Below are 242,525 nucleotides of genomic sequence, written 5' to 3'. Positions count from 1 at the left end.
ATTTGAACATGCAACATTTGGAACTGTCAATAACATGTCTGAACAATTAATATGATTTTTGTTTTGAAATTGGAAAAAAAATGTAGCACAATAAAAGCACAAACCTGAAACAAATCAACGTTTTACACAGCTGTAGAGATTTTGGCATCATGTACAATAATTAATAAAGAAAAATATTGTATTTCTCTGACCTTTCCCAATTTGAGTACAAAAATCATTTAAACGCTGAGCTATTTTATAATAGACGTCATTTTAAAAGTTCATTTTAAAAGATGTGCCCACCTCATTGACATAGGTGAAACGAGATAGAAAGTTAAGGTTCTGTTCTACCTCGAGCACTTTTTAATATTGTCTGAGACGCATCGCTACAAAAAAAACCCACAGAACTTACTACTCATGTGTCTTTGACATAATTATGATCAATCATCAGGACATATTCGATGCCTGTATAACAGGGCCTTAGTCCTATTGTCATTTAGTCTCTCTGTCAATTAGAAGGTCACTTTAGTGCCTTTCCTCTGTAAGATGATGATGCCAACTTCCAGATTAATTACAAAATTGTCTTCATTTGTTGTCTTGCAGTAGATGTAGACAGATTAGTGTTTACATCAATCATCAGTGGTTGCAAGCCAGTATGGGACCTCAGTGTCAACAGTACAGTATGCCTTAGAAATTAGTTTTGCTTCACTTTAGTGTGACCAGACCTCCAAATGGGTGAAAATTTGGACCAATGTTACATTTTGGTTAAATGTTTTTCTGCTGATACTGATGAGTTCAAGCGTCAGCATATATTTTGGATGATAGGAAGCTAAGATACGAGAGACGATATGAAGATTCCAGCACATGTCCAGGCTGTGCATAAAACTGCCACTGTTCATGTCACACAAAGGATGCAAAAATATATGGAATAGGTATAAAATAATTGGTCTGGATTACTTTAAATGGTAATAATATTTTCTGTCTTATCTTTGCCACTTTATTTGATTTTTATTACTGGATATATCTCAGATCTATTGGCATTTACGGCAACCTGGATGAATTTTCTATAAAAAATACAAAATGGCGCAGTCAGCGTTCACTCAAATCTCTTTCCGTCTCTGATGTCATTGGTCAGTTATGTCTCTGCCTCTCCAGCCTTTCCACCTGTCTATCGGGTGTCTCATTCGCTCCTCCCCCTCAGGTTATACATACTAGACATTTGCATCTAATGAAAGAACAGTTTTACAGTTTCACTCAGCATCACCAGCCAATGACAGATGAATTCTTACAGGTTGCATGGTCTCATTGTTCCCTGTGTGTCTGTGAGCCTGTTTGAAAAGTAACATGAATCTTTCCAGCCTTTTTAACGTGTTTCCATACCGTTCATACGATTATTACATCCTGGCAATATGTACATGATTTCTTAGCTGTTCATAATATTAGCTAAACTATTACCTTAGAGACAGCCTGTATATTCGCTTTATATAATGTACTCTTGTCTTTTTTTAAATAATGCTTGATTCTTGAATAAAAGGAGAATGCAATGAAAGCTAAATAAAATGAGTACATAGTAAGGAAATTTGTCCCCTTGTATTGCTACTTGAAAAGAAAGGAAAGGAAAGGCTTGTACTCTCTCTGTCCTTCTGTTTCTTTGAGAAAAGCTGAATGTCAACAGCTGATCTGAAACCAGGTCGCTGTGGAAGTATGTAGCTCTCTCCCTTTATTGACCACACTTGAGCATTTCCTCTGTACATAGGATTTTGAAGCTGATGAAAAACAAGATTAAAAAAATGGCAGCAAATGTTAAAGACGTGAAATAAGAAAATTTGATCTAGGTGGATTTTTAAAGGGGTTGGGGATTTTGGTTTTTGCGACCAATGTAGCTTGCAAAACGAGATATTATAACTGCCTCCTGTTTGTCATAGAATTCACAAATAAATGTTTGTTGGAATTTAACATGATTTGTTTTCTTGTTTTTATGTATTGTACTTCAGTTAAATAGCAGTGTCCTCTCAGATTAGCTGCTAGTAATCAAGCACTCACTGGGCCGCCCCTTATGAATCAGAAAAACTTTATTATTCCCTATAGGGAAATACTTTAGTTACGGACAAACCATCTCAGAAAATAGAGACGGCTCTGGCCGTTTTTGTAGATAGTGTCCTCTTTTTTGGACCAGTCCAGTTTGTGATCTAGGTACACCCCTAGGTACCTGCACTCCTCCACCATGTCCACATTGACCCCTTGAATGTTAACAGGGGTCACCGTATTCTTGTGTAGGTGGTTTCCCCTGCTCTATGTGACAAAGTTGTCCACCACAGTCCTGTACTCACTCTCATTACCACCTGAAATATGTCCTACTACTGCAAAGTCGTCAGAAAACGTCTGAAGATGGCAGGTCTCTGTGCAACAGCTGAAGTCAGAGAGTGAAGAGGAAGGGAGAGAGGTCAGTCCCCTGCGGAGCCCCGGTGTTGCTGACCACTCTGTCTGACATACAGCACTGCAAGCGCACGTACTGTGGTCTGCCAGTCAGATAGTCCACAATCCAGGACACCAGTGGGGCATCCACCTGCATCGCTGTCAGCTTCTCACCCAGCAAAGTCAGCCTGATGGTGTCAAACGCGCTGGAGAAATCAAAAAACATGACCCTCACAGTGCTCGCCGGCCTGTCCAGGTCGGTGTAGACCTGGTTGAGCAGGTAGATGATGGCGTCGTCCACTCCAAGATGGGGCTGGTAGATGAACTGAAGGGGATTCAAAAGTGGTTTGACCATAGGCCGGAGCTGCTCCGGGATGAGTCTCCATGATGAAAGACGTTAATGCGACAGGCCTGTCATCCTTGAGGTCGCTGGGACACGGCTTCTTTGGTACCGAGCATGGCATGACATCTTCCACAGCATGGGGACCCTCTGAAGACTCAGACTCATGTAGAAGACATAGTGAAATACTCCACATAGCTGGGCGGCACAGCTCTTCAAGGCCCTTGGGCTGAAATGCTGAGCATGGCTTTTGAGAGAGGTAAGACAGAAACAACATTCAGCTGTGTCATGAGATCATGGGAAATACAGTACCTTTCACACGTTTAATAGGCCCCTAGAACAGAAACTATTTGGTTATTTTCAATGATAAAAAATAATTTTTTTTTTAAGTATTTGTTTCAAGTAAGATTTCCTTTGGGTATCTTTATTTCAGGAACCACAACTACACTGCATTATTAACAGCCATTTTCCAAACCATACCATACTTGTTTTAACTTTGGAGTTAGCTGCAGTCATCTTGACTCTCTTCACTGGCCATAGCTGCCCTGAAATGTTGATGGTCACGTAAACGTGGTCCCACAGATAAGAAGGAAAAGATGTTATTAACATGGCTTGGCCATGAAAGTATTACTAACCCCTTAGGTGGAGTGGACAGACGGTGTTTTGTTGAGATTCAGCATTTGGTAAACACAATATGAAAGCTAGAATTAGAGAAAGTGATTAGGTAGCAGTTAACTCCCTATTCCCTGTAAAGCAGCTAAAACTGCAGACTTAGCTAAATCAGTGCTTAATTGTCTTTTTTTGTGAAGCGATATTCATTTTATCCTTTTGTCTGTGTTCAATCCCCAGATGGCTCCAAGTGGCAATAAAACTCCAATGTGTTTTGCAAATCTGGGTATGAAGAACAAGAAATGAAGTAAAGCACAACGGAATGAGAGGAGAGAAAGGCCAGAGAAAATGAAAAAGTGAAAAAGCTAAAAGCTAAAAAGAAAAAAAATACAGAACAAAAAGAAAAAAGAGAAAGAAAAAATGTCTTCAACACTGACTTAAACAATCCAGGAGAGTGAAATCACTTTGCCAATTTGAATTGTTTCTTTCACTTTGGTTCAGTGATTCACTGTGTGGTTTGTTCACTTTTTTAAGCTGTTCATCAGTTATTGAACACATCACCATTCATATCTCTGTATGTTTCCAGTTCAAACTGTTCTGTTCAAAAGGCAGGAAGTGACCTCACCATAGCAACATCTGAAAACAAAGGAACCACTTCCTGTTCTGACTGAACTAACAGAGAAGGAATGGTAACGCTGGGTAAGTTTTTGGTGACCAATTTGTCTTGAGGATAAAATTACATTGTCAGTTTTTTTTTTCTTTGATTTATAATGATATACTCATTTAAATTTTAGACCTGGGCCTTGTGGATGTCTTGTGCTTTGAAGGTACTGTTTACTGCTAACCGCAATATATAGATTTAGGATCAGTTTGATCAGTGCAAGCAGAGAATGTCTTTTCTTTGCATATTGAGTACTAAGACAATGACAATTGGTTGTTGTCTGAAGATCTTCATTAAACAATCCATTTCTAGCATCTGTTCATCAAACTGAAAAAAACAACTCAATCAGGGCACATTAATATTTCAACAAGTATAGATTCGCTTGTTCCTCGACTTACTGCTTCAGCTAATTCCATGGATTTTCCTCAGTAGGCAATTTTACTGAACTCAAATCCCACTACTGGAGTCAAACTGAGGTATAGATTTAAGCATGGGGCTGTTTGATTTCCCTTAATTTGACCAACTCTGGATGTGGGATTACAGGAGGCGGAAATACTAAAGAACATTATCTAAACATATCTCTAACTTTGTCTTAACCTTTACTTGTTTTTATCTTTTCTAGACTTCTGCCTTACAACCCGACTGTGCTTAAAGATGGAAGTTCTTTTCCCACCAAAAGTTATAAGGATTATTTCACTGAGAGGACTTAATGGATTTAAATCCCACGGTGAAGTTTCAGCCAAACTAATGAATGGATTTAAATTAAGTGTGGGAGCACAGGATGTCATGCAAACTGCAGTGTCAGACTCAGGAGGTTAAAGATATAGATCTCTGTGTGTGCGTGCGAGCGTGTGTGTGTGAAACCTAAACCTAGCTAAAATAGGTCAGTATTAGAGGAAGCTTGCAGTTGTCTAATCTAAAGAGCAGCCAGTTAAGCCCCAGCAGTATTCTTCTGTATCTGTCACAGCTATCTCTGGGAAGGGTGCACAAGGTGAAGGGAGTAAAAGAAAAAGTTATCAGTATAAGTATCCTAAGTAAGCGTGGCCCTTTGAATTTAAGTAAAAATTTTTAAAAAATCCAGTGTCTTTAGATTGTTTAGATTGTTTTTGGTTCAGTCATTAAAAAAAAAAAAAAAATCTTCATATTTCAGATTAGTCATTTCAGTTTCATTAAAGAAGAAGGCTGCTTATTCTATGTTATTCTTTCTGTCAACAAATCACATAAAAAGACCAAAACCAACAATGAATCGATCCTTGCAAACACAGTACTGTTACTGGCCTTTGTCTACAGCTGTTGACGATTTAAATCTCAGTCTGAACTGTGCTAGGTGTGAAATAACACAACTAAAACAAATCAAATGTGTGTGCATGACTCATGGTTTGAGGATGAGTTTTCATTTCCTGATCTTATGTTTGTCAAACAGCCAAACACACACACACACACACACAACACACACACACACACACACACACACACACACACACACACACACACACACACACACACACACACACACACACACACACACACACACACACACACACACACACACACAGGAACACAGGTACAAACACAGGATGCAGTCAATGAGGCTCCAGTAATTAAAACTGAATGCAAAAAGAGGAACTCAAGCTCTCCACTTGAGGCTAAATGTGCAAAACACAAATACAGAAGCTCCCCCCCCCCCCCCCCCCCCCCCCTCTCTCTCTCTCTCTCTCTCTCTCTCTCTCTCTCTCTCTCTCACACACACACACACACACACACACACACACACACACACACAGTTAAATGTCTGCCAAGAAATTTGGTGAAGGCCAAATCTACTCAGAGGAAGGGAGTGACTTTCCTTTAACATAGTACTCACTGAGCATTTTCAGTTCACTGTTACCTCAGATAAAAACACAACAACCTGACCTCATAACAGAAAGTAACCATGGATTTCTGCAACCAAAAGGAAAGCAGTTAAAATCAGCTCATCAGCAGCAAGCAAAAGACTTTTGTTTCCACTCCTGTCTGACCTTTTTTCTCCTCCAGATGAAGCAAACTGAAAAATAAGAAAATACACATGGCTGTGTTGATAGCATTTGAGCAACGCAGAGTGGTCGGGGAGTGGAAGAAAATGGGGGCAGAGAGAGATCAGGACAAAGCACTGACTGTAGGCTGAGCCCCACCCTCTTAGTTACTGTTGCTACACCTGTCAAGATTTTAGTTCTAGCACAGAGACTTTGCAGTTTACAGAAAGAGCATTTCCATCCACCTGCTGATGCAAAAAAACTAATGATTCAGTGGTGAATGAATCATGATGTACATAAAGCATGTAACCTAAACTTCCACTGAAGCTCCTGCTCCACTGGAGAGATTAATTAATTGCTGTGTATTAACTAGTCTTTTTGACACGACTTTCTTTAAACTTACTGTTGTGTATAACTCTTAATCTGCTAAGACCTCATGTTGTCCTGGATCTGGGGACTAACTACGCTGTTGTCTAGATCTCCATGTGCAGGCTCTCTTTCTTAAGCTGGATTTGTCTGCATTGGACCTCACTGAACTGGATGTCCCCTGACTGTCTGTATCCTCTATTTCCTAGTAATCATCAAAGTATAAAATCAAAAGCTGGCAAGGACCATAATATTCATTTTGTTGGCAAATGTTCTCAAATACAAATACACTAATCCATGCAACGCTGTTGCTGAATACAGCCTTTCACTAGGTTATAGATCTCATATGCTGGTGGAGGCTCCGAAAAAGACAGAACACAGAGTTCATTATATTCTGTTTTGCTGGAGGGTCTGCTGAGGCCTTTTAACTGACACCCATTAAAGCAACGTCCTCATAATGCATTTACCATGTGCACAAATGAATGTGCACGCTTACATACACACTCGTATAAACACAATATTGAGCGATACCATCTCCATCTCCTCGTCACAAATGGACACAAATGTACACTGCTGTTTATTGACTATGAATCAAATACACCCAAATGCATTTAATCACCTAGATGCAGTAAAAATATTTGGGTAGGTAGCAGTGGTGGAAAGTACATTTACTCCACTGAAGGACAATTTTGAGGTACTTGTACTTTACTCTTCTATTCTACTACTATTCTACATTTCTCAGGCAAACATTGTACTTTTACTCCACTACATGTATGTGACAGCTTTGATATCTAGTTAATTTGCAGGTTAAACTTATTAATACAAAACATAACCAACAAAAATTGTTATTACTATACATTAAGCTTCCCAGCAGGTAGTAAGGAAAGCAAATCTCTCCATAGGGTCTTGGTCAGGGTGTGGGAAGTCAGAATAGTCCTTTCAATATTTTTTTTTTTTTTTTGGTGGGAGAGGAGCAATAGAAACGGAACAGGAACAATGAAAGGAACAGGAATCGTTTATCTATAAATGAGGACATGAGCACAGTGACAGAAATGAAGAGGAACTACAATAGTGTTTAAAATATCTATTATTCCCGAGGTTGAAGTGCCATCTTGTGGCAGAAGAACAAGCTTCCAACCAACAGAATGTTCTCTGAATATATACTAGGATGCTAAGGTTTTTTTTGTTTTTGTTTTTTTGGAACACAATCTATGTTCTGTTTTTTGTGTTTGGTAAAGATTCAGCTTGACTGTGTTGTTTCTCTTACAGTGCTGGCATCAGCCTGTCTGCTTGCAGCTGCAGGTAAATATGTGTTTTGTATAAGGGTGCTTGAATATAAATTTCGTTTTAGTGCATTTTAGAACAACAGGACACAAACTCACATTATAAAATCCAAACCTTTTTACAAACAGTTCAGTACACAGTAAATCACTCAGAACAAGGCAAACAAATCTGGCAAGGACTGGGCAAAGGCAAAAAAAAAAAAAAAATCTCTGCAAAAAATCAGGCGGGCAGGAAGAGAAGGGGATTTTGGCTGGGAAGCTTAATGATAGGAACAAAGATGATCTGGGACTGGGGAAAAGAGGAAGAAAAGACTAAATACACAAGGGGAAGCGGTAATGAGACAGAGGTGCAACACATAAGGGTGGAGCAGGTAATCATAGAGGTGGGGAAACACGGGGGCAGGAAGTGAGGCTTCTACAACATGAAGACAGGTGAGTACATCAAAATAAAACAGGAAATAATGATAATAATGATGCTGTTTAGAAGACACCGTTTTCGGTGTCTTTTAAAGATGCAGAATGAGACTTTACACGTTTGTCTTGAACTAACTTCCATATGTGATTTTAGGTGTCTCTGCAGAGACAGTTCCAACCTGTGGTGTCCATGTTCATCGCCTGAGCTGTGGTATGAGCCTTTTTGTTCTCAACAGTCATTGCATTTATTTTAACACAGCTTAGAGTTTGGATTGTGAGTGAGGTTGGGATGTATTTATGTCTTTATTTTATCTACATCTAGCTACATCCTCTTTTTATCTATTATATCTTTTGTCTGTAATTTATTTATTCGTCTCACTCTTGTTTCTTAATATCTTCCAGATGTTGGAGTGATCAGTGTGCAGACAGCACTGTGTTTTATAGGGCACGCTACCTCCTGGCTGGGAAGCGAGTGCAAAGTTCTCCCTCAGGATGCCAGGGACTGCCAGAACTGGAGTTACATCCAGCTACTCTATCTTGTTTTTGTTGTTTTGCTTGGTGTTGGAAATGTGTTGTTTTTGTTGTCCATGCAGGTGCAATGGCAAGAAAGAGTGTGAAGTAAACTCAAAGATCTTTACAGCCGACCCCTGCAGCAGCACCTTTAAATACCTGCAGACCCAAGTCAACAGGTCAGTCAAGAGTCTACACGAAACTAATAATGAAAGCTGCAAAATTTATCAATAACTGTTGTTTAATGTGATTTATGTTACTTTGACAGTTCAACTCATAACACGTGAGCACTCTTTGGCCGGCTGGGTATACTCTTTATTTAAAATCCAGGATCCAAACCAAGAAATAGAAATGATCAAATTTAAGTCAAGACACCACTAAGGAGCATTTAACAGCAAGTTATACAGAAAGGGTTACATTAAAAACATAACACTCAACAGTCAATGTAATAGTGATAGTCACACTAACCATTTTTGTTATATGAGTTAGTTATTTATGGAATTGAGATTTTCCAGGGCCGCCGTGGTCTAAACCTTGATGGATATGAGCTAATGGAGGTACCACAGGTACCTGAACATATTTCTCATTAAACACTGAGTGACCGGGTTAATTTTCTGTTTTAATTAATAAACATAAAGCATTTTATTACAACCAACAAGAGGATAAATGCACTATTGGAGACCAACGGAAACATCTGACAGTAGCAGACATCTTTTTTTTTTTTTTAACACAAACTTGTAAAAGAAAATCCTTTCAAGAAAAAGAAAACTGAAAAAAAACTAACTACAGCATTTCGATAAATGTAAAACATTCACCTTATCTTTAAAAGTTACATACTCTTTAAAATATAAGTCCTATTGATAACATGATTATGTATAGTATTTACATAACGTAGTACCAACGAAATTATATTAATGACATTTTTAATTTTTACACTTAATGTGGACAAAAGAAGCTAATAAACCAAGCAAGCACACACTAAGTTTGACCTCACCTTCATGTGCTTGTCTATATTCAAGATGACATAATGATAATGTATCAGCCAATCGTTTGAGCCGTTTGTGAAACATTCAGGACATGAAATGGACAAACTGTTTGCTACATAGAGCTACTGGCTAACTGAGGCTGTCGAATTAGACCAAGGCTGCTAAATAATTCTCGCTTGTAGTGAAGTACATTTTAGAACCACAGCCCCTGACAGTTTCCATGTAACAAAACAAGTACTTTCTTTTTTCTTTTTCTGCAATCACATGATCAGGAAGAACATGGAGAAACCCTTGAGGTCCAGGTAAAAGGCATTGTCATTACAGCAGTATGCTATATTGCACAAGCGAGTCAGCATCCAGGAGGTAATATAAAACTAAAAAAAAAAAAAAAAAAGTGGGCAGAGATGCATAAAAAGGCAAAGACATTTAGTGTTAGAGACATGCATCTCTATTCACAGTTTTCAATCATAAAGACTTAGTAGATAGTTTTCCTGCCTCCTTCAGTGTAACTGAATATGACGGATGGTCATGAAGGCAGGAGAGTACGTGTGACCACAGTGATTTTATTTTCTGTTCACAAGGCTGTAGCAGCAGCATTTGCCTGAACAAAACAAAGAGTACCAACAGTTGAAAACAGCATGCGATAAGTGTAAGAAGGGTACGCTAAAGGACCTGTCCCACAGTAGTTGCACTAAAGCCAAGTTTGTAGTATTGACCCAACTTTAAAGACATCTTTAACTATAAATATCTCAAGTGCAAAAAAAGGCAGCTCTAGCCTAACTTCAGCAGAACACGAGGGGAACCGTTTCTGTGTGACAGTAGATAAATACTAAGTCCTGCTGAACTCCGGCTCCATCTATTTACAGGGGGTGATCTTGTCTAGTCCCGGCCAGGCTGGAATGTAGTAGCGAGGCAAAGTGCCTTCCATGAGCCGTTCCATCCACAACCCCAGGCGGTCCAGTTTGTGGTGGATCTGCAGGGTGGACAGGCTGCGGGATCGGTTGGATTTGCGCGGTGGGTGGTCGTCACGGGAACCGGACCTCGATCTACCCCCTGAAGTGCCCCCTTCATCCTCGGACGACTTACTGTCAAGGTCCTCCCCAGTGTAGACGGGCTTAAAGAGGCAAAGGTACTTTTTGTGGCCGTTAAGTGCCAGCACGTAGCCCGTGTAGTCTATCTTGTGGTTTCCACCGTCGTCCTCGTCTGCATCGATATGCATGGCGTCCTGGGCGTATTCCAGCAGCGTGTTCATCCACTCGCTGTGCTTATCAATGTTCAGGAAGGAGAAATGCAGCGTCAGGCTCCTAGTAGGGAATGGACATGATAAAGTACACACAGATTATTACGCAGGAAAAAAAGAACTCATAAAATTGACTTTATTTGCTCCTAGAAAAGATGCTGAGCTGACCCTGTGAAGGAGTAGACCTCTTTGGCAAACTTGCTCAGGAGGATGTTCTTGGAGGCGTCAGTGAGCACCAGCACTATGTTCATGTGTCCTGGCCTCAGCTTCACCAAGTTGCTCATGTAAGTGATATCTGTCAGCTCCGTCACCTCCACAAAATTTTTCTTGGGGGGCCGACTAAAACCAGCAGTGCAAAATAAAGAGTTTAAAAACACCATGATAAATCCTGCTCTATAAAGTGTAAACATTTTAAATGTATTCTTGCCTTGAAGTGCTGGTCCCTGGGGACCCGTTTTCTGCTTTTGTTCCATCTTTTGCCTTCGGTTTTGTCTGTTTATCTTCACTTGAATCACTGAAAACACACACAACAAAAAATAAAAATGTTTTATTTTCCACCCCCAAAAGGGGGATGTCTAGATGTAGCAAAGTAAAATTCACAGCATTTTAACTTCTGTTTTCTTTGGCTTGCCTTTAGCTTTCTTCATGCATGAATCCCAGGAAAAAGTGATGTGTTGCTATACTTAAAGTTTTGGTGGTCTACTGAAACGTGTATGGTAAATCAACCAACCTGAAGGCCTGAATGACCACAGTTCCAAACAAGATGAACAGGGCAGAGAAGATGAGAGACAGAAGAGGCATCATCTCACGCCTGTAAGTCACCGCAGACATTTTAATGCAACAATTCACACTGTATTTATATCTCAAGAGTGTGTTCTTCCATAAGAAGAGAGGAAAGCTTGCTTGAAAATTAAGTACTGTTGTATCACAGCAAATTTCTTTATATAAGTGAAATCTTTAAGTGAATGAAACTTTGGGTAGAAAGTTAAAAGACGTCTACCTACCAGTTATTATGCAGAATATCATCGATGACTTCAGAGAGGTAATCGTAAGATGCATAGATCCATCGGATTACAAACATCTATAAAATGAGAGCATAACATTTAGTAACAGCACTAATGGTGGTGGATAATTAGCAAACAGTAAATGGTTATAAGAATATTGGTTGCACAAGTTTGTTCCAAGGTCAAGCACTGTCCAAACCGACTATTTTATTTAAGTCAAAGAGAACATACAGAGGCAAACTCGTTGTTGAGCTCAGGCAGCATGGCGTCATGGATGAGGATGGACGGGTCCTTCTGAAGTCGCTCCAACTCGTCCAGAAGACGCTGCTTGTCTTCCTCACTGCCGTTCCAGGCGGTCACTGGCTTAAACAAGGCCTTCCCTGCAGTGTTACGCCTCTCCAGGATCACCACCTGCACGCACAGACACATGCAAACAGACAACAGGCTTTTAGATGTAATACGTGGCAGGAAAAAAAATTCAAAGAGGTTCTCAGTTCAGTTGTATGGATCTTACTCAGATCCTTGCCACACACATTTATTTCATTACATTCCATATCCTAAAGCAATGCCAACTCTCAACTGTAGTTTAACCGTGGAACGGGTGGTTGTTGTGTTGTACAAATGTGGGTGTACCTGTGGTGGCGACTGCGCACTGTCCTTGTTTTGCATGAGGATGTCACAGAGTGGTTGCTGTAGCCGTTGGTACACGTAGGCAAATCTCACAACTTCCTTGGTGTTGGTGGAGGCAAATGAAAGAAAGGCCTGGTTCCCAAAAGAAAAGGTCTCTTCGTCACGTGTGATCAGTAGGACACAGTATCTGAGGGGAGGACAGACATCACAGCACGTAAGTAAATACAAAGTACTTAACTTAAAATACCTAAAATGTGATATGGAAATTACAACAAAAACATAATTCAGCATGTTTTCATATTTCAATATTCTGTGACTTATCAGATGTTTAAAAAAAAATAATAGTGTTAGGCTCTCTTACTTCCTGCGCCTGTGGAACTGTTTGACAGGACAAAGCTCATCAAAGAGTTTCTGATTGACCAGCCTCGGCGCAAGGAGGAATTTGTTGTTTGACATGAACTCATCGATAATTTGCTTTTTCATTCCTTTGGCCTGCAGAGAAAAAACATAACCACAAAAAGTACATTACAACAAGAGTGAGGCGATGTTTCAATGAACACGGGTGAAACTACATCACTGCAAAAAAAAAGAAAGATCATATAAAACTGGTAGAAAAAGAAAGTGCCCAGGCCAGGCTCCATATTGCTGTGATTTACCTGTATAATGTCAGCAGGTTTGTCAATGTTCTCTTTGAACACCAGCATGGTTGGAGCATAAGTGTTGATGTTGAACTGTTTCTGCAGATTGACAGTCTCTGAAAGGCCCTGGTCCACGTAGCCAAACTGCAAGTAATCCTTATAAGCAAAAGCTGTCAGCTGTGGAGATACAGAGAGAAATTATGGAAGTTTGTTTTAGTAATGCAGTTACTAAGTCAGTGTCACCTGAGTTACATTTCAAATGAAAAAAAAAACTGCAAGACAAGAGCCTACTTTGTACAGCAGAGGAACTACAGGCACTTGGTCGAACAGTAGCACGTGTGGCTTGTTGAGCTCATGCCAGCTGTTCAAGAACTGCAGGTCGTTTTTGTCGGTGACCTGAAATTTGAAGAACGGAAAACTGTTCCATTTATTTTCATATGCACAGACATTGCATTCCTCTGTATGAATTGCAAACGAAGCAATGTCCATATACATATACAATATTCATGACAAGACAGGCAGATAGTTTACCCGCTCCACGAGTCTCTGAGGAAGAAGGTCCTCTACAAACTGCTTCAGATGCTCCTTTGCAACAGCGTAATGGAAAAACGTCACTTTGCCGTTGATGACTCCAAGTATTGATGGGGTGCGATGAGCACCGAGGTGATTGGCTAACCGCCTCTCATAGCCAACATCCACCACACCTATTCCGACACCTGTAGAGACAAGGATGTCCACAAATACTCGCACATCAACCTTTTCAACTCGCTCTGTGCAATTTCACAGAGGACGAGGCAGCTGGATCATTTTGCATGATTTATATGTTCATTCCAAACCTAGAGTCTCCATCTCCTGCACCACCTCTTTCCAGACGGGCTCGATGTGGATGCAGCTGAAGCACCAGTCGGAGGTGATCTTTATCAGGTATGGTCTCTTGTAGCTGTCAGGCACCACATCGCTGATATACTGGTTAAAGTGCAGTGTGTACTTGCTGTCAGCAAAGTCTCTGTGGTTCTTGCTGTTGAAGGGAAAGTTGAAGAAAGACTCGTCGAAGTAAAAGCTGTCGTGGCGATGACCATAGCGGCCGCTGCCGTATGGCTGGGTGTCATCAGTCTGCCCGTAACGGTCATAGTTGGCACGTTTGTCTTCGTTGGATAAGATCTGAATGTTGGGAGGGACAAACATCAATATGACACAATGTCTTCCAGTTACTCGTACTGTCTGTTACTGGCTTTAATCATATCTAACATACACATGCCTCGTGATATTAAAGCTTAAGCATCAGTCAGTTTAATGAATGACATTTCAAGATGTGACTAACCTCATAAGATTTGGTAATCTTGATAAACATGTCCTCGGCACCTGGATTTTTGTTCTTGTCTGGGTGCCTTGAGAAGAAGATGCTCGTTAGTAAAGAACTGAATATGGTTTATAACAACAGGTCAGAATCATGTGAAAATATTTACCATTCTTTTGCAAGACGCTTGTAGACCTTCTTGATCTCAGCCTGGCTTGCACCCCTGGTTACTCCCAAGATTTTGTACGGGTCCATCTCAGGCCCAGCGTGGGTTTCTCCTGTCAGCAGCACCGAGAGGACCCACACCACAGCCAGCACCAAAGACATCTTTGACCCTGCCATCACAGTTACCTATAACACATCAGAAGATCTATCACCATTAAGTGGACTAAATCGGAGGAAATAACGACGCAGCCTTTAGCTGGTTAGAAATCCATCTGAACTGCCTCTCCACCAAACTGACGCTAGCCGTGTAATGATGCAAAAATGATGAAGGCAACCGGGGAGCTAAAGATGCTGAAAATTACATTATAGCATGCTAACCCAAAGCTAGGCAGGCTAGGCGATTTATGTCAGCTAACTAATACAGCAGACGTCGCCATATCATAATTTTGCTGACATGTTACTGGACTGGGGTATTAACGTTATTACTCGAGGATAACAACGGTCACGCAGTTTCTTTCTTTTTTTTTTTTTCATTGGGGTTAGTTGCGATGCTACGGTGGTTAGCTGTCTCAACGCAACAGCTCTACATTCCCAGTCACCTCAAGCAGAAGCGGTCAGCCGGTACTACGCCACATATTTGGTGAAGGTTCAGATGCTCCTCGGCCCCTCGGTTAACGCTGATGTGAACAGACAACGAAACGCAAAGGGTGTGTTCAGCAGCATCCCACAGTTCCTCCAGGGTAAGCTGACAACCTGCTGCTGCGAAGCAGAAGTACAGGGGGGAGGCGCCCAGTGTCGAAAGTAATTTTGGGAGAGTGAGTATTTGGTGACCTTTTCGCTTCGTGTGTGTGCTTTCGGTTTGATGTTCGTCGCGCCGCGGTTTTCAGTATGAGGGCGTTGTGGTACGTGATCCTCTTGGCAGCGGCGCGCAGTAAATAAAATCAAACGCACCCTAGCTTTACTCTGTCGGTGGACCACTCACGGGCAGCGGTGATGTAAACACGGAAGTGCCCAGTGTAAGCAGGTACAAATAAGAGAAACGAAATTAAAAACGAACTAGCATTTGTACACGAGCGAGGTATCGTTTCCCTTTTAAAAAGTAGGTGAGTCATTGCGCACAATTTTAGATACCGACTGACTCTACAACAGTTACATAATTTGTTAGTCTTTGTTAGCTTTTGTGACAGCTCCTCGGTCTTTTCTCACTCAGGTGGTTAAGTGTCGGATGGAGAATGGAGGAAAGACACAAGAATATTCTTCAGCGCAACAGGACCAATTTGGTGAAAGACTTGGACCCATCAAAACTCTATGATGGTCTTCTGGAAAAAGGAGTTTTCACCCACGACATGATCGATGAGATTAAGGTAGGACAAGCTATGTAGGCACGGCATTTAGGTTCGAGTTGTTCGGGTGTTTACGAACCCTCAAAGCGAAACTTGATGATTTAATGTCACGCTGCTACTCGAATGATCCTTTCAGAGCTCTGGGACCAGACGCGACCAGGCCAGGCAGTTAGTCCGGGACTTAGAGACCCGTGGAAGTCGAGCCTTTCCATTATTTTTGGAGTGCCTTCAGGAGACAGGCCAGCACAGTCTGGCAGAGCTCCTCCAGAATGGAGTTCCGACAGTTCAACTACAGCCGGCAACACCCACTGAGGTCGTTCGCCCTGTTCTCAAGCCTCTTCCAGTTTGTAAGTGTGTGATACTATGGTATATCTCATGAGTATTAATATCATAACTGTAGGAACATGCTTACAGTAATATGTATCTCTTACAATGTAAACACTTTGGTGTGATTTGTCGCTCATACATGTGCTCTTTGTTTCTTTAATAGCTCCTCCAATGGATGTTGATAAGCAAAGCAAAGATGATATCCCCATCCATCCAATACAGAGACCTGGAACTACTCCCAGTCCATGTAAGCTGTGCAGTTAATTTATGTATTAACAACAATCCTTGAAAACAGTCCTTGTCTGTTAATGCATATTGAATCTAATGTCACAGCACCTGAAAGAGAGTACATAAGACCAAAGCCACCAGGCAGAACACGGCGGGACAGTATTCAGGTAAGCACCATTTATTTGTTGATGCGCTTTACAACATACAGAAAGACAAAGACCACTAAAGAATCTGTTTTCTCTCAGATCACATATTTACATCATGATTCTGTCCTTGCAACATTTTCCATGTATGTCTGTCTCAGAGCTATAAAATGGATGCCAGCCCGTGTGGACACTGCCTCATCATAAACAACGTTGAGTTTGAACCTCAGAGCGAGCTGAAAGATCGCAAAGGGTCCAACATAGACTGTGACAAGCTGAAGAGAAGATTCAAGGCATTAAACTTTATTGTGGAAGTCAAAACAAACCTAAAACAAAGAGTAAGAATTGTTTCCTTTGTCTCTGTGCCTGAAACCACATGTAAAACACACTTCATGTTTGAATAGCTAACACTTCTCCTCATGTTTCAGCAAATCAAGCATGAACTGTCAGCATTGTCTAAGAAAGACCATTCACAGTATGACTGCTGTGTGGTTATCATGCTGTCCCATGGGACTGAGGTAAGACATGTCCTGTATTTTTTTTTCATCAGAACAATTCACACTGATGATAATATAGAGAGCAATTACAATAAAAGTCGTTGCATCCCTTTCAGATTACCAGACAAACAGTCTCTGTGCATGGTTTAATATTATACCTGCTACTGACACATGCTCTATCAGACTCCTGCCAGACCTTTCTTTACTCTGCACAAGTTCAGACCCAGATGGCATTTAAGACCTGAAATGGGCTCATATTTATGTTTGCAGGTGAATCACAACCGCTTCCCTGGTGCTGTGCATGGTGTGGACGGACAGTATGTCCCAGTTCAGTATATCACAAACTACCTCAACGGCCAGCATTGCCCTTCTTTACAGGGCAAACCCAAACTATTCTTCATCCAGGCATGTGGAGGAGGTAGCTAATACTGAACATACTGTTGAATATATCAAAGTAATAAGTCGTGTAAAATGCGTAGAGCTACTTAAGACATTTAAAGGTTATGCATTCATCTAAAGTGGTCTCACGTGGAAAATACATTTGTCTTTGAGATGAAAGAGACACAGGCTTTGAGGTGTCCCCTGATGAAGTCGAACCATCCATCGGTGGAGCAGATGACCAGACAGACGCCATTCCGATGTCATCCAGCAGCGACTCTCTGAGCATGTCTGATGAACCAGACGCCAGAACCTCTCTGCCCACACCGAGTGACATTCTGGTGTCCTACTCAACTTTTCCTGGTGTGTTTCTGTCTAAATGTGTGTGTGTCATGCATCTGTGTTCATTTAGATTAATAATGTAGTCTTTCAAATGCATGTCAGAGCTATTTACAGACTTGACTCAGTGTGTATGTCTTCCTAATGCCAGTGTGACCATGCAACATTTACAGGCTACGTTTCTTGGAGAGACCCCCAGTCGGGGTCCTGGTACGTTGAGACAATGGACCGCATTCTTGAGGAAAATGCTGCAACTCATGACTTAGCTACAATGTTGGTGATGGTGAGGGTCTCTTATTCCTGCAAAATTAACTGGGGCTCTATTAAATCCCCTTCACGTTTCAGCACTTTTTAATTTAAACATGGACCCATCTGATTATTAACTGTGCTTATTTCCAGGTTAACAATGAGGTCTCCCAAAACTCTGCAAAAGGGCTCTACAAGCAAATGCCTGGTTCCTTTAACTTCCTCCGCAAAAGTCTCTACTTTCAAACCCAAGCATCACCAGAGCAAAGTTTAGCTTAATACAATTCTCAGTTTCAGTTTCTCAGTTTCACTTTCAGGTTAAATGTATGTCTGTTTCAGTGTGGCAAAGCTGGAATTTCTTGGGATCATGTCTCAGCAGAGTAGCTAGATGTATGAATTAGTTAAATTGTGGCTGCGCTTTGACAGAAATGACCTTGCATTACTGTACATTTCTATTGTTGGTCATGTCTTTCTAGGTTTTTAATCAGTGGCAACTTTTCTAAATGAACTTTTTAGGCATAGGTGCCATCTTGGGGAGAAAACATTTCTGTATTGTGAAAATGTGATTCAGGTTAGTTTTTTTTTTTTAAATGATGTTAACAACACATAGCAGCTGTCACTTTTCAGGAGCAGATAATCAACATGATGTTCAGTTTTTGCTCTGCAAATCGACTTTGCTGACTTTAATTTTCAGTGTATTTTTATATAATGATCTTGTAAACAAAATGGGATTTTATAAAGCAATTTAATGAAAAATGGAGGTGGAAAATGAGGGAGACTCCAAAGGATTCGACCCCCACAGCACAGAGCACAGCAACAAAACTGGGACTCCCTCCAAACATAAATCTTAACCCACCAGCAGTGGTAGCACGTACACCTCCCTGAAAACCAGAGGGAAATTATACCCATATTTTATGTACTACATTGTGTTGTTGGTGTTATTATACAGCAGATTCTGTTGTCATTCTCTGTGGGCATTTTATGTTGATGTGACATGTGCTGCCTTTTGCATAATATATAGTATGTAAGACTGATGGCATTTGTAAGGTAAAAGGTTCTGTGCTTTACTAGATTGTAAACTCCAGTAGATGGTGTCTGTGAGTCACAGAATACTCTTCACCTTTTGTAAGTCTTGTGGTTCCTCCACTACCACCAGGGGCCGCCATTGAAATTAAAGATGGTCCCATTGTGTTCAGGTTTCAGTCACTTCACAGCAGCACAAGCTATTTCAAATGTAGGTTTATCTCTCATATCTTAAACTGCAATGAAATCATTCTGAAACAAGTCATGGGACACATACGTTATTCCGATGTTTCTAATAGCAAATGGAGGTCCCAGGTAGCATTAATGTATTTGGGAGTCTCAGGAAATATATTAATAAATAAATCAATTCTGCCATTTTCTTGCTTCATTATGTTTTTAGGCCTCCAAAAAAAAAAGAGAAACATAAGCCAAATGTCAAACAAAATTTAGTTTCTAAATAAAGCGAATTTTTGTAAACTATGTTTAGCTATGCTGGCACATCTTATATCCACATTCTCTGTGTGGAGTTATTTTCCCCCTCTACTTTCTTCCTTTTCGCCCTTATATTACCACGGCAACAGTGGCCCAGAGCTAAAGAGATTTCAGCTGCAATGGTTTTGTTTCTTTCCCAACTTGAAAAATCCATGTTGTTTTTGCTCTTTTTAGCCAACAGACTTTACAGTGGAGCCAAAAAGTATTTTGCTCTTATGTCTTATGGCACAATCAGGTTATACCTAGATCCACAAAACATAGTTTTAACCTATCATTACAAGCCAGCTTACATGCATTACCCCCAGATATGTTGGCTCCAATACAACATCTCTGTCAAGTGCATAATTTTTCTTCAGAATTTCTATTTTTGCCACTATCCTCAAGCCATTATGACAAACCATTGTGTCCTCTGTCCTCTGGAAGTTGTTTTTCCTACACCCACATAGCATCACGTTTTCCAAAACAAGTATTGCACATGACGCTTTCCCGGCACTGGCACCCTTTTTATGTAATCACCAGTTAGTTGTACTCACTGCAGGCAACGCATCTGCTTTAGCTGTTGCTGCCATCTTGGCTTTGCTTCCTCTTTTAACCTTTTCACAAAGCCCAAATCGTTCCTCGCCATATTCCTAAGTTTAATCTCTCATCTTTTTTAACTACTTCTTCAGTGTCCCTTTCAGTCCTTCCAGTGCACCTGAGATGTGAACTAACAGTTGCCCATATGCCCTTCTCATTATGGGACAGTTCTCTTTGGGTCTCTGCCCATCACTCTTCACTCTCCTTGGCCACCAATTTAAAACATAAGGTCCTGTGAATGAGTGAGCTCACCAGACCTCTATAGCCTGCTCTTCTTTTGAGGCTAGCAACTTGGGGCCACAACTAGCATAACATACCCAAATCTCTGACTGACCTATTGGTGATCGAGTTGCATTGTGGATAAAATAGGCAATATGATTTGTGTTTGATTGATAGGGTTATCTATCCAGCTCTGTTGCATCAATTTTACTAGTTTTTCTTTAACACTGTCCATTGTGAGTTTGACAGTTGTATGGGAGTGTAATGCTTACATGCCAATACCTGGTAAATGAGATGGCTTTACACAGACATATCCACAGAAAAAGTTATTTGCCACTAATTTGCAACAGCTAATATGTAAACGAAATATAATTCTGCCCTGATTATATTTTATCAACACAATAAGAACATGTTTTAAACTGACATATCAATGAAGCTGCAAAATGTTCACAATCTGAAAAACACTGGGACTGGGAACATATTTCAATTGTTGTCAGGATCTACATGTGGCAACTAAAACCACAAGCAGGCAAATTTTCTCCTGGTTGTTTCGGGAACTCAAGGCTAAAGCACTCGGTTGAGGTTAGAGAGAGCTCGTGTGTGCTTCAAAATGGGGAAAAAACATGGCGCGTTTACTGTTTCTATATTTAATCAAAGCCACAGTCTTTCCCTAATGTTGAGTTTGTGTAGCCTGAATCTAACCACATGCTGGAAGCGGGACGTGAACCTCATTCTCCTGGAAGACTGGATAAAATGTTGCATGTGATCATTATCCATTAGATTTCCTCCAAAGCACAGTAGACAAAACCATTTAGTTTGAAATAAACATAATCAGTCAGTTCCATGTAACACATACACAGGTATAACCAGAGTATGACAATTGTTAAAGTACAGCACACAATATGTTTCAAGGCATTATTGTCATTACAAATGTGTTTAGCCAATTTATTATCAGACTGCCGCTCCTCTCAGCTCCCAGTCTTCCTCAGTTTCCCTGTTTTTGTGTGACAATGTGCTTTGTCTGGTTCACAAAAGTCTTCAAGCTGCTCCGGCCTCTTCCGTGTCTGTGTCTCTGAGACCGGGCGTTCTCTGTCCCTCATGGGATTTTGATGTTGGTCTCATTTTGGAAACTGTAGCCAGCTGAACAGGAGCCACTGGAGTGAGGTTTGGGTTTGTTTTGCACAATAGACGCAGATTGCCCTAGATCCAAATGAATAAATACCGAGTGGGTCTGTTCTCACCATCAGTCTCACTGGTCACCTACCACTGGGTCCTGTAGCACCATGCTCTGCTTCACCACCATAGTCTGTGAGTAATACTGATGATAATATACATATAGCTTTATATAAATATGTGAAACTTTAGTTTGGGATTTTGTGAAATTTCAGTTTTCTTGCCACAGAAACCAAAGCGTTCCTTTAAGTCTTTGTGGTTTTTGGGTGTAGATTTCCTCATTGAGATAGCATCAAATATATGTTCCATTTAAAATGTGTTAAACCTTTGTCCTGTTTCTTTGTTTTGATAACAATCTAACAGTGCTATTTGTTTGGCAGTGCTGGCAGCGACCTGCCTTCTTGTAAATGCAGGTAAATATAGATGGAATGAGGATGTTTGAATACATTTTACACAGTATGTAGCTCTGTGTTAAAATCATACTTCCTGGTTTTTTTTTTTCTCAGGTGAAGCCACAGAGACAGTTACCACCTGTGAGGGCAACAACATCCATCGCCTGAGCTGTGGTACAACTCTACATGTATTTTCCAAAACTTTCTGTCCACAACTTTGCTTACATTTATTTTGGCAGGACTGAAGAGTTGGTTTGGTTTGTTGTCAAGGTCGCTTAAAGGGGCAACAGTTTTTTTTGTTAGTTTTACTTTTATCATCTCACTCAACCAATATTAAGACATGAAAAACATTAAGGCGTTGAATGTTACCAGGATTATGAAATAAATATTTGATGTGTATGTCAGGTGACCAGAATTAGTTTCCAAAACAAATTATTTTTAGTATGATTCAAGATTAAGCCATCACTTGAAGTAGAAGGAAACAGTAGTACTGAATTTTGATGCAACCCATCAGCATTGTGTCTGTCTGTTTAAAACAAATAATCATGATAAATAAATATTTTTCACTCATAGTAATTGATTTATTTTTCTCTAATTTTTCCACTCTTTGCTTTGTAACAGACATTGGAGTGATCAGCGTTCAGACAGCATCGTACGGACGTACAGACAGTGTGACCTGCAGTGAGGGAAAACCTCCAAGTCAGATTTCAAATACAGAGTGCTCTCTGGCAGGTGTTGTGGATATCCTCAAGAAAAGGTACATATTTTAAAAAACAGGGCTTTCTCCCTTATCGTCTGCGTGAACTCATATGTTGAACCAACTGTGATTTTTACATCCTCCCTGCAGGTGTAATGGAAAAAAGCTGTGTGAACTGAGCGCAAATATCTTCACAACTGATCCCTGCAGTGGCACCTTTAAGTATCTGGAGACCAAGTACACCTGCCACCCATCAAGTCAGTCACATGTCTGTGTGGAACTTAAGCAAACCTGCAAAGTCTTAGACTGATTTTTTTTTTTTTTGATACATGTATGTTTAATGTGATTCATGTTATTTTGACAGTTCACCATGTGACATGTGAGCGCTCTCTGGCACATCTGCATTGTGGTAAGATCACATTTTACTCTTCTTGAGGGCTATATTTGGCACTTTAGCCCTCATCTTAATATCTCACTTGGTCTTTTGGTCTCACAGCTACAGGTTTCCCTCTTTAATTCAAACTCTTCCTCCTCTTTCTCCCAGCTGAAGGGCAGGTTATGTCTATCTTCAGTGCTCATTACGGGCGCCATGACCGGATCACATGCTCCTACAGACGGCCCACCACTCAGATCGAAGATGCTGACTGCTCAAACCCCACCAGCAAAGTTGCTGAGAGGTACTGTTGCATAACTTTTTGTCTGCTTGTACCGCAGGTTGAAGGCTGTGGAAATCAAAATCATGGCGTATTTAATGGCAGTACAGTGATAAATGCAAGTTTGTGATGCCATCCACTTTCACCTGGACACCAAAGATTATGCACCAGAGCTCTTTCTAAGCCTGTACTCATTCATGTCCCTCTGCCACCACAGCTGCAATGGGAAAAACAGCTGTACTATCACAGCAAGCAACTCAGTGTTTGGAGACCCCTGTGTCGGCACTTATAAGTACCTGGAGGTGGCCTACGATTGTGAATGTAAGTAGCTTAAATGTTGTTCTTGATTTCAAATTTTTTTTTTTTTTTTTTTTGCTGCTGTTCTGACGAAGTATAAAAATGCAGTTCTTTTTTAAACCACCCTGCAGTGACACAACATTAAATTGTCTATCACCTGTCTTATTACAGATCCTGTAGATTCTCCACAGGAGTCTGTGTGAACCAACTGAAATCACAATGAGATCACTATCTACTTGCATTAAATAAAATAGATTAAATCAGCAACATGTGTCTTGTCATTAGTTTTTGTCATTTTGCCACTATGCTAACAATTAATTAATAAAAATCTAGATAAACATGCACAAGAGGAGCTTCACAAATCTTATCAGATCAGGGAAGTCAGACTCTGGTTAAACTCCCTGCACTGACCGTCATCCTCTGGTATTTATGCATCTTCCAGGAAGTCCAAACACAAAAAAAAGAAACAACAGTTGTGGTTTAGTGTATTCCAGGAACAACAACTTGTATGTACTGTATATACATGGGCATGTTATATGGGAGTAACAGGAGCACCTGTTCAGTCTTAAAGAAATGCAGTGCTGATTATTTCCATGAACTATATTTTAATTGGCAAACTGGAAGACTAAATCCTTGCACAAGCACATGGAGTAAAGACAATGGGGCTAACTCCTCAGGACAAGACTACATACACCTCAAAGGGGAATTCCCTCAAGGAAGAAAATGTAAATGAAGCAAGAAAGAGGTCTTAGTGATTTGAATGAGGAACTGAATGAGTGTATTTGTTGTCTAGCTGGAAAAACCATCTCTGAACAATTAGATCTCAAAACAATGAGCCAGTTGCATAAGTTCCAGATACTATTTTGCAAACAAGGAAAAGACAATTCTTCACCAAGCAGAATAAATACAGGTGTGTCGGTCCCATCCATCATCAGTTCCACTGTTTACCTAAGACCGGGGATCTTCTAAAACCATGCTCTGCTTCAGACTCAGCACCGTGCTGCGTAAGTACTACAACTGACTGACAATTAAAACAGTGATTATATGGGTTTGACTTCTGCTGCCTTGCTTCAGAGGCTGAGAGCTTTATTATGTCTGACTGGAGTTGGGACTATCTATCTATTTATTTATTTATTTATGTATTATTGTTAATTTTATTTATATTTTTTTAAACAAATATCTCCTTTTCATTTTGACACATTACTTCTCCAACACACTTTCCATTGCTGCCTCTTTTGATTCCCTACCCCTAAACATCAATTATCATAGTTTGTGGATCTTTTTACACAGTCCACTCATTTTTTTTTCCCCCCCAAAAAACTGCCCTGAGACCCAGCATGCTTCACTGTTTTATTCTTGTTTTAAGAAGTGGCTCACTGACACAGTTTTCTGTCTCTGTTTGGAGTGGAGGTCCATTACTCCTTGTCTGACTCATTGTAAAGTTGTTGTGATTTGGGATCCCAGCAAATGGACTTTGTGACAACATCACAGTGCATGCTGATTAATGTGAAATTCATGTGTACAATCAAGCAATGATTATCTGAGTAACAGGAAACAGAAACTACAGAAATAGATTAGACTTATAGACACTCATTCGCCAGACATTTTGGCACATCATAGCAGGAAAACGACAGTTGTAATTAGTAACAAATTATGGCTGCATTCCATTAATATAAGCAAGACCCTGCGGCGATGCATGTTGACTAACAGTTACACTGGAATGGGACACTTGAGTATGACAGTCATTGTTAATGTTGTCAATACAATCTGTGCTGTACAAGTCAAAAAAAAAAAGTCTGCTATGAAAAAACAAGTCCTTTCTACTTTGACAGAGCAGAATACAAAAAAGAATTTGAAAGAACGACAAGATTTTCTAACTTTTGACTGACACACTTTGATGATGATGTTTCTTTTGCAGTGCTGGCAACAACATGTTTGCTCATGACAGCAGGTAAATATACAGTGGGAATGTGATATGAGAATGCTTGTATTTATTATACTATATATATATATTATATATATAAAAATGTGTCTTGGACACACTTCAATTTGTGCTTTCATATCTATTATTTTTGTAGTTTCCACAGAGAGGGTTATCACCTGTGACAACGGCCACAATGTCCAACGCCTGAGCTGCGGTACGACTGAACTTTCTAAATCTCTGTGTCCACAATGAATTTCAACATTTGTGCTTAAAGGCCTAAATGAACTGGCTGAACTAGTGTCGAGGCATTAAATCATTGTGGATGGTACACAATAACAGCTTTGTCTGGACTTTTACAGATAACCATCTGTTGCAAAATTAGATGGTGTCCCATGGCCAATGACAATTACTGTTTGTTTACAATAATCTCAAATATGAGCTGGTAAAATTATAGATATATAAAGTTGGGTGTTTTGAATGTTTTGACAAATGTGTGAGAAAACATTTTGATGTTTATGGTAGAGATGAGAAGGGTTACAGAAAATCTTTCATGCCAATGAACATATAGCATATCAGCTGTAAACATTTCAGGTTGACTCAGCATCATAAAGATAAGCAGAATAAACACGAATTAATATCTTTAGAACCACACTTTCCCTCTGGTCTTGTTTCTTGATTTCTCCCCCTGGTGTGTAACAGACATCGGAGTGATCAGCGTGCAGGCAGCACTGTACGGACGTACAGACAGAGAGACCTGCAGTGAGGGCAGACCTCCTCAGCAGCTTGCCAATACAAGGTGCTCTCAAGAGGGCACAGTGGACGTCCTCAAGAACAGGTACACATTTTATTTACAAAATGAGAATTAAAATACAGTGTTTTTTCCACATGTATGCTAAATGTGGTTGCTGCTGGCAATGAATTTGTGATTCAGTGTCACTGAGCTTCGGAAGAGGCATTACCTCAAATGTAATACTTGCCATTCAGGAAAGCACATACCTTACCAACTGAAGCACAACAGATCTCATCAGATTATCTAGACATTAGGAAAATGAAATGCAGCTGATGAGATGGGAAGATGTCAGCCATCTATAGGTAGAAATAATGGCTATGTCTAAGTTTCTCAAACAGCTGAAAGAAGTAGATCTAATGTAGTTTCACACCTTATACGATCATTTCAGTTTTTCTGTGATTTTCCTGCTTTGTGCTAAAAACATGCTCCTGCTGTTATTCCTAAAGGTGTGACGGCAAGACAGTGTGTGAGGTAAACACCAATTTGGTCCGTACCTCTGATCCCTGCTTTGGCATCTACAAATATGTGGAGACCAACTACACCTGCTTGCCAGCAAGTCAGTCACACATCTGCATGAAGCATATAGTTCAAACTCTAAGCTGCTAATAAGTCTGATAGAGTGATGTCTAATGTGATTTGTGTTACTTTGACAGTTCAAGTCGTTGCATGTGAGGATTCCGTGGCACATTTGTTTTGCGGTAAGATTAAATATTTCTTTTTTTGCATTGGTAGTGGATTGATGTGATGAATAAAAGCATAATTACATTTTCAATACATCAGACCTCTATAAAAATGTATTACATTTCTTTCTTTTTTCTCTACTTTGCCGCCTTTCCTCCTCTTTTTGTCAGATTACGGGCAGGTTATAGTTGTCTATGGAGCTGACTACGGACGCCGTGACCAGACTACCTGCTCTTACAAACGGCCTAGCTCTCAGACTCAAAATGTCGACTGCTCAGCGCCCACTAGCAAAGTTGCTCAAAGGTACAGTTGCTAAATACAAAGAATAAAATTAAGATTTCAAGAGACTGTTTTACTTTTGGCAAGGGTATATGAGTGAATTGGTGTTCTTCAAAGCTTTCCTGAGTCAGTTAGAAAAAATTTTTGACAGATTTGACAGACAATTCCAAGCTACACCTTATGTGAAAAAAAAAAAAAACATTTGGTGAACGTCATTTCAAAGTACGTGGCATGAACACCACTGAAGAGTTGTAGAAGCTCATTTCATAGTGTGTATTGTATTGGACCTAGGAGCAACTGCAAGCTGCAAAAATGTCTCACACACAGGCTTTGTGAGTGTGAGCGTGTGTGTTTGCTGTGTGGATGGTGATTTCCCTTGGCAACCACGTAGCTGATGGAGAGCATTTTGTAACAGACATGAAAAATCCTCATCTCTATAACAGCCCGTTCTCTAAAGCATGTTTTCACTCATGTGCCTCTGCATCCACAGCTGCAACGGGAAAAACAGCTGTACCGTCGCAGCGCTCAACTCCGTGTTTGGGGACCCCTGTGGCGGCACTTACAAGTACCTGGAGGTGGCCTACGTGTGTCAGTGTAAGTAGCTTGAAGGCCTGTTTGGCTGAAGCTAATCTGTAATTCAACGGTGTAAAGAAAAAAAAACAGTGGTGTAAAAGAAAAAGAAAAAAATGTTAAATTGGCAAAATTATATGTCTGAATGAAATACCCATCTGTTCTTTTGCAGATCCTGGGGTCACTCCACAGCAATCTCTGTAAACACACCTGTCATATTACAATCTTATTACATACAGTCATATCACAATAAACATGCACTGAGTGACACTGAATAAGTGTGTAAATTTGTCCAATGGCTAGAGAAATGTGATGCCATGAACAACATCATAACTTCTTTAAATCTTCTTTTAAGTTGGAGGCAAATATATAATTAATATGAAATGTCAGTGTCATAACAGCTGTTCGGTCCAGACCTTCACAGTTAGACAGACATATGAGATGTCTTGACCTGATCAGGACTTGGGCAGGTAGGTGTGTCAGTCAGGACATTCACCTCCTCACGTTGGCTTATGTAAAGATTTTAACATGCTGAATATGCAGTAAAGGCTTGTATCAGCAGCTAAAATCCTCCGCTGCACAGGAAGTGATGTAGTTTGACGTGATGTTCCCAGATTGTTTGGCAAACCTGAAACGTGGGATGTGAAATATAATGAATGAAAACAGAAGTGAAGTTTATTAAGTCTTATCTTGACATTATTTGTTGTTGCATAAAGGCAAAATGCCAGTACTTTGAGTTGATAAATAGAAGTACAAATCTTCCAGTGATATACGTAAGTGACAGATACAAGTTAAAGTCAATGTCAGTTCGGCAAAATTCATTTCACCAACAAACAAATTGTCTTCAGTTTGTAACTAATACAAAAATTATGTGATTATGATTTCAGGAAGCTGCAAAATGACTTTTATTGTTACAAAAAAGCTGTAGATTAAATTAAATTCATCAAAAAGAAACATTTGCAGGATGTGGTTTTGATCATAAAATAAATGGCATAAGATCAGGTTTCCTGTGCCCCTGAAGTCAAAAGATGTACTTTTTTTTTTGCATGTTGTCAAAACTTTGCTGTAATGCCCCACAATGTTAATCTGCTAAATGACTTTGTGTAGCACATGAATGAGTGTAAAAAAAAAAATTGCAGGTTATCCACAGCACAACTACCAAATGACGGTCAAATTGCTGATATCTTTGGAGAGGTCGGTCTTCGACGGGTAGACGACCTTCAGGTTCCCGTCTTGGTCGACGGTTCTGACCTGCTGGACAATCAGTTCGCTGGACATCTCACTGCCGGTTGCCGGCTCCGGCGTACCGTCCCCTTCCCCGTCTGAGCCCGCCTCATCCTGATGCTCTGCCGTGAACTTGTTCAACTCTGCCATTTTCTGTGATGAAACGGAAACGGTGTTTAAATACCTGCGCGTCTATTTGTTTTAAACATTTCATTTCTTAGATTGTTTCTGTTTTCCTGCATGCATTTCATTCAGAAACTCCTAGGTGAAAACTCCCGAGGCTCCCTGAGATAGATAGGTAGGTAGATAGGTAGATAGATAGATAGATAGATAGATAGATAGATAGATAGATAGAGTCTGTTTGACTCCACATAGAGCCTTTTTCTTGAATATCTAATCGAAAAGAAATGTAACTGGAATAACATACTTAGTTTCTTTTTTTGTGCACCTTCATTGCCAACATAACAGTCTGGGACAAAAATATCTTGTAGAGTGAGCAGTGGAGCAATTCTGGGATTCTGAAAATCTCTACTAGGCTTGCCTGTCTACAAAGTTGCTTGCATGGTTGTATGTGGTGAGTTCACTTCTTCCTCACAGGTTTTCTTCATTTCCCCAAACCTCTCAGTTCAGCCTAAAAGTTTCCCTAATAGTTTTGTTCTTGTCAGCATTTAGAAGTCTTGAGATCAGTAGTGAAACTGCACATTCAAAGGTCTTTGATTCTGTCTTGATGTTTACTTCTTGCTCTGCCTGCAGCAGGTCATATCTGGTCAAAACCTTCATCCAAAGCAAATTAGTCCCCATGGACTGCCCACGAGTTTCCTCTAGCACCGCTCTCTGAACAAAATGTCAACTGTAGCCACAAAATATCTGATGAGCTGAGTTTCACTTCCACACTACCTACAGATTCTATCAAAGGTGTAACCTCCCTTGGTCCAAGTTGTAATAAATCAAAGTTATTGCTTCCTGACAGAGAAAAAGAGGAAAGGAAAGAGAGAGAGAGAGAAGACCAGAAACTTACTGCAATCAGAGCGTCCATAACGTCTTTACATGTCTGCAGGCTGGTTGCACTCGTCACCTCCAAGAACAACTCTTTGGTAGTCTTCTTTATCTGTAAAGCTGATTGTGTTATTATTTCTAACAAGGTGAGATTAAAAGGCACAATTATGATAACCAGGAGAAAAACAGACATACACACCTTGGTTTTCTCACTGTTGGTAATGGGTGGGAAGGAAATCACATGCCCCTCTGCGTCGACTAGGCAGGGATAGAGGGCTTTTCCTTGCAAAAGCTGCAGGTATCTGTAATAAAAAAAAAAAAACATAGCATTTTTCTGCATTTTCTTTTCATTATGCACTGACTACATCTACCTGCGGTCCAGCATACTGTAATACTGTACTTACACTGCCCTCATGTGTTCAAATGAACAAACATTAGGTAAGTTATAGAGATGTCCTACACATCGCTGTAAAGGGTTACTTGTGTTACTTTTTCTAGAAGTTGTCTAACTAACTAATGCTGTATGGAGGGGGCATACTGTGTGTTGCACTAACTTGTGGAGGCCGGTTACATTCTGCCTCTTCTTCTGCTTCCTCAGTTCTTCCGCCTCTAGGTGAAGGTGTCTTATCAGCTCGACTGCTGTCATCTCCTTCCGACCCAGTGGAACAATCTAACAGAATTGCAACGTACCACGCAGGAACAAAAACCGAAACAAACTGAGAAACCAGAAGACTTTTTGAATGCTGAAAATAATGTATCAATTATTCGGCATCAGCATACCTTCAGCTGGGTAGGTGGTCTGACATCATACGTCAGAGGACCTTTGAGAAGCTGCACATCATGAGTTGCAATGGTCGCCGTGGTTCTTTTGCCACACAAATCATCGTGAAGCTTTGTCTAGAAACACAAAAGTTTTTGGTGACCACGCTGCACACTTTGTCATGTTATTATTGACACAGTCCGATGAATGCCACCTTGTGAAGGTTTTGACTTTACCTGAGCCACGAGGAACCGTTTGAGAGAATTCCCAGGCTTTAGGTTCATGCCTCTGACCATGCAGCACACCAAGTACGGTCGAACGTCCTTAACCTCTGCAGTCACTTTGACGGTGAGTGCTGTGGGAGCGTCCGAGACGTGGAGAACCCTCACCACCATCTTGTTCAGTTCTTCCATCTCATCCTGCTCGTCTGCCGCCTTCTCCTTCTTCTTCCTCTGCTGCTTTTTTTTCTTGTCTGCTTTGCTTCCACCGTCCGCATCACCTCCATCCTCTCCGTGTCTTCCTTTTCCTTTCCCTCTAAGGTACTCGAGGATGGACTTGGTTTGGCAGCCGTTGACCATCTTCTCCAGACGCTTGTCGTTCAGCTTGTTGCCTTTGAAGTTGATCTCCTTTAGCTTGGGGCAGTCGCTCAGATCAGAGGGGATCTCACTCAGTTTGTTGTGAGACAGATCCAGTGCCTGGGAAGATAAGCACAAGGCGAATTGGCACTCAACAACAGACCAGACAAGACTGCATTTAAGCTAGCCTAGATATATTACTTGCCAGCCTCTCGTGTGTAAATGTGTAAATGTAAATCCTCATCAGCTACAATTAACTATACACCAAAACAAGTGACAGCTCCTCTTACATTCGGCATAACTTTGTTCCACCCAGGGGCGCTTTTCAAAAAGAAAATATCTATTTTATTCGTTAAAGTAGTCCCATTGTGGTGGACGAGGCCCGGATTAAAATGACTGTCGATTCAAACAACATGTATCTGGTTTATAGCAGGTTTGGCAATGATAAACAGCAGGTCTGGGAATGAAGCTCGACCCACCTTCAGAGCAGCTAGCTTGTGTATATCTCCACTCAGCTCTTCGATGGAGTTGTCAGAGGCCACCAGGGTGCTGAGGAGATCCAGCCGCTCGGAGAAGAAGTCTGCGGGGAAACTGGTGATGTGATTCTTGGAGATGTTGATGTTGCAGAGCTTGGTGCACTGGCTCAGCCCCTCAGGCAGGACCTCCAGGCTGTTACAGCTCACGTTAAGAGTGTTTAGCTCTCTTAACTGGATGATGCCCTCTGGTAAAACCCTGAGGTTGTTGACTGAAAGGTCCAGGACCCTCAGGGACTTGAGGCTGCCGATGACATTCGGGATGGAAGCGAGTTTGTTCCTGCACAGGATCAGGCTCTGGAGGGTGGTCAGATGCTGGATGTCCTCGTGGATCTCTGTCAAACTCGGGCACTGGCTAACTTCCAGATAATTGAGCAGTGTGAGGGAATAGATGGACGCGGCGAGTCCCCCGTGAGAGGAAATCCTCTTATCGACCCCAGGACCCTGCAAAACCAGCTCACGCCTCTTCTCGGTAGCGGCTTTCTCTATTTCTGGCCATTTCTCCATGTCACCCATGCTGCCTGACACCAGTCGCCGTGAAGTTAGTAAAGGCAGTGAAATATATGACTTCCGTTTTCCGTTTTCAAAATAAATTATTAATCCTTTGTCCATATGAGTTTGTGGAAGATAGTGGAGCACGTCTACCTCAATACACCGTACAATTATAGTCAAAACGTGACTTCAAAGACTTAGAAAGACACAACTACAACAACAACAACAAAAAACTTCACAGCATTGTGGGCTCTTATTTTAATGCCCAGTGTAACTACGCTTTAATCCTGTTATCGATGTATTATTCTATATTTTTGTGTTTAAAATAATGGCATCACTACTGGAATATAAATCTGTAAACTGAAATGAATATGAAACAGATTTTCGAAGTACAGCTCCAAGTTGTGACTTTATTTTGGCGATCTCTTTTCTTTCTTCCTTCCTGATTATTGCTTGACTCGTGGGCCGTTTGCTCCAAACCACAGACCAACGTGGACCAGGAAGAAGTTGTGAAAACATATTAATAAATGTAGTTTGAAGGTTTATCAATATTGCCACCGTCAAACGGTGTACGTACATACATATGTAACCAGACGTGTGGCGGTCATTGTCTCGGCGCAATGGGGCTTTAAAAAAAAAAGCTGCTGATGTTAAAAACTACATCGACCACAATCCATTGCGACTGACGACGATCCTACCATTGCGCATGACCGCGGTGGTTGTTGTCAGCGGTGGTTATGGAGATGAAATGGGACTGCGAGTTGTCAAGACCACGGTGATGTTCGAGGTAAGATATCTTTGAAATACACGCAAGAAAACGTATTTTTACTGTAAGCTGTATGCCAATAAAAGGTAGGACATAACGTGTGACAGTTGTCAGGACATTTAATGGATTGTAGCCGGTAAAAATACCTTTAGAATACAGCTACTGTAAGACTTGCTATGTTTACTGTTTGAGTAGTTAACAGTTAGCTAATACCCTCCGCCCAGCATGGTCAAGTCAGCAAGAAGGACGTCTCTGTTCTGTTCAAGGGGGGTGTACGCCATATCCAGACTTACGGACCAGACTTCATGCAGTCAACTGACCGGTTAAGACTTTCTGTTTTATGGACTAGTGATGACACAGTGCCTGTGTTTTAGTCACTGAAACTTAAACTATGCCCCCCCCCGCATGTTGCGCATGTTCATGAAAAAAAAACAACAAAAAAACGGACTGTCTCGGCACCATAAAAATACATATTATTGCACCGCAACATCATCTCTGCTTTAAGCACTTTCATTTAGTAAATATCAGATATTTAAAAAAATAAAATTTCTTGTTTGTGTTCTGTCAGTGTCCATAAAGGGATGCCCAGGAAGATAGGATTCATTGTGGTCAACTCTTCGAGTCATGAGGATAACTTCTCTGCCAAGGAGCTCATGGTCCATGCACCCACAGTCAATGGCTGGAGATCCAGCAGGTACATAAACACAATGCTTTACTTTCAAAGGCATGTTGCATTAATTGATGGAAACTTTGTGTCTTCCTTAGCTGCAAAAGCAATATAATTGAATGAATAGCACCTTTCTTAGATTACTTTAAAATAATAAAAAAGTGTCCTTTCCTCTTCAAGAAATTCATCATTATTTGAATCAAATATTCTTCAGGTCGTGCGCTTACCCTCAACACATCACCCTCCAGCTGGTGGAGAGAAGTAGGGTGAGGAAGCTGCAGCTGCTGGCCCACCAATACCTGATCCCAGCTAAGGTTGAGTTCCACATTGGAGACACCCTCCCTGAAACCAGCCCTCCAGGGTTCCCAGGGCAGCTTCGCAGACTCGGGTGGGACTGCAGACTGGGCCAGACTCAGTTTTGACTTAGTTTTGACATATTTTAACTAGAAGTGTTAGGTTAACATTAGATGGTTTAGGAGCTTGGGGTGCTGTAGCATACACAAACATAAACAAAGGTCATGGTTTCAGTGATCAAATGACCAGTGTCGTCTGCTGTCTTTTTCTATTTAGGACTTAAATTGTATAGAAATAAAGCAGTGCATTTTAGTCTTGAGTTGAACTGAAATGCAACACTGTACTCCCACTGCAGGTATGTGTCTTTGTCAGACAATGAGAAGACAGGCTTCAAAGCTCGGGAGCTGAAGTCGGTCCATGTCGACGCCGTTGGAACATACCTGAGAATAACCTTTCATAGGAACCACGTCAACAGTTACAATCACTACAATCAGGTACTCTGTTAAATGGTAGTAGTGCACCTACAACACTATTTTACTGCCTGTAACAGAAGACTGATCAGCTTGGATTATATGTGGTTCTGTTCTGATCATGGGTTGTAAAAAAATATTTGGCTTGTTTTGGTGTTGCCTTTCAGAACATATAAATAAATAATAAAACCTTGCTTAAAAGGCAAGAGCAGCTATAGATACACCTTATTCTGTAAAACGTGTCTTAAAAAAAATGGTACTTTAGATCAATAAAAGTCATTGGCTGGTTTTCAAAAACCTCCTCCAGTATTCAAAACACATTATGTAGTAGTAGCTATTTTGTCTTGATTTCTGTTGCATGAGGCTCTCAGTGGAAGCACTCAGATTGCCATCAGCCTGGTATCCAATAGCAACAGTGGTCAGAGCCCCCTCTTGGAGAGCCTCATTATTGTGATGTGTTGTGGTGATATGAGACTGTTTTAAAGACTGCTGTGAATGTGGCTGACATTATAGGGTAATTTGACAAGGATAACACCGTGTTCTGTTGGTAGTTTAAGATGTCTTCAAATCTCAAATTGTGTGGCTGTCTTTGAAGTGTTGTGTATTTAATGTCTGCTTTATTAGATGCTCTGGAGAATTGATTTCCTGATATCATCTTGCCAATCATACCTTTAATTTGCATTTTCATGTGTTTTATCAAGTAAAATTGTTAGATGTTTGCGGGCGACAAATCCCATGAAAAAAATAAAACCTAGCAATTCATTAGTCCTTCTCTCAGCACTTCCCCAGTTTGTCTCTTTCTCAAGGCCCATTTGTTCATGCTAAAGATTTAAATGTGTAAAAACAGATCATAAATAAATAGATTAATTTTTAAATCAGACCAAATAATTTCCTGAGTTATGCACTGTTGACTTGTTTTAAAAGTATATAGTGCCTTTGTTAGGGACTATTTTCATCAGCAGTTTAATTCACATTTGGTGCATTAGTATTTACAGCAACAGGACAGTTTATGTTGCTTTTACTCAAATTAAAATTGAGTGCTCCGGTTCGTGGTAATGAAGGAAGATTGCAGTTCACTGTTGGTTTTGATCCTTTCATGGGATTTGAAAAATATCACCCTTCTTATCCTTCAAACTGCAGTGAAATTGTTTGACTATGAACCTCCCAGTACTCACCCGTTTATCACATGCTTTGACTTTTGGTTTTCTCTCGCAGTTCTGTTTCGTTCAAACCACCTCACCAACATCTGTTTATGATTTCAGGTTGCTTTGGTTGCCATTAATGTTCTGGGAGATTCTTTGGATGGCAATGCTTTTAACACAATTGTAAGTGAGCACTCTCTTCACCCGTCACCCATCAGTGAACGTACATGTACACAGCAGTAGGTGGTGCTGTTGTATTGTCATTTTGTGAAACATTGCCCTCTCATCAGTGACTCAGAGTGGGGTCGATGTTTGTCATCCTTTCACTGACACTGGTTTGAACCTTTGGCATGTTAGAATGAAAAGCAGGTAAACAAAACAGGTCAAATAAACATTCATCACACACATTATAAATTAATTTATTCTCCATAAAATCTCATAAAATGTAAACTGGGTTCAAAGCATCTCTCTTTTTTTTATGCTATTTATGCTATTTATGATTTCTTTTTTTTACTGCTGGGGATGGGCAAAATAATATGAATACCTACAGACGATAATGCTCTGAATAATGTGAAATATAAGATTTGTTGAGACTATGTCAGAGAGTTGTTGAGTCAAATAATTATGTAGAGAGGATGCATTTGGATAATGCTATATTGTATAGGTCTTTTATGTAGTGTTCATTCATATTCACTGCTCCAAAGATGCAGTATATGCACACATGTTTACCTGAATGGTGTGTGTGTGAGTAGGTGTGTGTATATGTGTCAGGAATGTAGTAATGAGACACAAAGGGAGGGCAGTATGTAATCACACAGGAGGCCTTTAGTTAGCCAGTGTAATCAGATAGTCCTGCAGACGGACAGCTCCTGGAGGAGAGAGAGCACCTTAAAACACACACAGAAACAGAGACATGGAAAGACAGGGACACACACTCGCACAGATTCCAGTGAACAGGCTGTGCATTGTTGCTCCACTAATCCGACTCTGAGCACCTCCACCGCAGCGGTGATCTTGCCTGGAGGGTTGGCTAGATCTTGTTCTCTTATATCTGCTTTATGGGTGGAAGTTGTGTTTGTCCTGTGCAGGGACACTGTAGCGTGGATACAGTGAAAAAGCATAATTATATCCATATCCATATTCACTTTCCTCCAGGTGGTATCTGGCCATAAAGATACTTTTGGCTTTATTTGTCCAGGTTTTGATATCCGTCTCTGCTCCAGTGCCATGGAGATGAATGGAATTTTGAAGTTACTTTTAAATTTTGAGCTTACGTCATAGTAATATAAAGCGTTAATGTGTAACATAAACAATGGCTTAGTTCCGTTTAAGTGTGTTGTAATTTGTGACGGTAAATCAGCATCCATAATACCATAACCCCGAGGTAGATAAATGGAATTCAGCTATCACTAATTTTATTATTTACACCAGTGCTTTTCCTAATAAGACATATCAAAACCTATTCTGGGGAAAAGGCTCATACCTGACTATCACAATGGTGTAAACCAGTAAAGCCTCTCTTTCTCTCTCCTTCTCTTTATTCAACAAGCGATTGAGTATTTAAATGATAGGATAATCTTGAAATGTGTTTACGTGCATTATTAATATTATTTACAGTTTTCTTCTTTTTATCTTCAGTCTATGTTTGAAGATATTGCTCACAGATTCAGCTTTAGTCATGTATTATAGAGGTTTATAGTGTTTTGCAGTGAACTTTGAAATACCTCTGTTGAAATATTCTCAGAATACACTGTCACCAGTTTTCATAAGGGCTATTTCTTCAGTTCACTGCAAGTTCTGTGGATTTGTGCATAGCAACAAGGAGGTACATTGTTATTGGAAAAGCATGTTGATGAATATTTTGTGTATCATTTTTAAATACTGTGCACACCTCAGACTAAATTCCACTCACCTCTGTTATGTGTTGGGGCAGTGGCAGAAATCATGATTAGTGTATTTGGCTTTTAATTGTCTTGTAATTTGGGTGAACTGACCCTTTAAGAAGTGGTTTAAGAAATTTAGTTCATTCGCATGTCATGCACATGTGCCAATAGCCAAAGCAAAAAAAAACATATCTAAGCTGTGTCACTGACTAATGCAGATGTGACAACAGCACTTTCTTACAAATTTCTTAGTAACATATTAATCCACCAGTTAACCAGTAAAGCTTTTTTATTTCATCTTTGAAATGTTCCAGTGTCTGAACTAGTGATGTAACACATCTTTGGCTCCTTCTTATCCTACTGGAATATGTGAATGATGTCACGAGTAGATACTGTTTCCCAATTGACCACTTAACATTTCAGGTGATAGTGGTCCATTGTAAATCTCTGTCTGTGGTCAGAGCCTGAAGTTGCTGATTGATGATAAGGTTTGTGTGTGTGTGTGTGTGTAATTGTCTTACTGCCATTATAAGGTCCAAGAAGTCATTCTACCTGATTCGTAGTTAATTTTAGATTAAAACAAAGGTGAAGTTTGGGGTCATCTCAAAGTTAATGGGATTAGACAAAAATTGTCAGGTCCTCTTGAGCACAGTAATACAAGAGCATATATGCACGTGTGTCTGTGTGTGTAATTTGTCCATCTGTTTACCCCCAGCCAAGCAGAGAGCAGCTGATCGAACACTACCTCAACAGTACTCAGCTGGAAGCCGCCTTGGACACGACCTTCATGGGGTGAGACTAGGCCATTGAACCCTGGTTTCTTTGTCTTGTGACAATAACATTGTTCAACAAATACATTTCGTCTGGAAGCCAACCAAGGCATTCAAGGTCGCTCACATTTGAAGACGAGGCAGGTGGCGGCCCGCACAAAGAGGAAAACACATTTCGAAATAAATTTTTTTCTTTAATATATCAACCCCCAAGGGACTGGTCACCTCGGGGTCTGCCTCACTGAGGGGGGTCAGTCAGTGTTTTCCCCTTTGATCAGGAATTGCACAATACAAGCCCATTTAACTGATGATGACACATTTGTTCGACACTGGCATTAACTCACATGAATTCAGACACTAAGTCAGCTGCTCTGTTTCCTATATCCAACATGTTGTTGTAGCAAACTCAGACCTGACAGAACGTATGTAGAAAAATATTTTAATGTTTCACTTTATTTAATTTTTCAAACGTTTGTTGTCTTTGTGTACTGCCTTGCGCCCAGCAAATGTGAGTCCTTCTCCCCCTTGGACGACCTGGCCTTTGACATGTACCAGGACCCCGAAGTTGCTCACATCATCCGTCTCCTGGACCAAAAGAAGCAGGACACGGTCCGGCAGGAGAAATATGAGCAGGCCAAGAATCTGAAGCAGGCCATCGCTGACCTGCAAAAGGTACTGTAGCTGCTTGGAGGCTGACCAGGTGACACTGACACCAGATATTTGCTGGTCGCACAAAGTGACCCACAAATACTGTGAGATATTCATGGTCTGAGAACGTTTTCAGATAGTCTTAATAATCCATCGTTAAGGCTTTCAACAGATAAAAAGGACTTTAAATTACATTGCCTCGTGAACTGTCTGCATAGTTGTTTTTTTTTACAGGTATAGAATATTTCCCCACAGAGCTGGAGTGTAATCTGCTCTTTTATCATAAAAGTGAAAGGGAAGAGTTGATCAAGTTATGTTACAACAACAGCATCTAACAGTTGGCCGTGAATATTCACATATGGCAGTTGCATTGTAGCGTTAATGGGGTTTAGAGAATGTGTCTTTGTTTTAGTGCAAACAAGTCGTATGTGAACATGCAAGCGCGCAAACACACACACACACACACACACACACACACACACACACACACACACACACACACACACACACACACACACACACACACACACACACACAGGATAATACTGTAATCTCTATTCCTGATAGTCAGCCTCACTCCATGATTTAGCAACTTAAAATACGTAATGTTCTTAAACTTGCAGCCCATGTACAGTAAACTGTGGCCATAAAAGCTGTGACAAATATTTTATTATGCTCAGGAAATCATTCAGGTCCAGATAACATCATCCACCTGCTGCCACTGCTGCTGGTAATAATTTGTCACTTTGTCAGAGTTGTGTTCTTTTTTCTTTTTCCAGTGTAATTTCACTGTTTGTAACAGTGGGTCTTAAACATTGTTCAGATTCCTGTAACTGACCTTCTTTGTATGCAGCGTTACCATGCTGACCATGAAATCTTAATGCACTCGACAGCTGATGGTCTTGGGGTAGCGTCTCTCAACCACCCAGCCACGGGCCTTTCTGTAACCAGATAACACACACGCTAGCACCTTGTTAGCATGACATATTAGTATCGTGAACAAAGCAGTTGCCAAGGTAGTCATGCTGAAAATCCCTTGTCATCGCACCCGCAGGATGTCAGAGAATGGTTTATGGTGTCACATGATATCTATAAAAACATGACAGAGAGAGAACATGGCAGAAGGCTGAGTATCGGTTGCTGTATGTCTTCCACTTTACACAGTCCATTTTCTCCTAGCACAGGATCTATTCCAGTAGGGATTCAGAAATCAGAAAGAACCAGTACAAATGGGAACACAAGGCTTTTCAATTGAGACTGCATCGCCTGGCACCTGGTTAACAACCTAATTCAGTCTAATGGAATTTCCTCACAAAGAAATTACATGTCCTACTTACTGGAAGTTGTTGTCAAATTTCCACTCTGTAAATCTCAATGATTCACCATGTGGCACACTCACTTTTATTTTACTCCAGGGACGTATTACTTTATGGGGCAAAAATGCCCCTGTCAAGTGCAACTCAGTTCTACCAAAGAAGTTTAATCCGGTTTATTTGAACTGTGGCCTCATTTTTGTTGTTTTTGCCATTATTCTATCAATAAATAGAGGATTGTACTCATCAAAGGAACCGCTGAGGTTGGGAAACACGGTCACATCATCAAAGACAAAGGTGGCAAAACCTGAGTATTCACACGATCAGATAGGTTGGAAATAAGATGAGAGTTTAGCCAGATTATCTAATTAATTTAATCTGTGCACAATCACAGCAAATGTGGTAAATCAAATTTGGATCACGCCTTCCTGTGATGAAAGTTTACAACTCACACTGTTGGTAATGCTTTTATTGTTTACTTCTGCTGTCTCTTCCAAATAAGTTTGACTAGCCTGAGGGTTTATTCACAACCTGTCTGATTGTTTGACTGCTCATGTCTTTTGAACCATCGTACCTTGTTAGCGATACGTCCACATCAACCTTGAGAGTACAGTAATCATTAACTGAAATAATCTTTTAACAAAACACCACACCAAGGCCAAGACCAGAGCCGATAAAGCTGTGTTTAAGACCAGGACCAAACAGGCTCATGAACAGTGAACATTTTTTTTTTTTTTCAGACATGCAAACAATGATTTATGCTCATGAGTGCAGTATATCTATCAGCAGGGGCTGTACTCTCACCTCCAAGATAATTACAGACAGTGAAAAATGAGCTTTCAGCAGAGCTAGGTAAAAACAGTAAATGTCCAATAGAGTTCTAGTCAGTATAGGCCCAAACCGACATATATCCAAGACATCATGAAACCATGAGCTCACTCAGACTCTAGAAAAGTGTCTTGCTTATCTGTCTTAACCATGTAGTGTAGGCTGCCTTTTCCTTTACTTGTCCTGGGCTCTTCCAGGTGGGGGAGCGCTTGGCTCGATATGATGTGGAAAAGCGATGTGCCATAGAAAAGGAGGACTATGACCTGGCCAAGAAGAAGAAGGATCTGATGGAGGAGTACAGGAGGAGCGTCTACAAGCAGCTGGAGGTCCACAACCTGTTGGACATGACAATGGTGAGTCAGCAGCCTCTGATGGTAACATTTCACCGGTTTGTGTGATGGAACAGATCTAATAATGACATTTTCTGCCTGAATTGGCTTCTTTTCTGTCTTTCCATTATGTCACCAGATCACGAGGGCGACAGATCCATCCCCACTCCAGGATCCTCCCTCCTTTCTGCCTTCTCCAGGTCATCGTTCAGTCCCTGCCAAGCCCCTTGTGTCCACAGACACATTCAGAAAGGGGAAGAAAACCAACACGCCTCATAATCAACAGGCAGCCACAGAAACTGTTGTGCCCAAGCTAAGCACCCAACCTGAAACCCCCTGCACCCCTGCTGCAGTACCCAAGATAGATGTAAGTGCAACTTCCAGTGTGCTGACAATGCAACACATCACCATCTTCTCTACGCAGAACGTAGGCGGGAACACACCTCCTGCCAAAAGCCTCTGTATTGTTGGAACATGGCGCACACAGGGAGATTGTGACGAGCGGGGGCTTTTATGCTTTACTCACCACCTACTGAGACTGGCCCTACCACAGGTTTAGGTTTCACTATTTAATTAAAAGCGTGCAACAGTTGGCTGACTTCAGTGGCTGCCAACCTGGCTTCAAGGTAGGGCTTTGAGCCTTGTACGAGGCAACGGGGTGCCAGTTGGCCCGGGGGCACAGGAGACAGTGCTGACTGGATGGAGCTTGGGTTTGTATGGAGCGGGGTTCAACATTCATTGTCAACATGATGTTGCATGATCGGCCTATTCAGTGCTGACATGCTAGTGAGAGTTAGTGAAAAGAACAGGGATAGAGGTGATGCATTTTTCAAGAGGATGGATGTCCTTTGAAAGTGTAGACCCATTTTCTCTGAGCCCTTGAATGGGGGGATTTCTAGAAATTGAAAGTTTATAATGTATTATAATGTACATAAATATTAAATCTCAAGCTTTAAGTAACAGTGGCATTGACTTGTTATGACAGGTTACCAGTGTGCCTTATGATGAGAGGCCGCTGCCAGCCCTTCAGAGGAAAGACCGCCCAGTGGAGCCCATCCAGAGCCCTGCAGAGCAGCACTCCCCTCAACCTGATGCCCACAGGAGTCCAACCAACCCTGAGATGAGCGGAGAGCCAGAGCCCCTGACTGAGAAAACCCAGAGAGAGGCTGGCCTTCCAATAGAGGTTTATGGAGAAAGCCTGGTAAGACAAAGAAAGGGGGGAAAACATGGCTAGCTAAGCTAACTAAGGTTTCTGGTATTCCTTCAAGATATTCAGTAGTATGCACTACATTTGCTTACTCACCTAATAAGCTCTCTCTCTTTCTCTCTCTCCATCTCTTGATTTTTCTCTGTCTCTTTAAAAAAAAGTAATTTGTTGTTAACTTAAATGTTGCTTCATGCACCTGCAACCCTGTGGCACTTGTGGTAGGTGCAACAACATGGAGCTGTGTGTCGAGGCACTCGACACACAGTGTTGCTTACAGTTGGTTATTAGAGGTTTTTTGCTGTAAACAGTTTCCTGCCGCTGCTGGAAACTCGGTTGGTGAAAGTGGAATCTGTGGGCTGCAAAACCCAAGTAATCAAATAAAAAAAGGATAAAACGTCCTGTAGAACTGAATGAAACTACAAAGTTGAATTATAATTCTCTGTGCATGAGCAACATTTTTCTACACTACACATAGTCATTTGATTTATTGATAATATAGGAATAATATTAGTGCAGCTTTAAGGGATCCTTATCAAAATGTTCTGCTATATAATATGCATATACAAATCTCTACTCATGTGAACAGAGGTTATGTGAATAGTGGGGTGGGAAAGATGTCACATATATCTTTCCCACCCCTTGGCTACTCTTTTACCCTCTATTTTGTTCCAGGTGGCCGGGGCGTATTCCAAAACCTGGTCCTACAGAGAGGATGCTCTGCTGGCTGTGTACAAGAGGCTTTTGGAGGTATCACCCGCCACCCCCAAGGAGGAGCTGAGAAACATGATAAGAGCTGCAGTCTTCCTGGTTAAGAAGGCCCTCCTGGATAAAGTATCATCAGTGAGTCATTTTCTCAAAAGAAAATTGTCTTGAGGTGAATGCTGTGAATGTTCGAGTTAACTGAACAGAAATACTGGAAATGTTAGCTTGTTATACTGTCAAAGTCTTCAATAAATCACATTCTCTGGATTTCTGTTACAAACAGAACTAACGTTCATGTTGTTAAAACATAAGCACACAATCACACATGCAAGCACTTAACAATGTTCCCCCTGTACCACGTCCAACCCCGGTTCCCTCTCCCAGAGCTGGCTTCCTTAAACAAACAGTTTTGACAAGGATGGCGTTGTAACCTCTCTAAAAGTCGTCCACAGCTTGTATGAAACGGCTAGCGCCGCAATAATTCTAGTGATTTATTTTCCCAGCCACACTGATACACAGAATGCTCCATTAAGATGTTAACTGGTTAATTTGCTGCTCCACACAAGTGCTTCAGTTTAGTTGATTTTAAACGCAGTCTTCTCTGGCAACTCAGTGGTCTAAGCTGCATGTCATGTAGTTACACCCTGGGTCTTAAAGTAGGCCAGGGTGTTTGTTATGTCTTTCCTGTCTAAATTTACCTAGTAAACACAGAATTCTGCAAAATACACTGATATTGTACTGGTAATTGAATGTATCTGTAATAAACAAGTGAGTCTACATCTTTTCCACTGTCTGGTTTATATGTCTGGTTAGCGAGTTCGACAAAGGGTTTTTGTCGAACTCGCTTCAACAAGCTTCATTCTCGACTCCTGATTGCTGTTCTCCATCTACATACTCTAACCAGCTCCTAAATCTAAACATTGCCTAGTCTTACCCCTCTGCTAATTGACATCACCCTGGTGCTAGCTTTTTTTTTAGAAAGCCTTTGAAAGTTTTGAGTTAAATGTCCATTGTCTCTCTCTCCTCAGGTTTTCCATGCCTCCTTGAAGCTGCTGCGGCTAATACTAAGCCAGCTGATCCCAGGTTCGGGCTTGGGCCGGACCGAGCTGACCCACTGCTTGGAGCAGACCTGGCCTAACCTGCTGGCCAGGACTGGAGACTCAGTCAGTCGCCTCCGGGCCACGGTCACTGCCTTCATACGGGTATTGTAACTGTTTGACATACCAGTTGAATCCTTGTCAGCCCTGCCTTTTAGCAGTTTTGCTCTGACTAAAGGGAAAGCAAAACTGACGATTGAAGATGACTTTGCAATAATTTTTTCCATCTGGGCTTACTTCCTGCACCACCTCTTGAAAGCATTTCTTTTTGACGCCATAAAAAAGTATCACATTGTGCTGCAAAGCAGGCCAACAGATTTCTCATCCAAAACAGCAACGTGTAAAATAAAATATTCTGAAGAGATCGCTGATGTCCTCGGTCACAGTCTCATTTGTTAATGGTTATTTTATCTCAAATTTGAAGTGTTGGTGAATTTGTGGTATTTAATTTCCTCACATACTAAGGTGGGACTCCTATCATCTTGTAACAAATGCAAAAGGGTTTAAGTAACCTCCCTATCCCATGAGGCAGGCCTGTACAAGGGCGGGTCTGTTAACAAGACAGTGTGACAGAAAAGCTAGAAATTAAATGAATACAGCCATGCACCATTAAAACAAAAGCACGACCATAAAAAAGACATGAATACATAAAATAGTATGAAAATAATAAACTGACACATCTTTCTTCGACAATGCCATTCACATTTCATTTACATAGAGAAGAAAGACTATCTAAAAATAATAATACTACCACCACAGTGTGTTCAAAGGCTCCATCCTACACAGATGAACAGTAAAACAACTGATGCATATGCCATAGAAATTTTAAGCAAAACCAGCTTACTTCTGGTCCAGAATTTAAAGAATAATGTTAATTTTTCAGCATTTATCTGCACTTAAAGAAAGTCATTTCCCAAAAGCTGAAACTGACAGAGGTAAAATGTCACCAGCTTGATACACTGAAGCCAGTAAAATATCACACTATGAGAAAGGAAAGGGAGGAAAATGATGGGGTGGCCATTTTGTCCACATCAGGGATTATAGCTTCAAAGCTGAAGAGATGATAAAGTGTGATAACTTGGGCCAGAGGATAAAAATGCCATGCAAAATTTATTATTCAAAAACTAATACTAAAGCTAATACTGGGAGATAAAAAGAAAAAACAACACTTTAATCCAAAGTCAAAATCAAGGTGTGGGGTGTAGAAAAAAAGAGATCCCCCTTCTGTCAGCATTCAGCAAAGAACTTCAGAATACAAAATGAGGAAACAACTTTAACCCTAACCCGTGGAAAACACAAAGCTGATCCATATAAAGTAGAGGTCTCTTCTCTGCAGCTGAATCAGTTCTACTCCTCCATAAAATGAATCTAAAAACTATATTATAAAAATCTAAAAACTATACTATACTGTTATTATTCAGGAATTATGTCTGTCCATATAAAAAATGTCACTCATTTTACAAAGAAATCCTCATTTGTTTATCATGAAGACCTCTCACGTACAGAGACGTGGATGAGCAAAATACTTCAGAAGTTGTCAAAGAATGTAGTCAAAGAAGATAAAATCTTTCTTAAGCTCTGAATTCATCAAAGAGGAGAAAATGTTGCTGTTGTGGTTTGGAAAGGGCATTAGATCGCAGTGAAATGAAGAACGAATGGACATCACATCCCTTGTAATCCTAAGCCTTTAGGTCAAGTTAAAGCAGTTATTCTTTTTTCAACAGTAGAAAATTCTCTTCTTATGCCGATACTATCCACAGCATAGGCTGTGTCGCAGAACCAAGCTCTGAATACACACATTTCTATATGAGAATAATGTGTACAATCCATTATCTTTGACAAACTGTTTCACTTTCCCTGAAGAAAACAGTTGTGTAAAGCCTCCTGTGGCTCTGGAGGAGCGTCTCTTGCTTTAACAGGGTCATCATCCACAATTTAACATCTCCAGCAAATTTGTTTAACTTATGTTGACCAACTAATCGGCTAACTGACTTATTGTGTCCCGAGGCTGGATTCCTCCTGTAGGCACTTTCATAAACACCCTTGCTGTCATTTGAGTAATAGTGTCATTGCTATGAATAGTATTCACGATAGATAAATAGACATAAAACATTTTACAGGCAATGACTGCGTATACATGCACCTGCAGAATGAAGCGATCTTATTAGTGTGTATGCTTAATTGAGTTGTAATGTGAATGTAAACACAGATAGTGGATGTGATTAAATAGAGCAGCTTTTGTTCCTTCCAGGTGAGATCAGTGTGATGGGCAAAACCCACAATTCGTGCGTACATTCAAAACAATGGTCAGAAAGGTGCCGTGTTTACACGCTCCACAGAAAGCAAACAGAGGGAACAGCTCCAACATGTGCAACACCCAATCCAACTTTCCACCAAAGGCAAACTTTGAAGGAGAAGAGTTTGGTGCTTTTGATTGGTCTATCTCTGAATTTTTGAATTCAAGGATTAAGTCCCCCTTTTCCTTTTTCCTTGCCTCTGTTTTTGGTTTTGTTTTTGGTTTTTTTAAGATTTTAGGACCATTTTGTCTTTAATTTTTAGTGAGAGACTGACAGGGAACTGACAGGGAACTGACAGGGAACATCCAGGGAACATCCAGAAAGATCCTCAGGTGGATTTGAACCTGAGATGTTGCTGATTTCATAGAGTGTGCATCTTTGGCCCTAGTTCTCAGATTTTATTGGTTGGTGTTGTCAGGTGTCCACCGCTCACCTGGCTGAGGGGCTTTTTCAGTTGCTGGAAATATTTGTATATATTATATAGTTATATAGTAATAACTATAACAATAACTATATATATAGTATATATATAGTTATTGTAAATAACTGTAATTAAATAGAGCATATCCAAGCGTTATTTAATATATTTAAGAATACTAACTTGAATTGTCTTAAGTTTGCTTTCCGAACATGATATTGATTACAAAGGCCTCACTGTCTGCATGCTGCAGTGTTCTTCACTCAAGTTTGATGTACATGGTGAGTTAGGAGGTGTCTTGAGGTGTTGTCATAATCTGTCACAGGTTTCAAACAAGCCCCATGTTGTAGATACCCTGACTACCTTTTGGAAGAAAGCGATTGGTAGTGATGTTAGGTATTTGCGTACTTTACTGAGGGGTGGGGGAAAGTGTTGTGGATGATTCTGTGAGGACATATAGTATGTAGGTAAGGTAAATGTCTAACTGTGCGAACATGTGTAACATTTGTCTGGTTAGTGGAGTCTGTCACACTGTTCCTATGCAGGACTGTGTGTGTGTTGACTATAAAAGAAAAGCTGTCTTTAAGAGCTACAGTTGCTTCTGTTTCAATGAGTTCAGCTTAGGTCATAACTGTGCAGGCTGTGACCATGAGTCTCAGCCCTCTGAAATCATCGCTCAGCCCTTCCTGGTCTGTTCTGTTCAGAAGTCTATTAGAGCAAAGACTGAATGCTTCTTTGTATTTCAAGGACAAATTCTGTTTTTTTGTGTGTGTGTGTGAGTGTGTGTGTGTTGTGTATGTCCCATGTTTCTGACATACATTCCACTCACCTGATGAGACTAAAATAGCAAGCAACTGAGAGAAGTTTCTCCAAGAGCTTTCTTCCGTCATACTTTAATTGTACACTTGTATTCTCTGTCATGACTTGTCTCTCCGCCGGATGCTTGTGCTGAGTGACAAATCACTGTGTGTAACATCACACAGTTATGGTTTGTCAGTGCCTTTCAGCACACGCATTATTTAATTTAAAGGTGTAAGTCTGCAAAGACACTGCATGATCTTAACACTGTAAATTTTAGACTCAGTGTCTGTTTCTCATTTCCCCTCTTTTAGGAAATTGCTGTTTTGAAGGATGTACGGGCCCTGCAGGTAATCCCTGGTGAGCTGGTGAAGCCCTTCAAATCCAACTTCCCCTCTCGCCTGGCTCAGAGTCGGGCCGAGCTGCTCGAGAAGCTACTCGCTGAGCTGGGTACAGAGAACTCTGGCTTCACCCTGGAGAATGTCATGACGGTAAAGGGCCTTAAAGAAATGCATGTATTCATTCTTTTTGCTGTGATGTTGGCTTCCTTAATTATGGATGTCAACAGTGGCTGTGATTACAGTGATCTTTTTCAACCTGTTAGCTCAAGTGCAAGTTAATTATCAATCTTTTGCCTGAGAAACCAAATTTAGATCTGGTCTGACCCCAAAGTCTTTACAGAAATCAGGAGCAGTTTTTTATCATAAGATAATAAGATGTTTGTTCCATTATCCATTGAAATGTACAAAATATTTGCAGCAGCAGCCACAAAAACCACCACTGTAAGTACTGATGGTCAGAATTTAACAGGCTGTCAAACACTTCTCTACTAAAGCTGCTAACAAGCTGACATACCCTCCACAACATGATAGCACATGTACTGCACAAGGCACATACAGTATAATGCCTGTATTACTCCTTCAAGCTGATGATTTTCCATTACATTTGGCTTAGTAATTACAATATGACTAATAACTGAAAGGAGAGCAGTCCCTCCCTTTCTTACTATGACCTAAACAGGCTGTCAGTGAGCTCTAGTCAGCTGAGTCAGTGTTGTCACCATTGGCATCCACTTTATGTCCCTTGCAGTCCTCTGGTTCCCAGCAGTGACCTAATATTTACATGCAAACGATCCAACTGTTGACCATGCTGAGCAGGACAACGAGTACTTCTGTCCTCCCCTCTATAGTTTACGGCCGGTCCTCCACCCATCCCCCTCCACTCATCCTTCCTCTTGACTTGACTTGGCTTTTATCAGTGAGAGCAAATTGTAAGGTTTGTCCTCCAAGTTTCTCCACCTTCTCAAGCCAAAGCCACATAGGTGGCACTGGGTGGCCTGTGTTTGCATGTTACTGCATGCTTGCTTAACGCCTGCCTCCTTTTGTGCTGGCTGCATCCTGTGTTTGCTTGGGAAACATTAGATTAGAGTCTAGATTGAGATGTGACAGAAGGGCTGTTCTCCACAGCTTCCTTGTCTTGCCTTCGCTCCTGTCCCGACAATCACGTTAAACAATTTGATGAGAAACACGTAAGACACACCTGGTTTAAACCAAAGCTTCAGTAGGCATGGGTTCTGAAAGACACTCACTGAGCACTTTATTATAGACACCTGCACACCAGCTTACTCATAGGTTTATTCAATCAGCCAGTCATGTGCAATGCAATGCATTAAATGCAGATATGGGTCGGGAGCTACAGTTAATGAAAATGTGATCTCAGCGACTTTAGCATGTGGCATGACTGATGTGTTAAATGGGCTGGTCTGAATTCTTCTGAAACTGCTGATCTCCTGGGATTTCCACCCACAACAGTCTCTAGAGTTTCACTCAGAACGATGCGAAAAACAAAGAACATCCAGTGAGCAGCAATTCTGAGGACGGAAACACCTTGTTGATGAGAGAGGCCAGAGGAGAATGGTGAGAGTGGTTTGTGCTGAAAAGGCTATGGTAACTGAAGTAACCACTGTTTACTGATGTGGTGGGCAGAAAAGTGACATGGTGAGCGTAAAACCTTTAGGTGGATGTGTGACAACAGTCAGCTAAGAACATAAATCCGAGGCTGCAGTGGACACAGGCTCATTAAAATTGGACGACTGTAGACTGGAAATACGTAGCCTGGTCTGATGAGTCTCACTTTCTGCTAAACCACGCAGATGGGAGGGTCAGAAATTGACGTTAGCAGCATGAATCTGTGGACCCAGCCTGTCTTGTGTCAACAGTCCAAGCCGGTGGTGGTGCAATAGTGTGGGGAATGTTTTCTTAGGAATGTTTTGGGCCATTTAATACCAGTCAATCATGGTTTGAATGCCACAGCCCATCTGACTGTTGTAGCCGACCATGTTCATCCCTTCATGGCCACAGTTTACCATCTTTTAATGGCTACTTCGACAATGAATATGTAGCTGACAAATCTGCAGACATCAGATGATGCAGGCATGTTAACAGGGACCAGAATCTCAAAGGAATGCTTCCAACATCTTATCAGCCTATGCCCTCAGCCTTTATCAGCCCCTAGAGGGAGAAAAATCAAGGATCCAAAACATTTTTAAAACCTTGGGGATATTTGTCCACAGTGTGGTGTCTGATAAAGGCTGGGTGATACACAAAGCACCTGAAGTTAATGTGGAATATTACCTTCTGTAAACTGGTGGGCAAACTGGAACCAAATCTCATCTGCACAATGGCTTACCAGGAATCTCAATGGAACGTCAAAGATAAGGCCAGAATATGTTGTGGCCAGACAGCATTAGACAATTTCAAATGTATGTGTAGATAGAGACAGATACACTAGATATTGCCAGCATCAGCATGTGCCAGGGAGGGTGAAAGTGGAAGGGGTTTACAAAAAAAAAGAAAAATAAGTCCTAAAGGAAGGAAAATGTTTGTTAAGATCTAACCCCACAAATATGGACGTAAACCTGCATATTGTATATCACCATGCCTCTGGTTGGCCGCCAAATACAAAGAAGTGGCAGAAATATACCACAAGTTGTCTTTCAATTAAATTAATACACCGAAGAAACTTGGTAAATGACTAAATCCTAAAATTCACAGCTGAAACGGCGACCAGTATCTGTTGTTTTCATTGACTCTTTAAGCTCATGCAACGTAGCCTCTGTGACAGCTCTAACAGCGTTAGCCCAGCTATGGTTTGAACATTTTTCCTTTTTGCTCTTCTGTTACCTGGGTGATCTGATTTGACGAGGGGGCCAGAGAGAAAAAAAGGGGGTGATTGAATTTCCTGTAATTAAAATGAGAAGTGCTCGGCAAAGACAACAGAGAATAATAGAAAGCTGCCCCTGAGACTGTTGAGCGAGGGATGGGTGGCCTTTGTGCACAGTTTACCTCTGGATGTTAATGCCCTCCACTGACGGGTTTACCATTGTGTTGCGGGTCTCTTCACAGAGATTATGTTGGATAATGGGCCCTTTTTACGTCATGATACGCACCTCCCTTGAAGGACTCTCTTGACAATGTCGCTGTTTTGTACATGAAACCTGCAGATATAACAAATATTGCTTCATATAACTTTGACTTGTTGATTTATGTGTTTAAAAGCACACACTGAAGATTTTCTGTGGCCTGCCTTGTTTTCCCAGGATACTATAGTGAAGACAAGTTACATTTAATTGTATGGCAGCTGTGTAAGGCAGTTTAAGCTGATACACACATGGCTAAGAATTCCAGTAAAACAACATGCAAAAACAAAATAAAGATGAAAAAATCTGATAAAGTAAAAACAAAACACACTGTTTCATTGCAGCTAGTGACTTTGTAGTGGTCCAACGAGTCGCTCAACATAGCAGAAGTTAAAAAACTGAATCAAAGGCACAAGTAAAGTACAAAGTGCAGTTTTTTATTTAGTATTGAGTAAGTAGGGGCACATTTAAGATCATGGGGAAGTTGAGTGCACCTGTATTGTTAACTGCTGAAGAACCGAGCCGTTTCCAAAAGAGCTGAGGGACACATTAGGTTTATGTTCTTAGAGATATTTAGTGACAACACTCATCTATGACTAACTGGAAGCTAGTGTAAGAATTAAGGAATGAGGGTAGGTGTGCTCAGTCTTCATGGTTATGGTTAGAGATCTGGCAGAAGTTAAAAAAATGGAAGCCCAAGAATTGAACCCAGGGGAACTCCACCTATCATATCATTTACGGACACACATGAAGCAAGTCTACTCAAAGAAATCAGGTTATACAGGAACGTGGACCTCGGGTTTAACTGCACTATAGTATCCTGGTTACTGTTAGCCTGCAGCAGGGCAGTAATTAGATTGTAGATTATTTTCTATATAACATATAACCCTTTTGTGAATTTTACAAATAGTTAAGTGTGATAAAGTCTTTGCCATTCACATGTAACATGTAAAAAGCCATTACACATTCTCACAGCCAGGAAGTGTGGCTTTGTCCAGGAGATTTCGAGCAGGTTTCACTAATCCCCTACCCTATTCCAATTACCTGGTTTATATTAGTAGTGGCATTTATGAAATCAGATGATTGTAAATAGCTGACTGTAACCCATTTACTTAACTGTTTATGGTGATTCTCAGGTTTATGATCACCAGTCGCAACAAGATATGAGCTGAAAATATCTGAGACAAAAGTCCAAATTAAATCTTACTTAAGGTTTCAAATAAGTTCAATGTCAACAACAACAAAAAAAATCCTTATTCCTATATAGCTGTTTCTGTTCAGTAGGTTGGACCAAAGCTGAAAATTGCATATGTCAGAACAGTAATATCCAGTTAGTCAAAATTTTGGTTTGATGTTCACATGTTAATAGAAAGCCTGTCTTCCTCTGTTAGTTCTGCACTGCGGCGTTGGAGCACAGTGCATCAACGGTTCGAGAGCTGGCAGCGCGCATCATCTTATCCTTGTACCAGCAGCACAAAAGTGCTGTTCTCAGCTACCTTCCACCCAACGACGCTGCTGCACGGAAGAACTTCCTCTACAAAACCCTCTTTGATGGCTTTGCCAAGATTGACGGAAAGCTGGTAGAGACTCAGGCAAGAAGAGGTTTTTTTTTTCGCTAAAAGTGAATCTTTCATTAACATTTGACATCTTCTTCACTTAAAGAGTGGATTTTAGAAACAACTGTAATCCGTCATTTATATGAGTGTCTCCATTCACAGTGTTGAAGCGAAACTGTCAGTCTGAGGGTGTGTTCACACAGTTTGTTTTATTCAGACAGATTGTAGTCAGAGGAGTAGCAGCTGGTAGGTGGACAGAGAAACTGCTAGACATGGCAGATGGGAGTGCTCTCATGCTGAAAAGAATTCAGCTTTTAAGAGGAGAGCACATGACTTCATGTCTTTTTTTTTTTTTTTAACAGTAACAAGGAAGAAGAGGTGGGGTTTCATGTTGCACAGACAGCTAATTGTCACCGCTGCCTCCTTTGCCAAATTCAGCACAGACAGTTGTGTCTGTCTTTTACTCATAAGGTTAAACAAATGACCAGATGCACACATGTGCTTTATATGTTGATGGGATAGTTCTGATACAGATATAGTGTTGTATTTCTTTCAGACTCACCATGCCATTGCTATCTGTTTGTGAATTTTCACTAGAAACAAACTTTTTCATATTATCAACACAAAATATGTTAAAGTGTGCCATTTGTTGTGTACTAGTGTAATCACAATGCAACCAGTAAAAAAGACAGATTGTGTTCTGAAGCTGGCATGGTGCAATGAAGGCTTCGACTCTTGCAGTGACCAAGCTTAATTTCTCACTGGCCTTGTTAGAGAGCTAGACTTCCCATTACGTAATGGCCAGGCTGCTGAGTAGCACTCATCTGCATAAGCTGTTGCCAACACAACCACACCACATCACTGCAGCTCCAGGAGTCTGCAGAGCTTTAAGCCATGCAACATTCAAAGAAGAAAATAATGAAATGAAAGCTGGTGTGGTGAGCAGGAAAGATCTGTGATCCTGAAGTGATAGTTTGAAAATGAAAATGAATTTGAGTAAAAGAGGACATCATAATAAAATGACTATGACTAAGTGGCTGATGGCTTGTCACGTTTCACCCAGACTTTGAAGAAAGGCAGTGGTCAGCAGGAGGGCCAAAGGGAGAAGGAGGAGATCCACTCTCTTCAGGAGCAGCTGGCTGCCTTGAAAGAGATCACAGTAGGTGGAGCTGTCATCATACTGCAATTACATCACCTCTCGTAATGACTGCTAATTTGTATTTATGACTCCACACAGAATTTTTACTCTCTAGGCGGTCAGAAACTCATTTACAGATCACAGCACCAGTGCATTAGATCTTCTTCACAGTCTTGGAACTTCCACCATTTATCACAGCTGCGTCTGTCTAAAGACACTGTTTACTTTTTTTTTTTTTTTTTAGAACTTTCCTTGTGTGATAACATTTCTTTGTTTTCTTATACCTCTCTCTGCTTGAGTAGGAGAAAAGCAATGAGAGCACCAAAGGACAAATGGGCAAGAGGGAAGCTCCTAAAGTTGAGAAAGAGTCCCAAAAAGCTGGCAAAGCACGTACGTACACATTTAACAAAAATGTAGACAAAAGCTTTATATTCTTTAATATGGTAAAACACCCTTACACTCTGTATACTGTTAGGTCTGATTTGGGTTGTGTTAAAGCATAAAGGGATGTTGCTTTATGGTGCAAAACAGCAGTATGGCACTGATGTACTCTGTTGAAAGGTCCATGAGCTCAAATTCCTTTAAATGTGCCACAATTAATGACATCAGTGGGAAAGACCATGGTAGTCAGTCACTTTTGCACCAGCATGGCACTGAAAGGGAAAACAAAAAAAAAAAATCATTTACCATTACCAAAACAGTACAATGTTTTGATTGGTTGGTAGTTTTGTCTAAGTGATGCATTAATATGTTTGTCTGAATATCTTCAAAGCATGCATAGACAGAGCTTTGTCTGTCTTTTAGTTCCATAACGCTGGATCTCATTTGGTTGGTACTTGAAATAGAGACCACCAACTGGTGCAGTCAAGTGAAAGATGTTTTCTTTTTTATTCCCAGCTGCCACAAAACCGCCCCAGAATAAGATAACAGACAGAGCAGATGTCCAACAATCTATCAACTGTCTGGACAAGTAAGTATCTCTTAACCCAAAGGAAACTTTAAAAAATTATTGGAATCATATAAAGATTCTCTGCTTTAGCATATTATCCTAGTCTCACTTTCACAGGTTTCACACTGCCAGTTCTTTTTCCAGCAGAGGTGTTAGCTTAACTTTCATTTAGTGTATTAGTTATGTTTATGTCATTGTTGTTCAAGTGCTAAGGCCACTGCTTTGATAAGATATGCACGTATGCACTCTGTTTCAGCTTGTGTATATTCTGTGGTAAAAAGGATGAGTCATTCACAGAGGAAGGGTTGGACCTTCACTACTGGAAACACTGTCCTATGCTGCGACGCTGTGATGAATGTAGACAGGTAGGTTTTTACATTTCTAGAACATTTGTCACTGTTTTCTCTAAAAATAGATGTGTTCCTGGTGCACACCACCTCAGTAATACAGCACAAAGACTTTGTGTACAGCTCTGCAATGTGTTCACAGGTAGTCGAGATATCCAGCCTCACCGAGCACCTGCTGGGTGAATGTGAAAACAGGTCCAAATTCAGTCAGTGCCCCCGCTGCTCAGAGGCTGTGGCCACTGAGGACCTTACTCGCCATGTCCAAGGTCCCGCCTGCAACCGTGAGTTCTGTCTCACTCTTTCTAGTTAATTTTCTATGTGACAGAAAAGTAACAAGAAAAACTGTGGCTCATTATATGTCAGCCACAAATGAAATATTAATGTAACTTGCAGTCGACAAAATGAATGATTTTCACAAATGTTTACTGTTGTACCTTCTGGGGCAAAGGGCAGCAGCCTGTGTCACAATTAGTTTACTAAGTCATTTTGTAAGTATTCTATTTTGAGTACAGTATTTGAATGCAGCATCATTTTTTTTTGCCATAAGGTAACATAGCAGTCAAAGTTTTAACTAAGAATTTTACCAAGCAAATGAGTACCGCAGAAAACATAAGCATCTTTCAGACACTTTAACTTCAATATGTAAATAAACAGCCAAATTTTCCTATCTTTCTCTCCCATAAAGGTTGGTCCCACAATTTGCCTGCGTGTACAGGGCTCACGTTAATGTGGTCACAAACATGAAAACATTAACAAATACAGCATGCACAGTGCTACTGTGATAAAATCTTTGCTGCTTTGGGTTACTTTGGTTGTATGTGATGTTATCATTGTCCTGCCAGACTGTCCTAAAAGTAGTAGATTACATAAAAGCCGCTACACTTGGTGGAAGTGTTGCACTTTACGAGCTAACCTGTAACTTGCTTGTATTAGCCTGCTACAACAGCATGTCAAGCTAGCTGTGCTGTTAACTGAAAGTTATCTTGGTTGCTAAACAGAAAAAAAAGCTAACACTGTTCATTCAAGAGAGGGACATAAAGCATGGACTCCTCAGGACTGACTGCAAACCATGCCTTGAGTTTATATTCAGAGCAGAGTGGTATGAATGGCACGACAGAGATAATAGCTTTCTCTATTTCTGACCCTCTGGCTCTCCCTTCCCTAAAAGGTCAACTCTGTCAAAAGAGTTTCCAGTTCATCAACTACAGGTCAAAGTTCAACATAAATGAATCCTTCAGTGGATGTCCCATAGCCTAATGATTGAGGCGAATACCACTAAACCGCAATTTGTCCGCAGTTCAACTCCCAACTGAGAGACACTTGTTTCATGTCACACCCCCTCTTTCTCCCCACATTTCCTGTCTGTAATATCTATGACTGTTGTCAAATAAAGCTGATGAGACTGTGCTCTTACTCCCACAAAGTTTGCCCTGTTGCCAGTCCTAAACCCTCACTGTGTGTGTCTTGGTTTGTGTGTACTATACTTGATATCATCAATCTGATGAGCATATGGTATCCTAATCTGTTAGTCAAAGCATTTTCTTTGTTTCACCTCTGCCTCAATGCTTTCCTTCTTCCCCTAACAGAGTTCACAAAACAAAAAACTTACTTCCTCATTAGATTAACCATTGGCTTTGTTCTGGAAAAGAAAAAAAAAGAAAGACACATTTCCTGAAACACATATTCATCAACCTCAGGTCTAGAACCTCCTCTTTTTTCATTATACTTTTCCATAGAGTTGATTTCATCACATTTTTGGTGAGCCATTGAGCCCTGTTACCAGTATTTACTGTCTAAAAGTTGAGATCAGCTCTTCTTAGAGTGTCTACTATTTCCAATTGGATACTCATTCATTGTTACTGTACTTACTAACCTGAAGGAGAAATTGACTTCATCAGTGCACTGCAAACAGTGCTGTTTGACAAAGCTTATAATTAGCTGTAGTTACAGTCTTAGTTATTATGACTAAACCTATAGTTAGTCACAATTATTTCTACAGACACTGTTACAGTTAAGGACATAGCCCTTAGTAGGGCTGGATCAGGCAACTGAACCATCCCTTAGTTATGCTGTTATAGGCCTAGGCTGCTGGGGGACATCCCATGATCTTCTGCACACTTCTTCTTTTCTCTCTTTCTCTCCTCAGACCCACTCTCACATGTATTAGCCTTTATTCCATGTCATTAACTCTGTGTCCTCTCTGTCCCGTAGTCCTGTGCTTGTTTCTCTCTGGTCTCTCTTTCTCTGTACCTTTCTGCAGGTATCTCTGGCTCCAGAGCTGCACGTTCTCTGTCTGTGGTCCTGGCTCCACCCACCTGCTTCTGTTTATTGTTCACAATGATCCATTTCTAACACGTTTAATGTTCCATTCTGCTACAGATAAATATTGTATTAATACTCTTTGCAGACTGTAATGTAAATAATTACCAGTCATCACAGCTTTTGGCTTCTGTGCTCTGTCTCCTATCATAACTGTAATCTGCTGAGCACACATTATCCACTGACTGTTCACTAACTGTAATCTAAATGCTGGCCCTCTAACATTGTCCATTGCCAACCCTGTTTGTATTATGCTGCATGTCCTTCTCCTCCTCTCCTCCATTCCTAGCTGTCCTGTCTTCCTCCTTTTCCTCCTTTCACCCAGCCCGGCCATCGGCAGGAAAGTCCCCCATATGAGCCAGGTTCTGCTCAAGGCTGTTAAAAGGGAGTTTTTTCTTGCCACTGTCGCTTTAAGTGCTTGCTCTGAGGTCAGGCTCTGGGTCTCTGTAAAGCACTTTGAGACAATTTTGATTGTGGAAGGCGCTATATAAATAACATTGAATTGAATTGAATTACACGTTTTGAGAACCAACTGCTTTCAGCATCTCTATCACCAACCATATGTTTCCATGAATAATTGACACCACTAGGCCTTTTGTATTACAGTAAACTTCAAGTCTCTCTTACCACTGTTGGTAAACACAAATTTGAAATTTTCATGAAGTTAGAATAGATTGTTTAACCTAAAATTCGCATTCCTTTCAGGTAGATTGTATTTAAAACGTTTCTCCTTCAGTGCTGTAATTTCATCATTTTCTCTGGAGTGTTTCCTGTAATTGTATAACAGGTGAGTTAAAGGTGTTGTGTTTCTGTTTCAGCCCCCATCTCCGGTAAAGGCTCCAACCACTGTCCATTGTGTCACAACAACTTCATGCCTGGAGAAGAGGTGAGTTTTTACACATACTGGTTACACAAGTGAGAACCAACTGTACCAGTTTTGCCCTCATCTTTGCGACTGAATGACTGGATTTAAGGAAGTACTAACGTGATGTGTTGCATGGTGGTTGTGCTGTGGTATTTTATTCAAATATGTTCACATGTGATAATCCTAGATAATAAAATAGTTCCTTTTACGAGAATTAGAAACAGAAGCTGGGTATGTGGTGACTCTAAGTTCGATAAAGGTTTTCACAGAATTTGTGCCAGAACTTCACTCGGCGTGCCTTTTCTATTTTCTCTGTTTTAGTTCACAACACAGAAACTAAAGAGCACCTAGGCTTGAGGAGCAAACAGGTGTTGAGGTAAAACACCACCATTGTTGGCCTTCAAAGACTTCAAAGGAGGAGAAGCCTTTGTTCTAAATGGGCTGTTTCATTTGTCTCAAGATGAAGTAAATGCCATCACATGCTTCACATTCCTATTAGTTTAAAGAGAAGTAAAGTCTAAATTGTTAGCTGAATTCTCCTTAAATATTTTTTGTAGAAAATGGTGGTTCAGTATAATACAATTCTTTTAACAGTAATTATAAACGCGGGACGGAAATGTATCATTCTCCTTTTGATAAAGGTTCTGTTTTCCTTTAGTCCCAGCAGTAGGGGCGGTTTTCCCCAGGCCTGGAACAGCATAAGGTTGCAGTTAAAAATTTCTTTGCCGCTGGTAATCTCATAAATCAACAGATGAACAGATAAATGAGGAAATGTTGTCAAAAATCCAGCATCCAGCAAATATAACCTCAGTGTTTTATATTACAAAAAATAGCTGCTGGGAGGATAGTTATCATATGTTGTAGTAAGTAAACAGTGCTCATATTTCAGCACCCTTGAGGCTGCTCAGCCGTCACTAATCCTTGGTGTCTGTCCACTTTTTGTGTGGTAGAGAAGTTTAAAATGGATGTTGTGTTTACATGATTCTCCGCCACACCACAGGATGTAACGACAGCATCGCCTTTCATTTATCCCCCTTTCGAGTCTAATGAATGATGCAGTCCGTCTTTCAAGGAGTCACCCTGCCTGCTAGAATCAGTCTGACCAGCACCTGTCCTGGTCCTGTCCGTCCCAGTTTGCATCAACACCAGAAATTAAAGTTTTGGACAGAACTCTAAGTGAAGAATTCAAATTTTTGGAAATAACCATCTGGCTGGAATGTAGACATAGGTCAAAATGTACATTATTAGTTGCAACTCATCTGCTTTCGCATTCAGAGTATGATTCACAACATGCAGTCTGTCACCTCACACATCCTTAAAATTTAGGGAAGAAGAAACTCACAGAAAGTCACACTCTTGCTGCCAGAACTCTGAGCGTAGACCCAATGAAAGACTGCAGTGTTAGTGGGAGGGAGGGCGGCCACTGGGGCCTTGACTGGACCTACAGTCACCCGTGGTTGTCCCAGTCGAGAAGGTACCGGGGAGAGGAATGGACTCACTGAGCTACTTTGTCCCTGTTCCAGGCCTGGAAGGCTCACCTCATGGGCAGGGAGGGCTGTAAACAAAACTCACGCAGGACTGCGGTGTCCCAGAGAACCCAGCCAGCACAAGGTAAAGCATTCATACACCCTCTGCTTACACCTACCTCCCCAACGCTTAGTGTGAGAGCTATAGAAAGCGCCTATGCTTGTTGGTAAAAATTTTATGTTGCAGTTTTTCCACTATGGTTTCTTGTGTCAGACAAACAGAAGGAGGGATGTAATAATAGTGCCAGGCAGAGGTTGTAACTAGATTAACTGAATCATGTCAAGTTGAACTCTTCTATCTTATGCCACGAGCTAATCAATCACCCCTCGTAAATCTTGTGATGTAGCCGCAGCATACCCTCAGTGACTTCATAGTGCGTTATCAAAGATAATTTATCCCACTACGTGGCCGTGTCACCACAAGGTTCTGATGTCATGAATCCTCCCTGTTTATACTCACATCACAGGTAATGCAGGCTGCTTTGTTTGGTGGTAAACAGCATTTAAGAACACACGGGTTTCCACTGTGTTAAAGTTCTAAAAAGTTTTACACACATTTTGTGTGTGTGTGTGTGTGTGTGTGTGTGTCCGTGTCCGTGTCCGTGTCCAGGCAGGGCTGTCGGTGGAGCTAAGCTGAAGCAGGCCTGGTCGGTTGGGGCCAGGAGCAGGCCCATTGGCAGAGGCAGCCGGATCCCAGCACTGGCACCCCTGGCCAGAGGACCCACGCCAGGGAAGCGCTGAAGCTGGTTCAAAGCACCTGGGGGACATCCCTGCACCCAGCATCCCAGCAACAAACACCCCTGTAGTAACCCCACCTTCACATTTCCTGGTCCATCGTTCCTGCATATAGGCACTTTTAGAATATGATAGGTTTCAGATGTATTCACTGACATATGCAATAGGATTTTAGAAGCCAAAACGGATTTTGTTTGAAGCCACCAGTATGCTATATCTCTTTTTTTAGATTACCAAAAGCTGAACACATCTATCGTATTAGCTTACGCACAAACTGACATTAAAAAACAGGTTTGTATTCATTTATTTAGACGCTGCAGATTTACTGCATTAACTAAATTCTAAATTCTCTGTTAGATATCTTGCCTCGTGTCTGTGTGCTGTTCACTTGTATCTCCTTATTCTCCTTTTTCTTATCGCTCACTGCCGTTTGAAGAGGGGAATTTCACAGCTTAAAGGGGCTGTCCATTGATTTGGTATCAGGTGACTCACACAAGACAATCGAAATAAAAGCAGCAGTGGCAGAGACATCCTGACTTTTAGTTCCTAGGATGTGTCAGCCTCTATAAACCCGGGATCCTACATTTCCCAAAATGTAACCAGTAGCAGCTTCTTGTTAGACCCAGTCTGTCTGGTAAATAGACACGTCTTACAAACTTCACACCCTCAGTTTACAGTGCAGGCTCTCTGTTATAAATGCCTTGGCTGAGATAAACGCAATGACTTCAGAGTGAGAACATCAGAGTTTTTTTTTCCTCAGACTCGATAAATCTCCTCCATAGACATGATGAAAGTGTGTTCACAGGCTTGTAAACTATCATTTCTTTGTGTAAAATGTGTAAGTGTCCATATTTACAGCTGTACAAGCTGTTCAACGGTGCTCTGAATGTGAACACTTTATGGCAAAAGGGTGAAAATAGGCACTTTTTCATCAGAAGCGGTCTCAGCATGTTGACCAAAAACAACAATTCTCCAGTAAAATCCGGGATGTAAATACAACTAAAACACACTCATGATCACGGTAGAATCTTAAGTCAAGTCTGAATGATCTAGGTTGAGAGCTTCCCATAGACAACCAGCGTAGTATCAATCAGTTCTCCAACAAATACGTAATCAGTCACTGAACCTTATCAGAAGACGGTGACACTGACTAATACCTGGAAACGCTCCTCTCCTTTGTAGAAGCAGTAATGTGAGGAGAGGAGGAACGAGGCTGAGGTGTAGTCACATGCAGAAGACTTCCCCTCCTTCTGCTGATGGCTTCCATCCTAAAGCTTTACTGTCAGCTCTGTGCTTTGCCACCTGTTTACATTTTTCTCCTCATTTCTTTCCTTAAATAAATGATACATAAGGAATAAAGTAGCACTTTGCCAAAGGGATGATGCTTCACTGCAGAATTTTTAGTACAGTATAAACTTTATTTTTCCTCTCAACGCCTACTGACAATCTTGAGTAGATGGCACAGTTTTATATGCTGTACTAGTCTAGTGACTTAGACTAACTGAAGAGAACAGGATGGAGATGAATGTACTGTTTATAGCAGAATTTGTGTAGCACCTATTTTTCCTAAAGTCCGCTTGATTTGTGCTGGACATGACGTCGGTCGACACCAACGATATCAAGCGCTTCTTCGACTTTGAACCCATTTAAACCACAATAAGAACTAAGACAGTTATGCGCGAGAGTTATAGTTGGCGCTGTAATTTTCCTACTTCTGTTGTACTACACAGTGTTATGACCATGTTGGAATGTATCTGTGACTCATCCACAGCCACAAAAGAACACACACCTGTGATTCTCTGAACTAACAGAAACATCCCTGATCTCTGATTTTTTTTTAAATATACAAATTGTAATTTATTATGGCAAGTTCCTCATCAGTGTGTAGGATAGCGCTAACTGTAGTGTCAGTGGACAAAGCATAAACAATCTAAATGCAGCTGATAAGCCAGATATATAGATAAAAGAGCATACTTTCCCATTCACCACGCTGGCTTTAATATGCTTCCTTATTAAGGTTGTGCTTTTATTTGCATAGTGGTATTTTATGAAAAATTGTGGTGTTTAATGGCTATTTTTTTTCCTGCAAATGTATTTGTATTTGTTTAAATAAAGCCTCATTAAGCTGAGCACTGCAGATGTGATGTTACATGACAAAAGAGTTAAGTTTACCTGTGGTTAGCAGCTCTAAAAGCCCTCCAATTAAGAAATCAGGTGAAACTAACACACTGTAATATACAAAGAATATACAAAGACAAGTGTAATGAAGTTATAGGGTCGTCTACTTGTCTGCAAAACTTTAAGCAGTGCTGTTATTCCAATTCTTTCCCACTGACATGCTTTTCTCCAGCTGTTCCCTGCTAATGACACACCTATATGAATCAAATGCTTCAACATTCAGTTTGTATTTACAAAGTTGACCAAAAAGTTCCAGTTTTATTTACACTATCATACATAAATCTACAGTTTTACAGCCCTTTAGTTTCTTTGGTTTTTGGCCTGTCTCTGAAAATCATACACAAGTGAATTTACACATAAGAAACAAAAGAAAAAATAAAACAATATATTAACTTAACAAATTCATATCATTTGATTTTTCTTTTTACAATTTCAAAACCCTACAAAATAATCACTCAGCTATGAATGAACGTGTTTGATGTACGTTAGTCCATCCTGAAGTCAATGTTTCTAACAAGTCAAGTCTTTTTCTTTCTTTTTTTTTTTTTCTTTTTTTAAATGCCTGCACAAAAAACATGTCTCTGTATGAGCACTGGATTTCGGGGTTAAGACACTGGGACCGTGAGACTCCAGTCTGAAATGGCACCATGAATCAGAAACCTAAAGAAACCCGCCTTCAGTGCTTTCACACTGTGGAGCTGTGTGGTAGTGGTTTCACAAAAAAGGAAAATAGCAACAAAAACGAGCAACACATACAGTAGTGAAGAGGAAATCCAACCCGCTCGGTTTACTGCAGAAGAGTTTGCAACCATTTTAATTCGACATACAGAAAACTGTATTTATTTATTCATGTATATTTAGATATGTAGTTGTTTGCCTGGTGATACAGCTCCCTTCCTCAGCTACATGACTCATCAGATTCAGTACAACGTGTGAAGATCTTCATGTCTGATCAGTACATGATGCAAATATTATCAGTTTGATAAATCTGTACACTGAAGTTTTGTCTAAGTTTTGTTAAACTGACAGTCATACGGAAGTCCTTTGCGCGCACACCAGGTCCTCGTTGTGCACCACGCTCCACATCCTGAGCAGCTCCTGCGCGCTCAGTTTGTGCACCACTATGAGGTCTTTGTAAAAGCAGGGCTCGCTGTTCATGGGGCTCACCCTGCGTCTGGTGATGCCGAAGGTCCTGAAGCCCGCGTGCAGCTCTGGGGCCAAGTGCAGCTTCTGCAGGCACATCCCCAAAAACACATCGTCAATAGGGTACAACTCCAGGTCCTCCGAGACCACAAAGAGCCTCCTGGCCAGCTGGGCGGACATCAGAAACCCCCCACCGCCCACATAAGGGGGATATGGCTTATCGTACAGCTCTTTGGGAATGTAGTATTTGCTCTGTCGGTTTCGGATCGGGATCGCCTTGGAGATGGTGTCCCCCACAAACAAATCAGCGTCTTTGCGCTCCTCCACTTTGAAGCTGATGAGCTCCAGCAGGTTCTGCGTGTTCACGAAAACATCATCATCTCCCTTGAATATAAACTGAACCCCGGGGCAGTAGATGTCGAACCATTTGAGAAAGTTGACCTCTTTCAGGGTCAGGTTGAAGAAAGTGTCCATGAAGTCCCACTGCAGGATGTCCCCATAGATCATGTCTTCGTACTCGATCAGTTTCTGGAGGTTTTTGGTGTCTTTGCCAGTCGTTGGGCTTCCCAAAAGAAACAAAGTTTTTATTTTCTTCCCATCCAACGTGTGCTCCTTACCCCAGGTTTTACGCACTGCCTCGCGCCGGTCGTGCTGTTCGATAACGGACTTGACCACCATGAGGAGGTGCACCTCTCCGCCTGCGCATTTCTCCGGGTGGTTGATGAGCATGGGGAAGTACCTGCAGTGTCTGTGAAGCACAAACTGGTGAAATCTCGGATCCAGGCGCCGGAACCAGTCCTGGGCCCTCACCGACGCGTCCTCGCTGCAGTTGAGAACCTGCGCGTCCCAGGAAGCCGGAGTCCCGTTGGAAACCCGGTGCGCATCCAAATCGTTTTTAAGCACCAGAGAGTCTGAGCTCCCCAAACTAGTTTTCACGACTCCCTTCTTGAAAGAAAAACACTCGGAGCCGCACCAGCCGGCATCCCTCGGGTGTTTAACTCCCACTCCTTCCTTCTCCGCCAGCTTCAGTTTGTGGATCATTAGAAAAGATGCAAAGACTAGAGACAGACTCAGCAGGGGCTTCAGCAGACCGACCCGCTTCCTCCGAAAAAAGTGATCCATGGCTCTCAGTGCGGCGCCCAGAGACCTTCAAATACAGGACCATTTGCCTTCATAGTGTTTTCACAACTGTGCGCCCAAGGTGCGTCCACCACCGCTGTCCCTCCTCATTTGGACACCAGAGGTTGCGTCCTCGGCTACGTGAGGACACTGAAGTGGCCCCGGGGCCCCTTTGGCCCATGACAGCGTTGAGTGAAGTCACACATCGGTTCCGGAATACGATGCGGTAAAGACAGCACGTCCCCCAGTTCCTAACCCAGACTGACTGGAGATCTGCTGTAGGCTACGTCTTTCTCACCCTCTCCCAAATATCTCCTCCCCCAAGTCATCCACACCGATCTTAGAGCAGCAGGTTTCCCATTTCTCTCTCTCTCTCTCTCTCTCTCTCTCTCTCTGTGTCTTCCGCAGTATAGGCCGTCCGCCAAGCTACAGTAATTTGTACAGAACATTATAAGAATACATGACTGAAAATCACAATAATCAGACATCAAATAGCCTATAATTTAACACAAATTGTTCAGAAATAATGAAAGCAATTCAATAAGGAACTTTTATTAGAAAAGTTAAATGAAGTTAGACAAACGAAACACATTCAAACAGAGCAAAAGGAGCTTAAAAAATATAACACACAGACACAGACAGACAGACAGACAGACAGACAGACACACCGAAACAGGTTTTAAAATATTTGCTGTCTCACGTCATACAATCACAGGTAGCAACAGAAGCATCTTTAAAGGAAATACATAAATCATGTGAGGGCAGACCAAAACTTAGACACAGGACGAAAACAGAAGCACAGGTGTGTCAGAAATGGATTCATACAAGAAGCAGCTGGAATCAATAGTTATTTGAACTTAAATAATAAATTTAGATGGTAGTTATACCGAGCAGTAAGTTTCCTAACGGATAATATAATATCCCAATGGATCTGGCATAAAAAAAAACAGAGGGATATTCTTCTGGTGCCATTAGAATAGACAATGAACAGTTGTCGAACAGCCAGTCATTTAGCTGGAGTAGTTGTCAAATCGGTGTACGAGTTTATAAAGCAAATAATAATGATCTAGTAACAATGGGCTTAAAAAAACAAAGCAGAAGAATAGTCCTATTGTTCCCTTAGAGCACAGACATTAGTTAGCATCTGCGGTATTTATCATGTGACTGTCACCGGTGAAGTTCACATGCGCCCAGACAGAGGGTTGGGTGGCATTAAAAAAAGCGTCTAGCGCTCTCTTGTGGACGTTTCTTTGAACTACATTTTGTTTGCCTTTTAGATTTGAATACGGATTTGTATATTAAACGCATAGGCAGATTAAAAGCAGAGACCAATTAAAAACTAAAAGTTGTATTTTTTGTTAAAGCTATTTAACCATAAAGATAACAGTGGAGTGGAGATTAATTCACCAGTCAATTTAAAGCCCATTAATATTTCCAAGCACACTGGCAATTTTTTTTTCGGGTACCGTGGTGAATGAGATCCAAATAATAATAATAATAATAAATCCACACCTGTACAGTTACAGTATTAACCCCGTGTTTAACGCTGGGTGGGACAGAGGACGTGAACACCCTGACCCCTGAGTGAACCTCGGCAGCAGGAAATACACCGAAGCAGCTCCAGGCAGAGCAGAGCTGAACAGAGGCGGCGGCGCCACATATCGTTAAATTACCACAACTATTTATAGCTAGCCGAAGGCTGCTGATTGTTTTGAAGCTAATAACGAACGCCAGAGTCGAAACTTTGATATCGGAGTCGCCGAAAAACAGAAAAATTACGCGGGTAGATGATGCACAAGGTAAGTGTTTCGCTGAGCCAAGTGACAGGCAGCTAGTAAATTAGTTACTGGTAGCTCCTAGCTACCCTGCTAGCCTTATTAGCTTCCAGTTATTTGATACGTCGGGGTTGACTCTCGGACAGTTTTGCTAGCTCCTGTGAGACCGTAGCTTAACCTCCCACGCTGGTGTCTCAGTAACCACAGACAGAGCTGGAGTCATTTCTGCGCCATGTGACTTTCATTTGTTTATGACATTTTGCGTCTCGTTTACCGTCATGTTCTGTTTACCGACTCCAGGTACGGGATTTGTTAAAAGCTCGAGTACACTTCTGGACATGTGGTGTTATCTTCATAGTTAAAAAGCGAACCGGCTTTAATAAACTTTAATTCGGCTCGTCTAAAATCTTGTATATGTAAGCTCGGTGGAATAAAGTTCATAGTTTAATGGTGGTTTTGAGCCGTGGCTGATAGGTAACGTGACGTTAAATTGGCAACATTTTGGGAGGAGTTTGGTCTGCGGAGGTTTTCAGACGGCCCACGGAGGCCGTGCAGAGCCGTGATAGGTTTCAAAAATACATCGAGTGTCAGGGTTGACACAATAAAAATGTCAATTGTGCGAATCAGTCTGTCAAAACTGTGCAAACACACACGTAAATTTAATCTAATAAACATGCAAACAATTCAATTCTTCTTCATCCCCATCATGTTCCTGTTTCTCCGTCCTTTCTCTCTCTCTGTCAGTCAGGCCCCTGAGGACCTGCCTATATTCAATTACATTTTCAGTGATTAAACCTGACAGCTGTTAATAAAGACTGAAGTTAAGAAAGGAAGAAGTTAATAACAATAATGAAAATGGCCGTTTTCAGATGGTTCTGGCAGGAGATAATGTGAGTAATGTGTGTAAGCACTGATACACTGGAGTTAGTTAGTTAAACAGCAAATTGTGCGGTGTTGTTTCCTCTTTGACATTGTGTAATCTGAATACAAAATGGCCTTAAATGTCAAAGTCAAACCTCTCACTCCATCATTTGTCTCTCAGGATGTGTAGCGTGGTGTAAGGTGGTGAAGGCCATGATAAGTCACAAATCTAATCTTGCCAGATGCAAGGACTTGAATGCATTTGAATGAATATTTTCATCATCAGTGTTGGACTAAATCAGATCCACCCAGATGTCCTCACGGCTGTAAATGCTGGTGTCAGAGGTACAAACAGGATCTCAGAATATTAAACACATACCCTGATCTTTAACAAAGCATCTCACATCGAGTTGAAAGTAAGGGTTACCCTAACAACCAAGCAAAATGATTGGCTTGCTGAGCTCCTTGATGTAGGAATTTTATCAGTGAAACATCACATGCCACCGTCCATCTGCTCACTCATGCAAAACAGCACATCATTCAACTGGCTGCCTGTCTGACATCTTTTTATGTAACAATAAATCACTGATTCACTTTAACTTGGCACTTATTTCCCTCCGATGTATTCAAAGTGAAGAAGTTTTACATGTTCTCTTATCTCCTGATTTGTTTTTTCCTGGGAGCATTATCTTAGAGCACAGTGCTGACTGAACACATGACACTGGCAGCCATTTAACGTCATAGACATGCCATGTGTAGCCAGGCATTTCTTTATCTGTTGGCTGCAGTAAAATATCTTCACCATCTTGATGCCTTTAAAGCTGGATCTCATTAAAAAAAAGTGCAATAAATTGAAATGAACCTGCTCCTTTACTGGGCTGTGTGTGCTGAAAGTTGGTGATATCACTAGCCGGGGAAGCTCAGTGAAAACAAGTTGCTACCAGCAGCTTCAGAGCTGTACTGTGACAGCTGCCTCCCTACTGATTGAAACATCTGTTACCATTAAGTCGTTGCTGTAATTGAATGTTGCCACAAAGGAGTAACCATACCACATTGCGTTGCTTTGCAGATGCCTGGTCAACTTGACAACTTGAAGCCCAGAAAGAGGAAGAGCAGCTCTGAGGTTAAAGGCTCCAAAAAGGTTTGTTCTGCCTGTGAACAACAGAGCGCCGTTTGTAGAAAGAGAAAGTAAAGACAGCAGTTATATGCTGCTGTTACTAACTGAAAATCTCTCTTATGTTAAATGATGTCCATGTCATTTGTGGACACACAAAGCACAAACATAAAAGATTACAGGATATTGATTATTGGGAAATACAGCATCGTCCTAACCCGGGTCTTTAACTTTGTGTTGCAGGCGTCTGCTACCAGGAAGAGATGTATGAAAGGTTTAAAGACGCACTCAGCGGCAGAGAGCAGCTCAGGAGTCAACGGTTACAGCAGAGCAGCCGGTCCTGCGGAGAGACGCTCACAGATCAGCTGTGAATGCCACCAGTCTGCAGGTAGGAGGAGATGCTCGGCATCACCGGAGCTCGAGGGACAGGAGGGCAAAGAGAACGAGCTGAGGACGGGGCTGGATTTGGACGGCTGCAGAGTGAATGGCATGCAGGACAAACAGGAGCGTGAGGAGATGGATTATGAAGAGACCAGCAAAAACATCTTCCCAGATGACGACAGCAACCAGATCCTTCCTGTAGAGCAGTTCTTTGGAAACTTAGACGCCGTACAGGTGAGGCATTTTAGTTTACCTCGGGAACAGGGACAAACTGCGACTGAAGTGGATCAGTGACACTTAATTTTGTTACCACACGTTTTGCATGTTTGCACAGTTATGTTCTGTTTTTCTTCTAACAGAGCAAATATACCAACCAGTTGTGTCCAGTTAAAAGAGCCAGAAAAATGTCAGTTTCAAATGATTCATTCTGTAGCAGTAACATTGAAGAGACTCCCCAAGTCAAGGACAATGTCTTACAACAGGAACAGCATCAGTGTAACTGACTTTTGAAACACTTGCTGCCACCTGAGTGTTTTTTTGTGTTTATCATTACACTTGTAAATTAAAATATGAATATTTTGCTCATCACAAGGACTTCATGTGAGCTCCATGTGTCCCCTCAGCAGGAAATCTGACAGCTTAACAGTTTGCAGATATATATTTTAATGTTGAAGATGATGACATGCTGAATTAACTCCAAAAAATGGACTTTTAATGTTACAGGACTTTCCTCAAAGATCGTCAGCGACGTCTACCCGCGTCCAGAGGGAGAACAGGAGGCGACATTACTACGCACGAGAGGACAGCGACGAAGAGGAGGCGGGCTTCAGCAGTATGCAGCAGGACGACAGAGGAGGCACTTAGTGATGAGTAACTGCTTTGATGACTGTGGTGGACTCAAAGTGATGTCTGAGGAAGGACATAAAACCTCTCAGCACTTAGGAAAAGGCAGCCAAACGAAACCACAGCATTCAGTCAGTCCTCGTTACATTATGTGGATGTATCCTCCCTGAACCTGCTTCCAGTTCCTCATCATGCACTGAGGTGATTCGTAACAACTAAAGAAAAAAAAAAGTTGAGCATTGTAGAACTTGTTCAAGTTCACCACTGGTAATTTTGACTTTTTTAACAGTTAGAAAGCAAGTTTTTGATGGTAAACTTTGGACCTAAATTTATGACCTCAGACTTGACACAGACCGTCTACATCCACAAAAATGCCAAATTGTTTGCTACCAATAACATTTAGGCTGATATCTGAATATTTTATTTGAAAGTTTTTCTTTTAACATAGCTACACTAATGGGGTTCATTTAGGCACCTGTGGGGAATGAGTAGAGTAGTACAATTATTTATTGCTAAATTTATGCTCACACCATCCCTGGTTCAGCTGCAAGTCTAAACTGGAGCATGTGTTGACAGCACTTTACTTTGTAGACAAATCGGTTCATAATTTGAGTGCAAGTTTTCAGTTTGAGCTTAACCCTCGAGAAATTCGAAAAAACAAACAAACTTTAAAACTCTTTATTTTAGATATAAAATGTCAAAAACAAAAGTCACATGTTGATAAAGGCAAAGGCAGCAGAAGACAATATTTCACATTCTGGTAACAGACCGGACTGTTTCAAAATGAGATATCATAAATTCAGTCTTTGACATGAATGTTATTTCAGTAGTTTTCTGCATAAGAGTCATTGTTCACTAAGTGTCTAATATTCTTCCTCAATTCATCTTTGTGTGCTCAGTTTTTGGCAGCTTCTTAACATAATATACATTTGTCTATATATATATATATATATATATATACACATATCAATGCAGCTAATAATTTTCCCTAATGCAGCTCCTGTTCATATTTGAAAAAAATGACAAAATTTCATATGAAAAAAATTCATTATTATAAAAGACATGAACTAAAAACGTTGAGGTTTCTTATCCAAGTCATCAGTGTGTAAGTAAACTGAGGATAACTCAAACCCGACTTTGAAAACGTTCTCTAACCATCAAAATTAGTTTCAGAGTAATTGAATTTGAATTGTCTATCAGAATTTTGTATATAGCTGATTATGATCATCCAAGCAAATGTTTTATATATTTTTACTGCCTTATTTATACAAAATGCTTTTCATATTCTTCTATGCAACTATCCGACTGAGTGAATGCCTTGTACAGTAAGCAGACATCGTAATCACTTCATGCATTTTACATCACAGTGCCAACGTAAAGAACAAATAAATGTTTTTCATAATTTCAGCTGAAGTGTAATTACTCCTGTTTAACTAACCAAAGCCAGTCTGTGTCAAAGCTCTGCTTCAGAAAGCAGAATATCATAATAGGTTTTAAAAAAAATAATAATAATTTGAGTTTTAAAAAAAAAAGGTAAAGTCACCTTGCTGTCCGTATGACCTTACTACAGCGGATCACTGAGATAATTACGCACTGAATTTACCGGTGTAATACATTATGCTGTCACAGCTCATATAAATTAATTCCAAACACTCATTTTTCACAAAAGAAAGAGTTAAAAAAAAATTCACACCAAGCGCCTCTTCCTCCCTTTGGCCTTCTGGCTTCCCTTCTCTGTTTTACCAGCCTGTCGAAAAATCTTCTTGGTGTCACACAGCAGGTTGTGAGCTCCCTTCTTGTGGCACACGATGTGGACCAGCTTCAGGTTTTCCCTGGTGAACAGCAGGCCGTAGAAGTAGGTCAGGTTGACGTCGCTGGTATTGTGATTTTGTAGAGCTTCCAGCAGAGCCGGGATGATCGTCCTCTTCTTTTCTATCCTGGACCCGAGATGAAGAACAAAGGTTAAGTTTGTTCATAAACCAATCAGAAGGGTTTTATACTGTTGGGAATTAAAATGAAATGAAGAGAGATGCATGTTAACAGATAGGACTTGGGTCAAAAAGCCTGAAATCCTCAATGTTTTTAAATACGGCAGCCATTTTTTTTGACTTATCTAAAGTGTCCAACCTGTGGTCCAGGTTCCAGGTGCTGAAGACGATCCTGCTCTCTCGGCTGCCGTAGGGGTTGATGGAGTGGAGGGATTGACACACGTCCTGGTCGAATGATCCCTGAGGAAGTGCAGATGTGCTCATAAGCTGGTCCAGGTTTTTCAAAATCATTTGTTGGTTTGGTCACAGGTTGTTTTGTCAGACCAATGCTGACACAGCAGTTTATGATATATTCATTCAGTAAATATATCAGCACCATGGTATATGTATTTTTTTTTTAATTCCAGTAATACCTGGCAGGTAAACCATCCTTCCTGAGTACAGAGACGATCCGGCTCCTTTTCAGTCCGGTCAAAGTAACAGCCGTTGTACCTGGCTGTTTTCAGCATTTCCACCAGGCTCTTTGATGTTTTCAAGAACTCTGCCCTGACTTTAGCTTTCTGAATGGTTTTAGAGGCATCATCAACCTGAAAACCACAAAAAAAAAAAAAAAAAAAGACAAGCTGTTACACATTATATCAAATGCTGGATTGAGGAGTGTCAGTGTGAGTGAGTGAGTGTCAGTTTGTGGACCTACCTCCTTCATGTAACCTCGTATCCTGCTTTCACAGTTGAACTTCATGTAGGCAGACTTCGTCTTGAATCGAGCATCGATGCCTGAAATGAGACCCTGCCTCTGGTCAACGAGCTCAACCACAGATGAATTCTGTGTCACAGTTCACATCTCTTAAGTCACCAGCAATTGAACCCCAGAAATCTATTCAATATTGGCAAGTGCTGATAATCAAATCGTGTGAAAAGGCTTTTATTTTAAAGGTACCACCATGTAGAATATCAGGTTTTCTTTTTTGGTTGTCGTTTTCAGTCTTAAGATGATCTCATATCATTTTTTTGATGTTGTTATTTTGTCTATTTTTCATAAACAACATAATCCTTTATTCAGCCTGGCATGTGCAAATGAGATATGGAGCTGATTACAGCTGTTAACAGCTTCCCAGGCCTCAGACTTCAGTACCGAATATCTGAGGAGCTAAACCCCAAAAGCTGTGCTAATGGTTCCCCAAAGGGTGCCATGTTCATTACACCTCACAGCATGAAAAGCATCTGTTTCAACAAACAAGAGACTGAGAGTAATTTTTTTTTTTTTAATCTGGCAAATATTATTTTGTCTTTGCGGCAGCGATGTGTTGCCGGACCACCCCATCAACCAAGCAGCAGTGACTCCGTACCTTTGAACCACTCTTCATCCTCCTCTCTGCTCTCCAGCTCAGATCTGTCCTCCAGGTTCAGCAGCAGGTCAGTGAGGATTTTACGTCTCTTTGGAGACTGCTCGTCAGACAGGAGCCCCTTTGCTGCCTCAATGAGGCCATCGGCGTGTCGGTCTGTGTTCAGCAACTGGCCGATGTCACACACAACTGAAATTAGAAGAGCAAGGGGTTATAAGGTTGAGGTAGCAAAGCTATCATCCTAGCTCTAAACTTAAGGTTTGTCTGTTCAGGAGAACACACACACACACACAAAAGTTTAAAGTTTTGTCTTTGATGTGTGTTGTTTCACCTACCCCCGCCCCATGTCTGCTCTCTGGAGAGGAGAACCAGTTCAGTGTGGTCAGGCAGAGTCACGAAGAATTCCTCCGTCACTTTAGTCCCATCGGAATACAAACAAACATGTGCACCAGGAAGTGGCAACTGGAAACGTGGAAGAAATAATAATAAAATATATCTTTCATCATCACAGCCTTGCATCAGGATCATTGTAAATAACTATGACACCTACCTATGGACAAAATTTGTGATACAAGGCTGCCCGAGACAACTGTCAGCTCGCTATATTCTCATGAATGACTATTTTTAGGATTTTTACAGGATGAGCAGACAGTCTGGAGACGTGATGATAGAATACACTGATAATCTGTATGTCTTGTTCTTCTTTTTTTTTAATTTAGATTAAACGTTGCCTGTGACACATTCTGCTCTGATTAAACTGATATATTTGTCTTGTATTCATTCAAAATAAAGTAGACAAGTAAGACAGTGTCTGCCCTTCACCACATATAGAACAGACTCACTATAACACAGTTGTTGCCTTCTTTCTGGTACAGTGAGTTTATTCAGTATGTGCTGGACGGCAGGCAGTGTCTGCCTGTCTGCCCTTGTCCTTTGAATGAAGATTAACTATTACAAACAGTCCATCATATGTAACGTTTAATCTGAAAGGTACAAAATGACCTTTACTCTGAATGCAAATGATCTGTCACATTGATCTGGAAAAAAAGTTTAATCTTATCGTATATGCAGAGAAATGTGCAGTGGATCTAAACTGTCTGAGCATAATGTGAAGATCATATTTATCCCTGAGTTTGGAGACTGGTCCTATCTTGTCAAAGGTGAAGATGACCCCGGACCAAACCGGCCCTGTACCGAGCAGCAGTTAGTCTAACAGCTGAAGTTACGTCTTCTGACACTGAAGATATGTTCACGGCACCTTCAGCTAGTTACTTCTGTGGCTGCTGAATGTAACAGCTGTGTGTTTCTTTTGTTTACCAACAGTTTTGACTTTTCTTTTTTTTTTTCTTTTGACCATATCCTCGATGAAGAGCCAGCGGAACAGGCGGTAAAGTTATTCAAAGCCAAACCAGAACACAACAAACGGCCTCACCTGTAATGACTTGCAGCCTTTTTTAAGCAACTCTTTCAAATCTTTCGCTGCGACTCCATACTTTTTGTTTCCGTCATAACTCCTAATTTTGACAGGTTTACTTTTCTTGAAGAGCTGAAACATCGTTTCAGTTTGTACTATAGACTGGTTTGTACCTACCGGTTCCTCTTCTTCTACAAGCTGACTGCAGGCGGCGGAGGTGTGCCGCTGCCCCCTAGTGGTCCTCTACGTCTGTCGTCTTTGCTGCTGGTTGAGAGGCTTTGAAGTGCTGAGCTAATACAAATGCCATATGAATAAATGAATAAAAAACACACACAAAAAAAAAATCTTTGCAGAGACTTTCCAGCTGTGGGCTGACTAATTTGTCTACAAACTCTGAGCCTTTCAAACAGCAATCAATTTTATTACCCTTTGTACAAGACACTGTGAAGTCAGATAAAGTGGGCCATCAGGTAAAGTGGGATAGTCAAGGTCTGAAAATTATTCTTTTAAACTTTAACGGCCGGGCAAAGGAAATTATCTCACATTCTACCATAAAACAGGCCACAGACCCTTTTTACTGTCATGGGCTACCTTTAAAGTTTAATTTTTTACGTTTAAATTAGCTTTATTTTGTTACCACAGACTGTTTTAATATTAATGTAATAATGCTACTTAATACGACCACTACTGCTGCCACAATAATATAAAATAATTATGAATATTAACAGTAGGCTTTAAAAATCGTTAAATAATTAGATGTATGTGTTTATCATAATTTGCATTCGCGATAATGAAAGTAAGGCAGTGAGCTGACTGTAGAACATAAGATGCGCTTACTCTTTATTTAATTTTATTTTTTCCTATTTATAGATGACCATGTACTCTAGTTAGACCTGCATGGCAACGTGAACATTACCATAGCAACTGATGCAGCACGATGGGAAATACCAAATTAAAGGTGTAGAGGGTTAAAGAAGATCTTTGCGATGTTCTGTTTACATAATCAATTTCGGGGAAAAATGACTCGTGGAATAAACATATTCATTCTGTGCTTAATCTCTTCTATTTGTTTCATTTTTCAACTGTAAATACCCCTGATGAAACCACTGATTTACTCTGAGTAACCCCTCTGCGCTGAATAGTTTAATCCGATTTCAATATGGCGGCCGGGGGTTAAAATCTAAACGAGGGGAAAGGAGTGAGTTTAACAATTCGGTTGTACACAATATTGTTTTTTTTTTTTTTTATAATTTGAAATGTCATGCTCTATTAACTAAAGAATATGGTAAAAACAGAAGACGTATCTACCATGGCGGACAGCTGGAGAGCAGTGTTTGAGAGAAGCCGGTTGGTTCCGCCACCCAGCCAGACAGTCCGCCTGGCTGTGGAAAGCCACCTCACCCAGTCCCACGGCTTCCAGCTCACCCTCAGCCGGCTCACTGCAGCTCACCTCCCGCAGGTGACAGGTCACAGATAACGCTAAATGCTCGGTAGAGATGTAGATGTAACCGTGCTGCTGACAACAGAAAGCCGTTGGTGGTCAAACACACCTGAATTCGGTGTTGGTTTTAAGTTGTTGAAAGGAGTCTGTGAGACTTTGTACTTCATTTTATAGAAAAGATAGTATAAAGGCCTATAGAGTGTCTCGGCCCTGTACGTTATGATAATTCACAGTGCGTTTGAAGCAGAAGTCCGTTTAAAAAGTTTTTTAATTGAAGGTTACCTTACAATTAACAAACGTACAAGTAAGTTGGCCTGTACAAAATAGCAGAGTAAGCATGTTATGGATCCTCATTTAAATTCGGTTGAACGAGAACCCACCAAACACCACCACAGTTAATCTTAACGTGTACTACTACTCGCGGTCTCCACCCATTGAACACAAAGACATTGTACAGTGTTAGTTGGTGTACTACATGTAAGCAGAATTGAATTTCACTGGACGTTTGCTGGGAGGCTGTCAACATTAAATTGGAAGATTTCAAGGTTTTACCTTGTTGAAATCAAACCTTTCAGGGCTGAGGTTAACTCGTGACTTCTCTAATATGGATGTCTTCACCTTTTAGTCACAGGAGATGCCAGAGGTGGAACAAGACTTGACCTACCAGCTGCGAGTGACCCTGTTTGATAGAAATCACCAGCACTTCTTTGGAAGAACATGGAAGAGCCCACCGCTGAGGATGAAAAACAACAAGATGTCCTTCAACAAGGTAGCTTTATTATGAAAGGCATCCCACTGAAATAAGGCTAGAGGAGTGCAGATGACACTCAGCAGTAATTTACTGTGTGTTAGGTTTGTAGACTCTATATTAAACTCATCTTATGTTGATTTTATAAGCAGCGGATTGATGATCATATAGTAAAATCAGTTCCTATTCAAGCATAAATTACATTAATTTAGCATAGCCATTGTTTAATTAAAACTAACTCAAAAGCTCCACCACTCACAGCTTTATATTTGGAGTGATGATTGGATCTGTGCTACGTTCTTGAGGGTATTTCTAGCCTAAACAGCAAGTTACAAACTGTTCTGATTGTGCTTCCCGTTGTATCTGTAAAGTCCCATGTCATAAGCGTTCCAGTTTTCTCACTCTGCAAGTTTAATAATTGCATATTTTTATGTAAAGCGACCGATTAAGAAGTTGTTACAGAGAACTGTTTTCATAAGAAAAGCATGGATATAGCATAAATTTGTATCAGCCTATACAGTGAATAGAAGATCAGTTAGTACTCAGGCAGTCACCACAAATACAAAAAAATGTTTTACAGTTAATTTTACAGGGTTAAAATGTTAATGTATGGTGAACAGTTCTTAAAGCTCCTGAAAAAAACTTTCAAATTGTAACTATCTCTCTGTACCATTTAAATAGTTGTGACCCAAAAAGCAACAATAGCAAAGTTTAACAAACTTAAAGTTCAGAAATATAACATCCATAGGTGTTATTTATTTCAAGTTTAACACTCACAAACTCATCTTAATCTCCTTCATAAGGACTGTATTGGTATGCTTTGGTTAGATTTAGCTGACGGTGATCTGTCAACATGAGCAAACAGCCCCATTAGGGTTGGGCAGTATGGATAAACACCCTCTGATATGTGTAATGTTACATTGCAATATAAATATATAACACAATATACAACATTTTCTGGAGGATTAACATGGAAACCCTTGATGGATAAAATAACCTGACAGCCATAAAGCAGTCCTGCTCACTGATTTGCAACATTGCCCACAATGACCTAATACGCTCCAGTATATTAAGTGGAGAGCTGTCACAGTGTAAATTGTACAGCAAAAACCTCTGACAGTGGCAAATTTAAAAACCGTACAATGATGTGGAAACAGATTTGACACACGAGGGGAATAACATGATACAAAGGTCGAAGAAGTTGCAGTTTATGATATTTGTCTAAGCCCCTAAGCCACTGTGATTTCCCCAAACTGTTCTAACTTTGAAAGAAAATTATATGTTCATGCTGGATACAGTTGCTCATAGTAGGAAGCTAATGGTAAAAAAACAGACTCGCTAAAGGCCCTGCACACCCATGTAGGTATTTTCTCTTACTGTGGCTTATTAGACCTTGAGAAAGTCAGTGTACTTGCAGAAGTTGTGCTTGACTTTGCATTTCTGTAATTTCTCGGACCAGGTTAAACCGTCTTGTTCACGCCTGTCAGTTGTTGGATGGCCAACAGTCATTATATGCTGGCCGTCTCATATTGTGGAGACTTTGGTGTATTTTTCTCTCAGCCTTCTCAGTTTTCATACTCCCACTGAACGGAGGTGATTGAAAAGATTTGATTGATTTTCAACCAACCAGCATGTACTGGGTACAAGGATTTAACATCTAATGGTTTCCATAGCTGTATTTCTGCCTCCTTTAATGTGCTCATGGTTGTAACTCATTAGTTCCCTCCTCAACCACACAAGTGAACAGTAACAAACACTTGTGCCAGCTCGCTGTCGCTGCCATTATTGGTTTATTGGTGAGAGGCCCAGCGAATTCAAAATGGACTGTTTGGCTTAACTGCATCCATCAATCACCTTAAACATCGCAACTAAGTTGTTCGCAAGCCTTCGGCCACAGCCGCATTCTGCTTTAAACTAAATTACACTGCAGCACGCTGAGGCAGGCAGCCAGGCGTCTCAACCAAAATGTTATAATTTGTTCATTTTGCAAGACTGAAGTTTTACAGTGATTCTTCAGCGTCACACTCTCTTCAGTTTTATTGTGAGCCTATTTTGTACTGCTTGTGGAATATCTGTCCGTCTCAGTATAAAAAAAAAAAATCACTTCATTTATGCTGCTGTGCTGAAGGTTTTCAGAACCAGGCTGAGAGGGTTTGCATCTCGGTGTTATGACAGTTTGAAATGTGTGATACATTTTTCATTTTTATTACAATTTCCTTTTGTTTGTTTCTATGGTAAAAAAAGGAAACTCTGTTCACCTTTTCTGACATGGAAGCTTGTTGTTGTACCTCACATCTTTCTGCTGAAGCAAGATTTAAGTCTGGGTATACTGCATAATTTGAGTAGTTTATATTTTTCTATATTAACTTTTAATATTTATTACCCACTGTTGCTGCAGCACGTTCAACCTGTATGGAAACTTTAACAAACCTTTAATACGCGGACAGTGTGGAGCTTTACTGCCCTTCCTAATTACTATTTCTTGATAATGCATCTGGTTCTGAACCAGTTAGTGGCTTAAAATAATGTTTCATTTGACAGGAAACTGAATGCTAACTATTTAGATAATTGATTAATCATTATAAGTCACTTATACAGAATAAAAACCAAACATTTGCTGGTCACAGCAATGAAGTAGGAGATGGAAGTGAGGATTTGCAGCCTTTTTCAATTTCATATCAATCTAAAATGAGCTTTTGATTTTGGACTGTTAGTCAGCCAGAATAAACTATCTGAAGTCATCACATTGGGCTAACTTGTGATAGGCATTATTCATAATTAGTAATATAATCAGCTTAGTAACTGACAAATGCACCAGCAACTGTTTGCAGGCGTAAATACATCTATGTAGAAAGTTGCTTTTCTAGGGTGACAGAAATCACTCTGGAGTCAGCTGCTTGTTGTGAGCCTGAAGCACAGCTCTTCCTCTGGCGCGGTGATAATTTTGGTTTTGTTTCCTCATCTCATCACTTTTAGCACCATGTTATTGTTTGCATTAGACCTCTGCTCAGGATTGTGTTGCTGAAAGCGTTGTTTGTCGGCCACATTACGATGACAAACGGGCAACTCCAACCATTAGAACCTCAGCCCTTTATGGTTTGGAGCTAAATGTGCTGTAATTACATGTACTTACTGTAGTATTTATTGTAATCTAACACCCTCTTTTGCAATTGGTAATATTTCTGCTGTGGTTGAGCTCCTGCAAACAAACAGCAGTAAAGACTTACTGGGTGTTTGACTTGAGATTGGAATTTAATGTACTGTATCATGAGTCAGCGTGGATGAAGTTGGCCTGCACTTCCAGGAAAACGTGTGGTCTGAGTTTTGTACAAATGTACAGTCTCTCTTTTCTGCAGTTTTTCCATTTCTCTAGTTTTTCCAGCCATTGTTCTTTGAGTCTTCTGTCCTCTGTAATCATTATTACACAAAGGGAACAAAGAAACAATTTTTTTGATGTCAAACTATGCAATGTACTCTTTGAAAATGGGCTTTGATGATGAAATTTCCTATTACTTTCGGAAAACCTAAAGAGCACGTCATAGAAATGAAGGACTTGTGATACAAAAGACAAAATAGACAACACTGATATTGAAATATGCCATAAATCAGATTATCTTCATGGTGTCCGTTCAGCTTGAAATGATTTCTTTTGTCAGGCTAGGCACCCTCTGGTCGTGCATGTTCATCCGTCTTTGGTAACTTGTTTCTATCACATTGGGTAAAGTTGAAGTTGATGGCTTCAAACTGCTCTTAACATGTCACTGTGCAGCCCAAAGCTTTTCTAATCCGATGTGTGGAGATGAGATCTAACAGGGCAAACTTACGGCACCACACGAGTATTTAAAAAATTTGTGTTTTTGCAAAAGTCATGCAGTGTGACACTGCTGGTTATGAACGCCGTGGAATTTTGAGAACTCTAATGCATTTTACTTGTAGTTTTAATTTTGTTTTAGTTGTTAAATTTCAAATTTTGGGTGTGTACTCTTGATTCTATTATATTTTTTATTCCATCAGATTAGTTCAGACAATCATGCCAATACCTGTGGTAAACAAGAAGTATTCCAAAACCAAAAGTAAGACCAGAGTTGGACCAGCAAGAGCAGAAACATCTTGTCACTCATTGTTGTAAGGAGGTGTTTTATTCTAAATGTTAAAAACAGAGACAAAGCCTGTATCTGTCTGCATTGTTTTATACAATGGCTCTATGGATATTGCTGCCAGTTATAATCCAGTAACCTATGGCTATTAAAGTCTTTTTTTTTAATTCATGATGTGCACTAATGTGAAGAGTGGTTAACAGTGACTACCACCTCAGTTCAGTTTCCAAGTGCAGCAGCAGGTTTTTGTCATATTTATCTTAGAAAATTTAAAGTTTATACAGTGTCTGAGTTTTGATAGTGATACCAAAACAAAACTTTCTGATATGTTACTTTTATTCTTATTTATTATGTAATCTTTTATTGAATTCAGGAATTGTCTGATCAGTCTCTTAGGTAGCAAAATTATGAGTCTGACCAGATATTCCACACCAGGTTTTAATACAGATTTCAAGAATGCAGTGGACACATCTTGGTCAGGACCAAAAAAATATTGAAGTTTGATAACCTGCCCTATGAAGCCTCTCAGTGTTGAGATATACTCTCTCTATATATATCTATATCTATATCTATATCTACATCTACGTCTATATCTATATCTATATCTATATCTATCTATATATATATATATATAAAGTAACTAGTGAGCTCCTTTGGTCCTCGGGAAACAGGAGTTAAGGGCAAGAAGTCAACTATAGTTGCAATCAAACGATCCACACAACCTATAAATGGATGTATTAATGCGTCACCCCTTCCTTGGAGTTTAATTTTTCTGAAGATGAGGAAAAATGAGGGAACAAGCCAGGGTTTTTCTGCCCTTTGTTTGTAAGCATTAATTCACTTCGCTTGGCAGCCACCTCTCACTGAGGCTCTGTTGCCTCACCTCCTTCTATTGTAATCAAAAGCCAGAGGTCAGGATCCAATCGAAACAAACAGAAAGGCAGCCCTGCTGATGGCAGGGTTTTTGGCACCAGTTTGCTCAAGACTCAACACTTCAGGAGGCAATCCTGTTACTACACGGACTTAACATCGATCAGGTGACAGATGCAGTCTCAGTACAAGTGCCTGCCAGGGGAGTTTTATGTGAGAGGGTCATCAGTTGTGAACTATAAAATGCACCTCAAGGTAGTTATCCCTTGAAAATTCATCTCCCGACATCTTGTTTACCATCTCTTCCAAGTCACTCTGTTATTTTTGAACAGATATCTGGGGAGCAGCTGGATATCTGTGTTCTCTCTCAATCAAGCATCTGAAGGTCTCTGTGCATCCTGGTTGGAGGCCACTCACCCACTGTTTTGTGATCGCGTCAGAGCACTGCTGAACTCCTCTGTAGCTTCCAGTGTCGAAGATGCCTGATCTGCTTACAGTGTGAGCTGTTGTACAAGATGGTTTGAGAAACTCTTTCTAATGGAAAGAATACTGCGAGCTCTAGCTGCCTGTTAAATGCAGAGTGTTGCATAAGTCTTTTTACAGCGACACCAATGAGTCACAGCTATGGCACATTCTGATTTCCAGTTCTATCACCATCTGTTTTCTCCCCTTTCCTCTGCTTCATGTTCTTTTGATTCTTTTGATCGAACAGCCTCTCGCAGTGTATTGCCTTACTTTGATCCACCGTTATAGTCATAGCCTGTATGCAAACCCACTTGGTATCCCAATAAGCATCCAAATCCCATTATCCATCCAGGGTAATAATATAAACCACATCATATCCTATCAGGATGATAAAGTGGGCCTGGCCCTCTCCGTGTCATGCCGCAAGAGCTGCACCAGCTTTTTTATTGGATTTGGCCCGATGCTCTCGCGTTTTGCTGGTGTTTATGAGTGGCAAATTGCTGTTTGATATCCAAATAATGTCAGAGGGGGGGAATCCTCTCCTGAGTTACAGGAGTGCAGTGAAAATTGCAAGCCCCGCACCTCCCCCTATTCAGCAGTGATGGATTGGTTTTAATATCAGGTGAAAAGCAAAGATGTGCAGTGATTAAAGAGAGGAAGAGAGAGCTCTTACTAAATCTATTTTCTTGCTTTGTCTCTGCATTTCTTTCTTCCCTTGCAGAGGCAAGATGTCTTGACAATGACGATGTCTGTGGCTTTTTGTGTCTGACGCTTTACGGGTTGTTTATGAGTTGTCAAAGTCTGACTCTCCGAGCTTTTATTTTGAAAGTGGAGCACACTTTTGAGGACAGTTTGACGTGTTTGTCAATGCTTCAGTGGTTTTCGGATCTTTTGAAGGCTGCTTTTCCGTATGGGATGCAGCAAGTATACCAGTATGGTGACACTATTCACACTGAAAATGTAGACCTTTAGTTGCCTGTTTGTTTGGATGCACCAAGGGAATTTTAGGTGATTGTATATTCCCTCTGACTGGTTTAAACAAGGTCTTTTGGTCATGTCATGGGCCTTTTTGTATGTAAACCTCTATAAAGCAAAGTGAGTCTACAGCCTGTTGACTAATGCCATTTTTTTACCCTGGTGCAAAGTCCTTTATATCTTAAATCACCCATGTTACACTTATAATTTCTCATCGGTTGCTCATTTCCTCACATCATGACTTGGATTGTTTGACAGTTGTTAAAATATGTTATAGAAGGTAACCCTCCTTGTTAGATGCAGTCTCATGTAGTGACAGCTGTTGGCAGTAGAGGGCAATGTTGTGCTACCGACAGCGCAGATGGAGGAGCCGAGAGACTGGAGGAAGCAGAGAGAAATGTGCATCTTTTTGCATTGTCTCTCACTATGATCACTCCATTTGAACTCCCTGCCTTCACAGGGAGCCAGTGGTTTCTTCTCAAATGTGCAACATTATCAGGCCGACAGCTGGGCTTTAGAGGAAAGGCCAAATTTTGTTCCTGTCCGTGCAACCTCTGTTTTTCTAGGTCTCCAAATGCTGTTTGGTGTGACATAGGTAGTACTGCACAAAATAAAGTGGGAGTAAAATACCCACATAAATATTTTTTATTTTTTTCTGTCCTTATCTTATCCCTGTTTAAAGCTAACCCTTACGCTAAACCTTTAACCATTAATTAAAGGACCTCTGCAGAGTGGATGACTATATCTTATGTCTGCACAATGTGATTAAAAAAATACCACTCATCACCGTACACACCAACATACATGCGTGCACACACACACACACACACACAGCTTTATTACATGACTTCAAAGCACTAAAAAGCAGAAGAAGACAGTGTTTCACCAATGGGAAAACATTTGAACATCAGTCATGCAATTCCTCTGCTTTTGTTTCTTGAATAGTTGTTCTCTAAAGAGCTCACTGGTTTCAAAGTGAAGAATCCCATATGGCTCAAACTTGGGATCAGAGTAATGAATGGCAGCAGTCACATCCTGTGGAGCACAGAGTTTCTCCTTAAAGCGCAGAATAGGTTGCCAAATTTAAGCTGTCAGCGCTGTAACGAAGCTACTGTTAAAGCCTCCACCTCTCCCGTTTCTGTCTCGCTCTGTAAAGGAGACACACACTCCAGAAAGGCTGGTTCAGCTGAAGAAAGGCTTGTCTTCAGAGTCTGGGATATTTGTTGTGTTGCATTGTTGTTGTGATTGTTGTTGTTGTGTGCCATATACAGTGTTTTGCAGTCAACCACGTATGATTGCACACATGATTCACATCTATTCAAGCGTGTCCATTCAGCTGTCACATAGGAGGAAGCTCTGCCCTTTTCTCCAGTGTTTAGGGAAAAGGTGAGATTACCTAACTCTCATGTCAAGTCTTTATTTCACTCCATGAGAAAAGAACAAACAGTTAGAATATACACTTTGTTCTTCCCTGTTGGTGAGTATGTAGGTGTTCAGGGCTAAATCCTTGAAACCATTTGTGATGGAAAGAGCACACGGATTCAGCCTGAAACCTTTAGTTCAGCTGGGGTGGAAATGTTGCTGCTCCTCTCATTGCCCTGGAGATTACTGACAGCAGAGCTTCATGTTCCTTACATGGCAACTACGTCAGAGAGCATACATTTTTATTCAGATATTCTGTGGACATACAAGCAAAAAAAAAGTTCCTATTTACAAAAAAATAATAATTAGGCCCTGTGACCAAAAATGTAGTTGAAAGTTATCAGTCTTGGGGCTACATAGTATAGTGCTGATGACATGCCAATGAATCATGCCTAGTAAAGACATGTAATGACAACACCAAAGCAGTGTAAATAAAGGGAGTGAAAACAGAGCAAAAACACCCTAAAGTTGAAAAGGATTTTAAAGTCACCATGTCAGAATAAGCTGAAAGATATTACTAACAAACAGTTCCACACCTAGAGGCTGTTAGCTCTGCCTCCTCACTGTCTAATAAACATAGGTGTTGTTTAGATTTTCTTGAACACTTTTTTATCACTTTTTATATTCAATAGTCCTTATAAAGCCTTGTTCATAATTCTGTAAATATAAGAGAGACATGTTCTGAAAGTAATGAACAGTTACTCTTTGTATAAAAAACACAATGCATGCTTAGCATTTGTTTTTTTGTTTTTTTTTAGCCCACACAGTTTAACCCATACTTTATAACTACAGTGGTAGAGTTCCCTCCTCAGCGGCCCTCGGCCCCTGTCTCCTGCCCCTGTTCACTTTTCCCAGGCTAGCTTTTGCCCTTCATCGCCTCAGACCTGCTATTCTCCATCCACCCATCAGATGTCCCGGGGCTTTCTTCCTGCTTTCACATCTACCTGCTCACCCGTTTGCCATTTTCAATCACCTGAACTTCCCTGCCCACTCACACACCTGTTCCCATTTCCTCGTTACTCCATCCAGTATTTAAAGTTGCCTTTACCACAGGCTCCTTGTCAGATTGTCTGTGTATGTTCCAGTGTGTCTTCCTATATGCCTCCGATCTGGGTGTCCACCCGTCTGCCTGTTAGCCTGTTTTTCACCTGTTAAGGCAACTTCACAGCATCAGCCTGTTTGTGTGTCTGGATCCTCCCTGCCTGTGCTGTTACCAGGAACCATGACACACATTTTAGTCCTATATTATTAGCAGATGACTGCATGGAGGGAAAAATTAATTTAATAGTAGACAATCTGAAAAAGCCTTCTGCTAAATGAATGAATGAATGGCATTCACTGACTTCGCTGAAGCAATGTTCTGACAAATCAAGAACGGGTACTAATTAAGTCCTCTGTGTCCATCCTTATTGCCACCAGAAATAATTAAGTATTCAACACTAGGAAAAAAGTGACAGCATTCCCATTAAACAAATCATATTAGGAAGATGTACAGTTTTTGTAATAAGTTCCCTGCACACCCATGGTTTGTCCTCCCACACAGAATTTTTCACTTTGCCTGATCAGACCTATTTTCAGACCAGTGTCGGTGTGAACTGGTTGACATTGCTCTTTAGTTTCTCTGCACCTGTGAGGGTGTGCAGAGCCTTTTAGCGTCGCCGGCCATTCTTGAAATTGGAAATAGTACTTTGAGAAACAATCCAGACTCAAGGTCCACTTGATATTTGTTATTCAACATCAGCTCTTATGGTAGTTGAGGCAGAAGAAAAACAACTGAGGGGGTTTGACGTTTCATGGCGTCTTGCAGTAGAAGAGACAGTAGAGATGCTGAGTGGGGATGCGACTATGCACAACGTGTGGTGTTTGAATATAAGAAAATGGGACTGATGGCCCTGCTTTCGTGAACCCGTTAGCACAGTGTGCAGTCAATCAGGATAGGCTGCCCACTGACTGTCGTGGATTACAGAGATGGTAAAATCACTCAATCTTTATTCTGTCTACATTTTACATTTACATTTACATTTTTCCTGACAACTGACCTGTTGTGGTTGTGAGAATAATGACTCTCTCAGGCCCCAAGCAGACAGAGCGCAAAACGTGATGCGCTCCACACTGCCATTTTGTTGAAGCCTAGAATTTAAAACAAGACCAGTGCAATGCTTTTTTTTTTTTTTAATTGTCAACCACAGAATCACCTGTCCTTAGCTTTGCCACGATTTTGTTGTGAAGTAATTTCACAAATCTGATCTGAAGATCGTATCTAGATCTATGCTAATATGCTTTGTATTTACATTTAATAATATGCTAGACACGGAGGAAAAAAGCTGCGTGGGTACATGAGACCCTCAGACAGAGGAAAAGTCACAGAGTGTAGCAGCCTGCTCGTGTAGGAGCTTCGTCTGGGTGATGGTCAGTTCAAGGCCTATTTTAGGATGAGCCAGGGACAGTTTAACTATCTGCTGTCAGTCCTCGGTTGGTTGCTTTGGTAAAGTCTTATGGCTCTGGGTGTCCAGCAACAGCCGCCACTAGTTTCTCCTCCATGATTGCAACTGTAAACTTTGTTGTTACCACCACAGAAGGACTGGACATATTGAAACTTTCACCTGAGGATGTTGCTAGATGATCAGAGGATCACCAGCATGACGACAATTCATCCTGAGGGCGATATGAAAGTCTTTACCAAATTTAAGGGCTATCCATCCAATAACTGTCAAGATAATTCACTTAAAACTGCAAATGTGAGCCCCGTGGTGGCACTGAAGAAAACGTTAGGGGATCACCAAAGTCATTAGGAGTCATCCTTTAGGAAGTAAAAAAAAAAGTCACAGTAATCCATCTAATCTGATTTATTTTAGTTTGGACTAAAGTGGCGGACTGCCCGCTTGTCAGACTGACACACTGATAGAGCGCAGCTGTCATCCCTAGAGCCAGCCCGCTAACATGGCCGAAAGTGTATACGAGGCCATTATCGCAATCATGTAGAAAAACAACATGACACACTACTTGTTTTTCTTTTAAGCAGGTGGTTTCAATCAATTTGCCAGGGCATTACTATTTTATTAAACCAACCTTTAATAGGACAGCTAAACGAATGTGTAACTGTGTGGGTTGTGTTTGCTCTAATGGTGCAATTATCACCTTTTATTTTGTATGTGTGACTTACACTTTGTAGCCAATGGGCTCTTCAGCCTGTTGGTATTGATTTATACAACTGCTTGGTTTGATAAAAGGGCTGATTAGGCCTGTCCCTCATGTGTGGAAGGCTTCAAAAGAGTGATGTGTTTTTCTTTCATGGTACTTTGCTGTTACTTCCTTCTGTTTGAAGAAGTGCATAGTGTAGATTATTTAGAAGTATTGTCCAGTTGGTGGCATGGCATAAACACATACACATGCACCATAGAGATGATTGAAAGCAGTCTGCATTGCCTCACCGTGTATGTGCTCAGTTTGATTTTGAGTTTTATGCATCATATTTAGTTTGGAAATGTTTGGAGAAAGACTCTAACTATGTCTGTCTGCAAACTAACAAATTTAAAGCAGAATGTTTAAAAACTCTTTCATGAGCTGGGTGTGAAAAAGCAGGTGATGCTAATATGAATCAGGACACACATCTCTCTCATCACTCTGACTCTGCCCCTGTCAGGTTCGTTATGGGGCTCACGGTGTGTGTATCATAAACAGGTGTATTTGCTGTAGCAGTTTCATACTTGTGTGATTGGCTGTACAGATAGTCTATTCAGTCTTTGGAAGCCTCCACTCCATTCAGCATTCAGCCTCTTTCAGCATTTCTTGAAGACGTGCATTCATGGTTTGTTTGTGAAACTGTATGTGGTGTATATATAATATGCTATTTCTCATTCATTTCTTATTTTTCAGTACATGTTTACAGGAAATTGTAAACATCAACACCACTGAGGCAAATGTATTGGTAGGTTTCATATGAAGAACAGGAAATAGGAAAAAATAGTTTTATTGTCAATGTCAGACTAAAAGGATAAGGCTGGAAATTGTTCTCATTGTTGACAATGAATGTTCTGCAAACAAGTTTTGGGTCAGTATTCAAAGCCTGATGTACCTTATTGCCACAGACCTCCATTGTTGGCCAAAAACTTTTAAGAAACACTGTTACACTGCGTCACACGGTCTTTCATTACCTTGAACATGGGCGCTGTATTTCTTTTTGAGTCAGTCCCTCATCTATTACTTCTGTTTTCTGTGACCTCTTTTTAAAGATTTACTTCTTCAGAATGAATACATGTTCTTGTAGCTGAGTGCTACAGACAGTGTAGTGAGGTCAGAGTATACACGAATGGACTAAGGGAAGGTTGCTTTTGGTCTTTTCATGTGATTGGTTGACAATAGGAAAAATATAGAGTAAGACAATTTTGCTCTGTATTAAAACCTTACTGGACCAAAATGGCCCAAAGGAGTCTAGCATCCTCTCCTTGGAAATGCCAAGTCCTTGGACAACTGGCCAGCAGTAAAACATGAAACTATGTCGAGCCTTGTTATGTTCTGTCTTACATTCTCTATTTTCTTTTACAAGGCACGGCACTTCCTACAGTGAATGTAGCAAGCCTATGAAACCTGCCTGTGTGAAAGGCCATATGATTGATGGACAAAGGAGCTGCTATGGCAGCGCAGACAGGCCTTCAGCTTACCTCAGTGCTTAATTCCTTCTCCCAACTGGCATACCACACTAAGAGATATACACTTCAATTATACATGGGGACAGTGGGGGCGCAGACTGCACTGCCTTGCCTGAGAACTGATCAATATTTCAGCTCCAAGGGGACCAAACATCTAGCGGAGCAGCTGCTGCTTAACAGCTTTACACACTGGAGCAGTACACCTCGTAATACACAGCTATATACTGTAGATGTGTGTGTGCGCGCGCATGTGTGTGTGAGATCGGGGGAATTCGAGGGCCACAAGAGCTACTGCCGAGGTGACAGTAGGGAGAGATGAGAGCCTCGAGGAGGTGTTACGTGTGTGTGAGACTTATTTCTGCCATGTGTAGTGTGTATTGACTCGATTCTTACTTGACTCTTCTTCCTCCATCCCTCCATATCTCATTTCTCTTTCCGTCACTCCATCGTTTCCTCACACACACACACACTCAAACACATACTTGTCTTGCATTAGTTGTGAGGACACTCATTGCCCAGCCCCTTACCATAACCTTAAACCTAATTCTAACCTGAACCCTAAAACCAAGTCTTAACTCCCAAGCAACCAAAATGTCCCTTCAAAAATTTGTCTGCGCAACCATACAAGTAAATGTATACACACACACACACACACACACACACATGCACGCACACACAGTGAGACCATCCCTGTAATTCTGCTATCAGCTCTCCCTGGGGTCTGCACTGCCTGTGTGTGGGGTAGAAAGGAAAATAGAGACACAGAGACAGAGAGAGAGAAAAATATTCTCTGTCTTGCGCTTTGTTGTTCCAGGCTTTGACATGTCAAGTCCAACTTTACCTTTTTGAATCTGAAGTCTGGCAGTGTTCCTCCAAGTCTTTCATTGTGTATTTACTGCATTTCTCCCGTATTGTGATGCATCTCGAGCATTCACAGTCAGTGCCTGCAGTTTGTCTGTGAGGCATTTCAGACAGAATTTACAAAATGTCAGGAGACCGAAACCTGGGTGACAAACTAAGACTTTACACAGCAAGCACTGAGATCTGTTGTTGGCAAACCTGGGGATGTTGTAGAATGCAGAATGTTTGGATTTCGTTGGAGTCAGGGACGAGGCAGCGTACACCAGAGGCTGCGCAGCTAAAATGAGGAATGGGGATTCGGGCAAAAAGTTATGGGAGTTGTGCTGATTGACAGGTTGTCATTATGTGCAGGCTTGTATTATGGAAACTGGAGTCACGGGTGAAATTCAACTTTCCCTCCTGCTTTCAGGACCTTAGTCACTTTTCAACTTCGTCCTTATCTCCAAGTCAGTTTAGAACCATTAGCCGTCTTTGTCCATGTCTGTATTCTGTATTCTCTCTGTTTCTTTCAGGTAATAACAGTGTGTCTTCAGACGAGTACCATTTGGATTCAAATACCCAATTTCTCACATATCTCTGTCACCAATCAAGCAAATGAACTGAGTGGTAGTTCACTTCTTCTTGTCCATTGTTTGTTTTCCTCCACAATTTAAGCTCTCCACTGATCAGTGTCTGAAAAGACAATTTTTTTCCTGCTTGACCTTGATTTGTTTTCAACATTGCTGCTTGACTTGACATTGACAGGACCTAAATTCATGCAAGAGACAAAGGCATTGAGTGGCTTATGATTAAGACTGGGTTTTGGGAGAGAAAATGAGAGCAGATGACTCAAAATGTAAAATAAATGCACAGTACTGTGTGGTACTGACGTGTAATGGATGCTACTTCGTGCAGCAACATGGTCTGCCATGATACTCATCATAGATCCAGAGCTGCGAGATGGTTGACATAGAGCCAGCTTAGCAAGACTGACTTCCGACTAGCCTTTATTCAGTCAGCATCAGTGGTGGTTAGAGAGGAATTTTGTGCTGTTTGCTAAACATTTGGCCATGCACCTGGAAACCACAGACATAATGTTAGGAGTTTTTATGCATTACAGATGGCAAACATAAAAGAAAAGAAAAAAGAAAAGAAATGAGCTTTAAAACTCTGGAAAAGTTTTCGTGATTTTGAAAAGTATATATTGCCAACCTCTTTGTGTCACACTTTTTCAACAGTGACTGTTTTTAATTCCTACTGTTGCATACATGCAAATCTAATAACACCCTGTATACAATATGTATAAAATGTCTTAGTCCTTGGTGCCATGGAGGCATTTCTGTTGGTACCAGAAAAGTATTGAAGTTCAGTGGTTTACACGTAGGCCAGGCGTCTTCAATGAAAATAAAAGGTTGGTCATTTCTGAATCGCTTCAGTAGACGTTTAAATTTGTCTGTAGTCTAAAATGGCTTCAGATGGAGATTTTTGAAAAATGAGAATTACTGCTCTGTGACAGTCGTCGGCGGATAAGAATCGCATCACTGTCACCCTCATTCCTTGGAGGGATTCCACATAATTGGGCTGTTTCTGCAGTAATTGCTGCAGTCCTCTCATCTTTGGCTGATAGATCAGCTTTTCCCTGTCCTCCACCTGTTCGTTTTCCTTTTTTTATTCTCTCTGTGTTTTGTGCTTATGACAAACTTTTATATCAAACCACCATCAAACTGCTTTTACATTTTTTTTTTTAAACTTCAGCCACATTGCACACCTCAGGGGACACAGCATGCACTGCCTCTTTTAATAACGTCCATGCCTCATTTTTTTCTTCACACCAGTCACTCAGGTGATAGAAAAGAACACCTTTTCTGCTTTCAACTTCTCAATCAGCTCCATTATGCTGCTTGTTCTTTTTTCCAGCTGTCATGCGTTCAGTTTTCAGTGGCTGCCTTATCCATTTCTACATCTCTGATCCTGCAAATGGACTCTCCTTATACAGTATATAGAGGTTCAGGTGTGTAAGTTGCAAGCATGTCTTGATCATTTTTACAGGGGTCCAAATTTAACAGAGCTGCCCCGTTCTCAGTGTTCTTCAATATAGTGCCTTTACTCTTATAATATAATAAGATCATTTCTGTAGATATAATAGTGAATGGGACACTTTGTGCATGAGGATGATATTCTTACCATGTTGAACAGTAGATGTGGAATCCAAAGTAAAGCTCTTCACTGGTCCACTTGACTCCTAGTAACCAGAATACTAAAGACCAGACTGATTGCCATTTTATTTCCCTTCATTAATTAGCTCTTGTTTATGTTAAATGATTTGTCTTTAGGAGGTGGTATTATTCAGCCCTGATCAGTCATTGGTGGATGACATATCTGTCCTGTTGCAGCCGCTGAGATCAGTTAAACATTTCTTAATGCAGTTCAAAGAAATTTAGAGTTATTACTTTGGCCATTTTGTTCAGTGATTGTCAGAGGTCTGAGGAAGCCAGGACTAGAGTTGGGTGGGGTCCAAATTATATTCTATATTATTGATTCCGACTGTCCTGGGGTCTTGGTGGATCAGGTCTCCTTCAGGTAGTTTTTTTCCATGGGTTAGTTAAACATCCGGTCCAAATGTTCGGACCTGTGAGGAACTCTTGTTGAAAGTCTAACTGACTCAACTGTCACACACACGCATACTCAGTGCTGTCTGCCTCATCTGTGATCCAGTGACATTATTGCCCACAAGAAAGCCCGAAGCCTCCATCCCTGTCATTTTCTCTGCTTCTCCATCATCCACACCACCATCTCTCATCTCTCCTGTGCTGGTGACAGTCATAGAATTTCACACTGAGAGGATCTGTGATGCTGATACCCGCTGGTTCTGTGCCTGTCAAATGACTTACTGTATCGCTCTCTTCCTCCGTCTTTCTCTCCCTCCCTCTCTCTCCTCTCCACCTCAAGGCGCTGGCTATGCTGCCAAAACTAGTATCAAAGCATTACAGCCAAGAATCTTCCTGAGTGTATTTGCTTGCTTAGCTTCAGCTTAGCTTTAGCTTGGAGGCAAAACTTTGAGTTTTGCCTCCAACAAGAAAATCTCAGGGCGAAGGCACATGGCATACGACAACAGCAGATATACATTAAGAGCTCAGAGTTACATTAGATATACACTTATATAATGCATTAAATCCTGATTGTGTATTCATGTTCTTTTTTTTTTTTTTGCTATGCAGACAGGCAGGAACATGTATAACATGTGAATAACTAAAAGAGACATGGATACATGTGAAGCAGATCTATTATCTAAGTCCCAGGTAGCTGGCACCAGTGCTTCCAGCCTCCCAGCCAGCGCGCTTGCTAAATGGAAATGCCCTGTTTGCTTTTCTTTTGGGAGGCCTCCAAGGGTCGAACAACGGGGCCCTGTCAGTTACACTCCTGGTGCTCTGGACCTCTCTATGCAAAACCAGCGCTCATTTGCAGCCTTTGTTCAGTGCAGTGCCTGTGATTCCCCCTTCACTGCTTGCCCAGTTGCCCACAAGTGGAGCATTTGAATGACCACCCTGAGGGGGGACAGGAAGAATTAGCTTCAGCTTTTACACTCTGATAGCTCTATGAGTTCATGATTGCATGTTTAACACCAGCTGCCAGTAACATGATATATTTCACAATGTTTTCCAGAAACAAGTTCCATATACACATTACAGATCACTGGTTCTTGATTAATGTTGTTGTACAGTTTTTGTTATTTATGTATAACACACAAACACCTATGTAATACCCAGGTATAGTGGCAGTAATACCCAGGTATAGTAATACCCAGGTATAGTGGGGTTAATACCCAGGTATAGTGGCGGTAATACCCAGGTATAGGGGGGCGGTAATACCCAGGTATAGTGGGGCAGTAATACCCAGGTATAGTGGCGGTAATACCCAGGTATAGTAATACCCAGGTATAGTGGGGGTAATACCCAGTTATAGTGGGAGTAATACCCAGGTATAGTAATACCCAGGTATAGTGGCGGCAATACCCAGGTATAGAGGGGCGGTAATACCCAGGTATAGAGGGGCGGTAATACCCAGGTATAGTGGGGCGGTAATACCCAGGTATAGGGGGGCGGTAATACCCAGGTATAGTGGGGTTAATACCCAGGTATAGTGGCGGTAATACCCAGGTATAGGGGGGCGGTAATACCCAGGTATAGTGGGGCAGTAATACCCAGGTATAGTGGCGGTAATACCCAGGTATAGTAATACCCAGGTATAGTGGGGGTAATACCCAGTTATAGTGGGAGTAATACCCAGGTATAGTAATACCCAGGTATAGTGGCGGTAATACCCAGGTATAGAGGGGCGGTAATACCCAGGTATAGTGGGGCGGTAATACCCAGGTATAGTAATACCCAGGTATAGTGGCGGTAATACCCAGGTATAGAGGGGCGGTAATACCCAGGTATAGTGGGGCGGTAATACCCAGGTATAGTGGGGCGGTAATACCCAGGTATAGTGGGGCGGTAATACCCAGGTATAGTGGCAGTAATACTCAGGTATAGTGGCGGTAATACTCAGGTATAGTAGCGGTAATACCCAGGTATAGTGGCGGTAATACCCAGGTATAGAGGAGCGGTAATACCCAGGTATAGTGGGGGGGTAATACCCAGGTATAGTAATACCCAGGTATAGTAATACACAGGTATAGTAATACACAGGTATAGTAATACCCAGGTATAGTGGCGGTAATACTCAGGTATAGTGGCGGTAATACCCAGGTATAGTGGGGCGGTAATACCCAGGTATAGTGGGGCGGTAATACCCAGGTATAGTGGGGCGGTAATACCCAGGTATAGTGGGGCGGTAATACCCAGGTATAGTAATACCCAGGTATACTAATACCCAGGTATACTAATAGCCAGGTATAGTAATACCCAGGTATAGTAATACCCAGGTATAGTGGCGGTAATACCCAGGTATAGAGGGGCGGTAATACCCAGGTATAGTGGGGTTAATACCCAGGTATAGTAATACCCAGGTATAGTGGGGGTAATACCCAGGTATAGTAATACCCAGGTATAGTGGGCGTAATACCCAGGTATAGTGGGGGTAATAACCAGGTATAGTAATACCCAGGTATAGAGGGGCGGTAATACCCAGGTATAGAGGGGCGGTAATACCCAGGTATAGAGGGGCGGTAATATCCAGGTATAGAGGGGCGGTAATATCCAGGTATAGAGGGGCGGTAATACCCAGGTATAGAGGGGCGGTAATACCCAGGTATAGTAGGGGGGTAATACCCATTTATAGTGGGAGTAATACCCAGGTATAGTAATACCCAGGTATAGTGGCGGTAATACCCAGGTATAGAGGGGCGGTAATACCCAGGTATAGAGGGGCGGTAATACCCAGGTATAGTGGGGCGGTAATACCCAGGTATAGTGGGGCGGTAATACCCAGGTATAGTGGGGCGGTAATACCCAGGTATAGTGGGGCGGTAATACCCAGGTATAGTGGCAGTAATACTCAGGTATAGTGGCGGTAATACTCAGGTATAGTAGCGGTAATACCCAGGTATAGTGGCGGTAATACCCAGGTATAGAGGAGCGGTAATACCCAGGTATAGAGGAGCGGTAATACCCAGGTATAGTGGGGGGGTAATACCCAGGTATAGTAATACCCAGGTATAGTAATACACAGGTATAGTAATACACAGGTATAGTAATACCCAGGTATAGTGGCGGTAATACTCAGGTATAGTGGCGGTAATACCCAGGTATAGAGGAGCGGTAATACCCAGGTATAGTGGGGCGGTAATACCCAGGTATAGTGGGGCGGTAATACCCAGGTATAGTAATACCCAGGTATACTAATACCCAGGTATACTAATAGCCAGGTATAGTAATACCCAGGTATAGTAATACCCAGGTATAGTGGCGGTAATACCCAGGTATAGAGGGGCGGTAATACCCAGGTATAGAGGGGCGGTAATACCCAGGTATAGTGGGGCGGTAATACCCAGGTATAGTGGGGCGGTAATACCCAGGTATAGTGGGGCGGTAATACCCAGGTATAGTGGGGCGGTAATACCCAGGTATAGTGGCAGTAATACTCAGGTATAGTGGCGGTAATACTCAGGTATAGTAGCGGTAATACCCAGGTATAGTGGCGGTAATACCCAGGTATAGAGGAGCGGTAATACCCAGGTATAGAGGAGCGGTAATACCCAGGTATAGTGGGGGGGTAATACCCAGGTATAGTAATACCCAGGTATAGTAATACACAGGTATAGTAATACACAGGTATAGTAATACCCAGGTATAGTGGCGGTAATACTCAGGTATAGTGGCGGTAATACCCAGGTATAGAGGAGCGGTAATACCCAGGTATAGTGGGGCGGTAATACCCAGGTATAGTGGGGCGGTAATACCCAGGTATAGTAATACCCAGGTATACTAATACCCAGGTATACTAATAGCCAGGTATAGTAATACCCAGGTATAGTAATACCCAGGTATAGTGGCGGTAATACCCAGGTATAGAGGGGCGGTAATACCCAGGTATAGTGGCGGTAATACCCAGGTATAGTGGGGTTAATACCCAGGTATAGTAATACCCAGGTATAGTGGGGGTAATACCCAGGTATAGTAATACCCAGGTATAGTGGGCGTAATACCCAGGTATAGTGGGGGTAATAACCAGGTATAGTAATACCCAGGTATAGAGGGGCGGTAATACCCAGGTATAGAGGGGCGGTAATACCCAGGTATAGAGGGGCGGTAATATCCAGGTATAGAGGGGCGGTAATATCCAGGTATAGAGGGGCGGTAATACCCAGGTATAGAGGGGCGGTAATACCCAGGTATAGTAGGGGGGTAATACCCAGGCATAGTGAGGGGATAATACCCAGGTATAGAAATACCCAGTTATAGTGGCGGTAATCCCCAGGTATAGAGGGGCGGTAATCCCCAGGTATAGAGGGGCGGTAATACCCAGGTATAGTGGCGGTAATACTCAGGTATAATAGCGGTAATACTCAGGTATAGTGGCGGTAATACCCAGGTATAGAGAAGCGGTAATACCCAGGTATAGTGGGGGGGTAATACCCAGGTATAGTGGGGCGGTAATACCCAGGTATAGTGGGGCGTTAATACCCAGGTATAGTGGGGCAGCAATACCCAGGTATAGTGGGGCAGTAATACCCAAGTATAGTGGGGGTAATACCCAGGTATAGTAATACCCAGGTACAGTGGGGGTAATACCCAGGTATAGTAATACTCAGGTATAGTGGCGGTAATACCTAGGTATAGAGGGGCGGTAATACCCAGGTATAGTGGGGGGGTAATACCTAGGTATAGTAATACCCAGGTATAGTGGGGCGGTAATACCCAGGTATAGAGGGGCGGTAATACCCAGGTATAGTGGGGGGGGTAATACCCAGGTATAATGGCGGTAATACTCAGGTATAGAGGGGCAGTAATACCCAGGTATAGAGGGGCGGTAATACCCAGGTATAGAGGGGCAGTAATACCCAGGTATAGAGGGGCGGTAATACCCAGGTATAGTAGGGGGGTAATACCCAGGCATAGTGAGGGGATAATACCCAAGTATAGTAATACCCAGGTATAGTAATAGCTAGGTGTAATAATATCCAGGTATAGTAATACCCAGGTATAGTGGGGGTAATAGCCAGGTATAGTAATTTCCAGGTATAGTAATACTCAGGTATAGTGGCGGTAATACCCAGGTATAGATGGGTGGTAATACCCAGGTATAGATGGGTGGTAATACCCAGGTATATAGGGGCGGTAATACCCAGGTATAGATGGGCGGTAATACCCAGGTATAGAAGGGCGGTAATACCCAGGTATAGTAATACCCAGGTATACTAATATCCAGGTATAGTAATACCCAGGTATAGAAATACCCAGGTATAGTGGCGGTAATACCCAGGTATAGTGGCGGTAATACTCAGGTATATTGGCGGTAATACTCAGGTATAGTGGCGGTAATACCCAGGTATAGAGGGGCGGTAATCCCCAGGTATAGAGGGGCGGTAATCCCCAGGTATAGAGGGGCGGTAATACCCAGGTATAGTGGCGGTAATACTCAGGTATAATGGCGGTAATACTCAGGTATAGTGGCGGTAATACCCAGGTATAGTAATACTCAGGTATAGTGGCGGTAATACCCAGGTATAGAGGAGCAGTAATACCCAGGTATAGTGGGGGGGTAAAACCCAGGTATAGTAATACCTAGATATAGTGGGGCGGTAATACCCAGGTATAGTGGGGCAGTAATACCCAGGTATAGTGGGGGTAATACCCAGGTATAGTAATACTCAGGTATAGTGGCGGTAATACCCAGGTATAGAGGGGCGATAATACCCAGGTATAGTGGGGGGGTAATACCTAGGTATAGTAATACCCAGGTATAGTGGGGCGGTAATACCCAGGTATAGTGGGGCGGCAATACCCAGGTATAGTGGGGCAGTAATACCCAGGTATAGTGGGGGTAATACCCAGGTATAGTAATACCAAGGTATAGTGGCGGTAATACCCAGGTATAGAGGGGCGGTAATACCCAGGTATAGATGGGTGGTAATACCCAGGTATAGTGGGGGTAATACCCAGGTATAGTGGGGGGGTAATACCCAGGTATAGTGGCGGTAATACTCAGGTATCGTGGGGCGGTAATACCCAGGTATAGGGGGGGGTAATACCCAGGTATAGTGGGGCGGTAATACCCAGGTATAGGGGGGCGGTAATACCCAGGTATAGTGGGGCAGTAATACCCAGGTATAGTGGCGGTAATACCCAGGTATAGTAATACCCAGGTATAGTGGGGGTAAAACCCAGTTATAGTGGGAGTAATACCCAGGTATAGTGGCGGTAATACCCAGGTATAGAGGGGCGGTAATACCCAGGTATAGTGGGGCGGTAATACCCAGGTATAGTGGCGGTAATACTCAGGTGTAGTGGCGGTAATACTCAGGTATAGTGGCGGTAATACCCAGGTATAGAGGAGCGGTAATACCCAGGTATAGTGGGGCGGTAATACCCAGGTATAGTAATACCTAGGTATACTAATACCCAGGTATACTAATAGCCATGTATAGTAATACCCAGGTATAGTGGGGCGGTAATACCCAGGTATAGTAATACCTAGGTATACTAATACCCAGGTATACTAATAGCCAGGTATAGTAATACTCAGGTATAGTGGCGGTAATACCCAGGTATAGTTGCGGTAATACCCAGGTATAGTGGCGGCAATACCCAGGTATAGTGGGGGTAATACCCAGGTATAGTAATACCCAGGTATAGTGGGGGTAATACCCAGGTATAGTGGGTGTAATACCCAGGTATAGTGGGGGTAATACCCAGGTATAGTAATACCCAGGTATAGTGGCGGTAATACCCAGGTATAGAGGGGCGGTAATATCCAGGTATAGAGGGGCAGTAATACCCAGGTATAGAGGAGCGGTAATACCCAGGTATAGTAGGTGGGTAATACCCAGGCATAGTGAGGGGATAATACCCAGGTATAGAAATACCCAGTTATAGTGGCGGTAATACCCAGGTATAGAGCGGCGGTAATCCCCAGGTATAGAGGGGCGGTAATACCCAGGTGTAGTGGCGGTAATACTCAGGTATAATGGCGGTAATACTCAGTTATAGTGGCGGTAATACCCAGGTATAGTGGCGGTAATACCCAGGTATAGAGGAGCGGTAATACCCAGGTATAGTGGGGGGGTAATACCCAGGTATAGTAATACCCAGGTATAGTGGGGCGGTAATACCCAGGTATAGTGGGGCAGCAATACCCAGGTATAGTGGGGCAGTAATATCCAGGTATAGTGGGGGTAATACCCAGTAGGGCTGGGCGATATATCGATATAAAAGATATATCGATATATTTTTAAATGGGATATGAAATTAGGCCATATCGTATATATCGATATAGTTCAAACTTGCGCTGTGATCCTTGATCCATCCAGTGCGCATGCGTCACTACGTGTGCAGCCTGTTACGGCAGCTCCCGATTTTCTTTCACTTTTATTCTACTTTTCTTATCTTTGAGGCACTTTTCGTTATTTTTCTTTAATACGTTGGATTACTTTCTTTTCATCACACTGAGACATGTGGGTTGTGAGATTTTTGGGGCTTTTGTTTGCCGTTGCGTTACTTTTTTTCGGCGTAGCGACGCAACAACACCACATGGCCCGCATTGTTTACACCAGGGATCAGCTGTTAGACCTCAAGCCGGCTTTTTCACTGACAAGGCAAGAGGAGATCCCTGTTGAAATTTGGCGCAAGACACACCGGGGATGCAGAGGAAACAAAAAGTTACGGAGGAAGAGGGAGGCTCTGAAACATCAAAGGAGAAGTATTAAGCCGTGTCTCCCCTCTATCATCATGGGGAACGTGAGGTCCCTCGCAAATAAGATGGACGAGCTGATGGCGCTGGCCCAGAGTCAGAGGGAGTATCGTGAGTGTAGTGTGATGTGCTTCACGGAGACATGGCTGCACCAGGATGTTCCTGATGATAACGCTACCATCAGGGGCTTCCACACGGTCCGTGCCGACAGAGACTGCGTCAGGAGCGGTAAGCGCAAAGGAGGAGGGCTTGCCGTTCTGGTGAATAATCGGTGGTGTAACCCCGCTCACATCACCGTGAAGGAGCGCATCTGTGGCCCGGATGTTGAACTGTGTGCTGTCGGAATTCGTCCATATTATCTGCCCAGGGAGTTTTCTCATGTTATCATGGTGGCAGTTTATGTTCCCCCCTCTGCAAACCCAAACACCGCGTGTGACGTCATTCACTCTGCAATAGCCCGGTTACAGACTCAGCACCCGAGTGCATTCATTGCTATCTCGTGTGACTTCAAAAAATTTCCCTACGGGAATTAATAAAGTTTTTTCTGATTCTGATCTGATCTGATCCAAGCAAGCTGCTAACCCGGAGCTCTCAGCACCGCTTCCAGAGCTGAATGGGTGGCTGAGGATGCAGTGCTTTGGTCACATATTACACTTGGCTATTGGTGTTTTACTTTGTGTTTTATGCTGCTATTTCGACCAGGTCTCTGTTGAAAAACTGATTGTTAAATAGAGGTTAAATAAATTAATCGTGACATGTGACATGTCATATTTGGCTTTGACTTTGACTGAATATTTGCTCTCACTTTGTGATGAAAATATCGGGATATATATCGTAAATCGATATTCAGCCTGAAGATATCGGGATATGACTTTTGGTCCATATCGCCCAGCCCTAATACCCAGGTATAGTAATACTCAGGTATAGTGGCGGTAATACCCAGGTACAGAGGGGCGGTAATACCCAGGTATACTGGGGGGGTAATACCTAGGTATAGTAATACCCAGGTATAGTAATACCCAGGTATAGTGGGGCGGTAATACCCAGGTATAGTGGGGCGGCAATACCCAGGTATAGTGTGGCAGTAATACCCAGGTGTAGTGGGGGTAATACCCAGGTATAGTAATACCCAGGTATAGTGGCGGTAATACCCAGGTATAGAGGGGTGGTAATACCCAGGTATAGAGGGGCGGTAATACCCAGGTTTAGATGGGTGGAAATACCCAGGTATAGTAATACCCAGGTATAGTGGGGGTAATACCAAGGTATAGTAATACCCAGGTATAGTGGCGGTAATACCCAGGTATAGAGGGGCGGTAATACCCAGCTAAAGAGGGGCGGTAATACCCAGGTATAGTGGCGGTAATACTCAGGTATAGTGGGGCGGTAATACCCAGGTATAGGGGGGCGGTAATACCCAGGTATAGTGGGGCGGCAATACCCAGGTATAGTGGGGCAGTAATACCCAGGTATAGTGGGGGTAATACCCAGGTATAGTAATACCCAGGTATAGTGGGGGGGGGGGGGGGGGGGTAATACCCAGGTATAGTGGGGCGACAATACCCAGGTATAGTGGGGCGGTAATACCCAGGTATAGTGGGGGTAATACCCAGGTATAGTAATACCCAGGTATAGTAATACCCAGGTATAGTGGCGGTAATACCCAGGTATAGTGGGGGTAAAACCCAGTTATAGTGGGGGTAATACCCGGGTATAGTAATACCCAGGTATAGTGGGGGTAATTCTCAGGTATAGTAATACCCAGGTATAGTGGCGGTAATACCCAGGTATAGAGGGGCGGTAATACCCAGGTATAGAGGGGCGGTAATACCCAGGTATAGTGGGGCGGTAATACCCAGGTATAGTGGCAGTAATACTCAGGTATAGTGGCGGTAATACTCAGGTATAGTGGCGGTAATACCCAGGTATAGTGGCGGTAATACCCAGGTATAGAGGAGCGGTAATACCCAGGTATAGTGGGGGGGTAATACCCAGGTATAGTAATACCCAGGTATAGTAATACACAGGTATAGTAATACACAGGTATAGTAATACCCAGGTATAGTGGCGGTAATACCCAGGTATAGTGGCGGTAATACCCAGGTATAGTGGGGGTAATACCCGGGTATATTAATACCCAGGTATAGTAATACCCAGGTATATTGGGGGTAATTCCCAGGTATAGTGGGGGTAATACTCCGGTATAGTGGGGGTAATACCCCGGTATAGTGGGGATTAATACCCAGGTATAGTAATACCCAGGTATAGTGGGGGTAATACGCAGGTATAGTAATACCAAGGTATAGTGGGGGTAATACCCAGGTATAGTAATATCTAGGTATAGTGGGGTTAATACCCAGGTATAGTAATACCCAGGTATAGTGGGGGTAATACCCAGGTATAGTAATATCCAAGTATAGTGGGGGTAATACCTAGGTATAGTAATACCCAGGTATAGTAATACCCAGGTATAGTGGCGGTAATATCCAGGTATAGTAATACCCAGGTATAGCAGTGGTAATACCCAGGTATTGTGGGGGTAATACCCCGGTATAGTGGGGGTAATACCCAGGTATAGTGGGGGTAATACGCAGGTATAGTAATACCCAGGTATAGTGGGGGTAATACCCAGGTATACTTATATCCAGGTATAGTGGGGGTAATACCCAGGTATAGTGGGGGTGATACCCAGGTATAGTAATACCCAGGCATAGTGGGGTTAATACACAGGTCAGGGTTTTTCCTGGCTCAAATTGAGGCAGAGGTGGTACCATCCTGACCATGCGCCATGACGTGCATGTATTCTTTAAATTCAACTGACTCTCTTTTTTTTACAGGCAATATACTTTAAGTTAAGAGTTCCAATAAGAATATGACTATTATCATGTTAAAGCATTCATATATTAAAACTATATACATACACAAATCAGGTGCCAACTTTAAATAGAAAGTACACTTTATCCACACATCTCGCAACCAGACAGAATATTTCAGCCTCCTCTTTTTCATTCTGTAGAACCTCCTCATGCACTCCTTGTAGTCCAAGGCCTCCTGGTCTGGTCCATCAATGGCCACCTTACAACAGACATCTAAGTGCCTCTCCTTCAGTCTGTTGCGCAGAGGCGTCTTCACCTTAAACAAAACAATTCATCATGCATTAAGTATTTTTGTATTTATTCTGATACGACATGAAGCGTGATAGTGTTTTCAATCATATATTACAGTTTTGAGTGCAGAGAAGAGCCTCTCCACATCTGCAGTCTGGACAGGGGCTGTGAGGGCTATAGCAGCTGCAAGGCTTAGTGTGGGATACAGCTCAGCAGAAGATCTGGAAAGAGGAATAAAAAATAATGTTTCAATCACGTACACGTTGGCTTTGCGTTATGTTCCTAATTGGAAACGGATTTAAGTACCCTCGCCTCGCCAACTCGTCCTGTCCTGCATTCTGATTCTCGCTATCACCAGTCCCTTGTGAACTACTTTCAGACCTGACACAAATTTCCACATGTTGTCGCCACCATGAATTATTACATTTTAACTGCCTGTTACGTTAATTGCTCTGTTTCACCTGGACTCTTGACTTTCCTCCTCGTGAGGTCCCTTTTTAAAGTAGTGGCTGATTTTGCCTGCCATATCTGCAACTCTAAAAATCATAAACATTACTCTGACACGGAGGAAACTTTTTAAAATAAACACGACATGCTTGGATGCAAAAAAAACAAGCGATATTTACCTGTTTGTACCATCAGCCAGGGAAAATCAGGACACCAATAGCACCAACTAGCGGGACAAAACTGGAAAAAACACGAGTCGATCTGTTTATTCTTCAGTAGTTGCTTCAGGTCTTTCTGGTGCACTGCTGTTGATATAGCGCCTCAATAGTGGCGCAACGCTGCAACTGCAGTTAAAATACGTAGCTGCCACAGAGGGACATCAGTCGCTCAATCAACACAGCTGGAGTTTTACGCTGTGTTGAGTGATATCAATCGCTCTGGCTGGGGGCGGCACAAAATTAGCTGGAGGCGACCGCCATGCAATTTTGAACGCAGGAAAAACCCTGCACTTATAGTAATACCCAGGTATAGTGGGGGTAATATGGTGAGCTGTGGATCTATTAATGTTCAGTAATTATCCTGTCCAGTGGCAGTGAAGTGAACCCAATCATCATCACGTTATCTACACAACGCACACACACACAAATTTATATTTGTGATTGTAATCCTAGGGAACTATAACCACCATCACAGTGTTGTCTCTGGATCTGGCTTGCTTGCTCTTTTCTGCCGTAGCTTTACATCTAACAACATTTCTCCCTTACACTTGCATTTGCCTCTTTCCTGTCATAGTTAAGTTCTCTGTTACCCACAAAGGGGTCCTAGCAGAATCCCCAGAAGCTGTAGACAGGCTGGTTGTTGATAGTGACAGTGACTTCAAGCTATATGCCTCTGTGCTGATGATGTTTTAATGTCATCTCATTTCTGTTCGCCCTTCTTTATTCAAGTTGCGGGAGAGGTGGGGGTGGGTAGGGGAGGTGGAGGGAGGGGTGGATATTTACCCCTGTGAGAATCGATTACTGCTTTGTTGACAGTCGCTGCGGAGTATAACCTCTCATTAGGTCCAACATATGCTGCGCCTGGCGTTGCTGCCGATGCAAGCTGTTTTCTCAATGATATCTCCCACGGCTCCCATGGCGCCGGGAAGGAGCGAGATCTCATAACATTGCCTCAACGTAAAGTTCTGTTGGAGTGGAAATTTGGAATACAAATCTGGAGCTTTTCTCAGACAAACTGAGGCAAATATCAGTGCTGAGCATTTGAATGTGAGAAGAATTTAATTTCCATAATTAGGGATTCAACAGTAAGAGAATTTAGAATGAGCTTTTTCTCAAAATTTCTTAATTCAAACACTTGCATATAATCAGTAAGTTATCTAAAACTATCCAAAACTAAACTGACGTCTGTTGGCACATGACTCGCTTCATTTCCTGTTAGAACAAAACTCTACAGTTCATTCCTTCCTTATTTGTGGTGCTACCTCCCACAACAATACACAATGAACATGCGTTAACATAGCAAAACACTGTGTATCTCCATGGGACAGAAGCACTGGAAATTGTATTACTTCTCTTAATCACGAGTTACTTGTAGCTCCTTCTTTATTTATTTCTCATTCTTTGAATTATATTGATTCACTTTTCTCTTGTTTGCGATTTGTTCAGTTTTTGACACCGTCAGAAAGAACTGCAAAAGCACTGATGAACAAAAACCCTTTTACAAATGTGCCAAGTTTGCATAATGAAAACAAAACAACCCCCCCAAAAAAGCAAACACTACCATTAGATCTGTGAAAAATCTGCAGCATTGCCTTATAGTTGCGGAAGTGGAGCATGTCCTTTGGAATTAGAGCTAAATACTTGACTGTATATTATATTAGAGCTATAGAATTGATAATACAATAAAGGGACTGTACATAGAATTTAGTACTTTATAAAAGTGGATTGAGTTTGCATGCCATTTCCTATCTCTTTCTTTCGACCTCATTTCCTTCTGTCTCTCTACTGTTGCTACATAATAAGGGAATAAGAAAAATAATAATAATGCTAAAAACAAAGTGGTTTAGTGGGTTAGTAACTAGTCTTAGACAGGAAAGCCTTTACTGTGTAACAGCTGCAGATAGCGGGTGGGAGTTGAACAAGAGATCAACACAGCAAGGGAAGATTTTCCTTCGTTGCAGCTTATGACAAATCATGGCAAAGCTGTGTGGATTAGAAAACAGTGAGGCCTCTTTGTATCTGATCGAGGGGAAGGACAGAAACTTGGCAGTCTAACACCACTCCTGGAATCTGATGTTAATAAGAATACTTTCGGTCTTCCTGCCACCTGCATAGCTGCGTGTTTGACGTAGTTGACTGTAAGACCCGTTTTGGTCAATACATGTGAAGCACCATGCTTTGGCCTTGCTCCGAAGCAGGATCACGATCCGAGCAGGAAACAAAACATATCAGCCAGGAAATCTCCAGTTCTGAAAAAGACACTCTGAGGTGTGACAGGATGCAGCTGAAGCATGCTTACCATTGTGGAAAACTCGTTCAAATCAGCCCTTTATTGGAGATAAATGTATTTTTTCAGAACACACTTGACACTATTTTATCCATACTTCAGCTTGTCTGTCTCAAAATATTCAGAACAATTGAGGCTGTTTTCTTGAGCATTAGCTACATCCTTCTGTAAATGTGAATTATTATCAAATTGAAGAAGGGAGGTACGTATTTGTTTGAGTGTTTTTATTTTTTCCGGGAGATTGGACTAAAATCAAATTGGAGCTGTATCAAAGCAGTGAGGCAGATGAAAAAGGAATTCTACCTTTGAATTGGAAATCCATTGTGAACAATGTCCACGTTTGGATTGCTCCGAGACTAGGGACTACGTCTTTGACCACAATGCAAATTCTTCAGCATTACAGGGGGAGGAAATTTTGGGTGAACATAATAGAAAATAGATAGAAAATGTGCCCCCCCCCACCCCCAAGCTCTTGTTTATACAGCTTTGGATAAGTTCAAGAGAAGTTCATTCAAAGATGAGGCTTTGATTTGGGAGTTAAGGTTGGAGGGAAATAAATAAATAAATAAAGTGAGCGAAAGTAAAGTTTTCAGTCTATGAATACTGAATGACATGCATCTTGGGATGGGGGATATTTTTACTTTCTCAGCTCAGCTGTAGTGTTTGGTGCTACTAGAATATCTGTCTGAATTCCAGCTCAGCAAAACACAGAGTAAATGATCAGTACTTGAGAGATTAACTCATCTACCAGATGTCAGGTTAGGACAGATAAACTGCTGCATCAAGCTTTCATAAAAAATTTCCATTGAAAAAGAAGAAAAAATTTCCCCACAAATTTCAGAGCCTCTGTGTTCAATTCCCAGACACTGTGACTCGTCTCATTCTGTTTCTTTGGTCCGTGTTGACAAAGCCTTGAAGAAAAATTTGTCAATGCTGAATCGCTTCCAGCAGGACACTTTCATTCTAACAGACACACCAGTTTGTGAGCTGTAGTGTTTTGTGAATTTCAGCATCCTTGTCGACAAGGCAAAGTCCAATGGACATATGAAAACAAGCAAGTAGACAGATGACTAAATTATACCATGGCTAGACGACTATCTGTGCCTCCCAGGTTTCCCATTTGTATTCAGCTGTGTTTGTATTTGGAAAAGTAGTAATTTAAACTCGCCGTTCCCATAGATAAAAGACTGATGTGGCCGAAATAGGAATGCCTCTGAGGTTTTGAATTTGAATATATGGCTCTGTTGTGTCTGATAGCTGGATCTAAAGATGAACAGGCTATGCCACAGTGGGCTGGGAGTAATTGGCTCTGTATTTCAAGGTAGCTCATGTCTACTTATGTCATTTTTTTCTGTTGACACTGTCATGTTCTTCTTTGTGGTTTTGAAAAATAACAGGCTTTATTGTGCTCGGGGACCAATGGATCACAGAGAATTTGTGGGTCTCCGTATCATATTCAGGCCTTTGTGCATGTAAATCAGTGTGGCTCTGCTGTAGGTAGGCTGTTATTTTCAATTTCAATGGCAGATCAGAGTCTGTAAACAATAGCACCTACCTGGCTCAGACTACAAACAGGCTCCCAAAAGGCTTGACTGTCTTCTTCTGAGCTTGTGTAAAAATAGTGAGATCAGAACCCCTGTGTCACCCTAAAGACCCCCCTCGTCAGGGGGACATACCCGCCTCTTCAGCGTTAGATTTTTGATGTCGCATCCTCACCAATCAGGTATTCTTGTCAACCCTGGATGTTTGGCACACTCTTTATAGAGACTTGCAATATGGAAATTGTCACAAATGTGCGTGGAGTGACCACAGAAAATCAAAAAGCAGCACAGTTGGATGAAACAATGTGTTCTGCTCATCTTTCCAAGTAAGGGATAGTACCCACCAAGGTGAACATTTCGTGATTGTAATGAAGGCAAATGATCTTGAACTGAAATGCCATTTCATTTCGCTTCAGTCATTCAGCCTGACATCATGCTCACTTTAACCCATTTCTTGTTGGGAGAGGGATATTTTGTTTTGCCCTAACCAATCAGCAGTGAGTGACATATCCATTTTGCTGTTTTCATTTTCATTTGACATGTGAAACGGGGTAGTGGTTGCACGGAGCAGTTCACGTCTTTCATGACAACTGAACAAAAAAATGTCCATTTAAGAGTTGTTACTTACGTAAATTGACTTACAGCAACCTGTACGGCTACATCAGTCTCATTTACGCTTGTCACCATTTTCCTGTCACTTGTTTTCATGGATGCAGCTTTTTTGGAAGATGACATGTCCATTCTTAATCCCACCTACAAAGCTTTGATTTGTTGACTGTGTCTCTGTCTCTTCAAAACTGGAAGGTTAAACATGTCAGACATGTAATTGTGTACTTCACGAGCGGTACTTGTGGTATTGTTCCGCCCCCTTTTTTTCTTGGTGTCACTAATTTCCCGTTTGATGGAGAAGTTGTAGACAACCATGTTCTGTACACATTAAATAGGGATCCTAGTAATGTCCACACTGATTTTTAAAGCCTGTATGTATGTTTTTTGTAGAAAAACCAAAGAAACCTGGTGAAAATTACTGTCTATAGCTGTTCATTCTAAGTGTCAGTACTGTCTTATTTTGACCAGGCCTGGACCACAGTAACTCAAATGACAGCAACAGTTGATGCTGTAAGCCAAGGAAGGTACCATGGGACTGTGCACCATCTGTACTTGTTTATCATGTCATTTCCCTGAAGTGACTTTTGACATGCTGTTTATTGGTCATCTTGATCTTAGTTCCTTCTGTAATATGTTTACTCCCTCTTGCACTAAAAGAGCACACACCAATTGCGGAGAATAGTTCTGCCACTGTAGGAAATGTCAGATATGATTCCTATACTGCTAAGCTGCTGTATATCCAGACCAGACTCTTAGTCTGTAGTAAAAGGAGGGCTCAAGTATGTGAGCCCTCAGTATTACTTATGGTGATAATACATTTACACATAGATATAGCATTATAGAATAGGAAAATGTTCTTTTTAATATATAGTAACCAGTCATCACTATCGCTTAGGCAACTGTAGTTAGGCTTTTAGGGCAATCACTAACTTGTTGCTAAACTGCTAACTTGTTTTAAGTGTTTGTTTTTAACCTCTTGATGCCACAACTTGGTACTTGATTCAATTACAAGTGGCTTTGCCTTATTTAAAAATCCACAGTGTGCTTTACATCAGAGACCTTAAAAATGTTATGCTTTTCACTGCAGGGACATGGGAGTGAATCCAAGCTGCATAGTGAGTGAATTAGTATTGTAGGATTGAAAAATTTTTTTCACCCCATGTTTATGTTTCCCTAGGTCCTGTACTTCCATACATCTCTGCGGTTGCCCAGCACAGTGGTGGTTCTGGAGCTGGTGCTGTTGTCACCAAGGCCAGACGGTTCCCAGCAGGCCCTGGGTCGAGGCTTCACTGTCCTGGAGCTTTTTACCAACAGGCCTGAGGCTCAGGCTGCTGATGGCGACAGGAGGTGATTAGCACATTCCTAATTACACCAGTCAGGGATTAATGATGTATCACATGAGGACGTTGTTGAAGGACAGGAGTAGTTGTAGCATAGGGATTACTCAGTGAATATCATCCAGGAGACTGCCATCTTGTTTGGTCTCATATAGTTATACCTGTTAAGCTTTTGCAATAATGTGTAACAAAGATATAGATATAATACTTTTGTGCATAAGGTGTTTATTGAGTGCAGGTTCTGCTCTGCAATCACGATTTACAGAGGATGATCGGGGGTAGTTTGGTTAAGAGATACTAGTTTTAAATTCTAGAATATAGCTAACATATAGCTAGCACACAGTGGACACGTGTTTTTGTTATGTGGAGACTCACAGCAGCTCCATTCACTCACTCACTCAGTCAGTCATTCAGGTTGATTTCACTTTATCTCCCAGGCTGAATCTACACCATGGATCACCAAGAAGCCTGCTCCATCCCCTGCTGAAGGACACAGTTGACTGTAAGGACCTATTTTTATATACCATACTATTTTTTATTATTTATTAGGCCTAGTCACTTTAAGTGCTCCTGGAGTAGTGTAGCAGTAAAGCTGAGAGGGCCACAAAACATGTGAGGTTTAGCAGCATTTACTTCCAGGTCAGTAAAGCTACCTGCGTTTTCCAAGGTGAGAACCCTGACAACCACACACACACACATGACGACACTGTCAACAAACAAGGGTGCAGTTATGTTCTTTGCCGTGTTATGGCAAGTTGAGCTGTGGTAACATGTAATATCACACCAGAGACAGGAACACTTCATACACTCTGAAGGGATTATGTCAACAGGTATAACTCTGAGATACTGTAATCCATAAACATGGACCGGTGCTGTGTCAGTGCAGCTTTGCAGACACTCAGTCTGCATGGATGTAACTCATCACCAATTACTCATAAAGCTAAATGATAAAGTATCAAATACAAAAAGCAAATATAAACAGCTGTGTACCATAAAATAGTGAGGATAAGCCACACATTTGAAGCAGACCAGACCTTCTCCTTCACAGCTGGCTTGAAATGAAAGTATTTCCAGGCAGCCAGGCTTAATGTTTTATTGACCATAAAGTTCTCAGTGTTTTCTTTTAAGGCCAGTTTTTGTTAGTTTTTTTAGTTTACCTTTTAGCGATTTTTGTTTCTAGAGAGAATCTGTGCAAGTTGAGTCCCCAGCTCTCAGAGTAATTTTAAAGATTGTTGCTCTCTCTTTAATTCCCAACAATTTTATATACAGCAGGCAATAAAGCAGAATATTAGTTATGATTGAATTGAAAAATAACAGTATATCTCTCCGCTAATGGTTGACTTTCCTGGCTTTGCGTCAGAGTTGTTTTGGGGGAACTATTGACTGGATTATCTGTTCTAAGTATTAGACTAACATCAGTTAAGAATTTTAGAACAAATCTTCTTGAATTATTTAGTTTGCTACTGAAGCTCTGGGTTGGTCTAGATATGTCCTCGCTTGGCCTAAAACCAAGGCTATGAATTACAAAATACTTTAGTGCCTCACAGTATGAATAACACTATGCCCAGTGAGAGCAAGAGTTACTGTCTTGGCTATCATGTCACATGAATATTAGAAAACCTTCTCTCAAATGGACTCTTATGCTCGCTGAATTATTAACTACAATCCTGTTGTTTAGTGGAATGTTGCTTTCTTGTTTGAAGGCCCATATTACTGCCACTCTTGCTGTTGCTCTTTTATGGTCAGAAGTTTTTTCATTTCTTTATATCACTTTTATTGTCATCCACTGTCTCATCCTTGTCTCTGCTGCTTGATGTAAAACATTTTGAATGTGAATTTGTGCAGTCAAACAAGTATCTAAAAGTGTTTTGTGCTGCAGTGAAATAAGTACATTTCCTTATGGTGGTCACTCCCGTCTGATTGTGCGAAGGAGAAAACATGCCCTGGAGGCTGACGTTATTTTTTTTTTTTGTTCTTCATTCATTACAAATTCCACATTATTCAGGTTCCCCCGACTTTGTTTTTAAAAATACTGTGACTCCAGATAAGAGTAATATCTTTGTTATTTCTTGATATGTTGCAAATGAAGTTGAGGTTAAAAGTTGAACAGAATAAAAGTGAATGAATTTCAAGGATAAAATGCAGAATTTCAACATGCCTACCATTTTAAAGTGATAGCAAGCATCACATATCATGTCCCTCCTCAAAGTCCTGAAACCAGCTGCTGGCTTAAGGCGCAGACATAGTCCAAAAACTGATTGATGCGGTTCTGTTTATGCTACACTGGGTGTCTGCATACATGGACGTGCTCACATATTTTTTTTATCAGCATGTGTGGATATAAAATTTGGGCTACATGAGCTCATCGTGAACATAAGTAGATGACAAACTGCACCTTGTGGCTCTGCTAATCCTCTCAGACACTGAAACTATAAATTATCCTTTCTGTAGCGCTCAAGTTGATACATTTGCTAACAAGCTATAATAGTAAAGTTTCTCTCTCTTTCAGAGTTACTAAATTATGTATCCACCTAGCTTACAATTCGACTAATACATCTTAGTTTTTAGGTTTCCAAAACATTTTTCTGCCGATCCCTTTGGGATTCAGCCCTAAATTATTCTCAGCAGCGGCTGAGATCTGTTGAAATTTGACGTTTGATAAATGGCAGCACTTGCTCCTGTAGGTTTGAAATCATATATATTTAGGTTCGAATAAGCACTCTTCTGTGAGGTGAGGCTCTGCTTTTTGATTTGGTGGTGTCAGAAACTAATATTGGCTGACAGGCTATAACATAAGCTAGTATCTGTCCACTTGTGTCTTTGATAGTTTAAACCTTCACTTTGATTCTAAATACTGTGTTCTCAGTGCACACACTGTATGAAGTTTTCTCGCAGGACCAAACAAACCTTGGTCTTGTCATTTACACAATGGAGCTTATTTTCCATTCCAAGGCCAGCAATTGTACCCTGTCCCCAGGGGTTCCCAGGTAGGTTCACATTCTGTCCGATGTTTGCAGTGCAAAATGTGGTCTTTGTCTTTTGCCTTCTGCTGAGAATTGTTTGCTGCATCGCAACATGCAGCAAAATCTGTTAGAATGAAGAGAGGGTCAGAGAGTAGACTTCATGCTTTGCCGCCACATGGAAAGTCGTTTTATGCTACATTTTTCCATAGAAAATACATTCTGGGTTCCTCTCACAGTAGAAATACAGGCAGATAAATGGAAAGACACGGTGTATGGCGTAGCTGCAAATAAACACTTCATACTTACCCTTACCCTTGTTTGTGGGAGTTGGAGCTCAAATGTCAGTGAATTCCAGTTGGCAGTACCACTTGCTGCATCAGTCACATACTATCAGTGTACATGATGTGTGTTTACTTTGTGTATTTTGTCATGTGCTTTTACCAGTTAGTTGACAGAGAATGATAAATGAAATAATTGATGGGACATGAGGTTTGACAGTCGTTGACAGTTAGATTCCAACTCAGGACATTGTGGTGACATGTTGTGCACCTTAAAGTGTTGTTGGTGGATTTGTTTATTACAACATGTCTAACTCGCTTTTGAAGAGATAACATTTAATGTTGTGCAGCATATTAGGTCCACACAGTTCCTCTGAAAGTGTGGACCTGGAGGTGGTGCTAGATGACCAGTCATTAAGTTCCATTCTCTGGAGATCATGAGCCCTTCTTCTTCCTCCTCTAGCAAAGCTCACAGTAGTGCCAACTACTTTAGACACCTTTGTCCTTAAAACAAACATCCCAATTTTGTATACTCTAATTTTTATATTCGTTATTGGGTAGCTCAGGTATCAATTTTCTTTTTCCTTTCTATTTTCTTGGGCTTTTCTGCTATTAACTTCCATTCATCTCTATGTTTATCACCATTTGTTATTACTTTGCATTCAGGGCACGTCGGCGTTCGTTTAACTTTCTGTGTCCACTACTGTGTCGATTTGTCTAGTATTGTCGAGTCAACGCCGAGTTTGTTTGGTACTGTCTGTCGCTTTGATCATTGACAGGTCACTGCTCTCCATGCACTGCTTGAATGATGTGTTGATGCAGTGTGTGTGTGTGTGTGTGTGTGTGTGTGTGTGTGTGTGTGTGTGTGTGTGTGTGTGTGTGTGTGTGTGTGTGTGTAAGGTAAGGTTAAAAGACAGTGTGTTGCCCACACATTAGAGTTTTCTTTTTCAAAATTTGGATCAATGAACACAATAACTAGCTTTGCAAGAAAGTAAGAAAGTATTTTATGAAATCTTAATATGCCATCATCCAAATGCTTCAATTAAGAATATTTCTTTAACTGAATGGTGCCGCCAAAAGTTGCAATCCAGTTGTGAGTTTCACTAAGATCCTCATTCCTACAGGGCGGGAAAAGAGGGAAGTATTGAGATGTACTAACACATTTGCTGACAGTAAGAAAAATACAGAATAATTCCAGCCTTTTTCTTTAAAACTGCCACCGAAAAGCATAGAAATGTATGTGTGTGGAGGCAGATACTCACATCTACATGCAACTCTACAGAATGTTTGTACAGAAAGTAAATTTGAATGTATGAATTTATTGAAATCTTCCATGATTCTTCAGCTCATTGCTAAGAAATGCCACTGCCTGGGTATATGTGCTTGTTTTCTGAGTAAGTATGTGGTGTGGTGTGTGTAGGGGGATGGATGGAATTGATTGCCAGAACAGGAGCAGGGACAGACAGGGTGTATGTATATATTGGTGGCAGCCAAACAGTATGTATTTCTGTGTTCTACTGCCTAGTCAGGCTCTCTGCCACTGGTGGTGAAACGCACACACACGCGCACACACACACACACACACACACACACACACACACACACACACACACACACACACACACACACACACACACACACACACACACACACACACATACTTCCCTCTCTGGAAGTTGACTAGTAAGTGGACACATGAATATATAAAGAAGAGAAAGAATGAAGGAAGAAGTAGGGAGGGTTTGACTAGTAGACTGACTTGGAGGGAATGTGGGAATGGTAGGTGAGGATATGAATAATTTCTCAAAAACACTTCATGTAATGATAATGAGAAAACATACCACCACTTTAAATGACTCTGAAAAGGTGATAAACACATTTTTCACTTTCCAAGAGAAAATGAAAAAGCTTGCTCCTTTGGTTAAACACAATTTTAACCAATGAAATAGAAGTAGGACAAGAGGGTTAAAAGACAAGTGGATAAAACCCTGAATGAATAAATATCAATTGGAGACCAGTTAGTCTGTATGAGAACAGAAAAAGGAGCATTGAAAATATGCAGTAAAGAAATAGAGTGATGGTGGCAGAAAAGTGAAAACTTCTCTATTTTCCAAAGCTGGAGTCAGGGTCAAGAGGCAGGAAATGGGAAAAGGAGGGAAGATAGATGACAGGAAGTTGCCTTGGGGCTTTTGAAAGTCTTTAAAGGATGGGAGGCAAATGTAAGGGGAGGAAACAAGCACGGAGGGAAGCAGTAAGCTCATTGGCGTGATCTAAGCTTTTCTCAACCAACTGGGAGAAAAGGGGAAGGAGTATGAGAGGGATGGAGGGCTCCTCTGTGGCCCTCTTAGTGCGATGAGAGGACAAACAGATGGTACATTGTGTTCACATTAACATATCTTAATCTGAAGCAACACCACGATGCATTAATTTATTGTTTATTGCTGTGTGAGTGGGGAACAGAAAGGTAGTGCCATGACAAATTTTGTCACTGATATACCAAAAAGCCTCTCTGTTGCAGAGATAAAGATGTTTGCCAGGGTCTTCAGCAGGGTTTTCCCTGCATATCTGTCTCTAAGGCATCCCACAGAAGTGTTTGTTTTCACCACCTACGCCAGGCTTTATTGCTGTTTGGGTGAACTTCTAACTTCCAACAGACATGCTGAAGTTAAACAGCACTTCTCCCCTGTTGTGGTTCTCGTGTTTTGATTTAGAAGAAAAAACAAAGTTAATTGCTAAAATGATTACTCATATTATCTTCTGTCAACATTAGTCAGAATGTGTAGACCTGACTTCTTGGTTCAGTTTTGGCCTACAGCACACACAGTAATAGTGTGCACAGACAGTTTTCCTTTTGCAGTGTGGCATTATCACCATTCGGGTGCACTAACATTGAGTTTTACCTCTAAATTGAGGGGTCTTGTTTGCAATCTGATTGTCTGGTTGCTTGTGTTTCTTACCCTGTTGTTTCAGTTGCTTTTCTTCAGTGGTTCTCAAACTGTTAGTGTGTTTAATGTTATTGGCACCGATAAAGATTATGGCTAAAACCATGAAATGACGAACAGGAAAAGACATGTTTACGCGCTTCGGATTCGCAAGACTCATTGCAGACTCTCTTGCTTTGACACTTTCTTACTGTGACTGCATGGCTTCAACTGAGCAACCTGAAAATGCTCTAGATGCCATTTGGTGGAGTTAATTGCAAATTTGAGCTGCTTGGGCAGAGATACCGGTGGATAAATGCTTATTACAAATATATTGGTATCTGCATATACTGTTTGTTATATTTGTATGTTTGTTAAATATTGTATAGTTGTATGTTTCTGTTAAAACATAAATATTGGCCACTAAAATTCTCAAAATCTGTGGAAAATCAGAATCAAAATTTGTGAGAGCAGAGTATAACAAAGTAAATCAGCATGTTCTCTTATTCAAGAAGCTGAATCACCAAATACCAAATTTCTATAGAAGCGTTACACTCCTGGCTTCACTGTTTGACAAGTAATATCTAGGAAATTACATCCAGAAGCAAGTATCTGTTGATTGGTACCAAGCATAGAACCATAAAAATGTTGCGAGTCACCACTTCAGATCTCTTCAGTCTTACCTAGGTTGGCAGTAAAACTGTCTCTCAAAAATCTTGTATTTATTACTTTCTTCTTTCCTTCTCAATCCTCTCCCAGAACCACTGCCCCTGTTTTTCTGATGCTGAGCCATTTTTTCTGGCCCCCCCCCCCCCCCCCCCCCCCCCTTCACATTTCCTTGGTTTCACATCTCTTGCCAAGCTGCTGCTCAGCTGACTCTGAGGTACCACACCACTGCTGTAAGGAAATTTTGGGGTAGTTTTCTAATCTATGCACAGCATCTGACTGAAACCCAAGCTTGATGCATAATGAATAACAAGAAATAAATGATGAAAAAGTTTCCGACACCTGGGCACCATCTGTGTCAAGAAAGTTCTATGTTTGATTTCCCCCTCTCTTTTTCTCTCCCTTCATACCCATCCTACTTTTTTTTTGTATGTGTTTCATGGTAAGAAACAACTTTTCAGTGAAAGCTGCTGTCACCACTGAAAATGTTTGCAGAACAGAGTTGAAGCTGTGCTGCAACCTCAGAGATTTCCCCAAACCATTTTCCTTTTTTGGGCTTTAGATGTAAGCACCTTTTTTGTAGTAAGTTAACTGTTAGAGAGAGTTAAAGGGTTTGGCTGGGATGAGTCATGGACAGGGAGGGGAGGAGGAAACAGTGATATACTCCATCATCTTCTTTCCTTCTCAATCCCTTTTCTTTGACTTTAAAGATAGAGGCACTGGCTCTGCCCTGAAAAATGGATGAAAGCTGTCTACAATAGAAACGGATATTCTACCAATCCTTCCTGTGAGCCCATTAGCTTTCCATAATTTTATTGTTTTATATGATTGGAAAAGAACAACTTTATTAACAGGACTCTCCTCAAGTCCCCTAAGATACAGTTGAATTCAAATAGATTTATTATAAAATCTGTTTGATCTTCAGTCGTACTGTAGAGCTGATGCCATGTTGATCCATTTGCTGCTTTTTATTTTTTCTGTAAAAAGATTACAAATGTTTTTAATGTTCTTTCTTCTGTGGTTCTTAAAATAACCTAGTAACATAAATATGTCAGTGAAGGATTTCTTTGAAGTGTACTTCATGTCTTAAATCATTTTTTAAACCGAATTCATTGTGAAGCTGACATGGGGTGATATCTGAATAGATCGGTTTCTTCCTCGCAAAAGTCTGAACTTTATTTCTATACACCAGGTATTAAACTTTCTTTCTTGCAAACTTTCTTTCTTTTTTTCTCCTGGGCAAAGTTTGTAGGTAGTCCGAACTAAAAAAATGCATTGATCTTTCTAAAGCTGATACATACAGTTTATTCTGTGTGGATAACACCGAGCAGTTACTCCACACTCTTGGATGTTGTCTAGTTTTTCTTTGAACTGTAATGCTATATCTTTACATTTTACATTTTGTTTTCTTCTGTACATTAATGTACATTAATTAATTTTGGACACGTATGGCCCTGTGAATTATAATTTGGGCTTTACTGACTAGTTACTGACAAATATTTTGAATTTGACACCAATAGAGAAACCAAACAAAAAAGTGTATTTATATTATAAAAGTCATCATTTTTTAATATGTGGTCTGTCGTTTTATGTTGATTACAACTTGAAACCTAAGTGATTCTCTAAGTGTTTGCAGAATTTAGAAAATTAATTATTCCAGCACTTTTTAGGATTAAACAGAGGTTTGTGATGTTACACTGTCTCATATTTTTTACAGGCCACTTTCTCTAGCAGCTCTTATTGGTTAATGTGCAGATGATCGTCTGCATGTCACAACTCTGGGATTCCCATATCTGAGCATTTCCACTATATGTGTCTAGTGGTAGGCAGACAGCTTAGAGACAGTATTTTGTCCCTGAATACTGAATACCTGTTCATCTACAATACTGTGCAAAAGATTTGGGCACTTTAGATATTTAGATTCTTATCCATCATGTGGTACCACCAGGGAGGCGTCTGATTGGTCCCAAATTCATTCTGCAGCAGCATGACAGCGAGCCCAAACACACAGCCAGGGTCATAAAGAACTGTCTTCAGTGACAAGAAGAACAAGGCGTCCCGCAACAGATGGTCAGGCCCCCACAGAGCCCTGATCTCGACATCATGGAGTCAGTCTGGGATTACATGAAAAGACAGAAGACACTGAGACAGACTAAATCCACAGAAGAACTGAGGCAAGTTCTCCAAGAAGCTTGGAACACACCACCTGCCAAGTACCTTGAAAAACTTTGTGCAAATGTCCTGAGGAGAACTGGTGCTGTTTGAAAGGCAAAGGGTGGTCAGAACAAATATTGATTTGATTTAGTTTTTTTCTATTCACTGCAACTTGTATGAAGTTAACTGGTAAATTAAAACCAGTGCAAACTATGACAACTACCTTTACTTTTAGTCTCTGAAACTTTTGCACAGTTCTGTATTTATTGTGTCTTTATATTTATATTTATTTTCTCAGCATTCACCAGTGAATTTACAGGAACTGGCAACAACAGCCATCAACACTGTTACAACTGTTAAAACAAAATTACAATTTCAAAAATTATTCATATGTAGGTTTTCTGATTCTCCACCATTATAGTTAAGGTTGTTTATGCTTTGGTAACTACAACTACTTGGTTGAGGTTAGGCAAAAATAATAGAAACCAATGTTACCTTAGCAGAGCAGATGAGAACAGTGGTGTCAAAATGTGATGCTTTGTATGCCCAAACCTTCTATCCTGACCTCCTCAGTGTAAGAACAAACTTCCAATGCTGTCAGATGAGGACCCTCTGCAAAACACAACATATATATATCCACATGATATAATGGAGGTGGAAGAGAGTACAAGTTAGTGCTTTTAGTCTGAAAACTTTTTTTTTTAAACAAAACTGCTCTATGTGTTTGTGTGTGTAGAAAACTCTGATGAACTGTTATCATTATACCACTGTTTACTGTAATAATTACTAACCCATCTCTTAAATCCTCTCTTACATCACTTCCATTTCACTGTCTATAATGACTCAACGTCAGATTGTCCACTGTCAGCTTGTTGGAACAGCCTGTGGGAGTGAATGGAGCTTCCTGTATTGATTGTCACTGATGCCGTTGAAGGTGTAATCATTAACCCTGTCAGAGTGAAAGATTGTGATGCTGTTCAGGCTTGAAGGAGGCCAAACATACGCTGCGCATAAAACACCACATTGCTCACCTTCCAAACGGTCTGTGCTCCGTGTTGACGGTAGGAATTGTGGGTCGTCACTTTTCACTGGATGACCTGCTTGAAAGATGACATTGTCTACCTCATTGCTCATACCTTTTGCCTCATCTATGCTGCAGTGCTTTTCTGGTGGAGCACGTATTCCACGCTCAATGGTTGTCATTTTGCAGTGTAATGGAACATTGCACCAGCAGCCAAATGGAATATTGAAAAATGGAAGTGTTTGCGTGTTGGGTGTCATGTTGTCAGGTGACTCTCTGCTTCTGAGGAAATGTTAGACTTTGATGCACCAAGGAGATGGATGACTTTTCTGTGGCTGGGTAGGGACATGATGGTGGGTTGGAATATCATATCTAACCCCCCCCCATTTTTTTTACCTATTTTTCATGAAATGTGTATCCACATTCATATGTTATGTGTCTCTTTTTGCAGACAGCAGTCTCCTGAAGACTATTGATGGTACACATTTGGACTGTGTTGTAAAAAGACATCCTGCATTGGCTTCCATGATGCACCTCCTTCCAGAAAATGTCCTTGTATCTGGAGATGAGAACATTCCTGGGCTCGCAGTTTCTCCTACAGGTAAACTACACATCACTTGTAAAGAACTACGCACTTTAAGTGATTTAAGATCTTTGACTACCAGTTACTTCAGTGGAAGGCTTCAGTTGACAAGAGGAGAAGTCTGTTATGGCACTGTGTTACTTTCAGAGATGAATATGTATTAGTGTAGGAGGATGAAGCAGTAATGTGGTTGAAAAAGAGCCTGCATGTTCATTCATCGTCTCTTTACTAAGAAAAAATGGACAAATTGTTAGGACAAAATAAAAAGTCTCAAAAATGTATTAGAGGTGTGGCTCAGTTTTGACAGCAGGTTGATAAAATCATAGTGTTGATGAATTCAAACTGTTTGCCTTCTGATAAGGCGGTGCCTAATGATTTGTCACTGTTACTCTCATTAAGATAGTTTTAAACACATTCGATTTTTATGTCTGGCATCAGAATTGTTGACACATGTGAGAGATAGTAATACAAAACTGACCAAGAGTAAATGGTGGTGTGTGTGAGCCATGAATGAAACAATGTTTTATAATCCATGTGAGCTAGAGCTCACCTTAAGTTTACCTCTCTCTTGTAAAACTAACTCACCTCCAGCTCTTCTTTCTGTCGACCTTACAGGCCTTATTGCCCACGTCTATTTGACATTTTTCTTCCATTTCTGTGCCTTTTTGGCACAAACTGCAGCATGAATGTACAAAACACAACACTTTTTAAGGACACTTTAGTTTCTATTTGGGTATAGTCACACAGATTTTGTGTTCAGATTCTTATTCTTGTTAAGGATGCTGTGCTTTTACTCATTCATTCAAAATGTGCTCCTTTCAGACAATACCAAATGTTGGAGTTTGTGTTTACTGCACAATTAAAATAATGGTTCGTCCACAGTTGCTTTTCCTTTCTCAGGCCCTACCAGTCCCATCACCAGTCTTATCCTAAAAATCCAGTTCAGTCCCATCAGCGAGCTTTTAACGATGGAATGAAATGACAGCTAACTTCAACAAAAGAAAGATGATAAAACTCAAGACATTAACAGAATCTAAAGAGTGAAGTGAACTAGCAGGATTATTTTTATGCCACACAGATAAGCACAATAATGAAATGGTCAAATGATAGCTGAATGATTTATTATAGAAAGAGAACTGGGCCCACTAGACATTACCCTTTATTCATAAGAAGGACATTGCACATTTGAAAGGACAAAACAGATGGATAAATAACAGACTGGAAACAAAAAAAAATAAACTACTAATATTACAAGTCTGTGGCATCAGAAGGACTACAAACATATTCACAACTGTTACACAGTTCACAGTGTTCACACTGTTAATTCTTCTGAGGCTATATCAACTAAATTGGTTTAGCCCATTCAAAGATTTATAATAATTAAAAGTCAGAAATTATCTAAGTCGTTTTCTAAAAAGAGAAGGCAACCAAGAACAGCTCCCACTGACAATTTTCAGGATTAAAAATTATAATAAGGACATCAAAAACATCCTTTCTAAATTATATCAAATTTGAGAAAACCTTATAGAATCGCAATCAAGCCAAAGTGAAAGTCAGAACTGCGTCAACAGTGAAAAGATGAAGCCTGGTAAATATCTATAAAGCAAGAGACTTCAAACATTAGAGGGACAATTCATGGAAAATACACACAAGGTTCTTTATTACACCAAAATATACAATCAAAATGTACATGCTCTCTTTAGAAATAGACAGCTTCAGTTTCTTTTCTCTTTTTTCCTTCTGTGCATGTGGATTCTTGTGTTTAATACGTGTTATTATGCATTACCTTGTATATTCATGCATACATTCTCCAGCTGTCAACATACAGGACAGTCACAACTTAATGCTTAATAGTGGCCTTTCTGGAAACTTAGTTCCATCAGAAGTTGAAAAGTCTGCAGTACTTAGAAAGTAGGTTTTTAAGGGGGAATGTAATGAAGTCTGACAGTGCGGAGCTATAATCATTGGGAGTCAGTGGGAGGTGTGGTAGCAGGCTAATCCTCTTCATGTTCTGGGGCTGTGAGCAGCGGAGACCTAAGCTGCCTTTTAAGACCACAGCCACCGGCTTGATATTCACGCTGCATTCAGAACAGCCCAAGTCTGCGCTCAGGAGACAAGGCCTGCAATGAAATGCTGGATGGGTACATTACTCCTGAAGAGATTACAATCACACTGGCTATTTTCTCTTTGTTGTGTCTGAATGGGGTGATTGTGGACCTCAAAGGCTTTCCCTCTTCAACCATTGGCAGAGATGCTTTCTTCAGTCGACTCTGATTCAATTTACGCCGAGTATCCAAATGGAAACAGTTATTGTTGGATTGTTTGACACAAGCACTGCTATCTCTCTCTGTGGAATAAATATGCAAGTGACTGGCTTTAGGCAGCTTACCGCAAATCAATGGAGCAGTTATTTAGATGGAGCTACTCTCGTTCAGAAAAGTTATAATCAAATATATTCATAATCAAAATGAGAGGGCCGCTGTCGAAAAAGTAGTGCATTTCATCATCAGGCTGAATGGATATCTACATGAAGGAGTAAGAATTATGACAGTAAATGATGCTTCAGACGGAGTGTTTTGTTTGGAAAAACCAGCTTGGTTTTGGTTAGCGATAGTAGTTTACGGTGTCTGCTGCAAATTTACACCCACCCTACCGCTCATTCACTTCCCATGTTCTTTCACTCTACACTGCCTGTGCTGCATCTGCTGAAGCTTTGTTAAACTAAAACTCCAAACAAGTACACCTCTGAACCACCATCTTTGCTGTCAGTGAAGGTGGGAGATTTAAGTTACTATCACAGCTTTCCATGTTACTGGTAGAAGAGATGGTTGTGGTTTAGGTTGTCTGAGTGAATTGCTAGCTGTTACGTAGCCAGTACAGACATTAAACCAAGACTTTCAATTGTAACTACATTTCTATAAATTCTGAACCAGTGTCAGATGTGTTAAGTGGGCATTAATGTGGCTGGAACTTGTCCGGTGTAGACTGTCTGGCTGGGGGGATCAAAGCTCTTTGCTCAGCACCAAAAGCCAGGATGAATTCACACACGCACTTCTAAAAATGTCTTTTATTCATTCGTCAAGTTCAGCTGCTGAGAACGTCTTCCTTTGCCCTCCATTACTTTCACGCACAACAGCCATCAAAACAACAGCATCAGATCTTATTCAGTGGCATGTTTAGTGACGTTTCAGCCAGCAAACTACAACTGGGCTCATTTATTGTGGTCTTGGTGAATAACTTTCTAAATTGAAAATTGGGCAGTGATGCAAAAAAATTTGAGCCCCTGATGGTAATTTAAATCAGGTTTAGTAAATATTCCCAGAGGACTCTACAGCCAGTGCTCATTGCAAAGGAACCTAAACTTTAGTAGATGAACCAAAGTACTGGACAAACTGAAACTCTGCCATCATGATGGTAATCGATTCAAAGTCAGTGGATCACCAAAGTTCACACAACTGCATAATAATCCATCCACAGGTTTGTTGAGGCTGCAGAGGAAAATTCAAGGGGATCACCAACATCATTAGGATTCATCCTCTAGGCACGATGGATATTTAAACCACAATTCATCCAATAGTTCTTGAGAGATTTCAGTCTGGACCAAAATCTGTCCACAACAGATTGACATTGCCGTCCACACAGTCAACTGCTAGTCTGGTTAAAAGTACAGCAACAAAAGTGAAGGTTAAGGGTTGAACATAAATTGAGTCAGAGCATCCCTAGAGTCCAGGGTGAGGCAGATGTCTTGATAAATAAAAATGCCATGAAACAGCAAATGTTTCTGTAAACTAACCCTTTGGCTCTGAGGGGGAGAGTTCAGCTTACAATGTAAGATAACTCTCTCACACACACACACATAAGAAGAATCAGCATGGCTATAACTCTGTATCAAACCATGTATTTTCCACTTGACTGCTTTCTTTTAGGTTTCTAGAACTTCTGGGATGCCATTATATTATAACATTTTCTGGGGATGATGGGGAATGTCAGGGACATTACAGATGGGTCACAGAGAGGAATGTACCAAAATATATTTCACAACTTGTTTCACATATTTACTATACTAGATGGTGATTTTTAGTTCTTTATACATAACAGACTTTTACTGACCCGAAAACAAAATTCTCAAACCGGAGGAAGAGGAATCCCATTTTAGACCCAGAATTTTGTCTGAATTTGATATAATAGTGTAAACGTCATGGCGTGTTGATAGTTTGATGCTATATTCGTACTGTCACCAGGAGATGCTCTGCTGAGGCCTCAGCTGCTCAAGATGCTGCCCTTCACCCTGAACAGACTGACTATCTCCCTCCAGCCGTCCCTAGAGAAGTTTGAGAGCCAGCTGCTGCAGCTGATCAATGCCGACTGCCACAACACAGTAAGGCCAAGCTTCCATAACACACACAGCCTTGGTAGTGCATGCACGTGACACATTAGGTTGAGTGTGTCATGAGAGGCAGGCAGCTACATTCAATCATCTGTATTTTACAAATACATCGATGGATTCTCATACAGTGGCTCTACAGTTTGGCCATTTAAATTGCTAAATTTCTTTTCCTCATCTTACATCCTGCATCCTTTTAAATGTATAATACTGTACATGGTGTGCTTACAGCATCAAAAACAAATCACCTCATAGCTTTCAGATATAAAGGTGTCTTCACAATCCCAATAACATTTCATCCTTCCGAGGTAACAGTTCACTACGCTCCTCACATTAAAGATGGCCGCGATGGCCTTGACACACCTCTGCCAAGATTATATTCTCCAGCCTGATGCTTTCCTTTATCTTACTTTCCGTTTCTTTAGTGTGCAAGCACAAGCCCTTTCACAGCTGCCACAACAATTTAAGGCACATCACATCCCAAACTAAATGGAGCTTATCTGTTCTCTTCCCCTTTTCTTGACTGCAGAAACCCACTTGGTTAACTGTATTTGACAGGTGCTACTATAGACTAGCAATTATTTGTACAGTGACTTTGCACAGGCCCTATCTGTTCACGTCAGCCTAAGTGAGATGTGTTTTTGGGTAGGGATGATAATTGATACGACAGCGCTGTCACTCTGTATCCCTCTACCATTGCGCTTTGATACTGCTGGGCCGGATCCTCAAACTCAAGCACAGTGGACTGAGGGAGTGTTTAGAGTTTGTTAAGTGGAGCAAATGGTAGTCACTAGTGACTCTATCTTGTGAATTCTTACTCAATGTACCTAAAATGGAATAACAATATTTGTTTTATGGACCTGCAGGTGTCTGCGCCTAAGCCCCCTGCAGGGGGCTTAGGGGCTTATTTTGATGGATAAGTGAAGCATGTCTATGAAATAGCCTTTGCCATAAAAAGTTGGTTTAAAGTTTTCACGGTACTTTAGAGTTAACAGTGTGGAAAAAAAATGGATGGTTTCACTGTTGTGCAGTCATACTACAGTATTTTCAATAATTTTGAGAACTAATATACATGGGCATGGATATCAAAAGAATGAGTTATAATGATTTTGTATTTTTCAATTTTTTTTTTTATTTCATTCTTGCAAAATGTGATCTTGAAAAAAGTGTAATATTGAAAACATTAAATTATACAGAAAAATCAATTTCTGCCTCTTAGAATTCACAGTACCTGGTTTTTTAAGCAGAAATAATTTAGAAATTGTCATCTGAGAACACAAATTTTTTTTTTATTGGAGTGAAATTTACTCCAATATATTTCAGAAAGAGCAAGCACAAAGCAAAATAGGACCAAATGACCTCCAATGACTCAAACAAATTGCTCTGCAACATTTGGAAGGCAGATTGATGAGAAAAAGCCACAGCTTGACATAATCTTGACTACCTTACGATATTTGTGCAATATTTGCAGGGGTTTTTGCCTTTGGCGTACAGAGTTGAAGCCCCTCAGAGAAAAAAGGTGTTAGTATATGAGCTCCTGCTTACTTTTTATGCCCGTCTGTGTGCTCTTATGCATTCTGCCATAAACCTCTGTATAATATTGTTGGTCATTAGTTCCGGGTCTGTGATCAGTAGCTCTAATCAGCCGGAGGTTAGGATTTTTGCTGCACTGGCCTCCACTAGTTTGAATTAAAATGAATTAAATGAAAAAAATGAAATAAGAATAGCAAAATGAAAATACCTACATACCTACATGAAAGAACAGGATTTAAAAAGGAGGACAAAGTAAGGGTGCTCAGGTTAGCAGCCAGATTGGGCTGTCTCATTCAACTTTTTTTTTTTTCCTTCTGTTACCTTTAGTACAAGTGTGTAATGTAATGTTGACCCCGCCTTAGGGGACCCTCAGACCCTTATGGGAGGTGTCCTTTCATGGATCCAACTTTGCTGCCTTTTCAGAACTGTCCCCGGACTCAAGGGAAGGGAGCCAGTTCTTTAGGGACTCGCAGAACCTATTTAAGATTAGTTATATTTAAAGTGAGGCTGTATGGAGAATCAAATCTCTCTGACTTTTCACGCTGCCCTGAGCCAATTCAGTGAGTCTCAGACGGCCACCACGACACAGAAGCAGCAATAGAACAGTCTGTGGAAATGCCCAGTGCAGATTATGTGACCACAAAAAAAAGAAGGGTAAAGAGATGAATGGATGCATTAATTAATAAAAGGCCACACAAGACAAATCCTGATTTAATAAGCAGATTGCCGTTAAATTTGCTGAGGCACAATTTGTACTCCCAGAGGAATAAACCCCGCTGCTGGCGCCCCCCTCAGGACGATGACCATTAAAGCCTCTAGGGGCTGCTAGTGGGACGAAGCACTTAGTTATGTTACTGTTCTGCTATTTTTATTCTACCAGGCTTTCACATTTGAGCAAACAGCCAAAGCCCTTATCAGCGATTACAAATTAAAAATAGTATTACTCTGCAGTTTAGATATAATAAATGGCTCTACGCTTGCAATTATTTTTAGGGGCACTGGGGCCCCTAAATTAAGAAATTTTAGGGCGTAGTTTTTTTTTTTCTTTTTTTCTTAAAAAGAAATAACATCAGTACATAAATATTAAACATACTTGTAAACATGAGATGCAGGGGCAAACTTAACTTGGAGATTACTCACTTACAAATTTTGAACTGTAAGACATACTTTGGACATATAAAGGACTGTTATACTTCACGAATGCATCCTTCTTTCAACAGCATAAACTGCTAATTCATTTTAGGCTTTTGTAGATACAGTTGGGCTTTGATAACATGTTACTCATTCTGAAACCAGTGTCAAGTTAGTCACGAATTTAACATTTAAATGAAAGGTACAATTTTCACCACAAGAGTCTAGTGGATGTGCATGTATATGATATTCGAGTTGTCTGGTCACTAACATATGTAAATAAGCAGTGGCAGTAGATTATGGTAATGTGCTGTTTTGATGTACATAATATATGCCCCTCTACCTCATTCAATACAAAGCATGGAGTCGACTACAACTTTGTATTCCTTTTGTGAGGTAAGTGACATGTCAGCATGAATAATTTTCTCATTTTGGTCTTCACACTTTTTTTTTCTCATTTGTGAAATGTTCTTTGAAGCTCTTCACAACCAGCCTAAGTTGCGTAGATTAGTTAAATGTTCCAGACTTTTATAACTTTGGCGGTATGACGACATTCTCACGTCTGTGAGAGGTGTTAATACATGCAGAAGTCAGCTTGATTGCAGCTTTAATTAAATTGTGCGTGTGCTTGCGGGGTGTTTGTGTGTGTGTATGTGTGTGTGTGTGTGTGTGATAGTGAGAGAGAGACAGACAGAAAGAAAAAGAGTGTATGTGATCTGTGTGTGACCTTTAAAAGTGTGACTCCAGCTGGATTGTCATCAAGCTGTCTTCGAAGTGATGCTGACACCTCACGCACCAACTCAGTTTTACCATTGTGTGACTTTGTTTGTGCAAGTGTGTGCGTTTGTGGAGGCAGAAATGGGGTGACGAAAAATGAGGAGGAATGGGGCGGCAGATGAATGTACAGTGCAGCATGAGACGAATCCCTTTTGCTGGCTTTTAGTCTTGACATACAGTCTTCACATAATCTCCCCTTAAGTATTTCTATTTTTAGTCCAATAAACTATCACAGAATGTGGCTTCTTCTTACAGTCCACTTTCCCATATAAAATACAGCCAGTGCCCTAGTTGATATGCCTTTCATGTGAACTACTGTAGGAGTTGTGGAAAACTACCATTCATTGGTACTTTAATGAGAAGCAGGCTAATTTATACTGCCGTAACCTTTCGAGACGCACTCTGACCTCAAGTTTAAAAATGTAAGACGATTCATCTTCAGCGTGGCTTGAACATCTGCCTGCCCCAACGTTGACTGAAGCCAGCGGCTACATCACCTCAAATGACCTGTAACAGCCATTCACCTACATCTCCGATAAAATCTATTACTCTTGATGAAAGTGCCGAGATCTCGTCAGAAATTATGTAACATCTCGTCCTGTGATCAAAAGACTGAGGGGAACAGAAGATGATGAAGAGGAGGAGAGGAGAGGAGCGGGCGAGGACCGATGCCACGCCGCAGGCAGAACAAAATGCCTTAGGCTGATTTAATGAATGACGAAAAGACTCTGGCAACAAAAGCTCCAGGAAGTTTTCATTTGTCCTAAAAGAAGAAAACTGGGACTGCCCCTGTGGACGTGGTACCATTAAAAAAAAAAGAAAAAGACAAAGGAGGTTGAACATTTCCAAAATAGGAGGCTTCTCGCACATTGTTCTCTAAGGACACCGAGTTTGGCTGCACCTTCAAATGTGCCAGCTGAGTGCCTTCTCCTTATCATAATTAGGCCTGTAACCACTGTAACTGCTGCAGTGCAAAGGAATGGGGCTTAATGCACTTGGCTCACATCAAATATTCATGAAATGCAGGTCTTCGTAATGACTGACGATCCAAAGATTAAATGAAATAGACTGCGACTGGTTATAGACCCTATAAGTCAGACAGGACAGAGAATGCACAGAGAGGTTGAATGAGGAAAGATAGATGCATGAACTTTAAAAGTCTTAGACATTGCTTTTTTTTCTCAGTTTTTGTCATAAGATAAACTTTATTGATTCCATGCAGGGACATTTAAGTGCCACAGTCAAATGTCATTCATTGATTGCAAGGCCTGCATCATGGACTGACAGTATAGGTTCTGTAGTTTGAGATACAGCTGATGATGATCAGCAGCGATTATTTAACGTCTGAAAATGATGCTCTTACTCATCTCACACTGCCTATTTTGTTAAAGTAACACTGGAGAAAAGCCAGTCCGAGCAATGCTTATAAAGTGAACTGTAAAAATTTCAGTAATTGCCTTCTATATGAGTAAGTACAGAAGTAACTTGATCCTCATAATCCACAGTTAATCAGATAGATGGCACAATCTCAGTAGTAAGTGATAGTAATGCTAACTATCATGATTAACTTGCCTAGTTAAGCAGAGTTAAGAGTGCTTCCTTAAACTCCTGACAGTAAGATGAACAAAGCGGATGAACAGAGTAAAGTATTAAAAAATGGATGAAGCATCAGAAACTGCCAAATAACACAGGCATTTTCTGACCAAACAAAAATGCTTCCACTGGCTCTGTAAACATCTTCAGTATCTTCTGCTGTCTCGTGTCTGTAGAGAAACTCACGATGAATTGTGATCAGGTGAGCTCAGCTGAAATAGATGCTGGTTCCACAACCTCAACTCAGTATGTATTACCTCCTTTTGCAAATTTTCTTCACACAATTTGTGTGTTTTGCAACTTTTTTTTTTTTTTTTGTCGTTATAGGATGCTGCTTTTTATTTCATTGTCAGTAAATCCCATAAAAAGACCAAAACTGACTGATGAATTGATGCTCTGTGATCTCCTGTGCCATACAGCTCCTTTGTTATCTGACATGTTCTGGTTATGATATTGCATGTTTGTGTTGTGTTGGTATTTACTGCTGGACCGGACCCAGCATGAGGGGTTTCCTTTTTTCAAGTGGAACCAACTGTACTACAACATAATGTTCTCATGGCAGTGTAGAATGTGCAGTGGATGAAAGTGGCATGTGTGATGTTGTGCTTATGAAGACAAGTGGTATGATAGAAGAAGAGGAATAGGAAGGCAGCAGTATGAGGGTGTGTTTGACTTAATATTTTTGGTGGTGAATTATGGGAGTGTTAGGGCAACAGTGATTTATCGGTGGAAGCGCTGTGCCAGTTAAAATCTGTTAAGGAGTAGGGGTGTGGGAGGATGAGAGTGGCATGCTAATGATGCTGCCACTGTTTCTTGCCATGGATGACTCACCCTCAATATGGGGGAGCTAACATATCCACTCTGTGGGTAGCAGCACATACACACACATACATACACACACACACACACACACACACAGACACACACATGCATGTCTTGACATAGATGCAGATGAACAAAAATCAGAAACGGAGGTGAATGAAAAGAATGTGAAAGTCGATTCCACAAAAAAGTAAAATATGAATGTAATGCACGCTCTGCACTAACACTGCAGTGTAGGTCAGTGTCCTGACTGTTTTATTGATCGGTCACAATGTGGAAAATGACAAAAAGTTAACAGCCGGCCAGCATTGTCTCCACAGAGAGAAAGGGAGAGATACATGATAGACACAGAAACTCAGAGAAGCATTTTTCTTTTGTTTGCTGGTCTTCAAAGGTAAGAGAAACATGCCAGAGTTGTGTAACTCGCTTGGTAATTGGCTTATACAAAACTCATGTGGGACATAATTTCACCTGCTTTCTCTTTCTCACACTCTTTCTCTTGCTCTTTCTCTCTTGCACACTCGCACACACACCCCTTGAGATGACAGTTGCCATCTGTAGAGTTATTATTACCTTATACAACAGCCTACACATTGTTTTCACAAAGTACTGACATGAGAACTTACTGACGAACAGCTAATGGCTTTTAATGGTACCATACAGAAAAAGAATCTACTTTGTAAAAGCCATGAAGCAACAAACCCAGGTGTTTCAGCGAGTCTTTTATGGCTGTTGGAGCTACATTTGCCAACTGTGTTTTATTTATTTATTTATTTTTCTATGCGTAAAGGAAGAAAATAAATGGCTGAAAAACTGAAAAGTGACCAGAAATAAATACTTATAAGTTTCTAATTGTTGCCTGTGTCCATCTCCAGCAAAAGTGTAATAAAACCCTAACATTTAGACAAATAAACCCCCTCTCTGCTTTGATGTTTATACGTTTTATTGCAAGATTAGTTTTCTAAACCTAACTTTAGGTATAATTGCGGTTGTCAGTTTCCTGCACGCATTCACAAGCCTGCATCTTTGTAGACTGACATCAGACACACACATAGACATAACCCTCAATACGTGTCTTTGTGCTAACACAAAGACACGTGCCCTCACACACAAATAAGCAGCTACGTAAGACTGGGCAAACAGATAATCAAATATAATGTGAGATAATGTGGATAATCAGAAATGAGAGGGAACATCGTTAATTATACTGTCAAGATAAGAAAGAAAGGATGTAATTAGCCTATGAGTCATAGGATCGTTTAAATTATTTTGCTGATATTATATTTCAGCTGAACTCAGCACTGCTCGTCTTTCACATAAACATGAGGACTTTTTCCTCTCAGCGAGGTGATAATGACACATAATAGGTGTGTCATTCAGGTTCACCTCAGACACGTGCAGCTGAATTTGTTTTTATTCCATACTCATCTTACTTGATTTTCTGTTTAAAGACTTGGTAAAGCATCTATCAGAATGGGTGTCAACAGAGAGCTTTACACTGTCTGAAACCACATCCTTACAACTACTAATAAACATTAAATGGCTTTCTTGATAGTAAATGGCAAATTAAGATGTTGCAGACTTTGTTTTTGGGAAATCAAAGTTATCTTTAGTCATTACTGACAAGTGTAGTGCCACATGAAGCGTGGTATTGTGAGATTTGTAGTGAAACTTAGTGCACATGGACAATACTCTATGGACATGACTTCTTTTGTTCCATTTTATTTGTGTTGAGACAAATAAAATGGTGGAAAGTACATATACTGCACTTGGTAGGTAATGAGTGATTTTTTTTACTCATTCTTAGGGTCTCAGTGAAAGAAGACCTATAGAGGTGCTTATCAAATGGCTGAACAGTGTCTGAACCATCTCTCCCCACCTCTTTCTGCTGTCAGAACTGAGGGGGGGAGGGACGCTTTGACACTGGCCTGTGACAGTTTCTGTGACTTCACACCCACTTCGCACCATGATTGGCCAGCTGTGTGGAGGTGAGAAAGTAGGCAGCTCTGTTTTGTCGTTTTTTTTTACACAACTACTCCTGTCACTTTTTGTGTGTACTGGCGAGTACAACACTACGAATATCTCCCAGGAGAAGACTGTCTGATAGACTGAAAGATTGTTATTCCCATATTTAAACTATCGCATCTTCCGGCTCTCTAATGGCAGCGGGTTTTTCACTCCACCTTTGAATGCATGCGAATGGAAAATGGTCAGCTATTGTAGGTAATTACACTTATATATGGTCATTAATATTGTTTTAATCATTAAATCGATAGTCTACACTATATTGTATGTAGTTTATGTCAGAAAATTCAGGAAAATAGGTAACATCTTTAAATTCTTTCTAAATCGTTTCGTCTAACCACCAGTCCAAGACTTAATGGAGTGCTGCTGAGATAGTCACCCTTCCAGCAGGTTCTCTGTCTCTTAAGACAGACTTTTGGGTTCTTGGTCACCTCCATGGTCAAGGCCCCAACTCTAGGAAGAGTCCTGTTGGTTCCAAACTTCTCTCATTCCACAATTATTAAGGCCTCTGTGCTCATGTGAACGCTCAAAGCTTTAGAAAGGTCCTCGCCCAAAAATTTTTATCTTAGCGGTCTAAATAGAATTTCTTGTCAGATTTTGTTTTCCCATTTTGAGCACAGATTCTCCAGTTCTTCCAGATGTTCTGCCTCCTCGGTTACTTCTTCCTTTGGCAGCTCTTTGCATGTTTCTTGTGGTGCTTTTATTTCTGCCTTTTCATTCTCTCCCCATTTGGTCTCTTTCTTTTCGTTCATCTTTTGATCTTTTTCAACCTCGCCTAAATCAAGATTAAGGTGGTGAATTTTTATGTTGAAGGAATCCCATGGGGTCTCACTGGATACATGGGCTGCAGAGGATATAGCATGTCTTCTGTTCTCTGTTACAAGAATCCTACTCCGCTGATGACATTTTCCTAGTTTAACCTTGTGGTGTTGAAAGATGTTGTTGCTGAAGAGGTTTTAGTCTCTGTTGGACTTTGGAAGAACTTTTTCCAGTGGAGAATCCTTTGTCCTCTTGCTAGTTTGTCAAACAAAGGCAGCAAGTTGCCTCTCTTGTTATAAGACTTTGAAATACCAAAATGGAGAGAGAGTAATATTGATTCTATTAGATCTCCTTTGGTGAACAAAAACTATTACAAATAGGGAACCACTGTTGAACTGGGTGACATGTTCATAACCATGAACCCACACACTAATTTATTTTGACTCAGTCTCACATGCACTGTCCTGCTGCCCCAAATACTTGGTAAAGCATCATATGTGGATTAATCCACCACTGAAAATAGTCCACAACAAACTACCTATTTCCTCCTGTTTGTCTGATTGAAAACTACAGTGGTTGTTTTAGGAAATTTCTAAGTCTGTTGTCAGACAGAAAGTATTGAGAATAACAATAATAATGTTTTTATTGATTGATTTTTTTAACAAGAAAAGTGTTATATGTGCTTCATTGTTCATCATTTCTCACCACTAAGTTCTAATGCTAAATGTGAGATTATATGTGTAACATTATAATATACAAAAACAAGTAATGGTCTTTATCTTTTCGAGGAAGGTGGTGACCATCATCAAGTCCACACTAGTCTCAGTCCTCTCCAACCTTTGCCAACACTCAGGGTTGGAAAGGATTGTGTTTGTGGGAGGGAGAAGTTTGGATTCAGCTTTGAACCGCTGAGTTTATTTGTCCTTAGTGTGTGTATATATGTATATGTGTGTGTGTGTGGGGGGGGGGGGGGGGGGGGTCCAAAAGTCTGAGACCACGCTCCCATTCACTTGAGACACACCTGCCCAGTCTCCCAGGAGCTTAAGAAATCTGCAATCTCTGTCCACTCGTCCAGCACCATCCTTTTGTTTGGTTGACTTTGGACCTTGTTAGTTTAGGTTTTACATTATTCAACACTTTTCACTCATCACTCAAACACTCGTCATGTTTGAGTAATAAACTTGTACATTTTTCAGTTTAAAGAAAACGTCTCTTGAGCTGGGTCATGACAACAGGAGTATTCTGACCCTTTAATCAGTACTTTGTAGAGGCCCCTTTAGAAGCCATTACAGCTTCACGTCTTGTTGGTTTACTGTCACGAAAGAAATGGGAAATTCCTGGACATGTACATGAATCCATACATCAAATTTCGTGACTGTTTCACGAGCTGCTGTGAGAGTGGGTTGTGTCACGACTGTTTATGACGTCCCTACCCAGTGATTACAGGGTCAAGACCCATTTGCTATCTGGAGCTTCATATGTCCCAGTTGGAGCCATTAAAGAGAGCTTGCTCTCTCACTTCATCTTCTGCCCTTTGAGCACAAAGAAATAACCTTCAGAAACTAATTTATCCTCCTCTGAAAATCTACACTCATTTTCCTCAAACTCACACAATGAGGCAGCTGCCGCCTGCTTTCCATTTCTCTCCCAACTGCTATTATTTCCAAATTCGCTCTAAATGACTTTCTTTCTCTTTAGCACTTCCATTTTATTCAAATGACAGCGTCCTCAACTAAATCAATCTTGCTTACTAATATTTCCTCCTCACCCCTCCATCTCCCATTGCCTCCCTCAGCAGTTGGACCGGTAAATTGAATCTAAGAGAATCTTTGTTGTTAATATTTGACAATGATAATGCCATTTTCAGGTGTGAATACTCAAGTGAGGAAATAATCTTCCACCTCTGTACTTCAGAGGTTTTTTGTCATTTTATTGTGAATTGAAATTCAAATGAGGGCAGGGGAAAATAAACACACCCTCCAAAATAAAAAAAAATTAAAAAAAAAAGGCAAAAATGTGTCTGAGCTAATACAATTCATGTTGAATGGAATCAAATACAAACCTCTTCAGCAAACATCATGGACTGCAATCCTCCACAGAAATCTATTGCCTGTTTTTTACTTAAGGTTTTTCTTTCCAAGACAAGATATATTTTTCCAGCACAGTTATCTTTGACTTGCTGGCCAGCACTTTATCCCCAACACAGATTTCAAAGGAAAATGGTCATTTTTTCCTAGAAACTGCAGATGCATTAGAAATGTGGGTTTTTGCAGTTTAAGAAGCATTTCTGTTGAGCCCCCTCAAGGCCGTATTGGTGTGAATTCAGCTCTGGCTTGCTCCTGATGCACTTGCAGACTAATAACCACGAGGGTAAAAATCACAGATAACACTGATGCACTGGGTTCAATACATTTTTTCTCTTTATAGTTTTTTTTTCCAACAGGAAATGGATGGTTAAGCAGAATGTTTTGTTTCTCTTTTACAACGCCCACACTAGGGTGACTCGTCTAATTGGGAGACAAAAAACCCACTACCAACTATTCTCTTTCAACGCACTGCTTTTGTTTACTCTGTTAACAAAGCTCTAAAACAAACTGCCTCCAAAAGCATGCAAATTAGCTTCATTCTGCCACCCCCTTCCTTTTCCTTTAATGATACAAACAGCATTTAGGCATGTTAGCTTTTTCTAAACTAAAGTATCAAGTGTACATTATGATTGCTGAGGGGGCCATGTCGATCGGTTACACTGTCGCTGCCTGGTTTAGCGATTCTGGAAGCAATATCTGGGGAAATATCACAAATATGACATAAAAGCAGGAGAAAACAAGCTTATCTGTGTGTGAAAAAGAGAAAGACACACCCCCTCGTGGCACCGGTGTACTCATCACTCAGAAAAGTCCCTCTTCTGTGACTCTGAAAATGGAGTATAATTTAACTTGGGGGCCATTTCATTGTTCCCTCTAAGCTTCTTAGCTCTAAAATATTCATATTTCAGGCGAGGGAGGAAGAAATCTGTGACGGCAGCAGACAGAGGCGAGAGGGAGAAGAAAGAGGATACTGAGCAAGAGAGGTAGAGAGAAAGAGAAACTGACAGAGTGACGAAAAAAAGAGAGCAATGAAATAAATGAAAGAGAAACTCAGAGGAGGGGAGTGAGGACAGGGACGCAGAGAACAGAATGCAACACTTTAACTGATGTTCTCCTATAAACAACTTTCTCCCTGTCTTTCTTTTATTTTCTCTCTGACACACTTCATGGCAGACCTGTCCAACAAAAGACAAAGCCATTTCTTTGTCATCTCCCCCAGCACTGGCTGCAGAGGAGGAAAAAGGAGAGAGCAGACAGACTGTGTAGGAAAAGGCACAATCATAATTATAATCTGGATGTCACTGAAAGCAGTTATTTACAGATATCCTGTCATACTTGTGCTGCTTGCTGCCATTCGCCGAAAGACAAATGACAATAACTAAATTAAGATAAGGGAAAGTAAGAGAGCTTGTTTCAACCCAAAGGAAAGTTCTGCCTCCAGGATACTTGGTATACGTTTTAGAATAAACACAGAGTACATGCACTGTGTAGATACATAGTAAAATCAATTTAAATAAGAAAACAAAGGAGATAGCAAGTGCATAACTTTATCACTACCTAAAAAAAACTTCACAGTAGGTGCATCTAAGTTATTGTGTTAAAAATGATACAGATTACAAGCACAGAAATGTGAAGTGTGGATGAAAAATGAAAAACATTGTATAAACTCCATGAAGGGGAGCATCACGCTGCATCGCAGCAGAAAATGACGGCAGAGCCAGAATCCATTTCAAACAAAGATGACAACAAGCTTGAACGAGATCGATGCAGGGGCACAGGTTGTTGGGAGACTCAGTAAGATCCAGATCTCCTCTACAGCAGAGACCTGAGAACAAATTAATTATACTATATACATCAAAACAAGAGAATTCAGCCACGCAAAGCAGTGAGTTCATCTTGATATGTAAATATGTAAATGTGAATATGCAAATACGTAAATGTGTCCTGACATTAAAACCATGTTTGTGTCTTATTTTCTGCACTGTAAGTTGTCAACAAGATGGATGCAGTTTTCTTTTTTCACTCGCAACACTTCGCCTTAGCCGTGGAGTGCACGCATGGGGATTTAAATGTATGTGGTTTGTTTTTCATCATTTTCTCTGGTAATTAGTAATTATGCCGCTTGTCACGGTGCATGCACCGTGCATGTGGCTGAGTTGAAACGCGTGATGTACGCTCCTCTGTGAGGGTACATCTTAGTCTTGGCACTCACACAGCAAACGTTAATTGAATGGAGCCTTAGCCTATGTGATCCAGCTGGAAGACAGTTATGTAACACTCCCAAAGCCAAATGAGAGCTGACACGATTCAAAACAAACTATACATAGAGCATTGCATTAGTGAGTCACCACGTCCTCTTATAGGTAAATAAAAAGTAAACTTCCACAAAATACATAAGACACTATGGATAAGGCCTTCTGGGTATTCATTATGAGAACTTAGCATTTTAACTCTGCCTGGCTTCTGTTCTCAAATTGCCAGTATTGTACAAATCTGTAACCATCATGGATCTTTCTTGCCACAAAATACAGCAGGAGATGAGAGGAGAAGTTTTCACCGGAGTTATTCTCTGAGGGGAAAGAGTGAGGGGAAGAAATCACTTGAGGTTATGACGAGAACCCTAATCTCCCATCCACATCACTAAAGATAAATATGAGACGCCGCTGAGCACATATCGGCCATTGCTTGTAAGCGAGAGAATGAGCGACGATAACAAGAGGAAGATAAACAAGGAGACAGAAAGAAGGATGGAGTCGGTCAGCGCAGAGATGTAATATGAGGAGAGCAGCAGCGAGCGGTGGTGTATGTGGGCTGTACAGTAACCAGGCAGGCTGAGCTGCTGCTCCTGCTCCTGCTGTTTTAAAAGAGAAAAAAAAAAAACCCAAAGCTGAATTGATATGCTAATTTGATTGAGAAGGTGTGGGTGGATATGGAGAAGGTTTTAAGCAGTAAGAGGGACAGAAAGAGAGAATGACAAGAAAAGAGAGGGAAAGAAAGGGAGAGTGGGAGTGAGAGATGTGACGGAGAGAGGGGAGAGAGTGAAGTGAGACAAATGGGAAGGAGTGGGTCGAGAGGGGAGCTCAGCATGGCCCTGCGCTTTGGGGTAAAAGAGAGTTTACAGTCAGTCACTAAACGGTTGACAGTCAGCTGTGCTTTAGCAGCAGCAGCAGCTACAGGGTAGCAGTACAGTCTGTACCAGTGCCTGCTGACACATTCACTTGTTTTTTTAAGCATTTATGAATTAGCACATACAGTATATTTTGAAGAAGAAAGTAATCATGTCGCTTACAAAGTATAGCATACAGGTATGGTATTAAAGTATAATTCCAGTTTATTAGAACTTATTTGTATAGGATTATGTCAGTCATGACAGCATTATACTTGCCAAAGTAACTGCTGAGATCCGGTAATCCATAGACATTGATGAAACGAAGACCAACAGGGCAAGAAACACAAGCAGTTTAAAGCAGATTTTAAACAAGCCAACACTTCAGCCACACTGTCTGAACCTCTGTATTATATACAGTGCTTAACAAATTTATTAGACCACCACCCAGTGTAAAGTTTATGCCATAGCTGCCCTAAATTAACAGCATTGGTAATTACCAAAATCTTTTTTATGTTTTTGTAATGGTTAATACACCAGTATGTAGAAACTTTAACTGAAATTATATTTTTAATGCTAAAGTATAATTACTATAGTTATCCATGGGTTTTCAAATTTACTGTTTTACAAAAAAAAGAAAAAATACTAAAGCACATTATTATTATTTCTTGATTAAGATGTCAAATATATATATATATATATATATATATATATATATATATATATATATATATATATATATATATATATATAGAGAGAGAGAGAGAGAGAGAGAGAGAGAGAGAGAGAGAGAGAGAGAGAGAGAGAGAGAGAGAGAGAGAGAGAGAGAGAGAGAGAGAGAGAGAGAGAGAGAGAGAGAGAGACACAAATCACTTAAGGCAGCTTAAACCTTTTTTTTGGCCATGTGGGGGCAGTGGAACAAGCTGTATTGTCACCTTATAAAGTTTCTGTAGTGAAGTTGTTGTCTCTTTTGTATTCCCCTTATGTGCGTCCAATTAAAATCATTATGATAGCACACACAGCACAGTCACAAGTAAACAGCACAGGTGCATGAACTTGTGTATTGACCTTTGTGGTCTGGACAAGTTGTTTGTATTTTGTCAGAGGGACTGAATGAACTGCCGCATATTAGTTCTTAATGGGGTTTAAACAAAATTGGTTTTAATGGCTGAGACTGATATCTTTCCACTGAGCTGACCGCGATCAGTTTTAAATATTTATATTTCTAACAACGTTAATTAATCAGAAATATTGAAGTTTTCCCCAGAGCTCTTTTTCTTGTCCACATACACAAGAGTCTGCAACTGATAGGATGCTAAGGTTCTCTAAAAAGGTTTCTCATCAGCCACGTGCAAAGGAATGCAAGAGTAGTGCAAGAGGGGCACATGACTGCTGACAGTCAGTCCATCCCATCAGGGTGCACAATGACCCGAGGTTAGTGTGAAGAGATAATTGAGACAAGTTGTCACAGAGTTTTTTTTGTAATCGCATTGAAAGAGATCCTTTGAGGAGATGCTCATCATCCTTACTGTTAAATAAATAAGAGATTTCAGGGTTTTTTTTTTTTTACAATAGATGGTTTTTTTCCATTAAGTATTTTTTGAGGTATTAGACAAACAAACATAAAAGAATGAAAGAAAGAAATTTAGTGTTGTTAATTATAATACAGGTCTTTTCTCTTTGCTCTTCATGATCTAAAGCCAAATCTACAGTCCTTCGTTGTTTGTTGACATTTTGAAATGCAGTGTAAAGTTTCTCAAGACATTTGAGAAGATATCTGCCTTGTGCTTTGAAACACCACATGGCCAAAAGTATGTGGACATGCAAACAAAGTATGTGGACACCCAAGCATTGTACCCGTATGTGATTGTTGAACATGTCATGCATTAATATGCACCATGGTGGAAATAGACTTTCCACCAGAATTTGGAACCTCTCTGCTGGGACTTGCTCCCATTCAGCCACGAGATCATTAGTGAGGTCGGCCACAGTCTGTGTTCCAGTTCATCCCGGATGTGTTGGATGGGGATGAGGTAGTGGAATATCTTTTTTGTATGGTAACTCCAGTCTACTTCTTGCTGATTCTCAGAAACAACCAGGACCGGAGGGTACACTGAGGACAGTTGTCATCCAAGAAAGGAGGCTCCACGTCGGTGTCCACAATGGATGGTGTTTCCTCAACAAGCCCCAAGTGGTGGTGCTGGAGCCTTTAGCCTCAGGGGCCAGAGGGCGAGCAGACAGCGCCTCCAAACAGAGCACTGCAGTCAAGGACAGGTGAGCAAACACGTGTATATGTCTGCAGTGGAGGTGTTACTGTAGGCTACAGGAGATGGTGGAGCATCATTTCTGTTGTTAGACAAAATCCACACATGTGCAAAAATATTTTCGGGAGTGCTTATTTTTATGGTATTTCATCAGCCTCTTCAGGCGCAGGTCCTCCTGCTGATAGAAAAGTGATGGAAAGCTTAACTCAGCAAAAACTGTATTTTTTGAAAAAGCTAGCTTGCTATGAATTCCATTTTCATGAGTCTGGAAGAAGTGAAACATGCACAATTGTATCTTATTGTTCCCTGGTGTCCATTTGCTTCATATTTTCCTCCTTTCCTGGAACTGCAGTATATATTTGGTGTATTTCACCTTCTGCCTTCCTCGTCACATGCAGTGGGTTAAGAGCAGTCATTTTGTCACGTGGGAGGACATCAAACACACTCCAGTTTGTGACAGCTCTCCATAATGCTGCCATGAGGCTGGTTGTTTGATTGTTAGATTAGATACAGTTGTCCTTTGATATGGACAAGAGTAAACTGGACTACGTGTGAGACATGCGCCAATACACCACATCCTTTTTCCTGCTGCTTTTATTATGCCACACTTACAGGTACACACACATGCAGACCTACAGGTGGGTGACAAATTAAAGGAAAAACCTGAGTAGGTGAGTGAATAAGCGTAAAGACCGCAGCTGCTTCCTTATGTGGCTCTAAAAGGTTTAATAAATATGCAAATGATGTGAGTCATATGGCCAACAACATCGACCCAGTAGAACAGTGTTTTGAGATGGTGTTCATTCCTCCGGTAAAAGTACAGGGACTATTCGCAGGAGCACTGAACCTGTCCTGGAGGCAGTCTACCATGTAGCCTCAACATGCCTGGTTCAAGTCCAGCTCAAATCCTTTAAGATATGTGAGTTCTCTCTTTCTCTTCATGTTTGCTGTCATTCTCTGCTGTCATCCAGGAAGCAACTCACCAGAGTTTTTCTCCACAGTACCCACTGCTAAACCCAAACTCAGGCTACCGTTTGATACTGGGAACCAATGTCTGTAAAGCTCTCTGTGTGGAACTGATTAAAACCATCGCCTCTATGTGTAAGGTGAAATGAGGTTTTACATACACATCAGTTCTCAGTTATAATGTGGATATGTCATGCCAATAGTTATCTGTCAAATTCCATAGAGTGTAACTGAAATTTGTAAATGAGTAGACAGTCAAATAGAGATAATGGGGAAAAAAACTACCTCTTAACAGGTTATCAGACAATTACATTTTGAATGTGGGAACAAATTATTATGTTTTTATTTTGTTTGTGACACTGTAAGTTGTCCACTGACCTTGCTCAAAGAGCAAATGTTGTATGCCTGATAAGGCCTCCCATGTCCTAACCCAACCCCAGCCTCATAATGTTCACATTATCCCATACCATACAGGCTTCCACCCTCATAAAACAGCCTCGCAATACATTCCAATGCATGCTAGTACTTCATAACCAATCAAGGAGATATGGCTCCTGCTGCTTTTCCCCCAGGGTTTTATTGAGACACCACGGCACTCAATGCTAACCTTGTCAAAGTCGTTCTGCTGATGTAAGGTCAGCAGCATCTGCCTTAGATCAGCAGTAAAACACTTGGATTGGGTGGTTTAGGCTGTGAGACGCAAAACTGAACCCCAGGTGGTGCTGGGTGAGAAATTCACCCTTTCATTACCATGTATTAGTGAACCTAAATCTAAATGTATTGATAGGGCTGAGGATCATTCAATAAAATGAGTATAGTCTCAGAAGGTTCTGCGTGGAATTACAGTGCTAAGACAAAATCCTTTATTTAGTTGCATCTGAAATATCCACAAATTCTGGTCCTCCAGTTTTGGGATTAGAGCAGGTCACTGCATTTTGTTAATGGATCTGTGCTGGTTGTTAAAAAAAAAAAAAGCCAGATCCCTGTTTTGTAACTCATTCTGCTCTGGGTACACCAGCTGTCACAAATATTCCATTGCACCCTGTTAAATAATTGGAAGTATTTCCTACCATAAATGTAGTGAGCGACCCTCTGACCACGTTGTGAGCAGCACAAATAAATAAGAGCGAGGAATTTCAATTAATGATTTTTCAGGGCGCATCAGTGAACTGCTGAGCAAAACTGCTTTGGGTTAAAAAAAAAAATGTTTGCTTTTTTTTTTTTTTTTGCAATGTCAGTTCCTGTGACATTGTGCAGCTGTATCTTTCCTCTAACTCCAGCACCTTTTTCCTGTAGGTGATGAGGAGAGCTTGTGCAAATACATCACAAAAAATCATTCAAGTATAACTGTGATGCAGATAATATTTTCTCTTTCAGTAGAGTTTCAGAGTGATATCGTGACACAGTGAAAAAAAAGTTTGAGATTTGGGGAAGCTCTCGGCAGCGGTAACAAAAATAATGAGATTTTGCATTTTAAAAGTGCTGGTATTTCCCATTTTCATAGTGTGCGGTCATAGTTTTGATACGTTGCTGTACTCTAAATTTGTCTTGCCTTAATGATGTCCACCATGAGTGGTGTTTGTGCTGGGAGTACAATCTGCAAGATACCTAATTGGTTGAAAGCATAGTGGTGTGCACACACGCTGTCAAATCCATGGCAGAGGCCACTGCATACACAGGATGTGTTTTATGATATGCTTCCACACCTTTCTGTCAGTGTAAGTGCATTTTATTTAAGCGTCGTCCCTCATTATCATCAGGTGTGACATCTTGTACAGTTTTATGGAATAATGAGGCATAAGACTTTTGGGAAAAAGGATCATTGTGATCAATAAAGAAAAAAATTCCCCAAAAATTCTACTTTAAAACTCAACTGATGACACACAGACGGTGAGAGATGATTCCCTTTTCAGTCTCCATCAGAATCAAAATGTATTGTGTTTGCTACTTCAGATGAGACACTAGCTGATGTGGTGATTACGTGCATGATTACACTGGTGTCTTACTAGCATAAGAAAGTGTGCGCAAACATGCAGATGCATAATCAACACAATCACAGGCTAACCAACAATCTGTGCTCAATTACTGTATTATATGAATAACAATAATCGTCATTATCCTCCAAAGAATTCCTAACATCACGTTGTATGTTCTGCACTTTTCTATTTTATTACAAGGAGAAAGTGCTTGTGTAAAAGCGGTTTGGTATGATAACACCAGTGGCAATAATTATGATGTTTGCCATTTTTTTTTTTTTTTTTTTTTGGGTGCTGCCAGTGAAAGCTGACAGTCTGTTTTGCCTGTGTTATGCCTGGTGCTTCCAGACAGCAGAGAAAGAGAGAAGAAAAAAAAAAAAAAAATCTGAACCGCTCGCCTGTTCCATTCTCCAGAGAGTCCACGAAGCGAAAAAAGAAAAGGCGCTCGGGCCCACCTCGTGACACGCCAGCGCTCCACAGTATGCTCCCGCCTATGGTGTATGCAAACTGTGAATGACGAATACCAAGAGTGCTGTTCCACTGCTCACACAGGAGGCCAGTGCTTGCCAGGGAACATTTAGCAAGCAAGTGTAAATCCTCCAACACATTGATTCCCTTTCCTTTTAATAAAAAAAATTTAAAAAAGGAGAACCTCGACATTTTAGTCAGCCATTGTCATTTTTTAAAATAATATCTTTAAAGAATACAAGTCACACAAATAATCTTCATATGCTTCCTTTTCTCTGTCTCTTAACACACCCTTCACTCATTCATGTGTGTGCGTATGTCTCTTTATTCTCTCCTCAGCTCTACAACATCATCCCCCCCTCAGATCCTGGGCCTTCGCAGCAGCCTGGAGCTCAAGATGACCAATCACCAGGCTTTGGCAATTGTCTTCCAGCTGGAGTATGTCTTCTCTGCTCCAGTGGGACGAGAGACTATGGTAAGACGAAAAAAACAAGAGCACATGCAATAGACACTGAGTTCTAAACCCAAACCTTACCTAAGATGAACCCTAAACCAGAGTCCCAGCCTGAAATCAATCAAACAAGAACTAAGCTGAATGATCTCTTCACTCACTCTGTAGTTTTAAAACTCAAACAGGTCTTCACAGTAATCGATGTAGAATGACACTTGCACACACAGACACACACACACTCTGCTGTCCTCTCTTCATCCCACTGTTCTTCTTTCACCACCCGTCTCTTGTCCTTGGAGTGGTGTGAGACTGAAGTAAGAAACCAGAGGAGAACAGATCTAATCCTGATGATTTAACCTTAACCCAACTTGCTACTTATCTTTGACAGACACTGTACGCCTTGATTTTCGGTCTTTCATTGAGACGACCTCCAACCTCTCTCTTGAAATTTCACAAAAATCTGTGGTTTCAATGACTAATTCCATTTATTTTGGAAAAAATACCTTTTCATCATATACTAAGTTGTACCGAGTGGTTTGCCTTGGATCTTATTATCCTAACTGACAGGAGTCTCAGCCCATTGCTGTTGCTGCTTGTCTCATCCCACCTTTTTGTGTAAGTTAGGATTTTCTGGCTCCAGTCAGTAACAAAGCAGCAATAACCAGTAAACTTAAACTCCAGGGTCAAAGTATGGAGGGTGTGTTATGTGCTTTGCTTCCCCTGAGGCCAATTTGTGATTTTGGGCAATATAAATAACTTGACCTGACTGGATGCCAGGTTTCAAAATGTTGCCTGGTGATGGATGATGGGTGATATCATTGAATCTACAGCCTATGGGCATGACCACTTTTATTCCTGGGAAAAATGTATTGCACAGGTCTACTGTACAGTCACTTCTGCTGCTGCTGAAATGCAGCTTGCATAGGCACAGTTTTTTTAGGCTTTCTTGGAAATGTGGGAATTTAAAAATGTGGTCTGAGGTTGCTGACAGTTCTTGACAGCTTTCAGTCAGTACTCAAAAAGCACTGAAGTTCAATATCCAGAAATCAACTTCCAATTAGAGTCCATGTAATATCCTCACACTTTGCGGCTGACTGTAACAGATGATTGTGAACAGTACGTAATCATTATTTTGAGCCGAGTGTCATTGAAATTGACCAACCCATTCAAAAAATGGAATAATGGTCAGTCATTGTTGTTTAGCTTTATATTTCCATAAAATATAGCCATATAGTTGAATCCCAATTTGGAGTCCCATCATGTCTTGCCTCTGTCCATATGAATTACATAGACCAGCAGCTGGCACCTGTTGTAGGCCGGCACAGTCAACACATCCCCAGGGAAGTAATTTCCAAATTCAAGCCGCACCACTTAACAACCGCTCATGGCATGGAATACAACAGAAACAAAAACTCTGGTAATTATGTGCGTGGGTGAGCCTTCAACACTTAATGCATGCCAAGGCTGGGCCCTCACTGTGTTACTGCATGTTGTCCTTTATACAAGCAGGGGTCATGAGATCACCAATTAAAAGCAGCAGAAAAACAACCAGCGACTCGGTCATCGGAGCGTCAAGGTACATTTGCATTTTCGTATTAATTCGCCCATTCTTACCTCTGCAGCCACATGACAGGCAATCTGTTGTAAATGGACCTTTTTTTTATAATGGATGAGAATGATTATTCTACAGTCATGTTGACACTTTATTGATATTGTTTACATGAAAAACAACAGAGTCTTTACAGAAGAGCTCGTTCAAAAGCTTCAAACGTATCACAGCTCAAGTGACGAATAGCTCTCCATCTTCGCCATCTTTGTTGCATGCAATTTGTCCATGTAACTCTGCTTTACTGTTTTAATCTTTTATGAAGCAAAAAAAAAATACTGATGTTACCACAGCACAGGCTCTTTCCTGGGACATCATTATCTGAATAATCACCAAAGAGAAAGCTGCAGTAAACACAGCACACAAATGTAGACAATTATTCAAATAGCTTCAAATGTTTTTGTCATCAGTCTCCTACACACAGTTTATTAACATAACTCCTTGTTTTTTTTTTTGTTTTTTTGCTCAAGCGTTTAAAATTTCTGTTTGTGATTATGATAGTTTGCGACTATCTTGCGACTACTTTTTCAAGGATGGAGAAAAGGAAAAAAGAAGCGATTACACACGATGAAGAGTCTACAGCCGAACGAATAACACAACGGCACATTGCCACAGAGCTGGGTATCTCCCAGGAGCGTGTCCCTGCAGTTATCCACCTTATCTCGGTGGGTCCCGAAACTCCTTGGGCCTGATGAGAAGCAGATTCAGCATATGTCAAAGGGCAATCTTGCCATTTTTGAGGCGGAGAGAGATTTCTTCATCAGTTCATGGGTGAGACTTGGGTCCACCACTTCCTATCACATCACAAATTCAAAATTGGACATACTGTTTTCAAAGCGACTGTTTTTGAAGGCGGAAAAAAAGAGGCTGGTTGTCATAGAGGAAAAGGAGGTTAAAAAGCTGAAGTAGTAGCTGGCACAAGAAATAATAATAAACATGCTACACAAAATTCAACACATTATTCCCAGATCTCCATGAAATTTGCTGTGGAAGTTCATGTACCCCAGAGGATGAAGCCCAATGTTTTTGAAGACTCCCTGATCTTTCCTCTTGTGCCATCACTGGGACAAAATTTCCACTTATACACAGACAATGTCAAAATCTAAGGCAGAGTGCCATGAAATTAAATGCACATTTATACCCCATAGAGGATGCATGCTTTCCATTTTTGACACTTCATGAGCTTCCCTATTACACCTACCAGCTGTAGTCCAAAATGTTAATTATGCACACAAGATGTCTTTCAATCTACTAAACAAATTGCCATGAATTTTACCAAGAACATTCATACTCCCGATGGTATTCTTGCCTTTTTTTGAAAAAAGTTCAGCCAAGTTGAGAAAATCTTATAAACCTGATAGAATCATCAAACTGATGTCTGTCATCATCCCAGAATAGCAAGGCAAAAACTGTTGTGTGGGTGACAAAAAAAAAAAAAAAAAAATCTCCTACCACACTCTACTTCACCACCTTCGCCTTCTCTGGCATGAATGTTTGATGAGGTGAGAGATATTTAGCAGGTGGAGAGTAATTTCTGTCTGTGTGTGGGAGTGGAGTGTGTGTGTTTGTGTGCTGATGTGTGCATATGTTATTTGTGAGTGTTAATCCAGAGCCAGATCTGTCTTGGGTGTTGACTGATAAGGGTTTGATAGCTGCCTCCTGAAGACGGCGGCAGCCGTGACACCTGAAATCTCACCCAGCCACCCACTGCATCTTGCAAAAGGCTCCCAGATTATCAGCTGACTGCTAAAACTTCAGTTTCTGCTTTGGCTACCAAGAAAAATATGATGGGACAGTGTACATGTCCCTGCACTGTGTCACAGCTGTCAGAGATGTGATGCTTTTGAGGTGTTATAGCTAAGGTGTGCCTTCAGGGCAGGCAGCTGTACACTGTCAACAGCACTTCACACCACTTGACACCACTTGTGAACCATAAATGTGAAGGTTCACGTCTGATTGCTGCCAGAACCTGCTCTAAGACTTTTCAGGCCCTTGTGGATCTCCGCTGGTACCTAAACTTGAAAAGAAGGAAAAAGAAAAATCAATAAAATTGCTTTAAATGGAATTTTTACTGCCACTCAAAACTCAGTTACATTGCACCAGAGGCTTTGGCCTTTTGACCTTGGTGTATTTTCTCATGCCATTCAGTCAAAAACAAAGCATGTCATTACTTAAAATATTGGTACAGACTGCAGTGTCTGTATACCTCATTTTCTCTAAGGCTGGGTTTTTATGTGGAACTGTGGTATTTAAGATACGATAACACTTTATTGACTCCAGGTGGGAGAAATTGTGTTACAGCATCAGTAGAGAACAGAATAGACCCGAAAAAAAAAAAGATACAGAAGAGGCTACAGCTGAGTAAAGGAAAAAATAAGTAGAACTACACCATAAATCAAAATTACAGAGATAAATACAGATATAAGAAGTAGGAGAGTAAACAATATGTTGAAAAAAAAATACAGTAGATTTAAATTAGAAAGCTATATACAGTACAGTGTCCTAGGCCACTGTATATTGATGTGGTTTAATACAGTGTGTCACAGCTCAGGCTTAGGAGAACTCAACAGCACACCTTTAGTGTGACTCAGTGAAAACTGAATCCAAAAACAGATGATCTAAACAACATGTGTGAAAAACAGACAAGAAGGCTCAGTAGACAATCTGGCAGGGAGTGAGAGGAAATGGGAAGGTATAAATACTAAGAGCTGATGAGGTGAACAGGTGAATAGTTGGGTGTGGAAGAGTCGGCTGGCTGAAAGGCGGGAAGGCCGGGGTTACTGCAGGACAGAAGGTGTTGCAGGCTCTGAAGTGACAGGAGGGTTAGAGAGATGGAAGAGGCAGGAAGAGAATGAATTGATGCGTGAATAATCTGTGACAGCAATGCATGTGCCAAATTTTAACCAGCAGTGATTCCTGTGCAAAGGGACATACTGTAGTATATATCTGTATAAACAGACGGTTGAGCAGTATAAGATACATTGTAATATGTAACATTTTAATTTAGAAGAAAACAATTAAAAGCTAAAGAAAGAAATTACAATTTTGCAATAAAATATAAAAGCTGTTAAAACATTTGAAAGTCTTTCAAAGTCTCAACATGTTGAGTGTTGTGAGTTTTTGACTGGCCTTCAAAGCTGAAGCTGAAGATATATATAATATATACAATATTTAATACTGTGTCATTCTGCAGAAAAAAAGCCTTGTAGGATTCAATAATAATAATAATGATGATGATAAAAGTACAAATGGTTTTGTTGTACTGCCTGGAAGCAGTGGGCCCAAACAAATGCCTGCAGTTCTCTGTCTTATTGTGTGTGTGGATTCAAGCAAGAGTGGGCCATTGAGAGTCCTGTATAATGGAGTACTAAACCTGTGCTCTATCATTTTTCTGTCATTTCCCATGTTGCTCTGCATTAAGACTGCCTACACTGCCACAAGATGGTGCTGTGTAGTGCCACTTGAGGGAGCATCCTCCGATATAGGGCTGTGCCCGGATGGGTGCAGTCTGCCTTACTGTTGTTCTGTCCTCTGATTAAATAGAATTATGTCTTTTGATGTATTCTGAGGGGGCTAAGGTGGGTGAAAAGAGTAAAACAGTTTTGTTGAAATCCCTTCTCTCTCAAAACATCACCGCTGCAATACAGAGGCAATCACTCGGTGCTCTGAGACTGCCTACATGTCTCCTCCTTGCTGTGTTGAAAGGCCAGTCTGCTTCTCCTTGTAAGACAAAAAAACGAGGATGGCCTCCTTTTACAAAATTGCATTGCTCCCATTGCCTTTGGTTATGAAGAAAGAAAATCATGTAGTGTCGTCATTTGTCCTCTTTGGTATATTTTGATTTTAGTTATGATTGGGTTGCTCTCTCTGTTGCATACTGTCTCTCTCAGAGCCTTTGAGCGGACTTCTTTCACGCTCCTTAGCAGCAGCAGGGATGGAGATAACAATTTAAATGAAGGAGGCTGGGGAGAGGAGAGAAACTGGGAATTTGTCTGATAGGCTGTTCTCTTGGGGGGGGGGGGGGGGGGGGGGTGTCTGGGTTTGACGAACTTCAAATAGTCAACTTCTCTTGCAGTCAAACACACCATGTCCACTTCCTGTCTGTCTGTTTCTTCTTCTTGCCTTCTTTTGCTTTTTTGCTGTTTCATTCTCTTTCGGTCTGTCAGTCTCTTTTCCCTTCCTCATCAAGGGCTCTATTGTATCACCCAGCATCCTTCTCAGTGCTTATGCCTTGATGGGCTGCACACAGGGAAACTCTGTCCCTCCATGTCCACTCCAGCCACATTACCATATCACTCTGCTGCCTATCGAAGAAGAAGCCTGAAGAAGCTGTAAAAGAAAAAGAAAGGCAAGATGAAAGTATGTGTGAGAGTTGCAATTAGTTGCTCTGCTCACTGCTATGCTCAGTAATTATGACGCCCTAAAATATTAAGATGATGCTAGCCTTAATTCCTCGCATCTCCCACCATATTATTACTGTAATTGCTCATTTATGTACTGTATTGATTGGAGAAATGAAACATGGTGTTAATTGGACCTGATAGAATAATATTACAGTGCGATTCATGAGGTTAAGTGTTGTTTGACTCAATTTTTTCCTTAGCAGGCGAATAGAAAAAAGAAAGAAACAAACAAAAACATATTTCTCACTTACCTTCAGTGGTATCTGTTTTTGCCCAGATTTTAAGATATTGCCGTGTGAGATTTCTGCCTCCTCCGCCAAAACAATGGATGTGAGTGGAATACTGTTTTTGGTATTCACAGCAGTGAAAAGTGACATTGAAAAACTCAGCAGTAACATCTCCATACACAATCAGAGTCTCCATTATTCTGGAGACTCCACAGAACCCTGTCAGTAGGTTTCATACAGACCATTTCTGCAGTAGGAAGTAATTTCATTCATCTTTGCATTTTGTAAATTCTGTTTCAATACAAAGCCTCTGAACTAAGCCTTTTCCTTACCGGTTAATGATGTTTGAGATATAAATGCTAATGGTGGTTTACATGTGATCCTTTAGTGATAATACAAATTCTACAGTTGTATGCAACAGTCATGCATAATTTTGACTGCTGTGGCATTGTTGGCGAAGCTTGCTAATGTAACACAACATGAAATTGTGCTACTCCCGTGGCCATTGTTTTCATTGAAAGGATGGTGGAGAAGGCAGTATTACTGATATTCCAACAGACCATTAAGGGCACGTCTATAACCATTTAAGGCTTATTGTGAAAGTGGAAAACAGGATTGTGTATGCATGCTCAGTTCCACAATAACAGAGTTTTAGCCTTGAAACTTAATAAAAATAATACATCTGGTCCCAAGAGTCAAAGAAGAGCAAAAGAAAAATCAAGGCCATTCACATCCAATGCCAGAGACAGTAATTTATCAGAGACAGGAGTTTCAGTCCCCCACACCAAACATGTCAAGGGCAACATGGCTATATACCATGGAAGTTAAGTGAGGAAACATGCTTGTTTGTTTGTATTTTGAATAAACTGATCCTATAATTAGTTGATTTTCTTGTCCATTTACCAACAGTGCAGACAAAAGCCCTTTCACAGGCCTCTCATAGAGGCCACAAGAGCACTGATACAACCTCTTGTAAAATATTATGACCCTCTTAATCGCTCCGCTCTCGGCTCCTTGACATATTCCTCAATTTGAGATGTGAAAAAGTGGTATCCATCATGGCACGTCATGCATTCAGTTATCCATCGAGGACACCTTGCACGGCAGATGATTCACTCACTTGAGAATACTTGGGTCACTGACAACTGACGTGAGGCGACGACGGCTCTCCTAATTGTGATCTGTCAGCGCCAATTTAGCCCTGCTGTAACTTCATCTGAGACATCACTGCCCCATTCATGCTTGCCAATCCCTTCCTCTCTTCAACCACAGATAGCTTAGCACTGCTCATAAATTGAGCCATGTAATGTACTCGCATGCAGCTTAATGCAAGACGATGGGGCTTATTGTTGTCTTCCGCTGACAAGCACTAGCTCATCGCTAATGGAGGGGCCGGTCCCGGGGAAATCGAGGCAGGAGGCACTGCTGGCCCACATGGCGTTGTCCTTTTGCCAGGAAACAATTTGTCTGGAGGTGTGACAGCTGCAGTCATCCAAAACACTGACACGAGGAATGAGTGACTTCTCGTAGGTCGCAGTCTCAGAAGGATGGAAGCAAAGCTGATAGATGTATAGACAGAGGGGAAGAGAGGGACATGTAGGGAGGAGATACTTGGTTGCCATCCTCTTACTAACCACTGTTACGCTTCTGAGAGACTGTCAGGCGCGAATCACTTCCTCGGAACAGTAATTGGCGACTCTCTCGAGCTCTTACACAACAGCAAACTTGTGTTGCTGCAAAAGGGTGTTGACAGTTTGGATACGTGTCATGCACTGAAATGGGTTCTCTGTTTGAGTAACTGAGCCAGCGCACAACCAGTAATGAACGTGTCACCCATTTCATATTTTCATGTTGCGTCACCTTTGACCCCGACTGGGCTTGGTGAGTGGCACAGTCGATTACTGAGCATCTAAGGAAGTGTAACCATTAATGCATGACCTTTAAACATACTTACTGGTTTGCCCTTTACTAAGCTCTCATCAAGATACATTCAGACGCAGGAACAAATGTGGCAGCAAGAACATACCAGTTCAAAGAAACACGGTCATCTGCAAGCAGCAAAGACAGAGATGGTGGTCGTCACCTACAGAAAGCTCCTGGCAGCGTTCAGAAATGCTGCTTTAATTTCTGTCTGTGGTTTGATATAAAACTACAATCGCAAAACATCTGTCGGCTGTCAGAGAGGTGACAGAGAATAATTTCCAAATTACTGAGACTGATGGCTGCAGTGGATCTAGAACTCATGGAGATGCTGCATTTTCACATAGTCTGAAGTGTTACTGGGCAGAGTGTTGCCTGCACAATATATAAATGTCAACAGTGACTTGATGAGTGTTGTGTATGCATCAATAAAGCAAATCAGTGGACTGTTATTGCTTTAGACCCCTGTGTTTGTACATATAATGGACATGTAAAAAATTCTATCTCTAATGGAATAGCAATTGTTCTTTATTTATTTAATGGACTTCTCAGTCAAATCTGGATCTGTGCTGGATCCGACCAATGTTGCTCATTTTTACATGCACTTGACTTAACATTTGATGAATTAAGCTTATTTTTTATACTGTTTATACTGTAATTTTTCAAAAAGAGACTCAGGACTTTTATTTAACAGAGTGGTAGGCCTTATTTAAACATACTGTGTGTGATTGGAATTAGTTAAGGAAAAAAGCATAGCCAAAACTCAAAGAAGGACAATGATTAGCAACGAGATCCTATTATTGTGCTGATGAAATAGTGCTGTTTAAATGTAAATTATTGTGAGTTTATCCTTTGAGCCATACCAATAGTTCCAACCCTTCTTAATGTTTTTTTGATTGGTCGGTTGGTTCATGTCAGAAGCATGTGCTTTAGTTTTTATTCATTCAGTGATTTATTACAAATGACTGCAGGCTAGACTCTGCACCCTTCAGTGATAGACAACAACTTCTTGGATGAGTACTAGACAATGTGTCTTCTAGACATTTCTTCTAGATATTTCAGAATAAAAACTAATATACAGTACTAGAGACATATTGTTGACTCTTGACCAACGGCTTAGTAACAGTGGTTCAGAATCTCACGCGGGCGTGTGCTGTATTAAGTGTTAGACAAGCTTTCCCTTTGTTGAGATATATAACAAATGTCACTCTCAAAATTATGTGGTTATTACTTGCTCTGTCTCAGATGTCACTGCCAGGGGATGAAAGATAAACAGTGTGTGGCGCAGAAAGCAGTGACATGGCTAGCGGCTGGTTTTATTAAAGGTGTTTGTGTACGCCTTCTCCTCTGTGCCACAGAGACACTTGTTTGGATTTTAATTGGCTCACCGACAGGTACATGGCGTATAGATTGTTGTGTGTTTTCCCTGTGACTTCCCTTAAGTGGCTGGCTCTATGTGGCTGTGTGCTGGTTGTGCGAGTGTGTGTATGTGCGCATTTTCACGGTTGTTGTGGGCCCCTGCAGGCTTTAATGATGTTTGCTGAATGAAAAGCATCTTGTGAAGCTCTCCCTAATCACATGCTCATTAAAATGCCCTCTTTACAATGACACCGTCCCTGAGACTTATGAACCCCTCCCTTTATCTTAGCTTCCCTGACTACTTACATCACATGACGTGAGGACAGAGTCCTCCCACTGGTGTGGACCTCATTCTCAAAGAAAGCAGTTGTATTTTTATTTGGTTCTGATCTGAAATGTCATACAAATGTTAATTAAATGTTAATCAAACATCTTAAGCACAGTAATGTCATCAGGATTTAGAAGCGATATATTTAGCTGATTTGTGGCTTATTCTGCAGGTCATTCCTCCCTGGAGGCCCCTTTTCCTTTCTCACAACAAGAAAAAGAGTCGAGGATAAGGCAAGGGAGGCTACATGCCGAAGAGACAATATTTCGCCCGCCTAATTAAAATGAATGTCAGCTCTCCCCCCACTGAGATGTGCATCAATCTCCCCCTACGATAGGCCCAGAGTGAGTCTTACCCTGTCAGTGCCTGCCAGCAGTGCCATCCTTCTCCAGACGAATGCATGGCCCAGGCAGCTAGGGAGGCAGTGGCGATGATGTTTGCACATCAAATGGTTGCTATGTGGATGGCCACCTTAGACTGAGGCCCTGTTTCAGTGTAGGGGAGCTTCGGCCCAGACTTGATTGATTTTCATTTGGAGCCACGTGAGGCCCAAGCAGTTGTAGAAAATGCACTTTCGGGCTGCATGTTACAATTACTGCAGATACACAAATCCATGTCTTTTAGTTTGTTTAATGAAAATAAGACATCATTTGCCATTCAGATGCCAAAAATAAAAGTAAAACAGGACACAGCAACAGTAACAAAAACGTTGAACTTCAGTCAGTATCCTGTGATAATCCCCTCTTCATACTTTACTGTCAGACAGTAAACAAAGACATTTGACTGAAACTTTTGTGTATTTGTTCTTCCCAAAGTCATTTGAGTTTTCCTCCTTTGGTAGCGCAGCAGTCCTTTCTGCCCTCCAGCATCCACTGTATTGCAGTAAAATAGTTTGATTTAACAGGTTTCATTTCAAATCTGAAAGCACTGTACATGAATATTACTTTCAGGCTATAATATCCTGTTTATGTATTTCTTTATATATTTATTTTGACAAATGTGTATTACTTCAGTCTCTCATTTGTCTTATTTTTATTTATTTATTTATTTTTGCACAAAAAAAATATACAGTATATTGAATTGTTTGGGCCAAACATGGCACAGTATGTAGATGCTACTTTCCGTGTTTTCGAAATGTCAAATCAGATTGCATGTGGAGACCAGATAAATACCCGCACACTCCACATTTGACAGAGCTTTGATGTTTTGTAAAATGTTCTCATGCACTGAAGATGACAATATCATCACAAGATTAATTTGAGAACGCAAGGATGAGATATTTTGTTGACAGATTTTTATGGAAAAGTTGTTGCCGTACAGCTCCCATGTGCCCCCAGTGTCATTTACTTTCAGTAAGTGATTTGACAGTCATTTTTCATCTTTCGCATTATCATTATCTTCATCTTCATGTGATTTTAATGTTCGTCTGAGGAGATATGTATGATCTGTTGCTCTGATCGGGGATTGATAATCATCTGAGGTGCTTTATATAACTGCTGTCAGTTATAACAGCATCCCTGCTATTTTCAATGAGCAAATTACAGATGCTGTTCTTCGCACCAGACTTTAAACAACTTGTATGTCTAAAGGTGAATCTGTCTTTGTTTAGTTTGTGTTGGCTTTCTCTACAAGACAAACAAGACTACCACAGTCTACCATGCCAGTGGCTCTGTAAGGCTGCGATGCTGAGTAAAAAGAAATCAGATTATAAGGTGGATAAATGTTCTTTTTTGCTTTTGATCCTTCGTAGTTTTGTGAAGTAAATGTAAAAATGTAAACATGTATACATTGTAGCATACTAACAATTTTTGAACTGCTAATTAGCACTAAATACAGCTAAGTACAGCTCAGGCTGATGGGGATGTCATTAGCTTTGCTGGTCTTCCGTAATATCCAACCATTCTGTTTTGGGCAGAATGAAATGTTAGGAGGTTCTTAGCTTTATTATAGTTCATCCGGAGTGGAACAGATATCTGTATGAATTTTTATGCTGTTTTACTGTGAACCTAAAATGTCAGCCTGCTGATGGCACGAGAGGAAAAGGCTCACTAAAGAATTTTTGTTAAAAATTTAACGGCTAGCCCCACTCCTAGCACGGCTAAAAAAAACCTTAACTGCTGTATAAAATGTTATTTTCTTAAAAGCAAGTAACACAGTTTCCAGTAGGTTTCAAACATTTCACTACAGTATATCCCAGTACAATTTGTTCCAAGAATGTTCCAGAATAAAATCAAATAAGTCTTCATTCCTAAATTAGAAAATAAATGATTTGTTCATTAAATATGCAGTTTAACCATCATTGTATTAATGATCTTTTTTTTTTTCTTTTTTTTGGAAGAAGAGCACTAACTTCTGATAAAAGATATGCACGTTTGCAGTAAATTGGCCTGAGCGGTGAACATGCCTTTCATGAAGCTCTCCTTTAAGTTTTGCTGTCATTGAAAGCGAGATCTGAGACTGGGCACGATTCTTTCCCAGCCTTATTTGGACTTAGGGAGCTGGATGGAGCACAGTAGCCTGCTGGGTTCATTTGGACTACTTGTGCAGAAGGATGAAAATGTGAGTGGTTTACTACTCTTAAGTTAATGATCTCTGTGCATGTTCCCTCACTTCCTCCAGGGCTTCTCATTGTGGAGAATAAGTAGCGGGAGCTGTGGGCCGGTGCCTGTCACAGGGTCTTGGCTGAAATAATGACATGAACAGCTCGACAGACTGCAGTAATAGTAATAACTGTCAGACTCCGTCTCCCATCAACGCTCACATCCCCCTAATTTAGGATTAATTCCTGCTGTACTTTAGAAAGCCCCGAGTCGCTGAGTGTCTTGCCATTTTGTTTGAGCTTCTCCAAAACTATGTTCCTGCAGACTGCTTTATTTCAGCTTATCACAAACTTGGCTTTTTTTAAAAAAATATATATTTGGGCCTATTAGGAAAATTTAAACAAGCATAGTAGTTGCATCTCTGGATTGGTAGCTGTTTCTAAAATGACTGGTGTTTTTACTTTTATGTATAAGAAGAGGCCTTTTATACAGTTTTATTTTTCTTGGTTAGTGAGTGGTGGTGATTTGGACTGGTTGTGTCTCTGCTTCCAGTTCTTCTCATCTGCTGGGAAATGCAGTTTCAGCTCTCTTTGATGTGCAAAACTCGCCGTCTGTCACCTTTTGATAATTTCTTCCTTTTTTTCCTTCCCTCCTCTCCTCAGTGTCCCCTAAAAGTTTGATGATTCGTTTCTTTGCTCCAGGTTACAGACATGAGATCTTTGTTTCCACGCCGTAGTATGTTTGAAACAGACACATTTTTTTTTTTTGTTATTTGTCTGAAAATGCTACGGCATTATATTTTACACTTCTAAACAAGATTGATGGATTCTTCCCTTAGAAAACGCTTTGCCAGTTGGAGCAATTATGTGTGCAGTGACATCGCCTGTTATTGTTTTCAGTACAACTTTATGAAAAAGTTTGTTGCTTCCTTGTTTTTGCCTTAGGCTACTGTTTCTATTTTTTCTCCCAAGTGCACTATTGAAACAAGTGCTCGGTTGCTCTCTGGGTTGAAGTTAATGGCTCTTATTTTAAATACAGCCTCTAACACTCAAATCAACAGTGTAATCACACTTTGGGGAAACTGGCTATTGATCATTCTGCCTTGTCAGACAGGATGGCCACTGCCACAGCAAACAGTTCTAAAAGCAACTTTTAATTCAAATGGCAAATTCCCTGATTAATTCAAATGTTTCCTGCCCAAAACAGTGCAAGTGTAAAAAGTCATACTTTATTTCCACCAAAATATAATATCATTGATTTGATGTCTTCTCTCTGTCACCAGCAGGCTTTGCAATTGATTAAGACTCTCTGAGTTACTGTGGTGCTCAGAATGAGTCGATGTGTCTGACCCTCTAGGCAACTTTCTTCTCACTAGAGGCCTTTAACACATGCATACATCAGCTAACTACCTCCTACAGCTCTCTGTCCTCACCACAATGCCATTAAACCACCTACACCCTCGTGTTGATGTAACATTGATCTCCGCTGTCATATAACCAAGGGACTGCATATTATAATTCTTAAGCTCATGTATGCCTCCAAACGTCGTGGACTGTTTACGTACGAAGATTACATGCATAATGTGAATTTTCTGCCAGGCTTTGAATGAAAACATTATCCCTGTTTGTTTACTCAAAGCACAACTAAAGAGTCTCTTTGAGATTCCTTCCTATCCCTCTAGTCCTATTGTTTGCCAGCCCAAGCTGTCAGCTCTTTACGCGGTTCATATGTAGATCATACCGTTCCAAAGTACTTTAAAACCACTGCACTGTAATCATGATAGTGATTCATGTCTCCACCAGCTTTGCTTCTCAAAGGGAATTCTTATTTTGCTGCACATGGTTTAGTGCCATTGTTGTGATCGCAGTATTCCTAGGTTCGAGAAATTGCTTTGAAAGATCCTCCATTTTGACCATTAATAAGTTATTAATTCTTTGATCCCAGTCGTGGATGTTCATGTCACATGTCTGTGAATATATGTAGTTGTGGTGAAACGTGTTCAGTCTCGATGGCTGTTTGCCTCAGAGCTTTTTCCTATCGTTTTTATACTCACTTGCAGTTACTCAGTGCAGTTTTGAACATACAGTCGTTCTCAGTTTCCTAAGACTGGAAGACTGAAAGTGTGTGATAAGAATTGAGTGTCGGACAGATAAAAGCTTTTTCCAAGGCTGGTGCCGTCACTGAAGTAAAGGCCCTTGATTGGTCCATTGTCTTCCTCATTGTCTCACAGCTCAGCCTGCATTTCTGCTCCCGAATCCACCAAATATATTCATTGAGTAATACAAGAATTGAGTGTTGGGTCATGTGCTATACACTCATTTTGTTCTTTCCCTTGTGTTCTGTGGGAGCACAGACATGTTAGAGACAGAGTTCTTGAAATGAAATAAATAAATAAATAAAAGAGAGACACATTAGATAAATTGCCTCAGTTTTTACTGGCTACTCTCTTTGCCATAAAATGATCTTTCTCTAGTTGGTTCATTTTTTACAAAATCATCACTTTGAAAATAGACTTGTTTGATTTAATGTTTCATATGAAGCATCTTATTAATTCAACCCCATGAGATGGAAAAACAGGCAATGCCTCAAGGGGGAATATACTGCTATCTGTTTTATGGCTGCCATATATTTCTGGAGTTACAATTCAAAGAAATAGCTGTTAATGTCTGTGCTACTTGGGGGTAAAATTATAGTCTGAAACAAACTCCCTCTCAAGAGGAATGGAATATTGATCTGCATCTAGGTCTGCTTGAAATGTGCAAAGCTTTGGAGAGGTCTCTGGATGTCCAAAATGGACATTTAATGGTAGGACTACGGACTCTCCTGTTTGGTTACCTCTGCTTATGTGTGACAGGTAACAGCACGACTCTGTATATGACTGACCAATCTGCACGTATAGCGCCCTTTTTTTTCTGGAGACTAAAGACATTGCCGGGTATGACCAAATAATGAAGGGATAAATGGCGGCCATTCAAGTTTAAAATATTTATGCGTTTGTATCTGTTTGTTTATATTATAAAAAATTAAAAAAAAAAAAAAATTCTGATTTGTCTGCTCTAAAACTGGGGGCTGACATGTCCTTAACCTTTACACCTTTAGCACTCTTAGTCCCTGCTGCAGTGTGCCATTAGTTGTAGTGTTCAGAATGTCAGCTCCATTAACCTATCTGAACACTTGACTCTGGGCTTTGTTAGCAAGGTAACTGGACGGCAAGGTTATTTTGCATAATGCATAATAATTTGACATTTTGAAACTGCCCTCGCCAGAAAAAACAAAGACAGCGTTGGTTGTTTGTTCAAAAGCCTAAAATGTTTTTTTGTTTACCTGACAAGGACCTCTTGTGGCCGTGTGAATAATGACTGTTGTCTGAAAGGAGCAAATGTGGAAGTAGGATGATGTTAAAAGGCCACAGGTGGATGGATAGGCCAGTGAAGGATGCGACTTTAACACCAGAGGCTGCTGTATGTTTCATGTCTTCAACAGTGTTGGTTTCTTTTCGCCATAGTCTCTATCTTTCCCCAGTTGTAACCAAACCATGATCATTCCCTCACGCTAAGCAAAGGTTTCTGTGACTCAGCATAAGCAAACTTTAACCATATGAGTGTCAGAATACAGTCCTCTGAATGCTGGCTTTTGGATCTGGTCATTTTGACAGGCAAAGATAACAAAGCTGTTTGTTGTTGAGGTTTGAGGACTTTGACTTTTTCTTAATGACCGAAAAGGTTTTTGTTTTCACCAAAAGTAATTTAGTTTCTAGACCTTTGCAGCCACCCCTTGTCTCATCTCACAGAACACATACACCTCCATTTCTGCAAATGTATGAGTCCACACTGATTTAGAGAGAAGTGAGTCTGCTATTTTTCTGTTGTGTGCCCAGTGAAGCGTAATCTCCGTTGGCTGTCATTCAGAGCATACAAATCTGCTAGTCTTGTATGCTGTGAACAAACTACTGTGACAAAAATTTGTCAGACCAGATCCGCTCACCAGCTTTCAACTCCATCTTGCAGTCTTCCTCAGTGGATGGAGTTTGCTCAGTTGTCATGGAGAAATCTCAGTTGTCAGTACTTGAGAATGAAATATGGATCCCGTGATTATTGTATGATTACTGTATACATTGAGAGGAGGGTGTAAACCCTTTGTTCAAAGATAATTTTAGGTGTTGGTCGTGAATCTCTGTCTTTCTCTGAATGTCCACTGACTCCTGGTCGAAGACTTTGACCTGGTTTTTCTCAGGTGCTCACAGACAGCTCATGTCTTTTCCCAGTCTTCATTCAGTCTCTTGTCCAGGGTCCTTGCTGTTTTGCCAGTTGTCGTCCCCAGTTTTCACTCACTGGGGAAACTGCTACTGCAGCACTGCTTGTGAACTACTGTATAATCACTATGAGCCGTCCATCTGTGGCCATGTAGAGCTCTGGCAGCCGGGGGAAAGGGAGTAAATGAATCAACAAAGAAAAGCAATGTAATTTTCATCTCGCACAGTCCTCATGCATATCTGCTTTAATTTACTATTTTATTAGAATATCAGATTTTATTCAGTATGGTGAAGACATTTTTTCTGGCCTCTGTCCTTATAGCTGCTGGAAGAACAACTGGTTCTGAGGACAGTGATAGCTGGAACAGAGTTTGGAGTGTCAGGTCTGGTGTGAATATGTGGCAACAGGCTCTGCTCCTTTTGCCTGACATTATCGCTGCTGCAATCTTACGCTTAAGTATGGCACCACATCTCAAGATGCTCTTAATCTTTAAGAGGGCGGTTTGATGATCTAATGCTGTGCAGTACATAAAGAATGACATCATGCTTTAATAGCACTTAAAGAACATGTAAAGATGTTCTCAGGGGAATTGTAAGCTTTGTGCAGACCATTACATGCTCCATTTTGTCTTGAAACGATGTGAACTAGCAGGCTCCTTGTGTATTCTGTGCTGCCTATGATTGATTACATTCGTTGGAGACTGACCAGCTTATTAATCGATTCAGCAAAACCCGTGGGTCCCCTGTGGATGATTTAAAGCAAAGGGCTTTTTTAACTGTTCCTGGTACAGCTGAAGTAGAGACGCAGTGGAATGGATCGTAATTCATGTTTAAACACAACAAAGCTGTATTTTTTTCCTATTGTAGATGATGACAACAGTCACACTGACTTCCACTGAAGACCCAAACTGTCGGACACCCATAGACAGTTCTCAGATCCACCCTGCGGCATAATCCATTTATTCACTAGTGACCCACATTTTCATTATGTTCCCACAGGATTCACAAATTAGCATTTTAAGGTTTCTGGTCTGAAACCTGGAGTGTGCCAGTGGCCCCACACACGACTCCCACTAACACACATGGAGAGTCAGAGCTCCTGCTGCTGCTGCTGTGCTGTTTTACTTTGAGTTTATTCATGGATAACCAGTTTCTAGTGCTCTGCTATATTAAATTCATCAGTTTGTTAATTCTTTATAATTATTAATTTTAAGTAATAAGTTAGAGGATCCATATTCTGACCATGGTGACATAAAATATTGTGACACATAATTCTTGTCCTTTTACTGGATGTAAATTTACTTAAATATAAATTTACGTAAATATTCGACCAGCATCATGGTGATAAGGGAACAGCATCTGAAAGCAGAAAACAAGTCACACGAAGAGAGACAATTCTCAGTGAAGCCATAAAATGGTTAATCAAGGCTATTTATGTGTATGGAAGCAATAACAATCATATCAGTCACTGAACATCCTCTATTCTTGTGCCTTTTTCCATCACGCAGCTGTCTGTCACCTCCTCGTCCCGAGCAGCCTTCTTGCAGTGTCTTCGTTGGGGGATTTGGTGTCCCTTCCAGGAGCCCGTTGACTGGAAGGGGGAAGAGATACAGCTTGTTCTGCAAGGAGGTGCAAAGCCAAACCCTCATGGAGTCATGGTCTACAGCACAGAGGTGTCTGCCAAGACTCAGAGCTCTGCGCCACTTTCAGCTCCAGGCACAGCTCAGGTAACACAATAGCACGGAAGAGCAAAATGCAAAGAGTATGCTGAAAGGTGCTAAGACAAGGGGCTTTTTTTGTGCACTTTTCAGCACTTACACACGTTTCCCTGGAAAAATGTTCACATTATATAAATTGTTTTTTGGCATTATGTAGTGCTGGAAGATATTTGACTGTGTTTATTGTAAGCCTCTTATACATTACAAAGACAAAGTACATCCTCCTGTGTAAATCTTCACTGCATTTTGCATCGCAAATAATTGTCTGCATGTGCCACCTTTTCAGTGACGGTATCAAAAATTTTAAAGGGTGTACAAGTCATCATCTTGTGATGACTTAGCTTTTCGCGCCTTAGCTGTGAATTTTCACACCGCTCAGATAGTTGAAAATAACTGCACGGCCCTGCCACATCTCCTTCTTGTGTCTGCTATCTTATACATTCCAGTGGTGGTCCTTCTGTCCAGGACCTTAACCTTTCATTCTCCGTCTGTTTGTTTTTTTGCAATTTTGAAATGTTTGAGCAGGTGAAAGATACGATAACGTTTCGGCTGTCGTCCAGTCTGGAAAGGAAGACATCCAGCCCTAAGGCGTCTTTGAGGACAAAGCAGGAAGATATGCCACGTCAGAGAAGATCACCTTCATCGCCCTCTCAGGGTAAATATGAAGCTAATATGAAGTGTTTTCCTCCAAGAAGGAGCTGAGAGACTGTTTACTACTCACAGCTTTAAAAGGACCCAAATCTTGTTTGTCTACAACAAAGGTTTGTTTACTGGACCAGAAAGTGTGTGGTCTGTTTTGGGTAATTGTTTTGTGTGTGTACCTCGAGTGTGTGGCAACACCCAGGTGTAATCAGCCAAAGTTCTAAGCAACAAGCATCAAACTAGCCTGTCCTCTGTATATAATGCAGCCCCCACCTCTGCAGTGTTATCTCAATGGCACCACCTGCTCTCTGCATGATTAGCTCACTCCACGATTGGGGTCTGAGGGGAATAAAGGGATAAGCTCAAAGTGTTAGGAGAAGACTTTGGCTGTCTGTCCATTAGGGCGTCTTGATCTTCAACAAGCCTTACTTTGTGCCCTCATGCTAACGTCTGCTCTAAGACAGAGGAACTTTGGCCTGAAAGTAACGCACATCCAGTATTTACATTCTGTGGCTTCTGACTGAAATGTGCTTTTAAAGGTAAAGACTAATACCGATGCTTTAGTATTCATATTTTTAGTCAGTGATAGCTGCTATTTGTCCCAGATATTATTCCGTATCTCTATCAAAGTCACAGTTACTACAAGCAGTTTGGGTCATAATCTTCCTGTTTGCCTTAATTTTCTCTTCCTCTACTCATCAATGAGGTGTTTCCTACTTTGTAGGAATTTAATTTGTTTTTTTTAGCGGTAAATTCAGTGTTTCCTCATCTCAGTAATTTATTTGCTGAGTGCAGTGTTATCAGTAGCGATTGAAGTGATGGCTAAACCTAATGTAATAAACCAAAATTAGCCTCTGAGTTGGCGGCCTTAATCCATTGTTCATTTCTTTTTTTTTTTTTTAATGGTCATGTTAAGAGCTTTGTTTTTCCTGTTCTGTTTCTGCCTGTTGGCAAATGGTTCTAATGTTCTAAATATAGTAGTAGCAAAGATTTTTTACAGTTTGAGCATAGGGCTGATACATTATCTGTGATAAAACTGTCCAATCACCGGACCTAAAGACAGAATCAATCATGTGATGCGAGGATTACCTCCATATACAACGTGCTGTTCTTAGGTCTGTATTTGGTTCTTTACATACGTCATGTGACAACAGTAAGTGAACACTGAGTTTATTATATTTTATACATTTTCACAATTATTCGCTAAACTGCAAAAATATACAAAGCATTGCATCTAATAATACCAGCAATAACCTGACCACTTGCAGTTCCCCTTTGACCTCTAGGGGTCACAAAACTCCAGCTAACGACCATAACTATAGGAGAACACAGACTAGAAGAGAGATTAAATCTTCCTTACAGCTCTCCGCTAATGTTTTACACTCATGCAGGTTAACACTCTAATCAGAGGCTTTGTAATCCAGTGGTGAACTGTAGTGAGTTTGAGATGTGAGAGGCGTCTTTGTTTTACTCAGCATAGTTTTATCCTGCTAACTTCATAATCCCTCATTGTGAGACAGAACCCTGTTGTTCCAAGTGTAAATATATGTAATTATATTGGTCTAAAGCATAGACTGTATGTTGAGGTATGTCAGCGCACAGTGACTCTGCCATTTTTTAATCAACTTTTGTTTTCAATTTTCTCCAGAGCTTCACAAACTTGATGTGACAGAGATCTGGCTTCACAAGATTAGTGTTTTTGTGTCGAAAAAATCAGCAGACTTCTTATTACTGTAGCAGAACGGCTGCAGTGTGCATCTGAAAAATGTTTTTGGAAGCATCGCACATCAGCCACTTGTGTAACCGCATATATTGGCTGTTCCTCGCTTTCTATAAGTGCAGCGATTAAGAATGTGAAAATAAACCTGAACCCAGTCCCTGTTTTTTTTTTTTTTTTTTTACTGATTTTAAGGGGTTATCAGTGTATGCTGCTGAATTTCTTTAACAGAAGCTTTTTTTTATTCCATCTCTCCCAATTAAGCATGACCGTTCCACCATATCCGACCAAAAATATCTCCTGAACCCCAAGCTTTGAAACGGCCTCCCACTGAAACAAAGTTCTGATTAAATATTCCACATCCTGCGCACAGCCAAAGATAAATGATGTGCCACTGTCTGCATCTCTTGTTGAAACCCACACCGCTGATTTGCTCCGTGTCTTTCAGTGAATTGATTAAAAGTGTAGTAAACACTACACGCAGCCACTCAATCCCAGTGACAGCGGAAAGAACTTGAGTGGACCCTGGTCGCATACTCGATGATTTCACTTCTAATGACGCTGTTAACTTATCTTGGGAGAGAAGAATAGTGGTGATCAGGGGCCTACTTCATGGGTGTGTGGAGAAGGCTTTTGGCAAAGTCTATTAATGACATTTTAATCAGTGCTCAAGTGTCCTCAGAGGATTGCCCATGAAGCCCGAATGATTTGGGCTAGTGTTCAGAGGAGAACGATATCATGAATCTCTGTCATTCATTGATTTCAGCATCATAATTATCCTTGACTTTGTTTTTCCTAAGATTGTGTGTTTGTGTGTGGGCGGGTGCATGGAAATACCTGTAAGTGTGCTTTTTTCCATTGCAGATAGCTTATTCAGATAAATATGAAATTCATGGCCAGTCTGAAATATGTAATTCATGTTTTTGATGCATGTATAATTATTAATGTGGAAACAGCTCACTGCCTTTCACCACCTTTGAATCAGCCAAACCTGCGTTCTCAGCATGAACCTCTAAGTTATTCATGATGGACACTGACACAACTTCCGGTCAGATGAGTGGAAATTCGCCTCAGCTCCATGCTTTTAGCTACACAATCCCTTGATGTTTACGTGACCATCACACACCACTCTCTGTTTCTGATGATAATCTGAGGAGGAGGAAAAATATGGAGATGATCTTGCTGTCTTGACACAGATGCTCATTAATGAATTTTAATGATGCATCATCTTTACATATTTAAATGTAGGCTTCCTCATTCCCTGGTGTGTTGTGCACATATAGGTGTTCGTAACCACCTCTTGTACATCTGCTAGTTTGCTTAGCTGCCAAGAAGGGCATCTCATTGATCACGAATAAACGGCCAATTGCACGTCAGTCCAGCTAACGAGGCGAAACACATTTACCGTCGGCTCAAGACGTAAAACAGTGAGAAAATGGAAAGCCCTAAAAACAAAGTGGCTTTTGGGGGGGGGGCTGGGGGTGGATGCCAGAGCACATTTGTGACACAGAGCCAGACAGTCCTGCACCGCGTCCACTCTGTGTGCATGTAGTCTGAACAGATGGGAGCTACAGTAAGACACCCCAGGCAACTGAAGCAATTTCCAAAAGGCCAGTCAAGCCCAGCACATAGAGCAAGAAAGAGTGGGAGAGGAGGACAAAGAGATTCTGGGAAGCCTTTCATTTCAGCATTACCATGGCTACCCACCAAAAACTCAGGAAGCATTGTTAGACTTAAAACTCAGTGTGACATCTAAATCCAAACGCTGCCTCCTGATCTGTGTGAAATTGGATAGATTTGTGACTGGTTCTAAATAGTTTCGGTATCCCAGTGTTCGGTGGAGTTATTTACTTTTCTGAAGTTATTCAGTGCACGTAGTTACAGCATGTTCTTTATACCTCAGGCTGTCACCTGACTACAAATCCAATCCACAGGAAAGTAATGAGCAAAGATGACATTTTACTATCAACTCCCATTCCTTCTCATACAATAATATTCCATCAAATGTCTAAACACGCAGTAAAACCTGCTGGCAGGTATGCTGAGCATGGGAAAGATATTATAATGTTGTTAACAGCTATTAATACGTTGAACAGGAGTTGTTTGTATGTAGCCAACTGACTCTAAATCAAGACCTTAACAAGAAAAATACATATAAAGGACGAACTTTACAGGTTTATACTTAACAAGATGCATATACCTTTCGTTTTTTGTCCTGATCTTCTTTTGTCTTGTTTGCATTTTTCAGGCCAGAAAAACGTCTCAGCATCTTCTCCTCCAGAATCTCCTCAAGGCCCCGGGGTAAGACACCTTGTCACCTGCTCAACTGAACAGGCAGCTAAAGCCTAAACCCCCAAAACAGCTAGTGCTCTGTGACGAAAAGGCTCTGTCTGAAGTTCCATCCAAGCATTTTAGATGCCTTTACTGCTCATACTTCTCTCAAAAGAAATTGAAGTCTACAATAAGTAGGTTCACCCAGGCTCATGGCTCAGTTCCATCTTACCTTTGTGTGTTACTGTAATCCTGTGCTGAAACAGTTCATACATAGTCAGTCACCTATCTAATCACCTGTCATTTAAAGCTGCATTAATGGATTTTTTTTTTTCTTGTAGTCACTTGGGAACAGCAGAACAAGCAGAAAACACAACATCTGACATATTATCATCCCCTAAAGTCATCATGGCAGACAAACAGTTGTCTATTTACACATCTGTGTGTTTCTGCCAACTTAATAAATCCAAATCCATCACTCTCATTTGCTCTGTTGCCACCATTTCCGGAGAAAAATATGTAGCTGCTGCAAACTGTACGACATTGTTCTCCAGCGAGTCGCTGACTTTGTCTGTGTGCTGTTTTAAGGTAGGCAGGTAGCATACGGTGGGTTTATCAAAGTTTTTTTTTTTTTTCTGCTGAAAATAGCTGCCTGCTACATCTGGAAACAAGGCTGCTGGTAGCAGAGTTTCAGTTCATCCATAGATCTACATTTAGAGTCTTCGTACAGGAATAGAAATAATATATTCAGAGTAGATCTAGATGGGCCTCAAGCAATGTAGACAAGATAAGGTAAAGCTACAAATGTCTCACCTCTTTCAGGTTTAGGTGTAACTTAAAAAATTAAATACTTTACAGTGCAGAGGAAGTTTCAGAAAAGTTTTAGTGTAAGTCTCATATCATAGGCTAAATTCTACAGTACTTTTCTGCAGCTACAGAATACAGGTGAGAAACAAAGAAATAAAACATACATGCTGTGTGGTCTGAGCACACAGAGTAGGATTTTTTTTCCTGACCCTGGTCATGACCTGGTAATGAAACATTTTTCTCTTCTTGTGCACCTCACCTGAGTGGAGAAACAAACACGTAAATATTTATCCGGCTCTTGTTTGTACTTGTCAAAGGAAAATTGTACGAATAGATCCCAGTAAACAGCTGAGCTGGACTGATTCCTGGCTGGATGACAGGATCAGGAAGCCTCTCTAGCAGCAGTTCCCTGTACATGGACACAGCTCCCCTTTCCTGCTCTTTAGACTAAAATATAAATCTTGACAAATCCACAGTCATGTTGTCTGTGGTTTGTCAACAAAGATTGCAGGCCAGCCTATAACTTTTTTTTTTAAATTATTATCTGTCCCAGATCTCTCAACAACAGTGTGATTAGGATGCATCAGTTTAGAGAGTCATGTTTACACATATTTATATATATAAATTTTTTTTTTCTTTTAATCTTAAAACCTCTATGAGATTCCAGAAAAACTGGGTCCATGAAAACATTCTGCAGCCATAGTTTTAGTGAATATGTATGCAGCTGGCTTAGAAAAGGGAAAATGGAAGTGTGTGGGCGTGCGTCTGTTGAAAATGTTATTCGTGGGAGACAACAAAATATCTGTGTGTGTCAGTCGTGGAACACGTAAATCACCACAGAAACCTGTGGAAAAATAAGTAATACTGATGAGGATGATCTTTGCTATTTGCATCAGATCAGATTAAATGTCACATTAGCATCAGTGCGTGTTAGAGGCTCCCCACAGACAGCTGATACAGCACTGATCAATTCTATAACCACGTCATAAATTTAACTGCACCATAATCATCCATCCATCATATCTGCGAGCAAGGATGACTAACTCATATCCTATTCTTTGTAAAGTACCAACATCGACCAAATGTAACACACACACACACCAAGAGTGTGTGTTGCTGTGTGTGTCTGTTCGTCCTGGCGCAGCTAAGCTACAGGGCGTTACCATCATCCCTCAGCCTGAGTGGAAGTGCCAGTGGAGACTGGGAGTTGTGATGGATGCTGCTCTCACTCAGGATGAGGCCAGGGACACACACACACAGACACACACACACACACACACGCGCAGAGTAACATAGAGTCACAGAGCGGAGGAGGAGACAGATCAGCTCTGTTTCAGTGTGAGCTCTCTGGGCCAAAATGAACCACAGTCTGTATTGTCGACTCATTTTAAATTGAACCAACAGGGGCTTGGAGCTGTGGGAGCGCTGCACCCATGAACTCTACAAATCGACCCTCATTTTGATTAAGCAGTGAGGGCGGTGGGAGCGTGCAAGTGGGCAGCTCCCAGTGGCTAAAGAGAGACGACTGTGGTCATACTGGGCAGGTCTTAGGGGAAGACATTAGAAGACAGAGGTGCTTAACTGGATATACCACTCTCCATGTACATGGTCTTTTATCAGCTCATAATTCCCAAAACATCTGGTCTCCCAAACAAGCTATATTAATATAATTGTAAAATATGATATTTCCTCTGTGTTTTTGTTTGAATTGCCATTAGATTCCTTCAAGTATTTCCTCTGCAAATTAGCAGATGCTTATATCACATTTTCGAGATTTAAGGGTTAAAGTTCAACCGCGTTTTCCCAAAAGGAGCAATTAACTTTACACACCATATGAGACAGAAAAACACTGACAATTTAATAAGCTGTTATTTAAAACAAGATTGTGTCAGTTTTGCAAAAAGCAGTGACCGCTGTTGCCACAAGTGGCAGTTACAGCATGATAGCACTTATAAATTTACATCGTTATTAGGAGATTTGAATGGGAGCAAGTGGAATGGAAATGACAGTTTATTATTTTCACAGTAGTTTCTATTTAAAGTTTGAAAACATTCGCTTACATTGGCCACAGTAAGCTGCTTGTTCTAGACTGATTGAGGCTGCAGAAACTCAACTCCATATGGATTCTAAAATTGTTTGGTATCTGCTGAATCTGTAATTAAGCAACGATTTCCCAGTATGTTCACAATTACAACTTAATAAGGTGTTAGTTTGTCTTATGTTCTGTTTTCAGCTTGTTCCACTGCTGCCAAGTGGCCGAAAAAGACATTTAATGCAGCTGTAAGTTTGCAGTAAATGTCCCATATATGCACTGTAAATGAGGAAGTAAAGCTGCAGTCATTAGTGCTTTGGCTGCTCCATGTGCACAACATAGATATCTATCTGATGGCCGTCCAGGATTGTGCATAAAGAAGGGAAACAGAAAACACTGTGTGAAGCCATGCCACTGCTGTTGGCAGCCACCCTACAATTCATCACGCCTCTAGTGTTTCTGCAAAATTCACAAATACAGCCTCTCTGTCTCTCCTCGCGTCTCTGTCTTCTGCCTTTCAAAGATACTGTTATAAAAATACACTCATTTAAATCCTAAAATGATTTTCCCTGTTCAACAACATTTTCCTCTCTCTCTTCAACATGGCTGTCAAATGCTGATTAATCAATGGCATCCTTCTCTGAAATGGCTCTGTAAACAAGCCGTACGCTCCGGCTCTGTCTGTAGGCATTGTTGGATCTGACAACTTTCTCTTGCTCGCATAAATTATTGATCCTTGACACTCTCGGTCTGCCGTGGCGCAGAATGCTAAGGATCCTGTGGTATTTATAGCCAACATTTGTGCGAGCAGCTGAGTTTGTTTGCCCCTGTTGATGATGATTTCTTGCATGGAGCTGCGGTCGTGTTTCAGGGTCGTGCTCGCGTTCTGTTGACCCAGGTGGTCTTGTAGTCCATGAGGCCGGAGGTGAGGCTATGTTTCATTTTGTTGCTGGCAGAGGTCTGTTTGGCAGCTGGTACCGGCTCAGTCAGACCTAATTTTTTCAGCCCTCCTTCACACGGAGTAGTTAGTATCTTGCATCATATACCTCTTCAAAAGAAAATGATTCAGGGATTCTGAGCTTTAGTATGTTTATTGTATGACTCTGTTTTATCCTTCCAGCCTTTATCGCTGTGTTTGAATCCTTCTGTCTTGACACAAAAAAGAGGTAAATCTAATTATCACCTTAAAGCTGAGACTCATTTTAACTCTACAGAGTAAATACTAAATGACAAGTACTGATGCGAGCCATGAAAATTTAGATTTTTGTTTTAAATAAAGCACACGTTTGATTTCTCTGAGATTACACTGGGTTAATGCAGCTAAAGCAGGTGAAGTATTATAATCAGACCTTGGAGGCTAAAGCTCCACCACTTATTAATACCTTAGAGATCATTGTGGGGGAAAGTACTTTACATTTGTTAGAACATATGTTTCATAGAGATGGATTTTTTTTAGAACTGATCATGTTGAACATACTGTAGTTACGTCCGTGTTGGAGGCTTTGTAGTCTAGTTTTGTAAAATCTGAATGGATGCTATAGTATTGCATTTGAAGGCTGCCAGATCATTTGGAACAGGGAGATAGCAGAAAAAGGTTTCACAGGAAACAGAGGTGTAATTGCACCTCTTATCGTGTGATAACGAAAGAGCAGACTATCCGATTCATTATGATAGCCAGTTTATCCAGTCCAGTCTAAAAATGTCATACATCCTACCTTTGTTAAGTTTGTAATGTTCAGTTTCTGTTGAAAGTGACCAGCTAACATTAAAGCCAGTCTGTGTAGGATTTGAAAATCTCTTACTTTGCTGCCATTAAGTGGTAGATTCATAACAATGCTATTACGAAAAATGCTATAATCACATGGTGACTTTACAGACATGATTAGTCTGTTAGAAAAGTGACTGTAAAATGTATTCGTGTTACTTATATACTGTGATGTTGATCATAACTCACGTAATTATCATAACAAGCTGTAGCAAGTGGCTGCTGATTTCATGCTTATAGTGATGACTTTCAGTGGCAAATTTACTCTGGGCTGTGATTGAATGACATTAATTAATTAATTAATTTATTTATTTATTTATTTATTTATTTATTTAAAGCTTGCAAGACTTGGTTTATATGCTCTCTGCATGCCAGTATCTGTACTGTTTAGACTTGGCCAAAGTATATTTTAAAATACAGAGTGGGCTGTGTCCTTTTGCTGTTTGCATAGACCGACAGATTGTGATGATTCTTACCACAAAACATGTCTTGTTCAGTGTTATCTAGACCACAAACACAGGCCTGCAGCTGAATTCACAGAAGATAGTTGAAATTTAAATAGCAATCATAATATTGGTCAGAAAAATTGGCAATTAGATATTTTCCTTAAAGTATACAGCTGTAACTAAAACATATTATAGAAATAAGCAGGTACCAGCAAATTCTCAGATATATTTGATGCATTTCTTTCCGTCTGTTGTCAAGCATCTTTTCAGGAATAGGCCCATTTTACCAAATTTTTGTTCCCTTGTTAAACTCAGTTTCAGGTTTTCAGATACAGTAGCACTTATGCTAAAACCTGCAGCTGTATATGTTGAAATACTGGTCATGTTTATACTCTCTCTGTTTGCTCCATTTGTATTTATTGTCAATATTTCTTTTCTATTTCTTATTATTCTTATTAATCTCACTGTTAATTCCTTCCTTGTAGTATTTGAGCACATCCTGCACATCCTCACTTTTTACTTCCTTTCATCACACACACAGTTATCCCTCATCCTCGCTCGCATCCATCCGCTGTGGTTCACACTTGGAACCGTCCCCTTCCTCATGCATCTCTAAAGTCTTCCTCTTTTGTGTGCTTGACTCCTCCACCTTTTATTCTCAATATTTCATTCCACTAATCTCTCCGTCTTTTTCACTGGGTCTTCCTCTTAATCCTCCTCCCATTTAAACCACACCTGTCTCTCACTTTCCTTAAATGAGACACAATGAACTTGACTCCGTGCCACGGCCTCACACACACATTAGAACACACCTCGAACACAGGAAAGGAAAGAAGTGACATGTGAGAGCATATACTCTGCACGTACCCACACATAATGTCTTTCACACGTTCACACACACACACACACACACACACACACACACACACACACGTACACGCGTACACACATGAAGATCCCATGAAGCCAGAATGTGAACAGATGATCTGCTTGGCTGTCAGGGCAAACAGGCTGAGTTCAGAACATTGGCAGCCACAGCAATACCACAACTAATTGCCTCGCTCTGCGTATTCTGTGTGTGTGTGTGTGTGTGTGTGTGTGTGTGTGTGTGTGTGTGTGTGTGTGTGTGTGTGTGTGTGTGTGTGTGTGTGTGTGTGTGTGTGTGTGAGAAATCCTCACATGCAGAGAGAGTCTGGTGTCTTTCACACCCTCTGGGTGCAGGACGTGGTAACTCAATGTGAGATCACATGCATGTGTGTGTGTGTAAAATGTGAAATGGCATAGCTCTACTTAGGAGGACTGACTTGTGACAGCCCACTGGTCTTGACGTTTGAGGACATTTTGAATTGTGAGGACAGTTTGACCAATCCTAACAGCCAAAATAGCTCATTTTAGGGTTACACCTGCACCTAAACATGGTATTGGCGAGTGAACAAACTGCAGAGTGGCTAGCAGTTTCAGATGAGGATAGCCACTCTGACTGTTACTGTGTGTAAGTGAGTCAAACCACTTTGGTTTAAAAGCTGTTACTTCACCTTCATTTCAGTCAGTGTCAGTCAGAGCACGGTCCAACAATAAGAGATGTTCAAGGCAGAGTTTAAAAACTATATTCTTTCATATACTATACTGTTTCCTGTGTAACACAAACATTTTTGATAAGGATCCCTTTAAGTTGTAATCCTTACAATCTGGTGATACCAATCTGGGTACCCTGATCACAGCAAAGGAAGTTTAATGCTACAGCAAACACTCGCTGCAGCAGCTACTTTGTCAGAAATACAAAAGAACAGCAACTGGTGTGTGTGTTTACAGTGCCGCTAGAGAAATTCATGTTGTTTTAATAAGGAAGTCACTCAATAATTGGCCCTTTTCCATTATGCCACAGTCAACCGTGATATTCTTAAACTCTGTCAATAATGTTAGAGTTTGGGAAGACCGGACAAAACTGTAGCACCCTGAAGAAACCAGGCAAAAATACAGAGAACATGCAAACTCCACACAGGAAAGTGTGGAGGAAGAAGAATTTAAACCCGGTGGGATCTGAAACTAGGACCCTCTTCCTGTGAGGCAACTATAATACTGTTAAGTCACAAGTTGCTAATAAGTGGAAGCTTTAACTAGGCCACGTGCACAATTTCAGAGGAAGGAAACATGCAAACATCCTCACTCTGATGCATCATTTCATGGCATGTGTCTGCACTGTTCGCTGTGTGTTTTTGCCTCAACTTTCCCAGAATGATGACCCATCCTGCCTTTTGAGAGGTGCATACTTATCGTACAAGAGCGAGGGTCAACTTAACCTCCTCAACCCCCCCGACCTGCTGGTGGGTCAGTCATTACAAAGAGATGCTGTGCAGCCAAACTTTGTTACCAAGGAGACCAGACATGTCAGGGTGACTTTTGAGGAAATGCGTACAAAATGTCTTACAGGACATATGTAATTTTTCCATTTGATGAAATGGTGTAGCCATCAATAATGTGGAGTTTTCTGTTTAAATATTTCAAACTGTGTAAACATCATATATCTTCAATGAAGATTTGGGACAAGCTGATACAGAATAAATATGATGCTGTCCAACAGTGTGGAAAAAGCTGCTTTTTCTTTAAAGTTGAATAAGGTTAAGTATAGAAAGGAAAATTCAGATTTAATGTGTTAAGATTATGATTTGGTAATGTATCTATGATTAGGGTTAGGTTATCGTTTGATATAAAAGAATTAGTTTTGGGTGAATGGGAATATCTGTTTGATCTATTTTAAGCTCCCGTAGAATGAATATAAATCAATGTAATGTCCACACAAGCATAGCAGAAACAGCCTGTATGTGTGTCCAGCAGATCAATGGGTGAGTGAACATCTCCTGTTTCACTGCTCAATATGGTTCAATGCAGTATCTTCATTGTCTCCCAAGAGCCATTTGTTTTGATGGTAGCAGATTCAATACTGGCAACAAACAAACTGTTAGATGAAGCCAGCTGAAAGATACATTCAGATTACTGAGTATTGGTCAGAAGTAGTCAAAGTATATTGTTTTTAACATTAGAAGCAGCTTTGTGTCTTTGTTATGTAAGTAGATAAACTTAGCTTAGCCTAAATTTAGAATAATCAAACTCATTTTCTGTTGCTGATTGATCTAATACAGTACTGATTCAGCCAGGCTTTCTGGGTAATAATAATAATAATAATAATAATAATAATAAATCTACTGCAAAGGAAGCAGTGGGCTTCATGTCTCCAGTTTCTTTGTGAAAATCAGTGGAAGAGCCTGGCAGTTAGCATTGCCTTAAGCTATTGACCTAAATTATGAACTGGGATGCAACAGAAGAGATCACCCTGATCCCCCAAAATAAATTTCTAGTTTTGCTGGTGGAGCTTTTCCCGAAGGGAAGTGACATATCTCAAAAGTTATTTCCTAAAGTGTCTCTAAAGTAGTGCTAAACCAAAGTATCACACTCCTTACAATTTTTTACAGTTTCGAGTTATTAACCTTTCACTCCCATTTGTGGTAAAATAATTCAGCTTTGTCTAAGACGTAGGAAGGTCTAGAGAACATTTGGCTCACCATATTCACTCAGATGAGATTTTCCCATGATCAAAAGGCCCAAAGAAGTTTCTTCCTGGGCTCAACCTTAGGGATAAGGTGAAGGGCTCCGACATCCTGAAGGAGCTCAGCTCTTTTGTGTTGAGAGCCAACAGACGTGTTTTGGGCATCTGATCAAGATGCCTCCTGGATGCCTCCCCCTGTGGGCATCCATCTGGGAGGAAACCTTGGCGCAGACCCATGCCAGAGGTATAATATATCTTGTTGAGCCTGGAATGCCTTGGGATGCCCCCAGAAGAGGCCGAGGAAAGAATTTCTAAGCTCCTCTACTTACCTTGCTGCCTGTGCATTAAAATTCATGTGAAATTTCTCTTTTTAAAATGTACTTTTAAAATTCTGACAGATGCAAATTTGCATCTTTCCTGGAGACTTTATCTCAGCTATAACCAGGAGTGGAAATAACGAGTTACATTCAATGTTGTTACTGTAACAAATGTCTAATTAAGGATGATTTCATAATGCGGCCATGGATTAGCATTACCTCAGCAGAGATAGAAAAGGTTGCATCTACCTTAACTAGTGACACCTTCTTTGTACTGTTTTTGATTGTGACTGCAGAGCTCATTGTGCTTAGAGTTAGAAAATTTGGAGGAGTGAAGTGAGACTGGAGAAGCTGAGTGGACCGGTTATATTTTGCATTGAGAATGAACGAGCAGGGAAGTTGGATTTATAGCAGAGTGTGGACGACTTCACGGGTGCACAAGACTCACACAGTGACGTTCAGACAGGTGTGCGACAAATGAGTGATCGTTGTAACTCACTGTACAGGGGAGAGCATCGGCAACTACTGCGTTGCCTAGCAACGTATACTTGTGTTTATCAGCTGCAGCTGCCCTGGAGTTTGTTTGTTATATATCTCCCCATTTTCTGCTGTTAATTGTATAAGAAGTTGAAGGCTATTTGAATTCCATCGACACCCGCCATGGAATTCAGGTGTTTACATTATTCTGTCCACCCCATTTATTTCAGTGAAGGTAGGCAAAATACACCTATCTGTATAATGCAGCACAGCTCAACAGCACCACACAACACATCCTCCAAAATGATCATACAACAACTTTCTAAAACTATTCTAATAAAAACTGAGCATCATAACCTTTGTGAGGGAAGATTTATTGCAACACTGTTGTTTCAGACTGCATTAGTTTTATCTAGGTCTACCTCATAAATTGCCAACTCAGTGTATATTTGTAATTATCAGTTGTGTGCACAGGCTGCAAAGTGCCTGACTGGAATTTATTGGTTGATCTTGGTGCAGTTCTCACTTGGGAATGGAATAATGCATTGAAATTCTAATGGTAGCCTAAAGATGTTCTTTACTTTAATAGTTTTATCATAGATAATTATCATCCCTATGTAACATTTTTTTTCTGCCTCCCTTTCCTCACTTTTAAAATGGAACATTAGCATTTTCTTATAGTACATTTTAACCGACTCACTTACCTACTTACTTTTATCTGGCTACATTTTTAGTAAAGTATTTTTACTTCTACTTGGGTAAAATTTATTTTAAGGAACTACGTTTACTTGAGTACAATTTTTCAGTACTCTCTCCACCCCTGACTGTAACTAATGGGAGTAACTGTCAAGTCACAAGCACATATCTTGCTTTCTGAAGACATAAAATGTAAGTGATAGTGCATCATGATGTATCTGTGTGTATGAAAATAGGGAATTTTGTACCCAAAAAGACTGGAAAATAATGACCTGCTTTGTCAAACCTAGACTGCTGAATCTTCATGAATGTATTTTAGAATTAGTTTTTTCACAGAACAAAGGCAAATGTTGTTTTGGGAACCCTCCTCAGATGGCTGATGCTGACTGTTTCCCTGGAAGAGAATCTCAGAAGTCTGATCTCTCTCTGCAGTTGTGTTAAACGAATCAGGTTAACATGTGAGCACTGGTGGTACATCTGTCCCTGAGTAGTGTTATGCAAGCGTTCTGTACGGTACATCCAGTAGCTGTATCATTACGCTTCAAGCTGAACAAAGCTTAACTGTTTTAAAGTTAAAGCTTAAACCCCTTTCTGTAGTGTTCAAATGAAGGAGCCATGCTGCTCAGCTGTTTTTAGATCATATTTCACCATAGGTAGTGATTGAGATACCTGTTTGCCACCCTTGCATAACCCTAAGTCAACCGTAAAGAGCAACAGCAACTCTTAAATCGTAGCAACATTCTCTTTTGTTTCTTGTCAAAAGTCTTCGGGGGGGGGGGGGGGGGGGGGGTGACAGATCGTGGGTGGAGAAGCGGGTGGAGTGTGAGGGGCTTATGAGTGCCAAGCAGTGTAATGGTCTGTTGTTGTCATCTGAGACGACACATGTGTCTCACTGGCGTAAAATATATTCCTGAGCCCTGTTGTTCATAATCATAATAATAACCGCAAATCATTTGCATTGTTTCTCTGCAGCTCTCACTGTCTCAGCTGGCAGCTACATCACGCTACCCGACCATCAGCCACTCCAGCTCGGCGTTGCCGTGGCAACAGTCGTTTCCTTCTCTGCTCCATCCTTCCCCGTTGGCATCAGCCCACCAGCTGTCACATGTCGTAAGATTTCCACCCCCGTACGCTCACACACACACACACAAAGACACACACATAAAACACACACACATAGCCTTGTACTCACACATGTACATGCTCGGGAAAATACACAAGCATTTAGCTAAAGGGAGTCGTAGATGCATTTACACACAGCCTGCACATTCAAATACAACAACACTAAAACATGGTATGTATGCCTTAGATAGTCAGTCATTCACTAGAGTTCAAAGACGCACAAACATCTTTGCAGTACCCACGCACACACATGTGCACATACACATCTTTAAACTGAACTCTGTCCCTGCACACTCTTTGTCTTTGGTTGCTGGAGTTGCTGGAGTTTCATTGTTATAATCAAAAGAAACATTATTCTTTGACTTGACTTTTTAAATCTTTCTACAAAGGGGACCTAAATTTTCTATCCAAGGTATCCAGTAGCCTACATAACCCTGCGTTTCTCCTTCTGGGAAAATATGTTTAATCTCCCTTGTCCAAGACCACTTTTATTAATGATTTACCCTTTTTTGTTCCACGTTTAGTTCTGTATCATTTTGAATTGTAATTCATGGCCTCTGAGGGGGTCACGGCTGCTGTTTTTAATTTCAGATTTAGGTGAAATAGTTTATAGTATAGTTTAAAGTTTAAAGTATATTAAAACTATGTTGTGGACTTTTCTATGAACCCCTACAACACTAGACCGCACCAAAGCACTCAGAGGAGGTCAAAACAAATGTAAAGTATCTTTAGTTAATGTTTTTTTTTTTTTTAAATCTAATAGATTCCAGTGAACTAGCATAGAGATGGTAATGGGGATGATATCTAAGAATATATTTGGCTGGCTCTACTTGCTAACAAGGTTTTTGCATTTGAACAAAGTTCTCTCACTGCAGCCAGGGGATAGCAGAAATGAGAAAGTCAGCTATACTGGGCTGATTTTAATAACCCTGCTGAATAATTTCCTGAAATGACACGAGAGTAACCTGTACCCCCCGCCTCTCCAGTTGTAGGTGTTTGCTGCTGGGAATCGGCAGACAGAGTCATTTTGCCTTTGAAAGCTGCCTTGTCTTTGCTAATTTAGAGCATGTTCACCCACAAAGATGCATATATTTGGGATCAGCACGCTGCACAGAAAGAGTAGCAAAATCTCACCGAATGGAGAGGAAATCATAATGCTGTAATCCTGGGATTAACCCTGAATCTTTTTCTGCTTATCAAAGTCAGTTTGCACCTTCTTAGATGATATGCACTGTGTCTCTTTGATGTAGAAAAACCATCAGCACAACAACATATAGTTGGTGTTTGAGCAGTATAAGGATTCGTTTGGCTGCTTGCAAATTGTTTCATTTCCTTCACATGCTAAAGTGTTGGATGGTGCAGTGAACTGTTTCTCTTACAGTGCAGGAGATCTCTGTTGTCCTTTTTCATCCCACATCTCATACAAAGTAACTTTGCTGAAATTATATTAATACTGTAGTCAAACTGTAGTTTGGCTAAATCTAAACATCCACCATTAGCACACAGAGAGGGCTGGTAAAAACTAAATGGACTTGCATTCATGACCTCCCAACGGGCCACTGATGCGGCTGCCCGTAGGGATTTGTCCCAGTATGTCCGATGGCTGTTCCGACCCTGGTCATACCTGCTGTGAAGGTGTCACAATGCTCACTCATCACATTAAGTGTGTGTCCACTGGGCTGCATGGGAAGAAAATGCAGTAGGAGACAGGACTTGATACATTAGTCGTTGCCAAGGAAATAACTAATGCAGAGATCTTGACCTGTTTTTTTTTTAGTGGTTTTTAAAGGCATTCACATTGGTTATTTGTGTGCAGTATAAGGCCTCACTGTGTAAGTAAACTGTAAGTTAACAGCTTTTAAATGAGCAGGTCCTTGTTTTGTTTGTCTCACTCACATGCACAAGGACGCACATGATGTAATGAGAGCTATGTACCCAAACTGTCTAACTTATTTTGTGTTTGCTACACTTTTATATTATGACTATGCGTCCATCTATCCTGCCATCCATCCATCCATTTTCCACTGGGTTGTCATGGTAACCAGCTTAGCAAAGTAGCCCACATATCCTTCTCTCTTCCACCAACCCCCTCCTCAGGTATCCCAGGATGTCCCCAGTCCAGATGGGGTATATAATCCCCAGATTCTTATGCATCTTTATCAGAGGTCCAAACCACCTCAGCTGGCACTAAAGAAGCAGAAGTCCTTCCACGTGTCTGCCTGTGTCTTTAAGGGTGAACACAGACACCCGGTTGTTGTGGTGATTCCCCCGAACTCTTCACCACAGGTTAGGACTGGAATGTAGATCAGCAAGTAAACTGAGAGCTTCGCCTTCACTCTTAGCTCCCTCCTCACCATGACAGTCTGGTCTGCACAGACAGTGGACTCTCTCCAAGTCAGCAGAACGATTGCTTGAGGCCCCATGATGAATTGGGGATTTGGACAGCTCTTTGCACTCTGGACTTCATGAGTCTGGAAATGAAGGCATGTCTGGACATTTGAATTCAGTTTTGCAGGAATTTAGTTGTGCTTACAGTAATTATGATTCAGTCTGAGTAGTTTGTCCAGCAGTCTCATTCCTTCATGCTGTCATGGTTTTTTAAATTAGATGTGCATTGTAGACTTCTTTATAAGTTTTACTCATTCCCCTTTGTTTTCACAGTGTATTGCAGGTGCTGTTTCAGTGCCGTCCTGGCCAGTCCACCTGCTTTTACGCCTCAGCGCCGCTAAGAAGGACTTGTCTCATATTCTAACTAGACAGCAGTAGCTTTAATAGGTTTCTCCCATAATCCATATTGCTTAAGCTGTGAATCATATTGCAGGAATAATCCAGGAACTGTGGATCAGGCTTACTGGAGATAACAATAGTCAGAAGCACAACATGGCTAAAAAAAGGCACAATTCAATTTGGTTTTGAAAGACTGACTAGTTCATGCTGTGGAAAAAAAAACTGTCAGAACAACTTATCTATTTCATATAAATGAATAACAGCACTGATGGGTCTGAGTTGAGAATCTTAGTATTTTCGGTTAAATTTTAAGCAGTATGCTTTCTTCATACTCTGAAATATCCCACAGGTAAAAGTGAAATGAGAAATATTTGTGATTCATTTTTTAATTTAGTGGGAATAAGCCATATCTTAAAACATACAGATATACAGCTTCTTATATGTACAAATTGTTCATGTTGTCATATTGTTTTTCCTTCAAGTGGAGATCAATTGGGCATATAATATACAGGCTGACTTCTAATTAAGTTAGAGAAGCTGTAATTTGAAAATTTGGAATTAACATTATCTACTGTAATGTCCTTATTTCTTTGCAGCACTCCAAAAATAAAATTCCATCCTTAGATCTGTTCATCTTTCACAATCTAGTCTGGAATTACTAGTAAATTTAATAAAGCTTCTTCTCTCTTTCAAGTAATTTTAGGATTAACCGGCAGAGTGTTTGTGTTAGAGAAGTGTGTGTGAGAAACACTAAGGATAAGACATTCATGTTTTTAGTCAGCTGCATGCCAGTTTCTCTTTTTAATCCCCCATGTTGGGCAAAAGGAGAAAATGCTGAACTGTATTACCCTAACAACAGTTTAGTTGTCTGTTAGTTAACAAAAGCTTGTTGACTTGAAGATGAGGTATTTTTGCATAATTCACCCTCCATGAAGTAAAATAATATAATGCATAGCAATGCAAATAGCCTTAAGGGAAATGTAGCTATCATAAACCAAGAACTCAGAGATTTAAATCAGAGTTAAAGCAAACTGATATCACTTGGCGGCAGAGGCAAATGCACAGTAACAGTACAGCTGAGTCATAAAATGAACTGACTCGGTCATGTCAGTTACACAGTGATATTATCTGAGGTTTGCTAACATTAGCCACCATAAGATACTGGTGATATTAGACCAAATAAGGCTGCAAACCCTCCGAGTGTATGGGTGTGTTTTATTGCTTACAGGAAACTTAGCACCTTTGTCACTAGATTTACCAACTTTCAGACGCCTTAGCTACTTTCCATAGAAGAGAGTCATCAATATTGCCTTGCAAGCATGAGGTTGGGCTGTCCCTCCACAGGAAGACCTCTCTGTGCATCTCATTCAATTGACCACACGGCAGCTGACAGACATGAATGGGCCTCTAACTTCCTCTCTGAGTGATTATTTTACAAGTAAATCGCTGTTGTCTTTAACTTAAGTGTGTGGGAATTTTGTCAGACAACATTGCAGCTATAATCTTAGCAGTGTAGAACAGCAGCCTGGAAATGGCTTAGAAGTGACAGCTGGTTAGCATGTTGTCTTAATGGGCTGCGTTTTGCTCACAATTTCATGCTTGTTCCATTGTCTGTCAACAGAAACAGAAAAGTAGTTGAAAGTATTGAAGGTAGTTGTTTACAGCGGTTCCACAACAGTTTTCAAACTGCATCCTCTATTTTGCAGTTGAGACAGTAGGACGCTCGTCTTCACATAGTTGCATTGAAAAAACTGTCAACATGTCATCAACATTAAAGTCATGGATATCATGCATTAAATCCTTAGTCCATTGGCTGCCATTAGTTTTCAGTTATGATGGTGTAAGTGAGTTTCTGTGACATTCTCTTTGCATATATTGAGTCATTAAATCACTTTGTAGAATTTATTGTTGAAACCTCCATTTGTCCTTGTTCATGACCTGAACACACCTGCCTATAAAAAGCATTTACTCATATGTCATTTCACAGTGTAGGATTGATGGCAGCAGGTTCATATACACCATAAAGTGCCATTACTTTGAGCCTTTTAAACTTGCTAAGGCTTCTACAGGCAATTGGCATCTTCTTAGGTTATGATATCACAGGCTGCTTGATCAGAGGAGGAACACGAACGTGTATGTTGTATCCATGTAGTGGTGTGACTTTGGTTGAGGTTATTACCAGCATGTTTGATGGAAAGCTCAATAATGTACAGCCGTGCATGTCCTCTGTTAGACCAGCTAGACCAGAAAAAAAAATTACTTGACTGGAGAATGACACCATTAGCCCTCCTTAGCTAATTATCTGTGCTAATACCCCTCTGGCCATGTGTCTGTCAATGACAGTGAAGTGGGGATTAATGTTTGCCACAAAAAATGTAGAAATGTTAAATAGATCCACATTCATTAACTGGTCTTTTTCTTTTCCTAAATAGCTGATATTGTGAAGTAGAAACCAAAAGAAAAGATAGATAACAAGAAATGATACTGTTAAATGTGAGAATGTCAGTGACTGAATTGTAGATTAAAATGCAAGAGCGCCTTATGAATCAACAAAATGTTGTTGGTGTTAAACTCATGGTTTAGGAGTTGGAGTTGTTAATACAGTCCTGTTTGCTTTTATCTAAATTAAAAAGAGACATTGACTGTCAATTGCACATGGCATAAATTAAAACTTAATTATAAATAAATTAAAACAATTGTTCTTATTCTCATAAGTGGAAGGGACACTGGTGTTTCACAGAAAATACATCTTCACACACAAAGAAATTGAAGTTAACACTTCACTTGGAATGAATTCTAGGAAAACTTGAATTTCCTTGAAAGAAAAGCTCCATTAGCTCCATTAATAGCTGCATTAAAATGTTAATGCATACTTTATGGATGTAATGATATAATCTGAACTGTATATGCGTGCCTATATCGACAACAACAGTTTTGCATGTTCAGTTGGCCTGCTGTGCACTGACTGTAACGTCCTCTAGGTTATAACAGATTTCTATTGAAATTGATACTGGTTGAACACTGTCTCTTATTTTTTCTATTATTAGTATGTGGTTCTTTCTTGGAAACTTCCCCAAAACTACAGTGTCCGGCTGTTTTTGGAAATTACTGAGCTTTTTTTAGAAATTAAACTAGATATTTATGACTCACTTAAAAAGATTTGCATCTTCACTGAGAGCCAATGGGCTTGGGGCCACAGGCAGAGTAGGGAAATGGAAAAGTAATGAGAGATGGACTAACACATTGTTGGTTTTGGTCTTTTTTGTCAGATTTGCAAACAAACAATATGGAATGAAATGTGCAGGTTAACACTGTAAGATGTATTTTTGCAGGAGCCCCTGCTAAGTGTTAAAGCCTGATTTGGATATTGGGTAGGAAATGAGCGAGAGCAGTTCATTGGCGTTTTGAAAGTTGGCTGCTTGCAATGAATCCGGTGTTGTACAGAGACTCGCATACGCCACATTCTGTGTCTCATTCTCTCTGAGCTGATTAATCTCCTTACTTTTCAATCTATCCTAGATATTCTGCTCTTCGATACCTTGAGAAATTGCATTGGCACACCTTACCACTTTTCTTGGTGATGTATTGTCTCCTTGTCAAGTTTATTTATGGAGCATTTTCAACGTGCAGGTGTGTTGTACAGTAGAGGTCTTTGCAGAAAACAAGGGACACCAAAGGAGATCAAATCCAGCACAGTAAAACACAAGAGATAAAACAGAACAACACTAATATTACACCCAAGAGGACAGATGTCAAATCTTCAAAATTCAAACCAGCACACTGAAAGTAATGAATTTATAAGTGGCAAAGCAGCTTGTAGGGAGTGATTGACAAGACGAAGTCATAGCTTCTGCTTCAGACGTCCCCTGGTTTTCCACATGTCATATGGAAATAAGAATAGCAGAGCACAGTCTCTGAGATTCACACGTCATCATGTTTATCTTTGGTTACTGAACATGTCAATTTCCTTTGGCTATTTCCAAATAAATTATAATCCAGAAAAATGTCCCTTCCTGCGTCTTTGAACACTGACTCATTCAAATAAATGCTATAATGATAACCTCCAGTACTGAGCAGGAGAGTTGACTTAGGTTTGTATATCGGTGGACAAGGCTATTTAATGCCTTGCAGTTGAGAGATGGGACCTCAGAAGCACTGCAGACATTCACAAGGCCCAGCCTAAAACAGGGTAAGCTCTTTATGTCTTCAGTGACGTATGGCTCCCGTGTGTTGAAGACCATTATTTCTACAATAAGTGTGGGGTTGGAGCAGCCAGAGTGTTAAGCCATTTCCAGAATCAGATCTGACAAATCCACTACTAGCTTTCTCTCTTGCTGCCACATTGCTTTGATCCAGGCCTCTGTAACACTGTTTAACTTTCCATGTAATTTTCATGCATCCAGCTGCCAATTATTTTTTAGTGAAGTCCTTTCTTGGACTCCTAGCTGCCCTTAACTGTACTAAAGTGTAGTCATTTCTTGTTGTTGTTGTTGGGCTTTCCTTTTACTACACTTTTGTACAGTCAACGTCTAACTTAATATAAGTATTGGCTCTAAGCTATGAACACTAAGTGACTTCTGGTAGGAAAAAATTGCAGCAATACTACTGATTAAAACAGTAATCTCATTTATATACTGTATATTTCAGCCAGTAATGACAGCAGTGAGAGCACTGCTGCTGAGCAGAACTCTAGTGTGGGAGGAGGAGGAAACCCTACACCATCTTTGATCATAGATTGTCTTTATTAACTTAAATCAAAGAGACCGCTCTGTCAGTGTGAAGCTTTTTTTTAATGTTTTAGTTTTGCCAGGTGCATTACATACACAACATCAACTAAAACATTACAGTGAAACCTTCGCTTGAGCTTCCCTGACATTTTTTTATACATTTTAACTGGAAACTATTTCTTCTCATCGCTCCAATTCATTTTCTTTAGTGGTTTTCAAATTCCGTCTTCTCATTTATCCTCTGCTGACTTATTATTTCCTGCATCTTCATCATCGCCTTTTGTTCAAGGCCTGCTCCGCTGTCAGCAACATAGCCCACCTGGAAATGGACCTTCAGCGGGAGGGGGGTGTGTCACCTTCAGCTCCGAATGAAGGAGACCAACTTCAGGAGCTGCCCTTCACCCCTGTCCACGCCCCTGTCATCACTCTGGGGATGAATGTGCCAAGGTGAGCCCTTCCTGTTTCTCCTGTCTGCTTCAGATATGTAATCTGCCCTAGAAAGTCAACCCAAAGCCTCCATGACAGTTTTTGTTGCAGCTGCCACGAGCAAATAAAATCAGTTAAAAAAAACAAAGAAAAAACAATTGTAACTAAAAAATGTTTTTTTTTTAAACATGGAAAGAGTTAATAAAATAAATAGATAGATAACAAAATGGCCAAAGGAATAAGTAATGACTTTTGTTTTATCTTATTATTATAAATGATATATTATAAATTCATTTTACTCTGAGTAACACAGGACAGCCTTCATAAAACATGCTGGACATGTAATTTTGTGGCATCCTCTTTGCCTCTGAATAATCATTTGACTCACTTTAAGGGTAGTTATTTTCACAAAGTAAACTTAATCCACTATCTGGGACCATTCTCCGCTCTTACACCAAAAAACTACCATTGATCCTGTATGAGGAGAAGGGGAAACAGCACTTCATGTATGTTGGTCTTGGCATCAGCTGTGTAATTTGAGCTGCAATAAAGAGGCCAGCTGCTGTGAAGCCTTAAGCACTGGCCAGTGATAGATCCTCATGATGGTTAACCTTGAAAATCCATTAGCTGAATACAGACTGGAGTGGAATTGAATTGTTGGTCAGCAATTCAGTGTAAAACGGGCATTCTAGTGAATTTTAAACATAGTACGATTTGGCCTCCTGACCTTTCAAGATTAATGCACATGGAGCTCGAGTTTCCAAAAATGTTTTTTTTTTTTTTCCCCTTTTCTCTACTTCACTACAGTTTGTGGTCTGCTGCAGCGAGGGAATGCGACCTGAGTGTTACTCATGTTTGATAGGAGAAACTATTAAATTAAGTCTCTTTAAACATCCTTTAAACTTGTTACTGTTTTATCTGGACTGGTATCTCGACGTGAACACTAGTACAGTTCTTCATTACCTCAATAGTTCACTGTCTCGCTATCTACAGAGGGATATTGATCGGCTCGCTAATTGGCAGCATGTGTGCACTGGGTAGTGTAGCAGTGTTGTCAGTAAGTAGGTTGAATTCGGCTCAGAGCCAATTTAAAGAAATCATTTTGTCAGCCTTTACATCCCACTTTGGGTAATGGTCTCAGCATTGTTTGTTAGCATGAAAATTCATTATTAAATCCAGCTGTAAGGGAGAGGTTTTGGATTTGATTTAGTGGAGCAGAATGCGATGAAATGAGCTCACAGTTTGCATGCTGCTAATAATAGAGATCGGGTAGGATATCATAATGGTAGCGGTAATGCTGCAGCCATGTCTGCTGGAGGTGTGACACCGAATGAGAATGTACACCCCGCAAATAATGGGCACAGCAACTCGGAAACAAGGCATTGCATTAGTACAGAGAGTCTGTAAATAAGCAGCTGGCATCGAAACAGTTTCCCAATCCCATAGTTTGGATCCAGACACGATGCTGTTCAGTTCAGTGAGCTGAAACATCTCTGCCTCTTCACTCGGAGCCAAAACATCTTTTTGACTGTGTTTGGTGTGGAATGACCCACTTCTTTAAGGAGAACAATGAAGTCTAAAGAAGTTTAATTGAAGTTGCTGTGCATATCTGATTGAGCCCCTTCTGAAATAAAAATGATGGCTGGAATATTAATCTACTGGGGCTAAATTAAGACATAACTCCGAGTGATCGGGAAGTGAGGGAGAGCATGAAATTGACATAGCCGCAGAGGGAAACCCAATCAACTGTCTTCTTTACTGTTGTTGCCTTAATTAGTTTGATCAAGGCTTTATTCTTTCCCAAATTTGTCGCTGTGGGCTCGACTGTTTCCATCTGGACACAGGCAACGTTACTGTTATGATAAGTCCAAACATCATTTTTCTGTGCATGCACTTTAGCCAGCCATCTGTGCACTGTGTTTATCATACCCACAGTGTTTGGTGTCAGCGTTGAAAGTATAAGTTATGAATGTTGCCATAGTTGCAGAAAAACAGGTGGCCACAATGATTAGAGGTAAATGCCAATTACACTAGAAAATCCTGTGGGAGCACTTTGGCACCCGTTCTCTCTCCCCCCTGTAAGTGTTCTTGTGGCGCTGCAGCTTGACGGATATTGCCGACGTCCTCATGCTCTATAATCATTGTTTTGCCGGATTTGTCCAGCCGGATACTGAAATTCAGGTTCAGTTTAACAGGACGAAGTGAGTAAATTGAGGTTATCTCCCAAAAGATAAACATCTTGAGTCAGAAAGGAGTTGATCCAAGAGAAACAGCACTGGGTCTGAAATGATAAAACAGCATAGTATTCCACCCAGATTCAAGCTTTTTTTTTTTTCTGCCTCATTTACAACCACAAATCGCCCAAGTGAGGCCAGTGCAGCAGGGACTAAACACATTACCTCCTGCTGCTTGTGAAGCACCAGGAACAGCATTCACTGAAGTCTATTCTGCTGGGCTAATGATTGATGTGCACTCAGCTTTTCTCTAATTTAACCCTTCTCCTGTAGTTCCTCCTCAGTCAGCTCCAGGAGTTCACTTGCCCACCTCTATTCCGCCGGCTTTCCCGAGATTGTGGACTGTAGCGGGCAGGTGGCGGAAGTCCTGGACCCCACAGAGCCAGTGACCTTTGACCCCCAGCGTGAAGAGGCAGACCTTCTACAGGGCAACCTCCTGGTGTTCCAGTTTCTGGCGTTCACCAGGTGAGGTCCCCAGGGATGGGTCACATGAGGCTGCAGTGCAGTGCACTATTGACTGATGGCAGCAGCTCATGTTGTGATGTTGTGCACAGTGTGTTTGCTGTTGTCATTACAGATCAGCATAAATTTCTATGCTACAACAGATTACATGTGATTATTTGCTTCTCAGGTGCTACTGTAAATATAATTGTACATTTTCCCAGAAATGTCACACTGAGCCACTTTCCATTGAACTGTATACAGGAATAGATAAATCCTTTATGTTTTTTGGATAGTGGCCAAGGACACGTGAGACCACTCTCATGTCATGTACATACCCATACACACTACACTAACGCACGTTCACAATTTCAGAAAAACACATAAACACACTTCCTGTCAGCAGCCCATCACAGAAACCTCGGAGCCAGCGTCCCCTCTGTCAGGGGCTGACAGTGGAGGGAGGTGGGGGGAGCGCTCCTGATGGATGGGCACCAGACGCACCACTCTTTGTGTCCTTCTATCTTGTCATCGGCACTGTCAGCAGTTTGATAAACCCAATTCACATATGTCTTGTTCGCCATGGACTCACCACCATGCTGCCATTTCCTGCTCACCAACCTCAGCTCTGTTTATTTACTTTCTGCATAATGCTCCTCTGAGTGCTACGTGTGAGGAGATAGATCTGCTTACAGTTTGAATTAATATATGTAAATCAGAATGTGAGGCTCTTCCTATGTGGTGATAAATAAGATAAGAAGCACCTTTATTGATCCCCTGTAGGGTAAATTCAGTTTGGCCCAGCAGCAAAGGGAATGGGAACTCTCAAGAAATATCAAACGCGTGCATGTCTGAAATAATTAAAATTCAAAATATAGATAAAATAGGAATATTATATACAGTAAAATAGATCTGTGTGTGTATATACGTGCAGTGTACTTGTGCAGTATCTGTGATGATGATTGTTTAGCTGTGAGTGGTGTATAGTTGTGAGTCTCAGCCAGTGGAGGTAGGAGGCACTGGATGCTGTGGCATTATGGAGTGTGGCTAATGGCACTAAAGAGCCCCCCCTCCCCCTTAAGCACGTGTCTGAACGTGCTCCTGATAATTATGGCGCCTCAGCTCAGCATAGAGGGGATGAGAGGGGTTGTCCACAATAGCTTTCAGCTTCCCTCTCATCCTCTTCTCTGTCACTGCTTCCCACCCCCCCACCACAGAGCTGACCTCCCTCACCAGTTAGCCCACTATGCTGGCAAAACCAAGTCCCAGTGGCACCTCCCCAGCACACCACAGCAAAGAGGATAACACTGACCACTAAACACTGGTAGAGCATCTGTAACAGCCTGGTGCACGCATGCAAAGACCTGAGCTTGCTCTGTCCTTTCCTGTGGAGGGCCTCGGTGCTGTCTGACCAGATGCTTTTAACTTCATGTAGATGCAGTTAACTTCACCTCAGGGTGCTCTAAACTTTAGAGATGAGGATAACAATAGCAGGCTGTTGGTCTGAGTTTCCAGAAACAGGACAGTCTTTAATATTCCAACATTATTCCATGTTATTGTGTGACGCAGCTGCAAACTGTTCAACTCTTTGGCAAAATTTACAGTTTCCAATGAAAAGAGTTTTTGATGGATGTGTAGCCGAGATCCCCAGATAAACACGTTTTTGGCTGTGTCATGCAAAATGACATGTCATTTAACATGACATGTCATTTAACAACACATCTATGCAATGACGTCAGTGGAGTTTGACCACCAGCCATCCTGACGTGCAGCAGAGAGGAGGAGAAAAGTGGCCGAGGATGAGTCACATCATGGCTAATCAGTGTCAACAAGCACTTGAAATCTTGTTACAGGCCAAAAATTTCCCAAATTGCAGCTGCTTCACACAATAACATGGAATACTTGTCATCTTTAAATCACTTGTTTTGTCAGTTATGTCAGCCTCTGAGATCATAACGTTTACCTTTTTCTTTTTTTTTTTTTGTTTTTCAGTTAATGGCAGAGCAGTGTAACTTTCCTATGTAAATTTCAGCCACAGTAAGACTAAACTGAGCTGAGTTTGTGCCAAAGCTAAAACATCTTGTTGAAATTTGAACCTCTTTAAGGATAATTCTGGTTCGGGGACGCGGTGACATCGCCAAAAAGAAGTCAGACGGGGCAAGGAACGTGAGCAGTCAGACAGGGTGTAAACAAAACCGCAGCCAAATTATTCCCTAAACTCTCAGATGGAAACTTCCATCGCAGTTTACATGCTGACTTTCTGATTCTTTAACATGGCACACTGCTGTAGTTGTGAGTGCACACGTTGTGCACAAAACATTCATTTTTCCCCACCTAGGCTGAGCGGAGAGGTTAGTAATGACATGTTTCCTACCTCCAGCTTTCCCCAGCATGCCATCACTATCCTGTTTATTCCTAACAGGCTGGCAATTAAATCACTTCCTTTCTGCAGGCGAGTTGGAAGGAAGTTTGGTAGTAAAAGCCTTGTTACATTGTAAGATTACAAAAGCAACGCCTTTGGGTAAGTTGCAACACTGTTGTGTTATCATTTGGGGACGATGAAACAAAACAGATATTTTAATATCAAAAAGTATAGATTTTTATTTTAATTTGTGTTATTTCGGTATGAAATCTCATTCTGTTCCTCTGGTTCTTTTTCTTGGCCACCTTAAGGCAATCTGAGGTTCAACCTGAAAGCACACACTTGAGCATACGCCGCGTATCTTTCTGGCTCGCTGTAGAAGGCGGGGGTTACCTCATAATTATGACAAACAGGTATGGCAGGCAGGGGTTTAGGCAGCGGTAGCAGTAGCACTTAGGCAAGCAGGGAGCCTGTGGATAGGCAGTGTAATTTCTACCTCTCACCCGGGCGCCATAATTATCAATCTCGTCTGTTTACAGAATGAATATTAATGCCGGCTCCTCTGTGAAGATGGAGCACGGCAGTATCTTTAACGGTGGAATATCAGGGCGTGTGATTGACTGAGAGGTCACACACCGCTCTTATTGGATTCCACTTTGAAATCTCCAGCTCTGACGGCCTGTCCGTGGTCGCGGGGAGCCTCCCAGCTCCCCTCGCTTGTTTTCAAAAGCCTTTTCTGTTTTTTTTTCCTCATTATCCAACACCAGATGACTGATTGCTAATCTATTCATCAGGCAGAAACAGAAAGAAAGAATCTCATCGTGAAGCTCTCTCTTTATTTAATGGGTTCGGAGCCTGCAGCGGGCTCGCTGGGCCTTTTTGTGGGCCATCCACAGTTTGAAGCGTGCATTTAGATTTGGGTGTGTGTGTGCGAAGTCACACTCAGAGGGTGGTGTTTGTGTGAAAAGGAATACACAACTCCTGCAGGTTCTCGTAGTCACAGAGACTTTTCTTTTCTCCACAGGAGTCATAGTAAACAAAAACAAAAACAAAAAAACGACGTGTTTACAGAGCACTTGTTTGTTTACATGAACAGCAGAGATTTTCCGTCTTCTACAGATCTAATAAAAAGTTTTCATGCTGGCTTTAGTTTTGAGGAAGAAGCCAAGCCTTCCACATATTATGATTCAAAGGTGTAATGTTTAGTTTACACCTTCTCAGTGAGCAGTACAAATTATATCCACTGCTCAGGTGTGATTTACCCCTTTCAGTCCTAATCCACATTTTGATTATAGGGTTTTCACTTTTAAGGAGCTGGAAATCTGAATTACTGACTGTGGTTGATTTTTTTTTTTTTTTTTTTTTACTTGGAATTATCTGAAGTAAATCATTAACTGAAATGTGATTTACTCTCCTAGGTTTTAATGACATTTCCAAACATTAATTTTTAAATATGCCTGAACAGTTAATATTTAATTGATAATATTCAGGATAGCAAATCAATCACTTGTTCATTTCTTTATGTGCAGTGTTGCTGTGTGACTTTTAAATATTGCACTGAGTGATCATTAATCATTTACTTCTGTCTTTTGACAGAATACCAACGCCAGGTGCTGGTCCTGATTGGCCCAACAACATCTACTTCACCTTCCAGTTCTATCGCTTCCCACCAGTCACGTCGCAGCAGCTCAAACTTCTGACCAGTGCCAAGGTTCAGCACAAAACTCGCGAGCCACTTCCCTGTGTCCTGGCTTCCATCAACAAGGACGGCACTGTCAACTCTGGTAAGGATCCGCCGCTGCAAAAAAACTTTTCATTTAGTCGCTGAAATGAAGACTCATGCTCTCTATTATCCCAGGAACTGGAGACCACAAATCACACCAGCCGCCATACCACGAGTAATCAGTAGACATTATTATATTATTACATGTGTACTTGGTCAGACCACACCCACCTTCAAATCTAGCCTTCATTTATCTCAGCTACACACCTGTTAAGTTTTGTGGCTGTGTCTTGCACAGTTGTGATGCTATCATCTGTCCACAGACAGACAGCTAAACAGCTGAACACCTTTTTCTCTTACCGTTTCTAACAGACACTGGCTTCCAATCATCTTAGCATGGTATGAAACTCCAGGGACATGAAACTTGCTGGAGACAGCTAATCTGTTATAGTGATCAGCATGTCGAGCTGTGTTATCAATGTGTGGTTAGAGATCATCAATGTGTGGTTACAGCTGAGAACATGAACTGACAGATACATGCTGTTTGGTGCATTCATGTGCCTGTCAGAAGGTGGGAAGATGCATTTATCCACATAAAAACATATTGTATGCTTTGGTAAATACCCACGCACCCTTGTTTGTAAGTCTGTATTACAAACAGTGTTTGAATCGTATATCATGTTGCAGATTCTGGATATAAGTCGGGCTGTGATTGATATGACTGCTCTCCAGGTTAACATTGTAGAATCAGTGCCTACAAACTCCAAGCTCGTTCCTCTGTGCTCCACGATGTTCTCTGATGCTGAGGCACTTCTCTTTCAATCAGCTGAGCGGGCGCTGATTGATGTCAAGTCTATTCATGTAGCAACTAATGAAATGGAAGAGATATTACAGCTTCTGACATAGCGTGATATTGAACACACAAACAACGCCCCCCCCCCCCCCCTCCCGTTCCTACGCCTACCCATATTCTCCATTCCCCAGACACACACTTCAGTCTAAGTCCGTCAATATTTCTCTGTCTGTCTCTGCGTCTCTCTCCAGTCTCTATCATCCTGTGTGCAATTCCATAAAGCCCTCCTACGTTCAGAGAGATCCCTCCGTATATTCTCAGGCTAAGACCCTTTCCACTTTCTTCCTGACAACTGCTGAACATCTTATTTGAAGACTTAAACACTAATTAAGTTCATTCACTGCTTTTCTTAGTACTAATTGTTTCTTTTTCTTTCAAAACCTCATCTGTCTTTAGTAACTTTGCTTGATGAAGCGCAAAAAAAATAACTTGAATACCATTTACAAACAAATAAGAGCTACCCTTTCTCTAAATGTTATTTGAGTTTGTCACGAAATTGCTTCTGAAAACTTTTATTAGCTAAACTGGATCCAGTAGAAATTTTGCTCTGTAACCATACCATTAAAAGCAGATATGAAAAAGGTTTATGAACATTTGGAAATGATCTTCATTTTGGTTGTAATTGCTCCCTAAGTTACAAGTTTAAAGGTATCTGATTACAAACAAAGGCTAAACACACTTTTACACAAAAACAACTGGAGATTCTCTGTTTCAGATTTTATTGGAGACAAGGTAATTTGGTTTAATGCTACTGATGTTTACAAGACAGCAAGAAAGCAAAAGGGAAATAATGAATGAAAACTGAATTTATGTGTTACTTCTTGTTTCTATGCTGTTACTTGCTAAATTAGGAAAGACAACAGACAGAACAGCCAGGCAGCACTTGTGATTAAACAACTAGTCAGATAAAAATTCCTGTCACTGGAAAGACATCACAGCGATGCTTTTGACAACATTTAAAGTGAAACTAGGTTTCTGAAAGACAAAATAACACAATCTTCCTCCTACAAATACTCCTATAAATACTAGTGCTTTAGATTCATGAGCAACAGATGCAACTTTGTCACTGCAGCCTTACTTGGTCTCATATGACCACTGGTCACAGTGTAGGCAAACTTTAGCTAAATACTGTATAACTGACATTACTGACATTTTGCTGTCTTTCTAGCTCTTCCTGTGCTACAATAACAATAGTTTTATATGTGTGTGTGTGTGTGTGTGTGAGCACATAACGTAGGAGAGAAACAGATGAAGGGTGGCCCAGTCATATACAAGGTTTTGACCTAGTCTTGTTTAGTGGTTGTGCGCCTTCCTACCCTGAGGCACTTCTGTCTGCTGCTGCCTCCATGCTTCATTGCTGAGACAAGCTGTTGGTATTCAATGTGGCCTTGAGAAAATATAAAATAGGCCGTCGTGTTTTGTTTAGTTATTTATTTATTTATTTATTTTCATTTCAGGTTGTGTTTTCCTCTGTCATGTCCTCCACTGTTTATTCAGTCTTGTTGTCATGTCTCCGTCTGTGAAAACGATTGTCCTGTCGAGTCCTGTCTAAAACAGTGAGCTTCAACCAAAAGCTGAACTGTTGAATCTCTTGCATTTATTTTGATGGGGTCATGCTTCGCTTCAGCGGTTGTGACGACCAGCCTCTGTTGGTGGATTCCTTTAAAAGGACGCCTTTATACCGTATCTTGGTGTCATTGTGCTGGTTGGACTTGACTACCTTTTCAGTCTTCTTACAGATTGACAAAACATCTTAATTTACTAAACAAATCTTCTCTTTCTCCGTGCTTCTTTTTATTACTAAAAAGTAATTTACAAAATGTTCAGGTAACATTATTAGGTCTTGCCAAAGATGAAATGATGAACAAGATGGTGAGTTTGTGCACGGTGAAAGATTTTTAGCCACATGGCTCTATGAATGGAAATGTAGGTCAAAGTTTTGACTTATCCTATTCTAGGACCTGGACTTTTTATCATAAAGTTATCAACCATTTTAAATCAAATTCATAACTACTTTTGCTTAATTTGTAGCACCATTGAAAAGAAATTGCAGTTGCAAAATTACAGTTATTACACAGTGAGAAATCTACTATATCTTTCAGACAATGACTGAGGGAGATCATTTAATTTCCCTTTTCCAATAACACATTTGTAGTGATCTTATATTCCCTAATTGGACAAATTAATGTCAGTGTAAAACACTGAACGCTGGCTGTGGTTTAAATGATTAATAACCATATGAATGATTCAAGTATTGTACAAGATCAATGATCCACTGACTGCTCTCTCGTCATTCAGCAGGAGTGTGTGTGTGTGTGTGTGTTGGTGAGGGTGTGGGTGAGGGTGAGGGTGAGAGACAGAGGTTGATAGAGAATATGGAATCTGACTTTGAACTTCAAAGCTGCTGCAGTTATTCAGCGTTGTGATTCTGTGTCCTGCTCAGTGGAAGTTCCCCAGAAGACCACTGAATTCCTAAACCCCTTTTAGGCTTTGGGTGGACAATGCTTTCATGTCTCTTCATTTGCTCATTAGGACTCTGAAAATTAGTTTCAGTCTAACAATCAAGTTAGTTTTTTGGGGGTTTTTTTTAGCTACAGTTTAGATATTAGAATTTATGTCACAACGTGGCTGCAAGAGATGAACAGATCTGATCTGTTTTCAGATTCATTTCTTGCTGGGTCTGTTTTACAGGCAGGAAATGGGCTGAGCTGTTATTCAGAAATCTTCAAGTTGGAGTCCCAAACATCCAAATTTGCCAACAGCAGCTTTTATGGGAGGAAGAAAGTTCTGAATATTGCATGCATTTCCAACTTCTATAATTTATTACCCACCAAAAATGGTATAACATTTTTACTATTATGTGCAAGCTCTTAAAATGTTTAAACTGTTGGTAATAACAGGTACAAGAATTCATCAGGGAGCAATGGACTTTGCAATCTGTTTCCTTTGGAATAATGTGTATTTTGAGGACACAACAAGAGAGAATTTTTGGAATTTGAAAACCAGCAGTGGGACAACAGATCAATATGTGAAGTGTGTTATTCATGGTTACGTGTCAGGCATGGGAATCCTGTATGTGGCCTACACAGCCTGGGTCCACCCACATACAGTACCTGTTTGCATTTGCTTCCTGATTAGAGCTCTTCTGAAGACTGTGTGCGCCTGTTCAGACTGTGGTTGATTGACATGTCTGGGACTTGTGTTGCATCTTTTAAGGTGAATTCAGATTAAACACAAAAGCCAATTTTTGTGCTACAAACAATGTGGCAGTTGAACATGCATTAGGTATAGCTTGCTAGCAATGTACGCACCGAACATGCACGTGTGTTGTGTTATTGTGTTGGGTATGTGCGACAGCTCAGACTCAGAACTTAACAGGAACTCCATTTCTTTATGTTATTTTCTTCCTTCTCGCGGTTCTGTACATTTTATAATTGGTGTCAGGAAGCCTCTCAAATTAAAGCATCTAAAATTATTCAACTCGCAAGGATGCAACTCTGCATAAATAAATAATATGTTTTCCTCCAGGTACTGGAGAACCAGATTTGATACAGAAACCAAGCCTGTGGCTGTGATTCTATGGAAAGCTAAAAAGCTGTAGATCAGTGAAATGTCCTTCACCAGCTCATTGAACTGCCAACAAGATCAAGAATAAACATGTCTGTCTAATATTAAAAAAATAAAAATAAAAATTATTGGCAAATCCACAACACTCGCACAACACATATCCATGTGACAGGATATCCTCCAAATTAAATGACAGGATACATTGTTTGTAACTACAAACATTACAGAACAACACATATAAGCATTATCTGATCAGACGAGGTATAAGATATACCTTGTCAATCAAAATATGTGGGCCACTTGCTTTAGATAACGCAAAATGGAAATGTGTGTCTGAAAATGTATTTTCAGTGTTTCTGTAGAAAACCATCAGAGAGTGCATCATATCTGACAAAGTGCATCATATCCCTGATATTACCGAGAGGAACCCTAAGTGACCAGAATGTGTTTTTTTTCTCTTTGAACAAAAGGTCAGTTTCCTGCTGCTCTGGTTTGCATCAGTCTCTACATCTGTCTGTACACTCTGTGCATCCTCGTTGTTTTCTTAGCCTGCAGGCTTCGCAGCGTTGTTGAGAGTTGTTGATGCCCGGCAGGATTTTCTGCCTGCCTGGCCTGCTGTGTACACATGAGGCAGGCCATTCAGGTTTTGGGAGGTGTGGGGGGGTGGGATGTGTGTGTGTGGGGGGGGCTAGCTGCTCACAAACACACAACCCTGTACAACCCCTGGTCCTGATCTGTCATCTTCCCTGTTTGTGAACACACACGCACACACACGCACACACACATACACACACACACACAACATACGCTCTCCCTCTGTGCTCTCTTTGCCACCCGTCCACCGCACACAAACCCAGAGCATGCAGGGAGAATTAATGGTCCAAGTGGAGAGAGTTGGCGGGTGGTTGGGGAGAAGGGGAGGAAGAGGGGGAGGTGAAGGAGTAAGGTTAAAGGAAAAAGAGTTCTGAAGCAGCACATAAATATCAAGACTGCTTTGGTCTTTGTCTCCCTCCCCGTGTCTGTTTCTTGAAGGCTGTCAAAAAAAAGATCTGTAATGGTCTTTTGGTAAAAATCTAATATTATTGTCACTGTTGTCTCCTTTATATAAAACGCAGGCTCCCCTAGTCACTATGTTTATGTCCCTTTTTAAAACAATTTCATTTCAGATATCTGATCAGAAAAAAAAACATTCCAGCGTGGGTGGATTTTTTTCAGCAGTCTGTGAAACCTTCACTGTAGCCTACCTCAGCTTTAACCTACACTTAAGGAGCTGCAACCCACCCAGATGAATTTCATTTTGTCTTTCACTGCAGAGTTTTAGTGTCTCCTGGTGGCCTAAATGCAGTTTCAGAGGCTTTTCTACCTTGTAAAGAAGAAAACAGAACATTACTGCATTACATTGTCTGATAAATTCAAACTTGAAATTAAGTTTTGGGTCTGTAAATTTCTTTCCGCACTTAGATAACTGTATGCCACTAAATAATTCAAGCTCAGAGATCCACTTACTAGCTTTTCAGAACTTTCAACTGCATCTCTTAAGTCGTCATCAAACATCAGCTGTCTGTGAACACCAGACCAAAACCAGTCCAGAACATCAACTGGTATAGGGTCAAAGTCAGTCATCATCAGTCACCAGGAGTCAGTGGACGACCCGAGAAAGACTAATGACACCTGAGCTTGTTCCATTCACTGGTGATGACCATGAGATGCTCTAAAAAGCTACTAAAGGATCTTTGAGTTTAGATTTTGCATGGATGAAAATTTGAACATCTACAATTCTATGACAAGAGGGCATCCTCTATCTCTATCTGATATGGTTGAAAGCTCCAGGAGAGCTACTAAATGTATGCGTGTGAAGATTTTCCTCCAGTTCATGTCAGAGGAGCTTTCACTGCGGGGTTGTCACCAAAGGTCGCCATGACTCCGCTTCTGTGCAGCCGACTGCTTCTCCACACATTCAGCTTATGGGAATAGAGACGGTCTGGGGGGCTCTGATACACAGTTTGAAATGCTGTGGGGGAAGAATTCTGGGAGTCGAGTTGGCACGCAAACCCACACTCACACCTTTAATACACACACACGTTAACATTAACACACCACTGCAGGTTTGGTGTACCCACTCACCAGCTGAGTTGGATCACTGATAGGGTCAGTTTCATTTGAACTGCTTCAAGTTAGAGAATGACTCAGATTTCAAGTCGGTACGCTGCAGAGCCGTCATCAGACAATCACAGGGCACTCCTTTCACATTCTCCAATTGAATCTGGGCTTTTACTTTAAACTGATTTAATTACAGTGAAAATGGCTGGTGTGTGTGCGTCCCTGCGTGCGACCTTGCAGGAGTGGACAAAATAAATAGCTACCAACGCCAAGTATCTCATGAGATTTTCTGCCGCCCGTTGTCCTCAGAACAACTCCAGCTGTCAAACTGTGTGTATAGTAATTTCTCAGAGAAGGAAAGCCTTTTTCCTCTGAGTGATGAAGAGAGAAATTTACTCCTCTTAAAGGTCCAGAAGTGTTGATTGTGAATCTGTTGATTAAAGTCATGACTTTATCCCGCTGTTCGTGAAATCACTCTTGAGGTTTTTTGGCAGTGTGTTAGGAACCATTATCATCTTGAATTATGGGAACCCTAGGGTGCTCCTGATTCTGTAAAATGGCCTCATACTCCCTGGTTATTGTACTCCCATGCAGCGCAATCATCAGACCAAATGACTTACTGTAGATGGCTGCTGTACCACTTTAGATCTGTCCACAAGGTTGACAGTTGGTTACAGATATTATTACTTCCTCCAAATTTAAACCTATCTGGATGAAAGAAAAGATTAAAATAGTGATCAGATCCAGGTTGTGCATGTTTTATTGTGTGAAGAAATAGATTTTTACACATTCCTGTCAACAGTCTAATGCTATATCTCTGACAGATAGCTAAGGCAAGGAAGACAAACACAGCTAGCTAAAAAAAGATGGATATAAACAATACAAGTCTTGAAAACTCTGCGTTGTTAAAGTTTAATCTTGAAGGTAATGTTTTCAACAGTTTCTTTCAGCCTCAAGGATACACACAGTGTGTTTTGGTGGGAAACACTGACTGTAAAAATGATGTTCTTTTACAAGAAAGGTTGTAAACAGGAAGCCATCAATTAAGCCTTCACAGGCTTTTTTTATTGCTCAGTGCAGTCCATTAATATTTGGACAGTGACATCTTTTGCAGCTGTAAATCTATATTCCAGATGTTCAAGGTGTTCTTATCCATATTAGGTTAACAGTGTGTGATTCATGACAGCTTTTATATATAGTTCCTATTTTTGAATAGTCTGAAGTCTCCTCTCCCCGTGTCCAGGCTCTCCAGGTCTGCAGGTGCAGTTCAGAGTAGATGATGGGTTCCTGAAACCAGGAGAGAAACGCTGGTTCCTTCGCTACCTGGCCCTTCACACCATGCACATTGACATCTGGGACAGCGACTCATTGCTCCTCATAGGATCTACTGCCATTGAGCTCAAGGTATAATGCATGAGGTCAACTTATGTTTCAAATGTGTTCAGATGAAAGTGAGAAGCTGTGATTATTAGCTGTAGTATTACAATGTAAACTCCAACCCCAGAGTTAAGCATTAAAAAAAGAAAAAAACATGTTCTGTTTACACATGCATTGTCAGATCATGGCACGCCTTTATCACAATGCAGTGATTGGATTCCAGCAGTGTTTGCTGCTTTACCACATTTAGCAGAGTGAACCTGGCGTTTCAGAGAACACCTCTGCTGACAATAGAGTGTCAAACAATCACAACTCATTGTATAAGCAAGGTGTTCTCAAAAACAAAAAACAGACATTTCATAAAATTGTAATATGTCTAAAAGGAGCAGAAATGATCTTAGTTTTCGAGATATTCAAACACTGTGGCTGTTTAAACAGAATACATGTTTTTTGTGAACAGGAAAAGCACATAGGAGTTTAAAGTCTTTGCACCAGAGTGCAACTCCCTCTGTTTTGAACAACCCCAGTACTATTTAGTGTTGCTCCCTGAGCAGTCTGTTGATTTGATCACAGAGTACTCAGCAACTTTTCCTCCTATTTTAACCTCTGAAGAAAAAACAAACCACACATTAAAGGCTTTTTTAATTTTGGTCTTTTCAGCTCTGCTATTTTCAACTCTCATGCCAGCCTTCGGGTGGAATTGATTTGTTTTCCAACTTTGTTGTCATGAAATTTCTAAAGCATTTAATGAGTAAGAATCAAAGCAGTAATTTACAACTGGGCAGAGCTGTTTTGAACTTGACCTCATCCATTTAGAAATAACACGAACTCCAACAGTTCCTGAGCCGTTGATGTGCTTTAATTTTCTTGCTAGTCTGTTTTATTATTTTCCTCCTTGTCTTGATCGGAACATTTGTATTTATGTGCATCCGTGTGAGTAAATGCATCTTATACCCTTTTTTTGCATCCCCAGTATATGTTGCGTCAGGGTAGACCAGGAGTACAGGCCCTTCAAGAGGTGGAGGTGCTGACCACTGATTACGTGGGAGAGGACACCCCACTGACGAGTGCAGACTTGGGTCGACACTCAGCCTCCGGGCCCATGACGGTCCACACCGTTGTCAGGGGCCGGTTGCACATACGCACGGGCAACATTGGTAAGTACGCCAAGAATCTTTTGACCCCAAATAGTTGCCGTACTTTGCTTAACCAACATTACATCAACATTGAGTATCAATTCTAGTCAATTCTTTAATGGAAAATGCAAAGAGTTATCCTCTGGTGGCCATGAATATCTAATAACAACATCCTCAGGTGTAACAAAATGTTCAGCACTTTCAAATGCATCTCATGGTCTTCACCAACAAATGAAACTTGCTCAGGTGTCATGACAGGCCAATAGTTGATATTTTGTCACACGCACTGATCTCAAGGCCAAGAATAAACTTCCATGATCAACATATTTAGGCTCTTCTTCAAAAATGCCTGATTGTTAATTGTTATACAGAACAGACAGAAAGTTTTGATATTGTTCTCCTTAACACAGAACTAGGCAACTAATGAATGAGCATAAGATGCTGTATGGTTTCTGTACTTGTTGCTGTTGAATGAAGTATTTCGCAAGAATTTATCAGACAGAGAATAAATCTAGTACTGCCCCCACGAGGGCACAGAATAGAGTTTAGAGTGAATGCACAGAGATGAGGGCTGTTGGGTAATTGTGTTCCCAAAACATAAAGCTAAATGTTTTTAAAGCCAGAAAAACAAGAGGTTGTATTTGTTTTAGCTTTCTATAGAAGATCCAGTCATCCAGTTACCAGGATCACTCAAATCTTCTTCTGCCTCTGAAATATTTACAGATGTTTTATATTCAGGTCATATTCCATTTGGAGCCTCAGATTATGAAATAATGTCGTCTGTTTACTTTTATTGATGTGTAGAGTTGGGAAATGACAGTGAATTCCCAGGGCTGCTGCTGCTGCTGTCGAAAGTTCCCATTTTCTGGAGGTGTGCAGCCTTGCAAAGCAAACACAGAGCCAAAGTGAAATATCTTGATGTGATAGTTCCACTCCGTCTAGCAACTGAGCACCTTTCCTCTTCCCTTCCTCTCATCCAATTTGGGCCTGGTGTGCCCCCGCGGCGTGATGGCAGCTGACGATAGCTTCTTCGCCATTAATCAACTGTTGAAACGATACTCCCTCTCATAAACAATGCATCATTCTCTGGGCCTCAGAAACTCTGCGGAGTGCCATTGTTGGGGCTAAATATGCCAGCACTTTCTCATTGCGCTTATCACTCGAAGCAGGTTGAGAGCGCAGTGGGTTATTGGGTGTGCTGGGTATGGAAGGGGGGAGGGTTGTGCCTGGCATGTAAATTCCAATCAAGGCTCAGATATCCATCAGGCGCCCTGGCCGACAGAATTAATTTGGGGAGGGAGGACTCGCAAGCACTTTTCTTTGTTTCTGCTTCCATCTGTCGCTGCCTTTCTCACACTCACGCTTCTCTCTTTATCACGTCTTCCTGTTTTCTCCCATTCATCCGTTTACCTCTTACCCTTCTTTCACACACTCTCTCTTCCACCCTCTGTCTGTCTTTTTGTTTTCTGCTCTCACCTCCCCTGTATCCACTGTGTTTTTTCTGCGACTGTCATCAAGCCGAAGTGAATCAGTGCTCTCATTTGGTGGGTGGTAGAGGATGTGACGCTCGCACATTAATGCTTACTGCGGGGTGGGGATTGGGGGACGCTGTATGAAGACTTTGACAGAGATTTGATGGGAAGGACACACACAGAGACGCACAAGCATGTGTGGATATCAAATCACTCACACGAGCCAAGAAGGCATGCAATCATGCATACACACAGACTTAAAGACAGGCAGGTGTAACAGATCGTGGACAGGTTGTGTGATGAGGCAGGATAGCAGAAATGAGAGGCGGACAGTTGGACTATATCACCAATATGATATGAGAACCATGTAGCTCCCGTTTGTTTTTTTTTTTGAATTTCAGGTTTAATAGTATGATTATATGGCTTTTCTACTACCTTTGTATCACACTGAATGGAATCAAAAATGCACAGTGGCCACAGTTTGGACTGGTGCAGATACAGCTTCTGGTTTTGAGCTCGAGAGGTGAATGAAGGCTCTTTGAAAGTGGTCGATGATGCAGAGTGTGACAGAAACGTCAGAAAGAGGAGCTAACGCTTTCTTCTGGTTCTGAGGATTTTGTCAATTTGGATTGTTGTGCTGATTTATTATTAGTCGTACATTATCCATTATCGTATGGCAGTGCTGACTTGTTTGTGTGCCACAAATTCTCGAATAACCCAACTGCGAGCTTTATCTGAAACATACAGTGTAATGCTAATGTAATAGACAGGCTTTTATTTCTAATATAACCTGATATGTAAGTATATATTATCTATTTCAGTTAAAAGCCTTTCTGTTTTGTGATCTGCTCCTGTTTAAATCGGTTCTTGGTGCTGCTTACTGTTAATGAAATTTCAAAACTCCCTCTATGTTTAACTGCCGCTTTGATAAATTAAGCATATGGTACATTTTTTCAGCTGTCATAAATATCAGTACAGAATCATGTAACATTCAGTGCTGTTCTGAATTTCTCTTCCCAACAGAAATACTTTGATACTTGTATTTATTTATTTATTTTTATTGCTGTTAAGCTACCATTAAATGAAACTCAACTCTTCCTGCATAGGTTTTTTCACATTAAAAGCCTTCCTATGACTCACATTCCTGCTACGGTTTTAATTTGACATGACTTATGCAGGTAGTGTCGAGTTCCATTGACTAACTGATTAAAATTAACTAACTGATAAATAATAAAATAACAACAGTATTTCTGTTGTAGGGTGAAACTCACAGTGGCAGAGACTGACTCTGTTTTGTACTGGAAGTAGTTGTGCTTTGGAAATGTATTTTGCTATGTGAGCCCTAAGAAAATTATATTAGCTTAGTTATATATTAACTACCTATGCCATTGTAATTCACAAGCAATGCTGTCCTGACTACATAATACTATCTCTCTTTTCTAATTTTATGCATTTCAGTCATGCATGCTATTAATCATGTCTTTACTCCGCCCCATTGGGAATTCATCAGAATTAGGCTTTATTGGAAAAAGTGAGTGGCAGTCTGTCATTTCCAAATGTAAAAGAGTGAAACACCAAATGGTATCCTTTTTAATTATCACAAGGTGGGATTGACAAGTAATTAATTTAATGGTAATGATATATGCTGTCAGGCCCATTCAATCATTCTGTAAAGCAGCTTTTATTAATAGCGTTGTAAAGGAAAAAAGGAAGTGGCTTAATCAGAATAATAGAGAGTTGTGAAATCGTGGCTGGAACATTAGGGTGTTTGGTTTGGCTGTGATATGAGGTCTTGAGGAGGCAAAACAACGCTCCCACACAGAGAACTGGGGCAGATGAGGAGTGTACAAACCATGACGACCGCCTGCTCGTGCTATGAAACCCGTCGACTGGTGAATCCAGAGGAAAGTTATGATGCTTTATTGATTTCATCTGCTAAATCCACATGGAGTCTGAGGTGAAAATGAAGATGGAAGTGGGAAAAGAGATACATTAAAGAGAGATGTTTAATGTTGTTCCTAAAGATAGAAAACAGCAAACAATGAATCATTTTTGTAGTCCATACTGTCATTATGATGTAAAGCCCAAAGCTTTACTAAAGACCAATACTGTGGATTGATTGATGCCTTGTTAACATTGATTAATGTAGAGTATATTGTCTCTCTAAGACAAACAGACAAGGGAATGAAACATAGATAGATGACAGATGGATAGAAAGGAAAGTATTGATGAAATAAGAAGAAGAGAAGAAGCAAGAAATAAAAAGTTATTCTCAAAGATCTGAAGTTGCGAGGCTGTAGAAGGAGTTAAGAAACCACTACCTGTGGTGGGATCAGACGATGGCAATGTTGGTCAGTGTTTTTGTCCAGATCTTTTATCCAGAATAGGTTTCTGTATATTGACATTTACAATCAAAATTATCATAATATTTGATACAGATATTCATGATCCCTAGAGGATAAATCTTTAAAATTTAATGAGCCTGTGTAAAATGTGTTCTATCCTAGCGAAACAAAATGTTCTACATATTGTCATTTTATCAAGTTAGTTTATCCAGTGCCTTTTTCACACATCCATTCATTTGGATTTGGCCAGTCTCTGGCCATCTCATAGTATTCGTTCTTCTTTTAGCTCAGTTTTGGTCTCCACTCCAAATTCTGATCTGCTAGATGCATCACTCTCCTCCCCAGCTGGACACTGTTTTCATCTGCCTGCTGTTTGGTGCTGGGCAGGTAACCTACATTATTCCCGACAACCTTGGTCAGTGAAAACAGTTGCTTCCAATGGCTGCAAGCAGGGTTGATGAGAGCAGAAGTTGTGGGTTAGAAAAACAAAACAACAAAAACAGGATATAAAGCTTCGTAGAGCTGAGAGGAACTGAGTTGGGTGTTAATTCTCTCTGAGTTTGTTACCATGAGCGACCACTTTCACATTACACATATTTGTTTGATCCATTAATATAAAATATTGATAATAATGCAAACATTGGTACCTGTTTTCACTGGTAATTACTTTAAATTACTTGTTTCTACATGGTTGGACCCAAATTTGTATCTGAGCGAGGGCTACAGCACTTTATTTAATAGGTTTTGATGGTCCAATTCTATCTCATACACAAATCGCTTGAGTTTAGCTTGATAAAAAGGTAATTCTAGCTACACTGCCAGAAATTAAAACAGTGAGTACTTTTAATTTCCAATTTGGAAACATGTTGGTAATATTTGCCAACAGTAAAAAGGTCCCCATATGTGACAGAAGGGAAAACCTATTGATATTAAATCATTTTGCTGACTGTGTTGTGTTTTTATCCTTTCTCTCTCACTCTCACTTTCTCTTGCTGTCCCTTTTTCTTTGTCTGAGCACATGCACACTCTCTCACAAACACACACACACACACACACACACACACACACACACACACACACACACACACAGGCAAACAGAAAGCATGTATCTGCTTTAGCACTGTAGAGAAGACAGATTAGAACGTTCTCCAGACCTCACAGTGCTCCTCATCTGCAGCAGCCTGATAAGCCCTAGAGAGACTGACTGTTGCAGCAAAAGAGAGTATAGAGAATCCTGCCTAAAGCTGCCACAGGTGGAACCAAATATCAGTGAAATTTACCTTACAATTAGTTTAGCTAGGTGACTTCCCTAAGGTGGCACATACGTATGTCTCACTCATTAAACGCTCCTGCCGTCGGTGTATTAAGGCCAGACTTTATCAGCCTTGCTTTTAGCCCTAAGGTGAGAGAGAATCTGCTTATTCTGAAAGGTCAGTGGCCTGGAACGGGGAGGCAGAAGAAATCGAATATTGCAGACTACTTTAAAATCCCCTTGGTGCTTGCTCCCATTTGTTCTGGGGCCAGTAAATCAGTGGTTTGTTGTGGCCTTAACCTCAAGAACTGCCAGCAGAGCAAAGAGGGCGGGGCAGGTGGGGTAGTGCCGAGTAGGGTTATTGTCATGCAACAACGAGAGGTAGTCGATAAATTTGATAGAGTTCAGCCCCTGGCACTTTCTTCACAATTATTCTTCTCCACATAGACAACAGAGAGCAGCAAACGCTGGGCTGGGCTTTGTGTCTGCAACACAAACCTGGAGGATTAGCTTACACTTCAGTGATGAGGATCATCAGCTCTGTCTTAACAATATGCCAGTGTGATTCAGCAGTTAGGGACGGATAATGTGACCAAGAGCAAGACATGCACGTCAACCTGGATTAGCACTAAAGTAGGTATTATCTGATGAGCCTAACGATGGCTCCACTGATAGGCGATTAATTACAGTGATTGAATGATTAAATCAGAGGGTCATAATTGGGTTCATCATCAGTCCATTTGTTTTATTGTGGCCGCGTAGCACTGGGTGTTCATCTTATCACGTCTTTTCAGGCTTATTGTATAATTCTATCCATCATCAAAGCATTTCTCGACACAAAAGAAAGCAGGCTGAAAGGGCCATAATGAGGCGCTGGGAATGAGATCTCTATGGCTTTGTTATTGATTGGAGATGTTTATGCGACAGCAGAAGTAATGTCTTCACAGTAATATTTGGGAAATATAACTCAAACAAATACATTCGGCTGAGTTGCGTGGCCAGGGAAGGGTGATGGATGATGAGGGGAATGCATTGGGACGGCAGACACCTCACCCATTAATCTGCAGAACTGCGCTGTCTGTGTCTGTTTGCATGGCAACGCCAGCTCCCCATTACTCATTTAGCTGACGCCCATTATCAGTTTGTTGATGAAGGAGTTTGCCTCTAAAGGATTTGGAGGGTACTTTTGGCTCCCCTTCTAAAATTCCTACAAGCTCAGTGAGGTGTCGGTAAAGCCACTTAATTGCTGCACTCGCTACATTTCAAATGAAAGCATCCTGAATGAGGTATCCCATAGCCTCTCACAAAGTGCTAAAACTTCTTACGCTACAATTAAACACCTCGGTTGGGTACACTGTGATGTTCTAAGGGCTGGAAAGTGACGGGAATAATGGGAGCACTGTGTCAAAGTGCACTGTAATTTAAAGAGCCGTAAACTTTAGTTTTAATCACTTCTTCAGTCAACTGTTGTAAATTGTATCTAACAGATTTCAAGTGGTGGCCTGAGTATACCTGTAAATTGCACGTAACACTTTTGACCTGTGGTATTTGAAAATGCTGTCATGAAGATGGCACATGGCTGCAGGCTGGTGTAGTGGTTGTGACACCATGAGCAATTATTTGTCACATTTCCATCACCAGGCGGGTTTCGTGTGTAAAGCACTGCTCGAAGGTTTAAGCAAGCCTTTCCCACAGCTACTGTAGGTGCTCCACACAGGATGAATTAATGTTAGAAGAAAACCTATTATCGACCTATCAGCCATCACTCACTGTCTTAGTACAAGTGCACCCTGGAGTGCTTACTTATCCACTTACCTTTGAAAATACGGAAAACTGATGATTTTGCCATTTAGGCACAGGAACAACGGGGGAGACAAATAAGGTTGAAGCTGTAGGCACGTCTGGTTGTAAAGAGGCAGGTTTTTTGCAGCATGACCCCAAACTGTCAACTGTGCTGTTCAATCAATCACACAAAGACTCTGTAACGACAGGAGCAAGACTGTGAAGGACAATTAAAGACTTTATTTTTAAAAAAAAAATCTTTAAAAGTAGGATCTGTAAAGAGTTACTCGTCCCTCACCTTCAGAAATAATGGTAGCTGGTGATATTTAACAGCTTTATGTTGAAATATCTAATTGCATCTCTGACACAGAGCGCTCAGCCAAACCAGACGAAGACCAGCACTAACCATCCATCACCATGACACTCATCACGTTGCCAGCTTTCTGTGTCTAGACCTCTTTGGCAATTTCAGGCCACTAATTAACCGCTGTAGGTCTGTCTCCATCTATTGATCCTGCCTCGAGTGTTCTCAGCCATGGTTTAAGGGTTGGACTGTGTTCACTTTGGCAGTGAGTACAATGAAAATGTGTGGTTTCACATGTGACTCCAAAGGCAACTTTGGCCTAAAACAGATTTTTTTTTTTATTTTGGCCTGATCTGTCTGTTCAGACCTTGGTTTGGTTTGTTATTTCACAAGATGGAAAACACCCAAGTCTCGAGCCATGCTGGAGTTACACAGATTTGGTGTTTAAATAAAAGGGATCACATTACAGGAGTCAGAATACAGAGATTACAGAGATAACTTTCATAACTGATTAATGATCCTGATCATGATACAGAGATAGGCACACCTCAGACATAATGTGTGTTCGAAACAACAAGCAAGGGCAACGTTCCTCATTGAAACTGCTGTCAGGGAACTTCCTCAGTCAGGTGAGGTACCTTTCCACGTTTTAACAAGTTCACACCAACGCACCTGAAATCACACCCATGTAATATCCAGCTGCAGAGCCTCAATCCCAGCAACTGTAAACCTGCAGTTCTCAACCTCCACAGTCTAATGTGGAACAATTAGAAGCAGGATAAGTTCTGCATGTTTTTTCTTCACCTGCAGGCAATGGGCATTTTCCTTTTTTATGGCCGCTGTTTATGTGTGTCCTCCTCTGTCCTTCGAGACTGTCCTCCTGGATAATTTGGATGGGGAAGCAGATTTTACTTCTCAGAAAGAGAAAAAAAAAAACATGGGTGGATGAAATGCAGAGGCTAAAAGTTTTGTCTTTGTTGCAAAATATTTAGAGTGTAAACTTGGCTGTTAAATCATTTTCAGATCTGTTAACAGCTTAAATCGCCTTTATTCTCCATCGGACTTTTCATTTCAGAAAATTAACATTCAGACTTGCTTGTCTGACGAGTTGGCAAAGTTTAATGGCATGCTTGGTTCTTAGATATTTATTACAGGGAAAAAATGATAAAAATTTTTAAGAGCTGACATTTGATGGCTTACAGGAACATTTCTCCTTGAGCAGCTATTATCCACTGTGAGTTAGTGTGGTGCAGTGATTTCTCATTTATTATCGATTTTTACTTTCACCAACAGGTGCTACAAATGCAAACCTGCAAAACTACACAAACAAAAGAGCAACTATAAAACTCTTACCACCATAACTCTGTTTGCCAGTCGGTGACACAAGTGTTATAGTTGCAGCAGCTATTACTTTCCTGGCCTGTAGGTGGTGCAGGTCGTCATGTACCGAGCTGGTCTGACAATGACCGAACAGCTGAATCTTGTGCATGTTATCAAAAATGAATGAGTGTGAGTTTATGAATGACTTAAAATCATGTGAGTTTCATATGACTTACTTCACGTTGTGAATATAATGAGATGGAAAATATCTCTCTTCTACAGGGTGCCCAGTAGATCCTAGCAGGAGGAGGGCAGCAGACGTGATGCCGTCTCACTCTCACATCATCACACCTCGCGAAGTCACCAGTGGCTTCAGAGGAGGAAGCCTGTCCTCCAGAAACGTCCTCCAACTCAATGGCAAGTACTTTAACCTACAACCCACTGAATCCTGAATTTCATTTTCGTTAACTGGGCAGTTCAGGCTTTTCTCCACTTACTTTTCAGTTAATGTCTGAGCACGTGTGCATGCGTGTATTCTACGCCATGCAGTAATTAGTGTCTTTCATTTGGGCGGTGACCATGCTCCTTCCTTGATCAACTCAACCAGATCCATTTCACATTCTGTCTGTTGGCTGCACCACTGAACCACTCAATTTTCAGCCTAATTGAGCTTGCAGAAGCATCTCTGGTGGCCAGCCGCAGTCCCTGTTTGTAGTGTGTGTGTGTGTGTGCATGTGTGCGTGTGTGTGCTGTCCAAGCAGAGGCACACACACACACTGGGGAAACCAATTTTTTCCTCAATTAGACAAGCCGTCACCAGTCAACTGGTGTGTATTCCTGAATTTGTCCTCAAATGTGGACTATGACTGTGACACACACACACACACACACACACACAGTAAATGTGTCAGATAAGAAAGAGTGGTTGAAAACAAGCAGATAATTGCTTATAATGATATAAAGTAGGTCTGACAGGTCTAGAATTACATCACGCTCTAAGGAGAGCATAAACAAATGCTGCGTAATTATATTTCACAAACAGTTGTTTGTAGCACACTAGACACTAATACACTGATAAACAACATGTATCAGCATATAATGTATAAAACATGTTTGCAAATGAATTCATGTGTAGGTTCACTCCAAATGCAGTCCCCAAAAGGCTGCGATCATTCGTTCACAGCTCTTGGTGCAGTGCAAACATGATCTGTTCGCTGTTTGCCTTTTTTTTACCTACCTCACCATCCACCACCACCACCACCACCTCCACCTCTCTGCTACTGTTGTCTCTCTCACACACTGGAGTCTTTCCCCTCTCCTCCCCACCTCCCCCTGTGCCAGTTAAACATACATTGTGCCTAATTGCTTTCACTGGAGTCCAGTTGTAACATTAAGCCACAGTGAACACATCAGCTGCACTGTGTTGTGTGTGATTCTGTGCTTTGTGTGTGTGTGTGTGTGTGTGTGTGTGTGTGTGTGTGTGTGTGTGTGTGTGTGTGTGTGTGTGTGTGTGTGTGTGTGTGTGTGCGTGTGCGTGTGTGCGTGTGCGTGTGTGTGTGTGTGTATGTACACAGTCCCTCTCCTGTCTCACTCCTTTCTGCCTCTGTGGCTGGACACTATCTGGTTAGGTGACTGACAGTCGATCCAATGCCTCTTTGATAAGGACACTTGGGGAAAAATGTCCAGGGATTAAGAGTGGTACTTGGGGAGGAAAACAGAGAGAGGTCATCAACAGGTCATCACTGCACCACATCCTAAAATTTATATCGATTTAAATGACCTCACGGCAGCTGAGAAAAGCTCAACTCGCGGCAGCTGAAGAAAAACTCGTGCAGAATAACAAAACACAAGGAGATGAAGAAAACATATTTACTACTCACTACTAACAACTATGCCAATAACTGAAATACAAAAGAATTATGAGACAACAAACACACAGAAAACACTGAGCTCTCTGAGCCAGTGATATTTATTGATTGTCAATTTAGGTTGGTAAAAGATTCATAATGTCTCTAATTTGCAAAATTCGGTTTAAGCCTCATGTCTCTTTATCTTTCTTATCCCCTCTGTTTTTTTCTTTATCTCCTCATCTCTCTCATCTCCATTTCACTGACGTACCACTGGCTTTTTTCTCGACACTGCGCTTCTTCATTTCTGTCAAAGATTTGTGGCCACTTGCAGCCAGAGTGGGTTTGTCTTCCCACATGCTGCACGACGTGCTCCGTCACATGGCTGCAAACCGAGGAGAGTGGAGGAAGAGTAAAGCTGTTTTCCAATATCAGAAATATGATCTGGGGAGCTCTGAGTTTTAAATTTGTTAATGTCTGATTGTTGTTCAAAGTGCAGGATTAGGCAAATTCTCTTGTCAAAGCTTTTAAAGAACATGGGTAATTTGCATGATCCACTCCAAATGAGGTTGGATTATGTGGTGACTAGTAGATGAATCCAGTATTTTAATTAGGTATTTTGGCGCTTGCGAAGTTTAGCCATGGAGGTGAAAGATAATTTGGGAGGAGAGAGTGAGACTTTTTTTTTCCCAGCCGTGGGGCTTTGGCCCAGTTGTAGTGGTGCCAGTTGTTTGACTGGACTGTTGTCCATGTACAAGCTGTTTTTTCTTCTGCTCCAACAATACTTTAATCTGTCAGCGCCTCTCTCCCTTGGACATTTGGAGGATTTTTACAGCATATGGTCAAAATGGCAAAGAGATTAGATTCCACTCTGTTCAGTAAATATATTCATGACTGCGGCCTGTTTCTCCTTCACAGCGAGGAACACCGCACAAGCACACAGACTGGACCTAGATGGGGATCGTGGGCTGTTGTTCAGACACAGGATCCGACAACCTGACAACATCATTCCCGGAGAGCTCAAGCTAAATGAACCGGACGGTGGGCGCCGCAAGTTCGACTGCATGGCTGCCGTGCATCGGCGGGAGGGCAAGGAAGGTGTCAGAGCAGCTAAGGCCACGGTGAGGTCAATCTTTGCACTCGAGCCCATGGGGAGCCCAAAAAAAAAAGCTCCTTATCTCTAAAGCTGTGCCACAATAGTGTGTCCCGTTTTGTCTTCTTCACTTACATCTCAAACACACAACAGAGGAAGAGCTGCAGCTTTCATTCTTGTCACGAGGGAGCCTTCATAGAGGCGTGGAGCATCTCCCAGACAGCCTGCCGGTGTTACAATTCACAAGGCGGTGTGCCCTTCAACCCTCTGTGTTTTAGTGACTGTACAAGAGGGTGTTAATTGTTCCTCTACCTGAGGCACATCTTGTACTTTCTCCCATGGGTGCACATGCTAAATATGATTTTGGCTGTGGTGCACGTCTGTGTATCAGACATTTTACACGTTAGCTTTCCTCTGGTAAGACCTGCTTCACACGCCCCTCTCAGCCAATACTATGTGGAATATAACTGAGTACAGCTTGAGCAGGAAAAACACTTTTAGAGTTGCTTTGCAATTCAATTTGGATTTGACTTTTCTGGGCTGATAGCCATGACTTAATTTGGACCAGGTTTATCCCCGGCATAATTTCAGTGCACTAGACCTGTGGAAAACCTCAATATTTTATTTTCTCACACACTTAGCTTTACCATCCTGATTTTGAAACTCAATTTGAGGTGCTTAAATTATTCTTCCGACACGTGTACCTCCTGGCCAGAATCCCTGGCATCATGTAGTTTATTGTACTGCTCTGTATAATATTAAAAGTAAATGAGTCCAACAGACGATACCGCACCATGTTCATGGAGTCAAATTTAGTTGGATTATATAGTCACATTTCTGATGGCACGAGTGTCTTAAAATAAACACACGCCCACTTTTTCAATTCAACCATCTGCTCAAGAACTCGGTCGCACACACTTAATGTGAACATTTGAGAAAACATTTTATATTTTATTGATTCCTTTCCCAAATACCTGTGTTCAGTGTTCCAGAGTTGATGGAAAGTTTGGATCTTGAATTTTGTAGAATAAATATAATTGTCTAAAAGGTTTTGAAAAGGTCATTCCATGTTCACAACGCTTGACCTTGAAGGAAAGCGTGTGGCATTAAGCTTTCCTGCTTGCTACATCATTGAAACTACATCATGTTCCAGCTGTAACATGTGATGAGAATGTAGCCATGGCTGTATTGGTAATGAAGAACATGTTATTCTGTGTCTGAATAACATGTTACTCTGTGTCTGAAAATAGTCTCTGAAATGTCATGGGTAAAATAGCAGCCTAGTTTTGCCCATTGTTTCTATCAGCTGTGATCAAATTCACCGAAAACATTGCTGAGATCCGGGAACACGGCAGATTATCTAAGCCACTTTACTTAGAGGTAATACTGAGAGCGAGTACGGCTAAAACTTTGTTTAATAATTCCTCACTGCACAGCAAAACTGTGTGTGTGTGCAGACTACAGCAAGCATTGTACAACAGGTTAACCTTTTCAGCCTTTGTCGTTGTTCTTGGGTGTTATGGTCAGACCAAGGAAGCCCACCTGTCCAGAGAACTTCTTCAGATCAAACCCAGCGAAGATCTCAGCAAGGCACAGAGCATTGCCAACATGCTGAGCCAGGCCATCACCACCCAACACGTCCTCTACGCCAGCCTGGGCTCCGCTGAGTACATGGAGTTTGTCCTTAAAAATCCCTTTAATGTACCTCAGACTGTCACCATCCACAGTGATGACCCTGAGCTCAGGTAAGACTATTATGTGTTAGTTATGTGTTTCAGCTTTAAAAGTGGTTGGATTTTTACAGGTTTTATAAGTGTGTCCCCAGCTTAACACACCAACTGTGCATGTGTTTCTGTACTGTATGTGTTTTCCATTATCAGACCGTAACAAGCCATGGCCCACTGTGAAACTGTGTTCACACGTTCTGAATGTGTCTCCAAAGGTGATGGTGTAGCTCTTGGGTTAGTTCTTAGAACCTATTTTCATCCCGCTTTAGGAAATTATGCTGCGTCCTCAGACTTGACCCTCCCACACTGTGAGACATGTCCAATCCAGAAGAGCGAGGTTCTGGATTGGATATGTGACGGTTTAGCCCCCCACCCCTCAGTCTTGGCATCAATGGCTGCCTAAAACACCTTGTGAAAATAAAAGACTTAACAGTCGAGGGCTGTAAAACAAAACTGTATTTACACAAGTGTAACAAAAAGATGGTCCTCCTCAGTCTTATCATCAGTCTTTATGCATGGTTTCCAGTCTGGTTATAGGTGTGGACACTCTTCATATTTTGATTGTGTAAACATTGTTGTTCGAGGACGTATTGTTATTTGTTTATTTTTAACTGACACCTGCTTGGTTCAGTTATATGGAACCCTGAAGAATAACAGGGACCATTTTTTTTCTTAACTACCTGTGTGTGTGTTGCTACAGTCAGGTAAAATACACTGCCAGTTTAGGGAAACCCTCTGCAATTACTACAGAAAGGAGAGATGATGCAACGCTTTACATTATGCATTTATTGCTCATTACTCTTTTCAAAAGGTCAAGCTGCTGCGACAGTATACAACATAGCCACTGGCTGTTAGCAGAGACGCAGCTGCTCTGCATAGCTGCAGTGGATGAAGCTGTGGCTGTGGCTGTGGATCTGGTTAATGTTTGGACTATGTCTGCCCTTGTTACCTGTTACCTGACTGTTTAGTGCCATGTGGCGCATTAGGCCGTCACAGAGCTTTTCCACCTTTTCCCGGTCAGGTGCTATAGTCCACACCTTGTCCTGGGATTTCAAGCCTGTGTCTTCTCTTTCCTTCTCAACTGTGCACCTCCAGCGATATGGATATGGTGGCTGTGCAGTGATTACTTGGGATTTGAGTTTGTTACCAATACTTCACAGGAGTGCAGCAAGGACACAGCCATGTCAGTGCACTGCATACATACAACCCTTGCATGTAGTTAGTGTTACACCCATTACCGGCGTACCTGTAGCTCGCCTGGTTAAGCACGCATTACGTATCAAGCTGTCATCCCCTCTCTCCCTCCTTTCCTGTGTCTCTACACTGACTGTCAATAAATGCAAAAAGACAGTAAGTATAACACGTGTGTATGATACAGCCAGAATCACAGTAATCAAACCACAGCCAACCACTGATGCTGCTATTGCAACAGCCAAAGCTATGGTTACAGCTGTAAGGCTATAGTTATAATCACGGCTACATCCTGTCTCAGTTGGGTGACTCAGCCTCAGCAGCAGCCAGTGAGAGAGCTAGATTAAATAGCTCCGCTATCTATATGCAGTGGTACGGACTTGTGCCTGAGCCAGCTACAGCTGAGGCTTAGGGAGCACCAACTTGTTCTGTGGTCACAACCAGCAGTGATCTATTACATAACAAATAATACAATATCATAATACGGCTCAGCCTCTCTCTGTGGATCAAAGAGAAGACTAAATGTATTGCGAGGTAGCACAAAACATCTTGCGAGGAAATGCAAAAGAAATTCAGCAAAACATTTCCGCCCTTCAGGAGCTCCGTACAGTGTGTTACTGTAATGTATATTTTAATAGATCAGGTTCAGAGTGATGGCAGTTTGCACATTTGTGTTTAGATTTCTGTCAGTGGAACTAACTTTTCCACTTGATTTCAATCAACCTAAGTATGGAGCACCTCTCATATAGTGATATAAGCCGAACTGCTTTACTAATGTGAATCAGAAATCCCAGCGTCCCAAAAAAGACCACCATCACCATCACTATAAAGTCAAGATGAAGTAACTTCATGAAGATGTTTGCTTGTGTGACTGTGCTTTTCATTCAGGTTGTGGGAGTCTGATTCACAGCTTGCTCACAGTTTGGATATGATGCATGTGTGTGTAGGTGTGTACGAACGTGCGTGTTTGCGTGTGTACCTTTTTATGCCTCTGTGCCGGCGACAGCCAGGGCCGGAGGTATTATGTTTTTGGGTTGGTCTTTCCGTCCCATTCCGGTGTCTCATGTGGAATTAAGGATGATCTGATTAGAATTTGGTAGTCAAAGGTCAAAGGTGACTGTGAGCTTTTTGGCCATAACTCAAGAATGTATGTGCCAGTAACTTTGATTAATTTCCTTCAGAGTCTTTATATTATATGGGTGTGGACAGACGTGGATGTAAACCGGCAATTTGATTGGTTGGCAGAGGTGTATAACTGCAAGGGGGTAATTCCAGCTCAAGAAAATGGTTTTATTTACTGTTTGGACACATCATGTTTGTATGAGGTGCATGTCTTAAAATGATTTAGATTCTAAATATTCCATTTTGAGACAGCACTGTTTTCTATGTGTGTGCATGCTTTACACGTTTTAGTTTTGTCCACAGTTTTGAGATGTGTGTGTATTTTAATTTGTGAATGAACAATTATTAGAAAAATAAATGATTTATTAAATTATTAGAGTTTCAGCATATATAGCAGCCACATGTCCAAATAATAAAAAAACAAACATTTTATGTGGCCGTATGAATAAATAATATAAATTCTGACCTATTTAGCGTCATTTCATGACTTTTCATCTGTTTTTCACACATATACTGTACACATACAAACACATATACATACAAAGAAGATTCCAGCTCCTTCAGCAGCACAAACAGTTGTCCTTGACACAGATGCAGACATAATGTTGGTGAGATACTAAATGCCCCCTTTAATCCACACACAGCAGCCATTATGGCTGATGTTTCCTGGATCACCCGTTCTTGGTATCCATGCTGTGGTTGTTTGTGTTTGTCGTTAATCCCTCCACACTAAATCTTTTGTTATGGATTCTGCTCATGCCTGAGCTTTGGATTAACATATATCACGTTGATCAACAAAGGCTGGAGTGCGCTGTGGATGAATCATTATAGCATTAGCCCAGCCACCGGGCCTACCAGGTCTAATTGAGAGTCATCAATCCCTGCATCTGTCCTCTCGCCGGCTTAGTGCCCTGTTAGTTTATTTATTAATTTTCTGATCAGACAGCTTGACACTTTACACCAAACCGTCTGCCACCTTTACAGAGAGCCAGAAATGTGTAAATTAACAAGGAAGCTCCTGGATCCGATGTGTCTCCTCTGCAGCACTGTGGGTTTTAAGAATCAGATTCAGGTAGAGTGAGACAGTTCGCCAAGCACAGCTCTGCACAGAGTACCTTTGGATTTTACACCACTGTGGTATTTTATCACAGATCTGCACGTCCTGTTATGTGAGCTGCTGTTATGAATGTGACTGCAGGCTCCACAGAAGAGACGTTGAGGCATGAAAAAGTAAATATATATATTAATATAAAATTAAATACTTTCCTGTCATTATTTAAATTGCTACTTCCTAGTTAGTTTCACTTTTTACCACATTTCTCCGAAAACATTAGGGTGATATTCTGCACCTGATGCTTCACCTGTTGAATGTTGCTCTTCGCTCTGATTTGGTGATGGAGGCCTGCAAGTTTGATTAATCCACTTTCTGAACCCCCTGCATAATTCCCTCTTACAGATTTTCTACTGTGCTTTGTTTGCATTTAATCTGAAGAACATTTTGCGACTAAGCCAAACTGTGAGCTACCATTTTAGGATGACTAGTGGTTGTTAGAAATGGCTGCGGCTTGAAGATCGATACAGTTATATTCCTGCAATAATGCATTTTTAAGTTGGACTTGAGCATTTAGCTATGACACTTATGGTAGTGATGCTGAGGTTTGGAGGAGACTTCTTTGTTTCAGTACAAACAATAGTCTCCAGTGCGCCAACACACAGGTGCACAAAGGCACCAAAGCACAAATTAAAACTCTCAGGTTGCCAGTGGAATCTTTCCTGGGAAAAGGAAAGTTGATTTCAATGAGAATTACTGAGAAATCCCTGAATCTAAATTCCCCCTTCATGTGTTCAACCCCTCATATATTTGCTGTTGGGAAGTATAGAACTTATTACCTATACTTGTTCTTTATTTTTTTAAACTGACAAGTGTTTGAGGAGCCAGACAAACACAAACAACAAAACAAAACTGGCCCCTGAACCGCTGTTATCCCAGACTGCATGAACAATCCTTGGTCAGTGGACTCAGGCTACTCTGCTGTTACTTCCTTGTCAATATTTCAACCAATATTTGACAAGGAACTCTGAGAGCTTGAGAACATAAACAAGGCCCTGGGTTAGCTCTTTGTTACACAGAAACAAACAGAAAGTAGAATGACCCTCAACCTGAAATCCAGCGTGAGGCTTTGAAGGGAAAGTATTTAGAGAGAGTCAAGTCTCGCTGCAGCTTTGATGTCTGCAGTGGTTTAGAGCCCAGAGGCACATCTTGACGTGGAGGACATGTTTGCTACCTATTGCCATCCATTTTGCATGGCTACCTTTTACACTTGGCCTCACAGAGCCCAGTGTGAGCCGTGGCTGCTGGCTAGCTGAGAGACAGGAGGCTGTACAGCTTCTCTGCTGCTGTCCATGCTGCTGCATGCTCCTCTCTCTTCATTTTTCCCTCTTATTATCTGCCTTCTTCTCTGTGCTTCTCACCTCTGAATTCATTCAGTTTTCTCTCTTGATATCTTTTTAATCGTCTTTATTTTGTTCCTTTTGTTCCTTCTTTTTCCTGTATTTGTCTCAGTCTTTTTTATCCTCTGCACCACCTACCTTGTTCTGTTTTCTTTCCTTAAAAAATGAATCAACCCATGGTTTTTCATGGAGGCTCATGTGAAACACCCATATACAGACAGTCTTTGTTGTCATGATAAGCCATGGGCAAAATGTTTTATTCCAAATGCACAGGTGGGAATCTCCAAATAAATTTAATGGAATTGACTCTTGCATCTCGCCCTAATGTTAGCGAGGTGGGGCCCTGCAAAATTCATAAACTCGCGCTCCCTCATTGAGAGAAATTCCCCTCTCCGTGCCCATGGGTTGGAACCTTTGAAGTTTAAAGCAGCACTTCCCTTTATGCATTTGTGCATGAAATTTTTTCATTCAGAGGAAGCGTAAAGAGCAGAGACGAGACCCCCTCTGTTGGAATGTGTTATCTGTTCCTGTTGCTTTTTGCTTGAAAATCCATTTGTTGGGGTTTGTTGGGGGGAGGGGAGGAGGTTTTCACTGACCTTTAGACACCTTCATGAAGGCTGCTGTTGGTTATTAAAAAGAAAACATGGATGTTTTGAGTGTTTACTGATCAGCCTTGGAATTGAACTCAATTCAAATGTTGACCATGCAGTGAAGGTTCTTGTTTTGACCTCCCATTATAAGAACTGAGGGTCAGTATTGTTCGTCTCTACTGAAGGAAAATGTTTTGCTTTAGATGCATTGGAAACCTTCAAGAAAGCTGATCCGGTATGTTAAGGAATAATAATCATGGTTTTCCACGGCCTCTCCGTAAAGATAAAAGTTATTCCCTCAGACTAATGTAAGGTGTTCCTTGATAAAGAAATAGTTAAACAGTTAGGGAAAATAATCTGATTAACTCTTTTTTTTTTTTATAAGAGCGAGATGAGATCAGCATCACTCTCATGTTATTTGTTGTCATTATGTACAGAGCTGGAGTCTGGACGTACTCGAACATTTAAATGTTCCTTTAAGTTTTCTTAAAGCTTAATGAGTGCTTCTCCTTCCGCTAACTGACTCCTCATCCATTGGTTTCTCTTTCTTGTTGTTGTTGTTGTTTTTTTAGTTGCACTTGACCCTGTCATACTGAATGAACTTAGATCAGTTAAAGTGTTGATGAAGTTAATCTATCCAAAGGTTGTCAATGGCAAAATATCTCAGAAACTACAGGTACTTTGTTCAACTACAGGTTACTGTAGCACCAAACTCAAGACCAAATGGCTGCTATTATACTGTGGCCATTACATAATTCAATATCTAGACTTAGATGAAATCTAATGAGCTAATGCATGTTACTGAGATGAAAGTCATTTGATTTTAATGATTCCATGGCCTTCTCTTTACCACCACCCTCAGGACATTTGCATTAATCTATGTCTTTTTAATCCAAACTTCTGTTTGGACTCAAAGCATAGAAAAAAAAACATCAGTATGTTGTTTGTTCTGTTTAACACCATCTTATCAGAGGATCTAATGAGCATTGCAGTGTTCCACTGTGGTGGGTTTAGACTTTCATTTTTGATCGTCTAACAAGTCCAAGTCTGATCCTGCATAGATCCCTTAAAGATATATAAGAGTCTGCTTTCATCTCACTCATGTCCTTTAATCTTTCCATCCAGTGTCATCACCAACACAGAGGAGTGGTTCTACTTCAAAGCACTAACCAAAACTCCTACTCCACTGGAAGAGAACATGTTCCACTTGGAGGTGGGTGCCCCAGGTCCCAAGGTTTACCTACGACCCAAAGAGAGCATCCATATTCCCCTGAAATACCAGAGCTTCCTGTGCGACCACACCATGGCCCTTCAGGTACAGTGGAGACCAGAGGATGATGCTGATGGAGCCGTTGGGAACCATTAATTTAGTTTCTATGAAAACCATTTTTCTTTGATTGCAGTATTTTTGACAAGTACATCTGTATTTTAGCAGTCAGATTAGAAAAGTTAGGCTAGTTTTCAGAAATAGTTCACATATCTTTCCATCATGATAGATGAAAGATCAGAGTAACTCTGTCCTCCTAATGCAGGATATCACACTATTTCACAAGTCTACGCATTGATTCCAGTTCAGGAAAATCTTTTAAAATTGATTTGCTCTGTGGTTTGAAGGTGTGAGAACACTGTGGGAATAAGAGACGGAGCAGTGATGAAAGTGGAAATTTCTTTGATATAAATGTCACGATACTTCATTATTTATACTGCATTATTAACTATACTGTAGTTGATCTATTCCAAAGGCAACTTATACGCATGCAGTGGCAACTCAGGCTTGACAGTTAATTTGATGCCAGAAAGACAATTCGAAAAAAATTCATTTATACAGGCTGTGTCCTCAGCTCCTGTGGATGACTGGGGTTTTATGCCCTTTGTTGTTGTTTTTTTTCCTCTTCAGTCTTTCTTGTCTTTATATATACACAAATAAAACGCGTAACATCAGAAAACACAACTGCAACAAGGAAGTTACATTTTACAGTTAACATAGTTTAAAGTACTCTTTGCTTATTTAAACAATAATTTACATTATTGTCAATAAAAAGCATGCATTACCAATGTCTTTATTTTTAAACATAATTAATTTTCCCCCATTTTTGGGGGGGGATTTTCATCTTCTTTCACTCATAGAGAGAATATGTCATGTTCTCCATCACAAATATTACCTGTACCGTATCAAACCACTGTCCATGTCTGGATGGGTCTGTATCCAGGCACTCTCTCGTAATGACCTTCCTGCCAGTTGCAAGTAGAAATTTGACCGAGTAATCATCTTCTCTCAGCTCCTCTTGTTGTATTTCCCAGGTATAAAATGAAACTCTTCTTAGAAATTGTATATCCTAATACCTCATTCACAACTGAGTTTGCTCTTTCCTAAAATGGCTCTATCATTGGGCAACTCCAGGAGATGTGTGTATGATTTGCATCTGTATGGCCACAATGCCTCCAGCGTGCTTTGCCTTAGGCATTGTTTGCTTTTTACATTGGATGTAATAAAGAAAAGAATTAGTTTTTTTTTTTCTAATTAAATTCTCTCCATTTTTGTGAATTTGAGGATGTCTGTAGTGTTGCACACATACAGTATGGTACCATTCTTCTTCTGAAAACACAATATTCAATCCTTTTTCTCCACTTATGTTTTACATAGAATCTAGTTCTAGCCTTACACTCTGTTAAATTATGATAAAGTGCCTCCCCTTTTATTTTTTTACTGTTATAATCTCTCAGTTGAAGATATCTAAACATGTCTTGATTCCTAAGTGCAAAATTGTCTTTCTAATCTTGAAAACTTCTTAAGTTTCCCTTTTCAGTGAAAGTACAAAGTGCAGTCACTCCTTCCTTCATCCGCTCTTGAAATGTTGAATCACACATCCCTGGTTTGATTTGACTATATATTTTAACACTTTTTGTCTATTTTCAGTTTAAGTTGTCTAAGGTAAGAGTGAAGCAGGTTTCTAACATTAATGTTAGTGGGTCAGTCCTACTCATGATGTGTTCAGGGAACTCTTTTTCTCCTAGGAGTGTTTGGATGTCGTAACCAAAAATAAATGTCTCAATCTCTTTCCATCTAGCTATAAACCTGTCATCACTCCAATTACTAATGGTCAGAGCTTGAGTGTAGTGAATCAGACTCTGGCTTTCTTCTTTCACCAAATAAATCTAGATACTGATTTATCCCATTTTGTAAATTGTTGTTGGTGTTGCCTCTATTGGATTGAAATACATGCAATAGTAAGTGCCATGTCCACATTTACAGTATCTTACTTCTTACTTCTTATGCTCTGGTTGGTTCTTTTCTGCTTTTTGTCATCATGATGCACTGATGTAATATTTTCTTTGCAGTCATTTGTTGTTTGTTGGTAGATGTTCAGTCTTGATAAACATGCGGCTTCTTATCAAATCCTCACAGGGACCGAGCTTCTTACCTCCAGGCAAAGGTTCTCAGGTGGCCAAGAGGAATCTGTCCAATATTGTTGCTGCCAAAACTATCAAGGTACAGAGTGTTCTACTTATGCTTTGTGCTATATATTTTCTGTGTATTCAACCATCTTTATCTCCATTTAAAGTCTTCTTCCTCTTAATCCCTGATTTGTTTGTCTCCAGGCTGGAATTATAGCAAGCTATGGATTTGAGGTGCAGTCTGGATGTACAGTATGTTTCTGTGTCATGATAAGAGCTTTAATGTAGTTCCAGCATTTTTAGCATCTTGAGGTATAGAAGGTATAGAGGTTGATTATTAGATTCAGGAGAGCAGAAGGAGGTAAAGCCACCGAAATTCAGTGAATTGTATGAAGCTTTTGATTCGGAGGTTAACCTTCAGCTGCATCCCTAAGTCTAACAACATCTAGTGTACAAGCACACTCCCAGCCAGACAACTCTCTGTGGAGTGGCAGTGCGCCGCCTCCTCCCTCCTCTCCTCTCCCACACAGTCACAGCTCAGACACAAAGAACACTTTGAAGTGTCATCTATTTAAAAAGTTACACTAGCCAGACAAGATTGTCAAGCAAAATTATACGCTGGAAATCACTTTTATCATACTAAACATTGTTTATCTTCTCCAACTGGCAAACGTCAGTGCTGGAGAGTTAAACTATCTCCGATTGGACGACAGCTTGACACGTCTGGCTAATCTACTTTAAATGAACCGTGCACATAGTATTCAGTATTACTCTGAAGTTATTTCACCATTTTAAGTACTTATTCATCCATTTACAATATGTTAGAAGTGTAGGAGAGGGAGTGTGAATGTGTTTATTCAGATTTACTGTAGATAAGACAACATGCTCTGTATCTACATGTGATGTAATGTGCTTTGTGGCCCCTGTATGCTACAGCTGTCATCAAAATTAACTCCTGTTCCTCATGAATCCATTCAAATTGAAATTTCAGCCCTCTCTCCACAGACGTGAGCTTAAATCTGTGCTATACATGGCTTTATACCACTGGAAAAAAAAAAGATATCCATCACTGCTCGCCATCACCTCACAATAATCCTGTTGTTCATGTAGAGTGCAGTACCCCGAAGCTCTCCCATTGCACAGGGTGATGAAATATTTGCCAGTCTGCCAAGCGTGTGTGTGTCCGTGTGCCTACAGTTTGTGTGTATTAGTGTGTCAGTGTCAGCACTGCTGCTCTGAGCAAAAATCCTGTCAAGAGGTCAAAGAGGTCAGGTCTGGATCAAATCTGTGTCCCGCTAAAACTGACAAGCCCCAACAGCAGAGCTGTCAGGATGCCAGCTTTGGCACTGCTGTCAGTCAGCGCACATCACTAGAGCCAGATATGGGCCACTCCTGCAGGTCAGCATGGGCCCACAAATCCGACACATCAACCATTTGGACAGCTGCTCTTTGGCAGGGATCAACTTCTGTGAGTGTGTGAATCAATGATCAAAATGTGGCAAGTTCACTTCAGAGTATACTTTATTTCTCCTGACTGGATATTTTAATCTGTTGTGTTCCACTTTATTACCGACTGACTTCTCTCTTCCTCTGAATAGTATGATTAGAAATAGTGCATCAGTACTCTTATTTATATACTTTTGATTTATAATCCAGCAGCTTTTTTTGGCAACTCTGAAGGAACATTCTTCATTAATTTATATCCAGCATTTCAGTTTTATGTAATCTATAATTCCTAAGCCCCACTTTAGTTATATATGGCATTATATCAAGCCCCCAAACACCGGTTTAAGGTGATGTATGTATGATGCTACGTGAGAGGGTTAGCAATTCCAATGTGTTTGCGTATTTTGGCATGTGTGTATCATATATAACCATATGTAATTAGAGCATATGTATGAACACATTTGTGTTGATTTGCACAGATCCTGAGGGCTGTTTTAATGCAGCAAACTTCAAAGCACATTGAGCAGGTCTGTGGGGGTTTCAGTAGTCGGATTGAAGCGAACTTTATATTCCAGTGTACAGTGTACAGCTCCATCATCATCGTACTCTCTGGTGAATTTTTGAATAGAACTTCTCAAAGACTGTTTTTTTTAAAGAGCTTTATGTGTTATTTAGAGGTGAACTGCCTCAGGAAGAAAACATGGCAATTCCACCTCTGTATTTCACCTCAGAGAGTCAATCAGTTCGAATGTAGGTATTCTCTAAGTGTCTAATGACACAGGACCAGTGTTGTTTGAGGGTCACACACACACACACACACACACACACACATATGCACAGTCGGAGAGAAAGTACAGATGAACTAATGAAATTAGTTGATGCCAGAAAATAACACATGACATGCCTCACCCTGCCTTAAAGAAAAAGTCCTGATTATTACAACCTGTATTATTTTCATTATTATTCCTACCTGTAAAAATAAATTAACTGTACTCACCAAAATTCATTGCTGAGATCCAGGAATATTGCAGCATCACCAATAAGACGTCCAGTGGTGCACAAGCACTTGTACGAGCACTCTTGCGGTTTTAAACAAATCCCTACAGCCAAAACTACTGGATTTCAGGTGTGTTCACTTTTGGATTTACCTCCAAATAAAGTTTCCCAGCCTGGGGGTTTGAGACTGCCCAAGGGGTCCAAAGATAAATCTGAGGGGGTATATACTTCTCTTCTGTCAGACAAAATTTGTTTTTCTGACTTTTCCCTAAATTTAGCTTTTTCGGTGGAATGTTAGCTACTTTCTTTAAACATCTGAAAATCACTTTAGTCAGGCTGCTCACAACTTACAAGATGTAATACTATAATACAATATGTAAAGTAAGTGTGTAGTAAGGACAGTTTGTCTGATTGTGTGACCGCTCGTGCTTTTACCCCATCAGATTTGTTGTAGTGATGTTACCATGTTCCCAGGTATCAGCAAGTACTTTCACATAGTGTCCATCACAGAAATGATGGACAAAACTATGAAGATAAGACCCAGCTATTCTAAACTGTCATTCTGCTTTAAGGAGCTTCTAACCCAGCTTTGAATGTTTTATGAGTTTGGCTTTCACCAAGGAGTTTTATTGCCTCACGATGGTGTAAATGCTCTTTCATTGTGCTGGATATCTAACATCAGGCAGGGGAGTGGCAGGCTGCTGATACTGCTGACTTTCTCTCCACAGGTTACTTTCAAAGCAGAAGACGACAAGCCCATGGCCATCTGCCAGGTGAACGTGGAGCCAACACCCCATGTGGTCGACCAGACTTTCCGACTTTACCACCCTGAGCTCTGTTTCCTTAAGAAGGCCATCCGCCTGCCGCCCTGGCACGACCCCACAGGTACTTATGGTTATCCCAGTTATTCCCCATCAGCCACTGCTCCCTGTCCAACAGCTCCCATCTGTAGTCCCCTTACTGTTCCCAGATTGGATGACTTCAGATGAGATTTATTACATTTTATTAATCTGCATATTATTGCATTTTTATCATTACTTTCAATTCCTTACTCACCAACAGGAGCATAAACACACACATAAATGTGCACATACACAAATACAATAACATATTAATACAAAATGGGTGGGTGGGTGGGAATGAATAATCTATTCTCATTTACTAAAATATCGATATAAAAAATCTTACAATATGATACAATTTCTATCACAAAAGAGGGGTAATAACAACAGAGAGGTATCTGGGAGTAGAGCAGGAAATGAAAAGCAAGAAAAAATGAAATCGATAAAATGAAGAATAACATGCATGTACAGCACACATGCATGTTTATACACACATATATATCACATTAGACTTTCCGTAAGTAAAACTGCTTAAATACACCATCAAGCTTAGTTTTTCTTTTGTCAGTATATTATTTGATTTTTTTTTTTTCTTGTTTGTGGGTTAACCAGTTGGAGACCCAGATGCCACAACCTACATTTCCGTACGCTGCAGTGACCCCAACATCATCTGCCAGACAAGGATGCTGGTGAGAGAATTTTTTTATATGTTCAACTCTGTACTGCAAATAAACCAAACTAATATTGGCAAGGGATTAATTGCTGAACTGATAGGTTCAACACCATTTCCTGTTCAGAAGGGAAAACACTTTATTCTTTCTCCCCTGTCATGAATTGCAAGCTGTTTTGATGCTCAAAAGGTTTGCCCTTACATCATGCCTTACACTTTAAAAGTGCTAATGTAGGGTTTCTTTTATTTTGCTGGTTTTTTTTCTTTTACCCGTCCTTTTTAACACCTTTCTCCCTTTTACTCTGTTTCTCTGTTTCTGTCTAGGTGCCAGGGGAGCCTCAGGATGTATACTTGAAAGTGCCAGGGAGTCCCAGTCCACACATAAAAATGTTCTTTGTGATGGTTTTCACGTATGTATTATTTACTGAGCAGACATACTGTTCACAGTGAGCACAAACACACGCACAGCTTAGCCTAAAGAACCATTCTATTTTGGAGTTATTAAATTGTCCTCACAGGTTTGAATTAATTAACTCATCAGATGGAGATTTGGTGGTCTGACCGCCTGAAGTTACAGAACCTTTCCTCAAGTAGCAGGATAAAATGTGGTTTCATTAATATGAGGGGTGATTGATAAGTTCATGGCCTAAGGTAGAAGGAGATGAGTTATACAGCTCCTTCTACGTTTATAACTTTTGTGGTTTTCCTGTTTCGGGTAATTGAAAACTGCAAGTCAGCACTGTCTGAGAAAATGGACAATATCAGCCTTTGTGCAGGGTTTCAAAGGCTCATCACTCAAGGAGCTCCTTGGTCTTATTTGACCGGGTTGGGCCCCACAGACAGTGATGATGATGCCATCGCTGCTGTGGACCACTTTCTGGTGGTAGGTGTTCTGAAAGTGAACCCCTTCTACGTTAGGGCACAAACTTATCTATCACCCCTGGTACATGATTATCCAGCCTTATTGCAAGAAAACATTGTAGGAAATTATTAAGAAACTACAGGACTTGTTAAATAAAGTATTACCATAACACCCAATACAATTCAATTTGTACATTTATTGGAACGTGTAAAAATGTTGAACATCATCTGAAAATGTCCCTCAGCAGCAGCTTCAATTCAACATGATATTGCTTCTGCCCTCAAAACCCATATCACTTGAATTCTATTCCAAATATCCCCAAATGCTCCTTGAGTGCTGTTGTCACAGAGCTGGGCTGAGTGGGTGACTACATTGCCTCCCAGTTACAGCTCTCAGCGTCAGGTGGGGGCCACAGAGACTGAGTTCCCTTCGTCTCAGCAGTGAGAAGATGAAGATAATGTTTCTGCTTAAATGCTAGCGCAGCCGCAGATCAGCCCTCCTTCCCTTCTACCTCGTGCCGCTCCCCCCTGCGTCTCTTGGGGGGCTTTAACTTAATTGTTCCTGATGGTGATTTTCTCTGTAGTGATAAGTGGATGGCAGCGCCCTCCCAGATCTGGCAGATTTACGTGCATTTCCTGGAGCGGGTGGATGTCAGCTGTGTGACTGGCCAGCGGACCTGTCAATCACTGGTGCTGAGGGGAAAGCAGGCTGTTCGCAAGGTCAAGTGTTTCTCATCACACCCCAAGGAGATTGAGGTACTCACCATCACGATCAACCTATCTCTAAATCCATAAAACATAACTGTTTTTAACACCACACTCACACTCGTGTCCACTCGGTATCTAGTGGACTCAGATACCTGGTATCTGAGTCATGCCAGGCCCAAATTCTGCTTAATCTAACTGGGTCTTGGTGTATTGCTGAAGGTCTGAGGTCAGCGTATCAGTATGTATAATACCCAAGTGGTTCCCAGCAGACCTTCTACCAGCTCTGATCTTGTGTGTGTCGTAACAATTTGAGTAGAAAATGTGTGTTTTTGAGAGAAATGGAGAGTGTGACCTGTGAAGAGCAGGAGTGCAGACATGTATTGCTGCTCTTTTGGACAGCAGCTGCTCATTAATTGCCCGGAGCATCGTGTTGCTTCCAGTCTTGGTGTTCTCTCTGTATGTGGGTCTGAGCTGGCCAACTGGATTTTGGAGCATGTCTCCTTTTTCTCAGACTGAATCTGACTCTGCCAGGGTTCCTTGAGGATTGGGCTGCTTTTTTTTTTTTTTTTTTTTTTAACAGAAAACTAATTTACTGAGGAAGTCAGAGTTCCCTCTGGGTACTCTGACTTCCTCTTGCAATCCGAAGATGTGCAGATTAGGTTAATTGGCGACTCTAAATTGTCCATAGGTGTGAATGTGAGCGTGAATGGTTTGTCAAGCCCTGTGATAGACAGGTGAGCTGTTCATGATGTAACCTGTCTCCAGCGCCCCCATGACCCTTAAGAGGATAAGCAGTATAGAAAATGGATGGATGGATAATTTATGCATTTTGGGCTCAAGTCATTTGTCCATAGGTCTGCTTTGGATTTTAAAGACTTGATCATTAGAAGCTCTAGTTTAGATTCTCTGTTTGATTATTTATGACTGACAGGTGTTACATCCGGAACTCATAGCGCCGTAGTTACTTACGTAACTCTCCTTTGGAGCTGTAATTTGATAAGAGATCAAGAGTGTGCATTAATTTAAAATGAAGCATTGGAGCGATTCACTTCTACATCTTCACTTTTGTCTTTGTCACTTTTTTAGTGATTTCTATGTTTTATGAATTGGGACAAAACAGGGCTGACACAAATGGAAGGCAACATACGGCAAAGAGAAGGAGTGGAATCAAAATAGCTTGAATCATACCTTGACTCTTAAATATCTAATGAGAAGTTGAGAGCTTTGTTCTTGACTTTTTTTTTTTTTTTTTGAGTATTAGCAATTTTCAAACTGCAAAACGATTTCATGCAAATTGTTCTCTTAGCAGCAGGAAACAATGGAACAGCAACAGCCTCTTTTGTAATAACTCCAGGTTAAGATTCAAGTCATTATCAAGAATGTACAAATGCGGATTGACAGCATAATGGGTCTTTTCATGCCATTTCATTTTGTTTTATTAGGTTCTCCCATTACTTGCTCCAATCGTGTCAGATCCTGTCAGAACATAATTTGGCACAGTCCAAAAAAAAATTAGCAATGGTTGTATGCTTCCCGAACATTTGAAAATATGTTCCAGGAGTGTCAGATTACCCTCTGTCTATCTATTTTTGATAGATCGTTTCTTATTCAAAACTAGATTCAAGAAAGGAGGGTGTTTGACAACGCTTCTCACTCAGAACTGCAGTAAAAGGGCATTGCCTAGTCGTCACTCATATTCGAAAAAATAAAAAAATAATGGAGTGATGGACTGTCACAGCCGCCGTGTACCATACAGTACGACCCAAACGTGTCATCCCCGAAGAAATAGGGTACTGGCTGAAAAAGTGACAGATGTATTTTTAAAAGATTTTACCGTATGCATCGGCAGCCTCTTTGATCTGACTCTCAGCAGGTTAGCTCACTGTGGAATGCATCGGAGGAGTCTTATAAAACAGGATAAAGCTCACCGCCAGAGAATTGCTTTGCTTTTCTCAACAGATTAAAAAGGAGCTGCGCAGTAAATCTCATTCTCACATCCTTCTGTCTTTCTGTCACTCTTCTGTCTTTACTTGCCCTCATTTCATTGTCTACCCCCTCTCTTTGCCTCTTTCACCAAACCTCATTTGCTCTTTCTCTCCTGTAATCTGTACATCCCTGTACTTTCCTCTGACTCTGTTAACCCCCTTTTCCCACTAATTCTGTTCATTTCTTTGTCTTTTAATTACCTTTTCTCATAAAATGTATCTCCTTTCTTCCATACTATGTAACGTGCCTCTGTGATTCTCTTTGCTTTTATTAATTGTCTCGTATTCTCACAACCCGCCCAACATCTCTACACCCTCCTGCCAAACTCAACCCTTACCTCCCCCTTCCCACACCTTGTGTGTAGGTGGATCCAGAGGGTGTGTTTGTTTTGCCTCCAGCAGCGGTGCAGGAGCTCCAGCTGAATGTGCAGCCATGGCGGGCTGGCAGCCGCTTCCTGTATGTGAATGCGGTGGATGTGGAGAACCAGCGACTAGTTACCGCCTGGCTGCTCTGTCTCAATGTCCATCAGCCTGTGCTGTCCAAGGTATGAGTAGTTTTTTTTCAAGCTTTATTACATAAAAATGGGGATCTTTGTGTTTTTATTATGTCTTCATCTTCACTGTAAGCACTTTACCTGCCCTTCCCACTGACCAAACAGTGGGTCCATCTTTCCCCAGTTGGAGAGGCTTTGGTAACTGTAGAAGGCTGTGATTTCTTCACAGTGTCACCAGCAGGTTGGCTGTGTAAACACAGTTTCAGGCATCTTGCTTGAAGAGTTGAGGGTGGAGCATTGTAGCTCCAGTTTATTCCAGTCTCATTCATCTGCTCCAAATGATTTTGTTTAAATTTAAGGCTGCATCTGTCTTGTTTATCAACAATCGCTTGATCTTTTGCAGATTTTGGAAGTCACAGAAAGTCTTCTATTGCAAGTCTTCAAGTCTTCTTTTATCATTTAATATTATTGTATGTGTCTACAGCAAAACCCGTAGAAGGTCAGAGAAGCTTGTAACTACTTACACATATAGTTGACAAACTGTTGTCGCTGGCAAACTAATTGGTAACAGGTTAGTTACTGTACACGGTAAGATGCTACCACCTGTCACCGACAGCAGCCCACTCAACTAGATGGTTTACATGCTAAGTTAGAACAGTTATCAAGCTAGCTTGGTTGCTAAGAGGGCAATAGGTTACCACAGTTCATTGAAAAGAAGTACAGGATTTCCTCTTCTGTCATAACTGACCACAGCCCATGGGCCTTTTACATGTCAGCAGGGTTATATGGGGTTATATATATAGGGTTATCTTTGTTCCCAAAGGTTAGCACTGTCAGTTCAGTTTGCAATTAGTCAATAGCTTAAATATGCATATCAAGGTGTTGCTAATTTAGTAGTATTTTATCTCACTTCATCATTGTTTGGGAGCTCCAGTGGACTTAAAGGGGAACTCCACTGATTTCACACATCTAACCCTGTTTATAGATCTTGGGGAGTGCAACTGCATACGTGAAAAAAAACGGCATAAAGCCTTTTGGCTCCAGAGAGAGCTCTGTGAAGATAAATTGCCTCAAGTGACGTTACTTGAGTCAGTGTCAGTTGGGGTTGACAAGTTTGACAATGAAAAAATAATATGGGGATGTGGAGTTAGACATGAGTTTGCCGAACGTCTGTCGCTGCTGCTCTTCTCTGCTTGCGGCCAACAGCTCAAGGCTACAGAAGCCGGTACTAACACATCAGATCTCTAAACAAACCATCTGTTGTCAAGTTGCGTTCTGGGTAATGTAGTCGCCAGGATTTGGCGAGGAGGAAGAATGTATGAAAAAACAAGACAGTATCTCTGGATCTGCTGCAGAAGTTTTAATTAATTTTTAATCAAGTTTTAATTAATCTTTTTTAATTGTGAGCCCGAAAATGTTATAGGAGTGCAAAGCTGAATTAGTGGAATACTGCATTTTGCACTTCTCAAGAACAGTGATACGATGAGAAGCTGCCTTAAATGTGTGTGTAACTCAAAGCCATTGGTGACTCAGAGTCACTTTCAGTGCTTATTGAACCATCCTGGTGGTTTCCTGGGTCAGCTTTACATCCCCGACCTCTTTATGGTTAGTGTCAACAAATGGCTAAGTACAGCTGATCCCAGGCCAGCACTCAAAGCCTCCTCCCTATATAACTGCTTACTGCCTTTCTAAACCAACTGTCTAACTCACTGACTGTGTGTCTGACAGATTATCAAACGGGTTCACTTTACACTTAAGTGCCTTTGTCATTGTTTTTCTGATCTCAATCACTTCAACAAATTTTACAAATGCGGATCTTCAGGCACGTATCCCATCTGCAAATCTTTGGAAATCTTTGGACCTGGACACACTTTAACGTGGCCTAATTTATTTATTGACCAACCAGTTAGAGGCACTAACTGTCTGCATGTGTGAATGTGTGTTTGTCTGTGTGTGTACAGGCATTTGAAGTGTGTGTCCCAGTCGGTGGTGGGCGTGGTAGCTCAAGGAAAATCACCTACACCAACCCCTACACCAGCAGCCGCAAGTTCCTGCTGCGCTCCGACCATCCAGACCTGCTCCAGTTCAAAGAGGATGAATTCCAGGTGAGATACGAAGGAAGTCATGCAGTTACTCTCATAAAGAGTGAAATCAATACTTAGATTAACACCTAGACATAAAAGGAACCTTCCTCCTTGTTGGATCAGTACAGATCACCTCTCTGTAAATAATTTCATTAACATTAGCTTTACTGGAAAGCGCTGCTGAACAGTTCTATTTTTTTATTATGAAATATTATACATTTTTATAATGGAATAATGGAATAAAATAATGTAAACAACCGGGAATTCTCTTCAACACTTTTGCCAAACATAAAGATAAATTTTAAAGAAACAAAATGCTGCTGAGAATTCTGCAAACTGATACCATTAGTGTTAAAGATTAAAACCTCATAGCGATTTCACCCTTTTTAAAAATTCTTTTAATGAGAATTCATACATTTTGAATATTTACTTATTAAATTCCATTCTAAATTCTACTAAATCAGAACCTACTCTATCTAGCTGAAAATGTGTTTTTACTATGCTTATAAAACACAAACCTTTTGGCAATACCACTCTAAACCTTATGGGAAATACAGCAGGTTGCTTTAAAAGTATTAAACAATGTCTACACAGGCTACACAGAGAAAGCAACCTGTTAGCAGCAACCAGCAGCAGCTTCAGTGCAACGTCTGTGTCTACACAGGATGCATTCAGGCACAGTACTGAGTGTGGGTCGTCACGTTTTGACAGCGCTCAGAGTTCAGTACACAACCACTGCAACTGTGCACATAAAATGGATGAAAAGAGACTTGAAGTGTGAACATATGCTTCGGGTCGTGGTTACACACAAAAGCATGAGTGAAACACGAACAGCTACCTGGCCTGTGTGGACAGATTTATCGATTAAAATAGAAGCTCTCTGTTCTGGCAAACACGTGTGGGACAGACAGGTGAAATTCACAGCTCCTGTGTGGACAAACCTTTAGGTCTTGAGACATTTGTGGACATTTAAGCTGTAGCAGAGCTCTGTATCCAGTGCACCATACTGACAAGTAAGATATTTTAGTATTGCAGTATCCAACAATGTCAGGCACTGACATTTTAGCCTTGCATCAGCTTCACAATCAGTTTTAGGTGCATTCCCAGCTCAAATCATGGGTTGGCTATGCAGATTATGAGTCAGAATCATTATGCCACCAATTTTGCTAAACTTTGAGGAAACAGTTTTAGCCGCCATGCTGATTGTGGAAAATTTACCATCTGAGACTTCACCAAGAAACCTTGAGTATTTACTGATTTTCCTGTCATCTTGACAGGTGAGTAAAATACATCAGTGATTTCTGGCCTCTCACGGTGGGTGACTGTTCATTCCACATCTGTGACAAGAGAATGATTTCCTTGTTTGCTTTCAGAACAAAACAGAAGGAATATAACAAACTCATTACTGCTGTTGTTTTATTGTTATGTTGTCAACCTTTTAAATTAACGAATAAATTAATGAGATGCAATGGGAGTCTATTTCCACATAAAGTATTAAAGAGTCTCGCTGCTGCTGTCCACAAGACGCTGCATCAATTAGACAGAAGGAGGTGGGCAGAGTGAAAAACAGCCCGTTGTTTTTTCCATCTTGTCAGCAAGGCTCCAGGTGTCTTATAAAGAATTTACTGTGCCCGTAGCATTAAGCAAATGTGGAGACACCTTTCTCTGTTCTGACCTGACTACCCCGCCATGATAAAACCGGCTGTCAGGAGGGAAAGCAGAGCAGAGATCAATACTGCTATGCTTTTGAGGAAGATTACAGCATAAATCCCCAAAATTGACCCATATATCTGTTGCTGGCTATTACTGAAAGTACATGGAGACAACTCCGGGCTGATTGAAATACTGTGAAAACAAAAAATGACCCAATAAAGCTCTTTTACATACCCCTGACAAGAATTAAGCATAGTGTGCAAGAAATTAGTTAAACGAATAGTTGAAATTGCACAGAATACAAAAACTTTTTAGAGTTTAGAGCAATTACCATTGCAAGACATTTGAGGTTTTCCCCTCAAATTTATGAAATTTCATTAAAAACAACAACAACTCATTAACACGTCAGCATTTTATTATTTGTTTCAAAGCCATATAGAGCTGTTCCACACAACAGTTTGGCTGGACGCCTGACATAAAGCTGATAGATTTCAAAGATATTCTCTCCCCAGCAGGCGGGTCTTCTAGAGTAAAAAAGCTTTTTCTCTGGTCAGTGTCTTAAAATATACATTAATGTAAGTGTGGTTGGATTTGACGTTTTCTCTTCAGCTCTAAAGGACAAACCTTTCCTAAGTTTTGAATCTGACACTTACTTAAACTCCATGAGCACTGAGAAGGCCCAAACACTTATTTCCAGTTAGAGGAGATGAAGTCTGGAAAAAGCACTCTGTAACTCTGTTACAGAGTGCCCTGTGCCCCTGTCCCACTGTAACAGGTGTATTTACTTCAAAGGTTGTTAAGACATAACTTGGTCATATGACTGTGACTATTTGACTATTTGTCAAACACAAAGTTCCTTCTTTTCTTTTTACATATTTTTTTAAATAATTTTTGTATTTCCTTGCCTCTGTGTATTTGTGACATCCATGACTGGCAGCGTTCTGTAATGATGATAACAAGAGAATGTATCAGTGCATATAATAAATGATTCCACACAGAGCAGACCTGTTGTCAAGGTGATAGAGACTTGGTTTATATGGACATGGTCACATCTGTTTAGTGTTAGCTAGCTGAAAAGAAAGAAAAATCACTATCTCACCCTCACAAATCCTTCAGGTTAACATGAAGAGTGTTCTCTGTGTTCAGGTCAGGGGGGGAGAGAGTTACACCATTGGACTGCGATTTGCCCCCAGCCAGAGTCCTGGCTCAGTGGAGATCCTGGTCTACGTGAACAACCTGGAGGAGAAGACAGAGGAGACGTTCTGTGTGAAAGTCAACTACTCATGAACTGATATTTGTTTGCTTCAAACGCAGAGTAAAACCGCTTGCAATAAGTGTTTAAAATGTGTTTTCCGAGTGTGTATTTTTTATATTAGATCAGATCTAAGACAGAAATAAACTCTTTTTTAAATCACATATATTGCTTTAAGTAAAAGTATGAATGAGATTTTTTTTTTGCTGTTTCGATGAGATTCACAGAAATAAGGTCACAAGAATCAAACACTGAATGCAAAAACAAGCAGGCAAAACTAGGTTTTCTAAAAAACTTTGACCACACACCCAAAGACAACACTAACTTAGAAAAGTACACACTACAGCAAAGTAGGAACTAAACTTAAAAGTGCTTTTATGCATAAAAGCGAATCTTTGGGTGCAAGAAAAACTTGCAAAAGTAAGTGAAGATAAATGATGATTTTCGGTCTTGTAATCAGCAAAACAGCACAAAAGCAGCAGTTTCACTGCGGAGGCTGAATCCCAGTAGCGATCCATCGTCTTCCAAAATGTCCGGCAAATGTCTGACGGTTCGTCCCCAATCAGCCGAAGGTGGGCCGAGGGTGAAAGCAATAACATTTTATCGACTTTAATTACCCAGCAAACCCACTTGAATGCCACTTGATGGTTGAGTTTTAATCTAAGACAAGCCAGGGGTCAGCTCTCCCCGTCCCCTCACCTCCCAAACAACTAATCCTCATCACTGGCATTATTAGAAACAGTGCCATAATGAGGTGTGATTTTCCAGTGAGGCGCACTTCTCTTCAAATCGCCCTCATTAACACCAGCACCCTTTTAAACCCTCCATCCTCTCCTTCCTGCTCGCTGTGCTGTGTGTCTCTCTATCTGAGGTACAGAGAGAGAGAGAGAAGGCCATGCACATTGTGTTATGTAACACAGAGTTACACAATCCCCACCCCCACCCCCACATGCCCTCCCTCCTTGCTTTCCCTCTCATTAGAATGCAGGCTGCAAAATAAGCCTCAGCACAGCAGCAAAGGCTAATAAAAAGAAGACAGCAACCAAGCCGGGTGCACTTTACCTTCTCCAGCATCTTGTCTGAAGCCGAAGTCTCATTGTCCTCTCTGGTTTATGTTAATATGTTAACAGGGTACAGACATAAACATGAAAGCTGTCTTCACGTAATAATTAGTTCCGTGCAGCCTTTGACACTCTTATGTTAAAGATGTGCTGTGCTACTGAGAACATTTGGCTGAAAGGATAGATTTGTGTCTGTTGACAGTGAGTTTGTTGTAATACACAACTCCACATGTATGTTGATATGGTCATTGATTGCTGTAATCGTTCCTCCTGTGTGTCCTGAACCTGAGGTGATCTTTTCCCAGCATGACTACAGTGCAACAAATAGGATTCTGTGCAAAATCCATATTATAAAGCGAATATGAAGCTTTCTCAAATCAAGTAAAGTTAAAAAGTTTTTAGTGCAAAACTCACTCTTTACATTATGAACTTGCTGGCAATAGATCTACACGTGACCACCTGCATTAAGCCTGACATCTTCTTCATATTTGCTGATTTGGGGTTAGTTTGTTTATTTAGGGTTTTTTTTGTTATCCTGTGTTCTCTTGCCCTAACTCATCTGTGGCTAGAGATGTATTCATTCCACCAACATTATTTTTCTCTATGAAAGTGTTATTTTAGTGCAGCAGTGGTTAATGTTAGAGGTAGGAGGACTTAACTTAAGAGCTGTTATTTCTAGAAGTCAACCGACAACCTGCTCTTCTGCATCGATCTCATCCATGTGTCTACTCACTTCACCATTTTTCAGAAGCTATTTTTCATGGGTGTTGCCAGGCCGCTACCTAGCTATGTAGGAGGATAGTGCTCCCATTCTTAACTGTGCCTACCAGGCTCTGATTGTTTCTCCAACCTGAGGTAACAGTCTGGTTGAATCACTGAGCAAATCTGAGATGTGGGCAGTGATTCTGAGGTGTAGAAACAGGCTATGCTAAAGCTGCAGCTGAACTTTACTATGTGTTTTTGCACAGAATGAGGACTGTGGATTTGGTTCCTTATTTCTTCCATTTTGGTTGTTACAGATAATTCTTTCAACAGACATCAGAAAACCCGAACCCATGAAGTTCTGTTTCAGTCCTCATGGCTTGTTCCCTGTGTCTGTTCGGATGGAGACGGCGAACAGCCGTCACGCTTCCATGCGTCACTACCTGTGCGCGGAAAAAAAAAAAAAGATTTCCTGTCAGAGTCCATCCCCAATTTAGGAAAAATAATCCACAGCATGTCTGGTACAGATGGGATGCTGTTTTCTGTAGCAGCTCTACTTTGTGTTTCAATGTAGACAGATGAGGCAGGTGGGTTCAGTGCAAAAAAAAAAAAAAAAGCCCATTGCGGTTGTAAAACCTTGATCCCCGTCCGAGCAGCAGCACTCAGTGTGTGAGCTGCATGGTTGTTCTCTCAGCGAGGGGCAGAGCAGCGCTGACACCTTATTAGCGCTGCCAGTCCAGTTGTTGTCGGTTCCTCCTGAAGGAGCACAGACACCCGCCACAACAGCTCACACTGTCTGCTCACCTTGTTAGTGTGGTTAGACGGCTCCTGTCTAGCTGCCCAGTGGAAGAGGCTGCCTTGATATTTTGTTGGGTGGATGGGTGCCTGTTAATGCCCTGATTTGGAGAAAACCAGGCCTACCCACGGCTGCATGTCTGTGTGTTAGCATGGTCTTTTTGTGTGTGTAGGTGCCTGGCCCGAGCCATGTGAGTGGGTGCATGTCTGTGAGAGCACACAGCGATGCAGGTATCAAAGAGCTTTGTAACTAGAGAAATATGCAACCTAGCAACCAGCCCTCCTCCTCATGTACACCGCTGGCCTGGATCAGCACTCGTACAGTGGAGGGAAAAGAGCCTGTGTGTATAATTCAATGACTGTATCTTTATAGGCAGCCATTGGTGTAATTACAATTTACCTCAAGCTCCAGGCCATCAAACTGAGAACACATACACACGTTACAGCAGAGGGGTTGTTTTTTTTAAAGCTAGTTCTACAGAAAAATCAAATAGAAATAAAAAAAGAAGATTCAAACTCATTCATCTTCTTACCCCACCTGGATTATTCATGTCACGACTGATGTTTTCCACAGCTGGCAACGGCGAGACGCCTGCTGTGATGTCTCTGATTAGGGTGTGGCTAAAAACTGCTTGCAGGTTTCAACCCACAGGTTTGAATTACTCTTCCAAACAGTGATAGGAATTAATGTAAACAGCATGAAAAGGTGAATTTCCCAAAAACAATGTATTGGTAATAAGAAGGAGAGAAATGAAAGGAAGGGTGAAGTTAAAGCAATTGTTTGGCTTTGTCTCGGGGAGGGGGACTTGAACCAGATTAGACGTGAAGTGTGTGAAGGAGCTCTTAACAAATTGAAATTCAATTACCTCATTGCTTGTCTCAGCAGGACCTTCCCTCAGCCACGACTGCCGCGCACAAACCATGTTTTACTGAGGGAGCAGCAGTGTTCCTCTAACTGCAAACACACATCCATTTTGAAGACCGTTCTCAGTAGATGGCAGCCTTACACATACAGCAAACTCTCACTGCTGTCCTCACCAGTCTTCCTTTTCTCTACGGCAGCAGTAAATGAATCTGTTGGTAAACTTGCACCTCCAATCTGAAATTATCATAAATCACAGAAAACCAATAATTTTATAAATAAGGAGAAAAGCTTTTGTTTCTTTATTTCATGATTTCCCCTCAAAAAGATCAGTGTTATTCTATTTTCTTGTCCGTACCAGGAGTATACAGTGAGTACACAGTGAATTTTATTGAAAACACTGCTTAAAAGAAATATGTCATGACCAAAAACATGAGCAGTCGGCCCATCCCCAAGGTTAGCCACAATGAAAGAGAAAACAAACATCTCCACCTCTTCATCACAGTTTACTGGCTGATTTCCATCTTTAGCTTTGACCTACCATATTTAGTTTTGTTGTGTAGGCATAGTTTTCCCTCCATATGAAGTTGTGTTGATAATCTGGCCAAAATATTGTTTATAATCTTTTTACCAGTATTTCTTGCTCAGTTGGATCTACTTTTAGCAATGCTGCTGCTTTCTGATGCAGAGTGAAAGGTTTCTGGCACAAATTCACCCAATTATCCAGGATCATGGAGAAAGGAAAAAGTCTAAAGAGATCAAAACTCCAACACTTGTATATACACTGTTGCCCATAAAGTTGGAATAAAATATATTTTACTTAATAATTTAATTATTTTACTTTATTTGATGTGTCATAACCCAACTTTGAAAAGACTAAAAATTAAAAAAAAAAAAGACATCAAAAGAGTAACAAGGTTTATCATAAAAAGTATTTTATAAAAATACATAAATACATCTAAAGCACTGCAGAGCCACTTAATTGA

At 40.9% G+C, this 242,525-nt stretch overlaps 9 protein-coding genes across 12 annotated transcripts; 5 read left to right on the top strand and 4 right to left on the bottom strand.

Moving 5' to 3' along the window:
• Nucleotides 1–8,887: 8,887 nt before the first annotated feature.
• On the bottom strand, nt 8,888–15,405 carry LOC121200717 (dnaJ homolog subfamily C member 16-like). The gene is made up of 15 exons (XM_041066182.1): nt 15,149–15,405; nt 14,554–14,735; nt 14,409–14,475; nt 13,924–14,248; nt 13,619–13,803; nt 13,379–13,483; nt 13,106–13,264; nt 12,811–12,941; nt 12,453–12,636; nt 12,051–12,230; nt 11,820–11,896; nt 11,546–11,626; nt 11,243–11,329; nt 10,984–11,154; nt 8,888–10,879 (listed from the first exon to the last, which is right to left on the bottom strand). The coding sequence occupies exons 2-15, from the start codon at nt 14,724–14,726 to the stop codon at nt 10,432–10,434; spliced, it is 2,373 nt and encodes a 790-aa protein (XP_040922116.1). The 5' UTR covers nt 14,727–14,735; nt 15,149–15,405; the 3' UTR covers nt 8,888–10,431.
• A 63-nt stretch (nt 15,406–15,468) lies between these two features.
• On the top strand, nt 15,469–19,448 carry casp9 (caspase 9, apoptosis-related cysteine peptidase). 3 transcript variants are annotated; one of them, XM_041066234.1, is made up of 11 exons: nt 15,469–15,648; nt 15,760–15,913; nt 16,029–16,239; nt 16,383–16,466; nt 16,553–16,614; nt 16,752–16,928; nt 17,019–17,108; nt 17,358–17,505; nt 17,640–17,828; nt 17,978–18,087; nt 18,204–19,448. In XM_041066234.1, exons 2-11 carry the CDS (start codon nt 15,782–15,784, stop codon nt 18,327–18,329), a joined length of 1,329 nt encoding a protein of 442 aa, XP_040922168.1. In that variant the 5' UTR covers nt 15,469–15,648; nt 15,760–15,781; the 3' UTR covers nt 18,330–19,448. The 3 variants fall into 3 exon arrangements, with proteins under 3 accessions (XP_040922168.1, XP_040922159.1, XP_040922177.1); XM_041066225.1 differs by having other exon boundaries at nt 15,469–15,652; XM_041066243.1 differs by having other exon boundaries at nt 15,534–15,627.
• A 2,131-nt stretch (nt 19,449–21,579) lies between these two features.
• Nucleotides 21,580–28,091, top strand: LOC121191163 (rhamnose-binding lectin-like). The gene is made up of 17 exons (XM_041052274.1): nt 21,580–21,668; nt 21,914–21,946; nt 22,040–22,099; nt 22,547–22,682; nt 22,773–22,879; nt 22,987–23,031; nt 23,167–23,299; nt 23,493–23,596; nt 24,526–24,576; nt 25,491–25,523; nt 25,651–25,710; nt 26,196–26,331; nt 26,733–26,842; nt 26,940–26,984; nt 27,138–27,270; nt 27,737–27,840; nt 27,989–28,091. The coding sequence occupies exons 1-17, from the start codon at nt 21,644–21,646 to the stop codon at nt 28,018–28,020; spliced, it is 1,347 nt and encodes a 448-aa protein (XP_040908208.1). The 5' UTR covers nt 21,580–21,643; the 3' UTR covers nt 28,021–28,091.
• Nucleotides 28,092–28,473: 382 nt separating this feature from the next.
• Nucleotides 28,474–32,442, bottom strand: lrrc47 (leucine rich repeat containing 47). Its single transcript, XM_041066193.1, has 7 exons — nt 31,851–32,442; nt 31,033–31,491; nt 30,817–30,933; nt 30,591–30,706; nt 30,236–30,338; nt 30,059–30,148; nt 28,474–29,193 (listed from the first exon to the last, which is right to left on the bottom strand). The coding sequence occupies exons 1-7, from the start codon at nt 32,418–32,420 to the stop codon at nt 28,972–28,974; spliced, it is 1,677 nt and encodes a 558-aa protein (XP_040922127.1). The 5' UTR covers nt 32,421–32,442; the 3' UTR covers nt 28,474–28,971.
• A 683-nt stretch (nt 32,443–33,125) lies between these two features.
• On the top strand, nt 33,126–63,007 carry cep104 (centrosomal protein 104). 2 transcript variants are annotated; one of them, XM_041066172.1, is made up of 22 exons: nt 33,126–33,183; nt 33,731–33,856; nt 34,044–34,217; nt 34,479–34,617; nt 35,856–35,918; nt 38,334–38,410; nt 38,895–39,060; nt 41,375–41,530; nt 41,646–41,873; nt 42,492–42,707; nt 43,386–43,553; nt 44,444–44,617; nt 48,340–48,516; nt 52,835–53,035; nt 54,063–54,158; nt 54,440–54,527; nt 55,035–55,107; nt 55,343–55,451; nt 55,576–55,714; nt 58,571–58,638; nt 60,141–60,228; nt 60,754–63,007. In XM_041066172.1, the coding sequence occupies exons 2-22, from the start codon at nt 33,744–33,746 to the stop codon at nt 60,882–60,884; spliced, it is 2,844 nt and encodes a 947-aa protein (XP_040922106.1). In that variant the 5' UTR covers nt 33,126–33,183; nt 33,731–33,743; the 3' UTR covers nt 60,885–63,007. The 2 variants fall into 2 exon arrangements, with proteins under 2 accessions (XP_040922106.1, XP_040922099.1); XM_041066165.1 differs by having other exon boundaries at nt 38,892–39,060.
• Nucleotides 63,008–63,264: 257 nt separating this feature from the next.
• On the bottom strand, nt 63,265–65,629 carry b3gnt7l (UDP-GlcNAc:betaGal beta-1,3-N-acetylglucosaminyltransferase 7, like). Its single transcript, XM_041066256.1, has one exon. The coding sequence runs from the start codon at nt 65,319–65,321 to the stop codon at nt 64,086–64,088; it is 1,236 nt and encodes a 411-aa protein (XP_040922190.1). The 5' UTR covers nt 65,322–65,629; the 3' UTR covers nt 63,265–64,085.
• Nucleotides 65,630–66,927: 1,298 nt separating this feature from the next.
• c2h1orf174 (chromosome 2 C1orf174 homolog) lies at nt 66,928–71,699 on the top strand. Its single transcript, XM_041066281.1, has 4 exons — nt 66,928–67,117; nt 69,024–69,095; nt 69,312–69,683; nt 70,173–71,699. The coding sequence occupies exons 1-4, from the start codon at nt 67,106–67,108 to the stop codon at nt 70,311–70,313; spliced, it is 597 nt and encodes a 198-aa protein (XP_040922215.1). The 5' UTR covers nt 66,928–67,105; the 3' UTR covers nt 70,314–71,699.
• On the bottom strand, nt 70,957–75,207 carry dffb (DNA fragmentation factor, beta polypeptide (caspase-activated DNase)). Its single transcript, XM_041066268.1, has 7 exons — nt 75,059–75,207; nt 73,962–74,088; nt 73,630–73,815; nt 72,978–73,057; nt 72,694–72,867; nt 72,420–72,520; nt 70,957–72,229 (listed from the first exon to the last, which is right to left on the bottom strand). Exons 1-7 carry the CDS (start codon nt 75,179–75,181, stop codon nt 71,980–71,982), a joined length of 1,041 nt encoding a protein of 346 aa, XP_040922202.1. The 5' UTR covers nt 75,182–75,207; the 3' UTR covers nt 70,957–71,979.
• Nucleotides 75,208–76,207: 1,000 nt separating this feature from the next.
• nphp4 (nephronophthisis 4) lies at nt 76,208–238,233 on the top strand. Its single transcript, XM_041066153.1, has 30 exons — nt 76,208–76,238; nt 76,320–76,499; nt 77,107–77,250; nt 110,287–110,456; nt 110,884–110,948; nt 120,901–121,050; nt 125,274–125,410; nt 141,339–141,523; nt 145,263–145,398; nt 163,518–163,736; nt 164,253–164,382; nt 168,335–168,387; nt 179,414–179,551; nt 187,307–187,464; nt 189,951–190,142; nt 194,077–194,264; nt 201,967–202,127; nt 203,074–203,257; nt 211,994–212,128; nt 214,477–214,679; nt 216,179–216,396; nt 222,858–223,047; nt 225,139–225,222; nt 228,299–228,455; nt 229,025–229,101; nt 229,407–229,492; nt 230,528–230,699; nt 233,002–233,181; nt 235,092–235,235; nt 238,014–238,233. Exons 2-30 carry the CDS (start codon nt 76,323–76,325, stop codon nt 238,152–238,154), a joined length of 4,374 nt encoding a protein of 1,457 aa, XP_040922087.1. The 5' UTR covers nt 76,208–76,238; nt 76,320–76,322; the 3' UTR covers nt 238,155–238,233.
• Nucleotides 238,234–242,525: the final 4,292 nt, after the last annotated feature.

The sequence above is a fragment of the Toxotes jaculatrix genome, chromosome 2, assembly GCF_017976425.1.
Source record: "Toxotes jaculatrix isolate fToxJac2 chromosome 2, fToxJac2.pri, whole genome shotgun sequence".
Taxonomy (NCBI): Eukaryota; Metazoa; Chordata; class Actinopteri; family Toxotidae; genus Toxotes; species Toxotes jaculatrix.
Note: the sequence above shows the minus strand (reverse complement) of the source record. Positions and strands in the feature narration are given on the sequence as shown.

Bases quoted from the DNA above. Each gene is read 5' to 3' on its own strand.
- c2h1orf174 (XM_041066281.1), top strand. The intron at 69,096-69,311 runs GTTTGTTCTGCC...TTTGTGTTGCAG, and splicing joins AGGTTAAAGGCTCCAAAAAG to GCGTCTGCTACCAGGAAGAG. The intron at 69,684-70,172 runs GTGAGGCATTTT...TTAATGTTACAG, and splicing joins GAAACTTAGACGCCGTACAG to GACTTTCCTCAAAGATCGTC.
- b3gnt7l (XM_041066256.1), bottom strand. From the start codon at position 65,321: ATGGATCACTTTTTTCGGAGGAAGCGGGTCGGTCTGCTGAAGCCCCTG.
- nphp4 (XM_041066153.1), top strand. From the start codon at position 76,323: ATGGTAAAAACAGAAGACGTATCTACCATGGCGGACAGCTGGAGAGCA. The intron at 164,383-168,334 runs GTAAATATGAAG...TGCATTTTTCAG, and splicing joins ACCTTCATCGCCCTCTCAGG to GCCAGAAAAACGTCTCAGCA. The intron at 187,465-189,950 runs GTGAGCCCTTCC...CTTCTCCTGTAG, and splicing joins CTGGGGATGAATGTGCCAAG to TTCCTCCTCAGTCAGCTCCA.
- casp9 (XM_041066234.1), top strand. From the start codon at position 15,782: ATGGAGGAAAGACACAAGAATATTCTTCAGCGCAACAGGACCAATTTG. The intron at 15,914-16,028 runs GTAGGACAAGCT...TGATCCTTTCAG, and splicing joins ACATGATCGATGAGATTAAG to AGCTCTGGGACCAGACGCGA. The intron at 16,615-16,751 runs GTAAGCACCATT...TGTCTGTCTCAG, and splicing joins CACGGCGGGACAGTATTCAG to AGCTATAAAATGGATGCCAG.
- LOC121200717 (XM_041066182.1), bottom strand. From the start codon at position 14,726: ATGGCAGGGTCAAAGATGTCTTTGGTGCTGGCTGTGGTGTGGGTCCTC. The intron at 13,804-13,923 runs GTTTGGAATGAA...TTGTCTCTACAG, and splicing joins GCAGGAGATGGAGACTCTAG to GTGTCGGAATAGGTGTGGTG. The intron at 11,155-11,242 runs GCAAGAATACAT...TGCTGGTTTTAG, and splicing joins CCAGGGACCAGCACTTCAAG to TCGGCCCCCCAAGAAAAATT.
- dffb (XM_041066268.1), bottom strand. From the start codon at position 75,181: ATGTTTCAGCTCTTCAAGAAAAGTAAACCTGTCAAAATTAGGAGTTAT. The intron at 74,089-75,058 runs GTGAGGCCGTTT...CCACGTTTCCAG, and splicing joins AAGGCTGCAAGTCATTACAG to TTGCCACTTCCTGGTGCACA. The intron at 72,230-72,419 runs GTTGGACACTTT...TCTCGGGTCCAG, and splicing joins ACCTGGAACCTGGACCACAG to GATAGAAAAGAAGAGGACGA.
- LOC121191163 (XM_041052274.1), top strand. From the start codon at position 21,644: ATGCTCTGCTTCACCACCATAGTCT. The intron at 21,669-21,913 runs GTGAGTAATACT...TTTGTTTGGCAG, and splicing joins CTGCTTCACCACCATAGTCT to TGCTGGCAGCGACCTGCCTT. The intron at 23,300-23,492 runs GTACTGTTGCAT...CTGCCACCACAG, and splicing joins ACCAGCAAAGTTGCTGAGAG to CTGCAATGGGAAAAACAGCT.
- lrrc47 (XM_041066193.1), bottom strand. From the start codon at position 32,420: ATGGGTGACATGGAGAAATGGCCAGAAATAGAGAAAGCCGCTACCGAG. The intron at 31,492-31,850 runs GTGGGTCGAGCT...TTATCTTCCCAG, and splicing joins ACAAGCTAGCTGCTCTGAAG to GCACTGGATCTGTCTCACAA. The intron at 30,707-30,816 runs GTATGCTGATGC...CAATTCTGTTAG, and splicing joins GACCACCTACCCAGCTGAAG to ATTGTTCCACTGGGTCGGAA.
- cep104 (XM_041066165.1), top strand. From the start codon at position 33,744: ATGCCCAGGAAGATAGGATTCATTGTGGTCAACTCTTCGAGTCATGAG. The intron at 33,857-34,043 runs GTACATAAACAC...AATATTCTTCAG, and splicing joins AATGGCTGGAGATCCAGCAG to GTCGTGCGCTTACCCTCAAC. The intron at 39,061-41,374 runs GTACTGTAGCTG...GGGCTCTTCCAG, and splicing joins CCATCGCTGACCTGCAAAAG to GTGGGGGAGCGCTTGGCTCG.